Here is a 288,358-nt window from a genome sequence, read left to right on the forward strand (position 1 = left end):
GATTGCATTAGATTACACAGGTGTTCCTAATAAAGTGCTCATGGTATAAGCCTAGGTGAACCTGGAGATGTGGTTAAAAAAAAATAGGAAAAAGCTAGTAAGTGGACCTATGTGTTTTGTAAAACATACTGATCCCAAAGTCACAAATGAATTTTTATGCTCAACATCAGTATGCTGTTTGTTGTGTCCAACACTTTCATATTGTGGCTGTAATGAACAACACAGCCTCTAGGGGGTACTAGCAGGTCTTAAATGCTTACGATCCTCATTGCTAGCTTCTATCAGCATTTTGTTACTTTCATCTAAAACATTTAAATGATCAGGTGGTTGTTTGACAGCCGTGAAAGGGCTTCAAAGAACCAGGAGAAACCATAGAAAACACCATAGACAACTTTACACAAAGGTGAATTTGAGGTGTAAAAGCTCCGCCTCCTCTGACTTTGACAAGGTGATTGATCTAACAGGACCGTTTGTCCACTCTGTTGATCTCCACCTTCTGAAGGCTCCTATCTTATTGATTATCAGCAGTGTCAATAACTCAAACAAACAGCTTTTACCTGAAGGACAGTCACTTCCTCTGCTCTGCGAGTTTACTAAAAAGCAAAAACATATTTAATATTGAATAAAAGACTTTTTCTCGTTAAAATAGGAAACCCTTGAATACGTTAAGGAATGCTGTGTGGACAAGATCAGACCTCTCAATTGGCTGATTTCATCATCATTTAATGAAACAGATTTTTATACCAGTGGTCATTTTCTATGGTTTCAAATGGTCAATGTTTTCCTGTCTGCCTTCCTGCCTCCTCCTGAATAACTTGAAGCATCTCAGTCTTCCACTAATGAACAAACAGGTTTAATGACATTGTGTGTGTGTGTGTGTGTGTGTTAATCTATGCAGTATTTGGTCTCATGGTGCAGTAACCCTATCTGTCTCATCAACATGTAACTGTAAAAAGAAGAGAAAGTGTCAAATCCATGTTGATGATGCTGATTTAACCTCCTGAGGCTGTGTAACAATAGCTAAAACAGCAGCTCTTAGCTGTTCAACTGAACTTCCTCTGTCTGATGATGTCATCATGATGCAATAATGTACAGATCAGCTGCTCCGCTTCTTTATCAGCAATACAGAGTCTCGATACTAAATTCTGAGCTGAGTCTCATTTCTGAGCCAGGTTTCAATACTAGTCTGAGTCTTGATACTGGGACCGAGTTGCAATACGGGGATGAAGCAACAGGGATGCACTGTTGAAATGGAAGTGTTGTTTATAGTTGCTGATGTTAGAAACTTGCATTTCTGTTCAAACTGTCATTATGTTTGTGTTGAAAACTGAGATTGTGTGTCTGTGTGTATGTGTGAGTGTGTGTGTCTGTGTGTGTGTGCTTGGACTGAACCTCTAACATCTGATTTAATCACTTTGCTTCCGAAATAAAATCTCATTTTCCATAAAACCCAGAGGACATGCAAACAGTGAGTAATTTAAAAAAGTTTTCTTTAGAGACAGTTTAAATGAGCAGCTCACCCAAATGTCTTCACACAGGGCTCCTCTCTGAACCAAGCAGAGTTGTTTTAACACATCTGATACATTCAAGTTAATTACAGCACACAGAGTTTAGCTCAGTGAATCAGATTTTAAAATTAAATTCCATCAAACATTTTTAGCCACACTTGCCGTGACTCTAGGGATGGCAATGTCATTTGGTCTGTTGGTCAGCCACTTTGGTCCAGACTTAAGTATCTGAGCATCTATTGGATGAATTTCCATTGAAATTGGTACCAACATTCTGTGCCCCAGAGGATGAATTGTAATGTATGACCAAATACCTACAAAAGTAATGACATTCCCATCAACCTCTGCTGCACTTTGTGTTCAGTGCTAATGAGCTGTTAGCATGGTAACGTGCTAAACTAAGATGATGAACATGTTAGCATCGTCATTGTGAGCATGTTAGCATGCTAAATATAGGATATTCAGTACTTCAGATTCAGCTTTCTCTGACTCCACACAAAAAATAATAAAGAAAAGCAGGGATGAATCTGTTAAACTGTGTGTTAAAGGTGAGCAGCAGCGTTCAATCTTTCTCAGACGTGTTGAAGTTCAACACTTCATGCTTCAGAGAACCTCTGTCCTCTTCTTTGTGTACAGTATTTATTCTCTGAGCTTGTTTTTTATGTTGATGACACAAATATGCAAAAGCAAACTTGTCAGGTTGAGATTATGTAGTTTTCTCTCCTTATCATTTTATTTCTGTAACTTTGTTTTATTTGTTTTAATTAAAAACTGCTGGCCGTCCTACATCAGTCCTGCATTCTTTTTAAATAAAAAAATGGACTTTGATACAGTGCTGAGGCATTTAACTTCAGTACTTTGTTACTGGTTGAAAAACTGTCAAGTGCTATAAGTTTGTACTGAATGCTTTGTCAGATTCTGAGTCTTGTTTACTTGTTCTTTGATCAGATCGATCATTTCTTCATTTAATCTCAACACATCTACTGTGAGTTTAATGACTTTAATTCAACAACTCTCGTTTAATTTGATTTGATTTTCATTTGATTTTCATATGACCTTAGAAACATAATCTCAGCTGTTCTCATGTCTCATCAACAGGTCAAACGTGACACTAAAGACCATGAAACTTTGACTTTCACGTAACCTCAATAAATCTAGGGAACCCCTAAAGATCCCCATATTATTTGAAAGAGTCTCATAGGGCGTTTTCAAACCTGTAGTTCGTTTGCTCTGGTCCGAATAAGTGGATGAAAACCAGAATGCATCACTAAAACCCTCATGAGAACGTTCACTCTGCTTACTGGTTAGTTGTGTCTGGGGTGGGAGCAAGAACGTAAACACAGGGAGAAGGTTCTGAAGAACGTCCTATGTCCTATGAGAATGCCAAATGCAGTGTACTTCATTGTGCTAGTCCAGGTCAAACCCTTAATTCACCCTCTGGCGAACTGTTGATTTCGCTCATCCACATCTCAGTATGCAAATGACACCTGGCTACCGGAGCTGTTTAGCTCAAACTTGCAAAGTAAGTCTTGTAGTGCGTTTGGATTGAGGTCAGATCACCTTTCCACCACAAACTGCTCAAGAATTCATTTGTGACCATACTGAGACAACTTCCTCTAGAGGGTTCCACAAGAGACCTCATGAGACCACCATGTTAAAGACCTCCACTTGATTTTTAAAGAATATCATGTAACCTCGAGTCTCATGTAACCTCAACAAGTCACATGAGAGTCTCAATCTTGTAAGTGTGAATGGACAAATTGTAAAATGCTTTGGATAAGGATGCTGAATGCAGTCCATTCACTATTAACCATTTACCTTTACACACTCAAGTGACTTCTTGCGCTGCTCAGACACCAAGAGCCCTATTTCTGTGAACCCAGATCACAGTCACATCTACCTGTATTGTAAAGCTGCAGAGCTCCAGGAACCAGCTGATCATGCATGTGTAATTGTGCCTCAAAAAATGCATTACATCATTCCAGATACCTGCTGTCTTCAGATGGCTTTAAAGAGAGTCACTGGGGTAAAGGAAAGGGCGTTAGTATAGACTGCTAGCTGTTATGGATGACAGATGCTGGTAAGAGTCACTCATTAATCTTCACTCATTCTTGCAGGGATTTATACCACCACCACAAAAACTATGGAATGTGTAAAGACGAGCAAAACATGGAAAAAGCAGTTTGTGTGATTTCAGCAAGGTTTATGTGTGTGCCTTTAAAGATAAAGTGACAAAATGTTACAGAATATAAGTGCACCAAGCTTTTGACTTACTCTGAGCAGGCAAGCAGTGGACAGCACAAGATGCCCTTATTCTTGGCACCAAAATTGCAGTGCACTACTGGACTGACATCCCCACATCCTCTACTGTGCCTCCCCCAGAGATAAGGCTGTAACTCTCAGGAGAGAAGTTCCTTGTGTGGCAGATGCCACTGCACATGTACTGAGGTTCTTTTTAGAGATCTATCGCACAAACAAGAGGTTGTGTTATGTAGCACAACAAGCTCAAGCTAGCAAAGCTGTAAACAGAACTGCATTCCCATGCGTGCGCAGTGGCGTCTGCCTTACAAGGAACTGCTCTCCTGAGAGTTACAATCTCATTGCTGTTAGTCTTTGGAGCCATGCCTAAACAAACCACGGTGATCACTGTCTTCAGAGACAAAGGAACATGTCACCCAGTGCAGCAGTGTTGCTCACTGATATGTTTTTAATAGTTTTTGGACAACAACAGAGGTGTATGGCACAAAGGAATAAGGTATCAGACTTTGGATACATGGACTATACTTACTAAGTAGGATGATTCATTGTTGGTTTCGCTCTGTACATGACATTTGTTGACAATAAGAAAAATATAGAAAATCACCAGCAAAATCCTTTAATGGCTTTTATATGACCTCCCTTTTCTTATGTTATCATAATAACTCCATCTCATGCCCACTAGAGGGCACTTAACTTGCATTAACATGAAGGCATATGTTGACTCATGAATGACATTAAAATGAAGCTGGTTGTTTGACCTGACAATATGTGGACAGTGAGGCAGGTTAATAAGAAGAGCTGCAGAAATTGAAACAGTTGCCAAACATTCAACGAGCTACAGAAACAACAGCTTCTGACCTTTTCCTCCTCTGCAGAAAGCGTTAACTCCCTGACATATTTATAATCAACACAGTAACTTTTTCAGTAAAACACAGCCACTGGTCGAAAATATGTTTCACTCAAAGCCTTGGATGGGTAACACAGATGGGAAACAGCTGGTTTTTATCCTCCTCCTTCTTCTTGTAATTCAGAATCTGCAGACTGTGTTTCTAAGAAGAACTGATGACTGACCTTTGAGCCTTGTTACAGTTCTGGACTGTGTTTTTTTTGTTGTTGGTTTCGGTCTTGATCTCATTACAGGACATCAAACTCCAAGAAACTAAAAGTGAGCTTTTTATTTTAGTAGTTTTGACCACCAAAAATCTTGGTGCAGCTTCAAGATTATCCGAAGAGAAAGAAAGACACTGAGTCAGTCTGACCTGAACAAACTGGTACTGCTGAGGTCATCAGGCGAACGGAGACAGTGGAGGAGCTGGACTGAACTGGAAGCTTTTAACTGGTTTGATCATTTACTGCACACTCAATACTAGGTCAGGTTAGTTAAAATGTGATGAGACACTTTCAGTTCAGGGTGTCACAGCTTGCATCTCTCATGAACCAGTAAATCTTGACAACGCCTCACAAACACATGCAGTCTTCTCAGACACACAATGGCAGGGGAATAAAGGAACATGTTTGTGATGAAGAAGAATTTACAGTATCTGGGATATACTGAGGCCTCGAAGCCATGATGAAAATTGTACCTTAGCCTAGGTTTTTCCCCGGCTCCTATGTATCTAGACAATAGTTTGTCCCGTTCCTCAAACTCTATATTGAGTGCTTGAAAAAGGTATAACACCCCATGGTTTTTAAATGAACTGTCCAACCCTGCCTTCCTCCAGGCCACAGCTGGTACTTCTTGATGCATTCTGTGGGCTTTGGCAGTTTTTTGTTTGTTTTTTTGTTTGTTTGAGAACAAGATGTGCTAACAAATTAGACCATTTTTTTTGTCTTATTCATCAAAAATCTTCTGACTCAGGCTGAACAAGAACAAAACCAAATAAAAGTGACAGAAAGTAATAAAACTAAAATAAAAATACATAAATTCTTCCAGTGGTTCAAACTGGGTTTAGTCTTAAAGTATTTATATTTCTGAATAAAAAACTTCAGCAATAACAACACAATACTGAGAACGAAGTCCAAGTTCCGGTTTTCAACAAAAAGATCAAACTTGACTGTCTTCACTGTGAAGGTTGACAACTCACTCTCCCTGGATGTAGTCAGGTTTGCATGTCACTCCAGAAAGACTGCACTCATTCACAATGAAAAACACATGTTCCAAGCTTTCAATTACCCTTTCACAAAATACACAGTTATTCACATCAAAATTAAATCTCAATATCAAGAATTTGTTTGTTGGGTAAATCTCATTTAATATTTTGAAGTTTACCTCTTTTATCTTAGGAGGAAGTGGAAATTAAATATATCTTTTTCTTGTTTTCTCAACCTTGCCAACTCCAAATTCCCTGAGAACATATTTTTTTCTTACTGGGTTAGGGTAATGTTCCTTGTTGTTACATTTACTGTCACAAAAGTCTTTCAATGCAAAGCTGCCTCAGTCCAGGAGAGTACAGAATGTTTTCTTTAACCATTGGTCTCAGAGAGATTGGCTTTTATCATTCTGTTATAGTTATTAACAGAACATTGGAGTTGGAATTTCTCACAGAACTCCTCATGCTGAGACAAATTTCCATTATTATCCATAAAATGAGCAACAGCCCAAATCTCTCCCGTTCTCTATGTACACAGATTTCCTGCTAAGCAAATATATATCTGTTGTTCCACACTGATGTGTGGAGAATCACATTCACCCCTATCTTCATAGCCATGTCATTCTTCCATATGTGCTGACATTTGTTTCTCCATATGAATTTAAAATTGTCATTATTCATTGATTCAATCATTCTCACTGATGTGGGTAAGGAGAAGGATAGGTTAATGAGTCTGGACAAACTATCCATTTTGGATAATAAAACTCTCCCAAATATATCAGATACCAGATATCTCTGTGCAGCCACCTGTTTAGAATTGCGAGCTGCCACATCCTTGACGTGTTCCCCACTTAATCTCAAATCTTAAAGAAAAACTACAGAACTACTGATTCATTATATAGCATTCCAATTACATTTATAAATCTCTTTCCAAATTTAAAGCAATACAGAGTTTTCAGTATGACATGATGTTCAAGAGAATCAATGCTTTATAAAAATTTTAAAGTAAAACAAACCCACTTCCTTCTCACAGCTATAATCAATTTAATCTAATACAAGTCTTGTATTATTATGAATTGACCCTCCTTTCAAAAATCCTGATTGCGTCTCACTAATTTTGGTCAAAATACCTTTCTTCAGCCTAGCAGCAACAGCCCTGGAAAGTACTTTATAATTGGTATAAGCAATGTGATTGGTCTCAAATTATCTAATATTCTTTTATCTTTACCAGATTTAGGAATCAGGGTGATGAAACCTTGTTTCATGCTTGACACCAGTTCTTTCTTCTCTATATACTCCTTTAAAGCTTTGAATGCTACATTTCTTACATCCCTTCAAAAGAACTGATGAAAATTGGCAGTGAGCCCATCTGGAGGTTTGGTTGGAATGCAGGTTAACAGTCCATGTGGGGAGAAAGAGCGGTCCAGTTTTAATTTGGCTTAATATTTGGTTTAATCAGCTTTTGTGCATCTATCTTTAGAGTGGATAATCATCAACTGTCCACACTAAATTGTCTAAACTTTGACTAAACTAAACTTTGGAACCAGTTTTGACAAGCTCCAAAAAACACAACTGTTCAACCTACCATTTTGCGTGGCCCCTGGCTTTAGCAGGTCATTGGAACGATGGAAACTGTTACGGTGTATTGCAGTAAAGTTCACAGTAAGGAGGCACTGTGGGACCTTTATCGGTCAGGATTACCAGCAGTGGCAAAAAATACTGGGGTAAGTGTCACATTTTAACTCAGATGTTACGTCAGTATTTTGACTCTTCAAGCTTGGCAACTATCTTTTATATAATAATAACATCTTTGCACTTATCAAAACAAAGTTACAAAGTGCTTCACATAAAAAACAAATAAAAATACAGCAATAACAGAATAAAAGCAATATTAAAATTAAAATATTAAAACCCATACAACAGAATAAAACTAGAATTAGGTGAAATCAGGGAAGGTGGTGCGATAACAGTACATTTTTTTAAAAAAAGAATCCAGCCTGCCTTATTTCCTCAGGCAGGGAGTTCCAGAGCCTCAGGACTCTTATTTCAAAAAGCTCTGTCCCCCTCAGTCCTACACCAAGAGTCTGGACAGATAGAGGCCCCTGCCTGAAGATCTCAAAGTGCAAGCAGGGTCATAAGGGGATAAAAGATCTGACTAGTGGGGCTGGATGGTGAGCATTGAAAGTGAGGTTGTGTGTGAGGGCACCCAGTTCAAGAGGAGGCAGCCTACATTGGAGTTCATTCAAAGGTCAGTGTTGAACTCTCACAACTTCTGAACATGCCTTTTACATATGTAGATGTTGACTCCTGTGTGAATATATGGTGGCAGGAAAACTCCCAATCCAAAAACGTGATTGCATACATCGTAAAGCTGAAAAACCTGCACTGAATGTTGTGTGTGTGTTTCCTGACACTTTTCAGGCGCTTCACAGGCATTAAACCCTGAGAGAGGGACAAAAACGCCAAAAGGGAAAGTGACATCTAAAACCACAGGGCTACTTGTACAGAAGAAACGGGTCGCAGTGAACCTGCATGACTCCACTACTCTGCAAACTTTTTAATTTCTAAATTTCTAAATTTCTAAAATGGTAAGAAGAAGCATATATATATACACACACACACACTCACACACTCACACACATACACACAGACTTATCATTAGTCAAGACATAATATTAAAGACAAACAACAAAAAACAGTATCTGTATCCCTTTATCTCTCTCTCTGTTATTGTCATGGGTATTTATTGGGTGATTTTAATATATTGTCCTTTTTCTTCTTTTTAATATTTCTAGCTACTCCTTGGACCTTCTGATCAAGATCTGGACCTGAAGTACTCTCCATTTCATCCTTTTCTTGTTCATAAGTTTAACAGAGACTCACTTGGGGTCGTGTTGTTGGCTTTTGCCATGTTGGCTTTTTGTATTGTTTAATGACCATGTTGGTCAATATGTGAAGCTTTTAAAAAAATCATGTACAAAATGAACTTCGTATTGTTTTTAGGACTGTATTCTCAAATCATACCTCAGTGGCAGTGAACCAGGCCTTTATGTGAACTTATTTTAGAGATATGTCTTTATGTATCTTATCAGCTGTTTGGTTACAAGTAATTTCAACCCACTCAGTGTTTTTGTTTTTGCTTTACCTGACTTACTGAGACCATTTTTTGAATATTGACTTTTATATGGGAATATACATTTTTAAAAGATCCTTTATGCACTTGAAGGACTTTGTAAGACCATTTTGAACAGTTGTGAATTACAAATTGCAAATGATTTGTTAATATGCTGTATGTTAAGTAATATATATAAATTCTGCTATGAAGTAATAGCAGAATTTACTTACATGCATTAAACAACGTAGATGGCAAACTTATAATGCCAGCAAGTAACTGTTGATTAACTGTTAAACTAGCTGAATATACTGGATATACAGTATTTCACATATTTCCTTCTAATACAGCAAATTCACACAATTGGATAATTTACTGTAGAAATTACAGCATTATACTGGAAAATGTGCATATGATAAGTTACTGTGTTATTTAAAAATGCAGCATTTCCCTGTATTCTCTAATTACAGTAAATAACTGTAATTGAATTACAGTAAGATTGCTGTAAAAATTACAGTTACTGGCTGGCAACCCAGCTGCCAGTGTTTTACTATACATTTTACAATTTTTTTTTTCTTACAGTGTACTGTGAGTCTCCTTACAAATCAAAACAAGCTAAGTTAAGGCTTTATTGATCATTACATTACATTACAGCAGCACAAGACAAAGAGCAGAGAGGAAGGAACAGAATACAGAAGTTAATACTCTACAGATAACAACTGAATTGAGGTTAGAAAGCCATTTACAGTGTAACCTGAAAGCAGTTTAGGTAAATGTGCAAAATGCAGTTTCCTGATATTCCAGATCAAAGTAACAGAGTAGATCCAGTATATTTGAAATATATATTTATGTGTACTTTTTAATTTATTCATGATAAATATAATCAAACACACTGTAAATACAATATAAATAAAACAATGAATGAATATAAATGAATATAATGTGGTATAAATATATAAAAATATGACATAACAGTACAATATGTATACATACAATATTCACATGTATGTGAAATTTTCATGTGATTCCTGGATAATTTCACATGATAAATAAAGATGTTATTATTATATAAAAGATAGTTGCCAAGCTTGAAGAGTCAAAAATACTGACGTAACTGAGTTAAAATGTGACGTTTACCTCGGTATATCTTGCCACTGCTGGTAATCCTGACCGATAAATCATCCCACAGCGCCTCCCTAATGTGAACTCTACTGCAGTGAAATTGTGGTTTTTACCAGTGATGACATACATGCACTTTTTTGGTGATATACTATTATTTAGTATATATATATTAAAACGATAAGGAGAAATATGTACTTTTTGAAATTTAAATAAACTCACAGGGAATGAAAGAGAAAGGTTAAATTCTCCTACATTAAAAGTATAGAAGTTATTAAAATGTTCCTGTTAATCAGTAATCCGAGAGTGATTTTCATGGATACATTTTATTTCACATAGTTTTCAAAACCAGCCTTGTTTTTAATCCGAGTGTATGTCTTTCAAAATGGACACAATGTTTCTTTGTGCATAGCTCTCTCTCTCTCTCTCTCTCTCTCTCTCTCTCTCTGATATGAGGTAACTTTTTTTTAACATGAGGAGTTTTGATAAGTAGTTTCAATGAGAACTTCGACTTCAGAGAGGAGGAGGAGAGTGACAGGGGCAGGAGGATGAGAGGGGGAGGAAGAGGGGTGGAGTTCTTTTTCCTTGCCTGGATAAAGGTGTGAAGCCACAGAGATCCTGCAGAGAGCCAACACTGCTGCAACAGGAGCATTAATAGTGTTTGTTTTCAGAGACACATAATATTTGTACTTATTGTAGTAAATAGAACTGATAGTGTAATAATCAGAGTGTTTGTAGTCATTTTTGTAATATTACTTATATCTTCACTTATATATATTTTGTAGTAATATTTTTAAATATAGTATTGAAAGTAATTTGAAGATAGATTTGTGCTATAATAGTCAGCCTACTTGTCATAGTTGCTTCAGTAGCTATAGTAGTCACAGTAATAACTGTTGGTGTAAAGTAATATACAACAAAACAGAATAAATAGATTTCAAGTAGAGTCCAGTAAAATGCAGGACTATGAGGAGTCAGTGTCATTCCTGGGGACCTGGGGCCCGTACCAGAGGAGAGTCTTCTTCCTGCTCTGTCTCACCTCCGTTCCATGTGGATACAACCTCCTGTCTGTCATCTTCCTGTTGGCTACCCCCTCCCATCACTGCCACATCCCTATCCACAGCAACCTGAGCCAGGATTGGATCCAAGCCAGCATCCCAGTACAGGTCAGAACCAGCTGCATCTCTTTGGAACTTAAACCCCACTGAACACTACCTGTATCAAACAGCTACAAAGTTAGAGACTAGCTGCTGAAGATAGTGAAGCTTTTAGCAGCTTAAGAGCCAGATATTTTTCTCAGGGGTTGGTGATGACCAAACCAGAGCTAAAAAGAGAGTGAATATTAAATGTTGCATGCATGCAAAGTACAGAAAAGCATGTGATCTGCTTTCTTTGAAGAAAATTATGGATTATAAAGCAACCTTATTTTTAATATCCATTCTATCTACACAGAGTTGGATAGTCATGGTGAAATCTGTCATTGATAGAAAATCAAATTTTGGAAACCATTTGACAACAAACTTCACTTCTGCACAGACCTGCTGACCACTTATGTTAAATATTAAAATACATGATCAATAATCTATGAATCTATGAAAACTGATGCCTGCATGCATGTTCAAATAATGCTGATGCAAGATTTTTTTCTTTTCTGTGAAATCTACATGAAGGACTTGATAGGTTTTAAGTAGAGGTACAATACGTGGATGCCCCCTGACCCCCCCCCCCCCCCCCTCCCTATTTTTTGCAGCTGCAGTCGAACTTTTGACTTCTTGTTTTATAAGAGTTATATAACTTCAAATTGAAAAGGTCAGTTCACCGAAATCTGAAGCAAAAAATTCAAGTCACGCCCCCAGTGGAATCTGGCCATGCAGATATTTTTAGGTTTTTTCAGCTCTCCCCTTGGGGATCAATAAAGTCTCATCTTATACTCACTTTTGCCCAAGTTTTGTGATCACCACCACCTGAACTCTCACCCACATCCCAATACAAGGGATGTGAATGTAATTTTGTTTGTGGCGCACACAGCATTGAAAAATTATACTGTTGACAAGGTTAAGGAGTAATTTTGGTTAGTTAGTTATTTTAATGTACAAACTACCTTGGTTGAGAAAAAAGTGCATTGTTTGATCAGACTCCCATGTCACACAGGACATTCATAGTAAAAATTTGTCAGATTTTTCCCCTTTAAATCCAGGTGAGTGCTGAGGCATACCACAGCTGAGTCCCAAGGATTTCAAATAATTGGAAATGCGGTCAGCTAATAATTTACTGTATAGCCATGTACTGGATCCAAGCTATGATCCTTGTGCTGGTTAGAACTGGTCTAGTTTGAACTGATGTGGTCTACCTCCCCAGGCTGCCATTGCAAGGCAGGTTAGAAATAATGATGATGTTTCCTGTTTCCTGTGAAGCTTGTGGCCGGGAGGCCGGAGAAGAGCAGCTGTAGCCGGTATGAGCTGGACCAGGTCCAGAACTTGTCTGCATTGGGTATCACACCCAGCTTGGACCATATCCAAAACCTGACTGCACTGGGTTCAAATCCAGATGTCCTTCTCTCCAGCCTGAAGCAGGAGGGCTGTAAAGATGGATGGACCCACAGTACTGAGCACTACCAGTCTACTGTAGTCACTGAGGTACTGAACTACTGCTGCTACTATTGTTATGCAATTTACTATTAATATATATATATATATATATATATATATATATATATATATATATATATATATATATATATATATACGTGTGTGTGTATATATATATACCGTATGTATATTTATTTTTTATTTTATTTTATTTTATTTTATTTTTTTTACTATACTATATTCAATATCAGTGACCTTCCCTCCACTGCCCACTTTGCATAACTGTTTAGACTCCCGCATGTTATATAAGGATCCAGACTGGTCAGAACAGCTTTCATCTGTAAAACGCTGGGAGGTCGTGACCTCTCTCAGTGACCACCAATCATTGACTTGCCTCAAATGACTGTCAGGAAGCTGCCATGAGAAACTGGAAATGACTGGATTGGTGTATCCTGCATTATGTCATCTGTCTGTGTGGTGTAATGCCACTGCTTCTGCAGCATAACACTGCAGTGGCTAAACTTCTCAGTTTAATTTTACTTAAAATAGATTTTTAATTAATTTTGGTTCAGAAAATTATGGTGTGTGTTCTGCACTGCCAAATACTGTATGATAACAAAGGTTGCAATAATCTCCTCAGTAAAAGAGCAATTAGGAGTCATCAATTTATGCTCATGAATGCAAATGAAAACAGAATGTTTAGTGAATCCAGATTGGACATTTAGACAGATTATTTGTATGTGCAAATACAAAGAAGTCCCTCATTGTATTGTATTTCAATTTCTGTTGTGGCAGAAAAAATTATTTTAGTCCCCCTCCACTCAAAAATGTGTTTTTTTTCTTGTGACTTCAGTTTGACATTTGAGCTTCAGTGTGCAGAATGACATAGTGTTTTGACACTAGAAGGCTGTTTTCACATTCATCTTCTTAAAGCGGAAAGTTTCTCTGTGCTCACCTTAAACCTGAGTGTAAGCATGATTTGTGACATCACAACTAGTTTGGAGCCAACTGTGATCCGCTATGCTATTTACATAAGTGTGATGTGAAAACTTGAAGCCTCCAGTGCACATACACTGAGAACGAATCTCTCAGTGAAGTAGCAGATACCTTGTGTCCAGCAGTTAAACATCATGGAGTCCGTCTGGGATTACATGAAGAGACAGAAGCAACTGAGACGCCTAAATCCACAGAAAAACTGTACCAAGGAGAACTGGTGCTGATTTAAAGACAAAGTGTACTCACACCAAATATTGTTTTCATTTAGGTTTTTTCTGTTTACTGAACTTTGTTTAGTTAATTGCTAAGTTAATTGATGAATAAAAACTATTTAAAGCATTATTTTTGAAAGGATCCTCACTTTACTTTTAGTGCCTAAAACTTTTGCACAGTCCTGTATGTGTTATATTATTCCACATTGCATTTCTATGTCAGCTGTTTTATCCAGTTTATAGTTTGATATGTGCTACAGTACCTTGTGTCTCTTGTCTTGCAGTTTAACCTAGTGTGCAGCGACCAATGGAAACAGCCCCTCACCTCTCTCATGTACTTCCTGGGAGGACTGTGCGGATGCTTCTTCTCTGGACAGATCTCTGACCGGTACTTTTCAGTTTCAGTTCAAACTGTCTCCCATGCTTACCTCAGTTTCTACAGAGTCAGCAGAGGTACAACATTTTGCCATAACATATCTTACTAATTAGCTGTGAGCTAACCAAGCATTGACCAAAGAGATGAGAGTCTGCCACTCTTCATGGAGAAAGGAACTGTTGGGCAACATTGTTATGAGGTTATATATGCTGAAAGGTTTTTATATTAATCCTAAAATCTAGAGACCTATACCATGTAACTACCATGTACTTTTGAAATCGTTTGAGCTTTCATGGTCTACCATTGACTTGGATGACCATCATGCTAACTGCCAACAATATTTTCCTACTTGAGTGTCTCTCTTCTTTTACATTAACGTCTGAACAGAAGACCATGTTGCTGATGTGCTTGACACCGCTCTCTTGTATTTTTACTTCAGGTTTGGCAGGAAGCCTGTTCTCTTTGGTGCCATCATCGCGCTTAGTGTCTTCAGCAGCGCAGTGGCCTTTGCTCCCTCCTGGCCTGTCTTCACCGTGCTCTTCTTCATGCTGGGCCTGGGTCAAATTGCTGGCTATATAGTTGTGTTTGTTCTGGGTATGTGTTTTTCATTTTTATTAAACTGTGACCTTTGACTTTTATCCTCCTCTAGATTGGTTGCATGCTTTTATCATTGTTCAGTTGTTGATCTCAATGGAGTCTCATTGATGGACAGAATGACTCCATGTCCACAAAAATTAGGACACATTTGAAACCTTGAGACCTTATATACATACAAAGCCAGTGCCTTCAAGCAATTCAAGAACTTTTCAATAACACGGACAAATGATTGTCGGCTTGGCAAGCTTTCACAAACATGGTTGATTTATTTCTACTTACGAAGACATCATTATTTTATACTTATGCAGAAACAGAAATACATTGATTGTACTTCTTGTGAACGCATTTTTTCTACAGGGTCAGAGATCCTGATTGGTTCAACCAGAGTCCTCTTCTCCAACCTGTGCTTGCCATCTTTCTACGTGTTTGGTATGATGCTGCTGCCTGGCACCGCCAGCCTGGTCAGAAGCTGGAGACATCTGTCACTGATCATGGCCGTGCCTGGCCTGGCCTGTTTACCCCTCTGGTGGTAAGATGACATGATTACACTAGGGGAGGGTATATCTGCATATCCTATGAACTATTTGATTAATTATTTGCAGGTGATACTGTCATAGTTAGACTTTTAGAAAAGTATGAAATATGTCAGGATCCACTTGGTGACGAATTTGTCTAACTGTGCAATGCAAAAGAATCCTTCAAACCCTTTCTTTCATATGAATTGGAGCACTCATTTGGGATGCAAAGGGCTCCGAAAAAAACATGCAGGGTCATCTGGTAAAGAAGTTGAACCTGGTGCAATGTTTGCCACAACACAGTGCAACGTCATCCAGATCAAAAATGTGCACATTCCAGGAAGATTATTTTTTACCGTGAACACCATATTTGAGCTTTGCCATGTAATTGTTGCCATGGAAGATAAAATAACTGCCATTGTGATAACTTCCCAATATTCTAAAATGTCTCAAACTGTCAAAACTGTCTCATAGTATTATAAACAGCTACACAGTGTTTTGGTGTTTGATAAGCTTTCAAACTGGTATTTCCCATCCACACAGGAGCACAGCCGCTCGTCCACTTTGTAACACCCTACTCAAGGAATGCCCTGCTGCATGATTTAAGTGCAACTTTATACCCTGTTTTCACTTGAACATGCCTGCTGCACATACTCAAAAATGCACTCAAGCCCAAGTACAAGGCACAAGGTTGGTGCCTTGTACTTTGGGCACAAATGGTAATGGTAGATAGACTGCATTTATATAATGCCTTCTACTTGTTCCTACCATAGAGGAATGAGGAAGAGTCTGTATAACACACAGATGGATGAACCAGGATGATCTACTATATAGTCTTTGCTGAATTTCTCCCCAAACCTATTCATCTAATAAATTATAGAGGATCTATAGTACCAGTCAAAAGTGTAGACACACTTCAAGTGAATGGGAAGGTGTGTCCAAACTTTTAACTAGTACTGTACTTTTGTGTTTGTCTGTTTGTCTGTCCACCAGGCTGCTTCCAGAGTCCCCTCGTTGGTTGGTGTCTCGTGGCCGTTTGCAGGAAGCAGAACTTTTGTTGAGGTTGGCAGCTCTGGAGAACCGAGTGGATGCTCCAAATGTGATCTTCCTCCCCACCAACGTAAGAACCTCTTATCCTTGACTTGTCCCACACAATAAAGAACAGTGGCCATTGTAGTTTCTGTCTCTCTACAGACTGAAAAAACAGCTAGCCAGAAGTCTGAGTCCCTCAGCTTCCTGGACCTACTGAGGACCTCAAACATTCGACATATCACGCTCAAGCTGTGGCTTATCTGGTGAGTTAAAGCACTTGGAATTCAGGAACTTTTCCCTCTTTTTTCCTTGCTAGCAATAGCAAGCCTTGTTCTTTTGCTGTTGCAGGTTTTCTATAAGTGTCAGCTACTTTGGATTGTCATTCAACATGTCTGGTCTCTATGGCAACCCCTTCTTGAACTACTTCCTGGTATCGGCTGTTGAGCTCCCAGCGTATGTTGCCAGCTGGCTGGCGGCACGCAGTCTTCCTCGCCGCCTGTCGTTCACCAGTTTCACCCTGCTGGGGGCGCTAGCGTTACTCCTCATCCAGATCACTCTGCACAGTGAGTAAGACCAGCACAATCTAGCTCTACTCCTCCTCTGCTCTCTTTCTTAGTTAATATACACTCACCGCCCACTTTATTAGGAACACCTGTGCAATCTAACACAATCCAATACAACAGCTCTGCCATGAATTCTACATTTATGAAGCTTATACATTTTCAGTTTTTGTTGACATTGTCAGAGAGGTGATAATTCTACTTTACGTTTATCATTGAGGTTGTAGTGGGTGGTGGTGGTGTACTGGAGTGCATTATATTGAAAAGTGGTCCTAATATTTTGACCCCTCATGTATGTTAATGGAGTGGACACATCAAAATTTCTGTTGTGAAAAAGGCCTTTGCTTCAACACACTAAAAATTACATGATCACCACATAGAAAGCCTCAAAACATCACACTCACATCAGAGAGGTGTTGCACTGGTTCTGAATACAGGATGTGTTTGTCAGTTTTGCCACAGCTGTTGACTGTTGAAAGGTGGTCAGTTTTTATATGTAGCCTTTAATGGACAAAATATCAACAATGAAAGCTATAAGACCATTTACTGATTCACTGTTTTATCACTAGCTCACAGTCCTCTTCTTCCTGCAGGTAATCCAGCTGTGACCCTGTCCCTGGTGCTGGTGGGTAAATTTGGTATTCTGGCAGGCACCGGGGTGCTGTACATGTACACTGGTGAGCTTTCTCCCACATCCATCAGGAACACAGCAATGTCGTCCTGTGCTATGTTCTCCAGAGTGGGCTCCTCTGTTTCCCCTTACCTGCTGCAGCTGGGTGAGAACTTTCACTTCATACATCATACTGTGAACAGTGTACATATAGTATAACAACTTCAATCTAACACACTTTAACCTTCAGTTGGATTTGTTTGAACCAGTTTGATTAGTGTAAAGTTCTTATATTACAATTGAATCTTATATTTTTTTAATAACTGTTTTGGTCTGCAGAGAATCAGTATATGTGCTGTTGTAGCAGTGACACCAATGTCAGCTGTAGTAGTTCTAGTAGCAGCAATAGCAGCAGCAGTAGTAGTCTTAGTAGTAGTTGTAGTAGTAGTCGTAGCATGCTATGCAGCATCAGTAATGTCATACTGTGTCATCATGTTTCTGTGAGGTTGCTTTTGTGATACAGCCAGTTCTTGCTTTTAGGGTCAGTTCACCAAATTTACAAAATTATATATTCCCTCAGTTGTAACAGACCATACAGATTGATTTCTTTTGGACAATACCATAGCAAAGAAATGGTCCCTAAAACTGTTGACTGAAGTGAAGTCAGAAATCATCTGAAAACATAGATAAGCAATACCAAAACTATTTGCATGGATAGACACCAATTATGGTAAGTGAAAAAATATGTTTTTTTGTCATTTGGGTGAACTGACTCTTTAAATGCTCATTAAGTTCTGTATTGGACAAATCTTGAAACTATGACTTACTGGTCTGAGCATGGTCTGTTCTGGTTTTGTCCTCAGCTGTGTTCTATCAGTTCCTGCCATGGATCGTTGTGGGCAGTCTGTCTCTGCTCAGTGTTCTACTCTGCATCCTCCTCCCAGAGACCTTCAGACAGCCGCTACCTGACACCATCCAGCAGCTGGCGCTCTCACAGCGGTCAGTCTGTCATATTACACTGTTCGCTGGGTGTGTCTGGGGGGGCTTATTCTCTTTTCCAGAGGCAAGATTTAGACTGCCTTAGTTCATTCATACTTTTATATAAGAGCCTTATTTTACTGTTTTATGCTCTTAGCCATATTGGAACTGTATTAAATGGCTTAAAATCCCCGCGCCTATCAGAAAAAAGACATTAGAGTAAAAGACAAACAGAGCAGACATAAGAACAGAGAAAGCACCTGTCACCAAATAACCAACAAGTACAGAGAAAAATAAATATATATTATATGTATGAAAATATACCAAAATATACAACTTATACAACAAAAAATGCATTTAAAAATATGGAGCAAGATTTGTGCAGTCACAAAAAATGACAAAAAAACACTAGGATGTATAATGGGATGTAAAGATTGTGTGAGCGCAACCTAAATAATGCTCTCCTCATGTGGCTTCCAGGTTCAGGTGGCCATGGGACTCCACTCCTCCTCCAAAGGATGATGGGAAATCAGCTAAAGACCAGACTACTGCACCTGAGATCATCTGCACGACTCACCTATAAGACTCTTTGACACTCAAAAGAATGAAAAAATGGAATTATAGACAACACTGAGACTGACAAAAACAACAAAACCATTTTATGTTCCATAAATTATGTTTTGTTGTTTCGTCAAGATGATGTTGTTGCTTCCTGTGTCCACCAGGTGACGACGTGCGAACACTGAAAGAGGACCCGCAGAGCCTCTAGTGATGCATTCACTGACACCTTAGTGACAATAACAACAGTTTATTGTCTTTCCATTCAGCAGGGTCAGAGTTCGGAGCAGCAATGAGACAGTAAGCAAAACTATTGCAAAGCTTCACTGAAAATTAAGACTTACAGAATGACTATAACTCAGTAGTTAAAATAATTAAAATCAAAGGAAAAGTGAAGTTGGCAGAACCTTTTTAAAGGGCGTATTTCAAATCACACAGCACTTTACTTCATTTGCTGTAGATCTAGTTTACTGTGTTCCTGCTCATGGATTGGAATGCTGATGCATTTGAGACAAAGAACATGACACAAATGTAGTGATCAGTTTCAGCATGAAAAGTATGAAAGTGGACAGATATGTGAATCATAAACATGAAGTGATGGTGAACATGAAAGTTAATTTGAGTGTGTGAATCCTGCACAGACTCCAGAGGTTAAACTTAATGTTGCTCCTGTAGCAGCGGCAGTAGTAGTACTACATCAGAACTAAAATGGTGATGTAATCTTAAATTTTTTAGGTGTGTTTATACAGAATGTATTGTTTGTTTTTGACCAGTATGATGAATAAGGAAGTGTATATATCTGATGTCATGGATGAATTAATAAATCACAATTGACAATACAAAGCAGTAACAAAACCTCTATGTTCATTATTTGAGTACATATTGCTCACTGACATACATCATAATCAATATTAAAATTAAAATTAAATGATTATTTTTTGATAAGAATAATAAGAATTCTGTTTATAATTATTAAATCTATTCCAATATTTCTATTTATTAAATCTACCTAGCTTTGTCGTTATTTATTATTTGAACATAAATCTGATACTGAACGTAAAGTTTGGCCGTTCCTGAGGGTACTTAAACCTATCAGTGGTTTAAACTGGAAGGGGCGTGGCCTCACTGCCCGTGGCCCCTCCCCGGATACACAGCCCCAGATTTATGAAGCCGCACCAGTTTCAGTGCAATTCTGTAAATATTACAGAAAACATGAGCTACAAATCCTGGATAATGTCTGTCAAGATATTTGGGGAAAATAACAGTTTCTGTATATTTTCAGTTTTTGTGCATCACTTTTAAGAATAGATTCATTTTTCTTCACTGGTCCAAAATCCAACATTAGTTTGTGGTGAGTTAATTATTTGCACGTTTGTTTAGTAATACTGTATGCACCACTAAAGCACAAAACTGTAATGTAAAATTTTCATGGCAATCCACCCAATAGTTGTCCAGACATTTCACTAAAAACTACATCAAATATCAACCTGTTGGGGCACAGGCAGGAGCTTCAGTCACAAAGACTGCTCAACTGGCTAATGTTTCAATAGGAACAGTGACTAAAGTGACATCTGCATGTAAATCTATGGGAAAGACATCAGTAAGAAGAGTCAGAAGTTGTGGTTGACAGCGCACATTTAATGACCGTGAAGCTTGTGCAGTAGTGCGATATGATAGGAAAAAAAGAAGAGCAACTCTTCCTCAGATGACTGAGAACGTCAATGCGGGACGTTATCAGACTGTCAGCAAGTACAGTCTGTCAACAATTACACAGAGAGGGATATTATAGTAGAACTGCAGTGCATAAACCCCTCATTACAAAGAGGGTAATGATGAACATTTGAGAGTTCAGTGGTGCAAAAACCATAGGCACTGGTCTACAGAGATGTGGAAAAAAGTGATATGGTCAGATGAGTCATCGTTCACCATATTCTCAACAAGTTGGCGAGTGCATGTGTAGCGTTCACCAAGAGAACAGTACAGGTCTGAATGTTTGACCCCTACAGTGAGGGGATCTGGGGGCTCTGTTATGCTGTGGGGGGCATTTTGCTGGCATGGTTTGGGTCCACTTGTCCCCTTAGAGGGAAGAGTCACTGCAAATCAATGCAAAGTTGTTGTGAGTGATCACCTTCATCCTATGATGAAACATTTCTATCCTGATGGGAGTGATCTCTTCCAGGATGACGATGCCTCCATCGGTAGGGTACGAGGGGTCACTGAATGGTTTGATCAGTATGAAAATGATGTGAATCATATGCTATGACCTTCACAGTCACCAGATCTCAACCCAATTAAACACCTATGGGAGATTTTGGACTGATGTGTTAGACAGTCACCATCATCAAAACACCAGATGAGGGAATATCTTTTTGAAGAATGGTGTTCATCCCTCCAGTAGAGTTCCAGAGACTGTAGAACCAATGCCACATGATGGCCCAACACCTTACTTACAACACATTGTTAAAGATGAAACCAGTGGTTTCCAACCTTTTTGGCTTTTGACGTCTTACAAAAAGCAGTGTGTAGTCGGGGTCACATTTCACATGTCTATGAGTTGTTAACAGCTCCACCAAATAGTGATTTTTCCCTCTAAACTTCTCACATGCTTTCATTTCAATAAATGTTCAAATGATCCAATATTTCAGCAAAAATCAAAGATTAGAGAAAAAGTTCAAAAACTGAAAACAGATTTGTGTATCAGAACTTTGTTTTTTCTTCTTTCCTCTCCCATTAATCATCTCACCACCCCTCAGATTTATCTGATGACCCTTTGGAGGGGCCCCGACCCCTAGGTTGGGAACCACTGGACTAAACTAGCTAACTGTATATAAAGTAGTGTAAACTAGCTCCACCTCCAGCAGCTACAACAGTAACATGCTGCTCTAACACTGATGTTTCACTATTAATAATCTAATGATGTCATATATAATAATATATCAGTCAGAGGGACCAAACCACTACTTTTACTGCAATACTTTAACTACATCAAGCTCATAATACTTATGTACTTTTACTGCAATACTTTAACTACATCAAGCTCATAATACTTATGTACTTTTACTGCAATACTTTAACTACATCAAGCTCATAATACTTATGTACTTTTACTGCAATACTTTAACTACATCAAGCTCATAATACTTATGTACTTTTACTGCAATACTTTAACTACATCAAGCTCATAATACTTATGTACTCTTACTGTAGTAGGATTTTCCATGCAGGACCTTTACTTGTAATGGAGTATTTTTACATTGCTGTAATGGTACTTTAAAGTACTTTAAATACTTTAAAGGATCTGAATACTTCATACACAGCTGTATAATAGACATCTGGAATTTGGTCAGAAAAGGTTGAGAAGTGTGGTCATTCGGGCTTTTATTTGGAACGTCTCTATAACGGAAGTCGCATTCTTTAATTGCGCTTCACTGCGGCTGCGCAGGGCAGCGAGCAGCACCGCCTGCGTTGTGTGTTTCCACTGTCGTTCAAAGCGAGCGGAGAATAAACTGAGATCTCATGTGCTTTTAATGGAAAAAAGGTTAAATATCTTCAGGTAAAGCAGCCTGAGAGGAGAAGGAGGAGGACGAGGACGAGGAGGAGGAGGGAGAGAGGAAGATCTGCAGAGAAGGAGAGACAGAGGAGAAGAGGAGGAGGACTGAGAGAAAAAATCGGGAGAGTAGAATGCCACAGATTTGACTGAAAGGTAAGGAAACCAGCCTCATCAATACTTATTGCCGATTGATCCTGGAGTTATCGATGCTGAGCTTCTCGATCCTGAGGTGAGGAAGGTTAAAGCCGCAGCAACCGCAGCCTGCTGCCGTGAATGTAGGTCATTGTGTCTGTGGGCCGAGCCGAACCAAGCCGAGCCAAACCGAGCCTGTCCGGGCTGTCCTGCAGCTGTAGGCAGGCCGCAGGCAGGCAGGCAGGCTGAGGAGGAGCAGGATGAAGATGAAGCTCTGCAGCTGGACTGACTGACTGACTGGTGCTGCAATCATCAGTTTCATTAATCATCAGAAATAACAATAATAACCACATTTGTATCCCACAACAATATAATGATAAATATGGAACTAAGTTGAGCAGAGACTGACACTAAAATGTTAAGTGACAGTATAAAAGTAAACATTTAAACAACAAATGTGTGAAGAGTGATGAGAAATGATAAAGCATGAAGGCTGCAGACATTCAGTCTTCACATTATTAAAGAAAAGTGTGTCAACATGATCCAGAACTTCTTTCAAGCTGAGGGACATCTGATAGTGGAATAAATCCAGTATACACATAGTTTAAATATTCTGTATGTACAGAAAGTAGAAAATGTCATTCAGAGAGGTGTAGAGCTGCAATGATTATTTGATTAATTGATTAGCTGCCAACTATTTAATTAATTGCCAACTATTTTGATAATTGATTCATCGTTTTGAGTCATTTTTTTTAAGAAAAAACATCCAAATTCTCTGGTTCCAGCTTCTCAATATGAATATTTTCTGGTTTCTTTAGTCCTGTGTGTCGGTTAACTGGGTTGCCGACTGTTGTGGACCAAACAACACATTTGAAGACATTGTCTTGGGCTTTGGAAAACAGCAACATTTTTAACGTTTTATGGACTAATCAATTAATCGAGAAAATAATCAACTGATTCATTGATAATGACGATAATCTTTAGTTGCAGCCCTAGACAGGTGCAAAATACAAATGACAGTGCAATGCATGTATGAAAGTGTGGAGTTCCAAATTACAAGCAATGAGTGAAGTGAACAGAAAGACGCATCACTATATTACTACTTAGAGTAAATAAATAAATAAATAAATACACATTTTACAGAAGACGATGAAAACAACAGATGTACAAACATGTAGTAGAGCTGAAAGATTATTAAAGAAGATTATATTGATCTTCTCATCAAACTCTCAGCAAGAAATGAATCATTATTTGTATTTTTTTTGCTTTATTGCTGAGAGTTTTAAGAGAAGATTCATAGCAGAAGCATGTCTATCTTGATTTTACAGTCAGGTGAAGGTTAGTGTAGTTTAGTTTTAGTTAGATTAAAGACAGGAAACAGGGGAAAACAGCTTGCTTGGCTCTGCTCTTAGATAACAAAATCCACCTATGAACACCTTCTAAAGCTCACTAATTAACATGTTATATCTTGTTTGTTTAATCCCTACAAAAACTGAAGTGTCAAAACAATAAGTTGTGGTTGTAGTAAGTCAAGAAACAACCCCCCCCCCCCCAGAAAAACTACAACCTGTTTTTTTTGTATGAATGAAACAAGCCTGAGACATGCTGGTAGGTGGATTCTTTTACCTCTGGACAGAGTCAGGAAAACTCCCTGTTTCCACTCTTTATGCTAAGCTAATCATCACCTGGTCCCAGTTTAATTTTTAATGTACAGGCATGAGAGCATACAATATGAAACAGTATCAATTGTTCAATGATAAAAGAAAGAAACAATGGTCATTTAAACCAGCGAAGTGCAGAGAGAAATGGTCACAGCAAACACAGATGTTGAAGCAACCAGATGGTTGTGGTAAGATAATATACAATGTAGAGAGAGAAAGCAGGTGACGTTTGGTGTGTGGCCTCAAAGGTTACCAGAGAAGGAGCTGTTCTAATATCTGTAATGGTTTCCACCAGCAGTCCAAACTAGTGCTGCATCTAACAGTTATCTTCATTATTGATGAGTCGATCTATAATAGATAATCGATAGAAATGTAAACTGACTGTCTGATTTACTGACTGATTGCTTTAACTGCACAAACACACTCACACTGATAAAGGGATAGTAAATCACTGACTGAGCTGAATGTGAAGCCAAGAATCTGAATCTGCTTGGAGAAATGCCAGCTGAGAGAAAATCCTTTTGGAAAATCACTGTGCTGTCTCTGTAATATTCCTGTAATACTTCAGTGGGGGATGCTGGTGTCTGTGCTGCTGCATGCACTGTTTAATAGTTGACTTTAACACTTGTAATATGACTGTCATGCTTTGGAGTTGATATGATATGATGATATCCATACAGTAACATCACTTCATACAGAGTTTTGCATGTCCATTGCTGTGGACTAGTGTCTGAAGCTGTGCACTAGTGTCTGAGACTGTGCACTAGTGTCTGAGACTGTTGACCAGTGTCTGAGACTGTGGACTAGTGTCTGAGACTGTGGACCGGTGTCTGAGACTGTGCACTGGTGTCTGAGGCTGTGGGCTAGTGTGTGAGACTGTGGACCAGTGTCTGAGACTGGGGACTGGTGTCTGAGGCTGTGGGCTACTGTCTGAGACTGGGGACCGGTGTCTGAGACTGGGGACCGGTGTCTGAGACTGGGGACCGGTGTCTGAGACTGGGGACCGGTGTCTGAGACTGTGCACTGGTGTGTGAGACTGTGCACTGGTGTGTGAGACTGTGGAATAGTGTGGACTGAGAGTCTGTGAGCAAGTGGCCACCATCTGGTCTTCAGGGTTCAGATACTCGTCCATACAACAGACATGCCTTCACTAAGTGTTGTGGGTATGTGTGTCTACAGATGTCCAACGTTAACATGGAAGCGACCACCATCCTCTCCATTCTCAAGAAGAAACTGGCCTTTTTGTCAGGTAAAATACACACACACACACAAAATATGAGATACCATGTTTACATGTGTTACCGTAGTGTGAGGACTGTATAATGACAGTTTACATGCAGTTTGGTCTGTAATCAGATTTCTCTCTATCTGTTTCATTTTAGGGGGCAAAGACAGGCGCAGTGGTCTGATCCTGACCATCCCACTTAGTTCAGATCAGACCAGCATGGAGGAGCTCAGTGTCACACTGGACTATCTGCTCAGCATCCCTAGGTACACACACACACACACACACACACACACACACACACACACACACACACACACACACACACACACGTAGACGGAGTGCTGGCAGCAGAAGCAACAGTCCGTATGTGCCTGTGTGCATTTATGTTTACATAAGACTATTTCATCTCATTTGTAATACTTGGACATGTTTGGAGTTGTGTCACTGAAGAGCCCCCCCCCCCCCCCCTCTCTATCTATCTCTCTCTATCTCTCTCTCTCTCTCTCTCTCTCTCAGTGAGAAGTGTAAGGCTCGGGGTTTCACCGTCATCGTGGATGGACGGAAGTCTCAGTGGAACATTGTGAAGACTGTGGTGCTCATGTTGCAGGTACAAACACATTAAACAGTTACCAGTAGAGAGAAATATGGGTCCTAATAATGACAGAAATGCTACTGTGTTACTCTGTCAGGATATTTAAAAGTTGATGATGATGATGATGATGATGATGCTGTTTCAGAATGTGATCCCAGCTGAGGTGTCGCTGGTCTGCGTGGTGAAACCAGATGAATTCTGGGATAAAAAAGTCACACATTTTTGCTTCTGGAAGGAGAAAGACCGCCTGGGCTTTGAGGTGAGTCTGCTCGCACCGCTGCTCGGTGAACTGCTTCAGCACCAACTAGCCTCAGGTGTCCTTTTAAACACAACTCTCTTTTTCACGCTGGAATTAGCAACTTTACGCTCACTTTCCACTCACTGACTATGCAGGAATCCACCGCTGACAGATAACTGAAATCATTTTGGAACCAGAAGTCTTTGTGGATTTTGAAAATTTGTACCTGACTTGGTCCAATTTTAATTTGTCCAATACTTACAATACAAATACCTCAGTTGTACTTTGTGTTTAGTGCTAATTAGTGAATGTTAACATGCTAACATGCTAAACATAATAAACTAAGATGGTAAAGATTGGCTGAAGCCAAATCTCCACTCTCTGGACTTGCAGACTGAGCTCTTTTATCCCCTCACGCTGGGCCACAAAGGGGATAAAAATGTGCTGTGAGACAGGACTTAAGACCTCCAGTGTTTCCATGGAGATAAATTGAAATTCCTGACCCTCTAATTCATTTCAAAGTTATTTTCTGAATGGTTCTTAATGGTTCTGATATGTGCAGGTCTGCTGCTTTACTCTATACAGATCTGGTCAGAATGAACTACTAAATACTGCCAGTATTATATTTACATTTAATCCTCAACTGAGGACCTTCACATCATAGACGGACAAAATCCAACCTTTGCCCGTCTAGTTTAGTGGATTATAATAAACAAATCCAAGTTATTAAGCCTATTTTATCAGAAGTAAATATTTTACATAACTTTCTTCAGTGCTGAATCCAAGCACAGGCTGGTCGTTTGCCTAAAATGATGTCCAGCACATCATAACACTGGTTTAGTTTTTCAGTTTGCTCCACAGTCTTTTCTGTTACTTTGACTAGTTTCAGCTTTGTCATTTTTAATAACGTTTTATTTATTGTATTCCCATTTCTGCCAGTCCCCGAAATCTTGTTTCTAACCACTGACTCCTCTGCCTAAATACTAAAGGGCTCAGTATGGTTGAGATGAGGTGCTTTGTATAACATGTTGTCTGACCACATCTGAAAGTGTTTATAACTGTTCTGAACGGCCATACTCGAAGGCGGAGTGAAAAGCCTGCCGTCATACAGCGGGGCGAGACCAGTTTTTAATTTTAATTCAATTTTACTCTAACTTTCAAATAACCACACACACTCATAACACACACACACACACACACACACACACACACACACACACCTCCATTGTGTTACCTGATATCAAACAGAGAAACTGAGCCTGTTATAATAACCTTGAGCATCATTAACCGTCCCGAGTGCTGCTGGAAACCTGAACCAGGATCAATGGTGTGTGTGTGTGTGTGTGTGTGTGTGAGAGTGTGTGTGATTTTCGGCCAGCATCCTCTCCTCCTCCTCCTCCTCCTCCTCCTCCTCGTCCTCCTCCTCTATTACAACAGATGGTTTTACTGACAGAGATCAGTAGTCACTGTGACCCAGATTTCTGCAGCCATGTTGGCTCCACGGTTGTTGCCGGGGTAACCGGAGCATGCTGGAGGATCTTTAGCGACTTGGAATATGCCGCATTAAGATAATCAATCACAGTCAATATTAGATTACTTTATTTTTTGGGGGGTCAAAATGACATCATCATTGTGTGCTGAGAGGAAAAGTCTACCTGTCGTTGTGTTCAAGGATGCTCCGATATCTGAGATTTAAGAGTTGGTAAATGAATGGCCACAGTTTTAATGACACAAATTCACATTCTCCTGTTCACAGTCACATGTTTGCTTTTGTGTAAGTTGTGAGTATTGAAACATGTAATTTTTATGGCTGTTCAAGTACCAAATACCTATGAAAGAAGACATCTTTGGTGCTTTAATAATAATAATAATAATAATGATGTACTTGGATGTAGCTGCTGTTTACAGTCTGTTAGATTGCTCATCTTCACTTAGTTTTAATACTAGCACACTTTGAACACACACACACACAGCTGCTGGAGGGGCAATTCCAGTGAGGGTGTTGAAATGTGACTCATCTAAACTATGGAGTATGTGCGTGTGTGTGTGGATGTCACAGCGGGGTGTGTGTCATACAGCTGCTCAGAAGTGTGACCTAACATTTAAATAAACACACACACACACACACACACACACACTGAACTGAGTCCAGTATCTCTGACAGCATCTGCTGCCGTGACAACTGGAGGACAGACTCACCACCATTTGTCTGTCAGACTGTCTAGTTTATTTGTAAAGTCATTTTTCATACATAAATGCAGTTCTATAGTGCTTTATGGAGTCATTTAACAATGTTAAAGGATGAAACATATGCACAGACACAGATGACGCTGCTGATTTTCATGTAAAAGCTACACTTCATAGAAGAAGTGTGAAGCTTCAGATCAGCTTGCAGATAGTTCATAAACACTGAACGCTCTATTTCCACATTTAGAAAGTGCTCTGGGAGGATGAAGGAGAAGTTTGTCTTGTGATCAAAAAAGTCTGTTGTGTTTCTAAACAGGAAGAATGTTAGATTTATTATCTGTGAACAAGGCCTGTAGGTATAAAACATTGAAGAAATGATGGAGAACGGTTCTAAGCTTTGACTTATGACTCAACTTTTTTGTAATAAGTGGGAGAGGCTTTGTATAAAGAAGCTAAAAGTAACTCTAGGTGTGGTTCTTCAGCGTTGACTGAAGTGGCTCCTCACTGTTGCAAAAGGACTACAATTTTGTACCCAAAATACCCGCCCTCAGGCACTGAATCAGCCAATAGCAGGCCACTGGGGCGATGCAGCCATGCCACATCACACCAGTCACCATAGCTTGATGCTGCTCACCTCGTCATGGTTAACACTACCCATCATTCAAGAAGAAAGCTTATATAAGATAGTTATGTTGAAAACATCAGTGTATGCTAATTAGAATATTATTCGTTAACATTTTAAAATCCCCTACAGACATATTTTAATACATACAAATATGATACAGCAAAATACATTAAAAAAACTCCAGAATCTGTGAATATGCAAACATTTTTCATTTCCAAAGTTTAACTGCTGGACAAAAGTTGTCTTACTCAACTCAGAGTCCATTCTTTGTGTATTTATGTCCACTGGAGGCTTCAAGTTTCCACATCACGCTTGTATGAGTTGCATACTGGACCACAGTTGGCTCCAAACTAGTTGTGATGTTGCAAAATGCTTGTACATACACGCCTTAAAGTCAAGATTTAGATGAGAACAAAGAAACTTTCTCCTTCAGCAGATGAATGTGAAAACAAATGTTGCACATACGTCATTCTGCACAGTGCAAAATCAGAGGAAGGAGAAGAAAAACACATTTTTGAGTGGAGTTGGACTTTAAATGAGTTGAATCTTTATATTATTAGTCACATACATGTTTAATTCTTGTGTTTTTCTAAAATAGAGAACTCAGGGTTCAACCTAAAAATGAAACATGTCAACTGGCAAATGCATGTATCTAGATTGATTTTAACTTTGTTATTCATTGTGTTTCAAACTCACCAGAAATCTTCTTTATTTCACAGCTCAGCTAATCTAATACATGTTGTACCTTTTAATAATGTACAGTATGTGTTTTTGATTGTATTCATGTTGAATCCATCATGTCATGAAGCTTTTCCTGTTGTACAGGTAGTGTGAGTGGAGGTTTCACACTTAAGTCTAGACTGTTACTCTGTTTTCAATGAGCTGGTAAACAGAATGTCTGAATAAAGTATAAGAGGAGAGAGTTCAGTCTGTCATTGATATGGCTGATATGAAAACTGTTGCCTGCATATTAAGCTTAATGCCATGTGTCAGCCAAACTACAAAATTAAACTCTGTGCTTATTATCTGATTAATTTGCTCTCTGCGTGCTGGTGTCTGTGCTTCCTGTCAGGTGATCCTGGTTTCGGCCAATAAGCTGACTCGTTACATCGAACCGTGTCAGCTGACGGACGATTTTGGAGGAAGTCTGGACTACGACCACAACGACTGGCTCAACAAAAGACTGGTCGCTATTTAATTCATAAATACATGAATGTATTTTATATTTTTATGACTTCAAATGCTCATCGCCATGGTAACCTTGCACCAGGTCTGAACTCTTTTTTTTTTGACAATTATCGCAGGTTTTTGAGAAGTTCACCAAGGAGTCGACGTCGCTGCTGGACGAGCTGTCGATCATCAATGACAGCGACAAGAGCAGCTCGGTGGACAAGGACAAGTATGCGCGCGCACACACACACACACACACCACACACACCACACACACAGTTTAGAGTGTACTACCAGTAGAGTGTTTGTAACAGTGTGTTTGTCTGTCCCCTGCAGATCAGCAGACTGTGCCCTCCTGCCGTCTTTTGACCCTGAGACTGTCCTCCAGACTGGTAAATACCATCCTCTCTGATTTAGGCCCACACATGTGCCTCGTTACATAAATGTGGTGGCAAATTTGCACGTTGGTCTACATGATATCTGAGACCAACTGACACCAGACTGGAAACAACTCAGGATCCACCAGGAGGACCTGAAGGAGGTCTTCTGCTGCCACTAAGACCTGCAGCTAAATAGAGACAAGGATGGATGGAGGGATGGATGGAGGGATGGATGGATGGAGGGATGGCTGGCTGTGTTCACTGTACTGAGCAGCCTGTGTCTGTGTGTTGGGCAGAGGTGAAAGGAGCCTTTGTTTATGGTACCACCCTCCTCCCTCTGCCAGCTCCCTTCATAATGTCACAGCATGTACACAAACACTGATGCATTATTGTTTCAGATGCTTTTATAACAGACTTTTAAAAATCTGAAACCAACCCTCTCTCTCTCTCCTCTCTCTCTCTGTCTGTCTGCAGGTCATGAGTTGTTGTCGGAGTTGCAGCAGCGTCGTTTCAACGGCTCCGAGGGAGGAGTAGGAGGAGGACAGGGAGGTGAGGAAGTAGCTGTCAGTCTTCCAGATTTCACTGTCATTGGTCCAGCAGCTCTGATGGATGGATGAATGAATGGATAAACAAATGTCATCTGTAGTGTCTTGTGCATGGTTTTTTCTCTGAGCTCTTGGTGTTGGAGAGAGACACTTGAATGCTCCATTCAGCTGTTCCAGAGTACTACGGTATGACGTAGTGAGTGAGAGTACAGCGTGGCCTGCTAGAGTTGTAGGTACTGTGTAAAGATTTAACACCAGAAGTGAGATGTCAACGGAACATGTTAAGCACGACACGACAAGTGTGAATTAATTCAATCCGCAGCGACTCAGACCTCTGTTATGATGTTTGTCCTCAGAAGCAGCTGTCCTCCACCCGGCTGAAAAACATCAGAAATTTACTAGACAAAAATAGTCCAGCACATCCACCGTGGAAGATTCTCCCACAATGTGGCAGCTGGTGCTGGATGCTTCTATATCAGAGTGCAGGCTAACGTTAGCGACTCTGTCCTGCTGCTCTGTATTAGATTTGGCCTAAATTGTTTCCCAAGATAGGATTACATCAGTCCTCATCCTATAAGACTTTTCTCCCCTAATGTTAACTCAAAGTTTGAAAATACAAAATACAGTCTGATCTTAACATTTCAACTCGAGATGTTGTGGAAGAATTTGACTGGCCTGCACAGAGCCCTGACCTCAACCACACCCAACACCTTAACGATAAACTGGAACATTGACTGTGAGCCAGACCTCGTCACCCAGCAACATCAGTGTTGGACCTGACTGATGCTCTTGTGGTTGAATGGGAGCAAATCCCTGCAGCCAGGTTCCAACATCTGGTGAAAAGCCTGAAACCAGAAGAATGGAGGCTATTATAGCAGCAGATTAATACCCACAACATGTTCAGCTACATCCCATCCACACATAGCTTTAGCTATAGCTTTTTGGCCATATATTCTGTCTTTTCAGTGAGATGACTAAGGACAAATGATCTAAATTGTTGCAGATCACTGGAGATGTGGATTGTTCTTAAAATACTCAGAAGGCCACTGAGAATTAAACAATTTAAAGTACCTCACCAGCAACCACTGGCCTTACAGAGTAAAAACGTGCAGATACGTTTTTATACAATTAGACCAGAGACAAGGAGACGTCCTGGAATATAACCCCATAGGTTCTCTGTCTGACCTCTTTCTGACCTCTGACCTCCAGTTCCGGCCTGGTGTCCCATGGAGGAGGAGCTGCTCGCTCAGCCTCAGGTGATGAAGCTGCTGGACTCGCTCAGGGAGCAGTACACAAAATACCAGGAGCTCTGCAGACAGCGAAACAAACGCACCCAGCTAGACGAGATCCATGCCAAGGTCATGCAGGTACAGGATGAAAATCTCATTTTGGTTTTTTCACATTTTTTACCTTGTTAGTTGAAAGTGCAGAGAGACATGAGTAATGGGTAGAGAGAAGGCGAGAGAAGACGTGCAACAAAGGTGCTATTGGATAGATGGCCATGAAATGTGGCACAGGCATTGTATTGTGTAAAAATGTCCTCTATACACTCACAACTCTCTGCACACAGTGTTCTACTGCAGTATCAGCCTCTTCAGTCTTTAAAAGTCCCTCGCCCTGATTCTTTTATCAGTGAGCCTTTGACCTGGACCCTCAGAAAGCGTGTCAGTGAGCAGGCATAGCTTCACTGCTTCGCTCTGCAGCACTTCAGTAGAAGAATACTCTGTGATTACCGGGGTTCCTGCAGCCGCAGGGGCTGATGGGTAATGCTACTGTCTTGGAGATGAGCCTGGGGTTGCCATGGTAACCTCAACATATCGGTCGGTAGCCTGGAGGATTTGAGGTGGGGGGGGGGGGGGGGGGGGGGTTGGCCTAGTTCTGGATTGTGGCGTTGTGTGTGTGTGTGTGTTTGTGTGTGTGTGTGTGTGTGTGCGTGCGTGTTTGTGTTTGTCATAGGCTATGTCCGGGGACAAATTTCAGACTAAAGACCAGTTAATTGGAGGTGGCTTGTCCAACTGGGGACACTTTTGTCCCCAGTTGGGAAAAAGCTGATTTTTGGGTCAGTGTTCAAGTTTAGGGTTAGGTTAAGGATAGTGAAAGTCTCCAGGAAATGAATGTAAGTCTATGTAATGTCCCCCAAAGTGACCTAAGCAAACGTGTGTGAGTGTGAATGAGTGTGAGTGTGTGTGTGTGTGTGTGCGTGTGTGTTAGCTCTAGACATCACTGACCTGATAAATACAATGATCACAATACTGACACACATCTGCATAGACAGTTGCAGATGTTTCTGTACTGTAAGTAATATGATGATCATGTTGACTTCAGCTCAAGAAAACACTGTATGTGATTCATTGTGTAATAGAACAATATAAAACCAAACATAAAACCCCGCAGAGTTTCCACAAATAGATGTAATGTGCATTCTGAAAATGATGGAAATATTTTTGCTTATATTAATATATTATATTTAATATGTTCAATCATGAAATAAAATGAGTAAACTTGCACTATGGGAAGTGTAGGATCCAGTGTGTTGACAGCTTGAGTCATATTACAGACTAAAAGTCAAAAAAAGATCTCTGCCTCTATTGAAAGCTGTTTCTTTTGTCTTTGATTTAGTGCAGTGCTAAAGTGCTGCAGTGCCCCTGAATAATTTCAGTTATACTTCGATCAGCTCTTTATATTCTACCTCTCTTATGCTTCAGCTGTTGGCTGTACTGTAACGTGAATATATTTATGTTGCCAAAGCAACTAAAGGAAAACATGATGGATGAAAAGCGCAATAGTGACTTTAATATAAATGATTCATATAAGAAAAGATTTATGGACAGTGATCGTCATCATATATGATTTTGTGATATAGTGTGAACTCATCACAGAGAGCCTGAGAGCCCCCTGCTGGTGGCCTCTCAGGCTCAACCTCAACCTCAGTACAGTTCACTTCAATGAAGCTTTACTGGCCTGATGTTTTACCAAAATACATGTTGCTAAAGCATATACATAAACAGAGTACAATGTAAATAATATATAGTCATTACATCAAATAAAAGTAGCAATGAAACTAAACGTATTGATAGGTGTTATTTTTCTCCCTGAAGGTTTAACCAAATGAAATGTGCAGCTGACCCTGTGCAGACAGTGCTGCTGGCACATTCATTCACATGGTTTAGGCCTTAAACTAGAGTATTTCTAGGAAAGCGTGTTTTTTTTTCACTGCAGTGCTACTTATCAGTGAAACTTCAGTATCGGAGTTGAAAATAAACTGCTGACGTCCTCTAGTAGCTGGTCTCACTGCAGCCAAGATGATGATTTGATGCTGGCAACCACCACACTCTTCCACATTAAAGGATGGCATTCTCAGATGTAAGATATTTTAGTAACCAGAACTCGCTGCCAAGCTAAAAGCAGCAAAACCTCAAAACATTACTTAATTGGTAGAGTTAATGGACAAGGTCTGGAATTCCCTCCAAACTGTGTGAACTTTCATGAAATACAGTCCAGACAGTATTTGGACAGTTCTTCAGGCTCTGTGCTTCAGCACATTCAATTTGAAATAAAATAACGGATACAACATTAAAGTGCCAAGTCTCAGCTTTAATATGAAGAGGTTTACATCAGTATAGAAAGAACTGTGTGGGAGATAAAGCCCTTTTAACACAATGTCCAAAGTACTTCCACAATACTACCTGTCCCAGGTTAGCAGTGTGTAAGATTGATTTGGGGTCATTTATATATACAGTGCCATTGAAAAGTATGGACACACCTTCCCATTCACTTAAATGAGATTGTGTCCAAACACTACAAACATGGAGACAGATCGCTCTAACTACTACAATACCCATGAGCCTTGGCTGTGGTCATGAGGGAGAAGAAGCCAGTCAGAGGTGTGAATCAGAGCTGTAACGGATACAAAAAATGTTTCAGTTGTGGGAAAAAACATCCAGTTGCTGAACTCATTCAAAATTGATCCAGAAATAAATGGATTTAAGTTAGAGATCGTATTGTGTCGGCAGCGTCCTTCACCTAACATTGTCCTATGAGAAGATTTATGGCACTTCATGGAACCAGGGGTGCCTGAAATAGCTCCTGCCACCTAGCAACTCTACAGGAGATCGCTAAGTCTGTATTTGGTTACAGTTTGTAAGTGTACAGTGTTTTCTTCCTGTCTTTCTCTCAGGTGGTCACCTGGCTGCAGGGTCCAGGTTCAGAGCTGTTGAAGACTCATCAGGCGATCGGAGACTCTATGCGAGCGGCTCAGGCCCTGCAGCAGAAACACGAGGAGATCGAGAGCCAGCACAGTGTAATGCAACACGCTGAACACACACACACACACACACACATTATCATGTGATAAGGACAAACTGATGAATCAGATTAGAGGTTAAAGTTAGATCTGAGAGGATTTTGTCCCTTGATGTTTCCACTCTGCCGTCTGTAGTTTGACCATGAAAACGTCACAAGAGTGCAGAAACAAATTCACTCTTAATGCATTTAAGCCTGAAAACGGGGTCACATAACTCTCACGTTGTGATCACTTCAATTGCTGAGACTCGTCACACAATCTGTTGATTTGTTCAGTGACTCAAAAAGGTCTGGAGGTGTTCTCATGTATGTTAGTTGGCTAAATTTTGAGTCAATGCACTATGTGGAGTGAAGCCATTTTAGTCACACTTAAGGTAAATTTGAGCATTGGGCTGATTCTGTCTTTGTGTGTGTGTGTGTACAGGAGTGGTTTGCGGTGTATGTGGAGTTGAACCAGCAGATCGCTGCCTTGCTCAGTGCTGGGGAAGAGGAGGAAGTGGTGGAGCTGAAGGCGCTGCAGCAGCAGCTGAGTGATGTCTGCTATCAACAGGCGGCTCAGCTGGAGAGCCGACAGAACGTCCTGCAGGCGGCGCAGTGCTTCCACAGCACCACACAGGAGGTAGCGCGCGCACACACACACACACACACACACACACACACACACACACACACACACTGTATCAGCTGTTGTTTGTGCAGGTTCTGGGTTTTCAGACTGAAAACAGCATTGTGTTAAAAAACCACAGGGGGCTGTGTTGGTGTGCTTTTTCAGAGAGCAGTATGATGATGAGATACAATCAAGGAGGTCCAATTTGAGTAAAACATCCATTAGTTTTGAAAGCTTATCAGTCACAGCACAGAGCATAATACTATTGTGACAGTAGGGCTGGGTGACATGGCCAAAAATGAAATACTTTGTCATGCTTGGATTCTAGATTTTAATGGATTTTTTCCCTGCAGAATGTATTCCTGTTTTAGACTGCCTGAACTGGGATGCACCAAATCCATCAGCTCAGATACTGACCTTATTAATGGATCCAGTATCAGCCAGACTGATCCACATAAAAAGTTTTTCTGTTCTGTTCAAGTAATTTACTTGACTTTCCTGGTTAGCAAACCTTACCAAAAATTGACTGGATACTTCCGCAATTTTTTATCAGGAGGTCATTTTAAAACTTTGCATGGATGAAAAACATTTTTATTATATGTATGAAAAAGCTCAATAAAAGTAGCTACACTGTTTACCAGGTTGGTTTTGATCTGTGAGGAAAAAGAAGGAGGTTGAAGTAGTCTGTTGAAAAATTGTAGAAGATGAAGCTGAGCAGAGCCTTTTCTCTCTGCTGTGGACACATAGAGGGTCTGTACATGACACCTGCACCACAATGATCTTTATCAGTTCAGTGTTCATGTGGGACATAAAGGTTCTGACTGATGAGAAGAGGACAGGTGTAGCATCTCTGTCTTCTGTCTCTGCTTAGCTTAGCTTAGCACAAAGACTGTAGTCAGATGGAAACTGCTTGCTTTGTTTCATGAAAAGTGGATAAAATATAAACAATCCGATTCCTTGGAATTTAGCAGCTCCTCCAGTGGTTAACTTATGCAGCTGAAATTGTACAAGAAAATAAAAGTGTGATAGTGTATGTGATTTATCTCTATGTCTGTCTCTGCAGTTGTCCCAGCAGTTGGACAGTCTACTGGGCATGCTCTGTGCTGATGTGGCTCCAGCTGACGGAGCTTCGATTCAACAAAACCTCAAACTGCTGGAGGAGAAGCTGCAGACTGTCGGTTCGTCCTCTGAATGTTGAATCTTGAGAAATTTCCTCTAAAATCATGAAACTTTTATATATTTTTGTGGTGTTAATTAACTGTGTACATCTACATATTTAACACCTGTGACAGAGCAGTTAACTGATGGGTGTAGAAAACGTTCTCTGACATTATCTCCCCTCTATCCTCTACAGAGGCAGGTCTTACTTCTCTGCGTCAGAAGGGCGGACTGTTGCTGGAGCAGATGTGCAGCCAGCCGTCGTGGTCTCTGGAAGAAACAGAGAGTCCAGCGGGTGAACAACAGGACAACGTTCAGCACATCCAGGCTGTGATGGAGGAGATGCAGCTCCGCAAGCAGAGGTATTTCTTCTTCTTCTTTTTCTTTTCCTTTTCCTGTAATTAACCAGGTAAAACTCTCATGCAGATTGAAAGAATCTTTGTTCTAGAGACATCAGACATGTTTACCTGTCAGCTCAAGCTAAACTTCTGAGGATTGAGTTCAGACAGCAGAGTTCAGCTGGAGTCCAGACTGCTTTCCAGCCATTGTGAGCCAGAGTGTCTGTGATCAGTCTTTCTGAAAAGCTGAAACATGATACTGAGTTTTGAAGTCCAACTTGAATCACATTTAATCATCCCTTTTAGCTGTCAAAAATACAGAGCTGTCAGCATGTATTGTTAATGGCCTTTTATAATTAAAGAAAAAAAGATCTTTGGGAAAATATGAGAAATACTTATTTCCTATGTCAGCCTCCTGGTGGCTGTGATTGGAAAAGAGAGACCAAGTAAACAAACTGCTGTAGCTACAAGTCATGGACAGACAGTGTGTTGTTAGCAGTGGTATTGAAGAGTAAGAACCACACCAGCATCTAACAAGACTCAAGTGACATTTGCAGGTAGGTTTACATGATGTTTAATGTACTACAGCTGAGCAGCTAATTAGCTATCTAGCCAGCAAACTGACGTTAGCAGTGCACTTTTCCCACGGTGAATGTCTGTTTGGTGGCTTGTTCAACAAGCTAAGTTGCAGGACAAGGTGTGTGTTCATATCTGTAAGTTAGATAAGACGGAGACTTTGACAGGAAAGCTAATGTGGGTTGTTGTTCAGAGTCTGTGGCTCTTTAGTTGTGTAGCAGGATGCAATCAGGCTCAGTGTGACCATCTGCTCTGTCTATGATAGAACACCACATTATCACTTTTATCACATTTAATTTGTATCAAAATAAGGACTCCATCTACATAGATGGATAACTACAAGAGAAATGTCTCTCCTCTGGTTTCAGATTTTATTTTCAAAAGAGAACACAGGACAAGTGATTTACAGTATGTATTGTATTACACTGTGTTTTACAGTATAAATCACTTATATGATTTACTCGTCAAAAAACAATGCAATTTAATTTCTGTTGCACTTTAAATAACTGTGTATCCGTAGTAAATTTTCCAGCATGACACATTCACTGGGACATCATTTTTAATTTAACATTGCACAACTACAGCTCCCATGAGTCTTACCTGGCATCAGACCAATAACAGCACAATAAAAGGGGCGTGTTGCTTGGAGTATAGCTGAGTCTTCAAATATAAGTTTGAGTAGCAGATCCATAAGATTGAAGGCTTATAAGATGCCAAAACACTGCACAGCAGTTAATAATACACTTAGACAGGACTTTCCAGCTCTGGGAAAGTATCACAGCAACAATCATTTTATCTCTGTTGCATGGTAAAAATTAGACATTCTTGTTCTAGTTCTAAAGTAATCTACTAGGAAGGTGTGCTTGCAAATATTTGATTGGCCAACACAGTGTGTTTGTGGATGTTACTGCAATCTTTAAACAGCATGTACATGTCGTAATGAACACTTCAGCCTGTAGGGGACAGTAGCAGCACTTACTGGTTATCTTATGTGAATGAAGCCTTCAAAAGTAGGAATGTGTGTGTGTGTGTGTGTGTTGTAGGTGTGAGGACATGGTGGATGTGAGGAGGCTGAAGATGCTACAGATGGTCCAACTGTTCAAATGTGAGGAAGACGCTTTACAGGTCAGACACACAAACGCAACAACTCACACATGCACACATATGTACATTCTGTATTGATGAGATGATGATCTGTGTATGTATCTGTGTTCAGGCAGTGGAGTGGCTGAGCGAGCTGTTGGATGCCTTGTTGAAGACTCATGTCAGACTGGGTGATGAGTCTCAGGAGACCAGGACCATGTTGGACAAACACAGGAAGTTTGTGGATGTTGCTCAGGTGAGACACTTCCAGACTACATGCTGTTATTTGATCGATCTTTATGTAAAGATATAGTTGTTCACATCCACAATTAACATGAAAAATGAGTTTTTTGGGGTAAAACAGTCAGCGTAAAATGAATCCATTACAACTTTTCTGTATGTTTCACAGTTTACCAGCCAGTCTGAAACTCTTTTTACTCAACTCCTCTGTTTCCGTAGTTACTGCTCTATTCCTTTATAGGGCAGAAGAATGAATGTCTACAAACCTTTATGGCAATCCATCAAATAGTTGTAAAATATTTAAACAGTCAAATCTGAATTTAAAAATGTGTTGTTATGTTTAATAAATAAATAATTCTGAAAACAAAAAATAACAAACTGACTGACTGACATTAACTTATCTCTGTCTTCCTCTCTCTCCCCCAGAGCACCTATGACTACGGCCGTCAGCTGCTGCAGGCGACTGTCGTCCTCTGTCAGTCTCTGCGCTGTACGACGCGCTCGTCGGGAGACACTCTGCCCAGACTCAACCGAGTCTGGAAACAGTTCAGCGTTAGCGCTGAGGAGAGACAGCAGAGACTGGAGCTGGCCCTGAGCTTCCACACCGCTGCAGAGAAGGTGAGACCTCACTGTGTTAATGTGTCAGGTGTTACAGCAGTGTGTGAATGAGGAGACTAAAGCCTCTTCTATGTACACTATCAACAGGCTGATATTAGGTTGTGACAGACATATGAAGATGCAAACAGATTCCAAAGCCCATATTAAATAATGGCAAACACTGGAGTCTGTTATGCACACAGACACAATCCACACCATAAATATGCCTTCAGTACGTGTGTGCACTGTGTTTCAGGTGTTACATCAGGAATGTGTAGAGCCAGAGTCTCTGGATGAAGTCGACTCTTCAGGAAAAACTCTGCTGGACAGACTGACCATGCCGGTTATCTTCCCCGATGGGTACATACACACATACACACACAAGCCTGTTTTTGTCATTTCAGAGGACTTTTCATTGATGTAAATTAATTCCATGAACATTTACCTTAACCGTAACCACTGCATAACCCCAGTCTTTACCAAGTCTTAACCCAAAAATGTAATAATTTACCTTGTGGGGACCGGTGTGTATGGGAGTTGAGTTCCCATAATGTGACCGAGTTCATATAGTACAAACTCCTAACTGGAATTGGTATCATTTCAGGAGCGAGCAGTACTTTGGGAGTCCCAGCGAAACAGCGGCGGCGGCAGAGGGTGTCAGAGAGCGCCTCCTGCTGGTGGAGGAGCGGCGGCTGCAGCTGCAGGTGGTGGGGCTTCACAACGACGATGTGGAGGAGAAGCTAAACGGGCAGGAGGCGCGGTTAGACGTGATCGGAGAGGAACTGAGCGAGAAAGAGGAGCAAGATGAGGAGGAAGAGGAGGAGGAAGAGGAGGAGGAGGGGCAACAGGATGAAGAGTTAGAGAGGGCTACACAGGACTGCTAATGGATCGCTGATGACGTTAAACCAAGCAGCCTTACTGAAGCTCGTTAACGAAAGGGCTGCTGATTAATTTCTACCGAGAGCTCCGATGCTTTCTTAAGCCAGATAAGCCTGCTGTTGGTTGCCTCTGTCTCACCGCAACAGTAGATCATTCTTATTGCTGGCATTTCTCCACATTAAGACTACATTTCCCATCAGCCTCATTGCTTACCCTTCCTGCAAGAGGATAAACATGTTGGATGTGATTACTCAGTCATTTTTTCACTCCGTTAAAAGCAGAAATTCTGAAAGCTCCACCAGTGTTTGCTCTGGACATACAGCAGCGCCCTCCAGCTGTTTTTGCTGCCATGAAGCGATCCAGCAGATTTCCTTCCAAATGTGACCTGCTGAATCACAAATGTAAAGTACTGGAATTATTAATACTTGTGTCTCTAAATGCTCTGCTGATAATGACTGATGATAAAATAACCCATTTTGGATAAGAATACTCCTAACATACACCTAACACCCTTCTTCCCAGCATGCCATTTGTTCACCGAAGTGGGCGGAGCTTCCATGGTGCTAACATGGTGACTAAGGTTTCTGTCTGTGCCTCCTCCAACTTCTCTCCTTTCCTGTTTACTGTGCTGCGTCGCCTCCTGGTATTTCCCTCTTCAAACAGAAGATAAACTTTGTGGCCAACACAGGATCTCACAGCTGCAGTATATCAGGTGTGCAGCAACCTGATCCTGTTCCTGCATCAACATTTCTCCCATATACCGTGTCAGGTGACTGGAGCATTTCAACTCTAGCATGGACATGAAACTCTCCTGGTTGAATCATCTCTACAAACTAGCTGAAAAAAATCTGCTTCATTGACAAAAAGTCAAAGGTACATGATTGTATCTATAGCGACATCAACATATAAGTCCCAGAGTGCATTAGGAAACAATAAAAAAACAACATCCAATCAGCTTCAAGTAAGGTTTTGTTGTGATTTCCTCCTGCTAGTCTTCAGGTGTAATGAGTTAATTTCCTCCAAAATTTTAAGTCGTCCTCTAAACTGAAATGCAGATTATCCTCACTTTGTGTGCAAGGAAATATTGTGCAGATTTTTCTACTAAAAAAGAATAGAAGTGGTTGTTTTCCATGGCAACGGCTGACTGACATTGGAAGGCTGGCATTGCTAGGAGATATTGCAACTTCTCCGGTCACCACTGACTGGAGAACATCACACTGTGTATCCTAAAAAACATTTTCAACAAATCATAGTGTTCGCTATTAATGATTTAAGCTTGGAAGGACCCATCATGCTGTTGAAGTTGTACTCCACAGAGTGCTGAGCCTAGCTTAGCACTGATTTTGCAGTATACATTTCTTATCTTTCATGTTATTTCAATACCTGCAGAGTAACCGGCAGCTCCTTCACACGCAGTACTGTGTTAGCCCTGCGTTAGCTGTCTTTTCATGGGTCTAAATGTGCTGATGGCAAATTACCAGACTGTAAAAACTCACAGCAGCAAGTTGTGCAATGACCTAACATAAGACCCGCCTTCTTGATGTTCAACAACCAATCAACAGCTGAAAACCAGTCATTTTTTTTTAGTAATTAGAAATTTTACTAAAGAAGTGCAGAAGTGGAAACAAACACCAAGGAGGGATGTATTGATTTCTTAGCAAAAATAGATGTTAATTTAAAGCCCACTGATTGGATGGTTCTTGTTGAAATGATCTGTGGGACTTGTAGTCGACCTAGCTGTAACAATAATATCCGGGATACGTACATGATTCATGGGCCCAGATGCTCCAACCGCTTTACTGCTCTGTAGAAACCCTCTGCCTTCATGATGAGAATCAAACCTGTGCCACTCGCTCTGGTTCTGACTGACCACAGGGACTGAGTTGACCTCTGCTGCCAGTCTGGTGTACAGACTGGGAGCACTGGGACTGGTGGTCATTTGCTGTCATGGTGACATCAGAATAAGATAGATTCCTTTTCTATTTATTTTACTGTTTTCAAGCAAATCTTGTTGTAAATGGTTGGTATTTTAACCAATAACTGCTGCTGTACGTGTAATCGCTAAATGCTGCATCTTGCTTTCTGTCCTCTCCGTCCAATGACATCAGTATGACATCATCCTCTAAATAAAGAAGCTTTTTGAAGTTACTGTCAGAGTGGGATTTTTATGTCTTCATTTTTAAATTAGGATTACAAAAAAATGGTTATATCAACAAATTAAACATCCACAGACGGCAACTAACATACAACTGACTAATTATAAAACAGTGGAAACATGGTAAAAAGAAGGAATTTGGCACTACAAAGACTGACTTTGAAAGATATCCACTGATTTTGTCCCCCATCACTTACATTGTAAGAAAAACATGTTTCAATGGTCATTTGACTACTCTGCACTCTTATCAACTTAGTTACTGAGCCATTTGCAGTATTATGTTGCCATCTACTGGCTTAATCAAACATAACATGTAGTGTCCACGTGGAATAGGGAATAATTAGTAGGCTGCCAGCTCATACTGCCTATATTATACTGTGACTCTGAAATAAACCAGTATGGTCAGAGGGCTGGTGATGGAGGCACTGCTGTGTCCTCCTGATAACCTGCAGTCCTACTGGTCTCTGCAGCTGTGCAAACCTCAGCCAATCAGGACTCACAACTCTTAACGAGCCATCAGTTCAGCCAGGTAAACTGCCCTCCAATATAACCCCTGAAATCCTTACTAATATAACAAACCCTCACTTACTGGGATAATGTACACAATCATTCTATCTTCAGTCATTTGAAGCCATGGATACAAACAATACCTGTTGCCATGGTGCAGCTAGAGGCTTATATGGTTATAGGGGGGTACAGTTTAGCTGGAGGGTCACTAACCAGTAAAACAGGAGCAACCAGCCCGTGTACACTGCAGGCTACATTACACTCACTGTGCTTTTTAGCAGTCAGACCTGCAGCCTACATTTGCATACAGTTAGGTACATACACAAGGTAAATACAAAATGGAAAAAGGAGGGAGGAAATTGGAAAAGAACAAAGAATTAAGATACTTTATATCTTAATAACTCATTCTTTTAAATTTCAGCATGTTTTCATTTTCATTCACAATTACACATTTAAATGTAAGCTTTTGCATTTGGGCATATATACGTATGCTTTTAAACTTTCCATTTAAAAATGTCACTTTCGATTTTCAAATTAAAATATTTTGCATTTAACTGTGTTCTGATTATCCTGAGTAGTAAAATATGATAATAATAATAATAATGATAGCCATTTTCTCTTGTAATTTTCCAATTCCTCTTAATTTTAATAATGGGTAAGATTGTAACTTTAAGCAACCAGGACTCAAACAGGAGTAAAAATTGTATTTGGGACTATTCTGGACATTTGATCCAGGATGTAACTTTTGATTTTACCAGACTCATAAGACTCATAATCCTCTTCCTGACTGGACCCTTTGTTTTTTTTTTTTTTTTTTTTACTGCTGGCCACATCCTATGTACATCAACACCCTCCTGCTACACAACAGTAACACTGCCACCTATGGGCCATGTTCATCCATTGGAGATAATCGGTTCATGTGTCATAGATTTAAACTGTTTACTTCATGTTTGATCGTTGTTCCTGTAGTAGGCCTGTGTACAGTAAACTGCTGTTATCAAGATAAAATCATATAACCTGCATCAGGATGTTAATGCTGAGCTCAACCACAATTTGTGTTTGTTTTGTTTTGTAATTAGAATAAGAAAGGCAAAACACACAAACCAGCATGTTATAAAGGTTGAACCCTCTTTAATGTTGTTTTATGTAATTTAAGTTTTAGGAAATAAAGCCAGAATGCTCTGCTGAGCAGACAAATTGTTAAGTGCAAAAGCCAATTTATAAATGTTCAGTTTACAAGCTTATAGGGAATCAATAAAATGGAAAATGTAAAGTGTTATGCACACAGTGCACAAAGTGTTATGTTACTGGTTTCAGAAAAGTTCTAAAGAAAATTCAAAGATGCTCAGTTACAGTAACAAGAATAGAGTTATTACTTCAAACATGAAGACTACAACAATCCTCCTGAGCCAGGTGTTAGTTATGAAGAGAAGAAAGCCACACACAAACAGAGACACTGTTTACAGTAGTAAAAATATAAGTTTAAGCTGGTCTGCCCACAAAATCAGCCACACTCACTAATACACACAACAATGTTTTCACATTTAATTTATTTTAAAAAATGTTTCACCACTTGCACAGTGACTATTTAAACATGGAAATATTTGAATGCATTATTGTACCGTTCTTTAAATAGATTACATTATCATGTCATACTTTCTGTCCTGACAGTAAACACTCATACACAGAAAATGATGAGTCCAGCTGCAGTACTGTTCCTTTACTGGTAGCTGTTCTGCTCCTCTAATGACTAGAGAAGAGTCTGAACGGAGGTTCAGGTGCAGTACAACGGAGCTGAGATCATGCACAGGAAGATGGGAGTCTTTCAAGTGTTGGTTAATAGTGCAGGTCATCGCCGGGTCTCCTTGTCCAAAAAGTCTTTGGCCTCATTGATCTTAGCAGCGAGATACGGTGACCCACCTGCACACAAACAAAACTTAAGTATGATTCTGCATTTACTCCTTTTACACTCCACCACCACAAGCTTTTCAATGAGTGAAGTTGTGGAAGGTTATGCTATGTTATGTCAAATATATAAAGTGTTTTTTACCTGCACAAGAGACCAAAATATGATACAAGATTCTTTTTTTTTTTTTTTAAAGTAAGGCCTCCATGTGCCACATGCTTGCAAATAAATATAAAAGTGCAACATGACTTGCATGTCTGTCATCAATGTGCCAAATTGAATATGATTTCTACACATCATACAGAAATAGAAACTTGAATTCATTAATTGTCCAGCTCAAAGTGGATATTTGACTTTTGTCTTGAGGGTCAGAACTAGAAAAAATTAGCTCTGAGACAAAAGAAAATATGGCGTTGATTTAAGGTGACTTCAGCTGTGAAGAATCAGCAGCATACAGGATAAATGCAACACAGGATGTATCCAGGGTTTAAACTTGTACCTTTATCTGGATGGTTCAGGACCATTATCCTCCGATGGGCCTCACGTACCTTGGACTTAGTGCTGACTGGGCTGAACATAAAACAAATAATACATCCATGTAATCAATCACCATCATCTGAGCAATAAGGGGTATTAAATAAAATACATTAAAAACATTCTTTTACCTGATGCCAAGAATGAGGCTGGCCTCTCGTTTGGACATCTTCTGCTCAAAGCCTCCTTTGTAATACGATGAGAAAGCCTGGAGGTGACACAAGCGGTTTGATTCTCAGAGGTCTGAACCTTAGTGGGCCCAAAAATGTCTGGACAGGCTTCATTTTGGTTTGTTAGTTTGTTGCAGTGCTAATGTTTCTTTGAACCACCTACAACTTGTACAAAGAAATACTGAGCACAACAACTTTCAGAGACAAAACAGTGAAGAATCAAAGCTGCAGACATCAGTGGTCAGAAAGCATGCAGGGAGCAGTGCAAACTCTGGACTTCAGATTAAGATGCTTGTGGTGAAGGTGAACTGATGACTTGTACTGTGAAGCAGCTGCAGGAAGTGTTGTCTAGCAGTCATTGGGGCTAACTTAGCTTAGGTTCTAGCTAGAATTATCAGATGGTCTGAACCTATACTTGAACTGTTTTTACACTTTACAAGAGTGAACTGGTTGAAGAGCTGCAGCAACAAAAATACCTCCAACTTCCAACTCACAGAATCAAGCTGGGCAGCGTTTTGTCGTATGTGCAGAAACTAGACGATAATTGAACATCATGATAAAATCTAGGTTCAGGTTCATTTAATGCTGCAACTGTTCAAGCTCAGGGAACGGACTCCATGTTATTATCCACATCAGCTGGAGTAATGTCAGGCCCAGTTTTTGGGGCTTTCATAGGCTGAAGATGCTAATTCTTTAGTAGGAAAGATGCAACACATCTAATGTGCAGGCAAAATGATCCATATATTCAACAACAGACAAATTATATGTAAAAATTGAGCAGAATAGGACTGGAAATAAACATCATGGCAGACACAGGTGTGTAGGTGGTTAACTAATTACTCACTGATGAGGGCATCTTCTTGACAGTTTCAGAGAAGACTTGCCCGAGAGGCTTCCACAACTGGAACGCATAGCGGCCTGTGGACCAAACACAAGATATATGAAACAGTTCCATTCACAAAAAAAAAAAAAAAAAAATTGAAAAGCGAGCGACTCAAAGCAAAGCAGAAATCTTGGCAAATTATTTGCTCTTCATCAAACTATTCTTACCTGCAAAACCTGCAGCAGCCACCCCAAGACCGACTGCAATCAACGTCCCTCCCTGTCAAAAGCAAACACCCAGCAGTTACATAACACAGCTAGTTGAGTAGTTGAGCATTTGTGAGGCAGTTTCATTATGTGTGTTTGATAAATCCTAAATTAACACTCTGTAAAGAGACTAATTGCTCAGGTAAAAGTCTGTAAACTTTAATGAGTGTGTGAATAAATGAATGGGGTGCCACTGTAACCAGGCAACATGCTCAGTGAGTTCTATAACCAACAGTGGAGTATAATGAATGTCTTTCAAGGAGTATTACACTGTCTAGTCTCTATTTTAACTCGCTGTGTTTTTTGTACTACTCATTTATCTTGAAGCTTGCTGGAGGACAAAACATGACTCAAGTTCGTGTTATTAACATTGCTAGCTTAGCTCATGTACCTGATGCAATGGCAGTGTCGTTAGCGGTCATTGAGGTTACCTAACCAAGACACGTTTTAGCAGGGAGAAAACACCGTCTGGTTTAGTATGACTGAGTCCACAAAGGTGTGAAAGCAGATACCCACCAGCCTCTTGTCTATCTCTGCGTCGCTTCTCATTTGAGTTTTCGAACTGTATTCAGCATCCATTAACACTCCGCCGGTGTTCGCCATGTTGCCGCAGCTACGGGGATAACTTTCAAAATAAAGCTCAACGACCAGCACGCCTGACAGTGAACGGGTGTACGGAAGGCCGATTGGACCAAAAATGTGCAGCGTTAATGTTCGCAATAAAACGTCAAATGTGTACGTCTGAAGACGACAGAAAATATCCTGTTAACACGTCCATTATAAGCGTTCACGCGACTGAATTCTCATTTAATTATCCCTCTTTACAATGTAATGTTGACATGGTTTTTTAATGTATTGTTAACAGTTTCATAAAAAGGTCTTTGGAAAAATATCACAAAATGCTCATTTTTGCCTCTGCTGGCTGGGTGGGCGTTTTGGAGTGTTATTTGATTGACTGTAGCTAGCAGGCTACCGTGTTGAGGTGTAACAGTTGCAGAACAAAGACAATGTAAACAAACTGCTGTAGCTACAAGTGTGTAGGGATTTTGAAGCATAATCACCAAACCAGCATCTAACTGGACCGAAGTTGACATTTTTAGATATGTTAATATGCTGTTTAATGAGCTGCAGCTGAGCAGCTAAGTAGTCATCTAGCCTGTTAACTGGTGTTAGTGGCACACTTTTCCCCAGTGAATGTGTGATGCCTTGTTCAACAAACTAATATGCAGGACAAGACATAATTACGTTCATGTTTGTAAGTTAGATAAGAGGGAGACTTTAGCAGGAAAGCTAATGTGGGTTGTTCTTCAGAGTAGCAGCTCTTGTTTTGTGTTGCAGGATGCTATCAGGCTCAGTGTGACCAAAATGACTCCAGCTATGCAGGCGGATGATAGAACGGTTTTCAATTGAAATAATGTAGGGGCACAATCGTCAAATCAAATCATTTGAAATATAGATCCCTCCCTTTTGGTTTCAACTGATTTACAGAGCACATATGTATGCTGTAGTAAAAAAAAAAAAAAAAGGCAATTTAATTTCAGTTGGCTTTTAAAGCTGAATTTTCTGTCAGTCAACTAATAAGTTAGTGTATTATTTATGCTACCACTGGGGTGCACCAAAGTCAGAAACTTTGATATCCTACATACCGTGGCTTTCAGGAGCTTTACAACTACAAATATTCAATTAATATCCAGTCCCAACTGTATATTATGACCAGGCTTGAAATATAGAGATAAAAGCAATACTGTGGTATTTTCTTGAACTTGTGGTTGCAGCTGCCAGAAAGCTTATAAAATGACTCTTTCTAAAACATCACTTCAAAATACCTTAAATAAGTTTTGTCAACATGAAAACTCAGTCCCATGCACCTGAAATCTGGCAATTCTTCCTCTGTCATTGTTTGTTTTTGCTCTTTCACAGAAACATATGTTTCAATTTGAACAATCAAGCTCCAGAGAAGCTACTAAATGGACCTTTAGATGAGATGCATCTTTTAAGTAACTGATAGATTTTCAAAAGGTTTGTCAGGAGGATTCTTGATGTATTCTGCTCCATCTATAAACTGTTGTTGTTCCATATATATGCCACTAGATGGAGCCATTGAAATGTGAATTGTGTGGTGCTGTAAAATGTGAATGTTTTGCATAGAGTGGGATTGACATCAGTAAGAATCTGATTTGATTAGTATAGAATTGAATGTTTTGCACTGTAAGTTAGTTAATAATAATTAAAAGTTAATATTCAGTGTCATGTCTGCACATGTTTCTATTTGTGTTGCATTTGTGTTTATTGTTTTTTTGCTCAACTGTTTCATTTGTTTACATTAGCTTCTGTTATATGCTTTGGATTCAGATTCCACCTTTGTGCTTCTATCGCTGGATCTCAGTGCAGCCTTTGAACACTGTAAGATTAAGATTTCTTTATTGTCATTTCTCAGTACTCACACACATCGAAATGAAATTGATCCTCTGTATTTGATCCATCCCATGCACACACACTAGGAGCAGTATGGGCAGCTGCAGTGCAGCGACTGGGGACCAACTCCAGTTCTTTTTGCCAGTGCCTTGGCTAGGGGCGCATGTCCTGATTTTGCCAAGTGGTTGTTGTCTTGAGACCAACATTTTGTATGATAGCCCTAGGACAACAACTGCCTCAGCAAATCAACATTTGTGATGTCATCACAGAGAGCCCTGATGCCTGCTAAATATAAACAAAAAAACAAAAAAACAAAACAGGAGGTAAAATCGGCTGTGTGAAGATGCTTAAATTACAAGGGGCTATGTCCAACATGAAAGTTTTAAAATGTATTTATAAGTTTACACTAGTCTGTTACTACGGCTTTGTAATTATTATGATATTAAAATGGATATTTGCTTTTTACATCAGCATTTTGCCAGCATGAGAGTAAGGTAACATTAGCTTGCATAGGTGAGGTAACAGTTAGCCAGGTTGCTACCAAAAACAAAATTCTGCAGCTAGAATCTTAACTAAAAGAAGAAAATTTGACCATATTACACCAATTCTAGCTTCCCTTCATTGGCTTCCTATTCATGTTAGATCAGACTTTAAGGTGCTTCTGCTAACTTCGTTACTGTCTGAATTAAAGCTGTCCTGTCAATGAGATTATTGATTACTGCAACTGTTCTGATAACCAATGCATCTCTCAAACTTTTTTTCCACAAGTACATGAGCATCCGAGGTGTGTGCCCCTCTCTCCTCTCTCCCTCTCTCTCCTTATTTTCTCTTTCTGTCCTCTCTTGTCTCTCGGGCATCTTTTGCTGGACCAGCACCCATCTTGGAACTCTGCTTCCCTAGCTGTTGGTTCCATTTTCTGAGGTTTTGGATCTGGTTCCCCATCCTGCAGTTTTGCCTGGGTCCAGACCTTTGATTCGCCCACTCCACTGAGTCAAGTTGACTGATTCTGCTGGTCTGGCATCATGAAATGAAGCAGTGGTTTCTCGGTTGAAAAAGCGATTGATCCAGTGAGTGCCACTGGGGGACTAACGATTAGCTAATCAATGGCACGGGCAGGACTAACGCTGTTGTCAAGCTTTTGTCAAGTGTTGTCAAGATGTGCGCCGGAACCAAGGAGGAATAAACTAGGCAGTGCTGATCAAATATGAATCAAGATTCTGTTACTGCGTTGCCTATTTCTTGTCTCAAATGTTTTCAGGACCATACAGTATTTTAGTGTACTGTTTAGCTGTAATGTGAGAAAGTTTGTGACACAGCTGCCAAAACAGACGAGCCAAAACCAAGCACCGCCCAACTGGCAGTACATTACCCACCATGTCACCACCAGCATTTAGTGGTGACCAAATCGAATCCCTCTCCCTCAGGGAATTCGGTTAGAGTGGAGGCAATAAGACTAAAGATGGAAATGGAGTGTAACAAGTTGTTAGTTCTGTTTGATATCAGGCAAGCAGGAGTTCTGCCTCACCTCATGTCTCTGTCTCTCTCTCTGAATGATGTCTTTATCCCTAAAGTCTTTTCCTGTCTCTTCGCTCATATATGTGAATGGAGTGATGTGAGTCTCCCCTGTGTGCATGTGTAGTCTGTCGCATGGCCCAGGTCCTATTCTGTTCTGGTGGCACCTTGCAGCTATTTGGTTTCCTCTTCATTACATTCTTCATATATATATATTATAAATCCATTATAATTTTGTTATCTTATTCAGTGCTGTATTGTGTAATCTGTGTTCTATTCTGCACACACAACATCTATTGCACATCTGTCCATCCTGGGAGAGGCATCCCTTGTCTGTTGCTCTTGTCCTTCCCCTTTTTCCATTTTCAAGGGACTTTTTCCTTATTCAAATCGAGGGTCTAAGGATAGAGGATGATGTATTGCTGTACAGACTGTAAAGCACTCTGAGGCAAATTTGTGATTTGTGATATTAGGCTATACAAAAAAAAATTGACTTGACTTAACTTGTATGTTGTTTGTTCTTATTCATATTTGCTTGTAGTCTTTTTTTCACTGTTGTTGTACTTTGTGTGTTTTATTTGTGTTTGATATGTGTTTGTATTTGTGTTCCTCTTTGTACTTGTATCTGTGGGTGTACTTTGTGGCCCTTGTGGACCCTCGACATGATTAGGGTTCCAGCAGGAGTCTCGGAGCAGGGAGCAGGAGCACAGAGGAGCTGATGGAGTCCTGAGCCTGGAGCCGGTTTCTATTGTCCCCAGTAATTGGATTTGGTCGGGGAGGAGAGAGGCTGCCAGTGAGAGGCTGCGATCATTAGGTGTGAATGAGACGTGTGGTTCCAGGGCTGATGTCACACATACACACGCACAAACACACACACACACACACACAGATTGGTATTTGTGCAATGAACCACAAACACACATGCACACATGTCCACACTAATCCAGATAAATCTGAAAATGCTGTTTACCTGTCAAATGGTGTTCATCCACACGTCACTCGTCAGATCATTTTGTAAAAGCTCTGCTCCACACTGAAACCACACCACACCAAATCATCTAAATCTCTTTTTCTATCCCTCACAGTCATCTATCATCATATAATAGGCCAACACACAACACAGAGGAGTGTTTCATGAAACATGATTACCAGTTAAGCCAGGCTTACTTTTTTACAACAGGTTTATATGAGTCTAACTTGCCTGGTCCTGGTCTGGCTATTTTCAGCCTTAGCTTCACCTCAGGCTGAACAAGTATAACAATCCAAAGATTCTTCTTGGCTTTGTTTATGACAGTGCTTTGTTAATACAGTACTTTGAATAATAACTTGTGTCTGATATGTTTTTTTCAGAAATTATCTCGTTAAAATCCTTAAAATGATATTTCTTTTTCCTTCATTAAAAATTCGAGAATCTATAAATATGCAAATATGATTCATTTCAAAAGTTCAACTTCTGGACACAAGATGTCTCCTACTTCACTGTAAAGCCAATTCTCAGTGTGTAATAATAACTTCAAGCTTCAAGTTTCCACATCACACTTGTGTCAGTTGCAAACTTGCCCATGATTGGCTCCAAACTAGCTGTCACATCATGCTTGTGAGTACACGCCTTAAATTCAGATTTCAAATGAGCACAGAGAAACTTTCCTTCTTCAGCAGATTAATGTGAAAACACTTCTTTAAAGTCTTTTTTACTCTGCACAGCCAAGGTCAAACTTCGAACAAGAAAATTATATACATATTTTTGAGTGGAGTGAGACTTTAAGAAGCAATTGAAGGAAACATCTTCATTACATTGAAATGTGCAGCATTTGGATCTGCAAATCTCATACAACATGGAAGTTTTCAGCAGACCCTAAAAATGAATGAATAGATTGACCTCAGTGTTTGAAATTAGCAAATGATGGTGTGATTCCAATATTATTGAATGTATTATCTGTACACCTGCTAGTGCTAGCCTTTTACTGATTACTATCATGTTCATTAGTGTTAGTGTGCCCTGGAACCTTCTGTTGGGTTGGACGCTCTGTTGTTGGTTGTCCCTCAATGTGTTTTCCAAGGTTTTAAATAAATAAAATGATGATGGTGATGATGAAGTGCCGCATTTCTGTAAGCCTTGACAGTGCATTTCCTTTATGTGTTGTCAAATTGGTGAATATGTTTCTTAATTTGCTCGTGTTCTATTTATTTTGAATTTATTTCTAAATGTGATGCATTTGTTGTGAAAGTGGGGAACATGTTTGTGTCTGTGACAGTGGTTCCTCTGGTGGTTAGCAGCTCTGAATGTCTCCACTAACAGAAACTGAGGAGAAAATGGCAAAGGCTTGTTGATTACAGATCAGCAATGAGTTTTTAATAAAATATGAAACTTCATAGACATTTACTCCTATAGATGACTTACATTTTTTAGACTGAGCATACAGTTTTTTTCTCTCTGGAATGCATTTGTTGTATATTTTGGAAAGTTCAGCCAGGTTTCTCATTGTAGTGCTGAGCCTGACAAGTTTAGTCTGAGATTTCACAAAATGGCCATCTTACAGATGATATATATCCTTCTGATTTAGGTGGTTTTCAAACCTGCATTATTTAGTCCAGTTGAATCAGACTCTGGTTTGTTTCCTCCTGAACACAGCAGGTGTGGACCAAAACAACCATACCAAAACCCTTTAGAGGAAGTGATCTCGATCTGGTTTTCAAACTAATTCTGGTGCGGTTTGTTTGCGGAGCATGATCAAACTCGATCTGACCCAACTAAAAGACGTACCCTGTAAGTTTGAGCTAAACGGTTCTCGTAGCCAGGAGCTAGCATGAATGAATTGAGGACTGACGTTGACTAACAAGGAAGTAAGTTGCCTTCTTGATATCTGGGACTTCTTCCTGTTTTAACATTCTTGCTCCCGACCCAGACACAACTAACCAATGAGTGGAGTGAATGTTCTTTCATGACTTTAGTGATGCATTTTAGTTTGCTTTAATTTTTTCTGTGTCAAGGGAATCTGAACCACGAACAAAACGCAACCAGTGTACCAACTCAACCACTGATTCAGACCAGAGTAAACCAACTATAGGTTTGAACCATAGATTGTATATAAAGATGGACATAGCAAGGTGTGACGTCACCCGTTTGTTTGCGTTGGAGTTCGTTTGAAGCAAAGGGTTGCTGCTTATGGTTGGCGCCATCTTTTCCGTTTGGAGCCAGGACATTCCAAATAAGGAGTGCAGGGTGTTGCCTTTCACGCTCTGGAGACACACCCTGCTGCCTTGTACCCAAGCTAATGCTAGCTTACTGGGAACACTTAGCACTGTGCTCTTGGGCTAATATTAGTTACTTTAGCTAAATTGTGCTAACAGGGAAGGTATTATCAAGTAACATTAAACTTAGTGAAATATTGTTACAATAGTCCGACTCAGTGCGGGGAGATCAGAGGGTGAGCCAACTGTCAATCACAGCTGTCAATCAACACCCACACAGCAGACATCAAAGCTGCTATAAGTCTTCAAATCTTACTAACAGAGCAATAATTTCCAAAATGTCCACCGGCACACTTATTAGAGGGACTGAATTTAGAGATTGAGACCATAATGACTCGTTGAAAAAAATAATGACTTACTATTTCTAGAGAGAAGTTGAGGCTTTTTGAATGAGAGTAAGACCAAAGACTAGAAAAGTTTACAGTTTCCATCCATCCAAGTTTTTTGCTTTTTTGTGTGTAATGAGCAATGCTTTCCTTAATAACGGCAGCACTTACTCCTGCACGTTCTTTCTCATGAACAAACACATCTGTGGCTTTAAGCTTCGCTGTATCGTGTTACAAGTACTCGCCATCTTAACCCCCTCAGTTCATATAAACATTTATAATGCAGCAGTACACAGGATGCATTAAAAGAAAGCAGATTATTTGCATATTAAAACATTAGCCTGTGTTTTTGTGTGTGTGCATGTCCAACTTAATCTGAGTGAGGGAGAAACATTTACTGGACACACACATACACGCGCAGTGTTTCCATGGGGACCAAGCAGCCACTCTGCTCTTCAATAGCGGGTGAGTGAGTCGAGGTAGACAGCTATTGTGTTGTGTGTGTTTGGGGGGTCGGGGTGGCGGTTTGAGAGGGTTGAGGGGGGAGGGGGGGGGGGCAGAATTAGACAACACACTAGACAGATGAAAGCACTGCACATCTAATCATAATTTAGTCATCACTAGGAGATGCTGTGATCAAAATAAAGAAGGAAATAGGCAAGACTGACAGGACAGAGAGAGACTGAGTGTATGAGTCAAGGGAAGGGACTGTTTAATGGAAAATGATGAAGCCTTGTAGACAAAGATGGTCTTATTTCTAAAGTCGATGCTTATTTGTGGCATCCATCCCTACAATGAGGCACATACACATAGCCTAAAAGGGTTTATAAAGCTCAGACAGCTATATTGTTAAAGACAGTGGACCTAAATTCTTGCCTTTTTATGTACAATTATGATGTATTAAAATGCAAAAAAAACTGAAAGGAAATGGGAAACAAAAGGGCTGAATTTAATACAATTTTCCCTAAAAAAGAACAAAATGTTTCTTTATTGACTTACAGCAGAAAATGATTTGTCCAAATTCAAGGAAAAACAGAAACATTTGATGGCACACTGAATAAAATGCTGACAGTCCTCAAAGGTGAAAATATCAGTAAAGAAAGCTTTGTGAGCCAGGTGACAGGGAGAGTCCTGTGTGTTTGGCTCAGTATGGATCAATTTATATCTGAGACATGTAGGACTATTATCCTGCAACAATGGTGCAGAGAGAGTAACATAGTAGAGCCCATTAGGCTGTCCTGGCCCTCCTCTCTTTCACTGAGGAGAACTTTTTAAACAAATCCAGACAAAGACCATTCAGAGAAAGGAAGAGAAGGAGGGGGTACAACTGGGGTTTCCTCAAATGGGCTTTTGAAAGCCTCTAATGATATTTCTTGAATTGGAGCCACTGGTAATCAGTAACTTGTGGTGATATTTGGAATCATCAAATATACCTTTTTTCCTACAAAACATCCAGAAAATTACATTTTTCCAGTGTTTTCTTCAGAATATTATTCTGAACAGATTCATTATGCCTCAAACATGATTTCAGACTATAATTATGCACTATTTATCAGTTTGAAGCAATAATATTCTTTAACAATTAGTGTTATAGTATTAAATAATTACATCCTATACATCTTATTGTTTCATTTAATTTTCCAAGACGAGAGCAGGATTAACCCAGCAGGGGGCTCTGGGGCAAAATATGCATGTTCCTCCCCATAATTACTGTTTGTTGTGTCTATGTGTTAATTTGTCACACTTGAAACACTTTATGGATAATTTATGCACAGTGTAAGCACAGTTTCAACATAAAGCCTGTTGAAATATTAAACATATTAAACTTTGACACAGGCTCCTCTGTAAGGCCTATAGACTGGGTAAAAAGCAGGGCCGACCTTAAGTCCTCACCATTTCAGTTTTAATTGTGCTTTATTGGTGCATATTACCAAACAAATTATGATATTACCACAAAGTAGACTTGTTGGGTGCAGGGAAAGCTTCAAGCAGTCCATTAAGGGGAAAACTATTCTCCATCTCTGCTTTTCCTCCACTCTCCAGTCCTCTTCCCATCTTGGTCAGATTCATGTGTAGATGTGTGTCATGAGCTTTCTTTGTGAGACTAAATAAATGCACCACCCCCCTGCTATCACTCAAGGTACTGATGATGCCATTTAGGGATTTTTTATCCCATTTCATGAGAGTGAAAATAATGAAAATGACCTATGTGTAACACAAGTGGGGAACAGAGAATGAGTAAATGTAAAAAAAAAAAGGATCAAATGAGGAACATGTTTTTATCCCTGTGTAGCTGTTCCATCATTGCAACTACAGGTAGCAATGAAATGAAGAATATAAATAACAACACAGTAATGGCTTAGCATATTTCCAACATGTCATGAGGGTTTAATGAGAAAGATGAGATGAAAATAAACGTTTGCCAAAAGATTTTCGAATGAAAAATTCTACAGAGCAATAAAGCCAAACTCCAGTATTAGAAGTAATAGTAGAATGATGAAATTACATTCAATAGTCATGCATTGATTGAGACAGTGATGGTGATGACTGTACAAATTGTCCTCACCATTATAGCTATGTATTCTCTTGTTTGTCACGTGTGCCTTTTATTATTATTATTTTTATTGCATCATGTTTTTAAAAGAATATGTTTCCTGATTTGTTTTTTTCTCCTCCTCCTATTTTTGGGAGGTATTTTCAGGGCAAAAGATTAACGTGGAAGCTATATATGGGATCTAGTTCCCGTATAAATGAAAAAAAGAAGCCCTGAGTTGAGTTTGAATAATTTGCTGAACTATCTCACCATTTATTGGTTAATTCATGCTATTTTCTATAATTATCCATAAACATTTATTTCGTAAAATATAATTTTATGTCTGTAGTTTTGCCCTCAATGACATCTATAAAGTACTGAACCGTGTTTGGTGCATGTAATTAGTAACTAACATTGTGCATACTACATGCAGTACTGTGTGACGTTACAGTGCAAAACCGTTACACGGAACCTTCGTCCTGTTGCTGTCGGAGGACTTTATCGCTGACGGACTAGCAAATGACATAATGGTAAACACAGTAAGGTGAGTCCCGATTTATGTTCTATATCTCCTGCTCTGCCCCGGCTTTACCCCAACACAATACCAGTAAAGCTCCACGGAGACGTAATGCTCATGATGTGAGTGAGTGAGCAGTTTTATCTTCTACTGGAGTGACATTGCTCACGGATGGAGAGAGGGTAGCCGTTAGCTTCCAGCTAACTAGCACCCCGGCTCCCATCACATCAGCTGGGAACAGAAGAGGCCTTTCTCAGCCTTTCTCAGCATTTTGTCAGCCAACCCTCTGAATGATTCATCCATTTCTAATATTTATGTAGAAGTGTCGTGATAAATAAGATGTATTAGCGAGCTAGCTCACGTAGCAAGTCACGGTAGCAAAGCAGTAGGCTGACCGTGGCTTCACCTCTGCCAGTGTTTACTGCTGACACACACAAACACACACTGTAAACGACTGTACTGACGCTCCAGTCGGGTTTGTTTTATTTCTGACTGCTTCTAGTCAGAATAAACTTTGGTAACATTGTGTATTAAAAGTAATTAAGGACGAGTTAAGCTAACAGGCAATAGTTACATTCAGTCTCCATGATGTAAGTTCTCACTTTGAATTGAAGATGTAATTAACCTGTATATCAACATTCAATATCATGTTTATCATGTTAAGAATAACAGCTGAGTGACAAACAATTCCTCTTAGGACCAAAGTATAAAAACATTTTAAAAAGCATCTGAAGTGTATGGGTGCATAAAAAGGTAATTATAGATGTGAGTTTTCATTTGGATAAAGTAAAAGAGTAAAAACAAAATGTGCTGCATTTACAGGACAAACACACACAAAAAAGCTGCTCTCTGACTGTGTTGTTTTGGTGGACAAAGACCTGAGTCAGCAACCACAAGAGAACCTCACATTGCACACTGTGCTCATGTTTTCTGTATTTGAATCACAGAGTTATGAGCTTTTATTATGTAATAGACAGAATTACTATAATAGTAAATTGTGAATAAAATTCCAAACATGTTGCTACAACCTGAGTATGACATCAGAGTGGTGTTAAATGTATATGATGAATTTGTTGTGGCTAATTCAGGCTCTAACCAAATAACACATACTTCTTTTTAAACTGTACCTGTCTGACTTCCTAAAAAAGAATAATGCTTTATTTAAGTTTGATAGAAGGTGCCGTAAAGCTTTCACATAAAGGACCAGATAAAATATTTTTGTTAAATTCATAAAAATGAATTTTGTTAATTTTATAAATCTGTGCAAAACCCCAAGTAGATGGAGCCTGGTTCCAGACCTCTGAATTGCTGTCAACATCTCAGATTCTGTTCAGGGATTCAAAAACTGTACATTCAAACAAAGCAGGGAAAGAAAATAAATAGTAATTCAATCTAATTATCAGGCTAAAGCAGATATAACCTTTGGGATGTACACATTTAGGGCAATGGTGGTGAGAGTTGGATGTATTTAGATTTTAGTAAAATTAAACAATTTGATATTTTGTTGGTGTAAGTATTTGATTTGTTGAGTTTTGTTCATTCAGATGTTTTCCTCATGGTGACCACAGTCTCCAGGTCAGATTTTAGACATTTTTTTTTCAAAAGTTGTCTATTGAAGATAAAGAGACTTGTACTTGGGTTTTGATATGAGTGGACTTTTACTAATTATTCTAATGTGCTTCTGCATAGTTGACGGTAATGGCTTGACAGCATGTGTGAGTCAACGGGTGTTCAGTGGGAAGCTCGATGACTAATTCATCTTGATGACTTGCTCAGTAAGATCAGAGCTGTATCTGTAGGAAGATGATGTCATGGTAAAATGCGTATACAGTCTCATGAGTACATACAGGGTCATACTGTGTGTTCATTTAAAATGTAAACTAGTGAGTGTTAGTGATGGAGACACATTAACCATGGATGTGTCAGAAAAGCTGCTAGCCTTGTCCCCAAGTCCCCAAACAAAACATAAACATCACCGGGACATCTACGCTAATATCCTCTTTTGTATCGTCAACAAATGATCATGGATAAATCGTAAATATTCAATATATCGCCCGGCTCTACTAGAAATTGGATTACAGTGATGTAATGGCCTTTTAAAAAATTCATATGCGGGGAAAAGTAAAAGAGCCTGAGCCGTGGAGGAGAAGAAAATCAATGAGAGGGAGAGAGAGAGCACATATGAGAAAGAAAGACATATAGAGAGAGAGAGAGAGACAGAGGAGTGGAGGGAATAAGAAGAGACAGGCGGTCAGGCAGATGGATGGCAACCCCACCCCTGGCCTGCTTCCTCTCTGCCTGCCCAGTCCAGTGATAAGCAGCTGAGGAGGAAGTTCAGTATTATTTCATCAGGACATGTGAGAGAGGATGATGCTGCTGCTGCTGCTGCTGCTGCTGCTGAGGAGGAATCTGTGAAGCTCTGGTCTCAGTTTGATGAGGGGACTGTAGGTGGGCAGGTACAGTAGCAGGATGCTTCAAGTTGTCAGACAAGACTTCAAAATCTTTGAACTTTTATCTTTTCAAAGCCTTTATTTTTACTTCAAGAAATCATTTGGAACATGAGTCTATTTTTTATGTATCTATGAATAACTACCCTTTTCTGGTGGCTGTGTTTCCATTCTTTATATTTGTTCGGCATGCTTCCTTTTTACCGTTTCCTCTTTCTCTCTTTCCTTTTGTTACAGTGAAGCCACAAACAGTCTTCACTGACTTCACAGCCACAGACGAGCCAAAACGCAAGAATTTGTCTCCAGCCCTTGAACAGTCCTGTTTAGCTCTGGCATTAAGCTTCAGTAGCTTTCCCCTCAAGAGGTAGAGACATCCCATAGAAAAGGAAGGCTGTAAGCCCTGGATGAAGGCCCTGTCTTGAGGCAGAGAGCAGGACTTGGCTTCAGACAGCAGTTCGTGAAGCCTGCAGGCTGCTTGGATCTTCTTCACCCCTTCCTTGCTTGCCCACATGCCTGAAAGACTCGCATTTGTCCAGCTGACTGCTAGATTTGTTTGTTGGACATGTGGATGCTGCTAACAGGGTTTTTGTGCCCATTTTGGAAAGCTATCTAGTTGTGAGATTTTCAGCTCAGGGGAAGGCCCAGCCATGGAGGGCCTTGAGCAACTTGACATGGTGGGAGATATCAGCCCGGCTCTGGAGGCTACCGAGGACTTCATCCACTGCATGGATGGGATACAAGGCCAAGGTCCGAGCCAAGCTCAGACAGGGAGCCTCCAGCCTCCCAGGCAGCCGAAGCAGTTGCAAGAGGTCTCCAGTGCCGCGTTGGGGAAACTGAGCTCCAGCGGTGTGTGGAGCCTCCTGGCTGGAGAGCAGCCGGAGGTGGGGCCCTTAGGCCTGGCATGGGCCGACAACTTCAGCGTGTTGGGGCTGGGCATGGGCTTGAGGCACGGCAAGAGGAGCCGAGCACGCTCCACCAACGACCTGGCAGCCCATACCAAGGAGTGTACCAATAACACCGCTAACTCCTCATCCAACTCTGCCTTCAAGAAGGGACACAGCCGGTCAAGATCAGACGTCAACTACCGGCCGTCTGCCTACACCGACAACGGACTGCCCACCATCGACTGCAACACCTTGAAGAACATGATCCTCAACCACCAGCAAGAGGGTGAGTTCACATACGGCACACTGTGTTTGGGTCTGTGTGTGATCTGATGTAGATATACTGATTATAGATGTGTTAGTCTGAATCTTTTAGGTCTGTGAAAGAGCTGAAAAGATGAATCACTTAAAAATTGCAAAAGTTGGGATAAGCTTTTATTTTGATCAATCAGTTATGTTGATAATAATTTTGGACAGTTGAGCAGACAACACAAGCTATTTTAGGACGTCGCTTTGGGAAATGTTGAGCATTTTTAACTGTTTTCTTACATTTCATAGAGTAATCAATGAACAAATATAGATTCAAAGATGATAAAAAACTGCAATGATTTGGCATCAAAGTAGACTTTTTGCACATTATTTCCATGTTCTCTCTTATTTTGCATAAATGCTGAAACTTATATTATCTTTTTGACTTATATATTAGTGTTTTTCACTTCACTTTTTTCTCTTTTGTTGTCAGCAGTTTCCATTGGAAAATAAGGCTGGGTGATTTGATGAAATATACTGTGGGACAATGGACATGAGTGAATTTTTAGAGATTGTAGAGTTTATACTGAGTTATCTATCCTGTAAAATAAAATCAAGTCAAATTTATTTAAATAGCCCAAAATCACAATATCTCTGGTTACATAAGGCCATTACAACAATGTTGTGTTTCAATAAGTAGTGCTTCTTCATGGCAGTATTGGAATTGTAGATGAGTCTGATGAAATACCTTAATTATCTAGTTGTTTCAGATTGTTAATCTATAAGTGGTTTCTCAATTGAATTGGCAGAAAATATACTATATCATTATATATATTACATATACTATGATATGAGACATTATTGCTTAGCCCTATTTGAATGTAACTGACCTTAAAGGTAGAAAAGTGAAATGTGTCTTCAGTGAGGTCTCTGGATTATCCTCAGTATCCAAACTCGCTAAACTAAACAGCATTAATCTACGTTGTATTTAGGAGGCAGTACGAGGGTCAGTGGTAGACCTGTTAGACATATGTGCTCTGTAATTTAGGTGACCTGACCCTCAATGGATTTGCCTAATTGGGCGTTTGTGGCATGGAGAGCCGTTGTCTCCTTGACTTATTAAACATGATGTCATGTCCTTTGGTAACCAACTCATTAAAACTGAGGTATTCTTAATTCTAGGCAATATGTCTGTCTCTACCTGTCAGATACATGTATTACCTCCTCTGATGTGTACTGATCAACCGTCCAGTCACTGGAAAGCTTTCTCAGCCTTGAGAGGCTTTGGCAGGACAGAAGTCCTGGACTATTTGTGCTGCAGATCGGGGCGTATGCTGTACTTATGTTGAAGCATCCTCAGAGAAGCAATAATGATAGAAGATGATGATAACTTGAAATGACACAGCTGTGCTATGACAGTCAGTATTCAGGCAGAGAGACGGACACACACACACAAACATACACACACACACACACACACACACACACCATTTGTTTGTGTGTTTTGGCCATCTGAAGGCCTAAGGAGATCCTAAGGGATCCTGAGGGATAATAGCCTGTAATCCTGTCAGCAAATGGACTCAAATGAGGCGAGAGAAGAGGGAACCCAATTACCCGTCTCCTGATACTGGCAGGATTATTTAGTATTAGCATATGTGTGAAAAGGCATCAGGCTATTTAGTTTGGCTCGATGTGTATTGAAAGGAGAGAGGTAGGAAAAGGCCAGTAATAAGCAGAAGGCAGAGTGATTTAGCTCGGCCTCGCTACATCTCTTCATTCACATTGAGGAAAAAAAAGTAGCGTGTTTGCCTTTCCATTAGTGACAGCTGGGGATGTTTAGATGGTAAATGGAAATGATGATCCAATATACATGTATATACAGGACCAAACAGGCTGTGTGTGATGCTTTTATTAAAGCTCTTTATTTCATAACATTCCTCTCATAGGATATTGTGAAAAAGACTACAAAAGCTTGCAAATTATTATTGTAAATAATAGGTCTATATTTGGTTGCACATTTTGAGTAAAAACACATGTCTCTGTGAAGCGCATTGAGCTTATCTGTAAAGAAATGTGCTATATATAAAGATTAATGTTAATCAGGCCAGAAATGAAAATGATCTCTTGTCTGGTTTGTAGTTCCCACGACTCCAACAGAGTGATAAGTCCTCTCTCTAGCAGATCACGTCACGTTCTCCTAAATAAACTTTCTTTCATCAGATCACTATTTAAAGTTGATCAACTCAATAGTTTTGAAACAGGACTTTTGGTATTTAGATCAAGATGCTTGTGTAAAATAAGGTGTGCCAAGTTTAGTAGTCTACAGCTGCATTATTTCAGTGTGTCAGATACATTTAATCAACGATATGAGTATTAGCTCGGATTCAGTATCAGCAGACACCCGGTCTTAAACAACTAGGATCTGGGACAAAAAACTTGATTGGGACATCCCTGCTGAAAACTGTTGATAAAATAGCCTTGTCTTACCATCTTCAACACATCAGTCTCCAAACCTCTGAATCACTTATTCATTCATTCATATGAAACACTGTTTGGTGTTTGTAGAGAGAGAGTGTGCCAACAAATTGAAGGATATAAAAATCAATAAAAATTAAAGCTGCAAGCGGCGATGATTGGGCCCTGGTGCCCCTGTGTACGTCAAGTCGGGTGCAGTCGAAGGGCTTCAGCCACAGGCATGTAGATGTCTCCAGACCTGGGCTGTTTTCAGATAATGAAAGAAGGAGGTTAACATCACTTCCTTTGTCCGCTATTTTACCTGCTGCTGGTGCTGCATTGAAATTTCGTAGGGGGCGCTATGGAGCCAGTTTGCATCACTGACTGAATATTGGTATGAAGACGTGTTCAGGCTGGGAGTCTTATCAAACATGTAAAGTTTGGTGTAGATTCCAGCATTTACACTAAAGTTATAGCAATTTCGTCTGTCATGGCGAAACGTCAAAACTCAACGCCACGTCATGGCCACATGCTTCAACGCTAGCTAAATCTTTTGATAACTTTTGATCATATACTAGTGTAGATGACACACACTGATTTTGAGTGATTCTGGCTACAATTTTGAAATTTTCAAGGGGGCGCTGTTGAGCCATATTGCCACGCCTATGTAAATGAAGATTATCCAGGATTTTAACTGGTGTCACTCCAGACATGTGTGCCAAGTTTCGTGACTGTGGACCCATCCCTTGTCCCTGAAAAACAGCATCGTATTTCATGGCGAAGGATGTGTCGCCATGGCAACGGTGTTTTGTTATGGCTCATGACCTGCTGAATGTAGCATCACCAAGGTCTTACATCTTAGCTGAGTCAATTTCAGGTGCATCGGCCAAATTTCCTAGAAAAGAATGACACATAATACATTCTGTTGCGCTATGACTGTCACTAAATATGGGCCTGAACATGTGTTCAGACTGTGACTAATACAATTTGATCTTCACTGCTATTATAGTATGTTACTGGTTAGTACTACAGAATAACAACAATCATAATAATAACAATAAGTATAAGTAGCAATAGCCAGGGAAAGGTGCCAACAGGACTGCGAAGAACCGCAAAGGCTTGGCCTGCATCCCAGGATTCCTGCGAGATGAGAAAGCACAAAAAACTCCGGGGAAGAAGCAAAGTTAGTGACATGCATTGATGTTACATGAATGCATGCAGATGGAGCTCAGTGCATCATGGGAAGTCCTTCAGCAGTCTAGGCCTATAGCAGCATAACTAAGGGCTGATCCAAGGCAAGCCTGGTCGGCCCTAACTATAAGCTTTATCAAAAAGGAAAGTTTTAATCCCACTCTTAAACATAGAGAGGGTGTCTGCACCCCGGAACGAATCTGGAAGATGGTTCCACAAGAGCCTGATAGCTGAAGGCTCTGCCTCCCATTCTACTTTTAAAGACTGTAGGGACCACCAGTAAGCCTGCATACTGGGAGCGCAGTGTTCTAGTGGGATAATACGGTACTATGAGCTCTTCATGATATGATGGTGCCTGACCATTAAGGGCTTTGTAAGTTAGGAGAAGGATTTTAAATTATATTCTAGATTTTATAGGAAGCCAATGTAGCGAAGCTAAAATGGGAGAAATGTGATCTCTAGTTTTTGTTAGTACATGTGCAGCTGCATTCTGGACCAGCTGGAGAGTCTTTAGAGACTTGTTAGGGCAGCCTGATAATAAGGAATAGCAATAATCCAGCCTAGAAGTAACAAATGCATGGACTAGTTTTTCTTTTCTTTTTGGGGCAGGATGTGCCTGATTTTTGCGATATTACGTAAGTGAAAAAGGCAGCCCTTGAAATTTGATTTATGTGGGAGTTAAAGGACATATCCTGATCAAAGATAACTCCCAGATTCCTTACGGTGTTGTTGGAGGCCAGGGTAATGCCATCCAGAGTAGCTATATCATTAGATAATGTGTTTCTAAGGTGTTTAGGGCCAAGCACAATAACTTCAGTTTTATCTGAGTTTAGCAGTAGAAAATTGCAGGTCATCCAGGTCTTTATGTCCTTAAGGCATGCTTGGAGTTTATTTGACTGATTGGTTTCATCAGGCTTCATTGATAAATATAATTGGGTATCATCTGCATAACAATGAACATTTATGGAGTGTTTCCTAATAATATTAAGCAAAAGAACTCCTTCAGTTAATGAAATGAAATAATCCAAAGATTATTGACTGTACTTGTATAGCGCCTTTCTAGTCCTGTGACCACTCAAAGCGCTTTCACACTACGAATCACATTCACCCATTCACCACCGATCTTCCAATTAGTGGACGACCTGCTCTACCTCCTGAGCCACAGCTGCCCCCTTATTATTATATTATAAATGTGACATAAAACAGACAGCAAAATCCAAAGAGGTAGTGAGTTTCTGACATACAAAAAGAGTGACTTCCTCCCTAGCTATTTATGCTTTTTTGATCTCTGGAATTTCTTCAGTCCATGTTTATTATTACAACCAATGGAACGAGTCCTGTGACGCACAATGTGGTATTGAATGTGTGTTGAGCAGGTGTGTGTGTGTATAGTCACACTTCACCACACATTCAGTTTCACTCAATTTCCACTTTTTTTTTGCTCATGTCTTCCTATGAAAATGAAACTGTGAACATCTTTTTGTTAATGATGAAAGTTAATTGGATGCGTTTATGACACCTAAAGCCAACTCTCCATCTGCTTACCTTCATTCGGGACTTTATACTGACTTTGCATGCACTCGTGGCCTCTAAATTTCATTTCCGGTTCTTTCTGAAGGCACTGTAACACATTACTCATATTTTCTCCTCTAAATTCCTCACTCAACTTAAGAATTTACCACTGTACTTAGTCCCAAAAGACACACACACACGTGCCCGCCTTTATAGACTTCTCAGAAGCTGCTTTTACAAGTTGACACTGATTGATGACTAGGTACTTACTTTAAGAGAACTCTAAATTTACCTGTAGATGTGAATATGTTTGCCTGTGTATGTGTTAGCCCTTTTATAGACTGGTGACCTGTCCAGATTGTACCCTATGTCTTGCCTAGTGCATGCTGGGATAGGCTTCCTGAACAGGACAAGCGCTGCACTTTAGAAAGCAGTTGGATGGTGGACTGGTGTGTGGCTGCAGGTGCTTTTTCCTGCTTTTTCATGTTCAGTCTATATGTGCGTTGGTATCCAGGAAACCATGGGAGTCTGTTAGATTGTAAAACGGCATGATTGGCTTTGTAATCAGTGGGTGAGGTTGCTTGTTTAAGGCTGAAGCGGGGGGTTGTGTTCTATGTCTTGATGGACTTGAGGGCAGTTGTACTGAAGAGTTAGTTTTCAGCGCTGAGAGCGAAGTGTTAATTCTGGCTGAAGGTTTGTGTGTGTGTATATTAGACTATTACTAGGGTGTGATGTCAAAACCTACCAGGTGGATGTGACGGCTAATTGAACCAAGCAGTTTCCCCCACCGCACACAAGCCTAATTCTCATCTCGACCTTCCCAAGCGTGAAGACTGCCAATCAGCCCGACTTGATTCCAGCTAAACTTATTTGCATATTCATTTGTTCCCTAAGCAAAAGGTTTGTTAACATGCAAAGTCTGAGACCTGGAGTGACACCGTGTCTACTGCCGTTTTTGATAAGATTGATGAGGCACTTGACTCGCCACCCTCTAGTTAACAGGAGCTGTAAGAGATTTAGGTTTTCCTTTTCCTTCTTGACTGATTCAGCACGTCAAGAAAAACAAAATGCAATATCAGCCAATTACACCACTTCTCCTGGGAGTGTACATTGAAATTAGTTTGTGAGATTGGTGGAGGGGTGGGGATAAGTGATTGTTGTTATTTTTAAGTAAACCTGTCTGCTCAGGAAGTGGTTATTTAATGATTTGCAGGTCAAAAGACGTGTAGATGTTTAGGTTTAAACTGGGCTAAAGGTGACAAAAACAATCTCAACAACACAAAGTTTCACTCAGTAGCTGTTCTGGAGTTTCTGACTGTATCACACTAAGTTTTGTTGAAGTTTTTAGACATCAAGGTTACATATAACCATTATGTTAATAATTGTATTCAATTGTAAAGGAGGCCTGGGCTAAATGTTGAAATATAGTCTCATATATAATCAAGAAAAAACAAGACAACTATACCTATTTATTAAACTCACAAATATCTTCCTCTTCCACCCAGATTTAGCTGGTAATCAAAAGATGAAATTTCAAGTCCTGCCTTGGTCATACTAAATACTTGCCCCCCAAAAAAAATGAAATAGAAGGAAGAACATAATTATTAAGAAAGGTTAAACTAAGGTAACTTTAAGTCCATTAAAAGACCATTATTTGCAGAAATTTGAAGAAATGACTTTTTAGAAATACCCAGATGTCACCTGCATTTACTCTGTGGAGAAGGAGGAAATAAATCAAGTAATAATAATGATAATAATAATAATAATAATAATAATAATAATACAGGCTTAATACAGGCAGTCTCACATAAGGCTTGTGAGAATAGTAAAAAATGGGGCAAGGTAAATTACATACATAAATGCAAGAAAATTGTACCATGTCTATATCCACATAGAAAAATCCTTTCTTTAATACTTCACAATGTTGGCCTTGTCTTTGTTGCACCATCTTCTCTCTGTTCCTCTTTTTAGTTGAAGACCCAGTGGGTTGAGGTTGAAACAAAAACAAGAATGATGTCATTTTTAAACATTGTTTGGTTTTATGGCTTATGTGAAACGCTGCATACTTAAACTGCTGACGTATGGCTACAGTTCCCAAATATTCATCCACAGGTCACTGCTATGTGGTAACATTCGCTCTTCTAAACGATTCAGATAGCTGACAAGCTGAATCACAGCTACACCTCAAGGTTAACATTTGTATGCACAGATTATTACACTGGGTGAAGTTACTGTTTACATTTTTACACTTCAAATTGTAACACTGAAATAAAATAGTGGAAAGTAAAGAGTGTTATAGATAACAAACAGATTCAATGTCTTAAATTTGCTGTTTATTATCATCTGGCTGGTATGTTTTTTTTTTAGAATTTTTTCAGGCCATATCACAGCTCTTAATAAAGGCTGGCCCAGTTTCATGACCTGTTGTCTATCTGAGTGTGAACCTGCCTTAATCAAGGAGAAAACACTCCATAATCACAGGAGAAGGAGAGTGAGACAGAGAGGGGAAAGACATAAATGAGGGTAAAACAAACCTCCTCAGAGAGAGGGGTGTGCCCCGGTGCCCTAGGATTATGTGGCCTCTTTTACAATGCTGTTTCTTCCTGCCTCGGTGACAGGGAACTTTCTCAGAGAAGCACTGGTGCATGGCTATCTCTTATCAAAATACCAAAGCTCCTGTGTGAGCCGCAAGCCTCTGATAAGGTACCTTGCGGAGGAAACTGGACCATCCAGATTCAGGTTCCTGAGATCAGTTAGAGGTGTAAGGACTGACAGAAACGGGGAGAAAAAGCTACGTAAGCAAATGAAAAGGACAAAGCTGAGCAACTCTTAAGGACAGTGTATTACCTGTGTAAGCTCTCTCTGCTCTACCAGCTGTATGAGATTTTTTTGTTTGCTACAGCATACATACAGATGAATGAGAAATTAAACGCAAAAACAGTACAGGTGTGAATGCTTGACCCCAGCATAACAGAGCCACTAGATCCCCTCACTGTAGGGGTCAAACATTCAGACCTGGACCAGGTTTTCCTTTAATTTGTCACCCGTCTGTATCTGCTCTGTAAATGGATGAGAAAACATCAGAAGCCAAAGGGAAGAAACTGGAATATTGTCAGTTCTCTATCAACATAGTATGGCTCTGTGGACAACTTGTTTCCAGACAGCCAATTAAATCGCTTCAATTTAAACCACATTTCCATAAAGCAGTGACATTGGCGTTCTTTCATAATCAGAGCAGACGGTCACACTGAGCCTGATAGCATCCTGTTAAACAACACAAGAGCCACAGACTCTGAACAATCCCATATTAGCTTTCCTGCTAAAGTCTCCTTCTCTAACTTACAAACATGAACAAACGTCTTGTCCTGCTGCTGCACATGTGTACCGCTAACGTCAATTAGGAGGCTAGGTTGCTAATTAGCTGTAAATATCCTTTCAGTTTGTTTATATGCTAGTGTGTTACTTACTCTCCTGTACCACTGCTAACAACACAGTCTGTCCATGACTTATAGCACAAGTTTGTTTACTTTGTCCCTTGTTCTCCTACCGGTGCCAGAGATCAGTGGCTGTCAACATTGACACGCCCCTCCAGCCTGCTGAGATGAAAAAGATTTTGTTTTTGATGTTTCCCAAAAACCTTGTTCCGTCTTCCTTTTAATAATAAAAAACTATTAAAATACACCGAAGAACGTGTTGATATAGTTTTTGACCACAAAAAATCATGAATATCATCAATAAATGTGATATCAGTTGGACTTCAACATAATCAATAAGATTCAGTTCACCACTTAGAACTGTCAGCCTCCAGATAAACAAATATTTATCTATGAAGGCAACAGAACATGTACTGTATAATATTGTTCAGTATGCAGGTGAGGAAGACTATTCACACATAAACATTAAACAATTACAGCTGCCAACGCCCACAAAGAATCAAGCTGCAGAACTGTCATAGCCACCTTTCAAGTCTCAGGGGAATGTATGAATGTTTGTACTAAAAAAGTTTCAGTGCATTTACACTAAAATATTCCTTTCCTTTATAATTAAGCTTGTTTACTTGTTAATTACAAATGTTCATTAGCAAGGTAATAACATCAGAATCGTTACTTTACTGAAATAAAAGCTCTTGTTGTCTCAGATGTTGTTAGCCATAACACAGAGACATTACTCATCTCTGTTTGATCATTCTCTCCCTCTCTGTCACTCTCCGTCCTTCTCCCTCCCATGTTTCCCTGCACAGCTGATAAAAGCAGCAGTAGCAGTGTGGTGAAGCAGGGAGAGATGGAGCAGCGTGAGGGGCCCCGAGGCCGTTGGACATCCTGTCATGTCGAGCTGACACCCTGCGAGCTCCGTCTGTACACTCTGGACAGCAGCGCCAACCGCCAGCTAGGCACAGCCTACTCTCTGTCACACTGCCAGAGCGTCATCTCACCAGCACCTTGCAGCCAGCCTGGCCAGATCACCCAGCCTGCTGACCAACGCACGCTCCAAGCCTTGTTCTTCAACAGCACACGCCTCCAGCTGAGGGCGGCCAACCAATGGGAAGCCATGGAGTGGAGACGGCTGATGTGGGAAAAGGTGCAGGCAGTCAGACCCGTAAGACAGGAGAACCGCCAGCGGAAGACCGAAGTGGAAAATCAACAGGTCGCCAAGTTCCCTGCACCCATGTCGCCCTCCTCATCACCATCACCGTCGGGGCTCGACACCAGGCCCGATGGCGACAGCGACACCCCCATCTCTGCAGAGACGTCACTCTCTCTCCAGCCTAATTATGGTGTCCTGAGCAGACCCACCACCCTTCCTCTGTTCACCAAATGCTGCCAGGACGTCCTCAAAGCTGGTCTGCTCCACCAGCTGATGGACCAGAACAACTGGAGGGCCTTCACCTTCGTCCTGACCAGATCCTCTCTCCAGGCCTTCCCTACCGAGGGCCGCGGGTCCGTGTCGCAACCTGTCCTCCAGTACCCCCTGGTTTCCTGCTTGGCCGTGCAGAAAGATCAAGAGCCAGAGAACGGAGAGCCATGGACCGATAGAGGGGACTGTTTCCAGGCTGTTTTCTCCAAAAATGTACTCCGACTTAGAGCGGATGATCAGCTCAAGGCTCAGGAATGGGTGGAGGCCCTGCAAGAGGCAGTGGGAGCACAACGGCCTGCACAAGAAGAAGGTGGAGACTTAGGAGAAGGAGCTCCAGGTCTCCAGGGGGTGCTGCTGAGATCAAAACCATCTCGGGAGAGGAGGCAGCGGGAGGCCCAGAGAGCCAAGCGTCAGTCAGTCACCACCAGTTTCCTGAGTATTCTCACCTGTCTGGCTGTGGAGAAAGGGCTCACTGCTCAGAGCTTCAGGTGTGCAGGTGAGTGGCCTTCACAGATACACAGTACATACACATACACACACAGTGGAGATTAGTAGTTGCTTTCAATACAAAGTGTTTGAAATTTCAACACATGACACCTCACTTGATTGGCTCCCAAGCGAGTGTATTATAGGTATACAGATACATTTTCTCACTGGGTTTGTTTGTTTGAGTCTGAAACAGTTTGATTGTCCCTCCACTTCTAATCCTGCTGGTCGGCTTTCATCCTTGTTCCAATCCAGGGTCTGCTTATACATTCTTTCGTCTACTAAGTGCGACTGCTAACGATTCTCAGGAAATGAGACTGGACTCTGCAAGAAAAACTGAGAACAATTCATGTCCAGGTGGAGCCACCAAGCCTCAAGGAACAGGGCCTTATAGCTTTAATTGCTATCAATTAATAATTAATCACTGTAAAGTCCATTCTCAGTGTGTGTGCACTGCAGGCTCCAAGTTTCCACATCACACTTTGTGTAAATCGCATAGTGGACCACGATTGGTTCCAGACTACTTGTGATGTCACGAATCAGGCTTACACTCCTTACACTCAGATTTTCAGTGAGCTCACAGAAATGTTCTGCCTTCAGCAGATGAATGTGAAAACACACTCAGCACAAACATCATTCTGCACAGAGAGGCTCAAACATCACAGTCTGGAGACAATAAGAAAAACACAGTGTTGAGTGGAAGGGGACTTTAAGAAGTATTTTCAGGCCATTCATGTATGGAAGCAGTCTGTTTAGCCAGAGATGGACATTAATGAGCATGCTCAATGGAAAAGCACCTGACAGACCTTGTCTCTACACTGCATTGTGTCTGCCTACATGGACGTGTTCATACATGTTCCATGCAATCCACACTGTGGGCTACCCACGAACAGTCCTCGCAGTCTAGGGCAGTTGATGAAATTTACATCATGCAGATCCTCGTGCCTTTGCAGATGCGGAAAGTACAGTTTTGCCTTGTTGCATTCATGGAGCCGTGTGAGGTCAAAAGGTCACAAAGAAATGCAGGAAAAAAAACAATACAGAATGTTTTTTCAAAAGCTGAAGTTTAAAACTTTAATTAAGCCTTTTCCGCTTCATAGTAACTTCCAATGTATGGAAGGATAATTTACAGTATGACAAACATCCTTGTGTTGAAATTGCATAACAAGAAGCCAAAAATAATCTCAAATTGTATTCTAAATGATATATACATGCTGTAGATATTACAGTTGTACAGCATGAAGGATGCTGTCTCAACCTCTTCCTGTCAGTCAGTGGTTTTGGGTGTTTTTCAGTATTTAGTCTTTACCCTTTTTCATATCCTGCAGCATTACAGCCTGTCTGCCTCCTTTATTATTATTCCTGTTGGTCTCTATACCAGGCCCTTGGACAGCCCCATAAATGGCAGGCGGTGCCTTTACTCTCCCTGGGTGTGAAGCGTGGGCTTCCTCTCTCTCTCTCTCTCTCTCTCTTAGGAGGGCTTTGAATAATCACCGCTCACCTCCCTTTTTATTTGTAACAACTGGCTTATTAATGCAGGGCTGTTTGAAAGGCCAGCTGAAACAGGAACAAGGACAGAGGACGTCTGGGGGCAACTGATGATAATTGGTAGGCTTAAAGCACCAGAGGAGAGGAAAAATGGATGAATGAATGAATGAGAACGAATGAAAGCGTCCTGGGGATGCTACAGTGGTCGGGCCTGATCGTAGTTGTTGGATTGAAGGGTCTCTGGGTAGAGCTGGATGGGAGGGACAGCTGGATACGTCCATTTTCTATACAGAGCTCACCTCTGCTTACTCAATCCGTTTATTTCCCTCTTTTTTCCTCCCTTTCTTTCTTTCACCGGTTCATTCAGCCTTTCTCTCTTTTTGTCTCCCCGTCTACCTCTGCCTTCCCCTTCATTTATTTGACTGTATCCCTTTTTAGTCTCCTGCAGCATTACTTTGCGGGTCCTGAAAAAGTATTTTACAGGATTTGAATTAAAGGCCCTAAAACTGAATTCTAAATCCAGGTATTGTTAGAGGTCCTGTCTTTTCATAGGATTATATTTTAACATTTTTTCATTTGGAAATTGGTCCCATAATGACACTCTCACTAGTTTTAAAATGACAATCTTAAATGTAAGCATAGAGAACAAATCTCATGTGCAGAGCCAAACCAACAATGAATTAGTATGTATTCAAAGCCTGATATATCTTCCTATATTCCTCTGTGCCATAGACCTCTGTTATTTTCTAAAAACTATGAAAGGCGCATCAAACAGCCACACCGCTGCACTGAGTGACATGTTCCTTCACCAGGAAGAGATCAGTCACAATCATTTGTAGAAACATATCCAAAGACATAACATCTGTAATTCCATTTTCAGTCTCAGGAGAGAAGTTCCTTGTATGGCAGACACCACTGAGCATGTGCAGCAATTCGGTTCCATTTACAGAGCATCGCTAGCTTGTTGTGCTACATATCACGACTCTGTAAACGGAAACCGCATTCCTGCACATGCGTAGTGGCGTCTGCCTTACACAGAACTACTCTCTGGAAACTGAAAACGTGATTCCAGTTATTAGTCTTTGGAACCGTTTCTAAACAAACTACCAAGCCCAAACTCTTCAAGGCCAAAGAACATCTCACCCAGTGTCAAACTCTGTACATACAGTACATCATCCTGCACAGTGAGGCTCAAACATCAGCTGAAGGAACAAGAAGTAGAACATATTTTTGAGTGGAGGAGGAATTTAATGACTAATTCAACTTAGGCAGGCCTGGTTAGCGCTGTGATTTACTGTGAGTAGAAAATGCATCATTCTCTCCCTCCCTTTAATATATGTGATTGTACCTTCTTTTTTGTGTTTATCTGAAAGAAAGCTTTAGGATACACTGTGAGCAGAACATCCACACAGTAGAAACTGAGCACAGACAACCATCTCTCTTACAAACCATGCAGGATGGCCAATAAGTAAGAAGATGCATCATCTGTTGAGCTTTCATCAAAGTCAGAGTATTGATGCAGCGGCTTTGTGTGGAGCATTAACTCAGCACATTAGACATGTCACTTGTAAATGGAGCTACTAATGCACTAATGCTCATATTCTGTGTTGTGCAAATTATGCCCTTTGCTGTTTCTGGTGCAAATGCACAGACAATGTTGAAGCTGTTTTAGTTTACTTTTGATGAATACTGCTTGGTTGGAAGCTCTGCTCACAACAAAGAAATAGGGAATATTTGGCTACACTGGTGACTTGGAGGTTCTGGTGTCAAGTCAGGCCTTTGTTGCATGTCCCAATCTCTCTCTCTCTCTTCCTTCCTTTACTATCATCTCTCTTCTACCAACATGAAATGCCCAAAAATATGTAAAAGAAATGAAGAATGTAAACAAAGACCATGTAAGGTAAGCACTTATATTGGCCCTTAAAACCCCATAATCCCAGTGTATGGAAAACATCCCTCTTCTGTTAACCTGAATGCACATCTGATTATTCATATATGAAGCCGCCACTATGAACAAGATCTCTTCATGATGACGACTGTGCCGCCCGATGTTCAGCATGCTACTTTGGTTTCCACCAATTCCTCTTTGAACTTGTTTCAAGTCTTCCCTTTTGCATATGCATGTTGCCTCCATCTATACATATTGAGTGATTGGTTATTTAACATCAAAATGTAAAATGTATTCAACTAATTACACATGGGAATTGCTGCGTTTGTCATTCCTTTTGAAGAAAACTGTTAGTGTTCGTTTGAAGACCGTGACTCCCCGTCACCCCTCACCACACACACGCACACACGCACACACACACACACACACACACACACACACACACACACACACATTGTGCAGTGTGTCCTCAGGTTTGGTGACCCCTGTCATTGCACTGGAGCACATTCTCAGGCCCCCAACAGGCCGGGTGAAGTGGGAATCGGTAGATATGAGCAAATAGAGGATGTAGGAGGTGGGCCCACATCAAAATATAGACAGTCTCTCTCTCTCTCTCTCTCTCTCTCTCTCTCTCTCTCTCTCTCTCTCTCTCTCTCTCTCTCTCTCTCTCTCTCTCTCTCTCTCTGTCACACTCTCACACACACACACTCACATTCTCTCACTATCTTTCTCATAGTACTCGCCATTGGTGCACATTTTCATTCGAGTGTTCGGTCGATATGAATGAGACACATCAAAGCTCAGCCTTCTCTCGCCTTTTCAGTTTTAATTCACACACATGTACATAACACGCACACACGCGCACACACACACACACACACACACACACACACACACACACACACCAGTGTCCTCTCAGAGGTGTGGTAGTTTGAACCAGCAGCGGGCAGATGAAAGCATGAGCCCGTTTTTGCTCACATGTCATCTCTCTCTCTCTCTCACTCTCTCTCTCTCTCTCTCTCTCTCTCTCTCTCTCTCTCTCTCTGTCTCTCTCTCCACCGTACACTCACCCTGGGCAGGTCAAAGTGACCCTCTCTCACTACAGAGAGCCGCAGTACAATCGGTAGACCTTTGAGCTACGTTTGAATTCCCATTCATCTTCCCTTCTGTCCCTCTTTCTCTTAGTCCCAGAAAGACCCATAAAAGATCAGAGACGAGTAGAAAAAGCAGTTGTAACACAGCGCTGAAAACGGATAAAGTAGTTAGCAATTAGTGATAGAAGGTATTAACAGTTCATCTGAAAATGGAGAAAGTACCTTGAGCGTTGCGAATAGGTTTAAAATGGAGAAAAGTAGTGCCAGTAAACTCTGAAAATTGAAGAAATAGTTTATTGTGAGTTGTAGTTGACAGTAGTTGATAATTATAACACCACATCCTTTTACACACTTTTCATTATCAGCACAAAATGTGGTTGAGGAGGTACTTTTTATTAAAACAAACAACAACAACCAGGATCTTTGCTGGACCTATTTTTCCCACAGTTGTCTAATTACCTGACTAAACTATAAATAGGATCTAATATTATTGATATCCTGCTGTGGAGCCACACCCTGTAGAATAAGCATTACAGTTGTAACTGCCAGTACAGATCAGATTGGTAATTACTTCTATGAATGATCATTGTGGTATCTGCTGTGTGTAATCTTTAGGGCTGTAGTTTATGTTTTCTGCCTTTATAATCTATATAAAGTCTAGGGTGTTGTCTTTCAGTCGCTTATTTTGTCTGAATAGCAGCCATAAAAGCCAAGGCATGGATATTACCCCAACAGAAACACAGCTCTGCATGTGACTAAAACGCCAAATACTATTTTTTGTACATTCATTTTTGATTTATTTGCATTGGCTTTTGCTTGATATTAATCTTTTTCAGGCATTTGACCAATAACACAAGTCAAACTTTTTTATCAACAATCTGGTGCAGACAGAGGAGGGGGCTCCTTCCATTTCCACAGGAGGACAGAAAACACACAGTGGTTTAAAATATAAACTTCCAAAACACACAATCAGTAGCTATAAAAAAGAAACAAAAAAAAAGTGTTGCAGCCGCAGCATCCATGACTTTTCTTGGCTGTAGATGGCACTCATCAGCACAGCTACATCAGGCTGCAACTACTACAGCTTGAGGCTGAAGCCAATGTGGAAGTATCTGAAAGTGCAGTACCCCCGACAGCCGCTAGATGCTCCAACTGACTCCCATTCATAAAAACTCAACTTCTCTCTAGAAAGTCAATCTTTTTTTTTTTTAACGAGTCATTATGGTCTCATTCAATAAATTCAGGTCCTCTAATAAGTGTGCTGCTAGTCATTTTGGAAATTAATGCTCTGTTAATAAGATTTGAAGACTTATAGCAGCTTTGATGTCTGCTATGTGGGTGTTGATTGACAGCTGTGATTGACAGTTGGATCACTAGCTGCTCTCCCTGCTTCGCCAGCGCCAGAGAAGACAGCCACCCCCTCTACCTGGAGAGGAAGCCAGGGACCGAGGCAGTCATGGCAGCAGTGGCATCATAAAATCTTGCCCACTTGGATTTTCCACTTCCAAGATGAACCTCTCGTCGTCCATGGTGACAGATACCCATAGCCACACAAGACATAATGTTGATGTGGTGATGTGATATACGATTGGGAGTCTGCACAGGGTGATTTATTTTGAAAATTAAACGGATCCTCTGTGCCGTTCCTGCGTCTGACTTCCTGCCTGGCTTGATCTGATCTGTGTAGCTTGACGCAGCTTCCGTGTATGTTTAGCAGAGCGGAGAGCCACTTCTGAAATGCACCGCACACGTCTGGTGGGATCACAAGCAATTGACTAGAGTGGCTGCGAGCAGCTCTGGCGGCCGCGTCGCAGCCGGAACGTGAGGCATACATGCCCGTTTAAGTTTAAGTTTAAAGGGAACCTATTATGCTTCTCCGTACTTTCAGTCATATATATATATGTTATGTTACAATATCAGATGTTCATGTTAAAAGTGGCCAAAGGAATCCCTGTGAGCAAATCAGACTGCTCCGAACGCTCAGCTTCCAACATCTTTTTTCTGCTTTCAGCCCGAGCTGACGTCTGCTTGTGACGGATTTCTTTATATGCTCATCTGCTCCACACACACAGCGCATGAGTTCACTGCTCCGCTCCGCTAACATTCTGGCATATTTCCATTGTTTTGGGTGTAGTCACGCTGAGCCATGAATGGAGTTCAGCTGGCGCGCTGTGAGTGTTTTTCCATTACACAGCACAGCAAAGTAAAATAAGTTGTTTACCTGTTGGAGGTGTGCTGGTCATCAGTCAGACATCATCATCACTGTGGCTGTTTCTGCTTGTACTATTAATCCTTGCATTATTTCTAACTGATCCACTGAACAAAGAGCTCCAAATATCTCCCGCCAGCTTAGACTTTACTGCTTATAAATTATATTTTTACTTTACATCGTATATGTACTTATACAATCACTCACTTTATAGGCATGCCAGTTAATAAAGCATGGCATAAAATGTTAGTTATCTGTAGGAACAAATAGCCTAGTTTCTTGTTGGTTGGGTCGTCTCTGGTCTCTGGTTAGAATCATGCAGGCTTCTCTCTGTTTTGAGGTTGTTTTGCTGCTTGTTGTGGTTTTGGTCAGGAGCAGGTCAGATTTATATCCCTGCTGTTATTTTATCCTTTTTCTTCTTCCGTAGTCCCACATTTTCAGTGGAAGGTTTTCGCTGCTTGTTGTACTGTGCAGAGCACATTATAGGCTGTCTCAGTTGTGGTAGTAGTACGTTCACCACCGTGTGTGTATGCGAGGGTGTGTTCTCCTCTTGTCCTCATGATATAGAAGTTGAGGTTAAGGTTAAAGGTTGTTATTTGGTTTGCGTATGTTTTCAGGCTACATACATATGGTTATTTGTTCCTCTGGTCCCAACAGCAGGAGACCAACCCTGAGGCCGCAGTTGGCCAGCGAGCCGGCCTCGTGGTCAGCTCTTTCCTCGAAATGACACAGTGTTTCTCTGACGGTTGACCATCCCCACTGCCTGCTGGCTCCCAACCAGTGGACTGTGGTTTTGTGAAAGAGCATCCACCCCAACAACAGCATGAGCTCACTGCTGTAATTAGCGTACCTACTGAGTTAAACATATGAATTCAGTCATACTGAAGGTTCCTCGAAGATAAGACTTGGTTGTTGTCTTGTTTTCCACCTCTTTATCGACTTAGTTTTTACTCATGTTTACTGTACATTGTTTTGCCTGATTGATTCATCTGAATGTTAATGATAGAACCAGTTTAAGTGTGATTTTCCATGTTCAGTCTAGTGTTGAAAAAAATTAGCTGATTAATAAAATAAGAGTGGCTGAAAATTGACACCAATTTTATTAATGGATTTAATAGTGAAATGGGAGCTAAAGGGCAATTAACACCAGCAGTTTTAAACAAACCTCCAACTTCCAGTCAAACGTATCTGCTTCATCTTTGGTCTACTGTACTTGCTGCACCTGTGTGCACAGTTTTCCTGGTCAATGAGGGATTGTTCCAGACGTTTCAGGTCACTTTCAGTTTTACTTTCACACCAAGCAGTTTTGATCATCTGGATTTAAACTGTTGACTTGTGTTATCTGATGGTCTGATTGTGATTTTTTTTTTTTTGTCTGTTGGACTTGATTGTAGTGATGTTGTTGCATTGTCAGATGTCAGTTTGACTTTGGTGAATGTACAGTGTTATCATAAAGGATAGAATTGATGGCCAAAACTACAAAAATAAGTTGTAAAAAAACAAAATTATCCTTTAATTCTAAGATGTTTTGCTTTCTTTGTTTCATATCACGATAAACTGAGTATCTTTGGATTTTTGACAGTTGGTCAGACAAAACAACTTGAAGACATTACCTTGGGCTCTGGGAAATTTAACGGACAATTTCACAATTCTTTTATGTATTACAAACGAAACAATCAATTGATTAATTGAAAAGATGCAGCCATAGTTCAGTCAACAGTACGTGTACGCTCCACAATAATATTTTTGGTCAGGTAAAGTAAGAATCCAGGCTAGCCCTTATTGGACCATTGTCTGTCGTTTTCAGACGAATTCTTGCGATAAAAAAGTAGCTGGACAAACATCAATTTATTGTCTGCCTTCATCTGTCCTTGTTTGATCTCACTCTTCTTCTCTTTCATGCCGTTCCGTCTATCCTCTCATCTCTCAATAGCCCCTTACTCATTATACTCCTTTTTTCCTATTTCCCCTGTTGGATTCAGTGCTGTCTCTGCTGCAGAGGCACCTCTGACAAACAGGCTGACACACGTTCCTCTTCCTATATCCTTCTTCTTTTCTTTTTTTTTGTAGCTTTCCAGGCCTCTGTATTCCAAAACCCAGATTACAATCTTCTGTTTCTTTTCTTTTCCGCCTCTCTTCATTTGCTGTTTTCCTCTAGGCCCCATGTTCTCCTAGATTGTGTGGATAAGGGACACCTGTCGCAGTGCTGTGGCGCTGGACTGTTTGAGTACGTGTGTGATCATAGACCAGGTCCGGGTGTTTGGGTGAACACTGAACTTTAAAGGGCCCAGAAGACAAAGCAGACAGAGGGCCAGCTATCAAGCTGAATAGAGCAGAGGATCTATTTGTTCTTTTTAAGTGTACAAAACACTTTCTTATTGAAGTCCACTCTGTTGTGACTACTGGAGGAACCAAGACTCCGTTATCTAGAGCTTCAAATGCATTTGGCAGATAGATTTTGGCAGACATGGATTTTAACATTAGAAGATGCACTTAACACAAGAATTTACACTGTCAGTAAAATGTTGTTCAGAGTTTTGGACATCTTTAATAACAGATTGTAGCCATCATACTGGAGACAAAATATAAAGTGGGCTTATTGCACCAAAAGACAAAAGTGATGTTATTGCTGTTTCCTGCATCTCCACTAAATAACACATCATGAGGTTGCTCATCATGCTAGTCTCACAACTAAACACCACGGTTTGTGTTGTGGAGAGAGACCAGAGATACAAAGATAAAAGATCATTTAACCACAATTTTAACTGCAAAAGTACAGCATGCAAAGACTTCAAAAACTTTATATTGTTTAAGTCAACAAGTGGTTAAAATTGGCTTATAATAGTGTTTGTATTAGGCTATAAGCAGTGTAAGAGTTATTTTTACTGGTTTAGCTTTTTTTTTCAGAAGTATATTATTAATTACATGTTATCCCCAATGACTCAGAATATAACTGAAATTAAGCAACTAATTAATTGATGTAGTAATAATTAATTTAATAGTAATAATTAATGTAGTGGAAAAAAAGTGTTATATTTGGCCACAAGTAGTATCTGCCAGGCAGTGTACGGCCTTCAGTCTCAGCCAATCAAATGGCTGGGGCAACGTGTATATGGCCTGAGGGGTGAAGTTCTGCCTGACGTGAAACTCTGGGAAAAAAAACTTTTTTTTATGTTTGCTGTTGCTTATGAAACTTTTACATTATGAGCATATGATTAGTTGGTTGAAAACCACTTAGATTAGTGTATGAGTAATCTGGATTATGACGGCTTTGCAGTAGCTTTTTAGCTTTTTCGTCAGTTATTGTAGATAAGATAGTAAATACTCACATAGAAAGTTCCCAATGCAAAAAAACAAAGTGTTAATACCACAGACAACTGAGTGATGTTTAAGCACTGCTCTCCATGATGAATCAGCTTTTACTCTGTCATTTTTGGTGAATGTGGAACGCTCTGATTTTTGCTCACATTGAGTCCAGCATCTGATTCATTGTCATGTAGAATGTGTGTTTGTATTCAAACTCTAAAACTCTAAAAAAACAAGGGCGGAAAAAACTGTGATCTTGACAAGTGTACATTGATACTATTTAACATCATATGCAATGATCAGTGGGTCAATTTCAGTTTCCTATCTCTGTTCATATAGATCATGAAACAACAAATGATCTTATTGGGGTCAGAGTTCCTTTTAAACTCAGACTATCATTATTAGCTACAGGTTTACTCGGCTGGATTAGTGTGGAATTTATTCAGGGACAATAAACTGGTACATATTAACACCAAGTTATCTGCTCTGTCCTGCCCCCACTAGCAGCCTGAACACTAAAAGCTACAAAGCAACACGCCTAACATTAGCCAGTTAGGATCCATAAATGGACACATAGACACATTTGTGTCTGTTTTATTGTTGCCATCATTTGATGACAAGCAGATTGTCTAATAAGTCTGAGATAATGTATGAATCCCACATTTGACACTTTCTAGAAAGTGGTTTAACTGGGTTTCTTCATGATTATAGACCCATTCTGACATCTGGGAGAATCTTATCTGTCTTAAATGTGTGCTGTAAGTAAGATGTACACATAGACACTCATTCAGTTGAGCTCTCTCCTCAGGTTGTCAGCGTCCAGTTGGTCTGTCCAAAGGAAAGGCCAAGGTCTGCTACTACAGTGGCTGGTACTACTGCCAGAGCTGCCATCAGGACAACTCCTTCCTCATCCCAGCACGCCTGCTGCACAACTGGGACACCAGCAAGCACAAGGTGGGAATGCACACACACACACAACTGTATGAAAACACCCACCATCCAAACACAAGTCACCAGCTTTGAAAGTATGCAGTTTATTATTCTGATTCAGGCCCATCTGGATCCCACTTTATAAAGTCTTATTATTAATGTCAAAATAAAGTTAACATCTTGAAGTCATAGGAAATCCTGAAAGAATTCTCCCCTCCGTGCTTCCGTAGATCATATGCCAGTCAGGTGGATCTTCATGTGTGTCTGTCGTCCTTGATGATCTTGTCTCTGTGCTCCCGCAGGTGTCTAAACAGGCCAAGGAGTTCCTAGAGTTTGTGTATGAGGAACCGCTGCTTGACGTCCAGCAGCTCAACCCTTGTCTGTATGAGCACTGTGAGCCTCTCAGCACGGTGCTGCGTCTCCGTCAGCAGCTCCAGTCACTGCGGGCCTACCTGTTCAGCTGCCGAGCAACCGTTGCCGAGGACCTCAGACGAAGGTGATGTTGGTGACGATGATGTACAGTTGTGGTTGGTGGTATATTTCTGTAGCACTTTTCAAAAAGGCATGTGACTCCTGAACAAATGAAGCAATGTCTACATGCAAACAGTTGTCATAGGTTTCATATGTCTGAGGACAGTCGGAGGGTATGGTAGTACAGCCGGACTTCGCTTTTCATTTTCATGTTTCACACTGACTGATAGACTTAAATATTTGTAATATTCGTCTGTTGGTGACCAGACACTTGATTACACACACTGTTAACATCTCAGAGTATGATCTGTGTATGGGTGTTTACATGTGTATGTCTGAGTGCATGTGTGTATATTACCATAACTTTTATCTGCATGCATTCCTGCGTGTATATGGGCTGCTTATACATGAAATGTGTGCCTGTGTGTGTGTGTATATGTCCATGTGTGTGATGGTAGGGGGGGGGATGACTGTTTATCTGAGTGGGGTCCCACTCTGAAAGCCTTGTCTGTGAGCTGATGGATACTCCGTGGCCTGGTCCGGGTCACTAATACATTCTGATCCGACAGACTGTTTCTAAAGGAGAGGCATCCACTTCAGCGCACAGACTGGAATTTAATTAATTCTCTTTTGCAATAAAAATACAAAAAAAGAGAGATAGCCATATAAAGACAGAGATATAGAGCAATAAAGCCATGTAGATCTTAGTCTTGGTAAACGGTTGTTCCAAAGAAACTAATTTTTGAATGAACAACACTTCCATAGTACTTGCATGGCAACAGAAATCTCAAAGATAGATCTGTCTCTGCAGTTTGTTTGAACAAACGCTTTAATTACAGTAAATTCAAGTCACTGGAAAACCAGAATATTATATTTAATTTGTAATTTTCAGCTAAATAAAAAATATCAGGACCAGATCAGGGTCAGGATCCTGAAAGTAACTAGCTCCATTAACTAAAAGTAACATGAAACACATTAAAACACAGTAATAAAGAAAACAAAATGTAGAAACCCACCGCTGGTTAGGACATACGTGAGTATCAATGAAAGGTTTTATTACCCCATGATTTAAATGTTTTTTTTTAGGACTTTTTGCCCTGTTAAGTAGCTTCAAACCAAAACTACTGGTATTTTTATCAGCCTTAAAAAACCTACATTAGTTGTACCGTATTGCAGAGCAGAGCAGAGCAGCATCATTGTGTTCTGTGTTTACTTCAGGCCCATTAGCTAGTGTCGGCCAGTGCCCCGCCACTTCCAAACACTGCAGGATTGATGAGGGCCATGGCGCTAAAACCTTCCCCTAGTCATCAGTCTACTTCAGGGTGGATCTGAAGAGAGGTGTCTGTTGCATACAGGCAGAGAGCCACGAACACAATCACACACACATCCACATGAGCTACCAAAGGCAGTATTTGGCCCAGTGCAGCAGGTCTTAAACACGTGATAGCATTGTCAAAGTTTACTGTCAAAGTTCAGTGAAGGTGTGAATTGATCTCAATAAATAAACCTGTACCTGTTGTGCCCTGATGTCCATATCCTTATGACATGAGCTTTCTTGCAATGACACCTACAGGGGAATGTGTGCTAATAGGTGTGTGAACAAGTTAATATGCTTGAGTCTTTCTTATTGGAAAATTAACAATGTTTGTGGTTAGGTCTGACCAAATGAATTGACCATTTCTAGCCGGCAACCATCAATTTTGCAAGCTGAAATCACGACTGTCGCTGGCAGATTTGATCAGCTCTAGCTAGCTAGCTAATTAAGCTAGCATCAGCTACATGAGTTGGTTGTAATGTTTCTAAGCTAACTTGTTTTAAAACAAGAACTCTGTAAAATGGATCTTAAAGGGTTGGTCCATTATTTTTTGTTTTTTTGAGGTTTTTATATCTTCCCAGTAGTGTTCCATATGTATTCAAATCTGAAAATTCAAATTTTGGTTGAAGTACGTATATTTTAGCGTCAAAATGCCATTTTCCCAAGCCCTTTTAAAAACTTTTTCCCACGTGACCTGACGTAGGTTTCTGCATGATGACGTTGCTACATATAAACCGACATAAACCCAATAGTCCACCTAGCCAGTAGCCACAGAGACGGACTGAGCACTCACTGTTGCAGAATTATAGAATTATAAGCTGTGAATGCCTCTTGTTTTGCAGAGCTGCAGTACTATCGGTACAAAAACTTGATCCTTAGCCACCTCATGTATGTAAATGAGGGTTATACAAACATCACTAACTAAGAGCTTCCAAGAAGCTGTATCAGCACTTTTCTGACACCATCAACACAAATTGAATGTTGAATGCTTGACAAAGATAGGATTTATTGCAGAGATATTGTTTGGGATTGCATTAGATTGTAATGTGTTGTCCAACCCCTGCACACACACACACACACACACACACACACACACACACACACACACACACACACACACACATATTTGCATTACTACCTACATCTGCTGGTTCACACAGACACACACACTCTTACTCAGGTCAGACCCTCCTTCAGTACACCAATATAATCACTGAGTGATAACAGAATTTTAATGAAAGGTGTGTCCGCTGGACTGGAATGAGCACTGAATAAAATATAGAATCAAAGACTATCAGGTCTTATACAAATATTGTCTTGTTGGCATGTGTGTGCATTTGTACACATGTGTGGACCTGTCTATCTACTGTAATCTAATCCTAAAATGTGTTAGATCTCAAGTACTTTTATCAAGATCAACACACACTTTCTGGGTGTGCTCATCTGGGCACTGAATACACAATCAACAAGGAGCTAGTGTGTATTTGTGATTGTGTTTATCAGACCTGTGTGTGTGTGTGTGTGTGTGTGTGTGTGTGTGTGTGTGTGTGCGCGTGCGTGCGTGCGTGTGTGTGTGTGTGTTGATGAATACTGATGTGGTAACCATTGGTTACATGCCAAACAGAGTTTATCGGTGGTGCCTATCACCATGAGGTGTCTGCATCACAAATACCACACACACACACACACACACACACACATATGAACACACACATACTTGTGTTTTGGTGACACTCATCACAGCTTAGACAGGATTTAACATGGAGCCATCCATCTTAGTGGTCTGAGAGGAGGCCTCACACACACACACACACACACACACACACACACACAGCGTTGCACGTCACCAGAACTCTGCTGTGTGTGCTTTGTCACATAATACAAGAAGGTGGAATGTGAGTGGCTGAAGGTTAATATTATTACTTTGTTTAGTGCCATGGACTGAAAGGCTGGGGTTAAACATTACATCAGTGTAATGCTCATATTTACCTACACTATGTGATCATTGTTCCATATTTATATGCTTGCAAGTCAGTGATCTTGCTAAGAATGAATAAAACCTAATACCAATGTAATCAAGTCATTCAAAGCCTGATGATGTTTATTGATGTTCCGGGCCCCATGTGGGAACAGGTGTTGCCTAATGCTTTTTATGGTCTTTTTTTAAATGGTGAAAGATGTAAATGTGTCCAATACAAAAGATGATATGTCTAAAATTAACTGGCACTGCAGGAAAAGTTCAGTATATTTTATCTGTTTAGTCAGCTTTATGAAAACAATGCACACACATTATTTACTTACTTGATTGCACTTTATCCGATAAGTACAACCAGAATCTTAAAGGTCAGTTTACTGAATTTTACTGTCCTTTGTACCTCTTTTTTCTCTTGTTTTTCCTCCTTGTTGGAGGTGTGCTGTATCTCATCACTGATTGGCTGAACAGACGACTTGCTTCACAGAGAATCATGCATTAAAACTTGTTCTCATCTCTTCACAGAATTTTCCCCAGGGAATACCTGCTACAGCACATTCACCTGTACTCCATGGCGGACCTGCAGCAGGTACACACACATACACACATACACATGCACAGACCCATATCCCAATTTGCATATAGTGATAGTGACGCTACTCACATGTCTGACATGAACCAAAACTGATATTAAAACTAAACCCAGTTTAGTTTAAACTTTAGATCAGGCTGGTAATCACTTCTTCAACAACCCTAGGATTAGTTTAGGTAAAGAAATGTATTATTTAATTTATAATAAAGGATACATTTACTGTATGCTAGTTTAAGCTTCAGTGTAGGCTGTGTGTAGCCTGATCCAGATCTCTGAATCATCACCCACATCTTAGATTTTTTTTTTTTAATTAACAGTTTGGTGTTGACTGTTTTGCTGGTTGTAGAAACAATCAGAGCCTTTGTGACAGTTCAATTGGCAACAAGCTGTGCCAGGTCAGGACATCTTAAACTCAGCGTTAGTTACTGTCAATGATTAAAACCATTTAATCACACAATCATGCTTATAATTCCATTATTCTCTAACAGTGTAGCACAGATAACATAGTTTGCTAACTTTTGCTGGCTTGCTACATTAGCTAACATGTTCGGTACCATTAGAGCCCAGTCACCTATTTTTCACCTAATAGTTAAATGCTAATTCCATGTAAGAAAACACAGGAAATATGAGAAAATAGAGAGAGCTGTAGTTCTGATAGTAGCTATACTGACAAGTTGATAATTTTGTATAGAATAGAATCAACTTTATTGTGGAAAAAGGTATGAAGTTTTTAGCTAGCTAGTTTGCAAATGTTAGCCAGCCATAGAGCTCCATTGTTGCCTAAAACTCTTAAAAACACCAATGAGCCACACCACCTTAGCAAATGTAATCTAATGTTTTCTAAAACCTACAGTGGCCTGCTGTTTTAAGAACTTATTCAGCCTTAAAAAAATGAAACTATATATTGTGAGCTGTTTGTCATGAATGGCATCTTCAGAAGGAGCCAGTGAAATTGAGGCTAAGAGACAGAGAGGATAGAAAGTATTGAGAGACAGACCAACACATTGTTAGTTTTAGTCTTTTCATGGGATTTGTCGACAATAGAAACATATAGAATAACCCATTCCTCATCCTTTAAGTAAACACAGTCTCTCCTTTGTTCCTTTGGCAAGTGTCCTGGTCATAACAGTGATAAGAGAGGGTAATACCCTCTAATAGCCCCATTTGGACCAGAGTTCGCTCTTTCAAGTGTCCTGATCCAACAAAACAATGGTCTCAGTGGAAAGAATTCATATCTGTGGTGGGGAAAAACTCTATTATATATATATTATTTTCTAACATCAAGACATTTTGTTTGTTATCACGTATTTAATCAGCACATTTTCTTAACAAATTGCAAACTGTCATATCTCTGCTGGTGTTTCTGCTATTAATACCAGTTTTACTGCCCACCTCTGTTTCAATCTCATGTGTGAGGAGAATTTATTTTTGAGACCTGGAGAATTGAAGTGTGTTCTCTCAGCAGAGATCATAAAAAAAAGGAAACACATCCTGGCCTTTCAGCAGTTCAGTATGTAGTCGTCGAGCTGAGTTGGGGGTCAGAGGGAAGCGGCCACAAATGACTGAAAAGTTCTTTTGTTTGTCATTATGTTCATTATGTTGTACCCTGCCCCATTTTTTTCTTTCATCCCTCTCTGACTCAGTGCTTGGCCACAGACTCTCACGGTGAAAGAGACTGGACCCCCTCCTCCTTCTTCTCCTCCTCCTCCTCCTCCTCCACTCCCACACTCTGTGTCTCTCTGCTTCACTAATTGGTCACATTCAGAATCAACAGGCAGAAAAACAAAGCGTGACATCCCTCCATTCTTCCCGACATCCCCTTGGCCTCACACACGCTCAGCACACATGTGTGTTAATGCGTGTGAGTTCCTCACTCTCTCTTTCCCCACTAAAACGCTATGATTTACTTATAAACCCTGAACAGGTGATGATGTACTAAATTTAATAATAGGTGCGGTTGAGTCTGCACACCTCCCTCTTCTCTTTTACTCACCCTCTAACCTCCCCTTCTCCCCCCCCCCTCTTAGAGATTCTCAAGCACTCTGCTACTTAATTGGTTTTCCATATTAACAAGCGTGTTTCTTTTGATTCACCTCCTGAATAAAATGACGCTCGTAATCAACATGGCTTTTTTTGTTCCAGCGCAGAGGTCAGTGAAGGCTAAACTCTCCCTGGCTAAACCCTGGACCACACTAGTCTATTCACCTCCCGACAAATAGCCTCCACCCATATGCCCTATTAGGAACCAGTTCATTTGGAGAAACCATATGTGTTTGTCTAAGGCCACTCTGCCCTTATCCTCCTCTGGTTAAGGGATTGTTTCTAGGGTTTTGTGTGAGGACTAAAGTAGTAGAAAAGTAGGTGTGTGTGTGTGTGTGTGTGTGTGTGTGTGTGTGTGTGCAGCAGGCTTCCCACAGTGACACCCTGGCATTCCCTCTATGCCAGGCATGCCTCTCCACTCACACTTGTGCAGACACACAGAGGCCTCTTAGGTAAATGTTCTCAGAAAGATTCTCGGTTTCTCTTGATGGCTTTGACTTTATTCTGTATGACGAGGTCATGAAATGTGTCTTTATGTGGGGAATGGGCAACAATAGTAATAATGTAAGAATGTGTAGGTTTAAAGGGCTAAAAGCACACCTCTTTAAGTCGTACTACAAGCTGCGTTTTGTTCTTATAGTCTCTTATTAGCGTCAAAGAAATATTTGATGTGAATAATTGCAGTCAAGCTTTATGATGGATTATGTATTTGTTGAATTTATGTTTGCCAAGAAAATCTCTGTTAATAAATGCTTTCATTAGAATTGTGAAGGTGCCGAACATGATAGCTCATTACAGAACAGCAATCACACTAATCTGTGAGGTTTTCGGTGAAACTCACAACTATAGGCACGTTAAAACTAAAGTGCAACAAAAAAACACTGACTTTTCCTCAAGTCAGACTTTTACAAACCTCTCAGACTGTAGAGAAAAGCATCATAGCCAATACACATAACAGGTAACTATTTAACAAACTCTTTATAGGATCTTCCCTTATTTAGGAGAGCGGGACCCAAAAAAAACGCGAGTGTGTACACATTGATTGGATCACCATGACAACAAGCAAATTGTAATTTTTCATTCATTTTTTGGATTTCTGAATTATTTTCAAATGGGCTGTTATAATTTCAGCTACAGGTGGTACTGCTATTTTCATCTGAGCACCATTTTTAACTGATATTTCTTTACATTTTGGCAATTGATGGCATTAAAAGTATGCTGAATTAGCAGCATTTGCATTAGCTCCTGTTTGCAGTGTAGCCATGAATGTACACTAAGTCATGACTCAAATGATGAGTTCAATTACCGTGGAGCACAGTGAATATTTCAAATCCCCACTTCCGCGTGTTATGTTAAACCCATCAGAATGGGGCTCTAGATAGCAAAATTGTAAGGAGGATATACTTTATTTTGAAGATTGCATGTTTGTACAAAACACAAACTAGTTTTAACAACTGGTAAAACATCTTCTCAACTGCTGAGCTACTCGAAAGTTTGGGGAACTCCTGATGAGACACACTCCACCATGCATACACTTGCAACTAATATATATCAAGCCTTCTGTGTGCACGTGTGTGTGTGTGTGTGTGTGTGCGCGCGTGTGTGTGTGTGCTTGTGTTATCCAAACAGAGCTCACCCTGGTCTCTCCAGCCATGTAATCCCAACTGGCTTTCTAGTTCCTCAATGGAGCTGCGGTAGTCTGTGTGTGTGTGTGTGTGTGTGTGTGTGTGTGTGTGTGTGTGTGTGTGTGTGTGTGTGTGTGTATTTGAGAGAGAGAGAGAGAGAGAGAGAGAGAGGAGGGCAGGCGAACGGCTGTTAAACAGCAGTTTTAGGGGATTAGGAGATTTTGGAGCACAAAGACTCTGCGTGGAGCAGAGAAAGAGGTTGAACTGGAGGGGGAGGAGTTTAAGGGGATGGATGGAGGCAGAGGAGATGAAGTGTGTGTGTGTGTGTGTGTGTAAAGAGTACAATCTAGACCTGCTCTGTGTGAAAAGTGCCTGAGATAACTTCTGTTGTGATTTATATAAATAAAATTGACTTGACTTGACTGTGTGTGTGTGTATGTATGTGTGTGTGTTGGAGGGTAAAGGATGTGAATCCATCTGTAGGGTTTGTCCTATTTGTCCTGTAGGCTGCTGTAGAGTCTTACTGTGAATATGGCAGAAATTAGAGATTTAAAGTAACTCTCCACTTTTGCATTGCTCACAAATTCTTGTGGCTTGTGCCGCCTCACTTGAGGTAGAAGCTAACGGGTGATTTGTTGTTGTGGTAAAGCTACAGTTGGATTTTATAGAACCTCATTCACAATTTTTCCATACGCGGTGTTGAATCCAAAATGCTTTTCACCCGTTACGTCTCAGCTGGTTTAGTGTCATGATGAAGCATTCAGCACGGCCGGCTAGTTTCCTCTGTGTTCTGTTAGTGAAGAGAACAACAATAGACTCATTTACTGAGAGGACAACAAGGCTGCAGTGGGTCAAACTTCTGTGAATTTTCAAGATCAGTTTTTAAATGAGGGTGTGTTTATCATCATATGTTGCATTTATCTCCGAGGCGTAAGAGATTTTACTTTCTCAGATTGTTTACTTTGAATAATTTGTACACCTGAAGAGGTGAAACTATTTAAAACAAAAAGCAGCAACAGAAGATTAGAAACATGGTAGTCTGACAAAATATGAAATTTCATGTTGAAATTGTCTTAAAACTCCAATTTTATGGGTGTCCTGATTCCAGGTTGGGATGCATCCTCATAAAGACGTTAGTCCTACCCAGCAGACCCCAAACGTCCACCAGTCACACCGAGAGAGCTGCCAGCAGTCCAGCAGCTGCTCGGCTCAGACAGTCAGGATAGCCGTCGATATTGTTCTTCATCGTCGCCATCGTTGGATGTGAGTGAGGGCACAAATGAAAAGAAAGCAAGATCACATAAAAAGTTCTAAATGATTGTCCCATTGTGACCCTGCTGCCCAGAGCTACTGCAGTGCAGCTAATAAAATAGTGACTATATATTTATAACATGCAGTAACAGCTGGAATATTTTTCTCAGATGAAAATGTGTGCCCCAGGCTTTTATGCACACACACACACACACAGGAAGATGGATTGGATTTGCTCGTTGTTTTCTTTCTATTACCGTATCCCTCGTTTAATCTGTCCATTTACTTCTGTCAGTCTCCATCCATCCATCTTTCTGTGCCTCCATCCTTCTTTCCCACCGTTCCTCCAGAGTACGGTCAGCCACCAGAGCTGTGCTGCCAGTCGTTTGATTCTGCCCAGTCCAATTATAGAGGGCCTTAATTACTGAGCCTGTCAGCCTCCATCAGGAGAGCCATTCGTCATGTGGACTGGGCTGGACCGGACTGCTTAGGTTTGGTGTTGGCTGCGCTGGGCAGAGGGGACATATATATCAGTCTGTCACCCTCAGTACCTGTCTGTCTGCATGCCTGGAAACATTTATCATCTGTACTGGACTCTACTCGTTCTTCATCATATACAGAAGGCCATTAAATTAGGGACACTTATGGGTACACTGTGGAGTCTTGTAAATCAGTGCCCAACAAACATGTTACCTACCTTATCAAACAGTTTAGATTTTATCAGACAATAGGAGCCTCATTTATCACAAGGTATGTAGAACAAGATTGTCTGCTCAGGCTGCAACAAACACATTTTATTATCAACCATCTTCCAATCATTTTCTCAATCAATAAGTTAATAATTTGGTCCATAAAATGTGAGAAAATAGTGAGAAATGCCAATCACAATTTCCTGGAGCCCATGGGGATGTCTGAACAACAGTCTAAAAAGAGATATTTACAGTCACATGAGACAACAATAGCAAGAAATCCTCACTTTTGAGAAGCTGAGACTAGATAATGTTCTGTTAGTGTTGTGTTAATGTTCATGTTAAAGCAATCTTTGCCCAAAAAGTGATAAAATAGTTGCTTATTAATTTTTCTGTTGTTTGACTAGTAGAGTGATTGAGTATTTGTTTCTGTTAAAGCTCATTAACATACTGTATAGACACACCCCCAAATGCCATATATGGTTCCACAACGTCCCAAACACTCCAGTCGCCTTAATGTAGTCAAAATAAACTGAACCGCCTTTAACCTTGTGAGATTTTTTTGTAATTCTACTTATTAATTTATTTATTTGTTTTGATTTTAATCAAGAAAGTTGGGAGAAAATATTGGTAAACGGCTGCAACACTGGATAGAGTGTCAAGAAAGTCTAAACTATAACCATATCTGGAACTATAGTTGACAATCTATTAATTATGCTGATACGGTTGTCGTGACTGCACTTGTCTACCATTAATAGTTTGTTGGTATACGGAGTCAAGAGATACTATAAAGCCTCCTTTCCACCACAGGAACTTTCCCCAAGTACTACAAACCTCTACCTGCATGTCCACTGGAGGGAACAGGGTCTAAATTAAGTTCCGGGGGGGCTGTCTTATCCCTTAAAAAGTCCCTGCTTGGTGGGGGGTGGGGTTTGCAGGGATGATGGTCGCTGATTGGTCAAACGTACATGGTGCGGCTACCTCAACTTGTGTGTCACTTCATTCATAAAACAAAGAGGCAGTCTAGTATTGATTTAGGACCACCTTAGAACCAGGGAAGGACATTTCTCTTCATTTGATAACCTCGAAAGTAAAGTCAGGCATTGTTGTTGTTGTCTTCCCAACTCATTTTAAAAAGGACGAGAAAAAGAGTGAGAGAGAGAGAGAGCAGCGGTGGTCGAGCGAGGAGAGTGAGAACAAAGCAGTGAATGAGAGAAATAAAACGTTATTTTCTGATTGTTTCACAGCGGTTACATTCTATACCAGAAATAATGATACTGTGTGTCTAATAGAGATGTGCAGAGAGCCTGGTATTTGTATTTGTATCTGTACTTGTTGAGGCAGCAAAATTATTTGTATTCAAATAAAAGTGGAAAGAGGCTTAAAAGTCCTGTTTTTGTTTTTATTATGCTTTTAATTTTAGAAAATTAAAGTGTTACAATAAAACTTTACTTCATGAAAACAAATAATTTTTAAAATATTTGTATGAAACCCATTATTTGTGCTTTGCCGAATAATATATTTGTATTGGGGCACAGCCCTAGTCTCTAAATGCTGCCATCATTTTTAATTCCTCATAGGTCTAATTTGCATGATCTACCTGGTTCATCAGATGTGGTGGAAACACAAACAGGACTACATAACAGGGACCTAAAGTTCCAAGTTTAGTTCCTCTGTATTAGTTCCTCTGGACACATTCTCAAGCAGAGGAAGAAACTGATGAATCTGGTTCTACATGTGGAAGTAAAATAATAAAAGTTTTTTGGAGGGAACAACGTATTTCGCATCCAATTTCTTCAGGTTGACTGAACATCTGGTGTGCAGTGAGGTATGTGCTTCTAGAACAGTAGTTATGTTTCCATTTAAAATGTTGCTTAAGTTGTAAGCATGTTATATAACTAAAAAAAATAAATAACCGTCAGCTGCAGCTGATCAGTTTTACTGTAAATGTTGAGTCAAGTCCAGTCTTGCCAGAGACTCTGACTGGAATAGATCCTGTTTCCAGTGAGATATTGGTCTCATGTTGGTCTGATAATTGAATATCATATATTGTACATTAGCGCACAGTATGTGTTGTTACAGTAAAAGCCTTCAGTGCAGGACATTCATCTCAGTGTAAAGTGTAATAGTGTTTGGTTTACTGTAAACATGATCAGTATACCTCAGTGTACTGTTTCCTGTATGTGTGTGTGTGTGTGTGTGTGTGTGTGTGTGTGGTTTCTTCCTTCTCGGTCCTTCTCATGTCCTCGTCTTCTCCTCGTGGAACAAACAGCATGAAGGAGGTTATAATTGGGAGGTCCAGAGCTCTGCCAGGTGGAAGCACTTGTATCTGAATACAGGCTCTTGCTCTCCCTCAAGATCTCTCTTGTATATTGTATCTCCACCACTCTTTCTCATACTTTCTACTGTTTTACATTCTGCTCTCACTTTGCTTCTCCTGTCTGCTTTATCAACATCATACCACAAAGCTTTGCCAACATATTTAGTTTTTTGATGTCTGTTAAGATTTTCTTTTCACTTACAGTTGTTCTCTCTGAGTCATCCATTGAGGCCCCCCCCCCCCCCCCCCCCCCCGTTCCTGGTCCTTAAAGGAACTTGCCAAGCGTTGCCATTAAAAGGCGTTGACCTCATTTACTGTCTTCCTCCTTTCTTCAGCTTCCCCTCCACACCTTTTCCTCCATGTCCAAGAGAATTTGTCTTAGTTGAAGTCATTTTCAAATCAGTTTTTGTCATTAAAAATGGATCTTGTCTCTGTTCTTCCATGAAGAGTCTTATGGCTTTGGAATAAGTACAAAATTTCCACTCATGTTCAAACATTTTCAGGTTGCACAAGCATCTCTTTGCCTCGATTCACACCGCATCAAAGGAATCTGTGTCTGTTCGCCACAAACTAACAGCTTTACAAACCGCATCAGTTAAAAGCTGCCAGTAGCCACTACTTTTTGCAGGTATTCACTCACTCTAAAGCTTAATGTTTGTTTATCAGATCTTTCCATCAGCGTGCAGAGTGCTGCTGCGGGACACTGGTTACATATTTTTGTCGTTCACTGGGTGGGACATTCTGTTATTGGCTATCCTTTGGCTATGTCGTATCATGTTAGCCAATGAGAACTGTGACTTAGACTCACGGCCAATGACTGAGTATCCACCCTTTTTCAAATTTGCGCATAAAAAGTGAGTGGAAACGCTGGAAATTTTAAAAAGTAGAAATATTGCAAAAGATGTTTTTATGCTTGAATGAGGTGCAAAAGTTGATGTGTTGATAAAAGCAAAATGCAACAAAGTACAATGAAAACATATTTAGAAACGAATGATGACGTACAGGAAGCATGTGACGTAAATGTCCCTGAAGTTTCCACTCCACTGTCTGTATAACTGACACAGGGCTGTTATCAAAATGCTTCCCAAAGCAAGAAGCTATGATGTTGTTGTCCATCATGCTCTCCATCACCAGGATGTCTATCACATGCTCTATTAATGACGTCATTGGGTTGCGTTGCATTTTGTAGTTTACTGCACTCAATGAAAGAATCAGCGAAACCAACTGTTTACTTTGATGCACTCAACTATTGATACTCGCAAAACAATAGTGGATGGAAACGTATATTAATTCACATTTTCTTGCATCAATTTTCTGAGATTTTGGTTAAAATTTATGCTACATCTGAATAATTTACTTCTCTTCAACTAAACGACTTCCTGGATCAATACCAAATATCATTTATATATAACTGAATGGCAGTAGTCACTCAATATATTCATTCGGATCAAACAGTAACTGCTTTTTGTGTTATGCTGCTTTAGACCAGCACAATGTGGAAAAACAGGAACCCAACAGATACATTTAGTGCATCAGATGTGTATCTGTATGACTTTATATGTATGTCAGGCAATAAGTAACAAGACATTTTAGTACAGAAGTAGATATGTTTCGAAAAGTGTTTTTGATTTTTGCTTAATCTGCTGACATAAGCAGTAGTTGGAATAAGCTTGTGTGCAGCAGCATGGCATAGACACAAACAACAGCAGCGGTACATGAAGAATAAATGTATACATATCAATGAGTTAGTCTTTAGTTAACTATCAAAAATGAACCCAGTGTTCACAATACAGGCTTACCCTCATAACATGAAATGTTTATTATAGTTCAGTATGGTTCTAATTTTGATAAATGTTTTACAGATTGTATTTTTCTTATTTTATCTATCTAATATATATTTGTCATGTTTGTATTGTTCATAGCTGATAGTGATACTAATTTATTTTCCAGTGACAGTGTAGTTTTTGAAAGTTTATTTTATACTGTTGGTACAGCAACCGTACAGATAGAATGCCCTGTAGCATTTGCTTGTAGCATTGTGCTAACTGTACTGTTTACCTTGCAAACAGATGACACGGAGGAGAAAGTTATTGCTGCCATGACTTTCAAAAGTCGTTAAACTCAGCCTCAAAGGAGCATAAACTGCTGTTAAGAGTCTGCATTTAATAAACCTTCTAACTGGACTTACTAGGATTGAACTGTTTTTGTGTTTGTGCATCTTTACATACAGAACTCAGTTTGAGTTAATGAGTAGGTGAACTAATGTATTTGGCCACTGAGTGTATTTTTCATCAAAGTGTCTTTGTTGGTGACCATGTCGCCTCTTATTTTCTCCTCTTCCTGACCCCCTCCCTCCCTCTCTACCCCTCACCCTAACCCTCTCTCTCTCCTCACCCCTCCAGGTGATTGATGGAAAACTGGCTCCATTCTTGTCCAAGGTGATCAAGTTTGCCAGCTCCCACGTTTTCAGCTGCAGTTTGTGTCGAGAGAAAGGCTTCATCTGCGAGCTCTGCCACAACGGGCAGGTCATCTACCCCTTCCAGGAGAGCGCCACCAAGAGGTACACATCCTCACATCACACAACTTCTCAAACACTTCCTCAGCACAGGAATACAGGAAAACAGAAACCTGCTTATTAATGATAGAGCAGTTAATTATTAGTTTAAAATATCATGAGGTAAGTCTTGATTTATTGCCACGAAGAGACGCATAGTTCACTTTTTATGATAATGTTGATTTATTAATGCCAGGAATTTCTACCTACAATGATTGACTGACTTTATTTGTGCAAATTTGACCTCCTAGTGTTTGCCACAAACAGCCAACATACCTACTGTACAGCTCCAAACTTATCAGGAACATCAGTTCTTTCTTTTTTCTTCCAGTTTTTTTTTTCCTCAGTTGTGTCTGTATGCTCATGAAGTGGAGTCAAACAGCCTGAGGATAAGCGGGAATTTTTTGCTCAAGTTGAAACATGTAGTCTGATCTGTCACTGCCTGAGTGAGGTTTATTTCATCCACAGTCCCTCTGGTAGAGTATTTTTTTTTATTTTCATAGCTGCTTGAGATGACCGTTTGAGTTTGAGACCCAGAGAGTGAAGACATTAAAACTCAGTTCTCCAAAAATTTAAAAAACACTGTGGTTGTATCTAACCCTGCAGATAGTTTTAATATTATTATTATGTATATTTATGAAAAAATGAAATGGCTGAACTATATTAAATCAACATGCAATGATGAGCTATCTCCCACTACCTGAGGTCAACTAATCATGCTCTATATATGTATTTATATTCATGTATTCAATCTTTTTTGTCTCTTTTTCTTTCTCCTTTTTCCCCTTTTTTATGATTTACACATTGCATTATCCGCTAATTTGAAAAAATATATATTCGTATATTGTCAAGCCTTCGTATATGGTTTTAATTTGATGAAATGAAGATTTGATAATATCGAACGGCATGAATAGAGAATATTGTACGTCTAGATTTTGAGATATCCTTCACTTACGGTTCAGCCTCCAGTTTCATATGATGAGAAATGTCTCTCCAATAACAAAGTCCTGGCTACACTCGGTTATCTAAAGACCTCACTGTCAACAGTTGTCATTGAAACTGTCAAAGACAGCAGACCACAGTGAGGTCTGGATCACCCACTAACAGGGACGCTGTTTCTGCAATCTTTTAAATATCATTTTTCAGGTTCAGGTTAGGTTCAGCAGAGAGGGAATGCATTATGTAAATAAGGATCCCTACAAGTATAAAAGCATCAAATATGTGTACGTGAGCAAGTGCAGCAGAAGCGAGCCTGCTGCCTGTTAGTGACACTGGCTAGCATGAGAGGTGTGCGTGTGTGTGTGTGTGTGTGTTTGTGTTGGCTGAGGGGGTATTCTCGACACGGACAGTTAACATAGTCCAGGTCCTCGTCACTGCGGGTCAGAGTGATAGAGATAAGAGCTAATCAGAATCACACACTGAAACACAGTCTGTACTATCACACACACACGCCTTGCTCGCTGAGTTGTGTTTTATGACTCCGTGAAGGAAGTGTGAAATGTTGACTGATAACGGCTGTTCTACTGTAATGGACTGGAACTGAGTAGAACTACTTACTCAGATTGTACAGGAAATGAGCACTGCCCGGATTTAATAGAATATGTCATAGAGCGTTTCCCTTTATTAAGAGTCGGTTGGGGAGGAGGGAACACTGTGATGTCACTAGAAAGAAGTTTCATCCCAAAGGTCTCCAAACTAGCTTAGAGGCTAGGCTAGGCTACACTTAGGATTAGTCCATCTATACTGAAAATTCCTTCATGTAGCTAGTGAACATCTATAAAGCAGAGTAAATAAGCTGAAATGGATGCTAAATTATCATCAGAGCTGATCTTTGGGAGTTCTGGATGGTTGGGTATTGCTTTCAAATTCATAAGAACCAGGACGTTGATAAGAAAGATGGCTATCAACTGTGGCTCCAAACACTGCATGAGGAGTGGCAGTGACAGCACTTTGTGAAATCATGTTAGCTAGACAGAGACACTGCTGTTCACAAAGTGTGAGGCTTAAATTTCATACACTGTGGAGTTTAACAACTAGTGTAGAGTGTTGGAGCACTCAGTTTCTAAGTACGACAGAAGTACACAGTGCAAAATGAACATCTCTGCTTTCCGACTCCTTCCAGGTTTTGTGTATTTTTCTTTATTTATGATTGGTAATTCCTCTGTCTTAATGTTACAGTTCTATACATTTCGGGTTTGCACAAGAGTGTTAGCCGCAGCATGACTGGAGGGAAGCACAGCCAGCTAGCCTCTGCTAGCCTCCCGGCTAACGTTAGCCCCGGTTCTGCATGTGGATCCAACCAGAGCCCCGAGCCCCGGTTAGTTATTCAAGTTAAAGTGGGAAGAAGCAGTGGGTCTGACGGGCAGCTTGAATGAAGTGAAGCCTGCGGAGGAAACACCGAGACCGTCAGGGTGAAACAGTCCGAGGAGGAAAGCAGAGTCAGGCGGCGGAGGAGATGGCAACAAATCAGCAGAAATGGCTGATGCCCATATTTCATTTTAGAGCTTTTATCAGCCGATACCAATGATGTGCCGATAATACCGTGCATCCCTCCTTACCCTCTAACCCAGATAGGTTCATATGTATATGTTTACATCATGACAGAGCAGAGGGGTACTCCATCAATGCAGTTAAAGAAAGTTACGCTTACTTGAAAAAGCCTGGCTTGAATTAACCTCAACTTTCACTTAAGGCTTAAGCTGTTCCACTAACACAATTCAGCTGTGTCTAGTCAATATTAACTCTAGCCAGGCTTGAATAAACTCGCAGCATGTGTGTGCACGGAGGACATAAGCAGCCCAGAACAGCCAGTTGTCGAAAAGACGATACTACGTCGCAGAAAGAAGGGAAAACTAGAGCGGTGTTCTTATCAGCAGCAGGACAAACCTGCTGATATGAAGAATATAAAGTCATCACCAAAAAAGGCAATACTGCTGCAACTAACAAGGTGAGGGAGGGGGCTTGGCAAAACACTGCTGACAGATTAAATGTGTAAATTATAGAAGCCTATGTACATGGGCAGTGGGTGTCTAAAGGTTAGAGAAGCGAGCTTATGACCAGAAGACCGTCGGTTCAATCCCCCGCACCGGCAGGATGAAACTGGCTGGGATAGTGAAGTCCCCACTTACTGTTTTATACATTCAGATCACTGACTGTAGCTATATTATCAGCAGGTTAGATAATATCAGATGTATGTTTAACATTATGGCTTAGCAAATTTAAGAGAACTAACTTACCAACTTACCATTACCAACTACATAATCATCTACTCTTTGGCACATTTTCTCTTTCACAGGATGTCCGTTCAATTTACAAGCGTCAATGAAAGTTAAAAATGAAGAAGCTGCGGTTGGAGATGAAAATACTGGAGAAGGATATAAGTACAGTGGAAACCACTTAGTGATCACAAACGTCTGTGTCAAATATCATTGTAAGCAGTTTTCACTGTATAAATTTAAACACAGCTGAAGGTCATGGTTTGGACTTTGGACTTGGATTTCATTTTCTTTTTGTCTTCGCACGGTGAACAAAGTGAGTGAATGAATAAATAATTAACCTCAAAACAATGTTGGCACACTTTTATTTCTTCAATTATAAATGCTAAGCTTTTAAATTAAAGGGTTCACTCCAAAACAAAAGTGACCATGAATCAAATGGGGATTAAGTGAAATAGGTGTTGTTGTAAAGGTCCCTCACTGATCTTCCATCTATGTTTCTGAACACAGACGTGACAAAAGTGATGCCAGTGCAAAAAGACACTCGATGGAACCGTCTTTTAGGAGTTTGTTTCTGCTCGTCAACGTTCTTTGACACACAGCTAAATTAGGCTTGACAGTTAGCCTGCTGTGGAGCAGGCTAGTTCTGCGGTATAAGTTACCGTGGTTACTGAGCGGGGAATCATATAAGCTGCAGGAATGGAACGGAACTCTCACTTAAATTAGCGAGGCTTATCTAAATAAGCCAGGCTTTTCCTTTATCCAGCTTGATGGAACACCTCTCAGAGCATGTGCTTGCAAGTGTGTTTGAAACCTCACAAAAACTTTTCCACAACAGCTGCAGTTCTTCTGTGGAAAAAAAACACACCACAAAAAAAAACTGTTTAGACTTTCTAACATCAGTGATTAAGGCTACAGGAAGCTGCAACTGCTCGATAATAAAAGCCTTATGGTGGTTTTTGTTTTATTTGTTATTTAACAGGGAGGCTTTATTCAGACCTGAGGTGTGAAACACTGGAGATTCATTCATTATGAATGTAATCAGAATGAATCAAATCTAAACAAGGACTGGAGAATGGCAGAGAGACTGATGTAGTGTGTGTGTGTGTGTGTGTGTGTGTGTGTGTGTGTGTGTGTGTGTGTGTGTGTGTGTGTGTGTGTGTGTGTGTGTGTGTGTGTGTGTGTGTGTGTGTGTGTGTGTGTGTGTGTGTGTGTGTGTGTCTGCAGGTGTGACGGCTGCGGCGCTGTGTTCCACACTGAGTGTCGACAGAAAGCCCAGCCGTGTCCCCGCTGCGTCCGCAGAGAACTCCACCACAAGAGGCCATCTTCATTCTGGTCGCCTGATGACGACAGCCCCGGGTGCTTTCACCTGCCCTACCAAGACACCTGAGACAAACACACACACACACACACACACACACACACACACACACACAACAGCAGTGACATTTAGGGTGCTGCCAGGCCGTGACACTGGACAAAGTGCCTGTTTTTCTGACTTGTGTGTGTGTGTGTCCACAACCGACTCTGTTACAGTTTCAACCGGAGGACGAGCTCACAGCATCTGATGCACCATCAGGTGTATATTTATTTGTGTTTACCTGCAAACACACACACACACACACACACACGCACCTGAGCTGAGCCTGCTTTGAGCAGGGAGAAACCCAACTGAAGAACTGCTGCACCAAGCTTTACAGACTGACACACGTGTATTTTGTAGTCCAACATTTTCACATACACGTCAAGGTCATCCATCACCACCATCACTCATCTCTTATTCCAGGAGTCATTAGATGTGTAAAAATCACAGCAGATAAACGAGAAACATCCAAACTGATAGTTGGAACATTTTGGTGGTGCACTCTAACCAACGTCTTCCATCTGTCATTAAATTCAGAGCTGAAACACAACATTAAACCACAAAGATTAATGAAGTCATTTATCAAAAAGACCAAACAGTTTCTGGTTCCACCTTCTGAAATGTGAAGATTTCTTTCAGTTTTGGACTGTTGGTCAAACAAAACAAGCAAATTTCACATGTCTCCTCGGCCTCTGGGCTTTTTGTCTCAGTTTTTTGGTATTTTATAGACTAAATGATTAACTGATTCTCATAATCATGTTAAAGTGACACATTGCTCAAAATCATTTGAATATGAAACTGTTACATCCTGTTGGCTTGAAAGGTGACTGTAACAAGTTTCTGTAGCAGCTGTGTTCAGTCTGGACTGGTGTCAGTTATAATGGACCAGTGTTACTGGTGTCAGTCATAATGGACCAGTGTTACTGGTGACAGTTATAATGGACCAGTGTTACTGGTGTCAGTTATAATGGACCAGTGTTACTGGTGTCAGTCATAATGGACCAGTGTTACTGGTGACAGTTATAATGGACCAGTGTTACTGGTGTCAGTTATAATGGACCAGTGTTACTGGTGTCAGTTATAATGGACCAGTGTTACTGGTGTCAGTCATAATGGACCAGTGTTACTGGTGACAGTTATAATGGACCAGTGTTACTGGTGTCAGTTATAATGGACCAGTGTTACTGGTGTCAGTCATAATGGACCAGTGTTACTGGTGTCAGTCATAATGGACCAGTGTTACTGGTGTCAGTTATAATGGACCAGTGTTACTGGTGTCAATTATAATGGACCAGTGTTACTGGTGACAGTTATAATGGACCAGTATTACTGGTGACAGTTATAATGGACCAGTGTTACTGGTGTCAGTTATAATGGACCGGTGTTACTGGTGTCAGTTATAATGGACCAGTGTTCCTGCTGGGAAACAAGTATCACAATGTCCAGAGAAACATGAGAATGTGTTTTTCCTCATCCTTACATGAAAGAATCTTTGGGTTTTGGACTGATGGTCAGGCAATAATTTTTTGACATTTTTATAGCAGACAATGAATCTATTAACACAGAAAATAATCATCAAATCAATAATAATAATAATCATGAGTTGGAGTGTGACATCATCCTGTTTTGTGCGACGTTACGCTGTCAGACTACAAACTGCAGCGAAGCTCTATGAGATGAATATTTCTGACACACAGAGGTGTTTAGCAAATACAAATGTTTGGAACAAAGCGGCTGCACAGGTGAAAGACATGTTTCTGTAGACATTTTTGATATTTTTTTTCTTTTTGTGAAAATATAAAAATCCATTATAACTGACAACAGCTGCTATTCTCTGAGAAGAATACAAGTGTTTAAAGCCTTTAGATAGGGAGGGATGTTTCACATCATAATAATAATAATAATAATAATAATAATAATAATAATAATAAAATAGTTTAAATGACTGCTCTGATTAAAAGTCTTAAACAACTATAAGTTGACAGAAAGATGTTTTTACCTCACTGATCACACTCATTTTATCAGTGTTCAAATGTCAACGGACGTTAATTTAAAGGGACTCTCCGTCAGTCTGTGAGCACACCTTCTGTAAAAATAACAAGGCAATAATCTACTGTAACTGATCCTTTCATTGTTGCCTTGCCCCTCCTCTTCCTCTGCGATTCTTCCTCCCGCCGTGCTTTATTCATGCAGAATCCAAACACGATCGCAGCTTTAGCTTTTAGTATCTCTATGCAACCTTTATGACGGCCTTTATAACCCACTGCCTTCATCTGTAAAGGCTTCTCTTTGTGTTCTTACATGTGGCACCAGCTGTGTTTCCATCCAGTTCTAAAGGCACATTTTACTGAAATATTGGAATAATGAACGCTAGTCAGGAATGTATTGATTAGAATATTTTTTGATAATTAGTTATTTGTTTACGCTGTCTTAACATGAACACTTTATGAGGGAATATAAATCTGATGAGACACAACTTTGTTTTCATAGTTCCAACAGACAAAACATTGCTTCTTGGATGAAAATCTTTTTTTGGAATATTACATAAATCATTCATTATTTAAAGCTGTGAGTAAAGCTTTTGTTTCACTGTCCACAAACAGTTTCCCAGCATTAACAAGAAGCCAGAGTGCAGCTTTAAAGTTGGATTCGCTAAAATTTGGATGGAAATACAGCTGCTGCTTTCTGCTACTTGTTTTCTTTCCTAGGAGACTGGAGGTTTGATGTGGCCGGATGGATTTTATCTTCTGTTCTGAAGCTCAGTCCCCCCTTTTTTTTAGCTTATTTGAGCCATAAAAGCATGTTTACTTTGAAGGGAATTTGTGTGAACAAGCTGCTGTAATCAGCACCCGACTGACAAACCTGAATTATAATGGGTTTATTTGAATCTATGTATTTTTGTGAAAAGCAGACTTTCGGTTATTCATGTTAATACAGCATGTAGGACACTGTAGTCTGACACATAACACGCCAGTGTAGTTAAATATATGGCGGGAAAAGTGCACTGAAGTCTTTGTTTATTTTGAAGTCATTTTTTAAAAAAAAAAAGAAGTGTTTAAGTTATTGTTGACTGATTGTGTCTGCTGCATAAAGGTCTAATGACAATGTTGCGAAACATTTGAAGTATTTTTGATTTTGTATTTTCAATGTGTGAATTTGTTTTTTTATATCATGCTGTTGGCTACAGAACCTGGCAGGTGTCAGGAGTTGGTTTTTTTTTGTTGAGTTGTTGTTATTTGTGCACACAAAAAAAAATACATTTCTGCACACGCCCGAAACCAACCCGGAACCCAAAACTGTAGCTTTGCTTACCAAAAAGTTAGCCATGTGTGAGACTATTCACAAATGCAGCAGATTGGCGTTGTGTGTAGAACAGATGACTCATGGGTGCTGATAACTGACTCAAAGAGAAAAAGAAAGTAACAAAGTGGAAAAAAAACTTGTGTACTGAACTGAACATCTTGTACTTGAAGTGTTTGGGACAAATACACTGCAGGTTCCTACTGCTACAGTACACTGATGCTTATTTGAGAGCATGAATCACTCATTTGTGTGCACTAAAACAAAAAAAAAAACCAGCCCAATGCCTGCTGGTCTCTGTAGTTTGCCTCTATGTAGCTGCAGTAGATGACGTGTAGACTTTAAAACCTGTTACATGCAGTCTGTTCCTCTGTTCATTCACACATGTTGGGAGTGCATGTTTGTGCTCTTTATTGTTTCATCACTCTTCCTACAGTGTTGCCATTTTCATCTCCATCTGGATGTGGAAGCGTAAATATGAAGGTAGTATAAAAAAAACAAACATACATCTGTTCCGTGTCCTTCTCACTGAGGTGACAACAGCAAGTTCTGACAGAACCGTAACGTCTGAGATGAAATCTCGCAGCCGTTTCATGAGCGAGAATCACTGCAGCGCACTGAAGTGTTTACACACATGAGAGCAGGACTGTGTGCGAGTACATGACTGGAAATGTTTATGTTGCAGGCACATGATGATCATCGCACTATGTTTTACTTGATGTGTTTGGAGAAGAATATATTGTACAGTATTTAAAACAGAGTAACTGGACTGAAACTCCTTTCTATTTTGCACTTTTTAAGTTATATTTTTTATCATTGTTACGTTCCATCACAGCCAAACTCTTATGCAAGTACAGGGAGTTGATTTCTGTGATTTGATCAGCCTCTTTCCTTCTGTCTGGTTTTGTTTTTTCAATTTTGTCCGCTAGCCACTGATGCCAATAAAGACAAACTTCTTAATAGTGAAAGTGTTTGAATCCTTTGAAGAAATATTCTCATTTTGGTGTTTGACTTCCTTCAGATACTGTATGTATGGAACCTCTGATGGTTCATCAAGCTAAACACACACAACTATGTTTGCTTGTATTGTTGAACATCTACAGTTTAATCTGCTGAGGAAGATCTTGTGATTCGCTCAAAAGCTCCAGTACAGCTACTAATGGACCTTGTGCTGAGATTGTTTTGTCGACTATATAATAATAGTATTATAACTTTGTATCATCTCATCATGTTCTTGAGTCAATAAATAAACCATGATGTACTTCTGGTTGAAACAGAACTAGAGGGCAGCATTGAGGGCCAGTTTGGAAGGTGTCGACATGTTTGAGCGACAATTTCTGTAACTTTCTAAAACCGAAAATCTGACATTACACTAGCTTCACTCAATGATCAGCCAGCTGTGTGGCAGTGAGAAAGTGAGCTTTCTTTTTTTCCATTTTTGAAACAACTACTTCTGTCCTTTTTGTGTGTGAACAACTGAATACATCACTATGAATATCTGAAAGTCTGCGCTACCTCCTCATGTGACCAATTATTGCATCTCATCCTTCTCTATGACAACCATTTTTTTACTCTGCCTTCAAGTGTGTTATAGCTTGAACAGCTATAAACACTTAAACCTTCAAACATGGTCTGAGAACATGTGACAACACAGCAGTAGTTTAGTTTGAGTTGACTTTATGGTTTTCCAGGATGTTATTGTGTTCATCTCATGAGGTCTTTAATCCAGCTACTAGTGTTTCACTGCTGCTGATTAACACATTTGTTATTTTCCTCCCAGCTAACTGTCGATCTGAGCTTCCAAACATCTGCAGCAAGTTATGACGAAATATGTGCAGCTTTAAAGTTCGATCGTTTGAAGCTTTGTCTTTTTCAGCCTGTTCAAGCTGTGAACACATTAGATTTTTAAAGAGAACGAACAACTACAATTCCACGACAACTCCAACCGCTGAGGAGGATCCTATGATATAACCGAAAGCTCCGGAGCGGGCTACTAAATGGTCCTTGTGCTGAGATTGTTTTCTCTACTAATGCTCACAAGGTGAAGAATGCACAAAAGGGGGTTCACAGTTTGCTGACGTGACAGAAGATGACGTGTGGGTTAGCGGCTGGTCGTCAGGTTTATGAGCTCAGAGCGGATCCATGTGAATAAAAGTGCATGTAAACCTGCTGGGTGAATATACAGATTGTGTGGGAGAGCAGCGAGCTCAGAGCCTCTCATTTGCCTGTGATGTATGTCGAGCAGCAGGCAAATTGAAGCTGAGTGTCGACCGCGCTTAATTGTCATCGCCAATTAGTGCATTGTGGGATGCCCACAATGGATCAACTGTAGCGAGTAGAACGAAGTCCTTTGTGCTTCTCCAGTGGCCCGCAGGCCAGTCAAGACTCATTTAGGGCCCGAACAACGACAGAGCAGAAATGCCAACGAAAATGAAAACAAAAGACAGTTTAAGGAGGAAAAGAGGACGAGGGGAAGAGAAAGAGAGGAGGGGGGGGAGAGGTGGACAACGGTCACAGAGGAGGGAAGGACCGGGCCTCTGCTCTCCCAACATGAGAGGAGGGTGTATGGCTTTGACACACACACACACACACACCGAGGCCCCCCCCCACCCCCCACCCCCCCGACATTTAGCGAGCTACTACACAAAAGCTGGCAGGGCCCCAGTGTTCCCACTGACCTGCTTGTTCAGAGGCTCGTTTGGCCACGTCGAAGCTTTCAGCAGCTTTGAGCCGAGCAGATTGTCAGTGTGTTGTTGTCGGTGTTAAAGGGCAAATTCACCGTTTCTCTACTCAAATCCTTCTTCATGTGTTTTTAGATCATTTGTATTTAAGTGTAAAACAACTTCACAGCAGGTGTAAACGCAGCTCAAAACAGGGAATCTCATGCACTGTTCACAGGTCTGCTGACTAGCTTCCAGAGCTTTCACTTGCTTCTTGTGGTCTTCATTCAGCCAATGGAGTCTGTTTTTTTTGAACCTCACAGGTTAATCTGACATGTTAACTTGCTTAGCTGATAGAAAGCAGTTGATTCAGGGTTAGTCCATCAACAGAAGATTCATCACAAAGCATTTTGATAATCGTACAAACAGAAATATTAAAGATTTTCTGCTTCCAGCTGATTAAATGTGAGGATTTGCTGCTTTTCTTATGTTATATCATTGTCAACTGAATATCTTTGGGTTTTGGACTCTTGTTATCGCAACTAATTAATCATTTAGTCTATAATGGGTCAGAAAATTCAATTCAAATGACTTGGTTTGTCAGACCAACAGTCCAAAACCCAAAGATATTTATTTTAATATCATATAAAAAGAGAAAAGCAACAACAGTTCATCAGCAAGAGTTTTGGTGATTTAAGTGTTTATGTCAATTGGCGAAATTGACGAAATGATTAATCAACTAATTGTTGCAACTCTGGTTCTTTTATAACAGGATGGATCTTGCTTTTTCAAGCATTGAATATATGACTAAAAACTAAATCACAGTGAGGGATATTTTGTTTACATCAGTAATGTGGGTGAAACAGCAGTTCCTTTGGTTATATATTATGTGAAAAGTGTTTCCAAACTTTTGACTGCTACTGTATATGGACACAAAACTTACAGACTGGCCCTTTAAATGAACACACAGCATGATGCCAATTTGTTTTGATCGACAACCCGGCCGTATTTAAAAAGCAGTAAGTTCACTTATCACTGATGTCAATGTAGCTTCACTTTTGTTGGAAAAATAAAGCTCAAAACAATAAATGGAACTGTGACCAGTGAATGATTAATGAGACATAAACCAGGTGCAATTAGACATTTGTCACTGTGTTATCAGTCCACTCTGTGTGTGTGTGTGTGTGTGTGTGTGTGTGTGTGTGTGAGTGTGTGAGAGAACAGCAGGACGGAGGCATTGTGCAGACACCTGTATGAGGCAAAATGAAACCACAGAGGAACAGATGTTGTTTCAAACAGCTCTGATATTTCTGGATTGAAGCTGTCAGTTTTGTTTTTGTGCCGATTCAATTCAGTGTTTCACATTGAAATCCTACAGTTAAAACATTAGCATTTATATCTCACTAGCGCACTAATTTTAGCATCCCACTCACCAGAGAGGATGTTGATATTGGACAACCCTGCGAAACCCAGAATTATGTACAGTGATGGTATTTTTGAACGTTCAGAGCTACAGCTTTTTAAATAATTGAATCCATACAGAACTCGCTCATGACAACTAGAGTGAGGATCAGCGGGGATATTTGTCTTGGATGCTGCACTGCAGTTCTGTTCAAAGTATAACATTCACAATATACAATTCACTGACATAAAAAAAGATTGTCAGTACTACATGAACCGCTCGGGTTACTCTCAAAAGTTCAGAACAACACATGTAGGTACAAATGAGCACTTATAGTCATTTAAAAGGACAACTTCACAGTTTTTCAAGTCTTAAAACAACAGTCAGGAGCCCAAATGAACATTGGAACATGTTTCTCTTGTTGTAATCATTCCTCCTGTTCATACTGACCCTTCATAATGCACTTACAATATAAAATCCACAGTCCTCCTCCTGTGCTAAAATGTATTTAAAAGTTTATCTGAAGCTAATAAGAAGCTTCAAAATGAGTCAAATCAAGTAGATATGTTTCAACGTTACAGTCTTTTTAGTGCCAAAGTCCCTCTTTTTGTTACTAAACTTCCACGGCAGCTCAACAGGGAAACACTGTCCGAGGAAACACAAAGAGGGAATTTGATGCTAAAAAGACTGTAAATGTGTCAGATATCCACTTGATATGACTAACTCAGACTGCTGAAGCCTCATATAAGCTTCACATCAACTTTTAAATGACTGTGTGGACACACTGTGGATGTTGGCCTCCATCACTTCCTTTGAAAGCACATTTGAAGGATCTTTTAACAGTCAGTATGAACAGGAGGAATGATTACAGCGAGGAAAACCTCTTTCACTGTTCACATGGACACCTGACTGTTGTTTTAAGACACATTTGAAAGACTGTGAATCTATTTTTTTAATCTACATCAGGGAACTTCGTATCTTCTGCCAGAGGCTAAAAGTTGGAATTCACAGTGGAGAACATGAGCTGGATGAGATGATCTTCAGGGTCTGTCTAGTAAGACTCTGCTCATACATGGACTGCAGAGTTGGATGATTCCCAAAAACAATGATTTTCAATGTGGACCGCACCAGGTGAGTGATCTACACCAAAAATACTGTATCAAACACTGGAGAAAAAAGAGACTCTTAAAGTTTATATTTGCTACCTCATGGAGAACAGCAGCTGCAGTCGGCTCGGATCATAATAAATTCTAATGAAGACAACAAACTGATCAAAACATCCTCTAAATCACTCCTGTTGCATAATCCCACTTCACCACTACCCATTGTCATGCTCAGTATGTTCTGATCATTTCTCCACAGCAGAGCTAAACACTCCACTTCTGCTGCTTTCACCTCCTTTTAGCTCCACTCAAAGTAGCATATGTTGACAAAAGGAGGATTATTGAAGGTATGGTTGTTTGGAAAAAAGTTGTAGTGGTTAAAAAAAAAGAGCAACATTAACTAGAGATCTGTGATGGGATGTGAACTCAGTTCTAAGCTGTGGACAGTCAAACACGCTGTCTACACGCTTGCTTTCTATCTTGGTAGAAATGGTGGAGGTTGTTCCTACAGCTCACATGAGGAAGGCAATGGGGCACAAAATCAAACAAACTTCAATTTTTCTGTGTTGCAACTGAATGTACGTGTACTAGATGAAGACTGAGGTCTACAGTGGGTCACTGCACAACAGCAACGTACCTTTGACAACAAAAGCAGACCTGGTGTTTGTTCACTTTGACGGATCACCTCACTGAAGCAGGTTTCAGGTCTCTGCATGTTGATTTTCATGCAGCGCTGACATCAAAGTGTCATGAAATGCAACAGTAAACTTTGGAAAAATGTTCGGTAGTAATTCTAAATTCACATTATTTATGAGTAACTAGCCTAAAGGTGTTCAGACTGAACAAACAGCTCATTTTAAAGGCAGAGCAACTGCATGAAAAGTCCATAGAAAACATGTGTGCACACAAACAGACCTGTCTCCACTGTCAACTATCAAATAAAGGAACGTGAATAAATTCTAAACATGTTCAGGGCAGTGGAATGTTGGAAATGCTTCAAAAATAACAAATATATGTGTTTATTCCATAACAGCTAGACTCTACTTCATGAACATACAAAAAGCGACAATAAAGAAACACTGCTAACAGCTACAGCTAACATTTTTACAGTTGTTAGTTGTTTCTGGCCTATAAAACAACTCCAATGCTCAGATTCAGGTGATAAACGGAGATAATTTAGTTCAATCTGAATGCAATTAACTGAACTTCTCAACTTTTTATGGCTCCTTTTTGGCCGGACTGGCCATGAACCAGCCCTATATCCCCCAATGTCTGTCCGTCATGGTAAGTTTCACCATTGGTCAGCCGGCCCAGTGTTGGAGTTTCTCCATTGGTTGTTGCTCTTTCAAAATGAATTGATGCGAATGGTTTTTACTACATCCTCGGGGGGCATTAACAGAGGAGCCCTGAGCACAGCGCAGTCTTGAAATAAGTTTTCAAAACACACATTTACCAACTGAAGCTTCTCACACAGAGGCTCCGCCACTGACAGAAACACCAACCTGCGGATAAAAAGAGATGCAATGGATCCATTTTACCAGCCTGCGCAGCGGCTAACAGCTTGTTAGCATGGCTAGCATTGTTAGCATAGCTGTGCCGTGCTGGGTGTAGCCCATAGACTGTATAAAAATAAGATGTAACGGCGGTGTTTCCTGTTTAACATCACAGTGCTGGACAGGTGACTGTTAGCCTAGCATGCTAATCCTATGTAAACATATGGATGAGACCATATATTCACAGACATCCGCAGATAGAAACAGACTTTCAAATCAAACATCTCAAGATATGAGTGGAAAGTATTGTTCTTGCAACTGCATTTATACCTTTCTGTTGACTCAAACATAGCTTAACCATGTCATGTGATGCTAATTCACTACACTTAAACATCAAATATTACTGGGACCACTACAGAAAATTGCAGATGAACATTTAAAGGGAAAACTTCGGTATTTTTCCCATTTCCTCAAATGTTTTTCTTTACCTTTCACTTGATCCGGTCTGTTTATTATTGTGTCTAACCAAGTCTTGCTCAATGAGAAATCTCATGTTGAAATCTCATGAGTTGTTGACGGGGCGCTATTTCCCCAAAGGATTACATTGCAGCCTGTTCCACAGCTGCTGGCTGCAGCGCTCTCACTCAATACTGGACCAATTCAAAAAATTGTTGTCCCCATTAGTCAATCAGACAAAAACGATGGGAAAATAGGGTCCAGGTTGAAAAATACTGAAGTTTCCCTTTAACATCCAGGAGTTCACATTATATATACTACCACTGACCATACACAGTCCAGCCATTTACTAGGTTTTGACCTAGTCTTACTAAGTCCTAAAAGTTTCCAAGCTTCAGCAAGTTTGATGTTAATTCCATCACATAGCTCTGTAGTTTTACTTTCAAGAGCCAGAAGTGAGCTTCACATTAAAAATCCATCTTAGAAAACTAACGTCATGGCATTTTTGTCTTCAGTTATTTTAATCATAAGTGGTTCATTTATCTAAATTAACAAAATAGATTGATGTTTAGTAAAATAATAAAGTGAATGTGGCAGTACCATCATGTGTGTGTGAACTCTTGTACTTTTACTGCTTGTGAGTAATTTAAGTTTTAGAGCTTGATTATGAGGAATTTTTTGAAAAGACAGAACTTTTTTTGCAGCCTTTACATCTTTGAAGGACTGATTAAAGGTTAAGACTTGTTTTTTTTGGTTTAAAGTTAGAATAAGTAGGTTCAGGTAGTGGACTAGGTAACTCATGTAAACAAGGGTCCTCGCAGGTATAGAAGTACGTGTGTATGTGTGTGTGTAGCCCATGGTTACCTGATCAGCCAGAGATGCAGGTCACGTCTCCTTGTGTTCTCGCTTAAGTCTTATTCAAACAGTCCTGGCACCTGGGAAAATCACCACAAGTAATCACATATGTATGTGTGTGTGTGTGTGCGTGTGCATACACATGAGAGATTGATGCCGCTCAGGCTCCACACATGAATTCCTCACTGTTTGCTTCCACTTATCAAAGCAACCGGAGTGAAGGTAAATGAGGACAGAGAGAGAGACTCGTCACAGCAGATATGTTGAACACACACACACACACACACACACACACACAAACACACTCTTTAAGACCTTTGTCCCCCAGAGTGTCATGACCTTTGTCCGATGTAGGGTATGGGTGTGTGTTAGAGACGGAGAGAGACAGACAGACAGAGAGAAGTCATAAGATCACTTATTGTGCACCTCTGATGTTTTTATGATTTAGTTATATACTGATGTCAGTATTTTCACTCTCCAGTGTCTCCACACAGTCACACACATTGTGGATATGATTGGGTAATCAGAAACAGATTTGGAATTAAAACTATCAATAAATAAATATGTTGAAAATAGATTGTTATGCAACACCAGTACAAAAATTTAACTGCACAGTTTTAAAAGAAAACGCTGAATTCACAAATCTATTTAACATAAAAGGTTTCAAACAGGAAATTACAGGGTTCTGCTTCTGTTTTTAATGATCTTTTCTGTTTAATAACTCTGTTGTCTTTTGTGTGGTCTCGCCGTGGCAAAACTTTACTAACTGGTCTTTGGACGAGCTCTTCCTGGCTTTCACCTGGTAAGACATGGCAGCAATGAGCCAAGAAGGAGAAGAAGAATTATTTGTAGGCCAAGATCCTCTGTATCTGCCACTCGGCCTTCAACAGAAGCTTGCATGTGTTACAGATGCATCATCTACTTTTAATGACACACTCTGTTCTTTAAAAACTGATCTGAGTTCAGTCAGAAGGCTTCACATTACAGAAGATATTAAACTAATCCACAGCAAGTTAAAGTGACAACAACAGGTTAAGTAGAATGTATAAATAAGAAATATTGGAGAATATAGCAAACTAGACTACTATAGAAATTGATATTAATGATGTTGTGAGTTAAATGACACAGATTAAAACTATTTTTCAATCATTTTGTGCTTTGTGTGTGTGTGTGTGTGTGGTCGGGAAGTCAGTGGGCGGGGACACCTTATCCATCATCTAATACCTTCAAGCCCTCCTGCTAAACTCCTGGCTTTTAATGCAGGAAGTCATAAATACAACTCGCTGATGCGTTCACGTGCTGTTAGTGGAAAGCAAGGATAACATAATTCCTCTGGAAAAAATCGGAGTTCACGTTTTTAATTAATCCAATCTGTGTCTTCAACATTAAGTGTGTGTTTAAATGACAAAACCAGATTAGAGCTGGGAGTTTTTAGCATAATGCTGAAGTACAAAAAATGAACTGAATTACAGTGTTGGGAGTAGTATTTGGCTATTATTACTACTAATAGTCTTAACTTCATACTACAGCATAAAAGTACAAGCCTTGCATTCAAAAAGTATCAAAAACTAAACTACTCATTACATAGAATGATCTCCTTCAGAGTCATAGATTAGATTACTGGATTACTAATACAGATGTGTTACTGTGCAAGCTGTGTTTTCATATTGCAGCTAGCTGAGGTGCAGATCTTATTTTATAAGATTGTGAAATGTAATGAGGGAGAAGTATAAAGTAGCAAAAAAAATTTAAATACTCAAATAAATTAAAGTACCTCAAAACAGTTTTTCACACAGTACTTCATTACTTTCAATAATAAGCAGAATATTTGAAATGAATCAGTAATGTATTCATTCAGGTGGGAGCAGTGTTGCCTGATGTTACACTGTAACTGGACTGAAACTGTGTTCTATGACTATTATTTTCTACCTGCTTTATTTTTTTTTCCTTTTCACTTTGTTAATCTATTTTATTCTACTTCAACTGATTTGATCTTCTTCATGTTTGAAAGGTGCATTGCAAATAAATATGCCGATGTCTAATAATGAATAATTTAGAATTCAATTTAGAACTAAATATGTCAGACAAATAAATGTCTTATTGTTTGTTACATTTTCCATACATTTCATCCACAACACTTGGGTGTAGGTCGCTTGCTGTTGGCTGTGTATATTGATCGAGTCCTGACATGTCCGACAGACCATGAACGCAGCAGCCCTGTGTAGATGAGGAGGTGCTGCAGCTTCAGACGGACTTCACTCGGTCCCGGGGCTCCGTGAAGGCTGCAGCCGCACCTGAAAACACGACACGAGTTTTAACCCTGAAGGATGCTCCGGATTATTGCCGTGTTTCACTTTGTTTCCTCTCAGCGGCAGAGGACGGGATACTTGTGAAACTTTGTTTTCATGTTACTGAAGGAATAAACCGACCTGAGAAGAAACGTCAAGTGGATTTTATGTATCGGGTTCTGCGCGCAGAGAGAAACATTTGAACTGTTGAATTGTGATTTTTGCTTTCATACATTTTCCAGGACTTCTTCTACCCTTTTTCACCGGCTGAGTCTGATGATGTCGGTTGTGACCCGTCAGGAGCAAACACAGCTAGTAAAAATGTTACAGGGTCATTAAATTTATTGGACGTTGACTGCCGGAGATGAACTTTCTCCACAATGATTGAAGGAGAGCTGGTGAATGATTGACAGCAGAGACTCGCCCTCTGCTCTGCGGACTTTACTGGGAAGACTGGATTTATCGTCTGGAGTGCAGCTAAAGGTAGAGCAGACAAACTGGATTTAACTAGCAGAAGAAGAAAGTTTTCAAGCAGGTTTGAGAGATGAACTCATGAATTGAAAGAAACTCATTTACACTTTATTTGTCCTGTTTTAATGACTCTAAAGTTAATAATTCTATAACTACTCTAATACTAATGATCTATATGGCATCTATGGTGAGGCACGCGCTCCCGCGGCCCCTCGTGCTGCTGCTGCTGTTCTGGTGTCCTGGTCTCACGTTAGGAGCCTCCAAGGATCTGGTCTGTGAGCCAATCACTGTGCCCATGTGCAGAGGCATCGGCTACAACCTGACCTACATGCCCAACCAGTTCAACCACGACACCCAGGAGGAGGTGGGGCTGGAGGTCCACCAGTTCTGGCCCCTGGTCCGGATCCGCTGCTCTCCAGACCTGCTCTTCTTCCTGTGCAGCATGTACACCCCAATCTGCCTGCCTGATTACCGCAAGCCTCTGCCTCCCTGCCGCTCAGTGTGTGAGAGGGCCAAACGCGGCTGCTCCCCTCTGATGAGCCAGTACGGCTTCGAGTGGCCAGAGAGGATGAACTGCGAGCAGCTGCCCAAGCTGGGCGACGAGGCCCTGTGCATGGACCAGAACAGCAGCGAGACCACTACCCTGGCTCCTCCGTTCCCCAAGCCCACCCCTAAAGGCCGGACCAGACCCCCCAGCGCCCCTCAGTGTGACAGGGAGTGTCGCTGTCGAGACCCCCTGGTCCCCATCAAGAGGGAGTCCCACTCTCTGTACGGCCGGGTCCACACCGGCCCTCTGCTCAACTGTGCCCAGCCCTGCCACCAGCCCTACTTCTCAGCCGACGAGCGCGCCTTCACCAGCTTCTGGGTGGGGCTTTGGTCAGTGTTGTGCTTCATTTCCACCCTGACCACTGTCGCCACTTTCCTTATTGACATGGAGCGCTTCAAGTACCCAGAAAGGCCCATCATCTTCTTGGCTGCCTGCTACCTCTTCGTCTCTTTGGGTTACATCATCCGGTTGGTGGCAGGTCATGAGCGGGTAGCGTGTGGCGCCAGCAGCAGCAGTGTTGGTGGTGACCAGCTGCACATCCTTTACGACACCACTGGCCCCGCTCTCTGCACCCTTGTCTTCTTGTTGGTGTATTTCTTTGGCATGGCCAGCTCCATCTGGTGGGTGGTGCTGTCCTTCACCTGGTTCCTGGCTGCAGGGATGAAGTGGGGCAGCGAGGCCATCGCAGGATATTCCCAGTATTTCCACTTTGCTGCCTGGCTCATCCCCAGCATCAAGTCCATTGTGGTTCTGGCTCTCAGCGCTGTGGACGGGGACCCTGTAGCTGGAATCTGCTACGTGGGGAACCAGAGCCTGGAGAATCTGAGGGGATTCGTACTCGCTCCTCTCGTGGTTTACCTCTTCACCGGCACACTTTTCTTACTCGCCGGCTTCGTTTCGCTCTTCCGCATCAGAAGCATCATCAAGCAAGGTGGCACCAAGACGGACAAACTGGAGCGTCTGATGATTCGCATTGGACTCTTCACGGTGCTGTACACCGTGCCCGCCACCATCGTGGTGGCCTGCCTGGTGTATGAGCAGCACTACCGGCCTGGCTGGGAGCGAGCCTTGGCCTGCTCCTGCCTGTCTGACCGCCAGCGCTCAGGACTGGGTCCAGATTACGCTGTCTTCATGCTCAAGTACTTCATGTACTTGGTGGTGGGCATCACCTCAGGAGTCTGGATCTGGTCAGGAAAAACCCTGGAATCCTGGAGGAGGTTTGTGGCTCGCTGCTGCCCCTGCTGGCCACAGAAAGCCACTGCTCCACCCTCCATGTACAGCGAGGCCAGTACTGCTCTAACTGGACATACTGGAAGTGGACTGACGCCAGGGATCTACCACAAAGCTGCTCCGTCTCATATATGAATGAAGTGGACAGATTAAAGAAGTGATGCTCATTCAGAGTGTAGTCAGCTCTCTGGATGTTCTAAAATGAACCCAAGCATCCAAACACCCAGAATGTGAGTGTGAGTCGAAGGTGAACACCTGCAGGACTGTGTGATCGTGTATCATCCTCCTCTGAATGTCAGCTCTCATAAAGACAATAGTGACCATATGAGACACAATGGACCAAAAGATTTCGAGTGTGAAAAGGGAAAATGAAACAAACAGGCTGGATAATAAGAAGATAAGAGAGTCTGACCTTTGTGATAACTGACTGCAACAATTGATTCTGCTTTTCTAAGCGGTACAACTGAAACAGTTGACCTCCACAGAGTTACACGGATCCATAATGGAATCCCAAATACTTCTTCCTATCTGATTATCCTGAGCACTGAGAGAGAAAAAACATATTTATTTATGTATATATTGTATACATTTACTGTAAAAAAAAAAAAAAAAAAGAAGAAAATTAGGTGTATAGTGTGATATGTTTAGTTTGTAACCAACCAATGCCACTGCCACAAGCTAAGTGTAAGACGCCAGAGACGCCAGTGTATAAACTTGTACATAAATGTGCTGTTTGATGTGAATGTGTGAGTGGTGTGTGTGTGTGTGTGTGTGTGTGTGTGGGATTATTGTTTAGGTTATCTGAGACTAGGAAGTCATACGGTAATCCAACAAAAACACCTTCAGTCTTTACACACCACAGTGACCTCTGAGCTCTGCTGTGATGTCACACCTGAAGTCACTACATGTCTCTTTGTGTAAAGTGAGCCGCACGGTGTTTCGTTTCTGTCAGTTTTGTTCATGTTGTGTGTGTGAATCGAACACACAGCGATCAGGTTAAAGCTGCAGGATGAGACTGACGTTGGCCTTTACCCCCATCTGCTGGTTGACAGCAGAGCTGCTCACTTTATGTCCACATCAGGGTTTCTCAAACGACAACAGATCTGCAGAAGACCGCAGACCCGCAATTTAGTAAGATTTTGCACCACATCATGGTTAAATGTGTAGAAGTTGTGAATGACAGGATAGTAGTAGATTAGATATTCTTGAGGTTTTTTTTTTTTTTTTTTAAGATTTCTACATTTTGAGAATTCTGCTGTGGATTCTGACACCAAGTGAGGGTCTTCTGGAGGTCCCTGGACCTCATTTTTGAGAATCATTGCTCCGTTTCTGCAATGATTTCTTACCATGAACTCTAACAGACATGTGGCAGGTCACAGACTGAAATGAACCGGCAACAATTTTGACGATCGAACTTAGAATTTCAGTGATTTGAATCAATAGTTGACTGGTTCCAGCTTCTCACATGTGATGATTTGCTGCTTTTCTCAGTTTTTCATCAGTCAATCACTTTGAGGTTTGGACTGTTGAGTACAAGCTATCTGAGAACGCCTATTTGGGTTGTGGCACAATGGTACAGACAGTCCTAGATGTCTTGTGTGATAAAGACTTTTAGGACTGCATCAAATGTATTATTTTTTACCTATTATGTCTTTTTTATACATTCTCATTTTAGTGACTTAAAGCCTGATTTATTGTTTCCCTTCACTGAAAACAGCACTGAAATATTTAGTCTAGTGTTTAAAAAAGAAAATAATTCTTATCATTTTAAACATATTCAAGTAAAACACCAAATATTTGCTGGTTCCAGCTTCAGAAATGTGAGGATTTGCTGCTTTTCTCTTTTTTATATTATTGGAAAATGAACATTTAGGGGGTTTGGAGTGTTGGTTGGATGAAATGAGCACTTTGAAAACACCAGTTGGGAATTTGTGGACATTTTTTGATATTTTATAGACTAAAGTAGGAACTAAATACTATGTGATTGTGTGATATGTGATGCTTTTCATCACAGGTTTCACCATGTTCACATTTTTGCGTACAGAAAAAAAATCTTACAAACTGGGATCTGTGGTCTGATGTGGAGCGTCTGTTTTTAGGGGCCTTGACATCATCAACTTCTTGTCTTCTTACAGAGGCCATCATTTTGTTTTTCTGCTGGGAGTGCATCAATTAACTGCCTTAACTGCAATCTGAAAATAATGATTTCTTTCAGTTGGGTTCAGTCACAACATTACAAGACAGAATGACAGCTGATATGGTGAAAATGAAGCACATTTAATATTTGTTTTCTGCTTTCTCTGCCCTGCTGTGATGTTGTGTGATATTTTCATTCAATGTTGTTGGCCAATTGTGTTGTTTAGACTACTGTGTCCACATACTAGATGATACCTCTAATTTATTAGCCTGATTTGTGTGAGTGAATGTGACTGTACGGCTGGTGATGGATGTCAATGAAGTGTTGGGGAACAAGTGATGTTTTAGGTTTATCCTTTAAAGTGTAAATCTGCATACATACTGATAGATTTCCTCAAAGGATACAGAAGATGTTGTAGATTTTGATTCATATTGTGGAATTAAAACTTCAAAATTGATCTCGACTTTGGTTCACGTCTCATGTACGTCTGTGTGTGTCTGTATGGTTTATGTTGCTTGGATTTTACTGAGGTTTCTAAACTGAAGAGTAAAGTTTCACAAAAGTCTGTCTTGGACAAATCCATTGGGTATCTTCTAAAGTTAGACTACTGAGTATGAAATTCCCTCTACAGCAGCATGGGAGCACTCTGGAAACACAAAGAGGGAATTCTGTACTTTAACCTTGATTTCACCAACTCAGACAGCTGAAGCTTCATACAAACTTGTGAATATATTGTTACACAGAATGAGGACTGTTGATTTTGTTCCCCATCACTTACACTGGAATCACATTACAATGGAATTTCTTAATGGTCAGTATTAGCAGGAGGCAGCTGCTATACGTGCACCTGACTGTTGTTTGAAGTCGTATATATTTGAACTACAGAATTTGTAGTTTTTTTTTTAATAACTTGATTTAAAAGTTGTATTTGTGGAGCTACAAACTGAATGTAAGAACTTTAGTTATAATCTCCACGTGGTGGGGGTTTAACTGTTCAGTGGCTCAATTATCAAAATGCATCAAATAATCAAAGTGTATAAAATTTAGTTACAGTCTCCTCCTCAGGAAAACTCTCCTCATGCTGTGATATTTCACATCATAGAATTCGGAGGAACCCAGAAACCTTTGTTCTTAAAATCAACAGTCTCACTCACTTCATGCAGGCTCCTGTTTTCTCCGAGTGTTGCCACTTTCTGGCTGTGTGATGTCACAGTGGTTGATTGACTGTAGCACCGTTCTCCATCTTGAAGCTGCAGCTGCCTGCCAGGATTCTCTATAAAGACAACAGCCTCATACACCAGAATACACCAGAATACAGTACAACAACATGACAGAGTCCCTGTTTACTTTACAGTTAGCAGTAAAGTGAGATTACACTTCTGAATTATGATTCTGTGCCACCATTGACAGAGGGGTCACATGACTAATTTACACATCTATTAAAAGGCAAAGCATTACTTTGGGGTATTTTTTTTTTTTTTACAAAAACGCACTGTACATGTTATAGACACTACATTTATCATTCTATCAGGGATATTCACACATGCACTCTGCTATTGCTCAGCATCACAATTTATTGATTATACTAATAATTCAGTCCCTCTGGACCTTCATCAAGAGTATTTGAACAATTCTTACAATGATCTTATATTTAATATTGAATATTTACAGAAATTGCATATCCAATGAATGAAAACATCGGCCTTGCAGCTTTTATAAGTCATTCAAGGTTGTGCAATCATGTGAAACAACTTGTGTCTGGAGTGCATCATGAATAGATCTATTTGATCCCAAAGATACTTCGAGCAGAACATGCCATGAAATCTCATCATTCAATCTTTTGGGGGATAAAGTTTGCAAATTAAATATCCAGTATACTTCTCATCTATTGAGGATTTTCACCTCTCTCTGGCAGTCATCTTTTCAAGGCCCTGGAACCTGAATGATGAGATGTCATGTTTTAAGTCATTGAAATGTATTTTGAGACAAATTGGCAATGAGACATTCTACAGAAAACTCAGTGGAGACCCTACGCCAAGCTTTCAGGAGGACATTTTTGTGTATCTTGAGAATGTTCATCAGAATAACATCATTTCTAAGAAAGAATTTGAGTAGCTGAAATGTAGAAATCCTACGTAAACTCATCAGAATAACTATCCAGGTGGACCAGTGGTGGCTGGGATTGGTTCACTACTAGAACCACTCTCAACCTTTGTAGATTGTTTTGTCAGGCCATATTTACAATCACTACCATCCTACATTAGAGATTCTATAGATTCCGTTAAGAAGATCTCAGAGATAAAGAAGGTGAGTGAAAACTGTGTTTTGGTAAATCTTAATGTAGAGTCTTTACACAAGTATTCCCCACCAGGAAGGTATCATCATTAGTACACTGCTTGGGGAAAAAAACTGTCAAGCTAATCATGGTCTATCAAATGAATTTCTTAAGATGTAATTTGTATTAAGATGTAACTAGTTCAAATTCGAGGAGGACTTTTATCTTCAGATGAATGGTTGTTCAATAGGCAGCACCGTAGCTTTGCCAATCTATATGTTGGTCTGTTTGAAGAAAACTTCATATATAATCCACCAGAGAATCCATATGTTGATGAAATATTTAAATGATATTGATACATTGATGACATCATTTGTCTGTTTTACAAGACTTCTCAATGAAAAAGATCCCAGTTTAGAGTTGACTATAGAGTATGCTTTGGATAGTGTTTATTTCCTGGACATGTGGTTTGAGAAGAAGTCTGCAACACTATGCACTACTCTATACAGAAAAGATAAAGAATGAAACACCTTACTGCTTACCAACAGCTATCACCCCACACCCCTAAAATGACATCTACCAAGAAGTCAGTTTTCAGACTCAGATGAATTTGTCACATCACAGTGGATTTCATTGACAAATCTGTAGATATGAAACAAAGGTTTTTAGAACGGGGTTATCCATGTGATTGTGTAGGAAACCAAGACATTAATTGTTACAAAAGAATCCCCCACAGAAAAACAAATTCTCCATATTATTTAGTACAACCTTTACTTCCACTTGCCATAGACTAGGCTCCATTATTAAAAAAAACATTGGCTCATATTACCATCAGATCCAGCAGTATCCATGGATTTGAAAGAACCACCATTAATAGTCTATTGAAGAGGATATAATCTCAGAGATAGCCTTGTACATGCTAATGTAAAATCAGTGAGAGCACACAGGCCTTGTTAAAACTCCTTCCAAACACATGCTACTAATGCAGAGGATGTGCTCAATGTAATAATATGGTCACATGTAACTACTTTACTCATCCTCATACTGGGAGAATGTCCTTGTGGGTTATTCTATGTTGGTAAAACATCATGTTCATTAAAACAGAGAATGAGTGAACACAAGGGCTCAAATAATAGAGATTATCCAATAACTGTACATTTCAATGACTTTCAACATGACATCTCATCATTCAGGTTCCAGGGCTTTGAAAGGTGAATCTGCCAGAGAGAGGTGGAAACATTTTAACAGATTTCATGGCAGCTTTGGGCTCAAATAGACCTACCGCTATTCATGGTGCACTCAAGACACAAGTTGTTTTATATGATTGCACAATTTTGAATGACTTATGAAAGCTGCAAGGCCGATGTTTTCATTCATTAGATATGCAATTTCTGTAAATATTCTTCTAAACAGACATAAATATGTTGTGGTGTCTCACTTGTTCCTGTTTTTCTTTTCTTTTTCTTGTGTGGACTATAATGAGACAGATTGTACACGTCACTTTCATTCATTGAGACAGGTCCAGAGGGAAGGAAACATTAGCATGATTAATAAATTGTGATGCTGAGGAAGAGCAGAGGGAGGGATCCTCTTTTGTCAAGACTGAAATCACCCTACAGGGGAAATATGAGAGGACACTGTTTGAGAATTTAACACTCAAATGAAATTGTACAATGTAAACTAGAGGTGCAGGGAGTGATTTCAGACAGTGTCATGATGTACAGATTGGCTCTGATATTTTTCTAAAATTCAGACTAGGAGTGGGCAATGTGGATAAAATCCTCCATCACAGGATAGGTTCTTCAATATTGTGATAGCCATATAAATATGATACGGTCCATTTTCAGGTGAATCCACTGAAGAACAGTTTATACATCAATATTATAAATATACTGTTGCCAATTCAGAAAATGATATACTCAACAAGTCAAAGTGCTTCATATTGATGGTAAAACTAAAAAAAAAATCTGCAACATTGCCAACAGTGATCTAATACAACCTGAGATACCCAATCACAACCATCCTCTGCCAGTCTGTTCACACACTTCAAAGTAGTTTGGGATTTATGTCAAAACTGTTCTGACTCATAAACTAGCTGTATTTATAGTATAGTTACATAGACTATCTCTGCAAATCATACTGCTTTTAATCATTAATGTAACTGTAGCTTGTAAAAGCTCAACTACAGCAGTTACCACTGATAGAAGCTTCACAAGCTTCAGAGCAGAGTAACACAAAGAAGTACCATGTCAAATGAATAAATACAGCAGCATACATACAGCATAATGATAGCTTAAAGGGTTAATACTTACCACTCAGGGTATCCGGCAGGAAATAGTTTAGTCAAGCTGGTGAGACGCCCAAATCCTGACTCGTGTTTATTTAGTGGGTGACAATCGACACTCTTCATATAAAGCATTTTAGTGAGGAAATACAGCTTCTGTTCTTTTTATCTGAAGGTGAATGTTATATTAAATAAAAGTGTTTTCACTATTTATGATGTTAGCAAAGACGGTTTTTGTTTGAAGTTGCACATCAGCATACCACACAATGACCACGACAAAACTCTGTTACATGATTAGTGTTTATTTAAAATACTCCATCTGCAAATGGTTTTCAATTAAAAACAAGATAAATTTCACAGCTAGTAGCCTACATAGTAAGCAAAAAGGAGAGGAGTATCCATCAGTCTCTTTTTTCCCCTCAATATCTATGTAGTTTGTTCAAAAGCTCTGGTCAGGGGCCTGGGACCAGCATGGATTTAGTGATCTGTTCACAGGCTCTTCTAGGTGGGGTCAGGAGGATTTGTGGGGCAATACTGAGGCTGAACCATGTGAACCTACATTATCTTCACCTCACTCTAATATCAATACTGATCCACAATCTTGTTATTTCAGCCTCCTGTGACCACCTAAAGAGTATCTGAAAAGTGAAACTGATCTCAGATTGGCACTCCTGATTCCCTGACAAACTGCAACAGACAACGGCTGACTGGCGTTCTGCAACTCTTCAGCCGACTTCTGTTGAATATTCAAAAGTTTTAATACCTTATCATCTGAGACATGCTGTATATTCCATCCAAATTCCAAACATCAAGATATTTTACTCAAACAGAATCCAACACCACAGATATTAACAGTAAACAAGTCTGATTTACACTCTCAAAAGTAACGTTTGGTATTAACTCTAATTTACAAGGACCAGTTTTTGCATTTGGTGTGATGTTGTCTATTGAAATGGTAAGTCTGGTAATATTCTATATCTCTGTTATTGTCAACAAATCCAATGAAAAGACCGACTTCCAACAAGTGATCCTACTAACAAGTATTGTCTGTGTATCCAACCCTGATTTACTCATATATTGTATTAGCTACTTGTTGATATCTTCTTTCGTTGCCATGGATATGGACACATTAGTGTTTTTTTAAAATCAATCCCACATGCACACCGCCCTGCTGCCAGAAACACTCATTAGAGCACCAAATATGGATTAATCTGCCACTGAAAATGTCTTTAACAAATGCAACCATATTCTCCAGTCTGGGTTATGTTTGCTACAGTGAGCATCTGTTTTATGACATTTTAATTTGACATGTGTGACCTGAAGATTCAAGTCTTCAGTAGGAACTTTAACAACTTGAGGAAGTCAGAAAATACTGAGAGGCAGATTGACAGTGTTGGATGTTGGTTTTGGTCTTTCCATGGGGTTTGTTGTCAATGAGAAAAGCTAGAAAAACATCAGCCTTATCCTTTCATGCTGAATGTAGTAATTCTTTTTTTTTTTCTTCTAAAAAAATTTTTTTTTAACAATCCAAACTCCCTCTTCAAAGATCAAATACATCAGAACCGTTCCTATTTGACACTTTCTCTTGGAGATAAGGGACAGGTTAGGTATAAATAGGACATTTTGTAAAAACAATAGTTGTATGGTCACATTTGAAAGTTTACATCTCAATTTCAAGTTTCATTTGACAAATCCTGCAGCTGTAACAGCTGTAATACAATTTTACCGTTTGGGGGCCGGTCATACAGTAGCATTTCAAGCCTAAAACCTGCCTGATGTGGCTGTGCTGACCCTCTGTGGTGGTCGTGTCTTGTCTGGGGCTGGCTGTGGATTAGCTGGGCTTTGGAAGTCAGAGGGCAGATGGCAGCAGTCTGGCCTATGAGAGCACAGCGTTGGAGTGTCGTATACCTATCAGGTTGTCTGCGCTGAGGGATCGTCTCATTGCTGCTCGACTCAGGTCTTTGTACTTGTCTTCACATAGTCTTGAAATGGCCTGGACAAACAAACAAACAAACAAACAAACAAACAAAACATCACAAACCCACTAATAAATATTCAGTCCATAGAAACGGTTGCTAAAATAAACACGTATTCTTTTGAGTGTGAAGTAAGAGTTGCAACAATTAGTTGATTAATTGATTAGCTGCCGAGTACTAAATAATCACTATTTTGATAATCAATTAATCATTTAGAGACAATTTTTAAGAGAAAAGATCCAAATTCTCAAGATCCAGCTTCTCAAATGTGAATATTTTCTGGTTTCTTTAGTCCTTGATTGTGCTTTGGGAAAACATTTCTAACATTTTATGGACCAAACAACTAATCAACAGATGAATCAATAATGAAAATAATGGTTAGTTGCAGCCCTGATGTGCAGCCACCATCTTTACCAAGACAGCCTCTCATCAGAGGTCAGAGGCAGTAGAACATTATGCAGAGGGCTCGCTGCAGAGCTCAGACGTAAATAACTGCATCATGACAAGACAAACTGCAAGACCAGAACCCTGAAGGTGGCTCACCTCTAGTTTCTGGGCACGCTGGTTGTTGAGAGGCTCCAGAGGAAAGCTGAGGTTGTTGTCATCAGCCAGCTGCCGCAGATCAAAGTAGTACTTGGCATACACACTGGCTGGCACGTTGATATTGAACTGGAGAAGCTCCAGGAAGTGGCGCTCCATCTCATTCCTGGAGGTTGGAAAGACACATGAGGGTTATTCCACACAGCAAAACTTCCTGACGGAGTCTTGACTCTGCTGGAGAACTATAGCTGATGCTGCTTTTCTAAATGAATGACAATGAATGTAACAGAGCATCAAAGTCAAAGTCCCCCAACGTGTTTGTCATCTTGCAATCACAAGAACTGATGCAAATTCAACCAGCATCTATATTATTTGCATGAGATTGCAATCTAATTTTGACACTGCAATATTTCTGCCAAAATAAATTTAAATCCTTCATCTTGGAAAAACCCTCAAGCAGCTGTTTGTGCATTTCCCCAATGAACTCCACCAACGCAAATCTCAGGAAAACATTTCTAACCGACCAAACCGCCTCAACCTGTTTGTGTCTCTTTCAAAGAAAATGAAGACCTGCTGATACTCAGGATAAAATGTTGACATGGCTTCAAAGAAGAAAACATTTCTCCTTGTCTGTTTACTGGCTTTCCTAATTGTTGATCTGAGCAAAACAGGTGATGTGCAAACTGGTATATTACTTGTTAGTGTGCTGATTTCAGATTCAAAATAGAAAGCACATCTAGAGCCATACCTCTCTCTCTCTGTTTCTCTCTCTCTCACACACCCTGCAGGCAGTCAGACATGTATCTCTGAGCACCCGCTTGGAGTGTCACAGCTCATCTTCTCTTGACTACAACCTCCATCATCCTTCCTCATCATCACAGCCATGAGGAAAAACTAAGGGAGGCGGTCGTCAAGGAGACCGCATCCGGGATGCTTTGTTGGTCAGCAAAGGTGATGTGAGTGAGCGTGAGTGTGTGTGTGTGTGTGTGTGTGATATCTGGTCTCCCAGGGCAACTAATGGAGTGGGCGAGAGCCAGGGCCATTATGTAGAAGCAGTGAGAGCACTTGAGACCCTCCCCTCCATTTCTCTCTGTTTCTCTCTACCCTTCTTCCCATCCCTCCCTCCCTCCCTCCCTCCCTCCATCTAGACCCGACCAGGCTCACAAAGACACTTCAATGACGGCAATGAAAACAGAGCAGAGAGAGAGTAGGTCAGACATATGAGAGGAAAGAGAGAGGACACACATGCAGGCAGAGCACGTACCTTTCCAAATCACAAAAAACAAGGAGGCACTTTCAACCTCTTTTGTACACACACAAACAAACACACACACACACACACACACACTTGCTTAGCTCACTTTTAGGGACATTACATAGACTTGCATTAATTTCCCGGAGACTTACCCCAACCCTAACCATATTAGGGTTAGGGCAGTCCCTGACAATTGGGGACACAGCTTTTGTCCCCAGTTGGACAAGTTGTCCCCAATAAACTGGTCTTTAGTCTGAAATTTGTCCCTGAAAGTAGCCTATGACTGACAAGCGCGCGCACACACACACACACACACACACACACACACACACACACACACACACACACACACACACACACACACACACACACACACACACACACACACACACACACACAAAGCAATTGTTAGAAATAAAGCCTGGGTGCTCTAAGTGCAGCCCTTTGCCTCTTCACTGGCTTATAGACGGAGTGACAGCAGAGATGCTACAGCTTCTATCTATCTGGGCACCTCTCCTCCTCTGTCTGCTTTAGGTGCATCTTTGTTGTTTATATTATATATATATATATATATATATATATATATATATATATTTTTTATTATTATTAGGGGGGAGCATATAGTGCTGGACTGGATCCATGTTGCATTTGTTTGTTTGTCCTTTTTCTTTGCTTCAAGCATCTGGAGCTCAGAGACCCACATTCCCAATTTAGAAATTTAACACAAGTGAAGTTCCATTTTTCTTTTCTCTCACTAGCTAAATGAGCCTACCACACACACACAAGGTCTTTCCAGGACATGTAACCTCTCCAGGATGTTTTAGGTCTGGCCTGGTGTCTAGAATATCTCCACACGGAGGCGTCCAGGAGGTATCCTGATCAGACGCCCGCACCACCTCGATCAGCTTGTTTTAATGTCAGAGCTGTGGTGCTCTAAAGATCTTCTTAGAAACTGAAAGGCCAGCCGGTCAGCCAAGTCCATAGACACAGCCCCGGCACTCACGCTGCATGTAAGGTGTCTTGAGTGTGTCAGGGTGAATTTCATCCACTCGTCACCTCGCCGCTGCCAGACTTTTTGACTACTTCACTGACCTCTGCTCCATCCCCTTCCAGAGAGGTATCAGTCTACATTTTCATAACCGTGGTGGGTTCAGCAAGGCCAGCACTATCTGACAGAGCAGCAGACTGCAGGCCGACCTGATCAAAACCAGAGATTTCAACCTGCACGATGTCAAAACAGTCTACAGCCATTTTTTAGGACATCTAAAGTCTAGTTTTTATACACTGTGTCTGCCGCTTCCCTCTATGACAATTATGAATGAAAGCAGTGATTGTGTTTTCCAGCGTGTTTGCATGTAACTCACATGTCCTCCACAGTGATGTCTTTTAGGATCTGGCAGTAGTCGACATTCCAGACGGCCTGGTCGTCCCAGACTTTGGAGGCCAGCAGGATGGCTCCCAGGACGATGCGCTTCCAGTTGGCGGGGCAGATATCCAGCTCAGCGTAGGTCAGCAGGCGCTCCAAGTACACCTTGATGGAGGAGTGATTCAAAAGTTGGAAGTTGTAGTTCTGAACTTCTGAGATTCTAGAAGTTGAATCCTTATTAAATGCTAGAGATGTGTTTTGTTCACCTCAGCTTGCTTGTGTAGCAGTGCTGCTCTCATACAACAACCTACACAGCTTATCATTCATATATGAGTGTGTGAATATGAAAAATGATCTATCAGCAATTTCATCTATATCTGTGTTTAGGGGGAGCACATTTGCTACTGTATTACATCCACTACTTTTAATACTGGATCTAGAAAAAACATGTTTCCATTCCTGTTATAGAGAACATGTTGTTTCAGGGTGATGGTGTAGTTATTACTTTCTTTTATCATTTTTACTCTACATTACTCATCGCCACATTTTCAAAACAGAGCAGCTTGAGACATATTCCATCATATGACACCTGTAAGCTTTTGGTATTGCAAACATAAAGTATTGAAATATTCATCTGCTCTTGGCCTCAAACACTTTTAATTATATGTGATGTAGAGCCTGTGTGCCGATCGTCATGGACACGCTCACCTGTCCAGTGTCATTAGTGTGATTTGGGATCAGTTTGCATGGTTGTACTGCCCTCTGGTGACCAGGTTCCTGACTTGCTAAAAATGATCTATTTTGAACTAATACCTGGTGTTATCAAATGTTGACCTCATTCTCAGCAGGGCCAAAATGATGTGTGTGCATTATTTAAAAAAAAAAAAAAAAAAAAGAGACTTACAAGAGTGACAATGGCACATTCTGCAGTGAGCTGTGCAGCACTGAAGAGTGTTCTGACGAAGCGGTAGATCAGTTTGTGTTCTGGGTCTACGCGGGAGTAGTCATCTGGCACTGGCTCTCTCTGCAGAGGATGAACAGATAACACACACATACGTCTGAGGGAAGCAAGTAAGATGTAGGTCGGTCTGGTCACCTTTATGCTGCCGTGTGCTCCGTCTGTGCAGAGAGCCTCATCTGAAAGCCCCAAAGTGGTTTTGGAGATTCATCTGAACTCATCTGCTTCTTAAGTATTGAACCATTCAAAACTTTGGAGGAAGCGGAGCACAAATCAACTGGATGCAGTTGTTCAAAGGGAGTCTGATGCCGTGACTTCATCTTTAAGTTTATGAACAGGCAGTTTGTTATCCTGTTAAAATCCACTGATAATGAATAATCTTAAACATTCTCCACCACTATAGCTTCAAGCTTACAGAGAACAAATCTTTAGATGGAAGAAACAAATGACCAAACATTGCAATGTTCATACACAACACCATAAACACATTAGTTCCAAGTAGCAATCTTTGTTTTATCTGTGTGCTACTTATAAAAAAGGGAATTTTCTTGACAGCTTGTCAATACGGATATCAGTTTCATCCCTTAACCCATATTGTTGTCTTCAGATTGGAGCGACCCTCCAAACTGAGCTTAGAGAGTCAGCAGTAAAACTACTTCATTGAGGAAGAGGAGACCAACACTGATGTGTCCTTATTAGAAGTCTACAACAGAATGAAAACCCATTTATAACAAACTGTCAGAGAGGATGAGAGAGGACAACTCTTTGCTTCATCCTGTTTTGGTTTTTTTTACACTGGTAAATCATTCATGCTGACCACTGCTCTTCAGATTTTTTCCTTGAGCTGTTATGATGTCGCCATAATAAATCCATCCCGAGGTACATATCAAGGTTGCTCAAAGTGACTGCTCAGTAGGATGGATGGACGTAATCATAAATAACTGTTGGTTTGGAGAAAGGACTTTTTGTCCATTTGTCTTGTTGATGGGTGCCAGGTAATGAGACTTCCAGACATTATCAATGACTTTCTGGAAATCTAATCAACATACTCACTGATAAGGGGTGCAACTTCTCATCAAAGATGTCCAATGACCTGTCCGAGTCCCTGAAGAACATATTATGCATTTGTCAACAGACAGGTTTAAACAACACCATGTGCCTGATGATGCATGATGAAGAGCAAATCAATGATGTACACCTACCTGTTTTTGATGTGGTAGTATATTGCTAAAGTGACACTGGAGAAAGAGAGAAAAAAAATAAGGAAAGAAACAAAGAAGTGCACTAGTTTCTTTATATTATAGTTATTAAAACTACCTCAGTGGGAGAATAGCATCCTGTGTGTGTGTGTGTGTGTGTGTGTGTCTGAGCCTATGGTGTCACAAAATATTTGCAGATTTGCAGCGAGATAATCCAGATGAAATCTGATTATCCACATTTAGTAAAATATTACAGCAGGCTGTCCTACATTAGGCACCGGATTATCTGTTTCAGTCACGCATCCACTAATTACTTCAGGATTACCACATAACGATGCAACAGTCATGTATTCCTAATCTCAAATTAGTTTAAAAAAAAACAGCCACTGGTGTGTTTACTATGAAACTCTCTCACCATTTAATTGTGCTTTTGAGGTTGGGCTGGCTGACGGTGCTGTCGTCTATGAAGATGGTGGAACAGGAGCTGTATTTCTTTGACAGTGGACCAGGGGATACCTTGAAACATGGAAAAAAACGCACAGTTAATAACCTGCACTGACCATCTGACGGGAATTTAGTCTTGATGGGAGCTGTGAAGGGTCAGAAATGAGTTGCTCCAACAGCAGAGGAAGGTGGAGACAAGAGCTGTAGGATCCTATGATCCTGTACGGTTGAGCCCTATTTAGATTTTCTTGTGTCCGATTTCAATTCTGCTTTAACTTCTTCTCAGATCCTGGTTGCCATAAACAGCCTCTTGTCAAATATGAGGACAGACGGGCATCATGTGATTATTGTTGGTATCATCTCCCACACAGTTTTAGTACAGAGCTTTAGTGTTCTAATGTTGCTCTAAAGGCTTTTCACACCACAGTAACAGAATTCTGGAGTAAACACTTAGTTGAGACATTCTGGATTATCTGGCGAGAAAATTTGGAAAACAAAACATTAACTATCCGAAGAGTCAAGTTCAACTAGGGTTGGACAATATGAGGATAGACACTGAGAAGCTACATCAATTTGTCCGCTAACTTTGCCGTTACTGTTTATACAGGTGTAGGTATCTCTTTGATATCTCTGGCTCTATGAGGTTATTGTGGGCAATGTTGCAAATCACTGATAAGTGGAAATACTATAGGACTTTTTTGGATCAATGTAATGAAGTAACTTAATTTGTTAGGTGTTTAATTTAACTGTTTAGAGAACATTTTTATCCATAAAGTGTCTCTAACGAGTGTGTAGAAAATCTGCTATATACCAACATATATATATATATATATATATAAATATCACAATATAAAGTTTGATTCTAAACTCACCACCAGGTCAGGACAGACAAATAGTTTAGTACATAAAGTAATTTATCAGATATGAAATCAACATGTAGATTCTGACACTTACATGACTGATATGGTTTATGTGGTTACTTTTCCTCTTGTCTCGTACTGTAAAGGAAGCAAAAAGTTCAACAAAGCCGTGGTAGAAACATGCTTTCAATAACTATAAAATGTACATGGTTTTAGAGCTGAAATGTTTTGATTGTTTACTTGCAGCCTCTACAGACATTTACAACAGTGTGAGTCTTGAAAGGGTCTGTTTTAATCACTTGACCGTTAGAGATGCCTGTGGCTCCAGTGGGTGTGTGATGCACTCACAGCACAGCAAACTTAATAAAGCTCTACATTACAGTAAGTAATGATATTTTAACCACCACTACAAGGATTGCAACTACAAAAACATGGAAAAGTATTCAAATTAGTCTCCAATCATATAGTCAAGTGTATATTTCCATCTCAAATATTAACAATGTATTTATCACAACAACTACAAATCATGTGCGTCAGATGTGTGTTTGCCGACCACAGGATCTTAGTGAGGACAGTTAATACGACTGATTCAGTGCAGCGGATGCATCGTGTTAGGATTGCTCACCGTCTGTCTGGGACTTGCTGAGGAAGATGGTGCTTGCTCGGGCGTGGTCCGACGGGTTCGACTCCAAGGCCAGCTCTAAGAAAGCAAAACGTACATGTAAGCATGTTATAATGACCAGCGGCCAACAGAGGGACTTTTATGTGAGAATTGGAAGTGAGCCACTTCAGCTCTTACTCCTGGCTATTGAATGAAAAAGTCAAAGGAGAAAACAGGAAGCCATTAGCTGACACATCAATCAAACACGGTGATAAGAGTAGAGCAGTATATACAGTACTGTAATTCTGAAAATCATCATTATCCAACATGAGGAAACAGTGCAGTGCGGTATGACAAAAAAATCTGTGCAACAAGCTGGCAATAAAGACGGCCCATCGGCTATCGTCTGATGATGATTAAGCTTCCGGGGGCAACAGCCAATGGGGGCTTCCGGTGTAGTCAGCGGATGTCTGGGCCAAGACTTCCTCTTCTGTGTGCCAGTCAATGTTTACAGTCCAATTAGCAACTTGAGACACATGAATGGAATTGGGGTTGAGAGATGACGTCTACAACTGGATTGTTTCACAAATAGCCAGTTAGCGATTAAGCATTGCTCTCCTGTAACATTATCGGACTCATGATAGACAGTTAAAATAAAATTTAAAAAAAAAGATCAAAATCGATACAACCAGAGATACATTACCATTACAATATTTTTAATTACATTACCTACATTATCTATAATGCAACTTGATTTGATTCACATGATTTGTGTGCTAAGCTAGTAGCGGCTGATGTAGCTGGAGCTGCCAGCCTCCAGCAGAGATGAGGAGCAGGCTACAGAGGTCTGCTAACCTCACTTCTTTCTAACTCTGCACCCCCACATCCCCAACCCACGCTGACTCAAGTGACATCACTTGAGGCAATTTATCAGATTTCACACACGGCTCCCTCTGGAGACACAAAAGGCTTTATACAATGTTACCTGTAAACACACTTCACTGTGTAAAATCGGTGGAGTTCTTTGAATTACGGGTTTTTATTATGAAAAATGAACAACTAATTTGGATAAAACTTAACTTATTTTGGCTGGAAAAAGGTTACATTTAAATCAGTCCATGTTTTATACTGAAATCATTTGGCAGGGTTTTATTTATGGACACAGAAGACAGTGTTCTGTATGATGAGTTTACATTGTAGACTTATAGGTTGCTAGTAGGCAAACTACATGTGGACATTAAGATACTTACAGACAGAAGTGTACATTCAAGGAATGCAAAAATGAAGCCAGCACTTGTTTATATACAAGTGTGACTTAGAATTGTGTCCTTTATACAAATCTGTGCAGACAGCACATTATATAAAAGACAGGGGATTAGGCGATGGCAGCATGTGTGAAGTGAGGACAGCAAGAAGAGACATGAGGAATGCAGGAAGGACTGTTGGACTGACTCTGACCCTCACCCTGCCAACAGCTGGCCTCACCAAACTGCACTCACACACACTACTGCCCACCACAACATGAGTGGAATGAACACTGTGCACGTCTGAGAGTCTGAGGAGTGGCGACACAAGGACTGATAGTACAACACTGAGCTTGAGCCTGCATCACAGAGAAATATCTGAGATGCTTTCACGATCAGGGGTCTGCATCACAGTGTGAGCAAATAAACTCTTTGCTAACCTTCAAGGTTTTGCTTGCTGAAATCATTCCTCCTGTTCATACGGATCATTACGTGATTCCTACCTAATCCACTTCCAATCATAGTGTTTGGGCAAAAAAATCCACAGTCCACGTTTGAGCAACAGCTTTGCGCAAAAAACGCATTTGAAAGTTTATCTGAGGTTAATATGAGTCTTCAGCAGTCTGAGTTAGCCAAATTAAGTGGACATCTTCTAAAGGTCAATTATTTTGTACTAAATTCCCTCGTGTTACTTTCCCTTCGCTGCAGCTCAGCAAGGAAACACTGTCAGCCAAACAAACAGAGAATTTCATTCCAAACGGTAACTTTAGAAGATTCCCAATTTGTTTGATAAACTCGGATTGCTGACGCCTCCTGTTAGCTTCAGTTAAGCTTTGGAATACATTTTTTTGCACAGCACAAGGACTGTGGATTTTGTCCCGCTTCTCTTCGATTGGATTTATAAGAAAGGGATCTGTTAATGGCCATTATAAACATGGCTAATGATCACAGCAAGCAAAACCTTTTTCACTGTTCAAACAGGCATCTGAATATTGTTTACGCCAGACTTGGAAAAATTACAATCCTATATTTTAATTTACAATTCCATCAATCAACTCCATAACAGCGGGCAAAGTAATACTTAGTTAATGTGACTGAATAACACATTACAAGATGTATTTTGTTCGCAGATACACAGGCTTGTTCAAAAATCATGTCTGTTTTGGGTTAGGCATGATCTCACTATTTCTACTTAACTTCTCGTCCGTTTCACTCACTAATAGGCCATGGGGAAAGGGAAAGGAAATGACAATGGTGATAAAGATCTTGTTTTCATTGTTAATTTCCGACTTGGAAATGTGACGCCAGTGTGATCAATATGATGCAGTGCCCAATCAAAGACTGTCAAGAGTGTCCTCATCATGGGTGCACTGCTGGCAGTACACAACCTGGCAACTTGGCAATACTTAAAGGGGGCATCTGTGTACGCCTGAATCTTTCCTGCAATTCTGAAAGAGGATATATCATAAAGTTGTGCAAAGTGTGTATTACACTAAAGGTTGACCCTGTGTGTGTTTAATTTATCCATATTAGCGGAGGGTCCCTTATACAGGCAATAGTGACTGTGTGTGTTCAAATTAGCTAGCAGTGACTTGATTAAGATGATCCTCCCTATAAACAAACAAAATGGGTGTGCCACATGATGGGCTCAAATACAGGACAGGATAATGAAATTACAATAACTGCCACAGAGGCAGATAATCATAGATGTGCCAGGTATCAAGTGGACACGTACCGTCAGGGACTTCTCTGTCGCTGATATGTTGCAGGTAGGGCGCGGTGTTATCGTCGCTCACTTCAGTGCTGGTCTGGAGCTCCTCCAGCCGCTCTGCCGGTTGTCTCGAAGGTAGTTTGGGGCTCGACTCGGGAGAGACGCAGCATGACACCGTGTTGCCCATCCCAAACCGGGTGTATGCTTAACGCTATTGCAGTTAAGTCCAAGTAGTGCAAATATTTGTAGCTAGCTGAAGTTAGCTGCACCCAGCCTCTTAAACATTACCAGGCTATAGTCACTGTTAGCACAACACTATCTTTGCGTGCTAGATCGCCGCTGTCCACCAACTCCAAGGAATCGCATTCCTGTCCATTTGTGGGTCTGCAGATATCAACAGTCACACATGAGTTCGCCCCAAAGGCTTACTATGTTATATAAAAACGGCGTTGTCTTGTTTAGTATTCGACGTGTCCTTGCAACAACAACAACAAGCAGTTGTTGGTTAAAATGCAGGTGGTCGTCAATTCGTTCATTCATTCATTATGCTAGAGTTTCACTGCTAGGTAGCTAACTAGCATTTTAGCAAGCTAGCTAACTAGTTAGCCTGTCTCCTTAACTTTTTTCTAGTAAGTTACACATTCATTTCCACCTTTTGCTGTTATTTTAACACCACCGATGCTACAAAAATAAATATGTTACGACTTCAAACCGCCAAATTCTAGCGAATACATTTTATGAGACTTTCCAAACAATCCCACAGATGTCCTTTGCACTCGGTTCGATGTTTCGCCAAATCTAGCCCGAGGCTTCTGCGGCCTTCAGTAGACAACCACGGTTAAAAAAAAAGAGAGAGAGAGAAATCCAACACTGTGTGCAAAAAAAGTCTTAATGAGGTTAGATAGGCGAGGCCTTCTCCTGGTTTCTCATCAGGCAAACAACTCTGATAGCCTGTCCGCTCTCCCCCATTAGTGTCTCCACCCCGTCAGACTTGTACTGTAGGTGCTGTTCCCCACAACCGCCATCTGTTACCGGAGCTCACACTCAACACCAGTTGGCACAGAGATGTGATAGCCCCGCCCACTTGGGAATTCCATTCACTTCCATTGGCGGAGAAATCAAAACAGGGACTTTTTTCAGTCGCTCATTGGATTAAGGAGCCGTCTGTAGAAGAAGATTTAAACCGATGAAATGTATTTACAACGCTGCTATTTTCGTATCGTCACCGATCCACACCCTTTTTTGACAGTGAAAACTGAATCCCGCTCCCCTGCCTGTCAATCAACGTATCCCACCTCATTCAAGCAACACGGATAATGGAAGGATGACAATACTTCACGTTTTCATCTCTGAATTGAATTGTTTAAAAAAAAACTATGCTGATAACATTTTATATATTTGTGTCCAGGTTTTCTGAAAAAAAAAGTCAAATCTAGAAGTAGAAATGGTGTCTATAGGTAAAAGTTCATGCTGAGATAGTTGTCAGAACATTTTGTGTATAATGTGACTATGTTACTGTAACCAATGGGAAGTGGTAAAAAAAAAACCCCAAAACAAAACAAAACAAAAAACCAACAGCTAAATACACAAATTCATGTACTCTACTCAAGTACAACTTTTTGGTACTTGTCACCCTCACTTCCTCGATCACGTTTCTTCAGCACTTTCTTTACTGTACCTGCCTTCTAAAGGCCAATCTTATGTTTTCATGCTCTGTCAATGTCTGTCATGAGTGGAATCGTTATGTATGATGAGTAATTAACAATAAAACCACATAAAAAATCTTCAAGAGCAGTTTATTTTGACATAGCAAGTGTTTACAAAAGAGTGATGTAATGTCAGAGTTACAGCACTTCCAATTAATGAGCTGGTTTTGTTTTATATGATGACAAAGTTGAAACAAACAGTATATAACGCATCATATGGTGACCTTGTCTCTACAAGATACTAGATACAAGATACAATACATGGCATCTTAAATTGATAACTTGTAAAAGTGGCAATATAGAAACTCATCACATGAAAAGTTAGAAAAAGGTTATTATTGTCCTAGAAATTCTATATGTATTTTTTTACACACATGAATATCAATCTGGTTCATGCACGAATGAGGCCTGTGGGTATAAACTATTCTGGCACAGAGATGAAAACACTATTGGTATTGTTGGTAAGATATCGTGTAATCACATCACATAGTTGAGCTCACTATATCAAATCAACATAAATTACTTTTTTCAGCACCAGTACAGTATGTGTAAGTTACAAGAGGTGGAATCCCCCCCCCCCCCCCCAAAAAAAATACTAAATAGTTTTCATTTTGATAACTTGGGTATCATAATAATGGCACCGGTATGTAAAAGTTTTGAGTGCTACTCAGCCCTACAAACATTCTTCAACCCCTGATTACTCAATTATTCCCAAGTAGTGATTCTGTCAGATTTACTGTTTCCTCTCTTCTGTTACCTTTCTACAGATGTCTCTGAAGCACACAGTGGCAGGTAAGAGGACAGCAAATCAGGGATGACATGTACAGTACATGTTAATGTGTTGTGGGTCAATATGAGACCATTAATTCAAAGCTGTCTAAAGTATGAGGTGCAATTTCTTAAGCCTGTTCAACCATATCAACTGTTTAGTCCTGCACACTTTACAAATACATACAGTATGTATACTGTACAATATCAAACATCTTTAAACAAAACATAAAACCAGCAGAGCTACCATGTACTGATGTCTTCTAAAAGTAATAAGAAAGAAACAGAACACATCTTTAAACAATCTCAGTTGTTTCTGGAAAGATGTTTACAGGGCTAAAAATCACATCTAGAATGAACAGTCATTTTAAGAAACCCACTCTGATTGTTAGCACCACCATTAGTGTCTCCAAACCCCTCACATTTCCTCTCAGCTCTTCTCTCAGCCACTGAAATGTATTTGTCAACCACAGAAATTGAATTTCAGACAATATAATCATAACTCAAGGTCCATTTACTAGCTTCCAGAGCTTTCAGCCAAACAAACCAAAGACCATCTTTGGACAACGTTACAAACAAACAACTGTTATCACGTAACTTAAGTTCCATACTTTGGTCAGGTGATGATGGTTGAAAGCTCTGGAAAAAGCTAGTAAGTGGACCTTGAGTAAAGAGTGTTTTGCTATAAGTACTATTTCTAACATCAAGAATGAAGTAACCTGGATATATCTCAGGTTGAGCTGGAGGAAAGCTTAGGGATTTGGAGTTACCATGACAAAATCACAGTGTATCTTTTACAACAAAAATATCAAAAAAAATTTTGTTTAGGGAGGATTCAGGTTAGATTTTCCAGTTGAAATGAACAGATAATTGAGTTGAGGATTCACTGACATGTATCTTACTCATGGAACCAATAAAAAAAAAGTACCATAAACAGTTAAAATACAATAAAACAAACATAAAAAGGGCTCCAGTTGAAAGTTATATTGTGCTTTCATTTGATGCTCAGGTCTACAAGATAAAAAACTGAAAAACATCTGTAGCTGACTCTGAAACCACCGATGGTTGGCTGCATCGGTGGCACAATCTATTTTTCAGCCGTTTTGGAATAAACTAAATAGTTAAATAATAATAACTGATAGATGCTGTGGACCCCAGCTGCTCTCAAACAGACTCACTCTTCTCCACAAACAAACACTTTCCATTCTAAACAGAGTACAGCACTCCAAAGTATTACATCTCCAACAAAGGCCTCTTGTCGTACACTTAGCTGCCATGATTGTGGTAGGCCTGCTGGATCACATGAATACACACATACATTGTCTTCTATTATACATTGATGTATGTTACAAATATGCAAACTTGGTTTCATACAAGCCATAAGAACATTTTTTTTCATATCAAATAAACAAGAAATACATGATGTCTACACATGCTGTAGAGTCTATGTACAGTAATATAAAAAATAAACAGACTAATACATACATGTACTGTATCTTCTCCAAAACCAAGCACAGTCCCACAGAGTCACGTCTTTTCAAAAGAACATGGATTATTAGTGTTAAACTCACGCTAGCTCACATTTTTCCACTCCATATTCTACCACCAGTTACCACACGTCCACAATGTTAAGACAGACTGCAATATTGTAAAACACTGAAAAATGAAATTTCATGGAAAAATGACAACTTTGATCATGGTGGTTATTTCTTTGACAACATACTGTCTTTTTTTTTTTTTACTGTGGCAACATGAGATGATGTTTGACCTCAAATTTAACTGTAGTTGGGTTTGAAGAACATCTCGGTCTTTAGTGTTAGAATTACTCAACAATTTTTTCTGTACAACCCAGATCCAATGACCCTTTTAGGCATCACACAGACAACATTTTAATCACTCAGTGAACTGCTGATATCTGTGGACACAACCAGCAACACCAGCAATTAGTTTTATACAAACCACCAGTTTCACCAAATTATCTAAACCATAAAAGTGAAAACATCTGGATGTCTGTTAAAATTGTGCTTCGCTTTAAAAAACTACTTGTGTGCATATCTGCAGCAAGTTAAACCTGGATGGAGTTCTGCAAAGTCCCTCCCCCCCTCCCCCACAACATACAGGTTGTGTAATATATAATGCACAAATAATTTAATTTAGATAATATGGCTGCTTGTGTTACTGCCCTCCTGGATTTTCTTTTTTTTTTTTTACATCCACAGACCTCAGTAGTTAAGTTAGTGAATAAAATGTTACCATAATCAATAGGAAAAAACTATAAAAAATGAGAGCCCAGGTTATAAAACCAACAATGTTTTTTGAGATTTGTGCCTCAGCCTGCTAATAATCTTATTTTTATAGCAGATCTGACAACCATGTGTTGAGTAGAAGCAGAAAAACTAAATGAGTGAATTGAAAACCGTGTACAATTCATCCATTTTTTTAACAGATTGGACTGTGTTGGTCCACTGTCTGCTGACATACTGTACACAGTCCCTCCGTAGGCAGTTGGTAGCATCTTTAAAAACATTTAGAAAAAATTTTTTTGTGCCCAGTTGGTTGAAGAGTCCACTATGCAAGTGGCCATATTTGTGAAAAGTCGGTTTACATCAGGATATGGATCAAGTAGTGATTCAAAGTCTTTAACTGCAACTGACTGAGCTTGCCTGATACAGTGATATCTGAGTCTCAACTGTTGTACGACTTGATTTAGGATAAAGTACAGACAGAACATACTGTAAAATGTAGCATAAAGCAGGCAAAAATATCAAATACAGTCGCTGCCTTTTCAATGTATTCAATTTCAGTCGTATTAAAAGCAAAGCTGAGTCTTGCTGTCATAGTTGTGGCTGTGTGCTGTGTAACACTGAACTCACCACCGTTGAATGCAAAGTTATACCATGACAACGAAAAATATGAACGTCTGGTTGGCTGTCCGTACAATCATGTATCATGACACCTTCAATCATTCTAAATCATTGCGCAAGGTAGATTAAACTGAAGGTAACCATAGCAACAACGGCGATGCCTCAAGGACAACTTGTCGCTTGCATAGTGAACATGAATGCACCATTGGAATCCAAGGAGACTAATGAAATATGAGCCTCAGACAGCAACTATAAAGACACTTATTTGGAGGTCTAAACAGAGGTAGCATTAAAAGTTACTGTAGTATCCCAATAAAACCATTATGGAAGTTTATTAATTTGTTGCAAAAATTAAATAAAACTGAAACGTTCAACTGAACAAGGCCATGAAGACAAAAGGTTTTGTTGTTGAAAGAAGGTTTAAGGCTAATATTTCCTCTGTCTCATTAGACTCTGTTGTCACACGGTTTTCAGTGAAGCACTTCTGTCCACAATCTCTACAATAATGGTGATGAGTGCAATGTTATGCTAACTTATGTGTGAAGTAGCCAAAACTATGGCAATAAGATGCAGACTCTCAATTACTGGATTATAAATTACTGACCCACAGGCAGATGTAGGCGAAGCCACATGTTGTTGTCAAACATGCAGCTGATTTTACCATCTGAATGATGTTGCACAGGACTGTAGCTAGTGTTTTTAGACTACAACGTTTCAGTTAGCACTTAGCCAATGTCTGTCATCAGACCTGGAAGACAGTACACACTAGTGTTTGTAGTGTACTGATAATGAAGAACTGTGCATTTCAAATTCATACTGACAGTCTATTGGAGAGAAGGTAGTATAAACAGAACTGGATCAGGGCGACTTCATCAAAAAGAGCCAGCTGTGTGCAAACTGGAAGGCCAGGCAGGCAGAGTCAAACAGTCAAAGTGTTTGAAGGGACTGAAATGCTACTTGGCCCGGCTTGGTGTTCAGGACAGGAATTACTCAGATTTATGGCAGTAAAGGTCTTTAAGGGCTTTGAGTTCTTCAATTAGAGTCTTGTTTTGGTTCTCCAGGACGGCCACTCGGTTCTCCAGACACTTAACATACTCCTTCTTCTTCCTGCGACATTCACGGGCTGCCTCTCTGTAGGAACGATAAGAGACAATTTGTCTTTTTGCTTTGCTTTTTAGGTTTTAGTGGGATGTGGATGTGCATGCTGTTGGCTGTAGTAATCAAATTAGCAAGAATCATTTGATTTCATTTGTTTTAAATTAATTTACCAAGATGTTCATCACTGGAAAGCATCCAGCAAAGCTAATGCTGAGCTGGGATTCAATTTTAGTAATCCATAAAATGTGGTTTAAAAGAATCTTGCATGAGTGGAAATGTGGAGATTGGTTTTGATTAAAATGACACTGTCTGATCTTTGTCTTGCCTGCTGGTGTGTTTTTCCACATAAAAGTTTAGGTGGGATCTTCATGGTGGTACCTACTGTGGTTCCTCCTCTGTTCTTACCTGTTCTTCATGAGGCGGACCTCCCTTTTGCGAGTCACTTCCTCAGTGGCGCCCTGGGTGGGGAGGGCGGGGGATGAGGCCATGACCACCCCAGGGGCGATGGTGCTGGTGGGGGCTGCTCGGATCTGATAGGCCTGGACGTCACCTGAGGCAGCTGGGCAGTGTGGTTGGGGAAAAAAAAGAGATTTAATTCTTACTTCTTGACAAAAGCAGAGTTTTATTAGCTTGTTCACTGGCTGAGACGGATGAAATGTTTTTGTCTTTTAGAGAAAAAAGAAGAAAATTTCAATAATTTCTGCAAGGATGCCCTAGCTTCATCCTTATTACACTCCACAGCAGAGGTTTACACACAGTGACGCTCGCATCCCCGGGATGGCGTGGAGCGAGAAAGATGAGCACAGCTGGCTCAGTTTCATCTGGTGGGGGATCCACAGTGTCAGACAAGCCCTGCTCCACAGTATCGATGCAGGCAATATAAAAACAGCTCCGCTATCTGTGTGCATGCTCTCTCACCTTGAACTACCACCTGGTTACTGGGAACCAGTATCTGCTGTCCATCACTGGTCTGTGCGTACTGGAGGATGGTGGCTCCGGGCTGAGCAGCTGCTGCCGCATTGGTCATGGTCAGAGTCTGGAGGCCCTGGACTCCGTCTGTACCGTTGTTAGCCAGCTGGATGGCTCCGCCCTGTGTGATTGCAACTGTGTGTTCGGTGAGAGGGGACAGATGATAAGAAGGAAAAACAGGAACAAATGAGAGGAAATGAAAAAAAAGACAAGAAACACCACTAGAAATGTCTTTTGGTACAGTTATATTTAATTATGCACTTTGGGTAGGAAGCCATAGCAGGACAGAGCAGCCAAAAAGTGATCTGTTCTCCAGCTCTGCTCATCAGTCGTTCATTAAGACATTATGTTTGTCTTTCTGCTCTCAGGCCTTACATCCTGTTCAGACATCACTGCTACATGTTCCATTATATTCACCAGCGAGACATTTCAAATTGCTTTTAAATGTCCTGTAACAGACACAGTTGTAATGTTTCTTATGTTTTTCTAAACTTCTGGTGAAACCAACACTTTTTTTTGGTAAATTAGCAGCCTTTTTAAGGTGTCACATAAAATAACAGCACTGAATTTCATGAGCTGTGACTTCACATTTAGCTTGTGGCAAACCGTCACCTACTGTATTGGCCGCTGCTGGTCTGGTAAATGGGTGTGGGGACAGTAACGGTGGTGATGGAGGGCGTGGCGGCGGCAGCGGATGAATCCTCCTCAGCCTTTTCCTCCTCGATACGAGGGACGGCTGGTGCGTCGGACGAAAGGTCGTTGAGGATTTTCCTGTTGAGACAAACAACGGTGGGAGTTCAGGTGCCAGTATATTTCATCACAACTGCTTGTCATATAGTCCAACAACCTTTGAATCCCCTGACCCAACACACCTGAGTGTAGGAAGGTGTGTGCAACAATTTCTGTAACTTTTTGAAACCAACAATCTGACATTGATACCAACTTAATGCAGAGGTGAAGAAGTAAGCAGGGTTTGAACTTCTTTCTCTCCTCTCCACTTCTCTTGAGATGATAAGTTTTATAACAGAAAGTTTTTATATAGTTATGGGATGTCATAACTGTGATTGTCACACGCATCATGTATGTGTTGATACAGGTGTGATTACCTGTATGAGGGGCGTCGTGACAGAATCTCCCTGCGTTTCTGAGAGTCAGTCACACTGTCTACTGACTCCTGTGAATCCTCACTCTCTGCTATGGTGGAGATCTGGAATAACAGACAAACAGATCAGAATGAACCATTTAGCTTCATGTATTTTATGTTGTGGTTGTGATTGTGTGTGTGTGTGTGTGTGTGTGTGTGTGTGTGTGTGTGTGTGTTTCACCTGTACAGCCTGGACCTGCGGGGACTGGATGACAGACGGCTGTGCAGCCTGGATGACACCATGGACCTGAACCGTCTGTCCATTGGGAAGCTGTACCAGTGTTACCGTGGGACCTGTTGCTGAAGCATGACCTGTTGTCATGGTTACCTGAAATTCAGAGGTAATGTGACATTTCTATACTAAATTGTATTGTAAGCATCATCTTTGCTGAGCATAAACACATTTCTCTACCAGATTTAAAAAACTGGAACACAGCTGTGTTATCAGCAGTGTTTATGGTGTCGACATCATCCGTTACCTGTGCCAAGGTGGCGATCTGTGCCGGGGTGATCTGCTGGTTGTCGGTCTCAGTCACAGCAGTCTCCGCCCCCTGCTGAGCCTCTGCTGCTGACTCCATCTTCATTGGCTGAGCTGAGGAGGAGGAGGAGGAAGGAGAAGGGAAGGTCACCAAGGAGTCCTCAATAACAAAAATATTAACCAACTAACTAGCATTTCAGGGTAAAAAAAAAGCACCTTGGAGACCCAAATTTGCTTAATTAGTTGCAAAAACATTCCTGGAAGATCAACACAGATCAATATTTTGACTTCTTGTTAATGTGAGTGCCATGAATGTTATTACAGTTCTGGGGGGTTATATTCAGTCTAATGGGGTTTGGGTAGGGTCTTGTTGTAACACAGTGGGGGTTTGGTCAGTGAATCTATGTGTGACTAAGATTTTTTATTTGGAAAAATGAAGCAGAGGTTATCTTAACTTTCCTAGGGGAACAGCAGGGTAACACTAATGATAATAATAATAATGATATGGGAATGTTCTCTTAAAAAATGTTCCCAGAATGTTCCTGCAATCTAAAATCTAATCAATCTAAAAAGTTTCTTACAATAAAAGATAAAATCTTTATCTGTTTTCCAAAGTTCTGGTCTGCGGTAAAAAGAAAAGTTCATGTGAAAGTTGTTCATCCCAGCAGCATAGTCATAAAATCTGATATGACGTTATGGGTGCTGAACTTGAAAATAAATGTCTGGGAAATCAAATGGGTGCCCTCGGTAATAACATCTGCATCTGTTCTTGATTAATTATACGGTGGAACAAACTGCTCCAGGGAGACAATTTTGAGAGAACAGAACAATTTTGATGAGATAGGAGACAGAAAAAAAAGACACCCTCCCCCCCCCCCCCGCTGTCTGTGCTGCTCTTTTTCAACGAATCACATTTATTGTGCGAGTGATAAAGTTGTCACGCGATGATTTGATGTATTGTTTATACAGAACATTTGAAGAGACTGTGAAGACTTTGACTTGTCATTCTTTTTGAACCATGGCGTTGTGCTGAATCCCCTGTGCGGATATTTTTAACATTCAATCTGTGCCTTAATATTTCTCTCAATCTGAAAACTGAAAAAACATATTAGTACTAAAAGTTTTAATAAAAAAAAAACCCCAAAACAGATTTCAGCCCATCAATCAGAGACAGAGAGAATCTGACAGCATATTATTATATTTCTCATACTGACACAGTCTTCTTTTAACAAAAACATTGCAAAAATAAAATTCTTATAATGACATCATCTATATAAAGTATGCTTACTCATACTAATAATCCCTCATCAGTGTTTGGATTTCTTCTGAATGAGCAACAGTTATTCCCACAGTGATAATAACATATGTTAGCAAATGAGTTCTATTAACTGTTATGCGTTTTATATCATTATAAAGAGACCCATTAAAATGTTCTGCATAAATTGAGTATTACAAGGAGGCAACAAATAGTTTAAGTAAAATAAATTGATTTGAATTAATTTAACTGACTATTTAATGGAAAGGAAATAAAAATAATAATACATTTTTTCTGTTTAATGAAAATATTTTAACTGTAATAATGATACAGTAGTTTTTATTTTGCCAACTTACACATTTGTCACCTCTTGGATTCAACACTAAGCAAACACCAGAAAGAAGAAACTAATTAACTATCTGAAAGACAGAGCAAACTCTATGGTAGCACATGATACTCCTGCTCTGAACCAATATACCTGCATATATCATTATTATTACTATTCTAATAAAAGGAGCAGTTTTCCCTGCAGAGATGTGATCCCTGCCTGACTTCCGGCGGCACAGTGAGTGTTGTTCAGTGATCTCACACTGTGCGTAGCTTCTCTCCGCTGTATGATTGGCTTTACACATTTCTCCCTCTGCTTTTCAAAAATCACTTGGATGCTCCGTGTGTGACAGCAGAGCCACATGGCCGGGCAACGCCCCCTCAACGCACACCGGTCACATCCCAGGAGAGAAGAAACAAAAAGCCTGATCTGACAGTAGAAACAATGTGTGTGTGTGTGTTACATTTACAGGCCTGAGTTCATGTTTTCAACGAGCAACCAAACGCGGCGGCCTGCAATGGCCGATTTCTGTCAAGACCAACTGAAGGGAAAATAGGAAAAAGATATATATTGAGTATTCAGTGGTGATATGAGTATGTGTGGAGTAAAAAATAATGTGCGAGATCGAAAACATCTAATAACGGGGTGAAAGTTCCAGAAAAACACGAGAATATCGCGCGGTTAATGTATTCATTGCGCCGTTAAGGAAAAAACAGCGCAAACCTGCGCATAAAGCTCCGTCAGTTATAGCATCATATGACAGGTGAGCACATTAACACCACTACAGTCCTGTCACAGTTTCAGCTGTGTTTGAACACACTCAGTCTCTCCTAGCTCACTAACAGAGCCACACACTTGCTCCGTTTGTCCCAAACAGCCGCAGCCTCCCCTCCCTCCATCCTGCTACAAACACACCGCGGCGCCATGATCTCTTTGTTTCCTTCGGGCCGAACCCGACCAGACCGACACTTTCTACGGCCGCGTCCTGTCTCTCTGAGCACCGGACACTGCTCCGTCCTTACCGATACAGACTCCCTTCGTCACTCCCGGGCCTCCGGAGCTCCACTTTTATTCTGGCCGACACGTAAGAGCCCGCGTCAGGCTACACCTCCGCCGCGTCACCGGGAACAACAACACGGAGATTGGAGAAGGACGAGAAAGCAGATGGCGACAGTGGGCGGAAATGATCGAAGTACCAACGGAGAAGGGCGGAAAATACCGATGAGAAGCGGATCGGAACGACACCATCCTGCCATGTGAAGCGTTTGGCAAAATGACAAAATTGTACAATAAACAGTTTATCAGTAGTTTTTGTGACATGAATAGCAATAATCTGTTCGATGGTCTTTAGAGATGTTTAAAGAGGTTCACCTAAACCAGAAATAAAAAATCTCTTCTCCCCAGTAAAATCTGGTTATGCAGATAGCTTAGTTTTGGTTTGAGTCTCCCATATTGGGAAATATCTGCATTTAAGCCTCTCCAATACAATGGAGGTATATTGAGGTTTGATTGGAACTGTCAACTGAAGAAACAGAAAAGTCTTTAAAGTCCCCCTCCACTCAAAAATATGTTTTTCTTCTTGTTCCCTCAGTTGGATGTGTGAGCTTCACTGTGCAGAATCATGTCTGTGCAGTTTGTTTTCTGCTAAAAGGGGAAAGTTTCTCTGTGCTCACCAAAAATTTGTTACCTGACCAGAGTTTAAGGCATGTACCTTTGAGCATGATACTGGGACATCACAACTAGTCATCAATTGTGGTCTAGTATTCAGCTTTCACGAGTGTGATGTGGAAACTTAAAACATCCAGTGCACATACACTGAGAATGGACTTTTCATTGAAGTAGCAGGCATCTTTTGGCCAGCAGCTCAACTTTTGACATGAACAATATTATTATTATTATATATTCACATATTCAGAGATTCTGGAATTATAATGAGGGAGAAGAAGATACCATTTTATGGATTTTAACGAGGTAACTGGACTTTTGTGGAAAAAAACATATTAGACTAATTATTATTCAAAGCAGAGCATTTTATATACATCCTAAGAGATGTCTGGCAGGGATCTTTAACAGTTTGCAGTCTGCAAGGTCTCTGTTTTTTTCTTCAGCAGAGCAAACAGAATCAATTTTATCTCCACTGTATGGAGGCCAGTAACCTGACATGCCAGAACCATCTGAGAAGTCGTCTTTGGCAACTGTTTGGAAAAGGTCAGGCATTTTCGAATAAAACAACAAAAAACCTGGCAGGTGATTGGATGAACCATCTGTTTATAACCATCGCCGTCTTACTTTGCGAGGCAGCTGGATCTGCGAGATCACATGAGAATCCCTATAGGACGCTGATTGGAACCACCAGTGGCTCTGACACAAGCGCGTAACTTGAAGCCTGATGAGATGGATTCTTGTGTGATCTTGTGATCTCGTGAATCCAACTGCCTTGCAAGGTTAGGAGGCCTGTAGCCAAGCTGCAATCTCCGGGGCTGAAAAATGAAGCCAATGTGAAAGTGACAAAAACCTGCATTCTATTTAATGGCCAGCAGGGGGCGACTCCACTGGCTGCAAAAACATGTCTGATTGTATGGAAGTCTATTACAAAATGACCCAACTTCTCTCTTGTAAACTGCTTCCTAATGAGTTATGATCTCAATCGCTGGTTTCAAGTGCTCTTCAATACAGCATGATGTTCGGCGCGGCTACATTGTGATTGACAAGTCACTACCACGGCAACAACGTTGCTGACGTAACATAACCATTGCGTATAGGAGTAGCTACTGCTATTTAATTTCAAGTTAATTGTCACATTGTGATTGCCTAAAAAAAGTCTTGTCCAGCGTTTGGTTTTAATAAAAGACCAATCAATGAGTTGGATGATCAGTTTTACCAGTGAGTACATTTTGTTTTAACGGTTTTAGGCCTGTTTTTCGCTAGCGAAAATTAGCATTAGCATTAGCATGATCACTGTTAACCATAGATTGTAAATGCACCATGCCAACAGAGCTAGCAGCTAGCACTGTGGTCAGCTCCACCCTCTCGTCCAAATATGGTCACTTCTGGCTCCAAAAATCAAACATGGTGACGGCGAAATCCAAGATGGCGATTGTCAAATCGCTACACTCGAGGCTTTAAAACAGCACTTCATAAACCAATTAGTGACGTCACAGTGACTACGTCCATATTTTTTACAGTCTATGCCTGTAGCAGATCTAGAGTAGTTTACATGGGGTAGCAAGAGGTATTCACAGGGTGGCATGGGCGGGTGGTGGGTGTGTGCCCACATGGAAAACCTAACTGATTGCAACATGAAATGGTTTGTTAAACATTGTAACGGCGTGCCTGCAACTCTTTGATAAGATTGTAACTGTGTAAACTGTACAGGCAATTTCATGTGATGAATTAAAGTTAACTTGAAAAAAAGAAGGGATTAACACTCCACCTCTGTGGTAGCAAGGAATTTAATGTTTTGGCAAACGAACATGATCTGATTATTAAATCTAGTTTGTCATACAGGAGTTCTAGTCTCTGACTTGGTTTGAGGTCATTTTTATTCAGAGAAGCATTGACTTCACCTTAAGATGTTGCACTGCTCAGTTGTTCACAGGCTGACTCACTGTGGAATATGGTTGCGTGTTTGGCGCAGTGCCGTACAGTTTTTTGGGACCAAAGTGGACATTATTAATTATGGATTTTCTTTCCATTTCGTGCTTTGGACAGCTGGATCACATAGTGGTGACTGAGGCAGATATCAAAGATATGAATGTGTTGTCTAATTTGAGGTGCATGTGTAAAACAAAACCAAAAAGGTTGGTTAAATGGGGAAGAGATCAAAGAGCTAGAATTAGGACAGGCAGGCTTAAGTAAGTTCTGGGACACTGGCCAGGTGTTTCCAGTTAGTACTCAATGGCACCTCAGCTCCACCCATCCAAGGACCTGGAACACACAAACACACACCACAGGACCAAAGGGAGAGACACTGGAGCTGTCACATTTGGACAGCTGGGACATAGTGGTGACCAAGGCAGATATCGAAGCCTCTGCACATACAACAGAAACTATCTGCATGGATACCAAAAAGTGTAAATGAGAATATATGTTTTGTGATGTGAGTGGACTGAAGATTTAAAATTCTAATCATAGCATCTTACTATATAGCGATGCTACTCACATCACCTTCCCTCTGAGAGCATAGGCTGAGTGACATCTTGGGATGTCACATCTAGGCAATAAAACTTCATGAATGTATGTGGAGAAGCCCAGCTTGCAGCAGAGCAGATGTCTTCCCCTCAAACACCTTTAAAAAGCACCCAAGACACAGCCATGCCCCTTGTGGAGTGCGCCTGCATCTCACTGGGCGTCCATGCTCCCTAAAAGGTGTAAGGATGCAACCCAATGAGCAAGATGTTGTTTTGGAAATGCCTTCCCTTTAACAGGGTTAACAAAACAGTGGCCCTGGCCCATTCATCTCTCTCACTGTTCCCTGGAGAGGTGGAAGACTGCTCGGCTAGTTGCCAAGCTAAACAAGCACAGCACAGGGACAAATCTTGATAGCAATGCTCTGGGTAGGCAGCAAGCTCACCTCCAGTTAGACAATTAAATCACTAGCAAGGGTCTTGCAATAGTCAGGTTGAGTGAGGTGAAGTGCAAATAGAGTGACACTCTGCGACACTCTCATTGGCCTTGCCAGGTGTTTTGAGAGAAGTTCTTGGGTTGGTTGCATGAGGACACAATTGACTGAAAGAGACCCAGCGATGGAAGTATTCAAATCAGATATAAGATATTCAGATATAAATGGAAATACTCCATTACAAGTCAAAGAACTGCATTCATAGTTTTACTCATTGTATTATTTTCAAATTATTACTTGTACTATTATTATTACAGATGCATTGATATGTAATGTTAATTTTAATAATTTTTTTAATTGATTAATTATAATTTGAACAACCTGGCACTGCTTCACTGTTTATATAATAATGCATCATATTGAATCAGTTGAAATATTCTGTATCTGTCATTTTAATTTGCAAATGTAATGGAGTAGAAATGAAAATCTCACCTCACTTGAGTAAATGAATGTAGTTACTCCTCACTGGCTGGTCCAGTGAGCAGTTCATGTCAGAGAAGTTGAGGAAAAACCAGGTAAATGATTGCATGGCAATCACCAGCTTCCTTATCAGTGGTCAAATGTAGCTAAGTACAGTTACGCAAGTGTTATGCTTAATTAAGCGTAACTTGTACTTTACTCAAATATTTCTATTTCTTTTGCACCTGTATGCTGGGGGTGTCTGCCCGAATACAAATACGTTATTCGGCAAAGCACAAATAGTGGTGTTTTTTATGAATATTTGCTTCATAAAAATATTTTTAAAATTATTTGTTTTTGGGAAGAAAAAAACAAAACATGTCAAATACCAGCGAGCAGGTCAGTTATAGTCGCTATCTCAGTCTCTCTCCTCTGCTCCGCTGTTACGTCTATCAGCAGGTCTCAATGAGGGGAGTCACATCAAACAGTCCTGCAGTAAATAGAAAGTTAGAGTGATCTCCACCTTGAAGAGATATAAATATACATGTTGTTGATAATACTTGACTTTGACCTTTTTAAGTAATATTTTGAACAAAATTTACTTATGTATTTATTTATTTTGTTCTGACCCTGAATACAGTGTACCGGCTACTACACTATAAATAGGAATTTTAAGTAGAATGCCCTTTGAGTGTTCAATGAAGAATCTTCTCTTGATTTACAGTTTACAGGCTCAATCATACAGGAACAAGCTTTGATTTCAGTAGGAAGCACAGCCCATCATTCAGGGAGATTGCAGAGGGATACTCTCAATGTGTAGAGTTCTTATTGGAATGCTCTACATGCTCATGTTCATGGTTTAGAGGCTGCAGACATCCTGGCTCATGTTGGGGGAGAGGTGGAGTACACCCCGGACAGGTTGCCAGACACTCATTCACACCTATATGCATGGGGAATCTAGTCATGTGGTTGAACTGTGAGAGGAAATTGGAACACCTGGAGGAAACCTATGCAGACACGGGTAGTACATGCCCAGCAGGTTAGAACCCAGGACCATCTTACTGTGTGTGAGGTGACAGTGCTAACCGCTACACCACCGTGACACCATCTGGCTCATGCACTAATATAGAGTTATTTCAATATATATATATATATATATAGTCTTTATTTGGTAGATATAGTAGAGTTTCCAACAGGAAATGCAGAGAGAGATCATTAAGCAGCTCTGGTCAAGTCAAATCAAGTTTTTGTCTGTATAGCCCAATATCACAAATCATGAATTTGCCTCAGGGGGGCTTTACAATCTGTACAGCAACACAACTACCTCTGTCTTTAGACCCTCGATTTGAATGAGGACAAACTCCCTAAAAAACCTTTAACAGGGAAAAAATGGAAGAAACCTCATTAGGAGCAACAGAGGAGAGATCCCTCTCCCAGACGGCCAATGGTCCAGTGAGCAGACACCTGAGATAAAAGAGAGGACAAGAAAGAGAAAATAGGGAGAAAAAAGAGAGAGAGGGGCACACAGCTGCTCATGTGCTTGTGGACAGCAAACAAACAGAAGGTTAGAGAGATGCAATCGTTGTCATAACAGTTGCAATAATTGATAGTCTGGTCAGCAGGACAGACAAGGTTTTTAAAATGAAAGCTTGATAAATTCATTATGATTCAATGGAGTCAGATTGTCTGATGTCAGCAGGGAGATTATTCCATAAAAAGCAAAGGCCTTGCTGCCTGCTGACCTTTTTTCAACTCTGGGGACACACAGCAGCCCTGTACTCTGAGAGCTAGAGATGGAGGTTTAAGGAGATCACTATACTCAACACTATTCATCTGTCTATGTACACCACAGTGTCTGTGAACACATACATTTCTTTAAGTTGTTTTCTGGACAAATACATGTGATATCAGTCTCACTGTAACCACCAGGAGGCAGTATAACACCAATTTAATGCACACATGACTAATGAGATCTGCAGGTGTACAGAATATTCTGTGCACTGGAATACATACCATCAATAACAAACACAAAAATAGTAAGCATTAAACCCAAAGATGCAGCTGCTGAAGTGTCTCATTTATAGGGACCTCGAAGCTCTTTTGAGGATGAACTCACTGATGCTTGTCTTTTGCTTTGTGATAATGATAAGGTTGAAACCTTAGTGCAATACTCCCCATCGCTCAACTGCAATGATAAGAAGACTCAGAAATATGTTTTTCTTCCTGTTCCTACAGTTGGATGTTTGAGCTTCACGTGCAGAATGTTGTACGTGCAGAGTTTTACACTGAAAAGCTGTTCTCTGTGCACATTGAAAATATGAGTTTAAGAGGGGGTCTTTAAATTGCACCATAAACTAATGATGAGATCAATACATTTTAATACTAATGTGCATGTAGATAGATATGTTCAAAAATAGCCAATGGTCTTTCTGACCACAGTACGAAACTCTCTCATTGAAATGTGACAATTTACCATAATGTACACAGAAGTACAAGAAACAGCAATCCAAAAAATGCAGCGCAAACTAAAACTGCAGCAACTGGCTAATTATGAAAGGATTTCTACAAAGAGCCTGCACTGATACTGAGAAATCAATTCATTAAGACCTGAAAATGTAGCAGCTTTTACAACTGAGATGCAAAATGTTTCCCTCTGAAGTAACGTTTTTTTTTGTTTTTTTTTTTAAAGTCCATCTGCTTCTCCTTTCAAGCCTCAGACTGGAAAACATCACATATAATCTGATAATATTTTCCTATTTCTTTCATGGACCCAGAGCTTGACACAGAACAGAAAGGCAGCCTGTCTTTAACTTCCCCCCATAGTGGCGCTGTAGAGCTGTGTAAAGCCTCTGACCATGTGGTCCTTAGTGTCTGCCCCCCCACCCCCCACCCCCCCTCCCCAGCGACAGAGAGAAGAGAGCTGCTAGTGTGTCATCGCGCAGATATGTGGAGTTTATCAAGGCAATTCCTTTTATAATCCTCCTGATGCTCGTTGCTGGTGTTTTATCTGTTTAATAGCATTTTACTGCTACATGCCATAAAAAACACCCTTTTTATTGTGACACCAAACACATTGTTTGGGGAATTGACCCTGCCTGGGTAATGAACAGCAATGAATTTGCAGCCAGATATAAAAAAAAACCCAGGAGAGACAGGGGGTTGAGGGGAGAGACAATTTTAACCCGAAGAGGAGAGGAGGAATATTTTACAGGGGGGTGGAGGGGCTGTTCTTTATGTCCCATTAGAGGTTTCAACAACGCTGATTTTTGCTTGTTTCCTGTTTTTACAGGATAGTCATCAACCATTCGACATTCACTTAATTACATAAAACACCACTGAAGCAGTTTTTTCTGCCACTGCTTAAATGCTATATTATAATTTGAAAATTCTGAATCACAGTAAGCTGTAGGAATACTGCAGTCATAGAAAGCTGAAGAAAGTTACAGATAAAAATAGACTAACAGGTGACAAATTAATGGAAAAAACAGAATAAATGAGTGGAGAAACATGAGACATGCTTACATAAGGGCTCACTGAATGGTTTGACGAGTGTGAGAATAATGTGAATATACAGTGGCCCTCACAGTCATCACATCTCAACCCAACTGACTAACTATGTTAGACAGTAATCCACTACATCATCAACACTACGATTGGAGAAACAGTTCATCCCTCCAGTGTAGGTCTGGAGATTTGGTGAATCTACTGTATGACAAAGAGTACGGACACTGTTCTGGATGCACTTTCTAAAAACCCTTTTCTACTGAAGGAACGTAACAAGAAGTAGCCATTGTCTCGGGTTCTACACTTAATTTGAGCACTGCTCAAAAGACTATAGTAAATACAAGTTCCAGGTACTTTCAGGGGTTTGCTGGCAGTGCCGTTGATCATGATTGGTCAAGTAGATGTGTTGTCACCACAAGGACAACTACAACCAACACAATAATAATCACAACAATAATTACGACTGAATCTCTATTGACCGCAGAAAAATGTAGAACAATGCAACGTGTGCTACACATATCTCAGTAAGATATCCAGATTCAGATCATGTTAGTTACAGGTGTGAGGAAATAGTGTCTAAAATTGTTGTGACTGTTGAGTATTCAGAGTGCAGTCCTTCAACATCTCCATACTTGTTGTTATAAAGTTGCAGATATATAAAATTGAATATTGCTTTCAAAACTAGACAGGAAGCTAACACAAGGGCAAACAGGTGAGTATTCTACTGCAAACCTAATATTTCACAACTTGTTCAAGTTTTATATTTTTCATGAACAATAGTACCTCTGTGTTTGTGTTCTGCATTTTAGGCAGGCAAGTTTTTTTTTCCCCATTTTCACCAGATTCAGACCCCTGCTGCTCAGTTTCAATAACACTCGGTGTGTTTTTGACACTTTCACAAGAAACTGTGAAAGCTACCTTTCTGGCAAGATCTTGTTTGTGTGTATAATTAGAGTGGTTCTGGAGGTATAAGCATTTTATTTGGGGTATTTTTTAGGTGTTTGTTTCAAAACAAGGGCAGAGTAGGGAAGGCTATGAAGGTAAGATTTTTAGATCTCAATAACAGACCGTATATTACACACTAAAATGGAGAAATAGTGAGATTTGGACCAATATTGGAGAGGAGGAATATGTTAGAGGGGGAGGGAAGATTGTTCTCTATGTAGAAATAAAACTGATCCTACATGCAGACACACTCACAGACACAGAAAGAGAAAGAATCAATAGAGGCATTTGGTCTATTATCATAAATACACAATGTGCGTGTGTGCGTGTGTGTGTGTGTGTGTGTGTGTGTGGGAAGAATGGTGTTTCTATCTCCAGATGGTTGACTGAGACTTGGCTGGTTGGTACAGAGAATCAGAGAGAAAAGCAGGCAGAAGGCGTCTTTTCTACTTGAGCTCGACTGAATGTGTGTGTGTGTGTGTGTGTGTGTGTGTGTGTGTGTACCATGTCTGCCAACCTGCCTGCCTGTGTGTGTGCGTGTGTGTGTGTGTGTGTGTGTTGGTGTGTACCATGTCTGCCAACCTGCCTGCCTGAGTGTGTGTGTGATTGACCTTGAGGAAGGAGGCTCAGTTGGAGGAGAGAGGGATGAACAGCCCCCCTCCTCCCCTCGCCCCCCGCTGTGCCTCCCCCCTGGGTAAAGAACGACTGGCTTCTCATCCTCCTCCTGTCCTCTCTCTTCTTCTTCTTTCTTCTTCTATCCATTTCTTTTTTCTCCCCTGCTTTTATATACTTTCCTCTCCTTTCATGTGCTCATCTATTCTTTTTTTTTCTCCTTCTTTCCTCTCCTCCCTCACTTTCTCCTCTCCTCTCCTCTTTTACCACCCCACCTTCTTTCCCCTTCTCTCCTCTCCTCCCTTCCTTCTATCTCATTTCTTTTATAATTGTCCCCTTGTCTCCTCTCCTCCTTTCCTTTCTCCTCCACTTATTTTTCCTCTCCTCTCTTCCTCTGTTCTCTCCTCCTCCTCTGCCAGCATGCCATCTCCCTTCACATTGAATAACTGTGGACTCTCTTTCAGCAGCCAAGGTGCTCTGCATGAAAGAGGAGAGAAAAAAAAGAAAGAAACACAGACACGTCTAAAGAAAAGGAGATCAGGGAATCAAATGCCAAACTTAAAGCTCTTTGAAAAGCTTTGGAGACGGCAGAATGTCCAGGGGGTAATTTAAAAAACCTGCCACGGGGAACGGTCAAAGAGAAGCTGTGACAGTCTGTCTGCGATATGCTTCATATTCACAAAGGGTCCGAAAACAGCACTTTGATACTCTGAACAACACTTGTTGTTGAGAGTATAACACAATAACACTTGTATCAGCATGTTTCAGTCTGTTATAATGTGTGTTTTCTTTCACATGATTTGGTTTTGTTCTGTTCCCCTTTCAAATAAAGCCATGGATTTGGAGTCTCCACAATGTATTTGCTGCATCACAGTTTCTTATTCACTGGTTGAAGTGCACCTGAGTGGCCTATTTGAATCTCTTCCACTCTGGCACTCTCATCTACTCTCAAAAATAACATGGTTCAGAGCAAAAGGGATGTGAGTAGCATTTTTTTTTTACAGAGAAAAGGGGAACAACATTGAAACCATTGAACCAGTCACAATCAGTTACTGGCAAACCTTAAAAATCATTACAGATGACATGTATTGCATTTCAAAGTGCTTGACCAAGAACAAAAGCCGACTGATAAGCACTTTCTATCATGTTGTCTGTTTTTTTTTTCTTCTGTGATCAAATTTTTATTCTGTTTTGATAGCGACCATCCAGTCATACAGTATTATCTAACAACATTGTAAAAGCTTGATAGTATAACATACAGTGTTTAAACAAGTAAGTTAATTAAAAAAGAGCCATTCTCTGACATGTGCATACATTCTGCAACTGCATGAGAGGAAATTGCCAGACAGTAGATTGTGTTCATAAAACAAAAAACATTGTGGAAAGTGATATTCATCAGAAAGTGAAAACTGTTTAAATGAGACTGTCCCCCCAAGGAAAATTACACAATAAGTCATAATGTCAGATGCCCAAAAAAACACGTAGCTATGTTTGAGAGACAGATGCCATTTACTGGCTGTAGTAATTATGACCTGGAGCAGTGGCGTAATGTCATGGAGATGATGTCTATATCCTCTTCTTTTGGCTGTTCCTGTTAGGGGTCACCAGAGCATAGATCATCCATTTCCATCTCTCCCTGTCCTCAACATCTTCCTCTGTCGTGCCAACCACCTGCATGTCTCACCTCACCATATCCATAAACCTCCTCTTTGGCCTTCCTCTTTTCCTCTTGCCTGGCAGCTCCATCTTCAGCATCTTTCTCCTAATGTAACCAGCATCTCTCCTCCACACATGTCCAAACCATCTCAATCTCGCCTCTCTTGCTTTGTCTCCAAGCCATCCGACCTGAGCTGTCCCTCTAATATACTCATTCCTAATCCTGTCCATCCTCGTCACTCCCAATGGAAATCTAAGCATCTTCAACTCTGAAACCTCCAGTTCTGCATCCTGTCTTTTCGTCAGTGCCACTGCCTCCAAACCATACAACATAGCGGGTCATGTTACCCTCTTGTAAACCTTCGCTTTCACGCTTGCTGGTACCCTTCTGTTGCAGATCACTCCTGACACTGTTGCAGATCACATTCTCCACACACTCCACCCTGCTTGCACTCTCTGTTCTTCACCTCTCTTTTGCACTCCCTGTTACTTTGAGCAGTTGACCCCAAGTATTTAAGCTCATCCACCTTTGCCACCTCTACTCCTTGCATCCTCGCCATTCAGCTGTCCTCCCTCCCATTCATGCACATGTATTCCATCTAGCTCCTATTGACTTTCATTCGACTTCTCTCCAGTGCATACCTCCACATCTCCTTTTCTTCAAACTGCTCCCTACTCTCGGTAGAGATCACAATGTCATCAGCGAACATCATAGTCCACGGAGACTCCTGCCTGATTTCATCAAGCTGTCCATCACCAAACAAGAAAGGGCTCAGAGCTGATTCTTGATGTAAACCCACCTCCACCTTGAACCCATCTGTCACTCCAACCACACACCTCACTGCTGTCACACTGCCCTCATACATATCCTGCAGCAGTCTTACATATAGACGGTGACAAATTAAAGGAAAAACCAACATGAAGTCTCTTAGTAAGATTTTGGGCCACCATGTTCTGCCAGAACAGCTTCAATGCACCTTGGTATTAATTTTACAAGTCTCTGGAACTGTTCTGGAGGGATGAACACCATTCTTTCAAAAGATATTTCCTCATTTGATGTTTTGATGATGGTGGAGAGCGCTGTCTAAAACATTGGTCCAAAACCTCCCATAGGTGTTTAATTTGGTTGAGATCTGGTGTCTGCGAAGGCCATAGCATATGATTCACATCATTTTCATACTCATCAAACCATTCAGTGACCCCTCGTACCCTATGGGTGGGGGCATTGTCATCCTGGAAGAGACCACCAGGATAGAGATGTTTCATCATAGAATAAAGATGATCACCCAGAACAACTTTGTATTGATTTCCAATGACCCTTCCTTCAAAGGAGAGAAGTGGACCCAAACCATGCCATCCCCCACAGCAAAACAGAGCCACCAGATCCCCTCACTGTAGGGGTCAAGCATTCATGCCTCTACCGGTTTTTCCTTTGATTTGTCATCCGTCTATTCCTCTCTGCCACTCCCAACAATACCACGCCCCCTCTCCTGGCACCCTGTCATATGTTTTCTCTAGATCCACAAAGACACAATGCAACTCCCTCTGACCTTCTCTATACTTCTCCATCAACATTCTCAAAGGAAACATTGCATCTGTAGTGCTCTTTCCTGGCATGAAACCATACTGTTGCTCATTGTAACCCAAACCATGAACCCAAACCATGATTTGATATTTCAGCTCTGCACATCATCCTTATTCTTGAAAAGTGGTACCGGTACACTTCTTCTCCACTCCTCAGGCATCCTCTCACTTTCCAAGACTGTAATGAGATGATGTCTATATAAGCTGACAAATTTCGTCATTTGGAGGAGGTGGGGTAGATGGTGGTTATAACCCAAGTCCCTAGGAACAGTGCCGAGGCTGTAAAGCCAAATTAACATAACGGTGTAATTACATTTCTGTCACACCAGCAATGCACACCGGCCCAAAAAGCATTTTCCTCATACACAATAATTTGAAAAGGAGCGGTGTTTCATTGACAGAATGTGATCCATTTGGTCCAACAACATTTAGAGAGTCTAAAAGAGCTGAATGAAGAAATTATATTATCCCCATTCAAGTAAACCGGAAGTTAGCTGGAACTTAGTTAGGCTTGGATGTGCTGGAGAAGTACTCTGGTGCCATGCTCTATGGGCCCAAAAATGCGGAAACGTGAGGAAGCCAGCGGAAGAGAGGCAGAGACACGGCAGACTTTTTCTGGCTTCATGTGGCACTGAGCAATTTTCATAGGAATGAATGGATGCCAGTTCTCCTTAATACTATACATCCATGTTATGACCTGACAGTGTACCAGTGTCACATTTCCAACAGAGGGTCAGGACAGTTTTTTAAAAACCATGACGAAAGTCCCCTAAGCTTAACCATGTGGTTATTATTGTAGCAATGATGACGAGGATTGCTTAACTTTAAGGAAGTAGTAACTTTAACCCACACCACGTGTTTCTCTAACCTTAACAAAGTGATTATTGTGGTTATTATTGTAGCCATGATGACGAGGGTTGCTTAACTTTAAGGAAGTAGTAACTTTAACCCACACCACGTGTTTCTCTAACCTTAACAAAGTGATTATTGTAACTCAAACCCTGAATTTTCCCTAAACCTAACCAGACTTTAACCACAGCATTATCACATCATAAAACATCATTGTTTTTTAAAAGGCTGGTATTGTGGAAAACAGAGAAAAATCAGCTTTTGGGTGGATTAAGGTGATGGTGGGCCAGAAAGTCAAATCAAATATGCAGGAAGTTTTAGCATGAACCCAACTGCTGCCCAGTGCTACGTCAGGTGAGGATGTGTAAGGGAACTTACATTATTCATTAGGTTGTATTCCAATTACTCCTGTCAGGGGTGCCAGATTAGTAAACGCTCCTATGTGTTGTTCTGGAGTGTCAAACAATGTATTTTGTCATTCAATTTGGAGGACTTTCATTATCAGCTCATGTCTGTGAGAATGTCCACATCCATACATCCATGGCATTAGACCCTTGAACTACTCCAAAACAGACACAAACAGCAGAAAAGCCAGTTTTTTTTTTTTTACATACTACTCTAGCTAAGTAGCATGTACACTAAAACAGTGGTACACATAAGGCCAGGCTATCACTTTTTTCTGTCGAGCTATTGTTCCAAAAAAACCCAAAATGTAATGATCAATCTGTAACGATTTGGCAAACAGGCCATGTCATGTTCTCCATTGAGAGATATTTGTAAAAGGTACTGTCATTCTGAGCTGTTGCATGCCCTATTGCCATATCAGTGAAAAGCACTATTGTACTCTTCATTGATGAAAAATTGAACTTGTGCTCAATGGATAGCAGGACACCAAACCAGCATTTTGGGCTCTACACCATAGATGGAAAAATCATTAATAAAGTAAAGGCTTTGTTGCTGCCCTATAGCAATGTTACCATGACAACAAATCAAAAACAGATCAAACTCTGACAGTAACTTAGGATCAGCCTATGTTGTACACAACTTAATTCAAATGAATTACATGCTAGTTCTTATTCTTTTGAACTGGGTTTTTGTAAAAATGACAGCTCTACTGCCTGCTTATAGGTGCATACAGTCACTGACATGAACAGCTGACGAAATTCACATCCCATAATTTGCCCTTGTAGTGTTGTGTCCATCATGTTCCTACCTGTCACTGTGCTAAAATGGAGACTACTGGACAAAAATATTGGGCAACTCGAAGAGCTCGAGGGTCCTCTTTATTCATCAGACAGATACAAAACTGGGACAGAACAAAAGCCAAGAAAGTAGCCTTGAAATGATATCAAAGATCATCTACACATCTAACTGAGCTGAGCACGTCATGAGCTGTGACAAAGCTGTGACTCAGCAACACCTGTCACACCAATCTATTATCATATTTTGTATGACATAGCCTACACTTTTTCAAAAATATTGTCACCTTGAAAGAGATTTGGGTCTCTGGCCCTATTTGTTACTTTATTTTCACCCTCTCTCTCTTTCATGTCTACCATGCCTCTCCCTCTTTTCTTTTTCTGCACTGATTTATGGGTATAAACAGTGGCAGACTGTCAGAGGTTTTACAGTTTACGCTCCTCTGTCTGCAGCACAGCACACAAACACACTCGTCTAGAGTTGTGCCAACATACCTGAAGTCACAGTTCGACATTCTGTCTTTCTCAGGCACAAGAGTCTGCTTTATGACGTGTTTGTGTCAAGGGAATCCTGCGGCAGGAGCCTCGCTTCAACACCTCTTCAATATGGATCATAGGAGGACATTCAAATACACTCATTATGTCTGCTTCATCTAGCTTCTCCATGTTCCCACTGTGACCTTTAAAAGAGTGAGGGAGGAGACATGAAAAGAAGACAGCAGAGACCTTTCTCGATGGAGTGTATCCATATCTTATAATTTCCACTTTGTCTCACTTAAAACCTTATATGAGTATTCACAAACTAGACTGATCTCTGCTGTGTAGAAGCTGTTATAACCCTTTCATAGTTTAAATAGCTTATTTATGATATCAAATGTTAAATAAGTCCAAAGATGTGCAGTAAATGATCCATGAAGGAGTTTTATGTGTTAATGAATGAAGTATTAAAGACACAATAAATAATATACATTTTATATTTGAATGAAAACTGTTCTCAACTGATTGAAGTTCCAATTTTTCAGATGAATATACACATTATTGGGACAGTCTGTCTCTACTCTCAGCTATTAAAGTAAAAGCAAAATGATAATAAAATAAAAAACTTTAATATGCCTGAAATTTTCATCTCTCCAAAGTTTAAAATGAAAAATGTTTATTGTAATAGAAGGACCAGACTGCTCCTCACTTCAAATTATTCAGCTGTGAAAAGGTATTGAACTCCAACTGAATTCACATTTAGTCATCTCTTTTTGCTGTCAAAAATAATGTCAACATGGTTTTCAATGTAGCCTGTCATTGGAGAAATATCAGAAACACTTTTTGTCTCATCTGGCGGAGGGGGTGGGGGGTGGGGGGGGTGGGGGCCTTTGGATGTCTTTTTTGATTGACATTAACTGGCAGGCTGCTGGTGTTATACCATACAGAACAGAGACCAAGTAAACAAACTGCTGCAGCTACAAGTCGTATTGAAGAGCAACAACCAAACCAGCATCTAACTGGTCTGAAGTGACATTTGCAAGCACGTTTATATGCTGTTTAATGTGCTACAGCTGAGCAGCTAATTAACTACTTAGCCTGCGTTAGTGCTGCACATTTCCCCAGTAAATATTAGTGTGGTGGCTTGTTCAACAAGCTGCAGGACAAGACATGTGCTCGTTCTAAGTTAGATAAGAAGGAGACTTTAGCAGAAAGCTAATGTGGGTTGTTGTTCAGAATCTGTGGCTCTTGTGTTGTGTAGCAGGATGCAATCAGGCTCAGTGTGACCGTCTGCTCTGCCTGTGATAGAACACCATGTTATCACTTTATTCAAGATTTAATATGCTGCATTGAAATAAGGACTCCATCTACATAGATGGGTAACATAACGGTACTTCATTGAATTAATGCAAAACAAGGGGACGACATCACGAAACCAAAGAATTAAAGTCAGTGTAAAGCAATAATAAAAATGTGTAATTAACCACACAGTCAAATTTCAATGATTAAAAAAAATCACCCCCCCCAAAAAAAACATCAAAGTATGTAAAATTAGGTTTCAAAATCTCTGCTCTGAAACACTGGGGGCATGTCCGCTAAAGGCACTGAAAGCACGACCCAACTGAACAGCCTCTGAGTTAACAATGTTCATACCAAACTCCTTCATAAAAATACACAATTGAAAATAGGCCGTGTTTGTAGGTGTAAGGCAAGCATCATGGATGATATTTTAAAAATAAAGTTAGGAGCCGCTGTTTAATTCAGCACCTATTTTGTAGGTAAATGTGGACTTGTTTCAGTGAAAATGTAACTTAAATGACTAGTTAACAAGCGATCCATCACCAATTATTGTTGTTAAATTGTCGTTTTTTTCAATGGAGTTCGGTGCACTTAATGTTATTCACTTCTCTGCTGAAAAGTCCTTAGCAGCTTCATTGTGGCCGTCACCCTTGGAGCAAAAGCCTCTCACGCCATAGTTTTTGGTGAAGTGCTGCCCGGCAAATGCTCTCCCTCTGGCTGGGGACCTCCCAGCTGCACAGCTGGTGCTGAAGCTGAAGCTGCTGACTGCTCCACCTGTCAACAGATGCCTCAGCTGGGTTCAAAATAATTCTTTGAGTACTAACATTGACTGAAAATGGCCCCATTCACCAGTAATAGCTATATGCTAGTAACCCCTCTATGCCATGGATCCACCATTTCAGGTCCGCCCAAAAAATCCTGAACACAGAAATGGTGAAAAACAGTTTAACGCTCTAACTCCGCAATTCAGAACTACAGTCTTTTCACATGTTTTTAGCAATTATTTTTTTACCATGTATAATGTGTTTAAAAAGAAATCTCTGATTTTCCTTTACACAGACTTTAAAATATAAATGTCCCTGTCAGGGGTTTGCTTTTGGTTTCAGTTTTTTTCTCAAGGAGAGCACAGGATTTACAGAGCAGATATGGAGGCTGTTGTAGAGAGAAAATGCTATTTAATTTCATTTGGAATTTAACCAGCCAGAAAATGTAACACAAATAAATTTGATTAAAAATTGCAAAAGGGATTGTGGTCAATCTGGAAACAAATGTACTCACTATGTTTACTACTGAGATCTGGAAACACGGGGTCAAAAAACATGATTAGACCCCCGGGTTATTCATACTTATATGAAAGAGAAAAATGTAATCATAATGGAAACAATGGACAAAACTGGAAATAAGATGCAAGCACCCAAAATAAGACATAATAAGTTCTCAACTTCAAACTGACATACTTATTCATTTATTTTAAGTTAATGATTTAAGAAAAAAATCACTTGATTTCACTAAATGCGAGTATGAGCTTTTACAATATGATGAATATTTCTGATCTAAAAAGGTGGACCCATTCACTTTCCTGAATAAAAACCTAGATAAAGTGATTTTCTGTTGGTTTTCCCTCTCTTACATCCCTGATGACTGTATGCAGTCACTGACAAAGAACTTTATTACTGCTTTGCATCCACAGAGATGGAGCAGGAATCTCATTTTTCTGTCTGTGCAATCTAGTTTCTACATTTAATGTCTGGGCAGAGCAGCTCCTAGTTTCCCCTGAGCAGAGACAGAGTGCACGCTGAGGAGGAGTGGGAGGCAAGAGGAGGCGAGTGGCTATTTTTATGAGACACATAAAGATATGGAGATGAAGCATCTATATGCTACCTGAGGACCTCCTCTCTGCTCCCAGTCTGGCCCGACACCGTCTTCTCTTGTTTCTGTGCTCTGGCCCCCATGGAGGACAGAGAGAACAGGCTGAGATGAATGAGAGTAATAACCCTACTGTCAGGAGAGAGAGAGAGAGCGGTGGGGAGGGTCATGATGGTGTAAACACCAGAGCGAAAGCTTGCAAGTCTGAGGTTCTATTTTTACTACAGCACAGGGGGAGGATGAGGAGGAGGTGGAGAAGGAGGAGAAAGAGAGTTGGAAGGAGGGAAGAGGAAGTGGTATGAAAATGTGAGTTCTGCATTATTCATGGCCCCAGAGGAGGAGCATGGACGGCGGCTGGGATGCCTTTCACAGCCTAAACACACAGGTTTGTACTTCTATACTTATGAGGACGCTCATTAATATAATATACTCCCTTGCCAGTAAACCTAAAGGGGAATTTGTCTGATTTTTACACATTAAAGCTCCACTAATCCTACTGTATGCTAACAATAAATCACATGTGTAATGTTAAAGGGGTCACTCACAGCGACAAAGCCACAGAGAATTCTACAGCTCTACAGAGCTTTTTAGTCTCTCTCAGCTCATTGTTTTGGTTTTACGGCACAATTACGGCACACAAGAAATGTAATTCACCACTTGGTGAGAAATGTGAGCCTGTTTCTTTACAACTAATCTGTCATACTGCAGAATATGTTAGTGGAGAGTGTCTATTCAGTAATGTTGTTTTTGTGGCTGACCAGAAGTGTGTGGTCAGGAAGAGCTGTAAGGTGTCACTTATTAACACTAGCAGGAGGTGGCAGCGAGGAAGAGAGAGTAAGAGATGTCTGTTCTTGTCTGTCTGTCCAGGACTCACAACTACACGCATATAGCCCTTTGAAAAAGAGAGGACCCAGACAAATTTTTTTGCAATCTCTCCTCCCTGTATGACCACATGTCTCACATAGCCAAAGTGCTATACTTACTTCACATGATAACTGAACCATCTCCATGACAACTAAACACACTTGAGATGCAGCTGAAAGCTCTAAATGAAATCTTGGACAAGTTGACCTTGAGTTAATGTAAAGACAAGAATGAACCCTCAAGCCAAAAAAAAAAATGTATTTACTTCTCAGAAACATCCTCACTGTCAGTGTAAAACTCAAACTGATACTCAGATATTTAATTTCTCTTTCTCTCTGTTCCCTCTCCCTATTTTGGCCATTCTTTGCTCATTTCTTTATTTTTTTTCCTTCTTCACTTTATCAGAAAGTATAGGCTGAAAATATTGAAATCTCCCCTCTTAGAACTTTTATTTTTGATATACCATATATTTTTTTCTGATGATACCTTAACCTTTACTTTTGTTTGAACGCAGAACCTTGACTTATATTTACATATTCCACATTCTCATACTGAAAGAAATGTCAGTACCGCTGTGTTCACTGCTGCCTGACATGAGTGACGAGTATTGTCCTTAACAAAATGCCATGAGTTGTGTTTGTTTGTGTGGAGTTAGCTCTTGTCTTGCTGGGGAGAATTTATTCATTTTTCAGGTTCTAGCATACATGCTACAGCTAAGTGGTGTGCTGCCAAAATGTTGCGGGTGGGACTCATGCTCTAGAGTTATTGTTGGATGTGTTGGAATGAGTGGATTATTGAACTATTTTGACAGTAATTGTTTGGGTCGTAGAGTACTCTTTGTAAAACTGCATGCACCAAACCGTCAGGTCCGTACCATGACGGTTTGGGGTGAATACATGGATTCTAGGAGAGACTCTTAATACTGGATACTGTATTAGGAGACAGTTGGTGGGAGATTTGAATGCTGGAGACACAACTGAGGTTTCCGCTGTCAAGACAGGGCAAACTACTGGTTTGTCACAGTTTTGCAGCATTTTTGCTTTACTGAATTCCATTTGTGGGTTGTACATGGAATTTGTTGTACTTTTCCTAATAAATAATGGAGCAGCCCATGTCCCAGACTGCAGCAGTACATTTACGCCCAGCACAGAATTAAATAAAGAATTAAAAAAACAAAAGATCTTGTGTACAGATGGGTCACTGTCCACATTAAATATACTAAACATATTAACAATCTACATAAAAATATTTATCTGGAATTGTATTTTTAAAATATCTATAGAAAGATGTGTTTTTAGATCTAAATATTGGCATTGATATTTGTTCTAGTAAATATTAGTCCCACACTGCAGCAAGACATTTATGCACAAAACACACACACACACACACACACACACACACACACACACACACACACACACACGCACACACACACACACACACACACACACACATATATAGAGAAATTGAGGGCTAGATGAATGAGTGAGAAATAAAAGGAAAAACCAATATAAGTCTGAATTAGAAGGAAGGGTCCCTGCAAATCAATACAAAGTAGTTCTGAGTCATCACCTTTATCCTGTGATGAAACATTTCTATCCTGATGGGAGTGATCTCTTCCAGAATTCCCCAATTCATAGGACATGAGGGGTCACTGAATGGTTTGACGAGTATGAAAATGATGTGAATCATATGCTATGACCTTCACAGTCACCAGATCTCAACCCAATTAAACACCTATGGGAGATTTTGGACTGATGTGTTAGACAGCGCTCTCCACCACCATCAAAACACCAGATGAGGGAATATCTTTTGGAATAATGGTGTTCATCCCTCCAGAAGAGTTCAGAGACTGTAGAATCAATGACACATGATGGCCCAACACCTTACTAAGAGACTTTATGCTGTTTTTTCCTTTAATTTGTCCTCTGTATAAACAGATATGAAAAAATGACATGTAGAGTTTTGCTTTACATTTTATTAGTCGTGGACCTCTACATAAACAATCGCACAATCAAACTCTGCTCATTTAAATGGTAGTCATGGCATCCGTACACTTTCTGACGTACAGCCAATTGTTGTGTGGGACGTCTTCTGTAAACACAGAACCCTGAGCGGATCTGGCAGGCCGAGCCAATCTGGTACCTACGCTGGCCTGAGTTGAGTAGGAACTGCGGGTGCTCACTCTGTGTGTGTGAATGTTAGTAAGGGAGAGAGAGAGAGAGAGAGAGAGAGAGAGAGAGAGAGAGAGAAACATGCAAAGTCTGGGTCATGCAAAGTCTAACTGGGTGAAACCACCACGAAAGTAGAGCTGAGTCATATCAACTGAAACAACACAGCTTAACAAGCGGAGCTCTCACAAAATATCTAACAACACAGCAGAGGCATGTTGCATTCAAGCATATCATGTAGCATCAAACATAAGCATCTAACATCAAACATCGTTTAGCATCAAAATAACACACAGTCTTATAACCAAGTCGGCCCAGAAGTCAGCCTTACTTGATGATCGTCTTAGTAAACGATCAGATGTGTGTTTGTCCGTCTTTTCCACTGGATTACATTGAGCGGGTCCTGTAGTGCCGCAGAGTGTGTGATCCTGTTGTCATGGCCAGTTAGCTGGGTCTGGATCACGTCTCTGTCCGATCCTATGTGTAGCGGTGGAGCAGGAAGCACAGATCAGGGAGATAAAAGGGATTTGATTGTCTCTTACTTCTCAAAAAAGCTGCGTGGCTTACAGTAGTTAACTGGTTATAAGCTAGTAATGTTAGTTAGTGTAAGTTAATCTTACACTATACATGAACAAGTGGTCAGGATAAGAAAAACGTGGTGTCTTTGTTCTTTTGTTCTTGTCTGATCAGAAGGGTATCTTTGTCAGCCTTACGGGAGTGCAGCACAGAGAGAAAGAGGAAATGTGTGATGAACCCTTATATTGATAAAGTGATGTCATGGGCCACAGGTCACAATGACCAGTTGTTAGCTGGACATTGGGTCCAAGGCCAGAGTTTCACACTTAGGTGCGAACCACTGAGGCATCATGGGAGATTGAGTCTCTTGATGACTCTTTGTTCCCTAGAATGAGAGAAACATGTGGTCTGGCCTGGTGAGGCCCTACAGGTCTGAAAAAAGACGCTGGGTGCAGTGTTTTTTCTCTAGGCAGCTGCATGCGGCTGTATACACTCTCTCCTCATTGGGAACAATTGAGGACACTGGTGAAAAAATGCTATATGGATACTCAGCCTTATGAAGGCGATATGTGCAGAAAAGTTACCGAAAGGAGCTTCAGCACGCTAGCATTAGCAGCTAATGCTACTTCCAACTGAAAAGTAATTAAAGCTGTCAAATAAATGTAGTGGAGTAGAAAGTACAATATTTCCCTCTGAAATGCAGTGGAGTGGAAGTATAAAGTAGCATCAAATGGAAATACTCAAGTAAAGTACAAGTACCTCAAAATTGTACTCAAGTATAGTACTTGAGCAAATGTACTTAGTTACTTTCCACCACTGCTGACCAGTAAGGCTTTGTTACGTCCCACTCGTGTGTGTGTGTGTGTGTGTGTGTGTGTGTGTATACGTCATCCAAATTTCAATATGTGTTTATGACCATGAACTGTCTCTCTTGGGTCATATATTCATCTCATATTTCACAGCATGTTTATGGATTTATTCATGCTCTTATCTGATACTCTGTATGTATTATTGCCCTGCACTGTGTGTGTTTGTGAGTGTGTGTTTGTGTTCATGGATGCCATATTATTTACATGGATGGGTGACCTTCAGAGGATCGTGTCACGCTCAGTAAAACCGTCTGTGCACAGTTTTCTGCCCACCACTCCTTCTTTCAAATTGGCAGGAATATCATGTTTCCTCACGATGGAGCTTCAAGAATCACAACAGCTTTATGTTACACACTAAAGTCTTATAAGTCACATGGCAGTAAGGTTCAGCAAGGGGTTGTGGTATAAATAGATCTGCCTTCTTATGTTATGCAAAGGTATTAAATATACTCCAGGCTGTCATTAGAATAAACAAAGGACAGACTTTATTTGTTTTACTATAGAACATCGTGTGCATAGTTTTTTGCACATTTCCCCAAAGTTCAACCTAATATATTTGTTATCTTTGGAAACTTGGATGGAAGATAAAGTCACCGATGTGTCTGGCAGAGAATAAGAGGTTAATTAATCCCAGCTAAATGAGGCGTTAACATGATTTTATGAGTGGTAATAAAACTGTAAAATACGCTTTACCTTTCCACCTTGTCAAATTCCTCTTAACTGGCATCCACAGTCTCTCCAGTTGTGCACCTCCTGGCACAGACTTCTGAATTTATTTTATACTATAATGGGAGTTTTCATTACCTATGATTCATTGGTGGCTGTGGTGAAACTGTGGCGTTGCGCCACCTGTCCCCTCACCTCTCCACTCAGTTCGCCTCACCTCCATTCGACCCTGGGACCCGAGCCGACAGAGCAGCAGTGTCCTACAGAGATGCAGAAGACAGAGACGGAGAGACAGAGACTGAGACAGAGGGGAGATAAACAAAGAAAGTGTGTAATCTATCTGCAGCTGCTCGGATGTTGGACAGGATGCTGCTGCTGTAACATCCCTAATCTGACTGGCATGGCCTGATGCTGATCTGACAGCTCCTGCTGATCTACTGTGGAGAGAAGAGATAGGAGCTGCACACACATGCACGCACACACACACACGCACACACACACACACACACACACACACACACACACACACACACACACACACACACACACACACACACACACACACACAGTGTTGCAGTGCCCCAAAATCCCAAAGACATTGCAGGATTTTGGGACGTTATACTAAAATCATTAGTGTCATTAATATGTAGTTAATTGTTGCTGTACTGTGCTGGATGAAGTGTTTAAATCCTCCACTTAAAGGGGTGTTCCCCCAATTTTTACACATGAATATTAGTTTAATAATTGTATAATGTCTTCTGTGGTTATGGGGGGCTTTGTCAAGTCTGAGAAAATAACTCATGATCAATCAATGATGTTATTGACATTATATCAGTCTGGTTCAGAGACTACAAATTTATAACTATAACTATGCATAACAAACTGGGGTTGTAGAGTTTGGAAGATGTAGGCATTTAGAAGATCTAATGAAAGATGAGAGAAAGATGAGATTTAAAAAAAAAAAAAAAAAAAAATTCTGCCTCTTGTGTGTCCTCCAACTTTATTGAAACTGCATACTAAATCATTGGAGTACACCTTAAAGTAAAAACAGCACAATGGGTTGTTCACTCTGTAACAAGGATGTTTTAGCTGATCATGTATTTGTATGTAAAATCTTAGAGTAATATGTCACATTGCTGTTCAGCAATAGCTTTCAGATATAGTAAAAATACAACATCCACCTGTTTTTATACCGGAGTTGAAGTATTAAGTGTCAGAAATACTTAATAAAGTACCATTAATGAACATGAACTGAGGGTAACAGCTCATCTCAGTAGCTTTTCACCACAGTTGCTGAACACATTGTATAGTTGAGATGATAAGATGATTATCTTTGCATCAAAAATTTAAAACGCAAAAATTTAATAAACTCCATTTCACCAATATCGACAGTTACACTGAATTATTTCATGTGAGCAAAAATAATTTCATTGCTGTGACAGGATTTTTATCTGTTCATCATTCACCAACATCAGCCACTAATTAAACAATGACGATACTACCAGAAAAATAAAACTAACATTCTGTTTAATGATATGAGAACAGACTCCATTGTTGCGGCACTCCCAGTTGATCACACACACACAGACACACACAGACACACACACACTTTCTCAATTATAATAAAAAAAAACACCATGAAGCTTGCTATGCAGTAGGAGTCTGGCAGTTAAGTACATTACTAAAAGGCACTTCTTTCACCTCTCCAAAGTCTGCTGCCCTTTACTTCAGGAGAAACGTGTTGTCTGGTATGTCAACAGATTTGACATCAAGGTGACACATGTCATCAAGTGTTGTGCACCTGCTCACTGATGAGCGTGTCATGGTTACCGATGCTTGGAAAAATGCGATGGAGCACATCATCAAAACGGAGAGCAGACAGGTAGAGAAACTTCTTCATCAGTCTCCCTCATCTTCCTGTCAGGCCAGTTTTCTTTTGTATGTGCTTTGTTGCATGAAGGTTACAAACTAATGACCTCCTCCTTCTTATCTCAAATGAGTCAAATTACAATTCATTCTTAACCTTAAACCCAATATCAGTATTGGATCTCACCAATGCTCTTGTGGCTGAACGGGGAGCCAGGTTCCAACATCTGCTAGAACGTCTGAAACCAGAAGAGTGAAGGCTGTTACAGCAACACATTAATGGTTTCTGGATGTTCAACTATCACATATGAGTATAATGTTCGGGTGTCAACAAATTTTTGGCCTGTGGAATCTGGACAAAAATGGTAAAAATAAATATTATTTTTTCTTTTTTCTCCCAAGACAAATGTCCACCATAACCACTTTGTTTTTAGATCCTATAACTCCACCATTCACATAAGATTTTTTGAATTTCCCTTCAGGGATCAATAAAGTAATATCTATCTATCTATTATCTGTCGGATAGGACCCCGTCAACATCCATGCTTTCAGTCCATGAAACTGTGTTCAGTTGTAATATGCCACCATAAGAATGGCAGCTTCACTAAAAACATAAGATGGCTAATTAGTCTGTATATTATATTACATTCAGTCTTTACAATTTTCCGATGGTTTTCTTAGGGTCACATGTAAGAAAATATCACAGATGTGTCATAGATGTTTGTAACATGATGGACTTCAAATACTGAGTTGTAATGGTTTACTGATACTGTTACATAAAGCAGAGACACACAAAACAAAATGATGCATAATCAGTACTGACAGTCCCACAGCCCTCTGATCCTTACTTTGTACTGTGTGTGTGTGAGTGTGTGTGTGTGTGAGTGTGTGTGTGTGTGTGTGACTGGAATAGCAGGTGACTTGTTTTGGTGCTGAGCCCCATATGTGCTATGTAGAGGGGAATACGTGTGTGTGTGTGTGTGTGTTTGTCTAGCTAATCATGTGTGGCTGAGTGCACTCAACAACAACAACACCCCATCACCAGACAGACAGGCTGGCCGGCAGGGACCCCTGTCCACCATCTGTGTGTGTGTAAATGACACAGACACACACACAAATTCGCAGACTGGTGGTAGCGATGGTCTGGTCTCCACCTGTCCCCCCTGTCATTACCCGGGAGGTGATGGAGGGGAACAGAAAGAGAGATGAGGGAGGAGGAGGAGGAGGAGGAAGAGGGGGGAGAGGTGGACGAGAGAAAAGGAGAGAGTAAAGGTGGAGAAAACACAAGAGATAAACAGAAGAAGAAAAAAAAAAAGACAGAAGGAGCGGGGAAGTCAGTGTGACAGAGTCTCAGGAGAAGAAACCAGAGAGAGACACTGAGAGACTGCAGAAGATACCTGATGTGACAGAGACAAGGAGACAGAGATGAGGATGGACAGACTGAGATAAAGAAGTGGATGGGGAAGAAAAATGCCGATAAAAAAAAAGATGGAGATGAAGGAAGGTGAAAGTAGAGAAGAGAAAAAAAACAGTGAGCATTTCTTAGACAGATGACGAGGCTTCAAGGTCTGTTAAAGAGAAAAATAAAAATCAGAAAAACAGAGCATGTCTGGTTGTACAGACTGAAGGCAGAAAGCTGTGAAACGTGAAAGATGAAAATGAAAATATAAAAAATAAAATACAAGAAATTTAACCTTTTATTTTATAGTAAACCTCATAAAAACTGCATACCAAAGAAAATGGTAACAATAAATGTTAAATGGCCAAAAAAACTGCACATTTCAAAATAATTATATCTGTAGGCAACTCACAGCTCTAGTAACAACACTTTTTTTTAAGATTTTTTTTTTTTTTTTTGTCGCATTTTTGCCTTTATTGAACAGTGGGGAGTGAAGAGGTAGATAGGAAACAAGAGGAGAGGAAGATGGGTATGACATGCAACCAGGGTCTCTGGCTGGAATCAAACCAGGGATGTTGCAGTTTTGTTGCATGCACAGTAACCTTTCAGCTATCAGGGCGCTGTAATGACAGTTATGTGTGTATATATATATATATATATATATATATATATATATATATATATATATATATATATATATATATATATATATATATATATATATATATATATATATATATATATATATATATATATATATATATATATATATATATATATTTTTTTTTTTACTGTTTTAGGATGCTAACAGCAAAGTTTAGTAACACAATTCCTGGAGACATGAATGACATTTATCTATTATGCATTTCAGTTCTTCAAATACTGCCATTGATACAATCAATAAAGCAGTCAATCAAACTTTTGTATTTTTGTGTAGCTATACATTTGTATAGAACCTTTTATGGAGGTTAGTGTGGCTCAAAGTGTTTGGTTTTTATGGTTACTGTTTTCTACGGCTGACAAACTAGAAAGACATCAGATATTTTACAAGATAATTGAACTTTTTGGGGGGATCGCTGTGGTTGGTTTGTGGTTTGAGTACTTTATATACATCTTAAAACATATCTTTAGGGGATCTTTAAGTAAAACAATGGAAGATTAAAAGTGAAATTAAATTGAAACAATAAAATAAATATTTAGATACATGGATGATATTTTAGTAGCTCTTCTGAGCAATTGAGCTGGGAAATCTAGTGTGGCACTGAAAGAATTGCAAGTTTTTGCTTACTTATGCTCCTCTGACCTGCAGAGTTCCTCAAGGCTCAATTCTAGAATCTGTTCATTTTCCCTCCATGCTTCTTTTAAGTCACATTATCTGTCACTTTGACTGTGTGTCATGATATACTTAATGTATTTGTGAAACCTGATGAAATCTCAAATCTGGTTACTTGATGAAATTGCTTATGAAATCAATACTTGTAATCATCTCTACTAAAGGAAGGAATCTCTCTGTCTGTCTGTATGTATGTACTTCACATATCTCGAGAACTGTTCATCCAGTCGACTCCATACTTGGTGAGTGTATGGCTGGGTACCCAAGGGAGTGCAGTGTCGGATTTGGTGCAATTAAGACATGCGATACATTTAATATTTATAAACTTTGAATAAACCAGCAATAGCAAGCCAGTCTGCTCTGTGCAGGGGTGGGGCGGAGCTTCAAGGCTCTGCCGACTGACTCCAGCAGGGAGAGACCAGAGATGACGCATGACACTAGTCACAGAAAAGTGGTCTAAAAGAGAAAAGTAGACGGTGAAAACAGAGCTTTTAATCAAGAATGGACACTCATACCTCATGTCTAGACAGAAAGCGTAGCGTTAGCAGCACGTTAAGCAGATCAGCAACAGTTCAGGTATATGGTTGACTGTAAGTCACTTGTGTTTTGGAAGTGCTCAGAGTCCAATACACAATGACTGTAGTAATGCATGTAAAAAGTAGCAAATACTTCCACGGGCAGTTCAAAACCAGTTTGTCTCATATGTTCTGAGACCTTGGCGAGTGTGAAGTGCCACTACAGACAAAGCACAAATCTTTGGAGCAAACATACTCAATCAAATCTGAACTGAAGGCACAGAAAACAGAAATGATCGCAATATAATCGATCCACTTTATTTTAGGATGCACTTTTTTTTTTTCATTTTGTACCCTGGAAAACATAATATGTTTTCTATGATAATAATACAGTATTTTAAAAAAGAACATTGCTATTTTATCACCTACCATATGTCAATACATCACACAGCAGTTGAATAAAGATAAATTATTAGCATGGCTTGTTAGTATCATTTTTGCAAGTATGTGAACCAAATTTGATGTTTGTACACAAGTAAGTGAGAGAGTGGTTTTCCTTTCTCTGCTCTGTTTTGCTTAACCTCTAAGTTTACATGACAACTTGTAAGAAGTGAGAATTAACCTTAAACCCTCGTGCAGCATAAAACCAGCCGGTGTTGCTGTTCTTTTCTACGTTTTGCAGCCTGAGTCGCAAGAATCACATAGGGTTAAATCACAGCTGCGGCAACCTTGGAAACACACACACACACACATGCACACACACCCGCACACACACACACACACAGACTTACAAATTTCCAGGAACCCTCCCATCCCTACGGCTCACCCCAATTCAGATGTCATATGTGTATTCTCCCTGGATCAAAGGGAGGTCACGTTAATTAGCCAATTTCACACTCCTCTGCCAGCGTACACACAACACACACACACACACACACACACAGACATGCACACATACACGCGCACATGCTCCACTGTCACACAGACATGTTAATTAAGGACTCAAGACCAGAACAGTGAGAGCCAATCAGCGCTCACCGTTGAGGATTTACAGGCCTGTTTATGATGAACTGTTGATCAGTGCTGAAGTCAGGTCAGACTGTTGATCTGCTGTGACTGACATTCACAGCAAATAGAATTGTTCATTACATATGCACTGTTATGAATTACACATGTATATGTGTAAGCCATAATGTATGAAACGGTGTCTATAAGACAATAATGATGAAGTGGAGGGCAAAGAACATGAGGCAAAGTGACATTTCCTCCATGCAGTAAAAATGTCAATTTTATTCTTTGGCACAAAGTAAGTTGTTAGTAAGTTGACAGAAGTGAAAATTCAAAGGTGGACAAACTGAAAGGAAGCTAAAATGTCCATTTTTTCTAATTTTATCCAAGTTTGTTGCCTTGAAAGTTTGAGTTTTCTACAAATTTAAAGTTTTACAGTGAACTGAGTCTTATTATTATCTTCAATATCAGGTACCATCAAGGTGCATTATCACAATTATATCACTGCCATTTAACCACTGCCAACAAGACAAGCTGTGTTCAAATCGTACAGGTTTGCATTTTTTCCTGTGGTCAGTTTAAGCTATGGTTAGGTTAGTTTCACCAGTAACTATTAACATCAAGCATCACTATTGTTGCTTTGCTTACCTTCAGTTTTAATCATTGTCACAGGGTTGAGATGATTTCACGTCCAACTCTAGAAAGTGACCTTCCATAAGGAGAAAATCCACTCCAGCAAATGTGGTTATGACAAATAATGCACTGCATGGTGGAAAACAACCCCTCTGCTGTGCATGATGAACCATGTTGTGAATTATATGCATAGCTCATCAATAATTTAAAAAAACGTATATCTATAGGCTATACTGTGCTGTCTCTAAAATGTCGCCTTTTCCAGGAGAGAGTTCATCATATCTAATCCTATACATAAAATCACCATAAAAAAGGACACATTTTTCACTTCATGACAAAATATTCCATATTTTTCAGATGGTAAACACTCCTGCTGCATGGTGTCTGTTTACACATGTGCATATGAGAGACTCTGGAGATTTTGGCCATCTGTGCGTGTTTGTGCATTTCTTGTGTCTCTGCGTGATCCACACCTGGTAACCACCCACTCACATCAGTACACACACACACACACACACACACACACACACACACACACACACACACGCACAATCACATCAAATGTGAGTTAATGCACCTGCATGAACACACACACACATACAGTACAGGAGACAAAAATGTGCTTAACATGCAGTCTATCTTAATATTATTATAATCTTAATATTACTAATACTAATAGATACTAATACTAAAATGTTTAGATATAAGCTGATATTTTGTGCATGTGCTCAAAATATTTCACCATTTTCACTGCCCAAAATGGCAACTAATCAGAGTTCATCTGCACCAACCGATATTTATTGCCCCCCCCCAACTCTGCTCCCATTTCAGCACCGGCAAGTTGACAGAAAAATCCCCAAATACCAAAAACCTATGTGGGCTTGACAAAAACATCATTATAACCTTTCACCATTTCCAACATCCTGCCCCATTTATATATTGAACTTGGCAGATATGATTTTTATCTCTCCAGATTTGGTGAAACGCTTAAGAGGTCCTTGATTCTACTTTGAATACATTTCTCAAGCAGCTGCCTTAATATTGACACCTCAAGGCAATGCAGAGAGATTTATTTTGAAATAAATCAATATGTGATGGAAGTCTGGGACGTGATAAGGTGTGTAATGTAGCCAAATATAAACGACAGCCCAAGGCAAATATACTTAAAGCAGTGGTTCCCAATGTGGGGGTCAGGACCCCCTGAGGGCTTGCAAGATAAATCTGAGGGGTTGTGCATGATTAATAAAGTAGGAGAGAAGAAGAAAAAAACTGTTCTGCTTCACAAAGCTCTGTTCTTAACACTTTTCATAAAGTGTTGCTTTTTTTTTTTAACTTCTTCTGGACTCTAAAAAAGAATAAAATGAAACAATCTGAGAAGGGAACAATAATCTGTGGTTGAAATGCTCACAGCTCTCATACATAACCTGCAATGGGGGTTGTGAGTAGGCGTTGCTTGGCTACGAATGGTTGCAAGCCAAAAAGGTTAGAAATCTAAGCTAAGGTCAGGATTCGGGTCATAGTCATACATAGACCTGATATCTGTCTGCTATCAGGGATGGAACCTGACACTGTGCCATCCACTTTCATATGACTTCATATGAAGTGAGAATCCATACTACTTCTGTGGGGCTGCATTGAATCATTTCTTACCATGTGTGGCTCCATGGATGACAGTGTAGGTTGGTCAGTTGGTCCACCACTTTGGTCCAGACTGAAATATCTCAGTAATCATGGTGCAAAACTAAATACCTGCAAAATGAATGAAATTCCAAACAGTCTCATCTGTACTTTGTGTTTAGTGCTAATTAGCAAATGTTAGCATGTACTAGCATGGCTGTAGACTGTAGAAAACGCTGTAGTAAATACAGCAGAACAACACTGTGGCATTAGTTATTTTGTCCACAACCATCAAAGCCCAAAGATGTTTAATTTACAGTGGTATAAAACATATCTTTACATTTGGGAAACTGGAAGCAAACAATGATTCATATTTTTGCTTGATAAATGAGTCATCAAAATTCACCTAATTTCCTGCAAATCAACTAATCCATTAATGGACAACTTGTTTCTAGACACGACACTGCTCGACTATGTTGAGTTTTATTAGATTACAGTCAATTTAAAAGTAGTTCTACACAACTTCCCATGAAAATGAACATGTTTTTCAGTTTAAGTGTCTAATGGTTTAATCCCTGACAATCTCTCACTGTGAGACTCATGACTTTATTAAAACACTGAATAAAACATTGAATAAAGTCTATTGATATTGAGAGCTTCAACCCTCAAACATTGAAATTGTTATGGGACTATAAAAGCCCACATGAGCCTATAACCTCCTCCTCCTTGTGCAAAGATGGAGCCGTGCTGCTGCATTCCAGGCATTCTCCCTCATTGATCCTGCTCTGCTCCGCTCTGTCTTCACTCATATTGCTGTGTTAAATTGAGTATAAATGGATGGCACGGTGCTGTAACATGAAGGTCAGAGGTCAAACCTCCAGGATCCTAAACAGCCTCAAGCAGCTGCTGCTCCCTTTGACCTGCAGACCTTGATGGAGGGAAAAGGAGAACAAAGAGAGGACAGGGAAGAGAGACTGTTAGACAAAAGATCAGTAATACACCAACAATACAGTACACATCTCTCGCCACGGGCACACATTATGACCATGTAGATAATGAAGATACACTTTTAAAATGCTTCTTTTTCTTTGTGATTTGGCCTTCAATCCACACTCAGCCTGCAGATTCCACCCCCAAGCTTTTCAAAAGGGCTCTTTTGAGCCAACACAATGTAAATGCTGGCCTTGCTTTACAGTGTGGACAGACAACAGAGCCCTTTAAAAAACACTGCTGTGTGGCTGCGAACATTCAGATCAACCCACTCATGGCAAAAAAAGAGAAAAACCCTCAACGATGATTACCAGTATTAAATGAGACGTGAACAGGCAACATGCAAGCTGCAATTTACATCATGAGATCATTTCTTCATGCTCATTTTGACACATTTTACAAATCAAAACTAATAGCTGCAACCCACGCATGGGCATCCCACAGTCCTGTAGGTCTCTCAAATTGATCTGCAATTTGCAAGAAAGAATCATTTGTGAAACATGCTGCTGACATCATTTATGATCTGTACTTACATAGACTAGCAAAATCACTTTTGTGTAATGGGCTCCTGGACCTCCACTCACATACTTTTTGTATTTTAGGATTACTTCAGCAACAGAGAGGCTTCAGCAGGTATACTCTGTCAGAACAGAAAAACAAGAATACAACAATATCATTCATCAACATTCAGACTAAATTCAAAACTAAGCCTGTGATTAAAGCTTGCTCACTGTAGAGGAAATCAGAGTTTATTATAAAGGCAAAGCTTCTCTTCCACTAAAAGGGGTCACAAGATAAATCTGGAGGGTCAGACAGAAAGAATCAATAACAAATATCGTATACACAAAATTATGTTTTCAGATGTCTCTAATATTATATATATATTTTTTTCTTATGAAATCGTTTTACCTCTTCAGGCTCTAAAAATTGTTGAAACAACTGAAGGAGGGAAAATCACTTTGGTATAACTACTCACAACACAGCTCAGATTTCTTCTTCTGATGGCTGTTTTCTGTCTGAAATACAGACTTTGAGAGCTTTTATAGTTGGCCCCAGATGGGACTTTCTACAAGGACAGGTCAGGTAGTGTGCCACCTTTTTCTGCTTCGAGGAGATCGAACCGTTTTCATATTGTTTTGGAATTCCAGGTGGACAGTGAGCTTTTGGAAACATGTCTAGAAATAGTAGACTACATGACCCCTGCTTCACATGTAAACTGTATTTTAAAATGTTTATGTTTATATGACTGTATGACTTTATTACGATTGTTCCACACTGGAACAAAGCCTCAGTTCATCCATGACTTCTACAGATTAAAGCTGTAAGACGGCTTCACAGCTCTATGTATCCGTTAAACAACAGTACACAGCAGCATTGTGAGGCATGGAGTCAGAACTCAGAACAAGGTTACTGAGCTGCAGGAGCATTGGACTGGTAATTATTGAGGCAGTCACACACACACACACACACACACACACACACACACACACAGGCATCTGACATCTGCAGGCAACGGTGCAGCGGCAGCTAGCAGCTAATTGGATCATTGTCTGGAAAGGAGAGGAGGAGCAAGGGATGAGGGAATTAAAAAAAAGAGGAAAGCAGGCAGGGGAGAGAAAACAAGAGATTAATGAGACCAACAGTTCTCAGAAGACTCCCAGGCAAGGTGAAACTCACCTGGGATAAGTGCTGTAGATTCATCTGTTTTCTGCCAGTTATGCAAAAACAGTTTATATATTATAATCATGTGCACCACCTGTTTCTTTATAGAATTCAGTTAATGGTTAGAATACATATTCAGCACTTATATCGTGCTAAATATAATACGTAACCATTCATATTCAGCCTGGTTTGTTCTCAGGGCAGCTATAAAAGGAAATGCACTGACCTTTAGAGATGGCTGACTGGAATATTTGAATTTCATAAGAAAACATGTGAACGAATGATTTCTTGAAAGAACTACCTTTGATTTTACTTTTTTTTTGATTTTACATTGATTTTTGACTTGACAAAGTTAAAGAGTAGCTACTGAAGAAGGTGGAGCATTTAGCAGATAAAGAGTCACATATTTCCTCATGAGTTGGTGGAGACCAAACCAGAGCTAAAAGGAGAGTGAATATTATACTCCAAGAATGATAATGTTACCTCTTATCTGCATTATGTGTGTAATATGTTAGCCATACCAAATATATAAGGCATGTCTGAGGCATGTGTGTTGTGAAGTTAGTCTTCCAAACATCAATGCTTACCGTAACCCAGTGACCAGAAACATGAGTTTAAATGAATGCTGTGTTGCTCTCTGTCTGTTGGATGTGTTAACAGGCAACTGTTGGCTGAGGCAAGCCGCACTGTACTGGTCCTGTTTGCTAGCAGGGCCGACAGGTCTATACAACAAAATATGGGCATACTATTTGGTCAGCGGAACAGTTTTAAATATTGCAGGAGGAATAGTACAAGCAGACACAGCCACGGTTAGATGAAGAACTACAGATGACTCAAGATAAACAACTTCTTTCAACATCTTGCCGGTGGAAAAAAACATTCTAGGCTGGCAGTTTCCCCTGCTTCTAGACTTCAAGTGAATCTAGATAAACCTAATAATCAGACTGAATTGTCAATTTTGTTTTGTTTTGCTGTAACCAATCGGTAGCAAGTGATGAATCTGTCATTCTAAGTTGAAAGCGTTTATTAGGAACAGTGCTTGTCATGTCACTAGAAAATATGTCAATTTAAGTTTTCCAATGGGGAATCAGCTGTAAAGACCTATTGAACCGCTATAAAAAGGAACGATTCAGAGACTAAAACATGTCCTGGACCAATCTTTGTACTAGATACTGGAGCAGAAAATGATATCGATCTTTTCATCTAACTCTGGATAAGACTGCAAACAAGGTTATTTACCAAAATATTGGACTTTCATTCTTCCTACAAATGCAGAGTCATTTAGTCTATAAAGGAAAAGAAGCACTTTTTCTGAATGGCTGACCTTTTTATTGTCCCAACAGGCCAAATGTGGTGATCTTCAATGTTGCTGAATAAAAAGGGACAAGTGGGTGTGTGTGTGTGTCAGTGTATTTTTATTGGGAGCTAGTCAGGGGAAGAATGACTCATATGGATAGTCTGGTGAGACAATGAGTGCTGCTGGAGGATATCACTCTGTGTGTGTGAGTGTGTGTGTGTGTGTGTTACGGTGCTGATTGAGGGAATGTCACAGAGCAATGAGAGGGAACCAGGCCAACTGCCACCAGAGTGCTGGCGGTCCAGTTGGACGGACTGTCACAGCAGCTCGCCTCACATCCACGTTGCCTCCTTCCCCCTGTTGCTCTCTAAGCACTAACAGCACGCTGTGTGTATGATCAGTGTGTGTGCGTGTGTGTGTTCACTGGCCTATATTTGACATCAGTATAGCCTTATAGCCAGATGGTAATGATGCCCCACTGGCCTCCATGTGGAACAGAAACACTCACACGTTGTGAGCGCTGTGGATGTGAAGCAGCGATGAGAAGAACTGATCTCTTGCTAGCAGAGCAAAATTTTGGGGGTGGGGTAGAGGGGGTTAAGTCCAAGTCAGTCTTAAAGGTTCTATAAGCAAATGGCAACTGAAGATACAAGGCTTTTTGAATCTTTGAATTCTGACCTTTAACATGATGCTGCATCTGAATATTTTCCTTTCAAAGTTGTGCTAATGTGTGGTTATCTGCAACCCACTAGGTTGCACGAGGTCATTTTACTAGATATTTGATATATTCAGTAGATAGATCTTTTTACAGCTCTATTTACGACCCTACTTTGCAATCCGGAAGAATTATAACTGTGGTGCTGATTTGTATCAAGCTGCATGGTGTGGCTCTTGTTAAATGGATGAAAATTAATTTTAACCATATTTTACCCATATTTGACAGCGCCCCCAGTTGTTGACTATACTCATACGATAGCTGAGGTCAAGAGCTCTCTATAACAGTTGGTCCCATGTCTGCAGCCCCTTTTGTTGCTGAATTATAAGCCTTCAAAAATGCACCGAGGTCAAGGTTCAAAGGTCAGTATTTCAAAGCAGGTGCCATGTAGAATATTCATACTGACAAATGTTACTCTCCAGGTTGAGACCTTTCAAACAATGTATTTGGCTTAGCCCTACGACAAAGTTTTAATTTCATGGACACAAACACCCAAGGCCTAGTTTCAGAGAGCACTTTGAAGGCCCAATCTATAAAATGAAGCTCTTTGTTTGTTTTTCCTTTTTTTTCTGGAAATAATGACCAAAATGAGGCTTGGAGGAAGGCCTGAAGTGCTTGGGTTAGGGTTAGGGTTAGGGTTAGGGCTGACCAACCGTTCTCATTCTTAGGTCATTAAATACCATTGCATGCATAAGCTACTAGTCACACAACCCTGGATATTTTTTTTTGGTATCTTTGTGATTCTTGGTTTTGGGATTTTATGTCAGCATGACATAGCCCATTCAATTCATTCAATTCAATTCAAGAATCTGTTTTATTAGCCAAAGCAAGCATACAAAGAATGTGTCTTGACGTTTGCTCCCAAAAAACACAACACAGAAGTGTTTTGTTTTGTATTGTGTAGCAGGATGCTATCAGGCTCAGTGTGACTGTCTGCTTTATGCAAGATTTGATTTGCTTTATGGAAATAGACAGATAGCTAACAGTATTTCATTGAATCTAAGCAATACTAGGGGGCACCATCATGAAAAAAAATATAAAATCTAAATTTCTACTTTTGGTCTCTGATTTTCTTTAAAAAGAAAACACAGGACAAGTGATTTACAGAGCAGATATGTATGCTGTAGCAGACACTATTTAATTTCAGTTGGACTTTAAGTCTCACTTCATGTCTCCAGCTTTGGTTGGTAGGACTGTCAATTCCACTGAAAATTGTTTATGTGAGTTAAGACTAAATGCAAAGTGATTTTTCTGCTGGCATTATTTGTACAGCTGTGTTTTTACAGTCTTACAGTCTTGTATTTGGCAACATTTTTTGCTGAATTACAACAGTTTAAACTTGGATGGACACATCTTCGCCTCCATTTGTGCCACCTAGAGCAAATCCATGTCTGTTTGAGTCCATTTGCCATTGACATTGAGCTTCTGTCTGAACACACCATTAACTCTGTGTGTTGAAGCCCCAGTAGCTCTCATCGACCCCCTTCCTCATCTAAAACTTTTTGATCTCTTCCTTTTTAAAGAGATTAAGAATATTACTGTAATAATATATTGAACTGTTGGCTATCACTTCTTGAGTTATCCCATTGCAATATTACAAAAAATATGTAATGAAGTGCTTAAATTGTCAAATTGAGTAAAAAAGAGCATCAGTTAAGGTTGACAGTCAATTTACCATTGCTATCTAGTAAGAGGGGTTTCTTTCCTTTTGTGCAAGGTTAACTAATGTGTCATTACTGTAAAACACCCATTGAATTTATTATAAGCCTATCTCCTATGTAACTTACCTTAATTCAATGCAAATTTTGCTAACACTGACAGAGTAAAATAATATGTTTTGGTATGTAGTGCATACTGCAAGTGGGCCAATAGTAAATCAAAGCTGTGTGTCTTTTAGCTGTGTAGCTAACTTCTTTTTTTTTTACTGCACTTTATCCCTGTTCATGTTTGGATCCTGTGAGAAATGCAGTCATCTGACACACATGGTGCACGTAGCACAGCGTTGTGTTGGAGTGTCATCTGTTGTTGTTGTGCTCTTTGTTCCAGTTCTATCAGAGCAGATCCACATACAATGACCTAAGACCTTGACTCAGAGGAAACTGATTGTGTACCAGTGTGAGTGTGTGTGTGTGTGTGTAAGTGTGTGCGTGTGTGCGTGTTAGTTCAGCCTTCCTCTTCCTTTTCCTCTTCCATTATGGGCTGCTGCAGGATGTACCAGGTGCAGCAATCACACAAATGGACTCTGAACACACACACACACAGACTTGAAGGATACACACCGGGGTAGATTCTGAATGAATGACTGTTCACACCTTCAGTGTATAAAGACACATTAAAATGTCAGTGCTGTAGGAACTGTGGTGAAAGTAAAGCGAAAGATGCACACATTTTATTAGCATTTAAATACATTTTAGTTGGAGGTGTTTCAGTTCCTAGAACACATTTTCAACAGACCATTATATGTTTAAAAGCAGAGCACATAATGCTGTTCAAACATTATTGAAGATGATAAATATTTATTTGGAGTCTTCAGGATCACAGCACTGAAGCAAACTATAAAGTGAGCCTCTGTAAAGTCTATCTTTTTTATAAAAGATGGAAAAAGACCACACCCCTAGACTATTTGCCAAAACTGTTACAAATCACTATTAAAAGTAACGATGTTTTACGGTGTGACAACACTGTGGTCTGGTTAGGTTTAGGCACAAAAACCACTAGTGTTAGGGAAAGATCATGGTTTAGGATAAAATGATCACTTGAAACGTGGTTTACACTTCCTTAAAGTTACACAACCATTGTCGTCATGGCAACAGTAGGCACCACAACTTTAAAAAAAATGTCCCCACTCGCAGATGGAAGCATTACACTCGCAGTTGGAAACGGGAAGCGAACAGTGGTCTCCTGCAGCAAAGACCACATTTTGCCATCTAACTACCTCCTCCTAATGAGGCCAAATCATTTCATCAACTTTCATCTAATCATCCCCTGGTCATAACAAGTAGGTCTGTGTGCAGAATTGCAGTATCTACATGACACACCCACTTGGTTAGGTTTAGGAATGAGCATTGAGATGTTAGGGTTAGGGTTAGGGGTCGGGGGGAAGTTGCGTAAGTCTGCAAGACTGCAGATAGACCCTTCTCGGTCATAATTACTACGGCTGTTGAATTTTAGACCTATACTGTCGTTTTCTTGTAAGGATGTGCTACTCTTTCAGTTCCATTTGCTTTTTTTTCAGGAATCTCTTAATATTATTTTTTTGTTTTCAAATGTTTTAACTTCATGTTTTTATTTAAAACACATTGCGGCATATGACTATCTGAGGGACTGGACGAGGACAAAGTCTTATTGTTCTCCTCTCAACACTCACTCACTGCTTCTTTTCAGTCATCTTCCTATGAGGAGAAACCGGCTCCTTAGCAGCTCTGTGGTTTACTTCTTTTGTACTATTTTATGTGTGATTGAAAAATGATTATAGACTGACATAAGAAACACAAAGCACAAAGCTGCTCTACTCTGCCAGGCCTGGTTGTGTTTTCTACTCCTCTTTCAGCAGAGTGGAGGTCACCAGTGAGAGGAGGTTCACCTGGGCTGCAGGTCTGGAAATCCTTTAAAGCTAGCCAGCTTAGTCTGCTTCCCACTCTCTCAGCTCCAACATGGTCTCCTGCATAGGTTTCCTTTGATTTGTCTTGTTTTTCTTTCAACATCTAACATCGTCATGCACCCACATACATTACTGATTTTACTGATTTTTCACCACTTAGTTGAACTGGCCACATTGTGCATGGGAGACACTGAAGTGAGTGTGTATTTTTAACCTGCTGGTTGTACCGCTAACTTCATAGACAACTGTGAATGTACGGACACATCTTAAGTGGTAAATCACCAGGCAGGTTTTATATCTCCTGTTAAGATCTGATTTAGGCATTTCATCATTCTCTGATTGCCTAATTGATTGACTGATGTTTCTCGATCTCAGTGTTTAAATGCTCAAAGTTGTGTACAACATGCCTGTTTATGCAGGATGTGGTCTTGACAGTGAGTCTGGAAGTTGACTGATCACATTTGTGAACTGAAATGTTACAGAACTCAAAGTAGCACATACAGCTATATCACAGTTGATGATGCTTTTGCCACTATAGAAAGTATTATAGGACATTATATAAAGCACTACAGAATTCTTTAGAGAATAAAATAATGTCACACTGTTTCCTCTTTTGTTCCCAGCAGACTCATAATTCATGCTGAAATTTGTGCTGAATTTACATGTAAAGGTAATGCTTTGTTTGTTTTTTCTAGAGAGGATAGTCTTGTTGGTTGAGTAGGACAGGGTGTTTAGTTCTCCACGCAGCAGTCAGTAGGACTCAGGCCAGCACAGTCTTTGGTTCTATCAGTGCCATAGCATCAAGATCATGAATGTTCCACCAAAGCATATGTGGATCAGCAAGTCTCTGCAGGAGTTGATAATCCATAGCTGCTGAGCAAACTTCTGTCCACTAATTTAACTGCAGAGAAAACCAGGGGACGAGAGACCTTCCACACAACGCTATCCACAAGAAAGCAGAGAGGAGGACAGAGGAGCGGTTTATTCTGGTAAACACTGTCTGAGATGATGTGCAGTGAGACAGAAGAGGAGAAAAATACAGGCTGCTGTCGAAGATAATGTCCTCCCCCCCCCTCCACCTTCCTCTCTCTCTCAATTTGTGCATGCACTGAATAATTTAAAGCTTTACAGTACAGCCGGTGATAAAGTCAAGCGAATGGCAGAAGCTCTGACGGTAACAGAGGGAGACAAAGGTGGAAACATCACGGCTGGATAGTTTGGATAGTTGACTCTCTGTGATAAGCAGAACATGCAGCGCTCATCGTTTGTAATGATTTCATAGATTACTGCTCCTGATAAAGCTGTAATGTTGCCTGATTGCATCTCAATTCTACATCGTCATCTGATGATCCTTTAGCTTATTTGATCCGTATTGGCTGTGTGTGTGTGTGTGTGTGTTCCTCCTGTGAATATAAAAATGCAATACAAATGCGAACACAGACACCTTTACACGAGCGTGATGTGACTTGAACAAACAGTTAATTCAGGCAGCAGGAGGTTGTAAAGAGTTGAAGATGAACATGGATTCTTTTTAAACAGCAAGGTCTGTATTTTAGACTTAAAAAAATGAAAGGAAAATATTCTTCAGGACCTAACGGAGGGAGAGCCTGGTGAAGACAAGACTGTGTAGTATGTGACTGTATGTTGACATTACAGCTGCAGACCCCTGCAGTGGAGGGATTTTTGGGAATGGGAGTAAGATTTATACATGAAACCAGCATTTACATGTAGCTGGTAAATAAGATTTCTCCATCCCCTTTATATATATTTACAGTAAGTATTAAGCTCACTGTTGGGGAAACAAATCTCAGATTTTAAGGTCAAAGTTAAAATATTTTGAGAATATCTACAATTCCACAATTGAGTATTAGATTATTAAATATTTTAAGACCAGAGCCCACTGTTTGGGCTGGTTTTTTTTTTTTTTTTTTTTACTGTGAATGTGTCTGAATTTTGCAAAGTAGTTCTGTACGTAGCTGTGGAAGCAGTACCCTTATCTTTAAACTTTTTGTATCAGTTTCAGTTTAGTCAGTCTTTGTATTGAATTATTCCGGATATGAGAAATTATTTTCCAAACTGCCACCGCAGCGGTACTTTCCCTGCACTCTTTGTTGTGCACATATAAAAATCCCATTAGAAACCTGGTTAAGTGTCTAGAAATCAGCTTTCTCCCACAGAAATCTACCCAAGATAACACAGCTTCTCTACTCCCTGAATACAAGTGAGGGAAACCAGATTTCTCATTTATGTGATATTTAAGGAATCATTTTACTGCAGAAAAACAACTGTAACCTGGTTATTTAAGTGAATACAAATGCTGTGTGTGTTTGTGTGTGTGTGTGTGTGTGTGTGTGTGTGTGTGTGTGTGTGTGTGAACAAGAGAGAGCTATTGAAGTGGAGTGAGGAAGAAGTGGAGATTGACAGGGAGACAGAGATTAGCGGTGATAGCGGGCTAATGTGTGTTTGACCTCCTGAGTGGCTGTAAGCAGCAGATAAGCTAAAGACTTGATTGTCTGCGGACCTCCGCTGACACTCACTGTAATTAGTTCATCTATCTGAACATGTTAAGACAGAATTTACACAGACCACTTCTCTCTGCTCCAGTGACCCCAGGGAGTCCAGACTCCTGACCTTTGACCTGTGCAGACTAAGCCTCTGGAGTCTCAGAGAAGCTACTGTATCTTGCCTTTTTTTACACCTCAATTAACACCACAATTCATGCAAGCAGAAAAAAATCTAAAGAACTCTTTTTGTGTGAAACATGGAACAGTTTTAGCGAGACTGGAATAAAAGTTGGCTCAGGAGACAAGCCAGCAAACACTAGCATGAAATAAGTGTTTGAAGCTCAGGAAGACGGAGTCGCAACTAATCAGGGTTTCCACCTCCAGACGCTGGCAGGAGCTGGATTGAGTATGACAGCCTGAAACAACCTGAGAACATCAGGAAACTAAGAGGCACACACCTGTCCAAGAGCAACACAGAGGCTCATTTATTCATCACAAACACATCACAAACGGACCAAAACTAATTCAATCAGGAGAGAAAAGTGAATGAAGCAAAAAGAATTAATTATACAAATGATATTTGATGATTAAGTCTTGTCAAAAAGTCTTTGACTCTACAGGGAGATTTTGAATCAAGCAACATTAGTCTTGAGCAGCAGCAAAATATCCCCTCATGGAGTCCAGACACTGGTGGTGGTGGTGGTAGATATGACTTTTGCTGAGACTGATAAAGCTGATGAGGTTGATGCAGTGATGAATCTGTGGAGACTGGGTGGTGATGGGAAGGTGGTGGGGCGCACATAACGGCAGCATGAAAGCACTAAGGCAGAGAGGAAGAAAACATATTTAAAAAGACAGCTGCAAGATGATAGGCTGACGATGGAGGTGTGTCACCATGCTATTGGTGAGATGTGACCAGCTGATGTGAACAGCTGACTTCTCAATTGACAGCCAGGCCATGACAGCAAGGAAATTCTGAGTGAGCATGCATGAGGGAATGACAGATAGTCTTGCTGACTGAACTTTCGCTAAAGCTCCATTTCCTGGATGCTGCTTTACATAAAGGAATATTTATAAAGGATGAATAAATTGTAAGTAATGATTTATATTGCTTAATAGATGACTCAAATTTAAGATTTCATCATCTAGAGATCATGACTATCCACCTGGGCCAAAAGCCATTCAACAACAACTTAATAACTGTCTAAAACTGTAACTGTAGATGACATGATAAAACTGTAAAACAACACATTATTAATGACGTTTTTTCATTTATTAGTTTCATTTGACTACACATGGGCCCACATCTTGGAAATGAATGTGCCTATTGTTGATCCAAAAAGTGCTGATAAATCTATTTACTTAGTAAAGTCTTAGGAAAAACTTCTGGCTGATTTACTCTTACTGGCAAATAAATTAGATTTTATATGGATAGATGTTTATCCAGTCCGGATGGTGGAGTGTTTGCTAGATAGTCTTCTGCAGAGGATCAATATTTAACATCCTACTGTTCCTCTGTGGAAGTCCGACCTCTGTGTCTGTGTGTATACAACCTTCCTCCTTTTGCACTCCTATAACACTGGAACTAATGATGGACAGTTTAAAAAGAAAAATCTAAATTGATGCAGTATAACCAGAGATATCATCGTTTTTATTCCAAACATTCTTCTTCCTTTTCAAAATCTGGTGCCTACATTACCCACAATGCAACTCCTCAACCCCCTCAGCCTCAAGCAGACATGAGTAGTGGGCTGCAGAGGTCTGGTAACCTCACTTTTTTGTAACCCCCAGATTTTTTTCTTTTCCAAACTTGTAGTCTTCAGCCCCAACTGACGCTGACTCAAGTGACATCATTTTAGGCAATCTGTCACATGACTCCCTCTGGAGACACAAATGGCTTTATATAACTTTTCACATGTGCAGTAGTACTCTCCAACACCTGGAAAGTTCTCCTTTAAAGGAATACTCTAACAAACATTCTTGGAAATCCTCATGTTAGAAATCTTCCCCAGAGTCAGATGAAAAGATGGATATCAGTTTCAACTCTGTGTGTCTAGTAAAGAGACAGGTCCAGGACCTGTTTAGCCTAGCTTAGCACAAAGACTGGAAACAGGGGGAAACTGCTAGCCTCCATCAAAAGTGAACAATACACCTTCAAGCAACTCCAGAGCTGTCTGATTTACATTCTGTATCTTGTGTTTTACTTGGGTAGAAGGAAAAGGAGATACTGTTTTTGGAACAGTTAGCTTGAACCTGAACCTGTGTTATTTGCTGACAACTAACCTCTGGGTGAAGTAAATTCTCAAAACTCCTGTACTCATAATGGGGCTGCCAGGTTTGAACCCCTTATAATTCTGTACAAAACTGTACAGGTGGTTTGCTTGCAACAGTATACAGATCGGTGACAAATTAAAGGAAAAACTGGTACAGGTCTGAATGTTTGACCCCTACAGTGAGGGGATCTGGGGGCTCTGTTATGCTGTGGGGGGCATTTTGCTAGCATGGTTTGGGTCCACTTGTCCTCTTAGAGGGAAGGGTCACTGCAAATCAATACAAAGTTGTTCTGAGTGATCACCTTCATCCTATGATGAAACATTTCTATCCTGATGGGAGTGATCTCTTCCAGGATGACAATGCCTCAATTCACAGGACACGAGACACTTTATGGTGGTTTTTCCTTAGATTTTTCACTCATTTGTATATCATACAGCTTTGGCGTTGTTGGAAAGCATATATTTTCTCTTTTTATGGAACTTATCGCCTGACTCTGGCTCAGATGGGAAAAAAGTTAATTTCCCCAAATTTCCTGTATGTTTCATATTAAAACTAAAACAATAAAAACCCACCCCTACCAGTTTCTGTGTCAACACAGCCGGTTTCTGTATAAACAGATAAAAACTGATGTCATGCTTCTTACCTCCCACAACAGCCACCCACACACCCACCCTGGTAAATGTTACACCATGCTGATTCTCACTTATTGTGAGTTTAATTCTGAAACAAAGAAGCTGTAGAGCTTCACTGCAGAAATAATATTTAGGGAGACAAGCAGGTACGACTCCTGTCTCATGGGAGGTGCTCACTCCTAAAAGAAGATGAGAGAGTTTGGGTGTGTGTGTGTGTGTGTGTGAGAGAGAGAGAGAGAGAGAGAAAGAGAGAGAGAAATTGTTTGTGCATGTATTTTTAGATCAGTGTGTTTAAGACCGACTGCAGTGTGCTCACACAGCCCAGACTGAAGTCAGCTAAAGAAAAGCAAATCTGACTGAACATCTTCCACTGTTTATAATGAACCAAATTTGCAAGCAAAACTGTATGAAAATCCAAATAACACTTTTTAGAATTCCGTCTAGACTTCACTGTAAATGATACATGATTCTTACAGACAGGATGTCTTTTATCATTGGAGCAGATGGATTTCTACGTCTTTCATGGTTTCATGGTTAAGTCAACAAACAACCTCATGCCTTCATTTAATACAAAACACAGCCACTCGGCTTTAAACAAATTCAAAGAGACAAGATGATATCAGCTCGTATCTGGCCTCTCTTCATTGGTTAGCAGTCACCTTTAGGTTGATTTGTTTTAAGATTTTGCTGATTACATTTGAAACACTTCATTGCTGGCTCCGAGTTATATCACTGAATTGCTGTTACTCTATGAGCCAGAGCGCAGCCTCAGACCTTTAACCGGGGCCCTCTAGCTGTTCCTAAAACAGCCAGCAGGGCTAAAGTTGTTTTGGTTCTGTTTTTACTTTGTAAAATGTGTTTTGTGATTTTCTGTTATTTACTGTTATGATGTCAAATATCTAAGTTAAATGTGTTCAAAATTCCAAAACGTGAGGTTGACATATGCTGCCTGCAAGACAACAGCCAGGGCTTAAAGCTGACATCGGCTATTTGCGCATGCCCATAAACGGTCGTCTGTTCAGTAGCCTTTGTTTTTAAGGTTGTAAGTAAGATTGTTGTTTAGAATAGAATAGAATAGAACTTTATTGTCCACCAAGGTGGAAAATTGTCTTTGTCTCACCAAACATAAGACACAACAACAGAAAGACAGACAAGCAGTTAGTAACACATAAACAAGGTCACATTATACATTAAAAACACTTAATGTCAATGTCTGTGGCTTAAATCTTGTCAGTTCCTTTGTAGAGTTAATGTTCAAAAAGTTTCTTCTTAATGACCATTAAACAATAGAGACTGGAGCCGAAGTATCAAAATTTAACAGAATTTATTTTCTTGTACAAGAACACAATGTTCACAATGCAACACACAGGATGAGGTTACAAAGAAAAAGGCTCCCAGTGGAGCACCTACAACAGGGTTTTATACTCCTTAAGTGAGCGTTACAGTTCTTTTCTTAATCTATCAAAATACAGACTTATAGATAACATCATGTCTGTTTTCAGTTCTCCTTTACAGGAGCCATCTTGCCCAACTGACTCCCAGATGACATGTCTCACTCTTTTTCCAATGAATTTTAATTTCTACATCTTCCTCTTTACAAATATAAAACTGAACTTCCTTTAACCTTAACTGAGTAAAGAATGAGAAAAAGTTAGTGAAATCCTTCTACTTAAGTTTGCTTCATAGTTTGTTGATGTAACCTCTCAAGCTGGCAGAAGTCTCCTGAGGAGCAGCTTCCAAGAATTGGCCAATCAGAACAGAGTGGGCTCATTGGGAGTGGGCGCCTTAACGAGACAGAAGCTAAAATGGCCTGTTTCAGAAAGAGGCTGGATAAAGGGCTGTGTAAAGGGTCAGTATAGGATAAATAAGAAGTTTTTTGAACTGCAAATCATCCCAGATTAAAAATATGGACCTGGAATGTGCATAATAAGTCCCATTTAAAGCACTGTTTTAAAAAGTGTTATATCAATAAACTATTACTATTATTATCGCTATTATTATGATACAGATCTATTTCTCAAAGTGGCCCTCCTGGATTGTATTTCATTTTCTGTAAGTTATCTGAAGCAACATGCTCCCAACCAAGCATTATTTTACTGCAACACTGTTTCTCTGTCTGAACACCTGGTAAGCTTATAGCTAGGGGTGTGCCCGTATACAAATATGTTATTCTGCAAAGCACAAATAGTGGGTTTTTTTTTTAACGAATATTTGTTTCATACAAATATTTTTCAAAATCATTTGTTTTTTGGAAGAAAAAAACAAAACATGTCAAATACCAGTAAGCAGGTCAGTTATAGTCACTATCTCTCCTCTGCTCCACTGTTATGTCTATCAGCAGGTCTCAATGAGGGGAGTCACATCCACCTGCTACATGACGCATATTTCTTAATTTGGACATCACTTTAATTTTCATCTTTAATTTTCTAAAATTATAAGCATAATACAAACAAAAACAGGATTTTTAAACCTCTTTCCACTTTTATTCGAATACAAATACAAATACAAATAATTTTGCTGCCTCAACAAATACAGATACAAATACAAATACTGGGCCATCTGCACATCCCTACTTATAGCACAACCAGTCCAGAATCCCTGGAAACTGTGTCCCCGTTGGATGATCATACACCTCAGGATTCACATCCAGTGTCAACATGCAGTGCCAAATATAGTTGAGCAGTGTAAATGTGGAATAAGCTTTTAACAGACACATGTAGCTTCTCAGGAATACTATAGATAAACGCTTTCCCACTAAGATCTCCATTGAATGAGCTGGATTCACAGTTCTGCAGCTATTCTTTTCAGTCAACATGAATAATTCTTGAGCTGCTGTTGGTCTGTGCACAGCTGTCATGGTATTTTTTTCTCCTATATGACAAAGCAGCATTATACTGGGTAGGTGGTGGAGGACAGAGCGGTGTACAGTAGGAGTCACTCAAATGAGCTGACATGGTCATTCTGGGAGATAAGTGTAGAATACGCTACAGTGTGGGACAATTCACCACATTACTGTTTATTTCTGCTCTTAAAGAGAGCTGATGGTTGCTGTTTCTGTAAACACTTAGCAACACTACACAGACTAATGCTGCTGAATAAGATTATAAACAGCTCACTCTCCTTCCTTCTCCACCTCTAACAAGAACTGAATTAGCTTGCAAAACTTCAAAATACTCCAACTAATCAGCATTGTGAATTCCCATTTTCTAGCCAACACAGCCCACTGCTGGGAAATGATAATAATCCTCTTGAGTTGGCTTTGCTGAAATGTCTCTATCCAGCATCATAAAAGCTCTATAAGCAAAGGAAATATAAGCATATGTGGAAATGCGAAGTCGGTATTTACAGAAAAGCCAAGTGACCATTTAAGATGATTTAAATCAAGGTTTATGAATATCACATCTGTCCATCCAGAGAAATACAATCACACTTTGGTCCCTTTTAATGAGTTAATTAACAATTTATATGTAAGAGGACAAATTTACAGAGCAGATATGCTACACATGAGCTCCCTTTCTGCTACTTAACTGATCCCCAATTAGCCATTAATTATTTGATTACCTCATTTAGTCTTCATGTCTCGGCTTGTATGTCAGCTCAGTCATTGACAAGTTAGCTCTAATTAAAGACCAGGACACTCAGCAGCCTTGGAGAAGCCATTTGCAGGCAAGGGAGGGCTATAGATATTCATGAGATTGTTTTAATTTGTAATAAAGACCTAAATTACCACCCATGTTGAGTATATGGGCCATTGTTGTATTGTGTGTATGTGCCCCTGCCAGTGGCTGGACAGGATTTGTCCATCTGCCTTAAATGGCCATTATGAAGGAATAATGTGTTACCATGTTACAGTCGCTATAATTAAAGTAATCTGAGTGTCTGTGTGAGGGTGATTCAAGACATTTTTAGAAGGTTATATTGTGCCTGTCTTGTCTAAAGTGAAAGGATGAAAACTCAAGTGAAGCCCTCTCAGTGGTCTGGGGGCATTTGCTCCTAGAAGACAGTTCTTACAGTTTTAACATGTAAATGACACATTCTGTAAATGAAGTCAAGGTGCAGGAGGTGGGATCTGGAGAGCAAATATGATAATATTGATGCCAATGTTACTGGGAAATAGGACAGTGATGTCAATTTGTAATGACATATATCAGTACATTACTGATGTGTGGAATTTAATGTCCAACTGAATTCAATTAAAAATCAATGAATTTTTGACAAAAATCAGTATGACTGCTGTTTGTTTTGTCTTGTGTACTGTAAAACTGCAAAACTGTAATTACCAAAAGGAAGAAAGTTGTAGCCTAGGTTTTTACTTATTTTTCTGATAGCATCCCCTACATAAGTGCCGTCCAGGTGGTGTGAATTTCTGGTTTATGAATGATATCTGTGTGGGTGGGCACTAAAGATAGATGTAATATTAGATTCTTAAGGCCACACAAGAAGTTAAGAAGTCAGGGGGACAAGTTCGTTCGTGTAGCTGTGGATGGGCCTGGGCCCACCCACTTGGCACCCAAGCTCACCCGATCAGAAGGCTTCCCTTTTTGCTGGATCATCCAGTTAATAGCACTGTTTCAATTACATGATGATGATGATAGGTCAGAGTTTTTTAATGGCAGTGCATTTTGCAAATGCCACATTGTGAGCAGCCCCTCTTTCACTCAGTGTACAACCTGCACATTGCACAGAGGAACAGAAGCCTACTGTCTGCTAGTGAGGTTAAGATACAAACCATGGCGAAACAAATCAGTCACAAAAAGATGTCATGAGGAGCAGGAGGAAGAGAATTCAGCTCAAGTTCAGCCATCAGTCTGAACCTAGACACCTCCTGGCCAGCTTCTCCTCAACAAATGCCAAGTAGTAACGACACCTACATGACTAATTGAGCTCTTCCCCTGTCAGCAGCAGCAACAAGCTGTACTGTTGAAAAACTCTTTTCAACTGTCAGTTGGATAAAAACTGGCATCAGGGCATCAGTGATGACATACAGAGAGAACTATTTGTCTCTACTCTCCTTTGAAAGAGAACTGACTGAAACATTGGACTACAATGAAATAATGTCAGTGTTTAGCACCAAACCATGTCGTCTCCTGCTGTAATCATCAAAAGTAAGCTAATTTACAATTTCAGACTGTAGTAGCCTATTGCCTATTTCAATATTATGCTGATGTTGCTGCGTCTGACATCTGTGTGAGTGTTTGTATGTGCGTGCGCGTGCGTGCATGCATTGTGTGTGCATGTGTTTGGTTTATATGGCCGCTGTGCCAGGCTATGTTCAGGTGTCATTTTTAACATTACTGAGCATGTTGATGCTGGTGTACCTCTATCCATAAGCTGCGTTGTTGTGTCTGTCAGCTGTGTGTGTGTGTGAATATGTGGCCACCTGATTTTCTCTTTGCCCACCCACACTGTGATTTCTGCCTACGCTACTGAACTTAACAGCACAATGGATCCTCCCAAATGTTGAAATTGTAAAGGTACATAACCAAAGCAATGTGAGTGAAAAGGGGAAAAAGTCTTGTGTTGACATTTGATTTACATGATGCGCTCTAGTAAGTAGTGCACAATAGATATTGCCAGTGTATCTCTTAGCAACACTGGCCCTTAGATGTCAGTAAACCACAGCTATGGGAAACAACCACCCGGAATACAGTACCAGTCAAACGTTTGGACACACTCTCTCATTCAAGGGAATGGGAAGGTGTGTCCAAACTTTTGACTGGTACTGTAGGTATGTATGTAGAGTATAGAAGTCAAAATTGGCTTCATACTCTTTTGAAAAAATTTAAAACATGCAAAATAGCTGTATTGTATTTCTCGTTAAAGGACCAGTGTGTAGGACTTATTGGCATCTAGTGTTGAGGTTGCATAATGCCACCAAATGAGTACCCCTCCCCCTCCCTTTACAAGAATGTGGGAGAACCAACAGTGGCCATGAAACTCACAAAAAACATGAAAGACCCTCTCTAGAGCCAGTGTTTGGTTTGTCCCTTCTGGGCTACTGTAGAAACATGGTGGTGCTCAGTGGAAGAGGACCTTAAAACATATGAATATTACATTTAATTTCTGCCAAGTCCATTCTGCTAGCTGCCACTAAATTCTACACACTGCACCTTTAAAGATAGGACAAAATAAATTGTCCCTCTGTGGAAAAATACTTTCCAAAGTTTATGCTAATATGAGGCTTCAGCAGTCTCAGCTTGACAAGTCTAGTGGGTATCTTGCAACTGTGTTTTGTCCAGGCAACAAACCTACATATAACTAACTGTAAATATAGGACGTATTCCTCTGCCATGGCTCAGCAGGGAACGAGGAACACAACACTGTCTGTGGAAACACAAAGAGGGAGCTCCATACTAAAACAATTATAACACTGAAAGATACCCAATTGATTTGACAACTGGAATGATGGCTGTGAATTTTTCTGTGTCTCTTTACATAGGTATTACTTCACAGCTGGTTTGGAGAGGAGAAAGGATTTCAGTGAACCATAATTCTATCAATGTACATATGGCATCTAAGTGTGGTATCAAGATAAAAAAAATACAAACCTATTCTTTAACAGAAAAAAACAATAGACATGATCAGTTGAGTTGGATGAGGTAACATCATGTGTGGTTGAGCTGGGTCCTGCAAGCACAGGTGTTTCTGTGATTTGCTGAGGTGGAACGCTTCAGGAGATGACCGGACATTTGCATAGACTGCACAACTCACACAGGCGCCATATGTTTCATTCTTAAAGGTGAATTAAGGTCTAAATGAAGGTGTGTGAAGATTCTCTTTTGAATAACTTTTTGACAAAACAAAATACAAGAGAGCAATGACCAGATTCTACCATTTATTACACATATTACATTCTTAAATAAAAATGCTCCACTTAACAGTTCTTGCATAGATATCTTACAATACCAATTTAGAAAAGAATTATGAAACAGACCAGTAACAAAAATAAATTTTCTTCTTCCTTAATAAAGAACATTACCATACTAACATCATATAATACAAATAATATTTTAAACACTTTGTACAGCAAAAAATTGTAAGTAAAACAAGAAAACTCAAAATGAAAAAAACTCAACAGAGGTGACGGTGACAGAGGAGAGGAAGGCGGGTTTGGAGTGAAGGTTTATGGATCGAGGGGTTGATATGAAAGGTATCAGAGTTACAGAGCCTCTGCAGGACAGGTGAGAGGGATGTTGTGATGCTAAAAACGCATATCCTGTCTTCTTCTTCACTTTTTTACATGCCCATTCATCCCAGAAAACGTATTGTATTGTGTTCTTAACAGTTGTGGTTTGAGTTGACTGTGTGCACACACTAAACAAGATCAAGGTGCTAAAATACATCTTGACGACACTGGATCAATCACTTTACCCAAAATGTGACAAAAGGAGTGGCACCAAAATCATTTCCACCAGATGCTAATACATGAACTATAGTAAAGATAAATTTAATTTTTTCTTTCAATGTGGGTCTTATTTTGACCATCATATGATAATATGGATATGATAATATGTTACTCTCTGGATGGATTGCTGAGATTTTGGAGATGGGTCCAAATCTCAGAAAAGCAATTGCTTATACCAAAAGTACATCACAATCAAATGGCATAAGTGGCCATAAAATCATAGCTTTGAACAGATGGACTGTGAGTGTTGATTGTGTGAAGGAGTTTACTTTTTCTTGTTTCTTCCAGACTTGTTGAGGATCTTAAAATGTGACACAATATGTGACAAAAATAACACATTTTCTAAGGCAAAAGATCTCTGCTCCTGTGAGAGTAGCTTTAATTTTGTTTGTTCACCAGCTAAAAATGAATGCCAAATTCCATTACCCATAAGATTAACTTTAAATTCCCTAAGATACAAACTGTACTGTACAGTATGACAGAGGTATATACCATAGACAAAGAAAGATTTTGGTACCAATCCTTTTTTCACATACAATCAGGTGGAACAACGGGTAAAAGTAGTTCTTAAACTCAAAGTACTTTAAAGGAATGCTGAGTCTAAGTGAGCAGATAAAGTGGTAGAGATGATAAAGCACCTGCAAGGATGGGTTGACTGAACTGAAACTAACTGTACCGATCAAAGACAACGTTATTGCAGTCTCACCAAAGAACTGCTTGGAACTCCCAATCTGCATAGCTCTTGAGAATACTTTCCAATACAGCTCAATATCTGAAGACTATGGAGCATGTTCAGCCCTTAGAGGGCTCTGACGGGTGTGGTTTTGGTGAAGAGGGTTTGGTATGGGTGAGGTGAAACACACAGACACAATGGGAGGGGTAAAGATCTGTGAATCTCTTATATACTGACACAATTAGCATGGACAAACACAGTAGTTACAGACAGAGTCACTCCGGGATGCCACTAATACCAAGAAAGTTCAACCAAGTCACAGCATGACTGAATGTTTGTAAAGTACAACATATTCCTCTGAAATAATGGTGATGAAAAAGGCATTTCACTGGAGGTTTAAGTCGACATGTCAGTCGGATCTATCACTATTGGACCTGTAGTAAATGGTTCTTGGTAGCAAAGTGCATCCTGGACGTGTAACAAATGTTAAGTGGATATTTGACAGAGTGCTCCAACAGACTATGCTAGCAGTGCGCGCACATGGAGAGTGCAATAGCTAAGTATGATCATGTAGTGCAATGTATGCGAGAACTAAAGCAGATCTATAGAAATGCTGAAATGTCTGAGACGGTGCTGTCGCCACATACGGTTAATTTCACACAGAGCGGTCTGTGTGTAAGATCGATCTCACGCTATTTACAAAAGCTGCCAGAAGTGACAATCCTCCTTCAGGGTGATGTGGTGGAAAACTGTGGAAACCTAAGCTTGATCCTCCAAAGGACTATGTTGAAGCAACTACCATTGGTCAAACAGGATGTCTTGTAGCATTTTCACACTGGGTTAGTTATTTTGAGTCTGAACCTGAGTTCGATTGCAAAAAATATAGAACAATATACAGTCCAACAGAGCAACTTGGAGAAAGTGTGCTGTCACTGCTTTAGTAAGTAACAAAAGAACAAACGGGACAAATAACCTCTTGTTATTCAACCTATGCGTTTTGGCAAAGGACTTTCAACAACTACTTACTAATTGAAGTGCAGCCATTCGTATGGGCCTTCCAGGCAGAAAGGAAAGCAAGGAAGCATTTTATTTCTCAGGTTTTCTTGCTAACAGTGCAAAAATGCCAGTATTTATGTTGTCATTACTTGCGCAAATTAACGTTTTCCTGCTGGAGCACAAACTGCTTTCTGACTGTACATGGACTGTACCAGAGTTCATCTGGAGCTGATTTCAGACCACCGATGAGACTTGGGTATATTTTTTTTTCTGCTGCTGGGTTTCTTAAGAGTGTTAAAGAACCATTCCCAGATTTGAAACAACCTGCCAATGTGAAAACACCTCAAGAACATCTCAAATGGCAGATGCTAAACTCTAAACATGTGATGTATGGGAATGTTAAACTTATTTGCAGTTAATGTCGTAACATTGTAAAAAGCTGGTTTTACACTGTTTTTGAGTCTCTACAGTCAACAGTTTAACATTTCCAAAGACTCCTGCCCATCTTTGACTTTGAAATATGAGACTTAGTGCTATTTGCAGTGTGCTAAGAAGCTAACTTAAACTAAAGCTACATCACTCCTGCTTAAGCTGCTAGCGCCACTATACTGCGCACCCTATAAGACCATGAGAACATTATTTTACATTGTGAACAATGAGTTCAGCTGACAGTAGACAAGAGACTGAGAACGTTATGAAGCATGGAGAGTCGATGATTTAATGGGACGATTGGTTAAAAAAAAATAAAATCCCACTGCTTCCACCTTCCATCCATCACTCCTTTTCTGCATCTTTACATCTACTACATTCACAGCAGGTAACTTGCAAATATGCAAATCTTTGGGCAAAATGTGTAAAGTGTGCATTCAGCATTCCTGCAGCTGATAGTGCATGGACAACTGCTGTGGACAGAGAGGGAGAGATGGGGTGAGGATGGAGGGATGGAGGGAAATAAGAATGGCACTTTAACTGGGGATGGGGGGCTTGGGGGCATTAAATATCTGTAGGGACTTTGCAGATAATTGGTCATTTATTTTATCTGTAATCCATGAGATAAAATGAAAGCGCTGATTTAATGATTGGGATATTCATGGGGGTAAGTGATTATTTTTTTTTCCTCTAGGTTTAGTCTCTTTCACTAATATCTCACTGTCTCCTGGCGTTTCTCCATGCTAACGGGATCTTTTGTTTGTTCTACATCACATCTGTCCACTGGGTACGGACCGCTGGAATTGGTCCGGCTCAAGGTCCCTGTTGTTTTTTTTTTCTCTCCAGACCACTCAGTTTCCCTGTGACCCAGAGCTATCTCATTAGCTGAACAGTAACTAGAGAAGAGGACCCGCGAGTGCTAATGCTAATCAGAGCTGTGGGATGGCAGCTAGCCGGCCTAGAGGAGCCTGAGAGAGACGACAGGAAACCCAGAACAACACTGTGACAGAAAACCTGCTTCGCCAGGCTGAGAGACATGAAGGGAATGAAATGTGAAATTGGATTTGAAGTGACTTTGAGATCTGCCAGATGTCAAGAGGAATTTTAATTAAAGAGGAGCGAAACTATGAGTTGTATTTGTTGCATGTTGGCCACTGCTATCATTCAACAGCACGCTTTATCATGAAATCTTCAACAATTATTAATGTCTGTGTAGTTAGGGGCACAATTGTTCAACGTGTTGCCAACAAAAGCGTGCTGAAAGTGACGCCTTTTTTAGAGTGTACGGTAGAGGCTCATCATTTATGTTATTTCTTGATTTTCACCAAAAAAACACAGTGATTTTTGAAAAGAAGATCAGTTTAATCCATTTTCCAATTTCAATTTAAGTCACCATGCGCACAAAGGTGGTTGTGTTTCCTGCTGCAAGATCAGACTGATCCCATCTCTAAATTAGGTTCTACTGTGGTATTAGCAGCTCAGAAAATAAAGTGAGGACAGGAGGTGAGTGAGGATTTAATGGTTTGTGCTGTGAATGGTGTTTTTATAAAATATGATTTTTAACCATTTTTGGATAATAACTTTTTAAATCAAATTTTCACCTTTTTTTTTAAATAATCAGAAGAAACACTCCATAAATTTGGATTGAAAAAAAACAGACATAAATGATGAGCCTGAAGTGTCCACCAGTAAACGGAACATAAACCAGTCCAGCAGAGAGCTTTAATACACTCCAGCTGGAGACTTCGGTGTTCGAGTTTGCATCTCTTTAATTTGACTCAAGTCATCGAGCTCCTTGTATGAATGTATGAATGAATGAATCAAAGGTCTAAACAAAGCATATCAAACACATTGTCAGCCATTGCTTACATTAAAAACATTTCCCAACAGCAAATGTACCAACAAACTTTTCTTCTACATGGTTGCACAACTGTTCAGCAGTTAAAAATCAGTTATCACCACTTTTGCTGAATAACTGCTTCCCTCACAGTATGCTTAATGGACACACACACACACACACACACACACACACACACACGCACACACACATACACACACACCACACACACACACACACACACACACACACACACACACACACATGCATGCCATCAAAAGCCTCACAAAAGTGCTACGATACCCATCCCTCTGTGATTGTACTTCCTGTATAGGAGGGCTCCTTCTACATCCCTTTGCATGTCTCAACATTTTGGCATGACTTTGCATCATCCAAGCTGATGAAAACAACCATCAATACAGCTTTTGTAACAGAAACTGATAACAATGAAATGAAATCAATATGAAACACTGGATTCATCTCAAACGTGGGTTGCTTTACGTCATATTTAGCAGAAAGAGAGAGTTAGTAGAGAAAGCTGCCGCTGGATACAGAGGCCTCATATGGAGGCGGTCTCCCGCCAATCTCTCCTGACCAGGGAGACTCTGCCCGTGGCTAAAGGGCAGTTCCATGCTGGAGGTTTTTGGTATCGATTGTTCGAAGCTGCACCATAAACCCCCCTGAAGGGGAATGTTTTCACTGTTTCACCTAATGGAGGCTGGCAAGGCCGACTGGCACGATGACTGGCCACGCTGGGATGTGAAATCCCCCGCCAGCTTCAGGAACCCTGCACCCTAACCCAGTCGCACCAGTCAGCAGCAGTGAGTATTAGACTGCTTGCATGTGCTACAGGGCATACGGATGGTGGTGGGCGGATGGAGCAGCGGTGTTGATGTTGGTGGTATCAGTAGTGCCCTGATTGCAAGGCAAGTTTATTTTTCCTGCAACAATCCAGCAAAGCATATTCACCCGGATATGTGCTCGATCCACTTTGCACCTCTCATGTTTCCAAAGCATCATTTTTTACATTAGAGATTTTAGTGTTAATGATTGTATTTGGGTCAAAGATACAAGCCAGTGTTTTAATCAAACATAAAGTGTAACTTTGAATAGCTAGCAGATGATTTAACATGCTTGCTGTCTTTTGGAAGACATAATCCTCAACACAGGAAGTGGCAAAGCAAGATTCCTTAATGCTTTGTTGCAGTTATGACAACTGTTAGGGGGCGTTCAGACCGACATTAGCTCTGCATAAAAAATGTACATGCAGGCTCACATTCCTGGTGGATTACTTTCTAGTTCTTCACATTCGACTGTTTCTCTTGTGACTAAAGATAAAACTGTTGCCGCGGTGATAACTTTCCAGAGTTGTAAAATCTTGTCTTGTGTGGTGTTTTGGCATCTGACAAACCTTTAAACACATTCATCTGTAGCTCCAACTCAGCTTCCTGGATTGTATTTCATTGTCTCAGCGGTACCTTAAACAACACCAATGCAGCCCCTTACTTTGTTTTCATGCAGGGATGTTTTTCGGTCTGAACATTGACTTTTGGCAATGAAATTGATTGATTTATTTTGCAAATTTGCATGCCAAAGTTAAAATTGGCACAAAACCTCCACAGAGATTTACTTTGTGATGATTCAGATCAAATTATTGAATTATGTACAAAATAGCGCTAACATAAATTCTGGTGAAATAGGACAATAAGACAGTGTTCAGTGACTTCCAGTTGAACATTTAACAAGTGTTCTTAATCCTACTCATGGAAATCATTTTATCAACATAAAAATATTTCTAAATGGCACCAAACAGATTGAGGAGCTTGTGATCCCAATGACAACCTGATTTCAAGCACAACTCACTGTCATTTTGTCATTTTTCAGAACTTTTCCATGTTTGGAAAGTTGATTTAACAGGTTTTTTAAGGGAAATTAATATGATAATGATTCTGGTTGTTTGGGATTCAGCTTGAAAACATTCAAATTCATTGTACATGAGAGGCAGGGAAGCAGCGTCTTTGAGGATTATGTTTTTCTTAAAAGAGGTTCTGCAACTGTTTTATTTCTATTTATTTATGATGAAGACACTGGCTCATATGCTCAATTCAAACCAATAATGTAACAAGAAGTCTCAGAAGTAAAAAAAAAAAAAATGCTGATTAAATGAGAGGCACAAACTGTAGCGAGGGATATGTGGGTGATTGTTGGAACTGAGAACAAGCTGATTTCTCACTTCAAAGGATTTGGAATCGTTTGTTACCTCCAGCCGAGAGCTAAGATACTCTTCTACTAAACAACAGTTGCTAAATTCCTACTGTGAAAAAAGATTTGGGAGCAGAACATGTAATTCCAGAAAGAGAGAGAGAGAGAGTGTGTTTGTGTGTGTGTGTGTGTGTGTGTTTGCAATAAAGCCTGCCATGCAGTGTTTTGTTTTCCAACTCTGTTCATTAGTTTAATAATTATTTTCCTAAATCTTATTAGTCTTATCTCAAGAGGAGCTGTCAGCAAAGAAACGGCAGTGTGTGTGTGTGTGTGTGTGTGTGTGTGTGTGTGTGTGTGTGTGTGTGTTAACAGAGTATGTGTGCTTGTTCTGTATGCAATGTGTAGAGCGAGACAGAATTGTTTTTGTGTCGTATTTTTTTTCAAGTCTTTTTATGATTTTTTTTCTTTGTGTTCCTTTTTTCCATATTTTTTTTTTTTGCTGTAGAAAAAAAAGCACAGATAACATTGAAAAAAAAAAAGTCAGTGCAATCAATGGATGCAAAACAGGCAAATTTGACCAGGCTGACGTGACCGTGTCTGTTCGGCAACACCACGCCGAGGTCAGTTGGCCTCTTTAGTCCCATGTGAACAACCAAAAAACCTCAGCCTCCGTTCCCACCCTGCAGCGCTGCCAAGGAGATGAGATGTCTTGTCTGTGAAAGCGCTCCAGGATGACATTTGGAAAAAAAAAGAAAGAAAGAGGTTTCCAGTTTATAGCGAGTCCTCCGCCTGGCTCTGGTAGAGTGCAAGACCAGGAAGGGTCATGCCAGGGTTACGTTTTTCAGCTGGAGTGAATCGCGGGGCAGAAAGAGCAGCATGAAAAACTGAAGACCTCTCCGCTCTCTGCTTTTATTTTTGTCCAAAAAAACAAAACAAAATCCCTTTTATGAGAGTTTTGTATGATTCAGTTTTTTTCATCCACTGGTTGCTTACAGACTGCAGAAGCAGAGTTGGAGCACATAGGGATTCAAAGACCAACAACGCTCTCCTTCTCAACCCACACATTCTGTTGAAGTCATCTGAGATTTTCAGTTTTTTTTTTTTCCCCCAAACACAATTCAGTGAGTTTTAAGACATTTTCTCCAAGAGAGAAAAGAACAAAGTGTCATTCTTTGTAATAACAACAATAAGAAGAATTATCGTCCTCTAAGTAGAAAAAAAGGGAAGAAAGTGTCGCTGCGCATTTCTGTCAGATGGCCTGCGGAGGCGGCAGGCGTCTCAGTGAAGTTGAGAGAAGCAAACACCCACTGGAGGAGAGCCTGAGAGCTGCAGCAGCACCCGCTGACCGAGGTCCCATGGGTGCACTGAAACACCCAGCACCCGAGCGCTGGGTTCGATTGTCAGCCATGCTAGAAGTCTCTCTCCTGCAGATTTGGCATTGTTGTTTTCTTCACATTGATTACTGAAGCTGACTGCAGCAGATGATGGTTTCTTATGTTCCGTGTATGAGAAACATCAAAAAAAGAAAAAAAGTTGAGTATTTGATTTCAAAAGCCGGTAAAGCACTAACAACTGACTATATGGATATTTAAAATTTCCCCACTGAACTATCTCCTCACCCAAAGTGACTTTTATGGTAAAAACACACTGAATACAGAGAAAGAAAAAAGGCAGCATAATGTTTCATCAAGCAAGTTAAGTATATTTTGGTTTGGCAGTGTCCAAGTCCCCAGAGCTGCATGAGAGCGGCCGGGGCTCACCAGGATGATGCATTCAAAGACGGGTGTGTAAAGTGTTCACTATTGCGAGTGTGTGAGTGTGTAATTTTAAAGAAAAACAACATTCTAGCTACTCCTCGTTTTCCTCCGATCCCCGTCTGATGGGTCCATCCTTGGATGGATGCGTTGGCCTGCAGGCGTCCGACTTGTGTATGGACGGGGTGAACGAGGCGGGCGGTTGGTAGCTCGACTGCCCATCCCTCTCTCCTCCTATCTCTTCTCCTATTCCTCTTCCTCCTCCTCTCTCTTCTTCTCCTCTCCTTTGCCTCTTCTTTTTGCCCTCAGATGTGCCTCTTCATGTGCAGGGCCAGGTGGTCCGACCGAGAGAAACACCTGCGGAAAGAGACGAAGAAATGATGTCAGAGCTGTTCATCTGACATCTGAAACTGGAATATACATGAAAAAATACAGATAGAATTTCATCAGCGCTTGTGTGAAAACTGAGCAGGTGCAGCAGCAAATGGGACACAGGAGAGAAGAAATGAAATTTAAAAACATTTTATGTACAAATAAAAATGAGAAAGCAGCTTAGACAAACATATGCAACTGATAATTTAATGACATGTTAAATTGCTGATCACTGCCACCGGCTCTGTGTATTTGCTGGGAATGGGCCACACTTCCAGCCCCCTGAAATACCCACTGGTTCAGTGTAATTCATGGGATCTCTCTATGCTCCCAGGTCCCTTGAAATTTCCACCGGCTGGCTATGTGTAGTTGCTGGGAATGCTTCACAAATCCGGCACCAAATTTATTAGCTAACTAAGAAATGATTGTTGATAATGAAAAGTATCAGCTCACAGCGTCTCACAAAGACTAAACACTGATATTAGACGTGTTAACTTCAGCTTTTAATGCTAACTCAAGCAATATGACTCCACCTCACCCGATTTAGTTTGTGCTGGTGGAGATGTAGATACTTAACTTCAAAATACTGATAAGCTCCACTAAGGTATCAGACAAATCCTAAAAAACACTTGCTCAGAAATTAGTTTCTACAGTCGTATTAAACTGAATGAGCACTGGTCTACAGGAAAAACTAAAGTTAGTATTATTTCAACAAGTAGGACAGACAGACAGAGTGAGACAGAGAGAGCTTGTGGCTTAAACACACAAACTTAATGATGCAGAGAACTATAGAGATTTTTTACCACTTCATTTGTGAATTTCAGTCGTCTTACTTCATTATGTCACACCAGTGAAACCCAGACATAAAGACGAATACGGGCCAATTCAGGCTCAGTGATTTCCTAAATACAACTCAAACACCACCATAAATCACAGCCAGACCGCCACAGCTCTGCAGTCAGTCCTCAAGCTCGGAGTAAAATTCTATTGTAGAAACTAATTAGATATGCATCATGAACATGGACATTAATGCAGACAGGCTGGCAGTGCTTTCTGATGCCGGGCCATTTAACTCTGCAGCGACTGCACCTGGTGGGAGAGTAAGACATAAAACCAGCTGCTGGTGATGTATAATATAAGAATCGTAATATCACAAGTATTTTAATTGTATTACTCCATTGTGAGGACATTAGAGCTGAACATGCACAATAAAATTAATCACAAATGATATGAGTAAAGGAGAGGCAAAACAAAATGTTGGCAAGAATAAAATGAGAAATTAAAAATTCAATTTGCCAGAGGCTTTATTCATTATTAATTAGTCAAGGCTATTCTTTGTGTGTGTGTGTGTGTATGTGTGTGTGTGTTTATGGGGGCTGTTGTTCTATCCAGATGCTAGTTGACAGAGCTGAACACTCAAAGGTACAATATGAAGTTTGTCATGCTGCAGCAGAATCTGCTGTCTCTCAAGAGCAGATTCACATGTGATTCATTTTCCTCTTTTCTATCCTCATATCCTGCAGAAAACAGAGGAAAAACGTTGGTGCAAGGAGGAAAAGCAACCTCACATCGAACCATACAAATTATGAATTTTAAGTTTAATCCTGTGTCCCTGTGTTAATTGTTCATTGATCCCTTGTTATATGGCAAATATATGTCAAAAAAATCAGTATCAGAGTATTTTTACATCAGAATCTCTTCAAATGTTTGATGATTCATCCTGCATTCAATCCCTGCGCCCGAGTACAAATACGTTATTTGGCAAAGCACAAATAGTGGGTTTTTACGAATATTTGTTTCATAAAAATATTTTAAAAATGATTTGTTTTCTGAAAAAAAAACAAAAAAAACAAGTCAAATACCAGCGTGCAGGTCGGTTACATGACTATCTCAGTCTCTGTCCCCTGCTCTGCTGGTACGTCTATCAGCAGGCCTCAATGAGGGGAGTCACATCCACCTGCTACATGACGCACATTTCCTAATTTGGACATCACTCCCGGAGTTGGGGGTGTTCCCCAGAGATAAAGCTGAGCCTTCTGACACATACTTCATGAACAAGCTTCATGAAAACTTATCCTAACACTTTAAATTTCTAAAATTAAAAGCCTAATAAAAACAAAAATAGGATTTTTAAGCCTCTTTTCACCTTTATTCGAATACAAATACAAATACAAATAATTTTGCTGCCTCAACAAATACAGACACAAATACAAATACCGGGCCTTCTGCACATCCCTAGTAGTAGTCACATCGGTCAAATAAAACCGCACTTAAACTCAAACTTAAACTCCAACTCAAACTCAAAACCCTGCACACTTTTTAGAGGTCCAATCAAATGTGAGGGATTTGATTTAAATCCCTCTTGTAACTGTACACTGCTCAAACATTCACTGGGAAATACGTCACAGTACAGAAGCTAAAGACGTTCTAACTTCTGTTTCATGGGGCCTTTAAGTAGAATCCAGTCAGCTTCAAGCAGAACTCTGTCAAAGACACCTTCCAGATTACAAAATGTCAATTTAGCCTTATTGATGCTATTGAGCAGTTAGCTGATACAGCGTGTACATATGAGCTGTTGTTTCTCTCCCCACCTCCATCTGCTGATGATTTTAAAATGAAACAGAAAGTATGTTACTATTTGGAGTTACTTTACACCTCATAAAATGTTCCCCCCCTCTCCTTTCCACAAAGTTAGGTTTTAAAAGATAGGCAATAAATGAAAAGCACAAACAAAGAATCGCCTTTGAAGTTCTTCTCTAAATGTTACACAGTGTGCTGTTTCTGTGTTACGGGTGTATAAATAAGTAGAGGTCTGTCTGCACATTTGCAATGTGCTTGTTTTTAACTCAGTAGTCAGCACAGTCATCTATGATCTGGGAGACTCAAGTTCAAGACCTGGTGTGGGGACCTCCTTTGTAAAATAGTTTATAGATAAACAGTTATTTTAACACTTTAATATCCTAAAATTAAAAGTGTAATAAAAACAAAAACTGGATTTTTACAAGTTTCTTTACAATTTTTTTCGATTTATTTGAATACAAATACAAATATAAATAATTTTGCTGCCTCAACAAATATAGATACAAATACAAATACTGGGCTCTCTGCACATCCCTCGTGTAGAGTATATAAAGGATTTCACTTTGTGACATGCTGTATTTTGCACAGCTTTTGCCAAGAACATAGTCATTGAAATGCCTTTAAAACAAAAGTTATGTTGTTCAAGTCTTCCAAAAAAAAAAACTTTCAGTGTTTCTCAATCAGGTCAAGTCAGGGAAGAATAATAGATGAAACTGTTTTCATGTTGTTTGGTGTTTCAGTGTGGACAGTGAGATTTTAGAAAACTAGTTGAAAACTTAAAGCTGGACAGAACATCTTTGACTTATAAATTCAGACAAAATTTCAGATTCTTGAGCATTAGTGTGAACATGATGTGAGAGTAAAACTGAACTATTTGTATTTCCCCTCGGCCCTCAGCTGGTACCTACTGTACACCTTCACCTCATCTGTGTGTGTGTGTATGTGTGTGTGTGTGTGTGTGTGTGTGTGTCTGGCTGACTGGACAGATGGCCATGCCAGTTACTGTCACTGTTGGGGGGGCGGAGTAGCCAGACCAGCTGGTACCACCCCGATCCTCCTCCTTCCCATCCTCCTCTTCTCCTCCTCTAAACTCTCCCTTCTTCTCCTCTTCACTTCTTTTTTTGTCCTCCTCATCACTCTTCCTTCTTCCAGCTCCATGGAAACATCAGGGGGTCCCTGCTTGATTAGGCAGGATTAATGACAGACTGCCGTGTGTGTGTGTGTGTGTTTTTTGCTATTCTTATGGTAATATTTGGTGGGCTCCACCCACCACAGATGTGTGTGTGTACTACTGTAAAGATTTTTTAGCTTGTTTCCATCCACTTTGTAATTTTTATGTCAAAAAGCTTTAAGGAAAATAGCAGAAACCTGAAACAACATGATCTGATAAAGGCTGAAACAGATTTTTCAAATATCTTCCATCTTCTTCATGTTTGAATGAATTACAACTAATATATAATTCATTCTAATTAATTGTAACTCAGACCATATGGCCTAATCTTAAACTATGTTGTAGATTGACATTGGTCAGTTAATAAATTTTGTCTTGACAAAATGCTCCATGGGAGTTGTAGTTTTCTTTTTTCCCTTAAGTTTTTATGTCAACAAGCTTGTACCCTCCACTGTTTCTTAATCAAAGAACCAGATATTTTCTACCACACTTAGTCTTTTGTACTGAGGATTATACGGTGGAGATTTTCATGTCCATCCAAGCCTTGAAGTGCTCCAACTGTCAGTCTCCAACATTGTCAATCCAGAAAACCAATGCAAGTTTCACCTCAGAATCCCTGGATGCCCAAAATAACTTCTCCCACTTTGATACTCTGTTCCCAAGTGTGTTGTTGTTACATCTGAACATTTTAATGTTTGTATGAGTCAATATGACTTTGCATCTCTACGTCTTTCTGTTCTGTATGCATGTGTGTGTTGTGTCTCTACATACTGTGTTTGTGTATGTGATCGTGTGTGCCAGAAAGGAGCTAATGCAGTCCCAGCTCTCAGCCAGGATTAGAAGCTTCCAGCAGGTTTCTGGAGGGTTTTATGTCTAAAACCCAAAGTAGAGGGAACCCACAACAGCCAATTACACTGTCTCTAGGGCAAAGAGTGTGTTTGTGTGTGGGTTGTTCATTGGGAAGGTAGTACAGGCACTCACACATACAGGGAGAGTGTATGTTAAAGTGGAGCTGGCATCTGGTGCCACTCAATTAGCTGTGACCAGTCTGCCAATAGCCAGAATCCATTTAACTGCCAGCGCAGGGCATGAGTAAGCACAGAACACACACACGCACACACACACTCTCTCTCTCTCTCTCTCTCTCGCTAACTTGGGGTCCAAACACCAAACAGAAACCATGTAGCACTCTACAGACTCACAAAGACTTCCCTGGCTTTTGTCCATGAAGACATTCAGTTTGGTTTTAGTTTGAGACACACACACGCACACACACACACCTTTTTTCCCACTGAGGTCAACTTGCATCAGATGTGAGTCGATGAAAAAAATCAGATGCAGGATGAACGATTAAAATCTTAGATCTTAAAATCAGATTGCCTGACCTGAACACTGTTAATTTCCCAATCCAGTTCTGGATTGAAATGAAATAACAAATGCCTTGCGTGCCCTGTCTGCCAAATATGAATCCATTAGGAACTAACTTAATTTAAGATAATAACATTCCTTATCAATAACTGACTCCACTATAAGCTACAGTCTTGAACCTTCACTATCCTGGCAGATGTGAACTCACCAGAGCTCTTTATGTACGCAGCTCAAGTGGCAACCTCTGGGGCTGAAAAATGAAGCCAACGCGAAAGTGCCAAAAACTGCAGTTCCTCGAATGGTCACATGAGACTGGCTCCAAAAGCGAGTCAAGACCCCCATGTTAAAATGCCCAACTTTACAGCAGAAATAAACATGTTTACAGCCTGGTACACAAAACAATTTTAGCTAATTTTCCCTTTCATGACAACTACATGGGGGGTGAATTTTTAAATAACTCACCTGTTTAAATTTTATTAAGGCTTAAAGTTATGCATAATTAAGGGTGTGGCTGCTTTGAGTGACAGGTGAGTGCCATCACAGGCAAGTTGCTACCATGGCAACAACGTTGGTTATGTAACGTAACCATGGATAATCCCAGATTCACAGAGTATAGGCGTAGCTGTTTCTATTTCAGTGTGTTTCAGTTCATGAAACATGAACATGAAACATTTTGGTCACGTAAAAAAGTCTTGTTAAGTGTTTGGTTGTGCTAAAAGACCTTCTAAGGAATCGGATCTTCAATTTTTCTGGTAAGTACATTTTGTTTGAATGGTTTTAAACCTGTTTTTTGCTAGTGAAAATCAGTATTAGTATTAGCATTATCACAGTTAACTGTAGACTGTAAATAAACTGTGCTAACCGAGCTAGCAGTTAGCGTTAAGGTTGGCGCCACCCTCTCATCCAAATATGGTCACTTCTGGCTCCAAAAATCCAAGATGGTGACGGTCAAAATGCCAAACTCAGGGCTTCAAAATGGGAGTCCTTAAACCAATAGGTGACGTCATGGTGACCACATCCATTATTTTTACACTATACGCCCTAGACTTATTACTCTACTGGACACATCAAGATGAAACTACTTTCTATCTTCTTATTAATCTCCTGTTAGAATGTCTGAGCATTCCTATTTATACATCCAAACAGCTGTCAAGCAGAGAAGACTTCTCACTGTCAATCAGTTATGGAGAAAGTTTCAAGACAGCTTATTATTAATGTTACCAAATTTGAAACCAGAGTCTGAACAAAACTTGGACGTGATGGTGGCTAGCTTGCTTACTACCAAGACAAAACTTGTGAATAGGATAATTTTGAAGTCATTGGAAGGTGCATTTTTGTTTGTGTTTGTTTACTTTAAACTAGTTTCCACCTGCATTTAGTCTTCCTAAGCTAGGCTAATTGCTGTTTGGACTCACAGAGATGAAACTGTGCATCCAGTATAAAGATCTCTCACTAGACTCTGGGTAAGACACCAAATATGCAAATTTCATTCGTTCAGGTATTTATGTAATCGTTAAAACTGTCAGACTCTGATGAAATGTCGACTAGTGCTTAAACCATTAATCAATAATTGACTGTTTAAATAATTTATCAAGCAGAAATGTTTAAGTCTTTAGTCCCAGTTTCTCAAATGAGGATTTGCTGCTTTTCTCAGTTTAATACAATTGTAAACGGAATCTCTCTGAGTTTTGGACTCGGACAAAACAATAAAATTGAAAACATCACTTGAGCTCTGGGAAATTGTGATGTCCATTGTTCACTTTTTCTAGCCGGTCTTTGTGGACGGGTCCAGTCTGAGTGACCAAGAATTAAGGTTCTCTGGGCTGCTTGGAGACACTTGTGTGGCTGATTTTATTTAATACTTTTATGCAGCCTGCTTACATCTCGACTGCTATTGAACCCAGTAACCATGCTTGCATAAGGATAATGATAAGACAGATGCAGCAGTCTCTCACAAAATGAGCTAATTAATCAATTTATGCCCAATTTTTTTCCCCAAATGTATTGAATAAATATTCACACAATCAGCAAATTATTACACCTTAAAAAACAAACAAACAGTTTGTTGCAGCCCTATTGTAGACAACAACTGGCCATTTATTTGATGCACTGGCTGACCAAATCCCATTTCTGTGTGTTGTCTTTTTTTGTCGTTGAATACACCGGATGTATGTGTGTGTGTGTTTACCTGTCGCAGTGGTTGCACTTGAATGGCTTTGCTCCGGTGTGTTTGCGGTAGTGCCGTGTCAACTCATCACTTCGGGCAAAACGCCATTCGCAGCCCTCCCATGAGCACTTATAGGGCTTCTCACCTGAGAGACAGAGAAAGAGAGAGAGGAGAAGGTGTCACATTTTATTATCGTGTCTACATCTAATTTCCCACGTCTAAGCTACAGCTGTTCACTAATATACAGGTTTACACCTTTGGCTTTTATAAATACATGCACACCCTCCTACTCACACACAGAGCCCAGGGGCCGGGCAGGCAGACCAGTTTTAACACAACAGCCATTTCAATGAGCCAATACACTCAATTAGCTGTAAATGAAGTCTTTCAGCACTGCGGCATGTTAATTCATAATCCCAAATTCACCCTGAAATGAGTCTCGTTTTGTTCCCTCTATCACCATCACCACCCCCTTGCCCACACACGCACATGCACGCACACACACACACACGCAAACACACACACACACACACACACCCTGAGGTGGTGGGATCTGAAATGTAAATGAAGTTTCATCCCCCAGTTCACCAGATGGGAGAAGAGATGGTCTATTGTTCTCAGCCTGTAGTTATCTCTCCATGATAGAAAGCCTTCCAGCTGTGTGTGTGTGTGTGTGTGTGTGTGTGTGTGTGTGTGTGTGTGTGTATTCAGGACCAGAGAGTTTAGTTAGAGGTGTGTGTGTGTGTAGTGAGTAGGAGCAGACTGTCTTGTGTAAGTACCTGTATGTGTGTGTGTTTCTGTGTGTGAATATGCATTTTAGGGGTCAGCAGATTAAGCATCAAATCTGGCCTTCCACCAAAATCATACACCCCAATAAAGGCAATATTAGCACTAATAATAATGCAATTATGAATAAAAATAAGAAAAAATCATTTTCTTTCATTGAGCTACTTCAAAACAGTTCAATAATTTTCCATACATCCACTGTAGGTATGAGACACCTTCAAATTTAGATGAAAATGTCCTTTAGTTATTATCTAATAGTTAATATCTTCATGTGGAGAGAGCCACAAACTGATACTACACTGCTCTTTAATATGTCATAGTATGGAAACAGGCTGGTGCTAAAATTAAGTAATAAAACACACATAAAAGGGTTTGCTGATGTGGGCATATTCCTACAGGTACCAGTGAGAAGATGAAAAATTATCCAGAAAGTCCAGTTTGATAGCTTATCACACATCAAAATGCAGCCCAGTGGATTATAATACTGTGGGAAGTTATATTTATATATACTCATATCTTTTTTATGGGTCAGGTAAGCTATCAGGAATGTGTGCTTGCACATATGTGATTGGCCGACACAGTGCGTTGGTGGATGATGTTGCATTGAGTTGAGCCAAGTTCTGCATTTTTGCTGACGACTGAGTGTTTTATTTTGCCCGTGTCTCATGCAGCATCAGGACCCCTTATTGAAATACGTGGAGCTGTATTTTTTGACACAGTGCTAATGACACTCTGAACTTATGCTCCAAAACAGACACGTGGTTAATATACACTGCATTGGTTGTTTATACATTTGTAGTGGCAGCTGTAATAAATGTTGGGCTGTATGCAGATGTCACATGGCCAGATACAGAAATTTACATCACAAAAACCTTTTGACAATGTGGATGCAGAAACTTGACCTGCCCCACTATGAGAAGGACAAGTAAAACATCAACCATACTTCTAAAAACTAAAATCTATTTGATTTCAAAATATCTTCAAAATATTCAAGCAGAGGAGTTTAAAAGAGTTAAAAAGAGTTTAAAACACAGATGAGTCTCCACTGAACCTATAAAACTGCACTGACCTCCTCTGAGCAGTGTTGAAAAAACTGGCCTAGCCTAGTGGTAGACCCCTGGTGTGTGTCTGTATGTGTGTGACTCTGTGCCGTGTGTGTGTGTGAACTGGAGGGTGGTGACTATAATTGGGGTCTTAATGACTCTTAATTGGGAGTAATACAGCAGCTTACAGTCAGTTAGCCAGATGTCCCAGCAGCCCCTCCACTCCCATCACAGCACACACCAATCTTCTTAAGGAGACAAACAAAAACACACACCAGTTCAGAGCAAAGTGGAACTAATGTGAAATCTGAAGCGTTTCACAATATGGTGAAAACACAATCGGATGTGGTAGAAAAGGATGCGGTTGCAAGTGCGCTAGGGCAAACAAAAGAATTGAATTTTTCTTTGTTTTGTTCTGTAATAATGTTATAAATTGAAGTGATGCAATAAAATATGTTACAAAAGTAGAAAGAATGGAAATAAAAATGGCAGCCAACAAACCATGACAATGTAGCCTGGTTCCAGACCTCTGACACACCACTAACATCTCATTTTCAGCAATTCCAATATGTTTGCTATTGTGCTCACTGAAAGCTGTTTACCTGTTTGGAGAAACAACCGAGCCAATCAGAGCATTGTAGGTGGGATTAAGAATGCTTGGATAAGACGGACACAGCTGTACAGATTGTTGAAAGATGACCTACAGAAATAACCACTCTGAAATCAGCATATCTATTTGATATATGCTTTGACATGAAAACCATTAAGTTAAGTGCTCTTGATGAACACTATCACGGCTTCTGTGTCGACTACAAACAATGTCTCTGTCTACTGATTGGTATGAGCAGAACAGAACCCCCCCCCAAACAGAAACTGGCTAACATGAACACAATATCAGACTGAATAATGATGTGAAATGAAACAGCAATTTAGTCATAAGTGCCACTTTAGGTGAAAAGCGATTAATGGAAATGATTAACCTGACAGACTGACAGAGGAGTTACTGGTGCTTTTCTCTGTGGATGACAACATCTGTCAGTCAACCCACCGCTTTGGTTCAGACTGAGATGTCTACAGTATACAACCACTGGATGGATTGCCATGAAATTTTGTACATACATTCATGGTCCCCAGAGGACAAATCCTACTGATTTTGGTGATCCCCTGACTTTTCCTACTGTGCCGCAATGGGGCTGACATATCTGCATTTCAGCAACTACTGGTCATGAAAGTTGGTACAGACATTCAGGTTGCCATAGGCGCCTGAGCAATGGAGCAATGGAGTCAATGCATCCCCATTATTCAGTTAGGGGGAGCAAAGTGATGGTTTTGCTACCCCACTTTTTGTCTCTTTAAAAATAAACTTATCATCATAGAGCCCCCCGCAATCAGGTGATTATATTTAAGCAGCCTATATCAATCATTTGATCATTTTACTATTTTCAGCAACTGACAAAAACGAGTAATTTAAAAATCACACATTTTTGGACCATCCTTTGAGTTGGTTCAGTCGAAGCCGTCGCTGATCGATCTGAACAGACTGACAGAGAGTAGCTTTTCCTCACAGCATGAAAGTGTCTGAGTGAACAACAGTCAAATACTCAGTGGTGGAAAGTGACTTATTTAGACTTTATTTTAGACTACTTTGCTTTAGTTTAAGTTTTAGTCAGACTTTGGATGGAATTATTTTTAAATACGAGGGCACATCACTCCATGTAATGATCTCTCCTTTCATCCAGCTGCTCTGCGCTGTGCTTTCATTATTATGATTATTCTCTCATTTTCTTATACAAGTTTACTCTAAGGGGTGGTTTACAGTAAGGTCTAGTGCTTGACTGAAATGGCCCTTTTTTGAGATAACCCTTGAGATGACCCTTGATTTGAGATAATCTGCTTTTAAAATGACACATATCAATATCAAATGATCTGCTTTTGAAGTTATGATTATTCATTCCTGTATAACATTACAACTACATCAGCTAGTGGTCTATTGAGAATAGCTCCCACTAGAAGCTGTGAGATTAGAATTAGATTGTGAGGCCATTTCATTCATCCAAATTGTTTGTACTTTATTGCAATTGTTAAACTTTGAAGATGCCTTGTGATTGTAGAGAATAGCAACCACCCTCAGGTTTAACATTGTTTAACCAGGTTTCATTATGCAAATCATATTGTGATGTGTTGTAAGGCTATTTCATTTATATAAATTGTTTATCCTTGTTTGACCTTGAAGATGGCCTAGTAGCCTGTAACCTCCTACCATTTTAGGCTACATAATGTTTTTATAAATATAATTTCAAATATGAAATAACCATTCTTCTGAATCATTTCCTTTCCTGATCCACCCACTTATATACTCTTCTTGATGCAACCCTGGCTTTCATAGCACCCTGATTTTTCTTTTGCAGATTATTTTTAAGTTTATGCAAAGTTTGAACATCATTTCTATGGAGACATACAGTACCTACGGATGTCTCTTCCTACTTTTTCTCATTCTTCTACCTTTAAGTCTCCAACCATACTGCAGGGCATAATTTCTCAATCACAATCCAAGAAGATGAATACTTGTGAAGTTGCTTTTCTGCACTTTAGTTGTCTTAAATCACCTTCTTGAAACACCACACAAGAATAACTCAACCGGTAGAAAGTACACCTTCAGATGGACTAATATCTGAGAGTTGCAGAGCGGCACCGAGAGCAAGGTGATGCAACGACAAGTAAAAGATGATGTGCTACAGGAAGATCCAACTATGAATGATGCCCTCTTCCCCTTCATTTTCCCCCAGTTCCTGTCTCTCTTTGATGGGAGTCGTCTTTCATCCACAGACACAACGTGACTGCAGGGTGACGCAGTTGTTCTCGGACTAAATTAATTCCAGGTCACGAGCTGTGCTCCCCTGGATTTGCATATTCAAATTCTTCAGTCAAATCTCATGCAGTCAGTTGCTGATTTCCACAACAGAGATCTGGGTTTTGTTTTGCTCACCATTGTGCATTTCTGGTGATAGGCCTTCCTCTGCCAGCTCCTGCACAGTTGATCTGATTGTGGACAAGATCAGAGTTCAATTATCCTGAGCTCTAAGAGATCGCCTACTGTAGCTTCCGTTGCATGGTGTCTGTAATTCAGTGGGCTTTGTCACTGAGGGTTACTTTGATCAGTCTTTCTGAAAAGCTGATGTTCCTGTGGTTTTTCTGTCCATATACAAGCTAAATGAATATCCCTCTTCCGTAAGCACCTCATCATTTTAACAAAGATAAAACAACAATTCAACCATTCAAGAACAACACATCCAGAGAGTCTTAGACACTGGCATGATGTCAAAGTCTCATCCTAGACTGTGAAAGCCTGATGGGTTGGTAAAAAAAAAAAGTTTGTGACTGCCGTCAACTGTGGTAATGATGATGATGGAGGAAATCCTGACACCAACAAGCTTTGGGTGAAGACCGACAAAAATGCAAGTACAAGTGAGGTTTCTGTGCAAGTTGGCGAGAGACGCACTGGGCATTTGGAAGACCTTGTAATCAAGATGTCACTGCTTCACATCAAGAGGAACCAGGAGAGATGATTCAGACACTGACTTGGTGGAAAACCTGGATGAGACCCAGAGCAAGCTGGACTAGTACAAGAGGGACTACATCTCCCAGCATGTGTCAGGGATCCCTCAGGAGGGACTTTGGGAACTTGCTGGGGAAAGTATTTGGGCAGCCCTGCTCTGTGACCCTGATTAGAATAAGTGGCTTGAAAGTGAAAGTCTTCTATTTTATCCTTCTTCTTTAAAAAAAAGAATGTGAACACATAGCAAACATTTTGTGATAAAGATATGTCTGAATAAGGATACTTTACAATTACTGTTGAAGAAGACACTAACAGTAAACATAATTAATAATAATTTAAAAATTGTTAAAAAACAACATAAATTGCGGCCAATAAAACATTTATAACTGTAGTTTATTGCTGCAAAGTTTTATTTTTTTTTATTTTTGCATATCTGCACATATATCTGTACATGCCAATGCCATTTCCACTATGATCAGTCAGTCACTATGATCCCAGCTGCATTTCCTTTGCTCAAAGAGACAAGCTACACATATTAGCTCTACTTTGAAGGTACAACAAGAAGTTCTCTATTTTTTATAAAGGCCCACAATCCTCTGGTACAGCTGTGAAGAATGATTCTACAAGAGATAACCTCTAGTTCAATAAAGAAACACGTATCATCCATGTTGAGTCTTCAGCAGTAGTATCTGCATGTGTGAATCCTCCTACTCACTCCACAGAGTCCTCCTCACTCAGGACCCAATAAAGTACCCATATTTTCAACATACAATAGCAAACCACTTGGCATCTTATCGTCTAGGCCTGTTGGAGAAACGTTAAACTCTCAACCTGCATGTGTGTGTGTGTGATATGGGGTATGAGTGGGAGCCGCAGGTGCCAGACAGGCGGCTGTTTCACACCCGTCTTCTGTAATTGGCCAGAGCACCCTATCTTCCTTCAATAGGACCCCCCTCAAACACACATACATGCTCAAACACACACATGCTCTCTCTCTCTCTCTCTCTCTCTCTCTCACACACACACACACACACACACTGTTAGTGGAATAAAGCAAGGCCAGTTCGGGCCTGACGCCACAGCAACCATGACGCCAGCCAATTATAGCGCGGCAAGGCAAGGATGCGTGATAAAGTCACCTAGCAACTGAGAGAAAGAGAGGAGGGGGGGGGGGGTGGAGGGTGGGTGAGGGGTGGTGGGTGAGAGAGAGAGAGTGGGAGAGAGACATTAACAGGCATGGACAATCCACCAGCCACCAACCAATTATGGAAGAGTGTGATGCAGTTGCTTGGCAACCCAAACTGAATGAGCAAGTGGAAGACAGAGAGAGAGAGAGCAGGTTGGAGGTAGGATTGTGGGTGTAGAGGTATATAGTTATATGTGTGTGGAGGTCTGGGGTTACAGCAGGGTTTTTCCTGAATCCACATGAGGTACCACAGAGGGTGGGGGTGGGGTTGAGGTCTTGGAAAGTCAGACTCAAACTGCAGTAACCATACCAGTGATTTTTCATGTTTTAGCCCATTAACCACATATCACATAATTACACTTTACATCACAGTTAACCATTTTGTAAATGTGTAAAATATTGTATATTTTGTCTCCAAAATCAATTAGCACATACTTGAAACTTGCTTCAGTTCCATGAACCATTACAGTTAACATCAAGTCTGTGTCAATTTTATGGTTGTGAGATAATCCAGCACGGCGCTCTACTTTACCATGCGATGATAATGTTACACTGACAGAACGTAAATTACACAACTCAAGCAAAACAGTTGTTTATTTACAGTCTGTCAGTAGATTTTCTCATATTGAAATGAATGGAAATCCCTGGCTGGATAAAGGAGGAAAAATATTTACCTTTTATTCTATTTAATGTTACTGTTTTTGACTATTTAGTAGGATGTAGCAATATATAATTTTACATTTCCAATACAGAAGTGTGAAAGATGCACTGATGAGCAGAGAAATGAATTGCAAATAAATAAATCGGACTAGTTTTGACCCCCAAAAGATATTAATGTTTGTTTTCTGATATTAAATGTCATGCATTAAACATATGAACAGTCAAAGGTCTGAAATATTGCCTTAAAATATTGACAATATTGACATTGTAAATGAGGTGTTAGAGTGTTACTCTAACAAAGTTTAGACATTTGCTCTTAAGGGCATTTTCATCCAGATGTTTTATATTCTTCACTGTAGTTCTATGTAGATAACAATTTGCAAAAAACCCCATAAAAACCAAAACCTATAGGGAAAAAATTGTGTTTCGCCTTTTCTCTTTTTTTTTCCTGAACTGCATCTATGACTGCCGTTCACAGTTCATATATCACACATCATTAAATCACACTTTGGAGCTGTTGGACCGTCTACATTTTTTGTTATTTTTGATGACGCTAGGCCAACAATTTCCCTCAGCTTCCAGTCTGCGTGCTAATCTACAGTACGCTAAACTTGACTCTGTTTTATTTCTGTCCTAGAAGCACATCATCATCTGACAGCAGCTATGTGCATTTTCCAAAATGTTGGGAGTGTTCCTGTGTGCTGCAATGCAGCATATGCACATCCAAATATTGTATCAGGTACGTTGACAGTTGTAGAAAAAGGAGCGCACACAGATGATGTTACTCCCCCAAAATTTCATTAAGTGCAGTTAAGACTTTTGAAAGACAAACACTCCCTCCAAAACTGCTCATCTACTCTGCTATCACAGGTGCCGGGTGCCAAGGGGGGGGGGGGGGGGGGGGGGGGGGGGGGGGGGGGGCTGCTGCTTGAATAACAACCAGGATACAAGTATTGGTAATTCCTACAGTTATTAGACATCCAAGAGAGAAAAACCCTGGCTCAGAGTCAGAACAGCTCTGCCTGAATTATTTGGAGATTTACTGAATTAATTTGTACATTTAATAATGTAACAACTCATTGCTAATTGAAGCAGTTCAGCAGTTCTGTAGTTCAGAGCAACTGTTTTGGATATGCATTTAGGAATACCATTACCAGCATTATGTGAAATTGCAGCACATGTACAGTATACTCCTGACAGACCTCCCTATAACGATGTTTCTAATGGCCTCTGGTGTGCACTATGTGACAGTAAGTGTACTGATGCTGTGCAGGCTTTCTGCAGCTGCTCCTCCCTGTAGTCTTTGCTATGTTAATCCCTCCCTACATGTATGTTCAATGATTTATGGTCATAATAACCCAAAAAGAGGATTAAGCTAATTAAACCACAGAGCTGTGCTTGTAATGAACACACTGGGAGGGAATACACCGCCCCCACATTTATACCACACATACACACACAGAGTGAAGAAGCTGCAGGGTGTCTTTCTTTTTTTTTCAGTGAATGAATCTGCATTTAAAAACTCATTGTTGGTTGGCATGACTCGACCGTAGACTCATCAGAAGATTAAAGATACTGCAGTTAGCGGTCATGCTACCAGAACACTAGCTGCACCACCCTGGATTAGCTATAATAAAGTTACAGCTGCAGGTTCCCCTGCTTATGCTAGGTGCTGCCCTGGAATGTAATGCTATACTTAAAGCCATGTGATGGTCGCTGGGATCATATAAGCCTGTAACACGCTGGATTAATGATGCCAAGGTTGCTAGTATTAATACAGTGGAGGTCTGCAGGCTATGTATTGTAATCCTGGTGAACACCAAGGAAACTGCTATCACCACATGATGACAACTGGAGGCCATGAACCACTCCGTACTGTGAATGATGCTGTGGTACAAGCCAAAGTTGAATAATGCTACCTGGAGGTGGTACAAGCCTGCACACACCTCATACTGCAGATAAGTGACGGATTCAGCCTGAGTTTCCCAGGCTAAAATACATCCAATCCAGCAGGCATTTCCACTTAGAAACAGATGAATAGTTTCTAAGAATGTACAAAACTGTTACACACTGGTTCCTGTCACTTCAAAAATAGTATTGCAGCTCTAAATGACCAAAACACAACAAATGCTAAATGCATTTTCACACAGACAATTCATAAAGTCTGTACCATTGAATCAGGTCTTTGGTTACCACCTAAAAACACAAAATGACTCTTAAGGCACTTCATGAAAAAACACAGCCCCTTCATTCATTTCTGATTGACGCAGTGGGGGTGCTGATACAGCAGCACAAAAAATGCAGGGTCACCAAGCAGTGTTGGCCAATCAAATACATGCCAACACATGCTTCTGGTAGATTACTTTGTAATGTGAATGGCGTATTTCTTTCTGATGCTAACCTGGTGGTCATACTGTAGCAACTACAGATATTTTATCTGTAGATTGTCTTTATGATAACTTTCCACAGTTGTAAAATCCTTCCTGATATTACTGGTGTGTGATGTTTTCACGCATGATAAGCCTTCAATCACTTCAATTTCACTGCTCTGTATGCTGCTTTGGTTGGTTTACTGATGAAATCTGCTGAAAAGTTGAAGCACATTCAACTTTTTCTTTGCCCCAATTCCTTATACTGCGTAAAACAGAAAAATTATGAATAGTTTTTTCATCAGTGCATGACCCAAGACTATACACAAAACAAAGATCTTCCTCTGTTTGGTCTACAGACTTAACAGTGGAATTGATTGAAATGTTTTGTTTCCATGTGTTAAGAGCAATAACACATCCATAAAAATATAACAGGCTAGTCCATACTGACTAAACCTCTGACCATGACAGATATTAAGTTTCAGGCTGAGTTCAGGTTACTTTTGCTGTTTGAACTCAATTCATTATAATCTCAGCATCAGTCAAATTCATCCTTTCTTGTATGTCTGCTGCAACCCACATGCTAAGCTTGCAGCTCACAGCCCCTGGACACATAGCCTGGTGCGTGCTCTGTCTGAGGGTCACCGAGAAGGCAGCTGTAGTTAGTGGCTAAAGCTGCATGTCAGACCCAGTTGGACACGGCTGACTTTGTAAAGGCATTTACTACCAGTCTATCAATCAGCAGGCAATTACTGAGGCAGGGCCTTTTGGCACTGAGCTGGTATAAAGACTCACAAGGAAATTAATAAATCTGGAGGATAATCTGAGAGGAAAAAAGAAGAAGAAGAGAGGCCATAATCCTCTACTACTTCTGAAAATTACCAACATCAGATCTTTTCTTCTGCAACACCAAATCCTGAGCAAGTCCCAGGAAAAGTATCTTTTGGTTTATGTGCATCTAGTCTGGCCTTACTTATCAAAGCTCCAGGTTTTAAAAACAGCATTGTTGACTGCAAACAGCGCAGTCAGAAAGTATTGTGAGGGTTAGACATATTTTGTTGAGTTGGCTCTGTCCCCCAGCGCATTGGATTCAAAATTATATAATGCTGACGTCATTTGACGGTGTTTACATCTACATCAGGTGAACAGAGTAGGACTCCTAGCCCTTTTTATACATAGTCCATGAATTTTAGGGGACAGAAGTTAAATGATACAACCTTAAAATAAAGTCACCAGTATGCACTTCAACCTAAAGTACTTATGTTGAAGCTAAATGTAATGAAGGTAAATAAAGGTATGTGTTATCTTACCTGTGTGGGTCCTCTGATGTGCCTTCAGATGGGAGCTCTTGGTGTAAACCTTCCTGCAGCCGTTAAACTGGCATCGGTGGACTCTCTTCTTGTTCTCTGGTACGTCTCCTCCCAGACTTCCTCCTCCTCCCTGCTCACTGTCACTGAGGGCTCCTCCTCGGCTCGGTGGGGACGGTAATGCTCGTGCTGCCACCAGTTTGGCCGCCCCTAACCCTACCTTCTTTGCCACCAGTTTGAGTGTTAGTGTGCCATCTGCCGTCGCAGTCAGCGTTTGTGTGGGTTTGATGAGGTGGCGGCCGAGCTCTGGTGATGATGGTGGTGTTAGGGATGTGACGGCAGCGCTAAGCTGTGCGGCGCTGACCCCTCCAAGGACTTGCTCCTTTGTTGTGAGGGTTTCAGTTCCTGCTTCTGCTTGGGTCTTGCTGTGGTTGGGCATCTGCAGGATTTTGGCCTGGACCTTGGGGAGAGTTACCAGTAGTGGAGGCGGGCTGGGCTGGTCGGGCAGGCTGGGGAGGAGGGGGTCCATCAGGTCCTCGTCACTGTCACCACCCTGCATGAAGGATGGCGTTAAGAGACAGTCCAGCTCCTCATCAAACAGCTCTGAGAGACGTTTGGGCTCCGTCTGTAGATACCGCTCCAACTCTAGACATGTCTGCAAGAAAAGGACACACATGGACCCAGAGTCAGAAAACAAATTTTATCTCCTGACAGGGACTTCGCTCTCTTTGGATGCTCAGAGGAGTCTATAACTCTCCTTTCACACATTCAAACAGCTGTGTTGATGGCCGTGGTATTAGCAAAAAAACTTATTCACAAAGACTGGAAGTCGCCAACTTGTTAAAATGAACTTATCTTAGTTATTTGTATCCCTTTCCCCTGGTATGTATGTGTGTGTGTGTGTGTGTGTGTGTGTGTGTGAGTGCATGTGTGTGTATGTTTAACATGGGTTTTGGGCATTGATTTTTGTGTGGTTTATATGTTGTTATGAATAATGGGCCACTAAAAATAATACTCAAAAAAAAAAGAAAAATCATATACTTTACACCTGTTAGATCACTTTTTGTGTTAACTGGCCTTATCACAGCATATAGACGATCACTGAAGAACATCACTGTTTCAGTCATGGTTAAACAAACATGGCGTCTTTGAGAACTCCCTCAAAGACCAGAACCCTTCCTACAAATCTAATTGAACAACCATTTGCAATAAATGATAACTTTGTAACATGTCTCTGACTGAAACAGTAATCAGTGGAATCATACAAAACATAAGATGCCAACTTCTCTGCTCGCCAAATGAACGTATCAGTGTTAATCCTGCCTCTCAAACAAGTACTCATACAGGACAAAAGACACTGACACATCTGTCTCTCCCTTCCAAAATCACCTATATGACCATTCCAGCATTTTCTGAACTGCCACGTCTATGGTTAATGCATGGTTAAGTTTTGGCAAATAAAACTACTTGATGAAGGTTAGGAAGAAAACTTTTACCACAACCATCCACCCTGATGTCTAACAACATAACAATGCCCCAATCCTTCTGCCTTTGCTCCTGAAAGAGGAGTCACTATTCGTACAAGTGCAAGAGGTTGTTAATAAAACATAAACAGGGGTCAGTTTAAGTGTCTGAACAAATAGCAATGGTGTAGTTTTTCTTGTGAGGAGTCTTGTCTTTGACTCAGGTATATTTGGTAGTTTTCTTCAAACTGTAGACCTTTCAGAGGCTGTGTTTACTAGTCTATTTGAATACAAATACTGTAGGCTTTATGCAGTATTTCTCTACAGCTGTTGACCATGTCACCTGGCACACGGCAGTCCTGAGAGAGGAGGGATTTAGTCTGTGATTGATTGCTGCTGCCTGGCTGAGCTCTCTGGAGCCCTGAACTGTGGAAGCCTTGCCTGTTTCCCTCTGCTCACCCAAACCAACCAGCCATGGAAGTTTTATTGCGAGATACAGGAAGGAAGGAGAGCAAGATGATGGAGGGAAAGTCAAATAAAGAAGCAAAGGGAGATGAAAGAAGGAAGAAAAAGAGAGAGAAACAAGGAAAAAAGAAGCCAGTATTTCTATGCATGTTTATCCAACCTGTTCTAGAGATAACAGAGACATCTGTGTATTTTTTCAAGAGTTTGGCATCAGAGCAGCATCGCCACAGTTGTTGGTCTCCTGGCTTTCTGTGCTTTGGTCAAGGGCACCTGTCACATCACCTCAAAGGACTTGAGCCAAAAACTTGTAGCTTGCTAACCTACTTTTTCTAACCCCAAGGCTACACCTCTCCTCTCCAAACTTATTTCCTCAAATAAAAGATGGTAGTCAATTAAAAGCCGTGTCTCTGATAATGACCGGGGGTGTGGTCAACACAAACAAGGGTGGATAAACTCCTGGTGCCTGTTATATAATGTTCATGCCAGTTAAACACAAATAGTAGTCACAGAGAAGGGAGGAGGACGGAGGAGATGTGATATAGTTTAAATATGGGGATAACGGTGCATATTTTAATAATAATGTTGACAGTGACACTACATCAGCATGGGTAACCAGGGTAACCAGGGTAACTTGGCTAAGCTGGCGAGCATACCACCATGAGCATGATACCTGCTAAGTGGTGCACTGCCAAAATGTTCTGGGTGGAACTCAAGTGCTAGAATTATTGCTCCATATGTCTGATCAAGTAGATTACTGGTAATGCAGTAACAAAAATTTAACAGAGCAAACGGAAGCAGGTGAGAAAACAAGGAGGCTTCATACTAAAATATGAGCAAATACACTTATCAAACAGAGGGAATTATAAATAAGGCCTCTCTCTAATATGAGCCTGCTTCCAATAAAGGCCTGGTACCCTCTGTGGTTGAGCTAAATAAAGACCCCGGCCACTATTAGAGGAAATACGGGATTTCGACCATACTTTTGAGGTCTACATGGGACTTTTTATTCAATCCTGCTCCTGCTTCGATCTCACCCACCTGCAACACTGTTTTTTTATATCAAAATTCTGTATGCCCCAGTCTGCAGGGAAAGTAGGACACATATGGCCTTCATGAATGATTGACGACAGTTTACACAGCTTTTAAAAAAAATTTTTAAGGCATAAACTGAAAAAAGCCAAACCTAAACCTATGAAACACTGCATTTTCAAACTGTGTTAGTATTTACAAAATGAAACTCCATCATATGTCTTTATTATGTAGTAAAGACAGTAGAAAGCTTAAAGGAAATGAGGGGAGAGAGATGAGGGATGACATGCATAAAGGACTTGAACTGATTATGAGGTCAATATGTTAAATAACTCACTAGGCCACCAGGGCATCCCATATTTGAATGCATTTACATTCTTATATTCATGGTTAAGCCCAATAACACTGTATTTTCATTTATGACAAGGTCGACCACATGTCAAGCCAACAATGGAGTACCCAATTCCTGCACCATAATGTTCATGTTGGGTCCAGCAGGGATCTAAATCCTGCTATAGTCCTATATAAGAAATTGTTTTTTGTGATGTTTTTGCCAAGAAAGAGAGGGTAGAGACAGCAGGCCAGTTTATTCTCTCTAATTGTCCACTCAGCACTTACTTATGCTGCCTGGCTCCAGCACTGTCCTGCAGCATAGGGTCCCTTCACTGTATTACTACTTGGAAAATGAATTCCCTCTGTTTGGCAAAAGGCTTCTGGCAGCTGAAAGTTCTCATCCTGATCCTCTGGCACTTTCCACCTCTGTCATCAGAGCAAATTACAGCCACTATAGAAATATTTTGTCTTAGCTGCAGCTGGTTGACTCTGTCCATTCAGTCAGACCAGAGCTGGAAGCTTTACTCCGCTCAGCCTCAGTGACGAGACAGACAGACCCACACGTTTAGTCTGAACATCTGTTGAGTGGTGATAAGCTGAACTTCCCTCTCCCCCCCCCTTCTTCCTCCCTTTAAAAGAATGTCTTTTTTTCTTAGGGATGTTCATTTACATGTGAATACAAAAAGGGGAGGGGGGGTGTACAGTGCTTCATAAGGAAACTTGAAAATGATGAGCATTTATGTAGAGAGGCAAAGATGACACCCAGGAACAATGTCTTTTGTAAAGCTAATACTTGTGCTGTGGGGAAAACCTTCTGGTTAGCCTTTTGTCCAGATTGTTGCTGTGATTTGTTAGCATTGGTATTCGTTTCAGTAATTGCTGTGTGTAATACAATATCTAGTCAAGCATGCAAAAGAGGGCTATTATATCTCTGTTTAAATTAGATCAGTCAGTGCTAATGCATCTGGAAACCAATACTAGAGATTAGCAAACAGCCATCAAGTTATCTGGAGTTTGTTTGGATTGTAGAATGATGAGTACACTGTTCATTGATCACTCATAGCAACAGGCAGCTCCATCTGGTGAGAATGTACTACAAAAAACAAAGAAATGGCTCATTAAGCACCTTAAATGATTTAGAGAAAGTTTGAATTCTTTGGTCTTCATGCTATATACTGTGTATATACAGTATGTTACTGAGATCTGGGGTTTACAACAGAATCTTCTATGGCATGAGTCCAAGAGGCATCGCACACCCAACCAATCTGACCGGCTTTTAAACAAAAGTAGTTTAATACAAATAACAACCTTAAAGTGATTACAACCAAACTAATCATTCCAATTATCCACCTGGTTGTAAAAGAACAGTGTTTAAAGTTGAATCAAGATGTAAATCCTGAGGACCTGATGATCATTAAGTTTGTAAGTCTGTATAAAGATTCTTATCAATCAGGGGTTTAAATGACATTATGATCACAGAAATATCTTTATAGGATTGGTTAAGTGTCCACTGTTACCGTTGTAAACTGTGGGAGGTATATGAAATTACGAGTCGCCATAGCAACAATAGTTGAGCATGGGGATTTATTCTTGACCTTGGGAACACATAAAGTATCTGTGATAGAATATTCTAAACTCAAAGTTCACTTATTATCTTTTACCAGAGCTTTTGACTGAATCCCACCTATATATGACATATGATTAAATTGTTTTTTTTAATCTTAACAAATAACAATGATGACTAGAAATAAAATAATATAAGGTTGTAGAAAAGGATTTGGAATTTCCCTTAACAGTGTACCATTATCTGCTTCAGAGCCCTGGAAAGAACAGGATGGAAAAAAAGCTTTGTGTTTTCTTGCAGAAGTTTAAATAAAAAGGTCAGTGTAGTTCAGGGTGACTTGGTTATCGCTGTTTCTACTAGTTAATTGTATTTGATTAGTGTCGCACGGCAACAGATTTAAGACGCTGAAGAGTTCAAGGTCATCATGAGGAGTATTTTGATATGTATAATTTATGCAGTTTTTGCCCCGAATTTAAGGTTTGTGGTTAGTTAACGTTACTGGAGATGACGCATATCCTGAAGGATTCTGAAGTCTTACTGTTGCTGCTGTTCTCAGGAGATGAAAGAAAAGATTTGCAAGAAAATGCAGAAGAAGCTTTTTTCCCCCCTTCCCATTTAAAATGTTTCCTTTTCAGGAATAATATTTTGGTATTGTAAGTTTTAAATTCATTATTCATTGTCCTCAGAATATTACAGCACTATGAATACTATGAACTAGTTCTCTCTGATACAGTAAATACGGTCTCTATTAGTGATTTCTGGAGGCATACTGTACCATTGTTTGTACTTGGACTAGAAATCAAAAATAGAAAGGTCTGTGTGTCTCCTGGCGGGGGCTGGACTGATGCTGAGGATTGTGGGAGGTGGGTGGGGAGGACAGAGGGCAGAGAGAGCCCAAGGCAGTGCGAGAGGAGCGAGCGGCAATCAAACCCACGGCCGGCAGTGAACGCACCGCCTCTGACATCACACGTATGACCTTCTCTTCCACTGTTTCTCCTACACACCATGAATATCAGGTAACAATGACATGTAGGGCCTGCAGCGTGTGTGTGTGTGTGTGTGTGTGTGTGTGTGTGTTTGTATCAGCGGCTGCTGGCTAACAGCTCAGACTGATAGCATGTGTAGGGCTCACCTCCTGTCCCCCTGCTCAGTCCCACACCATATGGAGAAAGGTCACATCGGATAACACACACACACACACACACACACACACACACACAGACTGTTTTGTGACTGTTTTGGGGAAATTTCAACAGTTGGATGGACATGAATCTCTTAGTTGAATCAATGCAGCACTGAGCTGAAAATAATCTGCTTCACTGACATTAAGTCAAAGGTACAGCACTGTGAACGTAACAATTTTAGGACACAAGTCAACTAGAGTTCAAGAGACTGCTGCAGTGAGAAACATCCAATCAGAGAGCTTTAAATTCTGTTGCTTTGATGTTAATGACAAGCTGATGTTAAAGAAGTTATCAGTTAAAAAGTTAAAAGCTCATCAGTTTAAATCAGTTTACTTTCAAAATCTGATTAACATAAATAGCTAATGTTGGATTTATATTACTTTGGCAGAATGGAAAAATCTCTTGTTATTAAATCAGAGGAGTGAAATTAGCCAAATTAGCTATTTCAGTTCTGTTACCCTTGTTTAACAAGTGAGACCATATAAACAGTGTGCAGCTCATTTATAATTATCTGAAACAACTGCACTTGTGTTAATGTTTAAATGTATCTCACAGTGATGGTGGCTTTGCAGCCATTTGGCCAGCAGTTGATTGACACTTCTATAGTATTATTGAAAAAGTGGGGGATGTCATAGCCGCCAGAAATTCCCAATTTCACCTACTCACAATTACAGCTTTCTTAAACACGGTCTGTATGATACAATGTGCAGTGTTTTTTTCCTGATCGCAACAATCACATGCTCTGAATTTACTAGAACTCGGATTTCACTTGCTGACATCGTCTCCACAGCAACAGCCTCAGAGGTTCATGGACACTGTAGTGTTAAGTACCTGTAGTATTTGATACATAAAACTGAAAAGGAAAAAAAATTGATTTTGATGGTGATACCATAACTCTATGACACTGTTAAATTATCCAGGAAAGTCAAGTGTTTCTGTGTTGAGGAAAATGTTTCAAATGTGAATTTCCAGTAAGAGAAATATTTCTGTAACCAGCTGCTTTGTCCACTAACTGCAGCTCAACAGTTTCCATTATTGAATCAGTGTAGGACATCAGTCATCACTAAAGGCCATTAAACTGTTCACATAAGCTGTCATATATAACATTGGATGAAATTGCTTCTTCAATTGCAGTTAACATACTCACTTCTATATTTTCAGTAGTGTTTATTTCAATGGTGCTTTGTTTGATTATGTTCTTGTTTTGGAGGTCAAGGTCAAGGCCAAATGCAAGGTCATCGCTGGAGTGAAAATCAAACTGTGGTTGAGCACAGCATATTGTACTTAATATTAAATGTCTATACAGCAATTCTAGTTTTTGTTTTCTTGTAAAACCAATTAATTTGGTGTGTGATTGATGTGTGTGTGTGTGGATATATTTCATGCGACTAGAGCTGAAGAGAAAAAAACAAAAGAAAAACTCCATCTCGTCCTCCTGCATCCCCTGTTCCCTCAATGACCGTTCTTTCCCTTCATGTTTTGAGTGTTTGATTTAATATCTCATCTAAAATAGCTACCAGTGATGTGCAGGGGCTGCCTGCCTGTGTGTGTGTGTGTGTGTGTGTGTGTGTGTGTGTGTGTGTGTGTGTATGTTCTCAGCCTGCTGAGGTCCATTAATAATGAATGCAGAGAGCAGAGGGCTCTGGATGGGAGCGCTAAGAGCTTTTGACAGACAAAGGATCATCGAGGACAGAGCTAAGCAAACAGACTGAAGTGGATTCAGCAGGAGATGCTCCATCTGTGTTTACATGCAGACAGTTATATGACTATTACATTTTACATATTAATCAGCTGCTATGTTGGAGTTACTATTATACAACATTCCCATTAGGACAATGGTAGGATTAAGCCATTTACACAATTCTGTTAAGTAAAACTTCCTATAATGATCTGCTGCACATATGGTTATAGCATTCAGATAGAAATTACATCATTTAAATCAGGTTTTGAGTCAGTATGAGAATGTTTAACATGACAACATGACTCACAATCCTCACTAACAACTAAAATGTTAAAACCAGACTTTTTATATATTTTGAATCTGCAACCACATGGCCTATTTATCACCTCAATGTTGTTTGGAAACTGGTTCTGGTAGATATTCCAGGACACATTTTTACATTGTTTTCAGAATCATCGCCATAACTTCCAGTTGAAAAACTGGAAACAAAGACCAGTGACGGTCCAGCCAGTAGCATGTTCCTCCAAGCCTGAGTGAAGGCGAGAACTCAAACTCAAAAACATGTACTGTCCACCTCACTGCCAGATCACAGTGAGCCAAAACCAAAACCAAGTCACACTCACAGCATTTGAAACACAGTGTTGAAGTCCAAAACTCTGCACACACACAGAATCTAGCTCTGCTAAAAGTGACTAGACACATATTTGCTCTCCAACGCTTTAAAATAATTCTTTGCTCGTACTTATTTATTCATGTAAAGATGAGTTCCTTGTCATGCTCTCATGATTAAGACATGGGGTGTAACATCAGGCAGACAGATGAAGCAGCTCGGCCAGTAGGGGACACATGGTGGGAATCATGTGACGTAAATGTGGACGTCAATGACACACTGGACAAAAAAAGACAACAGCCTTTACTTCAAAGACCCTGGTCATGGAATTGCTCGACGAGCTGGATAACAATACTGTGTATGTGCACACACACTGGTCAGTCTGGAAAAATTCAAACAAGTGGAAAAAACAGACCAGCTCCTACAGTGCGTCCATGCCTGAAGGCCTCGGCAGAAAAGGAAAAATCTTTTTTTAACCCCTGAGATCTTGTTTTTGATATGTTTTTTTTTTTTTTTTGTATTGCTGAGATTTGTGCTGTCACCAGAAGCCACATCTTCACCATCAGTAACATTGACACAGTTCTATAAAGCATTCATTTGACAGAGAAATCAAAAGCAAATATAGCCAATATTATAATTGCATAGTAAAACAGCATGCCTGCATAACAACCATATGTACAGCAGGTCTGTGAGATCTATAACCAACAGCTTGATAATTAGTTTAAAGGTTCCCTGTGGACTTTTCCTGTAAACAAACAAAAGGTATATGTACATTCAGTGTTTCTTACTGAAACACACTGTGTTTCCTAGATGTGTTGAATGCATTTCCATCTTCATAAATTATTTTCTATACCAATATTTAAAATATTTAAAATCCTGCAATGTTTACATCCATGTTTGCAGGCTTATTTTGGCAAATTGCTACATTTGTTGGTGCGTTACCAACAAATAGTGGCCAAAAACTCCAAAAGGTGGTGTTAATGTTTTTTCTTCCAAATCTGTGGATTGTAGAATCTGGTAAAACTGTGGTTTATGAACTAAAAAATGTGATGGATCAGCCAAAACAATGAAAATAGGGAGTAAACATGAGTGGGTTTGTAGTCCCACATGATGAAAATACAATTTTGACCAATTAAATAGTGACAGAACGTCAATAGTGATGGATTACCCATCTTAAACAAGTTTCAACTCTATTTGTGTTTGATTTTATATGTTGTGTAGAAGGTGGAAAATGAGTATAAAACCCTATAGCCTGCTATAGAAATTGGTCACCTGTAATTTAAACTATGGTCCTTTAAACAAGCATGATAAACGTGTGAACATGACCAGTCTCTATTAACGGCATCTACAACGTAAAGTGATTAAATTACACAACATTCTGCACATCTGACATTTTGACAATCTGACATTTTGATTCATACAGCTGCATGGCAGTTACATTTATCTAGCTCTCCTGACTGAGCACGACAGGTTCCTGATGTTCAGTATGCAGAGTCAGTGTCCCCTCACACTGCTGTATAAAGCCTCCTTGTGAGGATATCACCTCTTCAAGTCTAATCCCTTTTTGCTCCTGTCTCTCTTTATCTGTGTGTGCATTACTGTGTTTATTTCCCCTCCACATTATACAGCTTTTGGCTCCAAATGATGTTTTTCTTTTCGCTTTCTCCTACAAATAGGTCCTAATTAAAGTGCTTTGGCTTCCATAAACTGCTCTTTGAAGCTCTACCTCTTGATGGATCTCGCTCTCTCCACACAGTGGGCTCTGATGGCTAATTAGCCACTCAAAAGAAAAGGCAAAAAGAGGCTCTTTATTCAGCTAATTTGCTAATGCTGATGTGTGTGTTTGTAAGAGTGAGAAGAGCATAATGACTTCTAACTGATGTGTGTGAATATGTAATGCCTCATGCTCGGGAGTGTGTACAATATCAAACGGGTGCCATTGGCAGCGAGCTGCTTCCTTTATGTCTGAGCAAGCATCAGCGCTGCAGAGTCAATGTGTGTTTGGTGCTTTGTTAGAGACTGAAGTGCAGTTTGTGTGAAGATGCTGGAGCTGTTTGAGTTTCTGCGGCAGTGTCTCTAGAGTCACAACAACTACTTACACATCCTGCGTTATAATTTAAATAGCACAAAACCAGATGCTTTAACACTCGCCTGAAGTACATGAAGTTGTACTTAAACTATTTTATCCTTTTTCATGTGTTGCTGGACTCACCAAATCACGTTTAGCACTCATTTAAAGTCTCTAAACTCTCAAGATTGTAGAGACTTTCAAAATCCTCATGTTTTTATGCTAAGCACAGAATACACTATTTGGATACCAGAACCTTGCAAAAATGTGATACTTGAGCCATGTTATTCCTAAACTATGGGCATTAATCTGCTGCTAACAGCCTTCACTCTTCTGTCTACCTGGCTGCAGGGATTTACTCCCATTCAGCCACAAGCGCATTAGTGAGGTTCAACACTGATGTTGGGTGATAAGGTCTGGCTCACAGTCTGTGTCCCAGTTCATCCCAAAGGTGTTGGATGGGGTTGAGGTCTCCATAATTGCAAGTAATGGGTGCAGTCCAAACCATTAAAAACAGCCCCAGACCAAGAGTCCACAAGCTTTTGGCCATTTAGTGTAGCACAGGCTTACTTATGGACAGCTGCCATTTTGGAGTCACCAGTTTCCTCATGCCTGCACTGCAGTGGTCCCAGAGCCAGCTGCAGTAACGAGCCACAGTCACTCTGCTGGATAGCGACCATCTCAACCTGCTTCTGCTTCCAACATTGCTGCTGCTGCTGCTGCAATCCCAGTAAAACTACTCTGATCATCACAGTGCTTTGATGTGGTTATGATGGTTGTTTCACTGCATATATCTATGTTTCTCCAATGTCTCACTGAGGTACAATTCTATATATCCCAACCATTGTTTTTCTTTATATAAAAGATTTGCACAATAAAGCAGCAGGCAGCACTAAAATTGTGAAGTGAAACTAAAGCTACAGAGGCCACATTCTTACTTTGTAGAGAAAAATAGCTTTAAAGATAACCTGCAGCAGCTCATCTCATATCATCAATCATCAGCTGCCTTTATGGTTCAAGGTGTTGAAATCAGAGAAAAATCAGCTGCTATGTTGGAGTTACAGAGCAACAGAATGAAGCAGAGTTGAGGGCACTGGAGGCTAACAAACTGCAGGCTAACAGTCTTTGATGGATCAGTGTTTTCATCTCTAACAGGACTGTACAGCAACTCTCACTGCTGATGTTCATGTGCCAAGAAAATCCTGAAGTAGCAGATACTAATGTGTCTTTGTTTCAGCTTTCCATGTATTTTTTTTTTATAACCCAACAGTGAACTTTGCCACAGGAGACTGCTATTCATTTCCCGTTTCGAAGTGTGAGTTTCACATTACTAACCGCGAGACACATTATCACAAAGTTGAACCATTTTAGCCCAAACCAAGATCTTTCTCTGACCCTAACCAAGTGGTTTTTGTGCCTAAACCTAACCAGACTTTAACCATATGTCACATCATAAAACATCATTATTTTATTTTTTTACCAGTGATTTGTAACAGTTTTAGAAATCACAAATGATGCTGATTACCGCCGACAGGAGCATCAGATTAAACTATGTGTCACTATGGAGTGCACATGCTCAAATTTTCTGGTTTAATTTGGAGAACTTGTTACTATGAGAACACCTGATAAATTACAAATGCTATTTGAAGAAAGGCTTACTTAGCTCTGTTCTCGTAATACGTGGTTTTTTTTATTTATTAACAATGACTGCAGTCTTTTACATACTTTAGTTGCCACTGTTGTATTTTGTATGAATATCAAGCTGAAAAACATCATGCACATATCTCTGATAAGCTGACAAAAAACATTATCCAGACATCTTTACTCTTTCTCTAAAATGTATTACAGCTAATGCAAAAAGTTGCAAATGATCATATTCCATAACTTGGCCGGTAACTTAGCTTTTATTTAGCTTTGCCATTCAAACACACACAAACACCAACAATCAATCTGTTTGGTACTGCAGCGGTCACACAGAGAGCCAACACAACTCTGCTACAGTAACACTGTGTTTGTGTGAGCACCTGTGTGTGCTGTCAGGGTGGTCAGCTACCTTCTCACTCCGCCTTAATTGAAAAAGCAGCGCGACAAACGGGGAAGAGAGTCCTGTGGGTTCTGATTTGAAAAGCAGGAGGAGGCTTCAATAAAAAGAGGTTAATGGAGACGAGACCTGTTGGAAGAAGGAAGGAACATCACTGGAATCCCTCCGACTTTGATCTGAGAAGAAGGCTGATCTGTAAAAACTCAACACGGCTCAGCCTGGTGCTGCGACAAATGAATATCTTCATCAATAATTCATCTACCAGTCGTTTTTTTTTTCAATTCACTAATTGATCATTTACTTTGTCAAATGTCAAAAATATTGAAAGACACGATCATTAGCCCAGAGGGGATATCTACAAATAGCTCCAGTCCAAAACCTGCTTTCATTAAATGAATATTGTATGAATAAAGTATCATTTTTGTAATGGCAACACAATTTATTTTATTTTCTGTGAAGATTTGGATGTGCACATGCAAACTAGTAGTTAAAAGCAAGTAAAATCAGTGCTTAGTGTTAAAAGAAGAGAGCCGGTAAGAGAGAGAGCAGTTTAACAGTTGAGAGCCAATTAGAAAGCAGTGAGCTCAAGAGACAAGAGACAAAGACAGATAATTAGCCAATGAGAGTGAGAGTACAGGAGTGAGTCAGTGCATGAAGAGAGGTGGCTCTGAGTTTTCATCACTCATGTTGAAGCTCTCTCTCTCTCTCTCTCTCTCTCTCTCTCTCATACACACACACACACACACACACACGCACGCACAGTCACCTCCGACCTCCAGCCTCAGCCAATGAAATTTTAATCAACAGCCTCTGATGGAGGAGAGCACTCAGACTCTCCTGCTGTGTAACTGCTCTCTCTCCCTCTTTCCATCTTCTCTCTATTTTCTCTATTTTTTTCAGGCCTTTGAGCAGCCTCCCTCCTCCTCCTCCTCCTCCTCCTCCTCCTCCTCCTCCCCCTCACCTCTATAAACACCCCCACCCTCCTCTTCTTTCCCGTCATCGCACACATTTCACTTCCTTATTCCTTATTCACAAAGCGCAGGTCGCCTGCTTCTCTTTCCCCCTTCTCCTCTTCATTCTCCTCACCAGTTTCTCCTCCTTTATTTCCTTCCTCTTGCCTCGTCTTCCTCGTTCTTACTCAAACAGCTGGAGAATCTCATCATTTCCGAAATTGGTTAACTAAAGAAACAATTTTATTGCCTGGGAGAAAATTAAAACTAGCAAAATTTTCATTACTAATCTGAAAAAAAGTCCACCTGATACATAATATAATTGACCCTGATTTACAGTAATTACATAGGCCCACTCTGGCTGCATGTTAAGTGACTAATCACAATCAAAGGAAATGAAAGTGAATTAATAAAATTAGCTGCATGACTGTTGCTACAGTCTGCAGGCTGTTAATTTAGTTGTCCAATTTAAGGCTGGGAAATATGGTTGAAATCACTATTATAAAATGTGATATTGATATTTTGTATATGTGCTTGATGTTCAGCACAATGAACTGCAGAGGTGTGGACTCAAGTAACATGACTTTGACTAGAGACAGATTTGAGTCATGCATCTGATGACTTTGTATATCACTTGCCAAAATAAAAAAAGACTCAACACTGACTTTAACACTAATGACTTGCGACTTCACTGACCTTCTGCTTTTGAATTGGAATGACTTGCTATCCTCCCCAAGCCCAAAGATGAAAAATGATCTCATTAAAAAGCAGACAGACAACAGATCTCAGATTACATTCTTGATATTAAGACAAAAAGGGGACGGCAAGAAAGAAGCATTAAAGTTCATTTAAAAGTATTAAATGGCCTTTAAATGCAATTATAGAACATTTATTATTTTTGTAGTATTTCTGTACTATAGTGACTCTTAGCTTAAAAATCTTAATTGGCATAAAAGTACATGATTCAGGACTTGAAATTTGCTTCTGATTATTCACACATGTAATAAAAAAAACAACAAAACTTTAAAAATCCATTTTGTATTTATTTCTTTTAACCACTATTCACTTTAAATTACCGACTTCTAGATCAGAATTTTGTAAAACAATAACACATCATGTTCACACAGCATCATCTACCAGTCAATAAATCCTAACATTGAAGATTTGTCCAGCTAAAATAACTGGTGAGTCTTCTCAGCTGCAGCAGAGCAAACAACAAATCAAATGTTGATGTTGGGGATGGATGCATCTGTAGAGGCATGAATGGAGTTTGTCTGTGAGATGAATAAATATGTTTCAGTCTTCAGATAACGTGGCTGTGTGGATTTTTACCCTTTATCCTCTGCCTCCCTTTCTCCTCCCCAGACAAAACTGTCACAACAGAGACATTAGCCAGAACACACTCACTCACCCTCCCACACACACGCACACACACACACACACACACACACACACACACACACACACACACACACACACACACACACACACACACACACACACAAAGCTCTAAAAGGCGAGGCAGGTACAGCCTTTTAATTTAAAGAATAATTTAAAACTGCTTAACCAGGCTTATGGCCATTTTTTCTGTGTCTGTCTCCCTGGCTGTGTGTGTGTGTGTGTGTGCATGTGTGTGTGTGTGTGCATGTGTGTGTGTGTGTGTCGAGCTATTTCATTAATTGGCTGAAATGGAGGGATTGAAATCTGTGGCAGAATCATCTGTTCCTCTGTCTGCTGTGCTTTCTGTTAATGAAGCCGCTCTCTCTCTCTGTCTCTGTATCTCTCTCTCTCTGTCTGTCTGCAGGTCATCTGTCATGTCCGACCGGATGGCGACGTCCTCCACCATGAGGCATTTGTCCAGGCTGGAAAAATGATGGGCTTGCTGTCCACAGATCACGTCACATCCAGACGGCGCATACACACACACACACACGCAGACAACCTTTAAGTCAGATTGTACATTCTCGGGTGTTTTTATTAACACTGTAGTGCCTCTTTAATATCACTTGACATTTGTATTTTTTTTTTTTTTACCATTTCCTGTAATTTCTATCTAAAAAACAAAGAGTGCAGTGTCTACAAAAGCACTGAAGGCTTGGAGTCTTTTTACAATGTAAAAAAATGTTGCTATTTTGCTGTTACTGGAAGAATCTGCTGCAGGGCTTTGTGTATCTCACATGTCCAAACATATTTTTCCAGTTATTTTCCTCTGTTTCCATCACGGCTGTGTATCAATTCTCAGTATTTGAACATGAACAAAAGCAGAACATTTTAACCTTCATGAAGGTAGGATTTCACGCAGGGCTGCTGTGTTAGACTGCATTATACTAACACTCTCGCACAAATATTGCATTTGAAACATTTTCTTTATTTTGTTAATCTAATCATTTAAAGTCGGTGTAAAGGAGAGATTTCTTTTGAAACACATTATATATGTTGTGGAGTTAGAGTGCTAAACGGCCACAATGAAGCCGCTAAGGATTTCTCAGCATAGATGTGACGTTAACATGGTAGACGTGACGTTAAGAGCACCGAACTACATTGAAAAAAAACAATTTAACATAACAACAATTGGTGATGGATCACTTTTTACCCAGTCATTTAAGTTACATTTATACTGAAACAAGTCCACATTTACCAACAAAATAGGTGCCAAATTAAACAGTGGCTCCTAACGTTACTTTATTTTTAAAATATCATTATGTTGCTTGCCTATTAAAATTGTGTATTCTTATAAGGGAGCTTGGTACGAGTGTTAACTCAGTGGGGCTGTGCTTTCAGAGTTTTCAGTGGACACACCGCCAGCATTTCGGAGAAGAGAATTTTTTTTTTTCTTACAATAACACATGTATTATTCTTATTTTTTTTTACCCATCTTCTCTTTTTTTTCTTTGCCCAAGTATCTGCTGCTGATGTTTCTCTTATTGTTCAAACACTGTTATTGTAATAAAACATGTTATCGTGTTGAAATAGTTATATGTGATATAATTAGAGCCCCCATTAACTTCACTCTAATTTATATTCTTCAGTATTCTGCTTCACTGACTCTAGATCCCCACAGGGATCATTTAAGCTTTTTCTTATCTAATTTGAGAATAAAGCATTTGAATCTTGTCCATGTTTCCCTTCCCTCTGATGTAAATAAGCTTTTTATCAGCGAGTGTGTATCTGAGATCCTTGAAGCACTGAGTGCTTTTCTCTCTCCCGAGTGCTTTTGTTCACTTCCATTCACACCACAGTTTGAGAGCCACAGACTATAAGTGAATGTTAAACACTTGACTTCGGGAAAACCATTGACTCTAAAACTTAAAACAAGAGTCCTAAATGTGAGAGGTAAAGAGACACTTCTGCCAAGTGGTTTGATAAAAGCTTCATGCAATCTGGTTGATTTTCTGATGGAGGACAAAGAAAGATGACAGATGATAACAATCAGCTAAGGTGAAACATGCATCCTTTTGTAATTCACAAACTCACTCATTCATACTAAAGGATAGGTTCACAGTGTCTTAAAACAACAGTCAGGTGTCCATATGAACAGTGAAAGAGGTTTTCCTTGTTGTAATCATTCCTCCTGTTCATACTGGATATTAAAAGATCCTTCAAATGTGCTTTCAATGGAAGTGATGGAGGCCAAAATCCACAGTGTGTCCACACAGTCATTTAAAAGTTGATGTGAAGCTTATATGAGCCTGAATTAGTCATATCAAGTGGATATCTGACACATTTACAGTCTTTTTAGCATCAAATTTCCTCTTTGTGTTTCCTCGGACAGTGTTTCCCTGTTGAGCTGCGGTGGAAGTATAGCAACAAAAAGAGGGACTTTGGCACTAAAAAGACTGTAACGTTGAAAGATATCTTGATTTGATTTGACTCATTTGGACGCTGAAGCTTCATATTAGCTTCAGATAAACAGATAAAATTTTTGCACAGAAGGAGGACTGTGGATTTTACATTGTAAGTGCATTATGAAGGGATCTTCTAATGGTCAGTATGAACAGGAGGAATGATTACAACAAGAAAGACATGTTTCAATGTTCATTTGGACTCCTGACTGTGACTGGTGAGGAAATTAGCCAGCTAAATGGCCAGATATTTTTCTCAGGAATTGGTGCTGACTAAACTAAAGCTAAAAGGAAAGTGAATAAGAAGTGGGTTTAGATTCATCAGGTGAACACAAACACAACTTCACATGAATTCTAATGTTGCTGTGTGGCTGCTAGATGTGCAAGTAGGCAGCAGCTTGCTTGTTAGCCATGTTAGCTGTTAGCTGTAACACGTTAGTTGTAACAATGAAGAACTAATGACACATTCCTTTGATTTTCTCTCAATACTCTAAGTTAAATGGGTATCTGCACCTGTGCAGGCAGATCAAATTTGAACCTCTCCTCATGTCTGACAAAGGATAAAACAATTACTTTGTTAACATTCAACAACTACAGCTCCCATGAGGCCTAGTTGTGGCTAAAAGTGATGCATTGAATACTAACAAAATAACCAATTTAAGAAGACTCCAGCTCTGCCACATTGTTTGCAGTGGGGCACTGTCATGTTAATTTGACGAACTGGAAGTTAAAACGAACACATTAAATACTCCAAGCTCGACAACTTAACAACTTCACGCTGGCGTCTGTATTGTGATTCACAACTGCAGGGTTTGTCGAGCCATTAGGGCTACACACTGAAATGCTGCTATAAACACTGAACCACTTCATTCAGCCATTTTATCTCTGAATGCATCATGGGAAAGAGAGAAGACCGACTGTACTACCTGCTTCATCTTTCGCAAACTAAAAATATCCTCCACTGACTCTGTCTGCCGCAACAACTCTCTGAGGGAAACTACAGTAACGCAACAAGAGAGAGTGGAGAGGTGGAGTGTTTCTGAGTGTTTCTGTGAAACAGAGAGCAGAATATGTATGACTTACACAATGCGACTGTGTGAGAAAGGTGTACACACAAGTATGTCTCGTTTTGTTGTGTTTTAAATGAGATTTAATGAATATCTGGGTCTGCTTTCATGGTTTATCATGGCTGATACAGGCAAAGCAGCAGTATATTATCATTCTTCTTCTGCATGTAAGATCTCATGCTTTGGGGATTTTTGTCAAATTGAACATTTATACATGAGAACTGTCTTCAATGAATCAAGACTGTACAGTGGTTCTGTTTGCCTACAGGTTCATGGCTGAATGTAAAGAGTAGCTGTAAATCCCATCAGTGAATGAATGGATGGATGGATGGATAGATAGATAGGTAAGGCTAACTTTAGTACTAAACAGACCAAGAAAACAGACAACACACAAGATGCCTGTATCCAACACCCCCCCCAAAAAACCCAAAAAACACCTCAGATCCAAATGTCAAAACACATCTAACATCACATTTCACTCACAGGCATCTCCAAGGACTCTAAGAGCTCTGGAAAGCCATCACACATGTATTTTTTGCTGAGTGTACCAGAGTGCTTATATACAAAAGTATAAACCCTTGAAAATAGCAGAACCAGCCGTATTGTAATGCTGTTACACGAAAGACCATAAAATAAGGGGCTAGTTGTACTTATAAAAGCTTGATTCCCGACTGAAATTCATTCATTTCAATTGAATCGTGTCATCAGTAGATTTGCTTCAGGGTGAGCTTTTGTGTGAATTTATCTTTTGTGAACTCTGCCAGATAAATTTGTGCTGTTTAACATTTGCAAACTGTCATGGCAGCTCTGACTTTTGAGGGAACAGAAAACTGGCAGAGAGCTATTGTATTAGTTGTGTCTCACCGTCCAATTTTATACAACCCTGCTCTGCCAGAGTGTAAACTGCTCCACAAACGATACATGTTTTGCAGCCAATCATAAAACACCAGTGGATAGCACAGATATGTTCCCCAACTAACTGTCATGTTAGCAAATGAGTGCACAAGTCACTACTTTACTGAGCTTCTGGCACCACCTTTTTCCCAAGAGTGTGCAAATAGATTTTGCTGTAACACTTTCTGGTATGACCAAGCAATAAATCAAGGCCATGGCAAAAAAGCTTTAACAGAAACCATGGCAACCTAGATTGAGTCTTTTCAGACACCGCATGAACACTTTGTGACCATAAAATTTCATGTCAACAAGAAAACATCATTTTCTCCTTGGTATCGTGTTAAGATTAAAGCAGTCAGCTTTGTCTCTGCAGGTCTGATCATTGTCACTTGATGTAAGACCCTCAAGGGCAGAGTCATCTGGACATTTTTGAAGATAAAAGGACATTGGGCCACACCTTCAGTCAGCTGTGTAAAAGGTAATAAAGAAGGTGATAAGACGGTTCCACAGGGAGCTACTGCTTTATGAAAAATAATGTCAAACTTTATTATTCAGTCTGAAATACTGAGGTCTGAAGGATTCCTAGGTGACTATTTGAACTGATATTAGTCTTTTGCTGAAAATGTCCAGTCAGTCATCATATGAAAGATAAGATGATGTTTGATTGACAGAACATTTATTGTCTGGTTGTTCAGTCTGTCTACATGCCGGTCACAATCTCACAATCACAAGTAGCAGCTCAGAACAATATTGACAAAAACAGGCGTAACCCTGTCTAAAGCGAATAAACTCATATTACACACACATGTACACGCACACACACACACACACACACACACACACATACACAGACACACACACACTAAACTCCCCTATCAGACCTCTCTCCTCTCTCTCCCTTCCTAATTGACCATGAAAGTACCCCATAAATCGAGTTACTGCTTTGTGCCTGTCTAGTCATATAAAAGTGCTTTAATGGTTTTGCTAGGAGCTCTGTTGGGAACATTAGGCAGAACTCTCCACATTCATTAGCCCATTAGCCTGTTTCAATATTGACACTGTCTCATTTGTCCCCTCCCCTGTCTGTCAGGGCCGAGACACACTGGGACCAGGTCTGAAATCTGCCCTCTGGCTCTGCTTTGGTCCGGATCAATCGGCGCTGTTCCACTGTTTTCTAACAGGTTTGACAATGGTGCTTTGGGAAATGTCTTGACGTGAGGCCGAGTACCGGAGAGGCACAAAATGGAAAACGGTCTATTATTTTGGCAGTCCATGCTACTTTGTGCAACTGAGTTAAGTATATAAATCATAATTATTGTACAAAAGCTTTTGTATTTGTAAGACTTAAATGCCTAGTATCTAACGAATGTCATAGAGATCCATCCATCCAGCCACACAGACAGACAGAATGATAGATGGATAAGAAAGATGGATAGATAAAAAACGTCATAGAAATCCATTCAGAATTTGAGGAAATTTATAAACTAGTAATGTTCTCGGTGCAGGAAACAATCAAACATTGTGGTTGTGGTGATCCTAGATTAAAAATGACCTGCAGTCAGAACTGACATTGACAGATTTGTGTTTCTAACAATCAAAACATGTCAAGTATGTCAGTCAATTTTGGGGAAATCTGTAGTATTTTCATTTGATAGAATGCTGCAGCCATAAAACTATGGCCTGTTGCGTCTATTAAATATAAACGTAACATCATTTCATTGACATATTGATTACACAGATACACAACATGGGCTTCTTGTGTCTCCTTGAATGAAGCTGTACCGGACTTCCTGAAGGGGCTGTTAGCTGAGCTGCTGCTAACCTTTTTCCGAGTTTACTTCTCTGATAACTTAAGATCCAGACGTCCAATGACTAAAATCCTTCATCCAGTTAAAAGATACAGAGAAATATCACTTGTAGCAACTAAAGGTGAACTTTTTGAGAAAAGTGATGGTTTGATAGGTTAAATCCACAGATAAATATTTCTTAATAGTTCAGCAAAGCGTCATACATTTGCTTTATGAAATCTATATATAAATATCAAGAATAAAGCTGCTGTCGCTTGAATCAGTGTAGCCGTCTTTCTGTTAATTACTCATTTCCTTTAATGCACATATGTGTGGTAATAATATTTTTGATGGAAATGATCATCATTAAAGTACATATGTGCATCAAACAAACACATCTCAAAAACATCAACGCAGAGACAATATAGCTGTGTCCTACAGAGATCATTTCTATATCTAGCAGCCTTATTGAACAACACTGCACTGAACCCAATGAACCCACTGAAGTAGAACATTATGTTAATGCAGAGATATGAAACTGCATTCCTGCCAACTAGCCAGAGAGGAGATAGTGTGGATGCGAATGTACGCACACACACACACACACACACACACACACACACACACACACACACATATACAGTCTTCACACCTTGTATCTTCCATCCAAATCCACAGGGGGCTTCTGGCTTTATTTAGGTGTATGAAAGGCATACCGCGGTGTGTGCATGGCAGCTGGTCCAATCATGATAAGTATGCAAATTTACATTTGATTACTTTTATACTTGTGCTTTGTGGAGTGAGGTGAGTTTTACTTCAGTATCAGCTGCTGTCAGCAGGTAGCAGCACTGCTTTGAATCCTGCGCTGGAAAATGCTGATATTACTACAGCATTTTCTACAGTGTGTGACAATATGACAACCCATCTGTAACTGTATGTGTGTGTGTGTGTGTGCGTGTGTGTGTGTGTGGAGAGGAGGAGAAGCCTGTTTAAGGTCAGTCAAGCTGTGTTGAGTGTGGCCTTTAGCAACCCGCCCCCCTGTGGAGCATCCTGGAGGGCGGCCTGCGTTGCGTGACTGAGTTCACGGACATTTTTTTTGACATGTTGGTGTCACGGCAGGAAGTGAAAGCATCAGGCTTTGCCACCTGAGGCCTGCAGACGCAGTCAGAGGGACATGTAACAAAGACTAACATTGTAACCCTAATTCTATGAGCGAATCACTGTGCTGATCCTGAGTCGCTGACGTTGTGAATGTACGGTTCAGGGGCAAAAGCTGTTTGTATTGCAGGTACCAGGTGGAATGGATTGCCCCTCATTATCCTGGTTGTTAAAGGACTCCACTTCTGCTCTTTGAACCAGGCTTAAATGATGGTACAAAATAAACCAATCGGGAAACACGATTTACACTAGATTCAGAGTACTCTCAAAAAGGTTGATTTGAGAAAAATCCTTTCAAGTGTGTTTAAAATGAGACAGAATTGAATGACAAATACCAAACAGTCTACTTTCAGTTATCATAAAGCTACTACAATGATAGAGCTACTGTAAATTGTTGAATATTACACAGTATTTAAAAAATGGCAAATGTGAAATGATAGCCAGCACGGAAAACAGGGAGGCTTCTGACTAAAATAGGATAAAATATACTGCATCATATATTAATATATAATAACTCAAAAATAAAGGCTTGTCTGTAATATAAGAGTGGTTCAAAGAGGGGTCTGGAGTTGTGGTAGTCACTGTTTGAGAATTTATAATATGTGTATATTTCCATCAAGGTTATGCTATGGAAGAACTTGTAAAGAAGCTTGCCTGAATTATTGATGACCCCCCCCCCCCCAAAAAAAGCATTAAAGTATGCATTAAAATTTTCCAATGTGCATAACATTTATCTAATATCATATATATGTAATATAATTGTCATAATGAAATGTCTGTAAATATATTAGATCATGACTGTGAAAAGTAATTCTAATTCTAGTAATGTATCAGAAATTGGCAAACAACGTGACTTCAAATCAAACAGGAAAGGGACCAACTCACGCTGAGGAGGTAGACACACATTAGTGGCCCATTCAGGCTGCACTGTTCAGTACATCCCACAATATCAAATTGGGAGATGGAAACAAAAACACTCTTTTTATTTAGCTGACGGAAAGGGTTCATTCTCTGGGGAGCATGAATTTGCACTGCAAATTTCAAAGCAACCCAGCTGTTAGGGTGTTAGAGATATTTTCATGGACCAAAGTGCTAGTCAGGAGTAGGATTGTGTCTTTACTCACCAAATGCACCAACACACAAATCATGGACATTATGGTATTTTCAATCTGTAGTTAGAGACATACGAGTGAATCAATAAAAAAGCAGTAACTTGTCATTAATCCTTTCTTTTCCAACAGCAGCTAAAACCCGTTTTCATCCCTGTACTGACAGAGAGCTCATTAGCTCACCCAGCAGTTATTTGGTGAACTGTCGCTCATTGCCCATTTCTCATCCAGTTAAATGAGGTTATTGTTAGTGAGGATCGTTTACTTTAAATGGCTGCTACTCTGAACAACAAGCCTGATTTTATCACCCACACATCAGTCTGAACACAAGCAGACACCACAAGCTGGCAAATGATGTTCTGCATGGTGATGGTGTTTATATGTGATGTCAGCACCATGGTGCTCTGTGTATACTATGTGTGTATGTGAGTGTGTGTGTGTGTCAGGACAGACTATGCACTGCAGCATCAGGAACGGACTTTACCATTAGGCAAGCTGCCTGGGTCCCCCAACTAAAAGGGCCCCAAACAGCTATAGATTTATTATGATGTTGAGATATGAAACATATTGAATTACGTTACAATTCTAACTCATTGTGCCCCAAAATAACTTACAAAAGGCCCCCAAAGCACTTAAAAAAATATGCAATTGTATGCTATTACTACTATGCTAGTATCTACTATCTATCTACTTCAGAGAAAAGCATTGTACCAGTACATTTACCTTACACAAGTTACTGGTTACATTGCACATTCAGATTTTACTCACAAAATATAACAAATAAAATATGATGCATTATTATTAATTAAACTATCCAGCATTATATAAGAATTAAAACCACCTTGAAGACAAGTAAATTTAAAGGACCAGTATGTAGGATTTAGTGACATCTAGCAGCGAGGTTCCCCACACTTCCAAGCATGTAGGAGAACCTACAGTGGCCAAAAAACTGGCAAAAAATGCAAAAGGCCCTCTCTAGAGCCAGTGTTTGGTTTGTCTGTTCTGGGCTACTGTAGAAACATGGCGGTGCAACATGGCGGCTCCGTGGAAGAGGACCCGCTCCCTATGTAGATGTAAAGGCTCATTCTAAGGTAATGAAAACACAATGATTCTTATTTTCAGGTGATTATACACTAATTAAAACATACTTATGAATATTATATTCTATTTCTGCAAAGTCTGCTCTGCTAGATGCCACTAAATTAGAATACATTTCACCTTTAAGTAAATTGTGCTAATAGTGCCTCTCTTTCACTCAAAATTTGAATGCAGGACATTTACTTTTGCAGTATTTTCACTGTGCGGTATGAATTTTTTTGCTTAAGAAAAAAGTTTAGTACTTCTTCTACCACTGCCAATACCAACATTTCCAGTTAGAGAAAGGGTAAAAATAAAGCAGGACAGAGTTTGCCTGAGGCCCCCAAATCACTAAATCCGCCCCTGTACAGCACACATGCTGTTTTTACCCCCTGATGTATTCCTGGTATATTGCTGACAGCCTGCAGTCTGAAGAATACATTCATTTAATGGTTGCTGGGTGTGTGTGTGTGTGTGTGTGTGTGTGTGTCAGCAGTTGGCTGGTTGAATGTGTACAAACAACAGCCTCCTCACTGCTCAGTGGAGTCAGTACCCATGCGTGGAGGTCACGGCACAAAAATATGACTGACTTTTGTGATAGTATATTTTACCGAGAACAGATGGAGTAGATTAAATTTAAAAAACACAGCAGAAAAAGACATTAATATAATAACAATAACACATCTGTTCAGCATAACCCTTGACCCTACAATTAACATTATGGATATTAGCGTTGGGATCATTTTAATGCTTTAATATTTCGTTGTGCAAGTGAGACTGTGTTTTTACACTTCTCTTATCTTGAGTGTAAGTGTTTGGCAGTACTCTACACTGTAAAAAGTAACAGGAAATATTTACAAAAAAACTAGATTAGCACTTATAAATAACAGATAAGCAACTTAAAACTCCCTGGAAATATTGTTTTTGCTGATTTAGTGAGTGAGTGAGTTAAATACTATAATATAGAGTCTATATGCTGCAGTGATGTATAGACACTCAGAATCACTAGGCTAAAATGTTACCCAGTTTGGGTCAATATAGCACCATTACAACAACAAGCAACATTGGGTTAACTTAACCCTCCAGCAATCTGTTATTTTGACCCAGTGTTACACACAACAGACTTCAGCTAAAAACTGTCACAAATGTATTGTGTCTTGTTCAAAATAATGGTGCTATATTGACCCAAACTGGGTAACATTTTGACTCAGTGAGTTTTAGAGTGTAGGTGTACTGAAAGTGTGTTCAAGGGCTTTTAAACCTAGTGTTTTATGTTATTCTTTATGATTGTTAGCCACCTGTTAGCCAAACAATTAAAGTGCAGTGCAGATGAAGACTTCCATGGGGTTTCCCTGACAACAAAACCTTCTTTAAACCTGAGTATGAGGTCACAAAATCACAAGGGGTTGATGTTGGTGTGGCTACATGTATAAGAAGTCTAGTTTAATGAATTGAGTCATGAGTTTGAAGGTTTATGAGACACTTAAACAATGCATGGCGGTTTATATTACTTTCAGACAGGAATTAATAACTGAAAAGTTATCACAGCTGTAATAATTTAATTGTCTCAATAATGGAAAGGTAGGTGAATTACGCTGTTGACATTGTTGGCTATTGTGCTGATGTAGTGAGGCTGCAGAAGAGGCTGAATTCTGTTTTGTTTTTGTGATACAGCTATTATCTGTCTGAATGCATCCTAAAGAGGAAGACTTGTGAGGGGTGGGCAGATGATGAAATTGACCTTTGTGGACACTCATGGCCACATAGATACAGTAGGAATAATTTGGGCTTGAGTCTAACTTTAAAGAGAGCATGTGTGAAATGTTTAAAGTACAAACTGTTTTGCGGTGATTGAATATTAGGTTGTCAAGATAAAATAGCTCTAAAAATAAAGCTGGCTACATCAGATGTATGGTATAAATGACACTGATGCACGTCAGTCCTTCCACTGGTGGAGGGAGGACTGGTGGCGACAGACTTTCCTCATGTTTCCTGCCACTTAACTGTACGCTATAAACACATAAAGGCAAAAAAGGTTGTGTGTGTGCAGATGCACAGACAGAGACAGAGACTTAGAGAAAGACTACAGTTAAGACTACAGATAAAAAAAGAGAAAGATGTTCATTTAGGTGTATGTTTCTTATTTTTTTTCATTCTCTAGGATAGCTTCAAACAGCGTGTGTGTGTGTGTGTGTGTGTGTGTGTGTCTACATTTATGTGTGTTTGTGTAATCTAATCAGGATATGGAGATTACCATTAAATCGTCCGGCAGGGATTACACTCCCTTTCACCGAGCTGATTCAAAGGCCACACTTATGAACGGGGGTTAACAGCTTGTTATAAGATGCTGGATTGTGAGTGTGTGTGTGTGTGTGTGTGTGCGTGTGTGTGTGTGTGTGTGCCCCACTCGCCAAGCTAATCTTCATTGCTCAGAGCGATGAGAGGGCCAAAGAAAGCAGAAGGCACGGCAAACAACATTGAGACAAAGACGTGACAAGAGACTGGAGGAGAGAGAGGGCTGAACAAAAGAAAACACACACACATGCGCGCACACACACACACACACACACACATAGAAAATGATGGAGTCACCTTTCCCCTATGTGAGGTCACAGCAACAACTCTGTTACAGTGTGTGTGTGTGTGTGTGTGTGTCTGCGCTCAAAGTGTTATGTGTACAGACTCTGTCAGAACACATAACATCATGACTTAAAGCCCACACTATAGGGGAAGTCTCTTTGATGCTGTAAACAACAACTTCACACAGACTCTTGCTTTATATTATGTCCTATAGAGGACATGTGTAGCGGAAACAAATAAAGAAATATCAAGATTGTGTTCCTGAAGGAAGATAGACGGAAGAATATTGGTCAGTGTGACCACCAGCTGATTGCAAATCATCATCAAGGACGGCATTCAGAGTGACCACAGACTGTTTATGAACTTCAGGAGGCATGTTGGGTCTCTGTACAACATTCTGACAAGCATTTCAGATATAAACTATCAGGCAGTGGAAATGACATCAGTGGGGTGCAGAGGATTTCAGTAAAGTAAATAAAATGAAAAAGTGTTGATGCTAAACAGATCATCTGTGCTGTTGTATGCTGTCATTTTGCTGTCGGGGTGGAAGGGTTCTTTGAGTCATTATGGTTGTGTCCAGAACCTCTTCCTCAGCCAAAGAACCCATGAAAGCTTCTTCTATAGTGTGTACACAGGGCCCCAAATGTATTTTTTGCTTTGCTGTCCTGCTGAGGCTGTTCTTCCACTTAAAAAGCAGAACTAACAGGGAGAATGTGCTGATGTGCATCAGAGTCAACAATATTGTTGACCAGCTGATGTTGTTGCTTGGTGAACTGTTTACAGACCAAAGAGAAGCAGAGAGAGAAGCTTTAAATCAACACTAGAGCCAAGAAGTAAATTCTTTGTTTACTGCTCAGCTTCAAATCTGAGTGAATGAATTTTAAGCAGAGTACACCACGTGTCACTAGGACATTTCTACAGACAACACAAAACCTAGAAGCCAAAACGCTCACTTTTTTCTTGTGCAAATTTGACTTGTTAAAGCACATCTGTGTGCACATCTGCGTCCTGACTAAGACCAGGGCTCCATTACACAACATCACCTGGCAAACACATGCTGCTGCTAGATGCTTAATTACAGGGAAAAACAGACTTTCAGACAGAGTTGAACCTTTATAAAAAAATATATTACAAACATTAAAATGATGGTGTTGTTAATACATTATATAAATGTAACTTTACTATATAATATAATTTCTGCTCTTGTTAAAAAATAAGTTGCACAGCACTGAGGTTACACTGACAGGTTTGGTATTGAACTATACTGATAAAGATGTTCTGAAAACTTTAATTTTCATGATCCATCTGGCCAATGAGAATTTTCAAGGCTGATAGAAAGATGTTTCTACACTTATTGAGTTTGACACAAATATGCAAGAAATTCTAAGAACTCAACTTTCCTTCCGATGTATATTTCTTAAGTGTAAAATATGTCAGCCACACACATAAAACCGATTTTACTTATTTTGGAGTGTATGGGAGTGAGTGCAGACTGCTTTTGATTGACATCTTGCTCACTCTCCTGTTAGCTTTGTTGCACCTGCGAGGTGGGACAAATTACTCATTCTTACTGGTGCGTGGAGTCTGGTGACCTCACATAATGCCCAGCACAGCTCTGCTCACCTACAACCTGGTATGCTGGACCTTTAACAACATGCCAGTTTATAACACTGTTGGCTGTGTGGTGGTATAGTGTAATGTACCAATGAACAAAGCTACTGCATTTACTGGAATTGATATATTTTTCACATTTGATGGACTGTACTGCATCTCTGTACGGAGAATAAACCATGAGGATTTCTCACAATCAGTTCAAGTCATGATGCTCTCGTGGCAAAGACAGATCTGTGCGTTTATAGATACTGACTTTATAGTCAAAAATCACTGCAGCAGACCACCACAAATACATTCTCTTTTTGGTCTTTTTCCATTAAAGGACACACACACACACACACACACACACACACACACACACACACACACACAATGTGAGGTCTAACATTGATCATAACTAAATGCATAACGAGTGAAGTCATCACTTATACACACACACACACACTCCCAGCAGCCTTTGTTTCACACACACACAGAGTCACGCATGCTCACACTACACAATGACCTCATCCCTCACATCATGCCTCCTCCACCCCACATCTCACACACACACACACACACACACACACACACACGGCCTAATACAGAAAGGGTTAATCCATTAAGACACAACAGCCGCTGATCCTTTCCTTTATGTTCCACTCCTTTACATTCATTCACTTCATTGTTTGTATTACACTGATATAAATCTATCAGACAACCGAATCATATCAGAATGATTAATTGACTTATTGTGCTGTGTGCAGTTAATGTGTAATCATGAATGAAATGTAAAACCATTCCAAACATTGAGTGGGTGTAGGTGTATTTCATTGTATTGTTTAGGATCTGAATCAGCTTCACCAGACCATAAAACTCTTCCTCCAAAACACATGACACACCGAAGAGAAAACACTAAAACTCACAGAATTAACACACACACGAACTGCATCACATGCTCCAAAAACAAAACATCTTCATCACACTGAATAATTTACGATATGTCAGCTGCCATGACTGCAAGAAGCTCAAACATCCTCAGCAGAACCATTGTCTCAGAACATACAAATTAACCAAAATCATTTAATATTCAGAAGCAGCTGCAAGTGGCAGCATTACTCATCTAACACAGATATGACGACTTCTCTGACTACAGCGCCTTAGGTCTACATGTTTTACAATCACTACATCAGATCCCAAGATGTATATTTGCTGTCTGTCCCTAAAGCTCACACAGAGTTGGGGCAAAAAAAAAAAGGCTTTCATGTTTTCTGCTCAAGCCACTTGGAATAGTCCACAGAAGAAAACTGGATAAACAAAACTGACGAGACTGTCGGAAATTCTATATTTTTGTTTTGCATGTTTGACAGATTATATTGTTCTGTTTGCAACTTTTTATTCTGCTGTCATATCAAATATGATCTTTGACAAAGAGAGTCTGTGAAATTTCATCTCATAATTGAAAAGAAAATCCCTCAGTACAGTTCAAGACTCCAAGGTCTCACACATCCCCAGAAATAAACAGAGTTATCTTCATCACTGACACAAACAGCATCAAATGAAAAAGTGGCAAGTGGCAAGAGTTTATGTGGTAGCGATCGACTCGAGTCAATTGAGAGCCCTCAAAAGGACAGACGTACGAGATTGTGTGTGTGTGTGACTCCAGGGAGGCCTCTCCTGTCATCACACCTTTTTTTTAACACCAGGGTCTATCTCTCTCTCTCTCTCTCCCTCTGCTTCTCTTGTTTTCCTCCAGAGGTCTTTGTATTTTGCGGAAGCCACTGATCTCATTGGCCTTGCTGGAAGGCAAAGCGGGGAGACACATGACTCATACATGCCCCTTTGTGTGTGTGTGTGTGTGTGTGTGTGTGTGTGTGTGTGTGTGTGTGTGTGCGCATGTTTTCAGACCAGGCCCTGATGATGAAGCCCTCTCTGTATTAGAAAGTTGTCTTGGGGGGAAAAGAGAAACCCCCTCCATATCGCCATTTTGCTGTGTCCAGCAGTTCAACCTTAAATAATTCAGATGTCTCCCCTCTTCACCCGACACACACACACACACACACACACACATACACACACACACACACGTTGTATCTACTATGGGTATCAAAGTGAAGTTTTACGTTTCGTCCAGCTGAACAAAAACAAACTGAGGCCATGTCCACACTAATGTGCATAAATCTGAAAATGTATGTTTTTCTATTCTATGTTTTGGGCTCCCAGCCAGACACATTGGCTTCATGTTGTAGTGTGGAAAACCGACAGATTTAAAGGAACACTCCACTAATGTTTAAAACAAGCTGAACATACCGATCAACACAGAAGAAGTGAAATCTGTGAATATAAGTTGACTAAAGCTGCTGTCATCCATGAAGGAGAAGGGTACAAACTTTCAGGGCCTACAGGAGGCCAGTGTTTGATAACCAAAATATCATTTTAAAAGATGTAATTAAGTTCTTTGCATTCTTGGTGACAACATTAAGAATCTTATTTTCTATCACCTCTAACTGCCTCTGTGATCGTTCAATGTGTATGTCAATATAACTGATTTCACAATACAAGTGCTATCATTGATATACTGACGTTGTTTTAATTTTAATTTTTATGATATCACATTTATGAAATGTAATGCAGCATATATATATGTTTTTTTTTTTAATTTGTGCAATCATATAACAAGAAAAACAAACAAAAAAAGATATAGTATTTCACTAAAAACATGTGTACTGTTTGATCAGCTGCATTGCCACTTAAATTAAGAATTGAAGATAAAAAAGTGGACTTTTAACCTGCAAACACCAAACAAATTTTCAAAGTTAATCATCCTTTTATTACCAGATGATGCTTTGTTGTTGTTTGTTGTTGTTGCTTCTCATCCCGTGTTTTTTTTTTTCTCGCATGCACGCTGTCTTTCTTTACTCTTTCACTGTCTGTGCAAATGCACAACGAACCAGGAACACATTTATCCACACACACACACACACACACACACACACACACACACACACACACACACGCACACTGCAGCACTTGTCTATTCCCTCAGGTATTCCTGGCAACATTGTAGATTAAAATAGCTGACGACCCACATATCCCAGTATAGCAGGCATCACACTGCTGGGCCACCACAACACTACAACCATTTGTCCACATAAAGCAGCACACAGCTGGCCTGATTCAGAAATAATTGCACTACATGCAATTATGACAAATGAGGAACGGCTCAAACATTGTTGATGAATATTTTATGATTACTGCTGTCTGAATATTGAATATCAGATTGACTGGTATTGAAAATTGGCTTCGAAAAGCAGGAAAGTGTTGTAACTGGATAGAAGTCATTTGAAATGGATGAAGCTAAACTGAATGGTCAAATCGAGTATATATCTGGTTTCATACTTGAGTCTCATCCAAAATACTGAGTCAGATCACTTGCTAGCTGCACTAAGAAAGACATTTAAGGTAATGACATCATGCGGATCCAGTCAGTGAGTCAGATATGTAATACTATAGCTGTTTTGAAGTTCGTTTGATCCAGTGATTAAATGAGGTGGATCTGGCCAATAAGAGCTGGAGAAAACATGAAAGCATTCATGACAACAGAAGGAGCCAACAGAGCAAAGCAGTAGTTATATCATACAAACAATTCATTTAGCAACAGCATTTCAGCATTGCACATGCACACAGTTTGCTGTTGACAAAGTGCAAGAGGAGACAGACTGTTGCTCAATATTTCAAACACGCACCATTGCAACAACACAGCTGGCAAAAGGAGATGTTCCTTTAGTTCCAATTAAGGGAAATCTCAATGCTACAGCATACAATGATATTTAAAACAATAGTGTACTTCCAACTTTGTGGAAACCAGGGTTTGACATTAGGACCTGCCCACCTTTCTACCAAATGCAGGTAGAATTGGCAGTGGCGTGTAACATAGTCACTCTTACTAGCCACTTTGGCGGGTGCCATTCCGTGTCGTGAACTATTTTGTCATAAACTGGAGCAGTGCTGCAGATCGATCCGAGGGAAACTGCTGTCAGCTCGACTCCCAGCGAGCATTGCTGTTCCTACAGCTGATAAATGCCCCCCTCTTCCCCTCGCTCCTGCCAGGTCGCTTACACACACACACACTCACAGACCTGAATCAGGAAACAATCGAATTGATTAGTCAAAAAGAATTTCTTCTCTACTGCAGAGATTTCTATTCTATTTTGTATTATTTACTGTTGTTGTAAATAAATATTTAAATGGATTGTTTTTTTCTCTTGCTAGGTTTTTTCAGTTTAGATTTTATCTTTTCAGTTAATCTTCTACACCCGTGTACCACTATTATTATATCCAATATGAAGCTGCTCTTTTTATGTCTTAATCGGTTGCATGTTTTCATACAACAGGAGCTTTACACACAACCTTATCAGAGCTGAATATTTGATGAATGTAGTATTATACATTTTATGTATGGTAGTCATTTACATATAAAGGGTTGTAAATCTAGTTCTTCAAATAAATTATAGCACACCATAGTCAACTTTAATCAAATAAAAAGTTATGTTGAGACCTGCTTGCAACAGTTTGGAAGAAGACGCTTTCTTTCCTGTTAACAGATCTTACTCTGAGTAGATCTGTTGACTCTCAGTTCTCTGTCATTCTCTCTCTCTCTCTCTCTCTCTCTCTCTCTCTCTCTCTCTCTGTCTCTGTCTGAGACAAAGAAACAAGTCGGCAGACTTGTGAAGAAAAACAGGACAAATTCCCAAGGTCATCTTCCTCCACTGCATCTGACCCATTTACTGTGTCCCACTCTACTCACACACATGCACACACACACACACACACACACACCAATCATGCATGCATAAAGGCGCACTGGAATGCTGGCACGCTCCGTCCTTACTGCAACGCTGTCTCTTGTTCTGTCTCAACACAGACATCACACCTACACACACACACACACACACACGCACACACACACACACACACGCACACACACACACACACACACACACACACACACACACACACACACAGTATATTATGCTCAAATGCCCTGACACAATGTGACATCCCTAATGAAACTCTTCAGCAGGGACTAGATGGCTCAGTGTAAGGCTGTTTGGGCGATAGTTCAATATTATCTTATATTGCATCTTAGGCAAATATATTATGATGAAATAATCGTGTTTTCGATGAACTACATTTTGTTGGACAAATAAATGATTCAGAGAAAGTAGTAATTAAAAACTGATTAACGCCATACCTCCTGGCCTGAGCTTAAATCTAACAAACAGATTTCATCTTTGTCATCTGTTGCACAAAGATGACTCATTTTTGACTAATTTGATTATTAATTATTAGACTATATTGAAACTAAACCACATGGCTGACTGATGGTGCTTTCAGGTGGGGTTGTGTTCATCATATCAATAAAGGGAACCCATTAAAATGACCCACTGCTGTCACATACACGACTTCATATGTGGAAATCTGTGCTACCTCAGAATTCAAGTTAAGATGTTTTCTGATGTACTTATATTAGTATGTCACAACTCATGAAAACTTTACTTTTGGTGTATTTACAGTAATTATCTGTACTTACCCTGACAGACAAAGCAAAAGCAGGACACTCAGAGGGCAATATAGCAACAGAAAGCCAAGGTAAGGTCAAACAAAAGCAGGTAGAGTTAAGATAAAGTTAAAACAAGAAGACAAAAGACACAGAAATGGAGAGAGAAAAACAGCACAGAGAAGACAGAAGGATGATGGAAGATAAAGATGGTAAGAGAGATAGACCATAAAAACATTAAAAAATGTAAATATAAATAAATATAAACACAAAAAGTAAAAGCAATAAAAAGACGACATCACATAAAAGCAAGTCTATAAAAATGGGTTTTAAGAAGTGATTTAAAAGAAGTCACTGATTCTGTGAGCCTTATCTCCTCAGGCAGGTTGTTCCAAAGCCAAGGTACTGTGATGGCAAAAGCGCGGTCACCTTTAGATTTAAGCCTTGACTTTGGAAGGGCCCCACCTGAGGATCTAAGGCTGCAAACTGGCTCACATGGGGTCAACATTTCTGTTATGTAACTTGGGGCCAGACCCAGACGTGCTTTAAAAGTGATCAGTAAAGTCTTAAAATCAATTCTAAATGGAGCAGGGAGCCAATGGAGAGAAGCCAAGATTGTATGTATGTAGTCGTCTGTTAACAGCAGTAAGAAGCCTAGCTGCTGCATTCTGAACTGGTTGGAGGCCAGAGAATGACTTTTGGTTTATGCCAGAAAGGAGGGAGTTACAGGAGTCTAGTGCGTGAATGACTTTTTCCAGGTCAGAGTGTAAGCATTGATTGGTGCATTGGCTTAATTCTGGAGATTGTTCTTATTTGAAGGAAGCAGGACTAAACAACCTTTTTGATCTGTGGTTCAAAGCTTAAATCTGAATCAAACAGTACTCTCAAATGTCTGGCAGCGGGCTTCACATTAGCAGATAAGGGACCAAGGTCACTCTCAATGAGACTGATAGGGTTTGGGAGACTGAACAACATGATTTCGGTTTTTGAGCTATTGAATTGAAGAAAATGTTGTGCCATCCAACAGTTGTCATCACTGAGACAATCTATAACAGCAGCTAGGTTTTTTTGGGTCACCAGGTCTCAGGGGAAGGCATATCTGTGTGTCATCTGTGTAGCAATGAAAAAAGACCTGGTGATGTTGGATGATTTGGCCGAGCAGAAGCATGTAGATAGAAAATAAAATTGGACCTAAGATTGAACCTTGCGGTACACCACAGGTGATGTGAATTGTAGAAGATGAGGAATTACCTATGGTGACTGTGTAGGTTCTTTCTAAAAGGTATGAATAAAACCTACTAAGTGCAGTGTCTTTAATGCCAACCCAGGTTTCAAGACAGTAAATTAAAATGTCATGATCCACTGTGTCAAAAGATGCACTTAGGTGAGAATTAAAATTGGTTTCTTGCCCGTCAGCTACTAAAATGAGGTCATTGGTTACCTTGAGGAGGGCAGTTTCTGTGCTATGTGAAGCTCTAAAGCCAGACTGAGACTTCTCAAAGATGTTATTATGACACATAAAGCTAAAAGTTAGGTTGAAACCACTTTTTCTAAGACTTTTGATAAAAAAAAGAAAGTTTAGAAAGAAGTTTAGAAACTGGCCTAAAATTATTAAGAACAGAAGGATCAAGGTTAGGTTTCTATAAAGACAACATCAGCTGCAGGTTCAAGCAGCTCAACTCCATTCACTCCAGGACAGAATTTGTGCCCTTGCAAACAATTTCAGAGGGCACAAGTCAGGCATTTCATTGGCAGAGAGTAGTGAGTGGGAAGGAGCGTAGACCTGGATGATAGAGTTCAGGTAGGCGGGAGCTGTTTTAGTTGCTGTTTTGTAAGCAAGTGTTTGAATTTGATGCAGGCAGCAACTGGGAACTGGAGGAATATAATAACAGAGGAGTGACATGTGCTGCTTTGGGCTGATTGAAGACCAGCTGTGCTGCTGTGTTCTGGATCATCTGCAGAGGTTTGAACGTACATGTGGTGAGGCCTGCCAGTAAGAAGTTGTAGTAGTCACTGCGTGATATTATGAGAGCCTGTACCAGGAGGTGTGCTGCATGCTCAGACAGGTAGGTCTGATCTTTCTGATGTTGTACAGGGCAAATCGACACAACCGAGCAATCAAGGCCACGTGAACCTTAAAGGTTAGTTGGTCATCAATCATGACACCCAAGTTTCGGGCAGATTTTGTGGGCATGAGTTGGGTTGATTTGAGCTGGGTATCGATCTGTTGTTGTATAGAGGGACTGGCTAGGATGACAAAGAGCTCATTTTTAGAGAGATTAAGCTGAAGGTGGCGTTCTTTCATCCATACCAAGATATTGGCAAGGCATGACGAGATCTGAGCCAAGACTGTGAGGTCTTCCACACAGTCTCTTATTAACATTAAAAGTAAGAATGTATATTTGTGCAGCTGTCAAACTTTATACCAGCAAAACTAAGACTGGTCTAACTTTACACACCAGTTTACTAGATCTTTGTGAAACCAGCAACTAGTATGTGTGTGTGTGTGTGTGTGTGTGTGTGTGTGTGTACGCGCACGTGCGTGTGTGTGCATGAATGCATGTGTGCGTGCGTGCCTGCATGCATGTGTTTGTGTGTATCCTGGATGGTGTACTGCCAACTGTAGGCCTTGGCAAGCTAGCTCACACACACTTCCTCTGCCACTGTCAACATCCTCTGCACACTACGAATGATGTCATTACCAAAGCACACACACACACACACACACACACACACACACACACAATGCCCTAATGGCTGTGTTGGTTCAGATGGGAGGAGGATGTGTTTCCATCGAGATGTAGACATATTAAACAAAGTCATAAAAAGTCTGCAAGATAAAATATCAGCATGAATGTGATTTCATTAAGAGCTGTGGGAATATTCTTGAATGATCACAACAAGATGACACCATAAAAGAACAGCAGGAACTCTTTTGGTACATCATGATAATTTCACAGACAGATTCGCTGTAGCTGGTATTTATGTTACTTTACTGAATTATGTTGTCTCCTCTGTCCAAACACACCACGATTTTGTCAGCCTCCATTTTTATTCTTTATTTTCTGGGCTTTCTTACATTGTTCTATACTGACAGAAATAAAGTGGAGTGGAGAATCAGGCTCTACAATGTCATAATTTAATTGGAAAAGTTTTTCCATCAGCCTTTATAGCGTCTTCTCTATATTATCAACTGTTCTGCCTCAGACCAGAGGAAAAGCTTCTTGCTGTATTTAGGCATATTTTCAAATTCCTTGCATTTCCATTCAGTTGTTTTAAATGTACGGATTCAAAATGGGTATAAATAAAAAGATGTTAGGGAGAGAGAGGGGGGCAGAGAGAGAGGGAGGAGGAGGGAGAGAGAGAGAGCTGGGTGAGTAGAGAATGAGAGGTTTGGTTGGAGGCCAGGTCACAAGGCTTTATCCCTGAGCCAACCAGTCTGCAAACACTGGCTCAGCAGGATGTACGGACACATACACGCGCATACACACACGCACGCACGCAAAAACACACACACACACCACACCTGCGTGTGCGCTTGTGTGTCAACACAGCTCAGCCTGTGAACGGCAAGAGAATTTCTGAAAAAAAAAAAAATCAAACTCTCAGCTGGTGTATTTTGAAATAACTTCCCTAATAAAATTCATTATACATTGTATCCATAATGTGGAGGTACAGCCAACAGAACTCAGTTTGGTCAATCAGAAAGGCTTCACTTTACCTTAATCCTTAAAAGTATCATTATGGTTTGGTCCTGTCAATCACTCAGCCAGTCCAATATTTACCAGATATGTAGGTGGTCTCCTCAAATACACTTTCCTGTACTTAAATATTTGAATATTTTTTTCTTAGTATTTAGAATTAATATCTTCCTTGTAAAATGGTACAAGGACAAGTCTGTTCAACAACTGCAATTTAATACTCCATTTTCACAATTACTTCTCTATGTATTTGATCACTCTGTTTGCAATTGGTCTGTGGCGCAAATTCAAATGTCAAAGTTCACTTCTATGTGAAAGCTTCACATGGATTATGTTCCTGCTGTATGCAAATCCAATGACTGCGGTATTTCCATTGAAAAGAATTGGTTTTGGTCCAAGATGCTGATGTGAGTGAACCCTAAGCGTGTGTTAGCTTGTCTTAGCTCAATGCTATGTGTAGATAACTCTCAGGCATTTGATCTTGGAGCTTTGACCATCACTTATACACTCTTTATCTAGTATATGACAAGGGAATTAGCAACAAAACCATGTGACTTTAACTTTGAAGAAAACCTCTGAAGAAAACCCAGGTGACTGATTTTTTAATGCATTGGGTAAACTCCTGCTAACTAAGATGATGTACCCTGTAAATTAGACATTGTTGGAGATATTTGGAATCTGAAACTGATGGAAGTTTACACAGCAAACAAGCACATGTCAGACTGATCTTGTATATATAAACCTATCTATCTATTTATCTATCTATCCATCCATCTATAGATAGATGGATTATATATGACTCACTGCACAATTGTAGATATCTGTAGTGTGCTTGAAGCATAAAAAGATGAATGGGTAAATCTCCTTGTAAACTGTAGTAATCTGGCTCCATGGTGAATAGTGCTGGAGAGTTGCCCTCCATAGAAAACCACTCTACTTGAAAGATCAGGACTATGGCTTTCACTGTATAAGCTCTCTCCATCACACGCGCAGTTTATTTGTTCTGCTTTCCTGCCGCGGCAGTCTGACTGTTCACTTTCTGATCTAATCTCTGCCACCGTAGACTGAATGCCTTATTCACTTACTGAATTAAGGGTTCTCGAGTGAGTGTGTGTGTGTGTGTGTGTGTGTGTGTGTGTTTGACTCGAGTGATTTCAAATTATGAGGAAAAGACAATAACTGTGTGTTTGGGAGCATGATTAAAAAGAAAATGAATGAATGCAGTGATTACAGCAGCTCATAGTGAGGAGAACACTGGCTCGAGCTTCCACACTGCAAGAAGTGTGGAAGCTTGTGAGTTTGTGACTGAAGGCTTCTGTTCTTACAGTTATGATTTCTTTTCAGTTTTCAGTATTTTCTTGCTTTGATTAGTGAAAAAAAACAATCATTCAGTGATAACAGCTTCTCAAATGCAAGCATTTGCCTCTTTGTCATATATTATCATTAAGTGAATATATTTGGGTTTGGGGTTTTTCGTTAAACAACATGAGACATTCGGAGGTGTTACTCTGAGCTCTTAGAAGTTGTGATGGGCATTTCTTCTACTATTTTTTGACATTTCATTGACTAAACAATGAATCAATTCATTAAATAATCAGCAGATTAATAGTTAGTTGCAGCCTTACTATAGTCAGTCGCAGCATGCATTGGGAAAGAGGCAGGTCCCCCAGTGCAGAACATAATTATGAGCAGCAGTGTGGAAAAACCACATCAGCGTTCTAGTTATAATTCAAGTTATAAATATGAGGAATATCTGACAGCTACAATATCTCCCACTTGCCAAAAAGAACAACACAAATCTCAACGAAACAGTGGAAAATGGCTGCAAAACCTTCATTGCTGGCAGTTGAATCTCAATAAAATCGGATACAGAGTTTAGCGAAAGTTCAGGCAGGAAGACTATCTGTCACTCATTCATTCATTCCCATTCCTCTCTCTCTCTCTCCCCCCTGTTTCTCCAGCTGTCGCATCAGCTGATTAGGGGCGTTACTCCTAGTTATTGAATCAGATTCCGCCAAAATCTCTATCTGCCAATCATGTCTTAGCTGTCAAACTTTAAATCTGTTCTCTTCTATGTCTCTGTCATTTCAGTGCAATTGTCCTCCCACCCCATCTACCTCCATGCCTGAGATCCAGAAGCTTGCTCCTCTTACACCATCAAGATCTCAGCGCCCCCTTATTCACCACCACCACCAGTGTCTAGACTCCATCGGGGGGGATATCCTATTCTACTCTCGCCTTCACCTCCCCCTTTCTATATGATGACATCACGATGGGGTCTAATCGCCTTCTGACTTTCATCTATCATGCATATTCAATAAATAATATTCACTTAAAAAACTGAGTCTCTCCTGATTGAAATGAAGCATAACACAGTTGATTCAGCTAAGGAGCTGTACATCAGGTGTCACTTGTTAACAAAACTCTACTTTAGGCTTGATTTCCATTTTTCTAGTGTGGCTACAGCCTTTAGGGATCTTCAAAGCCAGTAGGGTTCATCCTTTGGGGAACATGAATGTCTGTATAGCAATCTGGATAATAGTTGATGAGATATTTCACTTCAGACCAAAGTGTTAGAAGGACATTGCACTGTTTAGAGCCACACCATGATCCCAGCTAAAAGTAATGACAAATGGTGAGTGAGGTTAGCATTGTTTACAGAGCCTGACCAAGAGTTTCACTTTACAGGATACAAAGCAGAGATAAGTAGCTGATGTTTGCATTTAAAAAGCTGAATTGAAGTAAGTGGTATTCATTCATTTTCTTTTAATCAACTAAAAGTTTATTGTTCCAGCACCAGAAACATGTTAGTTTAAAAGACAGAAGACATGTAATAACTGAAGAAACCATTTAAAAAAGTTCCAGTTGATGTATTTGGGACAAATGATGAATTTGGTTTTAAATTGCCTTTTAAAAAGGCACATTTTATGACATTCTGATTAGTTATTACATAATCTCTCCATCTGTCTCTCTCTCTCCATGTCTTTCTCTCTGTCGCTCTCTCACTTTTCTGTTGTCTCTTTCCTCCTTTTCTCTTTACTCCTTTGTTTTGCTCCCTCTTCCTCTTTTTTTATCTGCTGTGACTATGAGGAAGCAGCTGTGCTTCACAGACAATTACATAACTGTGTGTGTGTGTGTGTGTGTGTGTGTGTGTGTGTGTGTGTGTGTGTGGGTGTCTGTGTGTGTATGTCTTTGTCTGTGTGTGTTTGTGTGGGTGTGTGTGTCTGTGTCTGTGTGTGTGTGTGTGTGTCTGTGTCTCTGTGTGTGTGTGTGTGTGTGTGTGTGTGTGTGTGTGTGTGTGTGCGTGCGTGTGTGTGGTAATAAAGAGGACAGATGGGAGCGAGACAAAAGAAAGATGGAGTGAAGAAAGATTAAATTCTCTTTCCTGTCTAACTTTCACCTGCATTTATTCACCTCACCTCATTTATTGTCTTCTGGTGTTTTCTTTCTCTCTCATCCTTTCCTCCACTCATCCTCTCGCCACCACCCACATCCTTCCCTCCATCCCTACATACAGAGTTACTGGGCTGTGAAATGTGAAAAACTGCAGCATGCATGGCAATTCATTATCTTGTCAAACTTCCCTGGGCCTGCCTCAAGCCACTCAGAGAGTGAGAGTGAGAGAGAGAGAGAGAGAGAGAGAGAGAGAGAGAGAGAGGTAGTTCATACAATGGTCTGCGCAGTTCCGAAGAGAACAGAGAAACGGGAAACAATAGATGCTTTAAAGAGAAGTTGCACAGCCTGCTGAGTGTGTTATAACTCATATGTTTGGCACTTCAATCTATTGATGACTGAAGGACTGTGTCTCTTCTAATTTTCTAATCTCGATGCGATACAATATCTGTGTTTCAGTACTGTAATAAACCTTATTTTCTGAGTATAAACATATTTTTTTGTGAAAAAGGAAACCTGGAATGTACAGAGCACAGCAGGTGTCATGCAGAATAAGTAATAAGGGCTCTTGAACTATGTATAGATACAAAACCAGCACTCTCACCCAGTCGAGACAGGATGTTATAGGAGTTTCGCTGTGAATTTTATGGCCAGAATCAGCAACAGCATTTCTGAATTTCTTCCAACCCGCTACCAGCGTAACACACCTGAGTCTGTACGGTCGAGTGAATCGAGTTGAGTTGCGTTGTGGATAATGCAACTGCAAGATCTCACAAAAAAAACGTAGGGACTGATTAAATCTGCATTCATTATTGTGATCACAAAACGCAGTCGAAAAAAAACGCAGGGCTGCAGGCTGCGGGCTTGCCAGGTCTAATGGAGACACTGTATATCAGTAACACAGAGCTGATTGATCTAGCATAGAGCTATAACGACACCACAGCAAATAAATCAATCGGCCTGAAAAGAAGTGCAGACACACAGAGCATGTAAACTAAGAGACAAGATGAGAAAGAGGCTGTGAGAGAATCAGCAGCTTTAAAGCACTAGTAGTCTTGTAAATGAGGCTAGCTTCCTGCATGTTGTGTCCATGTATCTGGCTGTTAATGTAGATCTATATCCACAATAACCACATCACACCCAAACCTCTGCTTCACTTTTAACCTGCGTAGGTCACCACTCTGTTTTCACTGTCTCTATATGGCTGTGCTTTGAAATAAATGGATTATATCTAATTGGGAAGTCTGGGTTTACAATTTCATCCTTGGACACACACACACACACACACGCACACACACAAATCCCTAAAGCCTATCTCATCATTCCAAACCTGCAAAGATGCAGCAATTATATGCAGAGCATGAGCTCCCACTGTCAGAGGCAACAAGGCTGACAGACAGAAAAAGAGAGAGAGAGTATATGTGTGTGTGTGTGTGCATGCGTGTGTGTGTGTGCGTGTTTTCCACATGTTTAGCCATGATGCAAAGCAGCTGATAAAAGAAGCCCGTTCAAGGAAACAAAGACCATGAGCATGATGCAGGGACAGAGACGAAAGATAAATGACACACACAAAGCTGGTTGTTTGTTTGTGTGTGCGCATGTGTGTGTGTTTCTCTGTCCGTCTGACAGCAAACGGCCAATTACTGTCAAAAGTGGCGGGATGAGTCCTGCCAGACCATAGCTTTCCATTAGTGCATGCCAGCCAAGCGTTTGTGTGTGTGCGTGTGTGTGTGTGTGATGGAGTGAATGAGGGGATAGAGGGAGACAGAAGGAACAAGAGTGGAAAAACCGTGGGTGTGCCTGGTCTGTGTGCATGTGTGAGTGTTTGTCTCTCCTCTCTCTGAGACTGTGTCCCCGCTAGTGCCGATAAAACACATCTTTTCCTCTTAGTTTTGGCCTTCCATCCGCAGTAACGCAGTGTTTTCCACCCTGAAGAACTGAGCTTCTATCAAAAAATCTCTCCCCATTCGGAATATGAAAAATCGCATACACACTTGTTTTGAGTTTTCATATTCATACTTCAAAATGCTACAGTTGGCTTTTAGCATTTAGAGACATGATGGGAGATATCAATGAAGCAGCATCAATAAAAGAATATTGTGACCTTTCTGGATGCTTGCTTGATGCCAGAAAGTGTTTAGCATAGCTTAGCACAAACACTGGAAGCAGGGGGAAACTGCTAGCAGCTAGAGTAAAAAAAAAAAAAGGAATTTCAACAACTCAAGCTAGCAAGCTTGTTATCAATACATCCAAAAATCATCTGAACTTTGTTGTGCCCAGCTGTGATTAGTCAAGAAAAAGTCTTGGTCCACTAACTGCTTGATGAACCACGAGTCATTTTGTACGTCCTGTTTCTACACTCATTAAAGCTGCATTCATTAACTGACAGACACACAGCCCCGACATGTGATTGCCTTTGTAAGTGGTTACAGCTATGCTATTTGCACACAATTGCTATTTACACATGTAGCAGATACAGAACTCAAAATCCCATATTGAGTCTTGGTTGTGTCCACCTGATGAATGTAATTATGTATTTGAATGAATTTACTCTCCTGTTAGCTGTGCTTTGGTCTCCACCAACTCCAGAGAAAAATATCTTTAGCTGCTAGATGTTTCACTTTCTTCATCAGCTTCACTTGTCTATCTGCTGTTTGGTGCTGGGCAGGTGGTGTACAGTGGGTTTATCAGAACTTGTTAGCTGAAAACACCTGCTACTACTCCAACTCCAACTACTACTCCTGCTACTGCCGGAAACAAGGTTGATGAGAGTGAACCAAATGGCAAAAGGTAAAAACCAAAATTAGGAGCTAAAAGACACACACACTGCACAGTTGGTGATGAGCAACGCCTTTCTCATCACAAATTAATATTAAAAATATCAATGAACCAACTGTTAAATATATAAGAAACAATGTTTGAATATAACAGCTTTAATTGTGTTGGAAACCACCTTTTATGCAGCTGGGTTAGCAGTTTCCTTCGGCTTTCAGTGTTTGTGCTAAGCTTGGCTAAATATGTCTAGAACCAGTCTTTGGACTGGTTGTGCTGAGATGACACTGGTATCCATCCTCTGATTAATTCCCTGTAAGGACACAAACAAGCATATTTCCAAAAATGTCAGTGTCCCTTCAAGCAGCCAAGTAGCCAGTGATCACTACAGTTATCCTAATAACAACAAACTGTTAAATGTCAATATAGCAGCTCACACAAAACAGGTGCTGTCATCCATGTATGGTATTCTTACCAAAGCCCTGGAATCACATTATCTAGTCTTATAGTGCACTTGCAGTTTTGTTAGACAGCAGGCTGAAGTGTCCAAATGAAAATGGATAAACTGGATGGAATGACTTTTTCCCCAGCTTTACATTCCTGTCTCTAGGCACCAATTTAAACAGCTTTTCCAGCCACTCTGTGGAAAATGAGACATGGCATCAAAACTGGAAACAAACCTCTCAATCAATTAACAATATGATTACAGACAGAAAAATGGGTTACAGGGGATGAAACTATGCGCTGTTTGGACTAAAAATAGGATGAAGCAGCTTGAATTGGTGTCAGTAAGTCAGTCAGGGAGGAGAAGTGTAGCGTGAGCTTCATTCAGGACAATAGCAATAAAGACACACGTGGTCCATAAGCTCCAAACGCAGGGAGCCATACGTCGTGCTGGTTTACTTAAGAACGTGTGAGAGTATTGAAAGAGAGTAAAACACTACATCAAACACACTTATTCCCACATATCAGGCCGAAAATGGTCTCCAATTAACAGCTTCCATTTCACAAGTTCAAGGGGGGGAATTTTAAATTATTGGTATCACCAGATCCTTCATTAATACATTTTCCTCTTAAAATTGTTAAATAGGTACTAGACATCATAGTATATCATATTATGAGCATAAAAACTGTTATTTCAGATGTTGAAACCATGACTAGACTTGTGAAAACAGAAAAAAAGGATCATTTCATGTTTTTTTCTCCCCCACAGATGTATCAATCCCTATAATTAGCTTTAATAAGGGATTTTATAATAAAGGTAATACAGGTCAGATAGTCTCTGAGCTTCATGCACAGTCTACTGTATGTTCTATAGTGGGTGATAATGCATAATTCAGCAGGATTATCTGCAAACAAACAGTGGCAGATGTGGATATATTATTTAAGAAGAAGTCACTATCTATTCGGCATGTGTCCATCTTCCATGGCCTGCGTGTGTGTGTGTGTGTGTGTGTGTGTGTGTGTGTGTGTGTGTGTGTGTGCGTGTGTGTGTGTGTGTGTGTGTGTGTGGGTGGGTGTATGATAATCTAAACACATCAGGCTGACAGACTGGTCCATCGATCAGAGGAGTCAAACAGCATCACGCTTCAAATACTCAATACTTAATTTCTCCATCATCAGCTCAGACTGTAAAACATAAATGAATCCACTTTCAACTTCAATCAGCTGGCACTCAAAATCTGAACTGCCAATTAAATACATGACCAGCATCAGGTCTAACTGATGCAAACGAACAGGACAAAACTGACAAAATCCCATTTATAAAACCTGCAACATTACAGTCAATATGCTTGACATATAAGCCACTTGTAGTGATAAAGGAGCTGAATTTGATCCTCAACAGACCAAAGTAAAGTCCCAAATGTTGCTTCATCTCTGGCTGGTGAAATCTTGTATCCCCCCCCCCCCCCCAAATCTTGTATAACCTACTCAACTTTTAAAGACAAGCTATAAGAAAAGCAACATTTTCAGCCCGACCACCCTCCTTTTAGAGTTTCATCCAACAGCAGTTGCAGTCGTTTAGGGATTGGTGAATTTTCTCTGCGGCCATAAGAACATCTCATCCCTCTTAGGTTTTAGGTAAAAATGGTCGTGGGGGATTTCACGGGACAACAGCGCTCCTGCTTTTACATTTATGATGAAAGAGTAAATTAACCCTTAAGGTACATTTAAGGAATCATTGGTTTATAGTAAAGGGCGTGTGCGTAATTTTAAAGAAAATGCCCCCCCACACCTCCCTCTCCCTCTCTCTTTCTCTGCGTGTGTGTGTGTGTGTGTGTGTGTGTTTTCTCCTGTCAGCGGACCTCGCCGTGCTCCATGTGAGCGAAAAAAAAAAAAAAGACGCAACTACACGGGGCTGCTGCTGCCGCTCCGGAGCGCTCCACTGATGCAAAACACTAAAAGCACACACAGAAAACATCACCTAGCGCACACATGATATTTATTCCCAGTTTTTGACCCCGGAAAAGAAGAGAAAACGCATCATCTCTGACCTGCTGCCAGTTCTCCTCCAGGGAAGGCATCGCGGAGAAATAACCAGTGTCATGCACGAGTTGGAGTTCCTGGAAAATACTGTAATTCGCCAACACATCCATGCTTGATGCAAAAAACAGAAGTCGGTAAAGAAGTACGGAATCCAAACGATAAAAACGCACTTCTTCTATCCTCTTCTCAGACTTGACAAATTTAAAAAAAACAAATGCTGGGGGGTGGGGGGGGAAACCCAGCTGGTGCAGATGAGCGCACCTGAGCACTTTAATAAAAAAAAGAAAAAAAGGTAACAGGAAAGAAAGAGTTGATTATTTTATCTTTGTCAATGCAATCCCCTCTCCTCTCTGCTCGCTCTGTCACGCCTCTCTCCTCAGTTCGGGATCGGGGGTGCCAGATCTATTTCCGCATTGCCAGATTGCCAATCTCCGTACAAGCTGCCAGGTTGCCAGGTTCGCTCCTCCAAGCAGCAGACTGGACCCCGCTGCAATCCAGGCGACCGGCGCGAGAGGGGAGGAAGGCGGGGGAGGAGCCACCTGTCAATCAATTTCATGCGTGACCTAATAAGGTAAATAGGGTTGATGATGTCACTGGCGTCCAATTAAGGAGGCGCTGAGACTGAGCTTGAGGGCGGAGCTTTGAGAGAAGCATAGACGCTATTGGCTCCGGGAGGCTGTCAGTCCGGCCCTACATGGCAGTGAGGGGGTGAGTTATTTTTAGAGGCCTATATAAAAGCAGCAGCATTCCTACCTCAGTCATTACAGTCTGCACAGCCAGAGAGGAGAGGAGAGAAACCGCGAGCGATTCTGCGAAGTTGCGACGGCGACAAAACAGACGTAAACAGTGGCATGAGTGTGCGGAGAAAAACCCAGCTGAGCGTCAGCAGCAGCAGCAGCAGTAATATTGATGATATAGTGTGTTGTTTTGGTGAGGTGTGACAGCTTCACGGCAGAGACTCCTCCATGTGGTTAACATGTGGTGATGTGTGCGCAGAGAGCAGGGATGCAGTGAGGGCAGAGCTCCACTCATTCAGTTTTCAAGAGTTTATCCCCCTTTTTTATTTTTGGAGTACAAATAATGATCAACCTTCATCAGCATTTTTACACACTACACACAGTAGGTGTAAAGGCAATATATACTAATGTCAGAACATGATAATAAAAGGTGTACACAAACTTAACATACTTGGGTTCATTATTTGGTACATTTTTGTATATTTTCAGTACAGAAAAAAACATTTTTGTCGTTATGTTTTTATTTAAACATCATGGTGAGTCATGGTTCATGCTATGAAAATATGACGCTTGAAATATTAAATAACATAGTAGGTAAGTGAAGTTTATCCAGCAGTGATGTCACAAGGCTCTGGAGTACATCTGTACATCACTGCAGGAGCTGGAGGTCAAAAACACCATTTTCAAAGAGTGTTAGTCTTGTTTGAAAAAAAAGTAGGCAACTTTAAGGCCTCTAATCAGTGGATATAAATGAACCCTCACACCCAGTGTTCACAGGCTTCAGTTTAAGTGGTTTCACTGCCAAAAAAGTCAGCATCTTCAATTATTTTGTTATTGTGTCCTTGAAATCTCAATTCCTCAAAAAAATGTTCTTGATTGTGATAAAAAAAAATCTGGTAAATATGCTGATTTATGTTGGAAAGAGGTTGAAATAATCTCATTATATTAGCAGGATTTTCTTCATTTAGGACTTTTTATTTTGTATTTTTAGGGCTAAATAAAAGACTAAAAGTCCTTATTATAAATTATATGTAAATGTTGGGTAGAAGGTCTTGATAATGTGGTCATGACAGTTGATTTTTCTCTATGGTCTCTTCTTTAATGATGATCACATGACTGAGTAAACCTAACCCCTCAGGACAGACAGACAGACAGACAGACAGACAGACAGTTCCTGTATAAGGTTTGTTATAGAGAATCATAAACCCTTTTAAGGGATCAGATGGCAGAAATCATTTCTAACAAGCTCTCAAAACATTTGACTTGTACAAAACCTGTGTTGGTGGATTTTTACAAGATGATTGCATCTGTAGCTTTTCTGTCGCTCACTTCCTTCCCTTCTTCACTCTCTTGTTTCCTCTTCTTGTCATCTCCCCATCGTACTGCCCCTTTTCTTCTTTCCTTCCTTTTCCCATTCTCCCCTTCTTATCCACTTTCATCCCTCCTCCTCACACTCTGTTCCTCTGTTCCTACCTTCTCTCTCCTCATCTTCAACTCTTGAAATATTCTCCTCTTCCTTCTCATCTGTCTTTCATCCCTTCTTTATTCTGCTTTCATTGATTCTTTTACCTCTTTATCTTACACTCAATTTCATTTTCTCATCAATTTTCATTCCTTTCTCGGTTCTGTCTTGCTTGCCTCTTTTCTTCTTTGTACAGTTTGCTGTTTACTACAATATTGTAGTTTACTCACTTTTTTCCCAGAAACCTACCTTTACCTCCAACTCTATGAGTCTCTTCTTCTGAGACTATTAGAGTGACAAACTGCAACACACATCCAGCTACTGTTACAGATTACATTAATTGGTTTAATTAAGGGTGCAATAATTAAAGGTCAAAATCTGAAACTCAAATGTGATGTCTCCCACAACACTGGTACAATTTTGACAAACCCCAGAGAACGATGCATTCAGGTACTTTGCCCATATTGCCCCGCATTCTTACTTATTACTTACGCATGTGCACTGAATGGAGACAAAGTCAAAATATTTTTTAAAAATAATTTTAAAAAAATTGTCTTATGTAACACTCACATGTTGTGGAGCCCACACTGAGGATTTTCATGTTATTGACTTAACACATCCATTGTGTCATGTGAACGTTCCTCTCCTTGTCTCTCTCTCTGCTTCTTCTTCTGTGTGTCTTGTCCCTTGGGACAGACTGCTGGTCTCCAAGGACTCCAAGGACCAGATGGCTTCTAGATCGGCTGTTTCAAGACATTTTCCCCATTGATTTTTACAGCTCAGTCTGCCACCGGGGGAAGAGAGGAAGGACGAGAGGAAGGAGGAGGAAGCTGGAATCAGGGAGGAGAGGGAGACAGTGTGAGGAGAAGGGGGAAGGGGGGATCAATACTGACTAACCGATTCAAATGCAACATCTGGTGAGATTCAATATCCCATATAGAAACAGTCGTTCATCTATGACTATCTCCACTACTTTTATTCATCATAATTAATGCTATTATTACTGCTACAAGTAGTAGTCTTAGTACTACAAGTATGAATGTTACTATGGCAACTCCTTCTACTACTTCACCTACTTGTATCAATAATTACTAATATCAGGGTTGAAGCACTACTATTACGCCTCCACCTACTACTACCACCATTACCACTACTTTAATTGACTTTTTTAAAATTCTCTTTTTCTGCTATTACTACCACTATTATTAGTATTATTACTACTACATCATCTACACAAGTACTACTACACGTATTTTATGCGGACTAGCCTACTACTACCGCTACCCCAACTCCTGCAGCAACTAAATACTGCCACTACCTTTAAAAATAATTACCAATACCAGGGTTGTTACACTACTACTACTACTACTACAATTTTTTTTACTATTACTACAACTGCTACCATACCACTCCTACTACCCCTACTACTACTATTACTACTTGCAACACTACTACCACCATTAACACTGCTGTAACTGACTCTCTTTTTCCACTCTGGGTGAAAGCTCTGTTTTGGTGCCGCTGGATCTTAGTGCAGCTTTTGATACTGTAGATCACAGCATCCTGATTGAAATGCATAGGCAGTGCGTGAGTATCTCTGGGAGTGCCCTGGACTGGTTCTCCTCCTATCTCTCAGACAGGAGATTTTCTGTGTCACTTTGTCCCTACATGTCCGAAACTGCTGCTCTTTCCTGTGGTGTGCCCCAGGGTTCCGTCTTGGGTCCTATACTGTTTGCTCTGTATATGCTTCCCTTAAGTCATATTATTAGCAAGTTTAAAGGTATCTCTTATCACTGTTACGCTGATGATATTAAGCTGTATGTCTCTTTTAAACCTAATGAGATAAACTGTTTTGCACAGTTCTCTGGCTGCCATAAAGGACTGGATGGCTAACAACTAACAACTAAACACAGGTAAGACTGAGGTCTTATCTGCCTTTAGTTGTCAGGTTTAGGTTTAGTCAGGTTGTCCAGTGTATTGGGTCCCTTCTCTTCAGCTGTACAGTCTAATCTTAGAAATCTCGGTGTTACATTTGATCAGGGTATACACTTTGAGCAACATATCAAATCGTTAACCCATACATGTTTCTTCCATTTAATAAACTCAGGTCTGTTGTATCATAACATGAGCTAGAGATGATTATTCACACTTCTGTATCATCCCGGCTAGACAACTGCAATTCCCTTTGCACCTGCCTTAGCAAGTTGTCCCTGGACCATCTACAAATGGTCCAGAACGCTGCAGCAAGACTGTTGACCAGGTCCAGCAGAATGACTCACATCACATCCATCTTATCATCTTAACATTGGCTTCCCATCACTTAGGCCTTCTGACCAGGGCTTACTGGTTGCCCTTCACGCTCAACTGAAAACCAAAGGTGATCGTGCCTTTGAAGTGGTGGTTCCAACACTGTGGAACACTCTTCCTTATAGACGTATGATCTGCAGCCTCTGTTGACGCCTTTAAAAAAACAGCTGAGGACTCATTTATGCAAACTGGCCTTTGTCTTGCCTCATGGTGTCTAGTGTTTGTATTCTGTGAGTTTTTAAGGTATGTCGTTGCTTATGTTTTATTGATTGTTTCTTTTATTGTATCTTATAGTGTACTATTTTTATGGTCTTATTTCTTTAACAATTTTACTGTTGTGAAGCACTTTGTGACTTGCTCTGTGAAAGGTACTATATTAAATAAACTTAACTTACTTCTTACTTACTTACTATAACTGCTATCACTACTACAAGAAGATGGTTTGTTACCCAGAACCATGTGAGAAGTCGTCCTTGGAAACTGTTTGGAAAAGGGCACTTTCAAAAAATACTCGGCAGGTGATTGGGTGAACCACCTGTCTATCACTGTCTATCACCGTCTTACCTTGTGAGGCAGCTGGATTCACGAGATCACAAGATCAAAAAATCACATGAGAATCCTCACAGGATACAAATTGGACCAAACCACCAATGGTTTGGACACAAGCGCATAACTTGAAGCCTGACAATATGGATTCTTGCGTGATATTGCGATCTTGTGAATCCAGCTGCCTCGCAAGGTGACCACCTACTAATACTACAAACTCTCTTTTTACTACTACTACTCGTACCAATACCACCACCATCACCAGTATTACAGACCCCTTTTTCTACTACAACAACTGCTGTCATTATTACTGCTACTGCTGCTACAGTACTATAACCACCACCACTACTATTACTACTACTCTTACAACAAACTGTTTTTGTTCTTCTTTTAACCTCAGCTCTGCCTTTTTCTTTCTTTGCCTCCTCTGGTATTTCAAACAGGTTGAGAGAAGAAGAAAATGAGAGAAATTATTTAAAAGGGTTAGGAAAGAGGATTAAGAGAAAAGACAAAGGGGAGACACAGAGAGAATGAATTTCACAGAAAAATGGATCTCCAGTGTAATTCCAATGTTTTCAGTTTCTGGCTAAAACCACCAAACACAATAAGCGGAGAAAACATACAAGCTGTATATGTGTGTGTGTGTGTGTGTGTGTGTGTGTGTGTGTGTGTGTGGTGACTTAAGTCACTTTCAGGGACACATACCAGACTTCAAACCAGTTGATTGGGGATGGCTTGTGTGGCCTCGGACAATGTATGTGTGTTTGTATGTGTGTGTATGGGTCTGTCATAGGCTACTTTTGGGGATAAATTTCAGACTGAAGATTGGGGATGACTTGTCCAATTGGGGATAAAAGCCAGTTTGGGTTATGGTTTGGGTTAAGGTAAGTCTCCAGGAAATTAATGTAAGTCTATGTAATGTCCCCAAAAGTGACCTAGGACAACATATGTGTGTGTGTGTATGTGTGTGTGTGTTTGTGAGTGTGTGTGTGTGTGAGTGTGTGTGTGTGTGTGTTTGTGAGTGTGTGTGTGTGTGTGTGTGTGTGTGTGTGTGTGTGTGTGTGTGTGTGTGTGTGTACGTGAGTGAGTGTGTGTGTTTGTGTTTGTGTGTGTTTGTGTGTGGGTGTGGGCTGCATTACTCTCTGCCACACAACCTTTTAAAATCTGGGCAATGCTGCCCAGCTCCACACACACTCAGTGTTGTAATCTTATTATTGTGTTGTGTTGTTTTGGCACAGAAAGGGGTAGGATGGAGAGATGGGAGGAGGGGAAATGGGTTGAGGGAAGGAAAAAGACTTATCGCTGTGTTGCCATTATCTAATCACAGCTGGAACTTCAGGATGTTGGAGGCTGGGAGGATGAAAATTATGATGAAATTTCTTCTTGCATTGACAGGGCAGGGCTGGGATGAAAGTTTAACTTTTTTGTATTTCCTCTTTGCACAGAGATGCATTTATTTAGAGTAACCATATTTTATTGTGTACAACATTCACATGTCCTCTACCAATACCAACTATTTTTTAAAATTTTGGATAAATGAGTCAGATGTAATCAGGCTGGAAACACAGGTGCGGGACAAAAGTAACGGCTGGAAAAATCAACCACAAAACAAGTGCTTAATATTTCTGGCATATAAAGATCATTAATGCTTCAGTTAATCCTCCAAGCCAATGACCATGTTACTCTTAAATTAATTTATCATGTTAAATGTCACATTTGTATGAAACTAGTCCAATCAATGTGTCAAACTTACCTTGCTTAAGTGCTTAAGTGCATAATCAACATTTTCTCTTATGAATAACATTGGGTTGGAATTTAAGATGTTTAAACTGTCACAAATCCTTACCCATCACATGCACTCCATCCAAATCATGCATGTTCCTCTCTTTTTTATTAACAGCAAGAACAGTCAAAGCAAAGATAATCAGTTAAATAAATAGACCAATAAGGTTTCACTCAAGACAAGTTATTAAAGGAGAATTTTTTTTACCTTTTTTAAAAAAAAATATATAACTGCCTGTCCAAGAGACTCTAACTAATCATGCACTCTATTTTAATTATTTCTATCTTGAGAAAACCAACTGTTGGAGGAAAGAGACTTCAGACACAATATGTGAGCTACTGACTGAGGAGATCTGAGGCATTCTGGAGGCTTTGTAATCAGGATGATGGGGCTAGGTCCAGGATACTAATGCAAGACAGCTTTATGTACTATACTCCAACTTCTATGAGCTGTAAGGAAACTGCTTAATTCCAAGTAAAGGATTACTGTGATGACAGAAATAAATCAGAGTTTTGATAATGATGGTCCCCTAACCCCTGAGTGGTTATTTTTATTACCATGAGCTCTACCTAAACCTAACCAAGGCGGTTTTGTGCCTAAATATGAGCAGACCTTAACTATATGCATTGTCATATCGTAAAACATATTTATTTTTCAACAGTTTTGGAAGGCACAGCCAAATGATGTTGTCCTGCTGATAACTGCTGATAGCAACAAGTGCACCAAATTAAATGACAAAATGCATTGTTGGTCCATGAACTCCAGAACGATACATAAGAGCGTTTTCTAATCTGACACCACTATCAGCAGGAACTGGCTGCAAGACATCATTTGTCTGTGCCTTCCAAAACCGTTACAAAACACAGTTGAAAAATAAATATGTTATATGATGTGACAACAGGCTATAATAACATCATCTCATTTCCTCCGTTGTTCCTGTCATAATTGTCACTAGAACATAGATTTATGTTGTTTTGGGGCACTTGAATAAACAACTAATCCTGTCATTTTTTTCTGTCTTCTTCTTTTGTTTAATTTGGAGGACTTGCTGGATATTAGTATGCATATACAGTATACTTAGTATAGTGAGAAAAAATGCAGATTGAGTTCAAGTCAGAGAAATCTTATAAAAATTCATCTTTTCATGGTACATGGGACCCTAACGCAGACCTGATGCCTGAGCTCTCTCCTGTCTCCAGAGAACTACTCCACAGTAACACAGTCCTCCTCCCTGCAGAGTGAAATGCACAGCAGTAAACTCCCTGAGTTAGAGTGGACAACACACCAAGCACTGCACAAAACCTCTCTGTCTCTCTGGCCCTGACAGAGGGAGGCGACACAGACACCACGCTCTGCTGTGAGAGTCACAGCTGGATCACTGAACTGGATATCAGGATGCAGCAGAACATTTCTGTCTGCCTGAGAGAACCAGAGGTGAAACCACAAGCTGTGAACCATGAGCAACATGAACCAAAGGACTCAAAGTAAGACTGGAGCAACGTTGCATACAGCACAAAAACAGCACTGGAAAAAATCTGAAGTATAGTGTGCAGTAGGTCTTTTATTACCTCTCTGTACCTTGACCATACATTCTGAGGGAGTGCTGATTAACTGCAAAAGTCTCTTTTCACCTTCAAATATTAAACCTAGGTTACATTAACAGCCATCTCCCTCATTAACACACTCTATCATTACCTTACTTTTCCAGACACCACTGACTGCATCAAAGCAAAGGAATGGAAAAGACTGTAAAAAATGAAATAAGATAAACTTAAAATGATTACAAAAAGTTTAGTTTGGAGAAAAATATCTTCTGTTAGAGGGGTTTCGTATCTCTCCTATACCCTTCTACCAGTCCAAGTCAAAGTTATAGTATGTTAATGGTAGTGGATTGAGGATGAAAAACTGTCACAGTCAAACACACATTTGAACAGAGTGTCAGTCAGTGAGGAACATATTTCACATCACTTAGGCGGTCCAGCACTAATTGTCATTACTGACATCCAAACATACTCACACAGAGCATATAGATGAAGACACATGTAGTCTCTCTTTCACACACTTAAACACACACAGAAACACCTGCCTTCCCTCTACTAAATAGAGCACACTTCCCAGCCTCCACTGGCTAAACATGTAGCTGTGATATTTCCTGCGTGCTCCCCTCCTCCTCCTCTCATGTCTGTGATATTTTTAATAATGGAGAGGAAGAGGCAATATATCCTCGAGCTGAGGGAGCGATACAGGGTTAAGCATATTCTTCAGCTAATTGCGCTTTCTGGTTTTTAATAAAGAAAAAACACACGCCTGCAGGCCTGCGTGTGTGTGTATGTGTTTTCAAACCAGTGCCAGACATGAGCAAATTGTTGAAAAGTGAAATACCTTTTGGCACTGTGTGTATGTATTATGTGTGTTTGAACATCCGTGTGTGTGTGTGTGTGTGTGTGTGTGTGTGTGTGTGTGTGTGTGTGTGTGTATTTTTGTTACCTCTTTGGGACCTTTTTTGGTATAAACACTGACCTTGTCAGGACAAGTAGTCCTCATGGGGACCAAAGCCCAGTCCTAATGAGGCAAAACGTCATTTCTGAGGTCATGGTTAAGGTTAGGTTTAGGGTTAGGGTTAAGGTTAGGTTTAGGGTTAGGGTTAAGGTTAGGTTTAGGGTTAGGGTTAAGGTTAGGTTTAGGGTTAGGGTTAGGGTTAGGGTTAAGGTTAGGTTTAGGGTTAGGATTAGGGTTAGGGTTAAGGTTAGGTTTAGGGTTAGGGTTAAGGTTAGGTTTAGGGTTAGGGTTAAGGTTAGGTTTAGGGTTAAGGTTAGGTTTAGGGTTAAGGTTAGGTTTAGGGTTATGGTTAGGGTTAGGGTTAAGCTGTCTACAATGGATGGAAGTCAGTGCAATGTCCTAAGAAGGATAGCTGCACAAACCTGTGTGTGTGTGAGTGTGTGTGATATAGTCACAGCAGGAGAAATTCAAACTTAGTTACAATTAAATAGGGGTGAAACTAACTGATACATTGATTATTGTGCTCTGCTCCTGTCTCTATAGCAGAATCACTGCAGCCTTGTTAGCCAAATAATGCTTTGTGTGCAACCGTGTCTCATAGAAATTACATTTATATACTATTACATTGTTTTCCCAATTGCGTTACTTTGACAAACGTAATTCCCGCATAGATTATATTCACAGGCAACGTCTTTTTTTGAGTGAATGAAGTGCTACATTTATGTACAACAATGAAATTAAACGGAGGAGGTTGAGGTGGATGGCAGGCACACCAATGCACCAGAGACTGAGGTTTACATCTTGAGTCTAATTTGTGCTTATGTTTAGGCAACAAAAGCACTTTGGTTAACATTGATGAAAGATTGTGGTTTGGATTAAATGTTAAATAATAACATATTACACTATATTGAACTGCAAGATCAGATAGTTTGGTGGAAAACAAATTAAATACATTATTACTGAACATTTTCATTATGTGTTCAGTACTTGCCTAATACGTTAATAACAACATTTTCTCATTATGTTGATAGAAAACATCATCATGTTTCCTGCAAAACATATTTTCTGTTGCAAATTAGTAGCATATAAACATAATTTTGGGGAACAGGGTTGTGATGTGAGCTACTAAAACATTTTTGGATTAAGAGTTACTTAGTTCTTCATCATGAACAGGCTTGTAACTTGTGTGCACAAGAGAGACTGGAAAGCAAACAGAAAGAGTAAGTGTTTTAACATTTTAGATCTAGGTTTTGAGCTTTGGATCAGACTGGAGCCTGAATAGACCAGACAAGGTCAAGTGTGGGGTCAGTTTTTGGGTTATGAGCAGGTTTTCTTTGTTTTATTTGAATAATTCTTAGAGGCTTGAGGAGAGGTTAAATTATCCAGTAATTCACATTAATGTCAGCAATATCAATCAATGTACAGTAAATTCTCCCTCCTTTAAAGAATGTTTAGGTTTCAAATCTTGTGTTTTATGACCTCATAGCCATGCTCCTGCAGTTATCTGTTTCAAAGCTTTACCTGGAATCATAAAACATGTTTTAGATGCTGAAAGTTTTAAACTTTGTACTGAAAAAACACACCATTTCTCACTTAATACAAAAGCAAGAAAATGTGGATACTTAAGTTGCTTTCTTTACATGTAATGTTTTTATGTGGTGTTACTGATAGTTTAGATAAAGGATTTATCCACTGTGCTGGTGAAGATGTATCAAAAAGAAATATTTTAATCATTAAAGAATGACATCAAATAAACCACAACATTTGGGGAAATTGTATACTTCACATTCCAAAACTGCACATCTCAGGTTTAGAAATCTTCATGGTCTTCATTTAGCTGTGTAGCTCCATTTACCAGTAATGAGTTTACAGTTTACTTACTGCTGTTAGAGAATGCTCATCATTTGAGAATTCAATTGAACAGATAGAAACAGTTTTAGCCAAAGGGAATCCAAAGAAACAATAAAGGAGAAAGGCAAAGTGTGGGAAAGGAAAACCCATGAAACTGAATGGTGCAGGTGGATGCTGGATGGTTGAAGAGCCCGTGGAGACATTATGTTCTTTATGAAGCCATAAAACAAAAGACTGCTGCCTTTCCCTTCATGCTGTCATCACAATGACCTTCATTTGATGACCAGCCCTCGTCACACGCTCTTTAAAGGCCCGGGTAATGGATGTTTATACATACCAGACATATACCACCACACATAACCATACCGTCACCCTTATAGCATCACGTCGTGCTGGGAATAATCTGCCCCAGGCTCCAGGGTTTTATGATTGACAGATCCGAATAAATCTTCTCATTTGGATATGCTGTGACAGGAATTAATTACCAGCCAATTGTGTCTAACATATTAATTTAGAGGAGATTATACAATGAATTAGCCCGGCACTTATTAAGCATGGTTATGTACGCCCGCGTTTGTGTATTGAAATCGCACAGGCGGAAAATTTGGTCCAATTTGCCATGGTTGGCTCCGGTTAACACACTGCTGTGTCTCTGAAACCCTCCTTCCTTCTTCTCATATAGCATCTCTCCTTCTACTCTTTTCTCTATTCCCTTTTTTCACCGTCTAGTTGACGTACATCTGAGTGATATAAATAATGGTATAACCCTGGGGCTCAAAATAGTGCCATAGGCAGAAATAAATTTCGCCTGGGCTTTGTTTTTCTCCTCCAAAACACCCTGCATTCCCATCCTTGGAGCTGTCATTAGAAGTCCTACAGAAGGCAGTCGTCATCCAAACCCATCTCTACCCAGTGATGGTGGTACAAAAGGAGAGGGAAGTAGATGTCATTTTAAGGATTTTAAACAAGGTTACTGAACATTTTTGTGGAAAAAAAACATGTCAGACACAATTTATTATTCCGAGCAGAGGAATTTTATGTCCTAAAACATGTCTGGAGCATTGTGCGGAGCTTTAAATAATATTACGTCTAGGACATACACATTTAAGAAATCAAAGGCTCGATGTAAGTTTTCATTAAGAATCCAACCATCCAAAACAGCAGCATTTAAAATTAGAAAGAGACCTTAAATAAATTGAAACAAATTAAGAATTTCACTTAAGTAATACTAAAATTAGTCCTGAGTTTTGAGTTGTTCCAAGAGGATCTGTATAGAACGATGTATTTCAGATAACAAGTTAGTTTTAAGTTTGGGAAGAGACTGTCAGCACTGAGTTTATTACAGACACTGCAGTACTGTGTCCATTTTTGTGTCCAAGTTTGGAAGAGATAATTGACCCCCTTTGTGGCCAATATACTGTTAAGAACTGGGCTATCTCAGACGAACGTTGACAGTTGTGAAAGAAGTGGTGAAATCCAACATAGTGGTGCTTGATGATGCTGTGAGACAAGGTTACAGACTGCAGGTTAAGAGTTTTGGCGACCTGCGTCTATTAGTGTCAAAAATTTACCACCATATTCCTACTATGTGACCACTGTAAAAACCCACATTTTTCACAAACCACACAAACCAACCAATCAGCATAAAGCAGTGCTGTATGATGTCTGAGGCGCGATGCTGAGGTCTGATGTTGTTTTAAACTGTAAACTGTAGAGCTGCCTTTCTGCTGCTCCTCATGCTGACTTCAAAACAACTGACGAACAAATGAAGGTATAATTGGAGGCTCTGCTCACCCTGAGAGACGACTGCTGCATCACTGAATAGATTAGCTGTTTGCAGGCTGTTGCTATGGTGGTGGTGTCTACTGGGATGTGTGTGAGGGTGTGTTTAGTGTTTGGCGTGTGTGTTTGTGAGTCGCCTATTATGGAAACGGAGTGCTTGTTGTTTCCCTGAGTATTCATCTGTGTGTATGTGTTCTGTATTTTGGTATATTTCTATTTGTTATATTTTCACATGAATATGTGTGAGTTTTTCATTCTGTCTGTGTGCGCGTGTGTGTGTGTGCGTGCGTGTGTGTGTAGCAGGCTGTGTCCCTGGTGTGCTGCTAGTAAAGCGTGGCGTGTTGCTCTAACAGGCTTGTCCTCCATTAGTGGCTCAGCACTGGGCTTAAAACTGGGAGGGAGAAGAGAGAGGAGAAGATGGACACACACATACATGCATTCACACACACACACACACACACACACACACACACACACACACACACACACACAGTATACATTTTTTTATTGCACTCTTGGGTAGAGCTTAAGAAAGCAACATTGGGTCAGTTGAACCTCACTGTAGTTGAGTTTTCTGTGTGTTTGTATTTTTTAAAAATGTTTTTAACTTAAAATACACAAAACTTGAGTTAAAGTTAACTTAACAAAAGTTAAGTACAATTTTTCATATCCAGCTGAATGGCTTTGACACATCGCAGGTGATGGACAACAAAGATTTTATTACTAGATGTGCCACCCATCATGCAACAAGAACAACAAATGTCATTAAAGGGGACATATACACATTTTCGTGATTTTCTGTTATTTATATCCTGTTCTGATGTCCAATGTTAAACATGGTCAAAGTTCCAAAAATTGAGGTGAACAAATGTAGAAATGCTGCCTGCAAGTCAAAAGCCAGGGCTTCAACCTACTGTGAACACTTTGTTAACAGCATTTTTTTCTACCTTGTCCACGAGCTGACGTCAGCTCATCACACATGCCCATAAATGGCCATCCATCCTGTAGCCTTTGTTTCTAAGGTTGTTGCTTAGGTTTTTTCATGTGTTGTGTTGTCTCATATTTTGGATCAGATTTCAGCTCGAACATGTACGGATGGATTTGAGAAGTTGACATTTCAAGTGAATAATGAGAAAAAGTAGTGAAATCCTACTACTATGGTTTCTTTCACGGTTTGTTGATGTAGCCTCCGCAGCCTGCG

General features: G+C 40.1%; 9 protein-coding genes across 10 annotated transcripts in view; 5 read left to right on the forward strand and 4 right to left on the reverse strand.

Moving 5' to 3' along the window:
- Nucleotides 1-2,294, forward strand: part of znf385b (zinc finger protein 385B) — a 70,810-nt gene extending 68,516 nt beyond the window's left edge. Inside the window, exon 12 of the mRNA XM_044366192.1 lies at nt 1-2,294. This exon is cut by the window's left edge and continues 3,837 nt beyond it. The gene's annotated coding sequence lies outside the window, so the exon portion shown is untranslated.
- Nucleotides 2,295-10,695: 8,401 nt separating this feature from the next.
- Nucleotides 10,696-19,944, forward strand: LOC122992403 (solute carrier family 22 member 4-like). The gene is made up of 11 exons (XM_044366195.1): nt 10,696-11,254; nt 12,503-12,724; nt 14,169-14,272; nt 14,700-14,854; nt 15,215-15,386; nt 16,366-16,492; nt 16,567-16,667; nt 16,753-16,967; nt 17,558-17,740; nt 18,438-18,573; nt 19,033-19,944. Exons 1-11 carry the CDS (start codon nt 11,045-11,047, stop codon nt 19,133-19,135), a joined length of 1,728 nt encoding a protein of 575 aa, XP_044222130.1. The 5' UTR covers nt 10,696-11,044; the 3' UTR covers nt 19,136-19,944.
- A 2,593-nt stretch (nt 19,945-22,537) lies between these two features.
- sestd1 (SEC14 and spectrin domains 1) lies at nt 22,538-43,346 on the forward strand. Its single transcript, XM_044366190.1, has 19 exons — nt 22,538-22,813; nt 25,633-25,702; nt 25,836-25,944; nt 26,198-26,288; nt 26,419-26,532; nt 30,396-30,509; nt 30,628-30,722; nt 30,830-30,885; nt 31,348-31,422; nt 32,628-32,785; nt 35,596-35,718; nt 36,145-36,339; nt 37,391-37,505; nt 37,682-37,847; nt 39,443-39,524; nt 39,616-39,738; nt 40,149-40,340; nt 40,576-40,679; nt 40,924-43,346. The coding sequence occupies exons 2-19, from the start codon at nt 25,633-25,635 to the stop codon at nt 41,201-41,203; spliced, it is 2,262 nt and encodes a 753-aa protein (XP_044222125.1). The 5' UTR covers nt 22,538-22,813; the 3' UTR covers nt 41,204-43,346.
- Nucleotides 43,347-45,393: 2,047 nt separating this feature from the next.
- Nucleotides 45,394-48,353, reverse strand: dnajc15 (DnaJ (Hsp40) homolog, subfamily C, member 15). The gene is made up of 6 exons (XM_044366210.1): nt 48,076-48,353; nt 47,521-47,572; nt 47,315-47,388; nt 46,432-46,508; nt 46,266-46,336; nt 45,394-45,780 (listed from the first exon to the last, which is right to left on the reverse strand). Exons 1-6 carry the CDS (start codon nt 48,160-48,162, stop codon nt 45,710-45,712), a joined length of 432 nt encoding a protein of 143 aa, XP_044222145.1. The 5' UTR covers nt 48,163-48,353; the 3' UTR covers nt 45,394-45,709.
- A 9,710-nt stretch (nt 48,354-58,063) lies between these two features.
- Nucleotides 58,064-106,781, forward strand: plekhm3 (pleckstrin homology domain containing, family M, member 3). Of its 2 annotated transcripts, none has more exons than XM_044366188.1 (8): nt 58,064-58,141; nt 60,799-61,731; nt 71,092-72,201; nt 82,985-83,130; nt 83,409-83,602; nt 87,390-87,453; nt 97,784-97,941; nt 102,378-106,781. In XM_044366188.1, the coding sequence occupies exons 2-8, from the start codon at nt 61,209-61,211 to the stop codon at nt 102,538-102,540; spliced, it is 2,358 nt and encodes a 785-aa protein (XP_044222123.1). In that variant the 5' UTR covers nt 58,064-58,141; nt 60,799-61,208; the 3' UTR covers nt 102,541-106,781. The 2 variants fall into 2 exon arrangements, with proteins under 2 accessions (XP_044222123.1, XP_044222124.1); XM_044366189.1 differs by lacking the exon at nt 58,064-58,141 and adding an exon at nt 58,158-60,570.
- Nucleotides 106,782-116,026: 9,245 nt separating this feature from the next.
- fzd5 (frizzled class receptor 5) lies at nt 116,027-120,923 on the forward strand. Its single transcript, XM_044366194.1, has one exon. The coding sequence runs from the start codon at nt 116,708-116,710 to the stop codon at nt 118,451-118,453; it is 1,746 nt and encodes a 581-aa protein (XP_044222129.1). The 5' UTR covers nt 116,027-116,707; the 3' UTR covers nt 118,454-120,923.
- A 4,373-nt stretch (nt 120,924-125,296) lies between these two features.
- On the reverse strand, nt 125,297-138,209 carry ccnyl1 (cyclin Y-like 1). Its single transcript, XM_044366201.1, has 10 exons — nt 137,193-138,209; nt 134,238-134,312; nt 133,707-133,750; nt 132,724-132,824; nt 132,312-132,347; nt 132,163-132,214; nt 131,056-131,175; nt 130,150-130,316; nt 127,534-127,696; nt 125,297-127,007 (listed from the first exon to the last, which is right to left on the reverse strand). Exons 1-10 carry the CDS (start codon nt 137,353-137,355, stop codon nt 126,891-126,893), a joined length of 1,038 nt encoding a protein of 345 aa, XP_044222136.1. The 5' UTR covers nt 137,356-138,209; the 3' UTR covers nt 125,297-126,890.
- A 738-nt stretch (nt 138,210-138,947) lies between these two features.
- Nucleotides 138,948-148,902, reverse strand: creb1b (cAMP responsive element binding protein 1b). The gene is made up of 8 exons (XM_044366202.1): nt 148,801-148,902; nt 146,197-146,309; nt 145,899-146,045; nt 145,680-145,780; nt 145,190-145,344; nt 144,523-144,708; nt 144,010-144,163; nt 138,948-143,637 (listed from the first exon to the last, which is right to left on the reverse strand). The coding sequence occupies exons 2-8, from the start codon at nt 146,299-146,301 to the stop codon at nt 143,493-143,495; spliced, it is 993 nt and encodes a 330-aa protein (XP_044222137.1). The 5' UTR covers nt 146,302-146,309; nt 148,801-148,902; the 3' UTR covers nt 138,948-143,492.
- Nucleotides 148,903-200,739: 51,837 nt separating this feature from the next.
- On the reverse strand, nt 200,740-274,686 carry klf7b (Kruppel-like factor 7b). The gene is made up of 4 exons (XM_044366205.1): nt 274,199-274,686; nt 227,786-228,437; nt 216,897-217,020; nt 200,740-209,574 (listed from the first exon to the last, which is right to left on the reverse strand). The coding sequence occupies exons 1-4, from the start codon at nt 274,298-274,300 to the stop codon at nt 209,523-209,525; spliced, it is 930 nt and encodes a 309-aa protein (XP_044222140.1). The 5' UTR covers nt 274,301-274,686; the 3' UTR covers nt 200,740-209,522.
- Nucleotides 274,687-288,358: the final 13,672 nt, after the last annotated feature.

Source organism: Thunnus albacares, chromosome 11 (assembly GCF_914725855.1).
Source record: "Thunnus albacares chromosome 11, fThuAlb1.1, whole genome shotgun sequence".
Lineage (NCBI taxonomy): Eukaryota > Metazoa > Chordata > Actinopteri > Scombriformes > Scombridae > Thunnus > Thunnus albacares.

Coding starts and splice junctions, on each gene's coding strand:
- fzd5 (XM_044366194.1), top strand. CDS start 116,708: ATGATCTATATGGCATCTATGGTGAGGCACGCGCTCCCGCGGCCCCTC.
- plekhm3 (XM_044366188.1), top strand. CDS start 61,209: ATGGAGGGCCTTGAGCAACTTGACATGGTGGGAGATATCAGCCCGGCT. Junction 72,202..82,984: donor TCAGAGCTTCAGGTGTGCAG/GTGAGTGGCCTT, acceptor CTCTCTCCTCAG/GTTGTCAGCGTCCAGTTGGT. Junction 87,454..97,783: donor CCATGGCGGACCTGCAGCAG/GTACACACACAT, acceptor TCACCCCTCCAG/GTGATTGATGGAAAACTGGC.
- LOC122992403 (XM_044366195.1), top strand. CDS start 11,045: ATGCAGGACTATGAGGAGTCAGTGTCATTCCTGGGGACCTGGGGCCCG. Junction 14,855..15,214: donor TATAGTTGTGTTTGTTCTGG/GTATGTGTTTTT, acceptor TTTTTTCTACAG/GGTCAGAGATCCTGATTGGT. Junction 16,968..17,557: donor CATCCAGATCACTCTGCACA/GTGAGTAAGACC, acceptor TTCTTCCTGCAG/GTAATCCAGCTGTGACCCTG.
- dnajc15 (XM_044366210.1), bottom strand. CDS start 48,162: ATGGCGAACACCGGCGGAGTGTTAATGGATGCTGAATACAGTTCGAAA. Junction 46,337..46,431: donor AGCCTCATTCTTGGCATCAG/GTAAAAGAATGT, acceptor TTTTATGTTCAG/CCCAGTCAGCACTAAGTCCA. Junction 45,781..46,265: donor CCTGAACCATCCAGATAAAG/GTACAAGTTTAA, acceptor GTTTGTGTGCAG/GTGGGTCACCGTATCTCGCT.
- creb1b (XM_044366202.1), bottom strand. CDS start 146,301: ATGAAGATGGAGTCAGCAGCAGAGGCTCAGCAGGGGGCGGAGACTGCT. Junction 145,345..145,679: donor TCACGACGCCCCTCATACAG/GTAATCACACCT, acceptor TTGTCTCAACAG/GAAAATCCTCAACGACCTTT. Junction 144,164..144,522: donor TAACCAGGTGGTAGTTCAAG/GTGAGAGAGCAT, acceptor CACACTGCCCAG/CTGCCTCAGGTGACGTCCAG.
- ccnyl1 (XM_044366201.1), bottom strand. CDS start 137,355: ATGGGCAACACGGTGTCATGCTGCGTCTCTCCCGAGTCGAGCCCCAAA. Junction 134,313..137,192: donor CGACAGAGAAGTCCCTGACG/GTACGTGTCCAC, acceptor TTGCTTTCTTAG/AGCTGGCCTTGGAGTCGAAC. Junction 132,215..132,311: donor TACTACCACATCAAAAACAG/GTAGGTGTACAT, acceptor TATGTTCTTCAG/GGACTCGGACAGGTCATTGG.
- sestd1 (XM_044366190.1), top strand. CDS start 25,633: ATGTCCAACGTTAACATGGAAGCGACCACCATCCTCTCCATTCTCAAG. Junction 26,289..26,418: donor CTGTGGTGCTCATGTTGCAG/GTACAAACACAT, acceptor ATGCTGTTTCAG/AATGTGATCCCAGCTGAGGT. Junction 30,723..30,829: donor AGCTCGGTGGACAAGGACAA/GTATGCGCGCGC, acceptor TGTCCCCTGCAG/ATCAGCAGACTGTGCCCTCC.
- klf7b (XM_044366205.1), bottom strand. CDS start 274,300: ATGGATGTGTTGGCGAATTACAGTATTTTCCAGGAACTCCAACTCGTG. Junction 217,021..227,785: donor ACATCAGAGGACCCACACAG/GTAAGATAACAC, acceptor TCTGTCTCTCAG/GTGAGAAGCCCTATAAGTGC. Junction 209,575..216,896: donor AAGTGCAACCACTGCGACAG/GTAAACACACAC, acceptor CTCTTTCCGCAG/GTGTTTCTCTCGGTCGGACC.